Source organism: Diuraphis noxia, unplaced genomic scaffold, assembly GCF_037042655.1.
Source record: "Diuraphis noxia isolate RWA-SAM2 unplaced genomic scaffold, SU_Dnox_SAM2 contig0001, whole genome shotgun sequence".
Classification (NCBI taxonomy): Eukaryota; Metazoa; Arthropoda; class Insecta; order Hemiptera; family Aphididae; genus Diuraphis; species Diuraphis noxia.
In genome coordinates, this window is record NW_028301711.1 from 25,998,640 (window position 1) to 26,243,104 (window position 244,465).

Here is a 244,465-nt window from a genome sequence, read left to right on the forward strand (position 1 = left end):
TCGACAAGATTTTGGTTTTTGATGTAACTTTAAACAAATGACCATAGATACATAAAATTTTCACCGAATGTTTATATAAGTATATTCTATCCACCATGTAGTTTTCAAAAATTTTCGACTTAATTTGAACTATTCATCGGTATTTGCAATTTTCGATCATTATTAGTTTTTTTTAAATTAATATCGATAAAAATGTATATGTTGGGCAGAAAACCTTGAAAATTTAATATAAGGCTCTTAACATATTGTTACAATAGCAGTTGAAAAATAAAAGAAATGCATGGTCACAATTTTTTTTTTACAAGTATTCAAAGTTTGAATTTTTATAACATACGTAAAAATCACGAAAATTCGCAAATTATTTTAAGCTAGAAATTCATAAAAAAATTTCTTTTTTAAATCTAAGATTTGAAAATTTATAATGATCTATAATATATCCTAGACAGATAAACCGTCTCCGTTCAGAATCGTTTTTCGTATACAATGATACCTATCATTGCATTCAAATTTAACCTACCCTACTACCCTAGACAGAGGTTCAACCCACCACCTAATGTACAGCAGAGCGATACCCACCTACCTGCTTTTTTTTAATACATATTTTTGGTATTAATTAAAATTTAAAATTTTTTTAGCTTTTTATACAAAAAAATCTATTCTTCATAAAACAATTTAAATATAAAATATTAATTTAATAAAAATTATCTAACTAACCTAAGTAAAATTATCAAACAGCACATGTATTAATGATAAATTAGAGAATTCTATTAAACTGTAAGTATTATAAGGTATTAAATGTTTGCCATGCAAAGAAGCATAATCAGTAGGTAATAATTAATATTCTCAATAACCGAGAAATGAGTGATTATTTAACAATAGTTATAGTAGGTATATTATGCTAAAACAGTAAAATTTTAACTGGTACACAGTGTTAACATACGTTTGTAGGCTCTGTTCACATTACAAAACTGTACAGCATTGAAACATTGAAGTATTAAAATGCACACTTAATAATAATTATGAAAATAAATTTATATTTTAAGGTACTTTTAATTTTAAAAATTTACATATTTATTATTATCTACTGACTTAAAAATTTATATAATTATAATTATTATATTTATTTGAGTTATTGTTTATTGGAAATTAATAAAGGAGCAATTTACCAAAAAAGTAATTAATTACAACAATTATAATAAAAATATTATACTTATATTAAATTTACCTACACCTAGAATAAGTTTTGTTCACAGAATTTCGGATGTTTTCTAAATTATTCATTTTTCTAATTGATCAAATTTTTAAAGGCTTTTTTCTAGTTTTTTGATTTTATAAGGCAGATACATATTTACTGTATCTGAGCAGATACAGTAAACTATTTGTATGACGAACGTCAATGTCTTGAATTGATTGTTATATTGGACTAAATTTAAATCGTTCTCGAAACTAATTTACTTGAATAATTTACTGTTTTCTAAAGTAGAAAATATATAATATACCACTATACTGGAAAAATAAAAGTAGATACTTACCTTTTTTAACATCGTCGTTAGTATATATTATTTCATCTTTGAATTTCAAAACAGCGTCAATAATGACTGATGCTGGAAGAGCTGGTTTACGACCAGCCATTTACAAAAATTTCAATAATATTGCACACCAAAAATAAAAAATATATTAGAAGTAGGAACCAATTATCGTCTGTGGGAGCACAGATGATTAAATATTGATTAAATGTCCATTAACATATCATTCACTCATTCACTAAATACTCACTGCACTTTTTGAATTTACGTGGTTCTTCCAATAATCAGATGTTAATATTACAGAGTTAAAAATAAAATTATATATTATAATTTATATAAATAGCAAATGTATACAGAACTAAAACATCTACTACATTATTATATCTAATAATAATAATCGAAGAATGAGTACCTGTCAGCTGGAAATCGTATAAACGTTTAAAATTAGAACAAAACTCCAAAACAAATTAAAATCCCAGGACACTTGTGACACTTGTGTATCTGTGTTTCTCGTTGAACGAGTTGCGTACAAATTCCAAAAATGGTCATACAAATACATACTAATAACGTACTAATTATTTGCATATTTCATGTATCCATAAGTTGTGTTTATGCGGTTACGAGGGGCTGAAATGACGTTACCCCAGCCCCCCCCACACAAAAACTTATTTTTCTCGTTGAACGAGTTGCGTACAAATTCCAAAAATGGTCGTACAAATTCATACTAATTACGTACTAATTATTTGCATATTTCATGTATCCATAAGTTGTGTTTATGCGGTTACGAGGGGCTGAAATAACGTTACCCCAACCCCCCCACACAAAAACTTATTTTTCTCGTTGAACGAGTTGCGTACAAATTCCAAAAATGGTCGTACAAATTCATACAAATTACGTACTAATTGTAATTAGTAAAAAATCTATTATTTTAAGAAGTGGTGGGAGGGGGGCAGGGTAATGCACGTATTATCAAATGCTTTACTCCAATTTTCTATTAAAAATAATATTAGAATTGAACGAAAGTTGTAGGTTAAAAGACACACACAGATGCCTTGCGACAGTGTCCATAGCATGATTGAAAAAGTTTTATAAAATAAAGAAATTTATTTACCATCGGATTATATGAAGTTGGCAAAACTTGCACGCCAAACACCCAATCCGTATGAATCAACTATGATGGTTCATTCAGATTTCAACGATTATAAAGGCGTTATGTTTTATAAGTCTATAAGACCAGGAAAATCTAAAGGAGATCCAGAAGTAAAAGATAATATGTGAATCATGTCGTGTGGAGGTAATTGTCAAACACTTATTCATTGATTGCTACATATGTGCGCAGACACGATATCTAAACATCACAGCAATATAGCATACCTACCAATTATTAAGCGAAACTCTACAACACCCGATCTTTAAAAAATATAAAAATATTCCACTACTTAAGAGAAACCAAATTATGCAACCTAATTTAAGCCTTAACTAAATGTAAAACATATATTTAAAAATAAAAATGTAACCAATAAACTAATAGCCCAGTAGCCGATATTTATATGTTCGATAAAAAAAAAGTTAATTTTTCTAAGGTTACCTATCTATTATAGGTACCTTAGGTATAATTTAAAAAATAAAACCAGAATTTACCATCTAATTTTACCAAGTGATTTTGACCGTCTGATTTTACCATCTAATTTTACCAAGTGATTTTGACCATCTGATTCTACCATCTAATTTTACCAAGTAGATAACATTATATTACGAGTATGTTCATTATATTTAGATACAAATGGTTGTCGGAACATTGGTACGGTCCATAGAATATATAACAAAAGAATTTAAAAAACGCGGAATACTGGTATATCTTAAAAATATAAATTTCAGTGGTCTTAAAATAATTACAATGTTTGGATAATTTTAATTAATTACTATCACCAATAAGTTAAGTTTAAATAAAAAATTAAATTAACATCAAAATTAACAAAAACAAACAAGTACAATAGCTACATAAAAAGTAGTAGGTATATAAAATAAATTTAAAATATACAATAAATCATAATTAAATATTATATATAATTTATGAACAGTAATACTTAACTATTTCATACACTTTGCTATAATACTTTAAAATTATCTTATTTTAATTTGTTAATTTAAGTACCTCTCACATTCATCGTGTAGTTTATCTTGCAAAGTATTAAAAAATTTTTTTTTTAAACTCTTAGACGTTAGGTATTGTGTGAGTATATTTTTTTTCATAATGGGTTCTTTCAATCCACGTTGTCGCTTCCTCTTGTTAGAATAATCGTTCATATTTTATTTTATTTTTTTCATAAAAGTTTGAGAAACCTTGACTATTGAAGATCGTACTAGTATTTAATGTTTATATAAAAACCGTCATTAATTTGGTAGGAAAGGTGTATCATGTACCAATAAAGTTAAGACGGTGTCTAAAATGGGGCTAGTGTGAAGACAGCCCCCCCCCCCCCCCCCAATAAGTTTATTTCGGTCACAATTTTACTCCGAGCAACTTATAAATTCAAAAATTCAAATTACAATTACTTACAAATCGAGCTTTTAAACTTAAATTTGTTCCATGTAATTTGCAAAACTCGGGGAGCTAGTGTAAAGTTAGCCCCTCCAAGTTAATTTTGACGATTACTTCGAACTTATTAACTTACAAATTTCAAAATTCAACTTACAATTACTTACAAATTGAGATTTTCAACTTACAATTTACCCGGTTTAATTTGGACATAATAGGGGGCCAACTTCACACACCTAACACGATGCACTAATATTTGGTACAGGCTATAGTTATTTTGTTAAAGTGTTAACTTAAGTTAATTGCTAAATTTATTTTTGTAGTAGGTATACTGTTATATAGGTAGACAAGTTTGTAATAAAAAAAAAGCAAAAAAATAAAAAAATATATATATGAGTAAATACAAAGTAAGTAGGTATTAGATACCTACCTTATTAATAAAAAATAGCTTAACATAAATATTAAAATTTTTCTATTACTCTATAAATTATATTTACAATATACCAATTTATTTTAAATAGTAGGTATATTTCAAAGTATTATTAAAATAGATGGTCAAGTTAATAAACAACTTTCATAAGGATTATTTGATTTATATTCTGATTTGACTTAGTATGATAATGATTAGGTAATGAATATAATGTTTTTGCAAAAGTTTTCCACTTTTAATGAAGTATACGGTTCATCAACATTCAACAATTCGTGAATCTAGGCCATTAGATATAGGAAAATTAAAGTTGACTGATATAATGGATGATGAAGCTGCTGACAATGGCACCCAAACAATAGAAAAGTATAATTATTTATATTAGATCCATGTTTTAGAAAATTAACAGTTACAGAGGGTTGAAAGATGGTTTGGCGTATCATTTTTTACGGACAAACAAATACTGATATGTTGTTGAGAAAGAAAAATAATAATTTGTCTCTGGTCTGTTTTGAAATGATTGTGTGCTATGAGCATTCATACTTCAATTATCTACCATGAAATGGCTGGCTAGTGGCATGAACAATTTGTGTGTACGTGAATCACGACCACTCGCTATAGCTTAATCTAAAAACTAATTTAAATACGTAGAAAATCAACATGTGATAAAAATAGGAGCTTACCTATATTGTGATTTTCAATTTAAATGTATAGATATATGGCGAAACCCTAAAGAAAATATATACATTTAAATGAAACATATCCAGCAACGATTTTTTGGCTATGTGCTGTTAACGATTATTAACGATTTAAAAAAAAATACTCAGCAGGTGTCAATTGTATAAATCTAAAATTGTTTGTGATACCTTTTTAATTAAATTTCCAATACATAAATTAATGAATAAACAACATTACAGTATTTCTATATGAATATAAATACTTTTTTTGTTTAAAGATTCAACATGGTTTTTTTAACATCATTGAATACATGTAGTTAGCTGGTATTTTATCAACTCGACTTCGGACAACTCCCGACGTAAATCGGCGACAGTATTTTTAATTATTTTATCTTTTTTTATACTCTCGAGATAATCATTCAAAAGTAGAGGATTTTCAGCAAAACAATCTGATATAAGTCCCTTTTTTAGTTGTTGATTATACTTCTGGTCACGTGCCTTTTCTTTGACGTGTTGTCTCCATTCCTGTTTTTAACATTCATAGAACAATATTAAGTGTCACTGAAAAGTCATTTAATATGTATGACTCTTTATCTATATCCTATGTAATATTATATACTTATATTCAGTTATATATATTATATTCATGGGTATCCAAACGAGCATACTACATTATCCTTACAATGGTTTATGGTAGCCATTAACTTCTCGAATATTAATAAAAATAAAAATATACAACATGTAAAAATATAATGTATGGGTACGATATAATATAGAGGTATGTCAGTAAGTAACTGTTTTCTATATAATATTGTTTAAATTTAATTTTTGAAAAATAATGCTTGATAAATATAAGAAATTCACAGTTATTAAAAATTATAATATTTTATAATGGTTATAGCTATAAAATATTCTTATTTTTCATTCAAATTTATAATGGGATAGATACCTACACAACTTACAGTTCAAATAATTGATAGGAAATCTAAACATCATCGTCATTATTATAAAACTATATTTATTTGGGTGATTGTAAACTCGGGCGCCCGGGAATTGGGCCACACAATTCACCTTTTTTTCCAAAGGTATACGGTAATTGGGCCACTAAAATTTTATATTTATAATAGAAAGACCCGGTGATTGGGCCATTATTACGTTTTAAATTGTAATAAAATAATATTCAAGAGGATGTCAGTGCACTATTTTTCTCTCTTTGGACCATGCGCAACATAGACCAAAACGCATTTGCGCATAATCATTTTTTCTATGAATTTACAACATTATTTTGTTTATTTTGAAAGTCAAATAACAATAAAACACAAAATCGATATGTCATTCCCTCAAAAATATTATTATCTATCTTTTTTATAATGGGTGATTTTACTCTACGATTACTAAAAAATATAGAAAAAATGATTCTGCGTAAATGCGTTTTGTGTATGCTACGCGTGGGCCAGAAAGCCTTTGTATTATATTTTTATGTACCGATTAGAAAGTATTTTTTTCATATTATTTATTTTTTGTCAACCTTTATAGTCCTTATGTTATATTTGTAAAATGAGTATTGGCATTCTTCATAAAAATTATTTCATATTTGACTGATTGTATGGACCTTGTTGTATATTAAATTAGTTAAATCTGTATGGAAGTATTTAAAAAAAATATTAATTATTTGACAAATTGTATTTTTATATGTTAAAACAATAATAATAAATTAATAAACATTACATATTCGTATTAATAGTATATTTGTGTGCTATACTTTTATGGCCAATCTCCGGGTACACTTTAAAAATATAGATTTAATTTGTGGCCCAATCTCCGGGTAGTAAAATGTAAACAAATATTTTATACAAAACAGGTCGTTAAAATGTGGCCCAATACCCGGGTGCCCGTAAGCTCCACCGATTTACAGGTAGTCGATTTTAAGGTTGGATTTATGGGGCTAGGTAAATTGAGTCCGAGATAAGTTTGGTACATTTTGAAAGCGGTAAACTGAGTCCCGGGGAAAAATAGGTAGTAGGTAAGTTGAGTCCCTGAAAAAATAAGGCAGTAGGTAATTTGAGTCCCAGGGAAAACGATTTATATGCATTTAAAATTTAAAAATGTGTACTATAAAATTATTTTTTGTGATTTGTGGACAATTCATTGACTGCATGTATATGATTTTTAAAATAGCAATATGCATTTTTATTGCATAAAAATAATTATATAATTAATAAAAATGCATGTTGCTATTTTCAAAATAATATACATGCAATCAATGAAAGTCCACAAATCACAAATAAAAATGTTATAGTGCATATTTTTAAATTTTAAATGCATATAAATCGTTTTTCCCTGGGACTCAAATTACCTACTACCTTATTTTTTCTGGAACTCAACTTACCTTCTACCTATTTTTACCCGGGACTCAATTTACCGAGTTAGGGTCATTTGGGACTCAATTTACCAACCCAGGGATTTATAACATGTAAATTCCACCGATACATTTTTTTTACCTGAAAACGTATGTGTATGCCAACGGATCTACTATTTAAATTTGAAAGATTACAATTTCCATTGAAACATGCGTTTGCTTTTACAATAAATAAATCACAAGGGAAATCATTAAAATGTACTGGAGTTTTACTTGAAGAACCATGCTTTTCACACGGTCAATTTTATGTAGCATGTTCACGGGGAAGAGATCCTCAAAATTTATACATATACAGTCCAAAAGGAAAAACAAAAAATATTGTATACCAGCAAGCATTGTTATAATATAATCATGTACGATTATCATAGATATTTATTATTTATAGATGTTAATTACACGTATTTTTTTTCAAAAATTAAAATTTTTTGACATTGTTAATCATAAATTCTTGTATAAGTACTTAAATTATTCTTGTGCAATGTTTAATGTAAAAACATATTCTTCAAATGTACTTTATTTTTTTTTTCAATATATATAAACATATTTTAGCTTTGAATTATATAAAACAGAGTTATCCGAACAACAAAAATAAAAAAAATATATAAAGTTAAATATTATGTTCATAGTTACTTACCCCAGTTTATGCCGTTAATCAGGACTGAATAACATATCATACAACATTTTATACTTTACAGTGATACATTTTAATTACCTTCCTAAAAATATCTTGAAACAAGATATAATATATAATATAATATATAATATAATACATTTATATATATCAAAGAATAAACAAATATAATAAAAGCGAGTGTTTGAATAATTGTCTAAAGTAATAAAAGTTAACTTCTACCTTTTTTTTTTTATTTCTTGTTTAAAATTTTAGTATACTTAAAATACTTTAAGTTTCGTAGTATTTAAAAAAAAAAAATATGGAAAAAACCTTAAAAGCAGAGGTAAAAACTGACAATCACAAACCGAGAGAAATATCTGAAGAAAAAAAAAATGTTGAAATTAAAGATAAAATAGAAAAAAACGAAGAAAAGAAAATAACCTCAGATAATATTGTACAAAATGTTGAATTAACCAAGATTTCAGAATTGAAAGAAAACATGAGAGTAAAATTTTTATTTACTACAACATTAAACTAAATCACATTATATATGGTATAAAACATTTTTATAATAATTTAAGATGGACAGTTAAAGGAAGGATTACAAATAAATCAACAGTAAATACATTTCATAATAATGGAAATAAATTATTAAATTTTGATTTAATTGATACAAGTGGAGAAATAAAATGTGTGGCGTTTGGAAGGATTTTAGATCAATTTTTTGATTTAATTAAAGGATATTCAATTTTTTTTTAATTTATTGTTAAATTTCATTAATAACTCCCATAATTTAGATTCAGGATGTTTATTATGTAAAAAAAATGGTGTGATTAGAAAAAAAAATTCGAGCTTCAATAAATTAAACCATGACTGAAATATTACTAACACAAAAATCAGAAATCCAGATAGTAAATGAAGAAGATAATTCTATAATAAAATTTGATTTTAATTTTATTAAGCTGAATAATTTATCAAAAATTAATAAAGATACAATGATAGGTGAATATTAATTTATAGTTAAGATATCAATTTATTAATATTCTAAAATTTCAGATATAAATGGCCTTATTAATAATATGGGATCTATAAAAGTATACATGTCAAACGCTGAAATGCAATTAAAAAGGAAGGAAATTGAAATTGTTGATGATATTTTTAAAATTTTTTTTTTATTAGCTTTCAGTTTAACTATTACAGCTCAACAATTATTTGAAAGACATAACAAGATACAGTTCAATAGAATACAATATTAAAAAAAGTATAGATAAATGATAACAATGAAAAAAAAAATAAAGTAAATAAAGAAAATCATATTATGAAACCAGCCTCCAAAATAAAATTAATAATTATATTTGTTACTATTTCCGAATTGGTGTTGAGGATGGAGGAAAGATTGAGAGGAACATTGATGGAGTTAAGAGAATTAAATAAAATAGCGCGCTTCACTTGCAGAAAAGGGCAATCAACGAGAAGATGAGAGAGATCGCAGATACTTTCGTTAGGATGTAGAGTACAGAGTGGGGAGTTATTTAGACCTAATTTATACGAGTGAGCAGGTAGTAAAGTATGACCAGAACGTAGGCGATTGAATTGTATGATACTAGATCTTGGTAAATTGAGGTTGTTAAACCATATTTTGTTAAGAACATTTGGTACGATGTTTTTGTATCTGGTAGCAAACTCAGCTGAGAGATTTGACTAGTATGTGGACCAGAGGTTAGATATATGACACCGTAAAATTGGAATAAAATCAGTACGAGGGAGTTGGGTAAGAGCATGGCATATTAAATTGGACGTTGATTTCGCCAGATTATCGGCGACTTCGTTTCCATGTATACCGATATGGCTTGGAACCCAAAGAAATTGTATGGTATAATTGGCTTGATGGAGTTTTAGGATGATTGATTTAATGATAAGGATTAGAGAAGACAGATGAGAGTCAAAAGTATTAGACATTAGTGCTTGTAAACAAGACATTGTATCAGAAGCAATTAAGTATTTATTGGAGACAAGGTTTGAAATAAGAGATAAAGCTTCAATGATTGCATAGCACTCAGCAGTGGAAGATGAAGAAGAAGGAGGTAGGTTGTTTGAGAAGGAAATATGTAGTTCTGGGATATAAAAGGAATAGCCGACAGAAAGAGGTGAAACAGAGCCATCAGTATACACCACAATGAAATGATCAAAATTCAACTTAAGAAACTTAGAAAAGATTTTATTGACCATTGGGGAAGACATTTTTTTAAGTTCCAGAGAGGATAGGGATGAGAATTGGTTTTCAAATCTAACAAGAGGAGAGAATAGAAGAGCTTCAAATGATTGTTCGTAAAGAGGTAATTTGGATGATTTACAGATGTATTGGTGAAAATTAGACAGAGCATTAGCTGAGATAGATAGTATAGGCATAGACTTAGATACATAACGCCAAGAAAGAAAAAGAGAATAAAACATGTCAAAAATAAAATGGTTTGATTAAGCTAGAGATTTAAGGAGAAATTTACCGGTTAACCATTGACATCTAATATTAAAAGGTGCACAGTTAGCTTCGACCTCAATGACAGGACAAGGAGTGGATTTAACAAAACCCATAATGTTCCTCCAACAGGAAATTTGCAGTTTGTTTCTTTTTTCCAATTCGAGAAGGAAGCAGAGCCGAAAAAAAACAATCGTAGTCTAGTTTGGATCGAATGAGAGTGCGGTAAATTGTTAATAGGCAGGAGGGGTGTGAGCCTCACCAGGTATTCGACACTACTCTAAGGAAATTGGACCAACGAGAAATAGTAGCTGAGAGTGAAGTTATGTATGGTTTCCAGCGTAGTTTTGTGTCAAGTATGATGCCCAAATATGTGGAATTGGGAACAAAGGAGATGGCTTTGTTATCGTAGTAAACGTTAGGAGGATCTATATATCTACGTCGAGTGAAAATAACAGAAATACATTTCTCCGGAGCAACTTCAAAAGATACCCTATCTAATATGGTTTTTAGGTCTTTAAGAGCTGAATATAGATGTTCAACAGCAACACTAAGAGAATTATTAGAAGTGAAAATGACCATATCATCAGCATAAATGAGACATTGATGCCCGAGGGACGTTAGATTCTTTTCGACAATGCTCATATATATATTGAAAAGTAATGGACTAAGACAACTACCTTGCGGCAGACCTGTGAAAGTAGAACGAGTATTATGTGAGCCAAAAGGAGAGGAGAAGAAGAGATTTCTATGATTACAGAGAGAGAGCAAAATGTTACAGAAATTAGGAGGAGCATGTAAAGAAAGGAGATGTGAAATAAGAGTGGAGATATTGACGGAGTCAAAGGCGCCGCGAATATCAACGAAAGTAGCTACAAAAAATTGCTTATTGTTAAAGGAGTGATAATATGACCCACGAACGTTGCGAGGCATTCGATGGTTCCCAGACCTTTCCTGAATGCAAAAATATTAGTAGATAGAATAGAGTTAGATTCAAGCTACCAATCAAGCCTTGATTTGAGCATGTATTCGAATATATTGCACAGAGGAGAGATTGCTATTGGTCAGAAGGAAGTATTAGAGTTTTGTTTAGGTATAGGTATGATTTTGTAGGAGTTCCACGACAACGGGATTTGTTGATTATTAAGTATGTTGTTCATTATAGAGAGGAGAGAATCTAAAGCGTTTTTGGGAAGGTGTTTAAGCATAAGTGGAGAAATATTATCGAGTCCAGACGCGATAGACTGTCGAGAAGAAATAGCTAGTTGTAATTCTAATAAATTGAAATTGTTAGTAAGAACATGATCGGGACGGATAGAAGGAGAATAACAAGGGAAAATTTCGGAATAGTTTGGGACATAACATGGCGCAATTTTAGAGCAGAAACTCTCGAACCAATCATCGTTATCAGGACGCACAAGAGAAATAACGCAGTTTTTGAAACGTCGAGCTGTGGACTAGAGGTGTTGTATGGTATTGGATGGTTTTAGGGTAGAGCAAAAACGCTTCCAACTATTTATTTTTCATTTTTTAAAGTTCGAGTTGTGAGGGCACATGCATTGCTATATAAGAGAAAGTCGGACATAGAACCTGTGCGACGAAAAGTTTTAAAAAGTGAGGATCGATTTTTCACTGAATTGGTACAAGTAGAGTTCCAACAGGGAGGAGTGGGTGGTTATTTGGTCTCGTGCTGGGAATCGTTGATATAGCTGCATTATCAATGATGTTTGTGAACGCTATATAGGATATTAGAGGGTTTGGATCATTTGGTAAAGATGAGATTGAGTTTTGGATATGGAGAGAGAAAGACGCCCAATCCGTTTTATTAAAATTGAAGTGAATAGGAATATTTCGGATTGAGTCAGGTTTGGAAATTGGGTACGTGAGATTGGAAAAGTTTGTTACAATGGTAATTGAGAAATGATCACTACCGTGAGCCTCGCATAAAGTATTCCATGATAACTTCCAAGCAAGGTCGGGAGAGCAAAAAGATAGATCAATGGCTGAATCAGTGGAGTTTAAGCGCCCCACGTGTGTAGGACTACCGTCGTTTAAAAGGCATAAGCCTAATGAGTTTATAGTGTCAAATATCTGGTTACCTCTACGAGAAGTTAGAGTGAAACCCCAGGCGGGATGAAAGGCGTTGAAGTTGCCGCAAAATAGAGAGTTTTGAGTGACTAATTTAAAGGTGGTCAGCTAGAGATCATTAGGAACATTAGAACTACTGGGGATATAGCAAGACCATACCTTAAGTGGAAATGGGAAATCTGTTTTCGAAATTTCGATACCAATAATAATATCAATTTTAAACCTTAAGAGACTATTTTATATTATATTATATTTCTAGTTATAATGTCAATGGGAATAAGCTTAGATTTAAAAGAATTATGTATAGCTATGGCGACGCCACCATAACCATCTGGCCGATCACATCTAAATGTCCTGAAATGTGGTATTTTGTCGTGATGGGAGGAGCCATGTCTCGGAAAGAATGGCTATGGAATATTTTTGGCTGGCGAGTAAGTACTGCAGAGATGGAAAGTGAGCTGCAAGGCTCCTAAAATTCCATTGCAAAATATTGAAATTTTGAGGGGAGTTTATTTTATTTTTGTGAGAGGATTACATAATTATTTAATTGTATATAATTTATTGAGGTTATAAGTGTGATGGCTAGATAATTGTTATTATTGAACAGGAGAATTAGGAATAGGTATCGCTAGGAGGGAAGATAAAGAAGATTCAATTAGGTTCTGAAGGGAGGAGGGAGGAAACGGAGAAAATAACGAAGGGGAGTTAATGAGGGATTCGGAGAGTTTGAGAGATAGCGTATTTACCCAAGAGAAATCATTTTGGGTATTCTCTTGTACAAGAGATTGATTAATATCTGATTTGTTTAAATAACTCCCATTAGGAGAAGAATACGATTGTACAACTGGTAAAGAAATATCTCCTTTAGATTGAAAAGGACAATGTTTATGTTTAATTTTTTTTTTAATTGAAAAAATGGTGATTGTCGTTAAGACTGGGGAAATGATCATTATTAAGAGGGTGGTTAATTTCTATAGATTTAGAAGTTGGAGACTGGTTGTTAACAATGTCAGAATATTTGAAAACAGAAGTATAACAATTATTTTTCTTAAAAGCTAACGCATCCTTATAAGAAATATTTTCAGTTGCCATGATTTTTTTGATACTCTTTTGGGTAGACCATTCTTTGCAACTTTGGTCCGTAGACAGGTGAGGAAGCTTGCAAAAAAGACAAACCGGATCGGTGGCTTGGGCAGAGGGACATGTTTCGAGCGTGTGCTTGGCTTCACCACAGTGACTGCACCGTGCGTCACTACGACAGTATTTTTGTGTGTGTCCAAACCGTAGACAACGGTTACATTGAACGGGATAACGAATACTAGGCTTAACTTCAAAAAGCATATTGAATAGGGAGATGACAGGTGGAATTTTGGTTGCAACAAATTTCAATTCGACAAGTAAAATTTCGATTCGTAATAGTATTACCATCTCTTTTTATGGAGATACGCTTAAAGTTTTCTATTGTTTACCTGGAAACCGTTATCACTCGGAATTTTAGAACTTAGGCATATATTGCCGTTGATGATCGAATTGAAAGTAATTTTAACTTTTTTTGAGCCAACTGGTTTAATATTGGTAATGCCAGTGAAGTTGGTAGAAAAGAATTTTGCTATTTTAAACGGGTGCAAATTCCCTAAATTTTTGTTTTGATCGCTGCATTCAGCGAGTATTACTATAGGACCATTATAGTCCGGTGAAAAATATCGGAGTCGAGTGTTAATGTTATTATTTTCGATAGCTGGATTTTGGGTTGTTAATGGCATAGTGATATCTGTAGATAACGTAGTGGCTGAGGCAGACTCATTAGAACGGTCGCAGCCGTTAATAGCATCATCGACCATAATTGGCTCGTGCGCGTTATCGGGTATGTTATAAATGAAAGCAGTGTTAGATGTATCAAGAACCGGTGGATTATCCATAATTTGTTGTAAACCTGGAGAAACGGGACTGGTTGGAATTGGTTTAGCTTTAGACTTACGTGAGTAAGAGACGAGTGTAAATTCGGAGTTGAGCCCCGAACTTTTATTTTGAGAAGTCGATTTTAGTCTGTTCGTAGACGGATTTTGGCCGGCGCGAGAGCCGCCGCCCGAAGACGACGACATAGATAAAACGAACTAATTAGAAATATACAAAATATATTATACAGAGCAGACTTTATCAGCAATGCACTAAAACGATACACGACTGTTCACAACGGCACAACGGCGAGGGAACGCAGACTGGTTGATGATACTTATTCAAAGGTAACAAGAATTTATCTTTTGTAAAAAAGATATTGTATTTAAAAAAAAAATTTATTGCATTACCTACTTATTATCAATTATCGATAAATCTTTTTAGATTTCATTAATGTAATGGAATTCAAATCAAATAGACAATTTGGATGGCGATAGAAATGACATAATTGTTTTAAAAAATTTCAAAGTTTCTGATTATTATGGAATAAAGAGTTTAAATTTACAATTTACAACAAAAATTCTAATAATCCTAATTTTGATGATGTAAAAAAAGTAAATAAGAATGCAAATTGATATATTTTATAATTTGTTTGTCAATAATTAATTATTGATATATATTAATATATTAATTATTAATATATTGATAATTTTTAATCACAGCTTATCATAGTGGTATATTTTAAATGGAAAAAAAAATTACACTCTAGTCAGAGAACAAATTATAAAAGAATATAATTTTATGAAAATTCATACAATTTTTAATAAAGTGAATAATACCATCATTGGTAAAATGAATTGATATAGATAAGTTTGGAAAAAATTATGATAGTTATTATAAAACTTGCTCTACAGATATTATTGCAATAATTAATGACCTTAAAGAACCAACAGAAATATCTGCTTCAAATGGTGTAACATATAAAAAACAAGAAATCATTTTGATTGATGAAGGATTAAAAACGGTATTAATTTTGTATATGTTAACCAATAGTCCACTTTTAAAAACATAAATAGAAATGATAATAGCAGACAATAATTGCAACACAAGATATTAGTATTAATGGTTATTCATTTTCAAATTATACGCAGATGGTATTAAATTTGTGGAATGAAAATATTAATAATTTTGAAGGGAAAAATAATGATGTTATAACCATCAGTAATGTCAAAATTGGTGAGTATTAAAACCAGAAAACTTTAGTTTTAACAAATGCATCACAAATAACAATAAATCCTGACGTTCCTGAGGCGAATAGGTAAATAATTGGTAGTTCTTAATAAAATTAGGGAAAAAAATATTAATATAATTTCTTTAGATTGAAAGAAGAATTTAAACGTATTGAAAAAAAGGACATTGAAAATGTTAAGTTCACCAAAATAAACTTAATTTAAAATTTAGAAGATCAAATATTTATAAGTATGAAATTATAAAATATACCGAGTGATTCTTTTATCATGAAACACTCATTATTTCAAAAAGTATGAATGTTTAAGAAAATATTTTTTTACATAGTTTCAAGTTGATAAAAATAACATGATAAAAGAATCACTTTATATAAAACAATTATCAAATCAAAATTTTCCAAAAAAAAAATTAATCACTTACAGATATAAACGCTGTTATTGATGATGTGGGTGAAGTAGATAATGTATTTTCTAAAAATGGCCAAACATACGAAAAAAAAGAAATAGCCCTAATCGATGATAGTAATGAAAGGTATTTATTTTTTATTTTTTTTTTTTTGTTTCACTTTTAAATAATATTAAATTTCAAATATACCTACAAATAATTTTAACATTATGGAATGAATTTGCGACTAATTCCATGGGTAAACTAAATACCAAAATAACCTTACGCCTTACGGAATACTAAAATTAGTGACTACAAAAATCAAAGATATTTAACATTGAATCGACAATCAATAGTTTCCTATGACGTGGACAAAACAACTAACATAAAGTAAGAAGCAAAATATATTATATATTACAAGATCGTAAAAATAAATAATTAATTTTCTTGTTTCTACACAAATGTAAACCATTTTTATTCCAGATTTGAAAAATGGTTTAATAGAAAATATAATAACAGATGTTTATTAGATGATGTAAATTAACATGACATTAACCTTCTGGAAAAAAAAAACTATATTCAATAAATAATTTTTCAATTTTCTATTGTTATCCTATTGTTATTTTCTAATATTAATTATTGTCTATCCCTAATATCATATTTCTCCTATTACACCCATATTATATTTTTTTCTAGGTTAATTATTTAAAACTTACTTCTAGAGAAAAAATTCCACTGGCAAAGTCGGGTAACACCTGCTAGTATATAAATAATAAATCTGTACATAAATCTGTACATTTATTACTCACGTAATGTTAATAATTATATATTTTTCTATTATTTCTATTTGATTTTTATATGATTTTTTTTTTTTTAATTATTGTATTTAAATACAATAGATATATTATAATTAGGGCCCGGATTTAAATGCACTCAAAACCATACGAATATGCACTAAAAAATAGCCAAACATGTCCTTAAAAAATGCAATTTACCTCAAAAAATGACCTTAAAAATGCCATTTATATTTATTTTTTATACAATTTGTTATTTTAATTTGAAATTTATTATTAAAATATATTTATTACTTTATTGAAAAAAAAAAAAATGGAAAAATTGACTTTTTATGCTGCTATGAAAAAACATACCAGTGGAGTTTACATTTTTTTTTATAGATAACAATCTTACATTTAGATTTTATAAGAGGTAGGTAAATTTACTCCAATTTTTAAACTAACGGAGCTACACGTATTCTGCTGAGCGTAGGTACAATTTGATATGTCGTACGCGTGTAAGATAGAGACAACATATGCGGGTAAGACGTCCTCTTAAACTAATATATTAAAATTGTTTTTAAAAAACTTACATCTTTGATTTGTTTTAACTCAGACTCTTTTCTATCCTTTTCTTCTTTTAAATCGATAAGTTTTTTGTCAATATCAGGAATCTTAGATAATTCAGACTTCAGAACTTTTAGTCCTTGGGCTTTGATATTTTTCCTTGTAAAAAAAATGAAGAATCTTAAAACTTTTAACCCATAAATATTTTTTTTTTTTATATTATGGAATGAAATTTTAAATTTTGGCATTCGTATACTTCTATGAATCAATTCACTTCATTCAACAAGATCATACAACAGATCAAAGTCTGGAAAAATTAATTCAAACAAACCTAAATATTGATATTTTTCATTCTTTCATTATTTTATTTTAAAAATCCTCAAAACTTATAATCTTGTTAAATGAAGAAGTGTGGATCCAAACAACAGTATAAAAATTTGCAAGACGCTAAAATCTGAATATAAGATTAAATCAATAATATACCTCTTTAAAACGAAATCTATTTTTTGGTATAAAGAAGTTTATCGTTTAAAGATACTAAAATGTATGATGTATAAGTTATAATGGTGCGTAGGTGTTGCAGTCATTAATTTCAGTTGTAATGACATTTCTAACTGAGGAAGTATCCGTTAAATGATGATTTTTGTGTACACCAAAATCAAACAAATCACAACGTCGAACACGAAAAAGTGCTGCAGAAAGTCAGAACCTTGATACCTAATGAAATAATCAACGTTGTAGATAAAATACCTCATGGATAATAACCCACGAAGATATTATCTTATAGCCGTTGAAAGCAGACCTTATTTAAGGGGTTGAATATCTCCATTGAGAATAAATGCGAGTGTCTGAGACAGAGGCGTTCTCAGGAATTTTCAATGGAGGGGGATGAAAGAAATTGTTACATGATAAGCCGTAAGGGTTACCAAAAATATACATCACTAATATGTAAGAAAATAAAGAGCCTTGGGGGGAATCTATCCATATCCATATGAGAGCATCTGAGCATGAGTGACTCATGTGTAATCATAAGTGTGCCAGAGTTTCCCCGAACGCATAATTACAACGTTTTATCAGTAAAACAATTTACCAACAATTTTATTGCTGTCATGGTACGTATTGTATTAATAAAACGGGTAACATTTTATAATATATACTATATCCACAAAACAGTACTTCAGAGAATAAAAAAAAAGGCTTTTTGTGCGTAAGTAAGTAAGTAAGGACGTCAAACACGCATGTGTTGTCTCCGTCGTTATGGGTATGTAAATTATGAATATTTTAAAATGTTCATAACTCACTTAAAAATTAAAATATCGTAAAAAAAAACCAACGAGAGAACACAGATAATGTTGCTACCTAAAAGTTTGATAATAGGTGGATTCACTCTAATATCAAAACTGACAATACCCTATTGAAACTAGCAAACGATAATTCGTATACGTGTGTAAGACAGAGACAACACATGCGGGTTAGACGTCCTCTTAAAGCGATTGAAAGAAAAGATAAAATTTTGATATTAATAAGGAAGTGAAATCAATTCCAAAATTCTGATACCTAGACTTGAAAAAATATAAATTCATAACAATCTCAAGATGTTCAACTGTACAAATATTGAAAAAATAATACCTGCAGAGAACGGCGTATATTAATGAAGAAATTGGCTATAATTCGGAGTTGTCGACTTTTTTAGGAGTTAATCTGTCAGACTCAAATTTTTATTGACAATCTGCAATTCATGCCGTTCTGTAGTAATTTTTTTTCAATGTTTTTACAGTTGAACATCTTGAAATTTTCGCGAATTGATGTTATTTCAAGTAAAACCATCAGAATTTGGGTATTGATTTTACTTCTTTATTAACATCAAAATTCTAACATTTTTCCAATCGCTTTAATTTACGCACAAAAAGCCTTTTTTGCTTCTCCAAAGTACTTTTTTGTGAGTTTCAATTATTTTTCTGTAGCACATTTTACAGTGACATCTTGGGACAATGTAATAATTTTGCTAAAAATATCAAAATATGAGCATTTTTGGAATTTTGTGGACACTTTATGTGTACCCAGTTAGTTTTGTTCTCTGTGATCATGATGTTGAATCTCCAGATTTAAAATTATTTTCTCATATAAATTGCAACTGTGTAGGAGCTCATAGGAGCGATTGTGAATTTTCAGTATACACGTTGGCAAAGTCTTTATCTTGTAATAACAAAATATATAATCTCGGGGTTTGCTATTATCGAAGTTTTTAAACTGCAATCAAAATGTTGTAAGTAATTTTCAAATCAACCTGAACATATGATGAGTTGTATCCTTGTTAAAACTTAAACATCTAGTCCCGGTTTTAGATTCTGAATGAAGTGATGAATGTATTGATTTTACAATGATGTTTTTTTTTTTTTTTTTTGTCAGCATAACTAGTCGAAATAATGCTTCGATTTCAAACTTAGGGGGTGGTTTCCGATGTTAAATTGAAGATCCTTGGTGCATTATACAGGTCAAAAGTAAACATTTTCCAACAGTTTTCAAAAAAATTGAAAAAAAAAAAAAAAAAATGCTAGAAAAACGGAAATTTTTACGCAAAATCAGTTTTCGACCACATCGATTTTTTTATATGGTTGTAATTCAAAAACTAATCACTGTAAATACTTAAAATTTACACAAAATGTTTATGTTAGTGTTATCTATGTACAGTTTAATTTTCAAAATTTTTTTGAGTTATTTATAGACCACTGAAATTTTCAATTTTTTTGAGAATTTTTTTTTGAAGTGTCGGTAAAAAAATGTTGGACGACCAAAAAAACTTGAAAATTTAATACAAGGTTCCTTATGAGTTGTTCTTATTGTAGCTAAAAAAATTAAAAATCGTAAGTCACAATTTTTTTTTATAAGCGTTTATATTTCAAATTTTTACGAAATCTGTCAAAAACGCTAAAATTTGCAAGTAATTTTGAAGTTGAAAAGCTATAAAAATTTTTGTGTTAATAACTAAGAATTAAAAATACAACACTAAGTTTTACATAAGTTTTCCTTCATGTAGCTATAGAGAAAACTCGAAGAATCATTATAGGAAAACTTTTAAGTGCGGTTGAATTTTAAATTTTTACGAAATAACGTAACGATAACGATTTATCCTCAAACGATTTTAAACATTTGTTATTATTCAAAAAGTATAAGTCATAGATACTTGAAAATTTTTACCAGTTATTTAGATTGGCATTTTCTTTACATGATTTAATTTTCAAAATATTTTGACATTTTTGAGGTATTTATAGACGACTGAAATTTTCAATTTTTCTGAAAATTTTTTTTAAGTGTCGATAAAATTGTTATGGCCCTATCAAAATACTTGAACATTTAATACAAAGTTCCTCATAAGTTACTCTCATAGTGATTAAAAAATTATAAAAATACATAGGCACGATTTTTTTTAATTAGTATTTGAAGTTCAAATATTGACTAAATACATAAAAATTACGGCAATTTTCAAATTATCTTAGATCGAAATTCATAAAAGTTTTTTTTTTAATTCTAAGATTTGAGAATTTAATACAAGGCTCATAATATAGTTTTGCAATAGCAGTTGAAAAATAAAAGAAATATATAGCCACATTTTTTTTTTACATGCATTCAAATTTTAATTTTGACAACATACGTAAAAATCACGAAAATTCGTAAATTATTTTATTGTAGAAATTCATAAAAAATTTTCATTTTATACCTAAGATTTGAAAATTTAATACAAGATTCCTTACAAATTTGTCAATCTTTATCACAAAAAAATGTCAACCGGAAATTCAAATTAAATTTTTATTAGCATTTGAATTTCAAATATTGACAGAAATTCGTCAAAAACATGAATATTTGCAAATTATTTTGTAGTTCAAAATTCATAATATTGTTTGTATTTATATCTAAGGTTATAAAATTTAACACCATGTTCTCCATAAGTTTTGCTTCAAATAGCTATAGAGAACATTTGAAGCGTCATTATAGGAAAAATGTTTTGAGCGTTTGAGTTTTAAATTTTTATGAAATCGCGTAATGATAACGATTTATCCTCAAACCAGGTATTCGTATATCTATGATAATATAAGGTATTATGAATTATGATAACCACATTATAACTACACTAATTGATTAACCATGCCTTATGCAAAATGCGTCTTAATTGAAAAATAAAATATTTATTTCAAAATAGAATATATGACAATATTAAAATATAATATATCCTAGACTGACAAATCATCTCCGTACAGAATCGTTTTTCGTATACAATGATACCTATCATTGCATTCAAATTTAATCCCATCCATTACAGTAACCTACTGTACAGCAGAGCCACATCCACGACTTACCCACTTTTTTTAATTGAACGTCCAAAATCCATAAATGCTTTTAACTCATACGGTTTTTTCGGATCATTTTTATGAATACTTGTAAAATATTTGATTGCAATTCTTGGACATTTTTATAGGAACATACAGTGCAAGTTTTTATATAAACATCCTTATGCATAGCGATATTATTAATCTGATAACTTTTATTCAATATTGATTGTAATAGGAAGTAGGGTATTACACTATTACTATATTATTATTTGTTGCAAAAGTATATTAAGGTCCGGGAAAAAGCGTAAATCTTGCAGCCTGTTTATCCAGTAATTTTTGATAATCAGTCATCACGTTCAAGATATGATCTAATGAAATTTTTTTTATTTGATTTCTCAATGTTGGATTTGATAATAGTAAGAGGAATGTAACCACTGCAAATAATCACTCTAAAGTTCTTATAGGAACCCTCTGAGTTTGGATATGTTATTAGATCGTTATTTTAATGAACTTCCAATTAATTTTATTTATTTATCAATTTATTTTTATTAATTTATTTAATTTCAAAACATTTAACTTCTGTTAAAATAGTATAAAAATATGTTGTGATTCGAAAGACAATATTGAGGGAATAGAGCCCCTCATAAGTTTGTATACGTGAGTGAGACACTGGCTCACTACGGTCCCTTGATTTATATTGTAATGGTTGTTAATATCAATAAACGGCGCTCGGCTAACTGGGGGTAGGATTACCGCAAGGAAAAGTTTACCCCAGGTTTTCATGGAGTACACATACCAAAAATTTACTACCTCCAAGACAAAAACTGCATCTAAAGAAAAAAACTACCTCCAACGAAAAAACTACATCTGAGGAAAATACTACCTACAAGGAAAAACTGCCTCCATATTCAAAACTACCTCCAACGAAAAAACTTCATCCGAGGAAAAACTACCTCCGTGGTCAAATTTACCTCCAAATAAAAACTATGTTCATGGTCAAAACTATCTACAAGAAAAACTACCTCCACTGTGCCTCTGCATTTATAGGGGAAACACCGTGGACTAAGGTCCTAAGGAAGAAAGCCTCCAAGGCGGCAATGGTTGGTAGAAACGGGCGATGGTTAGGGATTGGTTAGGTTAGATAAGTACCGCGCTAATATTAGTACAGCACAGAACGAAAAATAAAACTCACAAAACTGCAGTTTTTAGCTCTGTCACTCTGCACTCCGCATACAACCAACGCATGTGAGTGAGAAATCCGAGCGCCTAGACAAGATTTAATGTGTAATAGTCTCGTTATCAGATCGGGTCGAATTGTTATTTATTTCATATATAATATATCATATATAATATAGGTATGTGTGCTGTTTTTTCTCGGTGTTTCTTACGTATAGAAAGGAGTCACTAGCGAGACTCTTCAATAGTTCATAATTTTAAATCAGTGGCGTACTTAGAATTGATTTTTTTTGTTGGTGAGGGATTATTTTTATTTTTAATGAAAAAAATTTTAATCTCATAAAAAATTAACTCTTCCTCAAAATTTCTGAGTGGGTTTTATCTCCCCCTTCCCCTGTTTGTATGTCAATGATACACATTATTATTATATTATAAACACTTACCAATTGTGTAAATTATGATTAATTAATAAATCAATAAAATAAAAATGCAAAATCAATTTATTTATATAGGTAATTAAATTAAAATAACTAACCTAATATGAACCTTAACGTACATTGTGTTTATTCAAATGAACTTGGAAGACGACATAAGGCCATAAGGGTGTGCTCGTCAACCATTCGACCACGAAGAAAACTTATAATGAAGAGAAAGCAGTCCCAAATTTAAGACTAGATTTTTTATGAAGTTGTAATGTATCTTGTTTTTCCATTTCAATAAATTTAAGATTTATGATAATTGTAATGACATTTTTTCTATCCTAAATAAACGCACTATTTTAAATTGTTAACCAATAATCTACTGATATATAACTACTTTGGTATTAATAAATTATATGATCAAATTCTATACTATAAAATAAAATATGTATACATATTACATAAGTCAATGACAAGTGTGCTTTGGCTAAATATGGGTTGGGATTAGTGTGCCGCGAAGGAAAAAGGTTGGGAAACAGAATAAAGCAATAGAAAAGAAAAGTACTCACATAGATTCTATACTATTTTCAAGCTTCTTATTTTTGCTTGATAATTCCTGGTATTCAGTTATGCTGAACGTGCTTGGTGCCAAATTTTCAATATCTTTTTTCATCTTTTTACATTTTTGTTTCTGTGCAATAAATTCCAAACGAGTTTTAATTAATTTTATATCCGCCCGTTTACAGGTTTCAAGCAATTCTTCTACATCCTATAATTATATAACATGAATTAAGTCAATCATAAGAAACATCGTATTATCGTAATACTGATATTATTATTATTATATTATTATATTATTATTATTATTATATTATTATTATTATTATATTATTATTATTATTATTATTATTATATCATTATTATTAGGTATATCAAATATTCATACAAAAAATTATTTTAGTGGTACTACGAAATTAAATTAATTTATTATTGTACCTAAATGAAATGTATTTTAGATTCTGAGTGGAGCGATGAATGTATTATTGATGTTACAATGTCGTTTTTGTGTGTGTCAGTGTACATAATAAGTTGTCAAAATATTATTATTTATTATTCCTCTTTTTAAATATTTAAAAAAATTACAGCTTCTCAACGTGTACTGGTTCATAAATTGGATAAATTGTTCAATTAATTTTGGATACATATTAACTATGATAATATGAAATTGGACGTATGTAGGAGTGCGTGATTGTAATTAATATTATTTATAATAATTAATAATTATATACAGAGTGATCGGTGATTCACAAAACATGGTTATCCCCTTTTTTAGATTCTGAACGGAGCGATAAATTTATATTTATGTGTGTTACAAATTACAATGATGTGTGATTTTGTATTTATTTAATTATTTATTGTATCAGTGTACAGTATACACTGTACAGGATAAGTTATCAAAATAATGCTTTGATTTTCAACTTCATTAGCTTTTGCGGTGTAAAATTGAATCTAGTTGGCGCATTGGGGAGGTCAAATTTTGAAATTCCCAATAGTTTTCAAAAGCACCAGGAAAAACAATAAAAAAAATTAAGGAAAAACAGGAATTTGTACGCAAAATCAATTTTTGAGGAAATTGATTTTAGATATTGGTGTAGCCCTAAAACAAATTATCTTAGACACATGAAATTGTAATTCTTTTTAGGTATTTTTTATGAATTACAATAAAATTTTATTCATTGGGTAAAAAAGCTAACAATTTAATACAAGGCTTCTAACCTAACCTCGTATATTGTCACAACGATAGTTAATAACGAAGTAATTAGAAAAAATCTAAAAACTATTGAAATACAGATTTTTTTATAGTTATTTTAAGTTCAAATTTGGATGAAATTACATATTAAATAATCAAGTATAACAATTTCAGTTATGCTTGTAATTTAAAAATATTATTCGTGGGTACTTAAATTTCTAGAGTATACTTTATATTCTAATGTTAATAGCTAATATTGTTAATGACTTATATTAATACTTTATAATTAAATGTATATACTATATATCTACTATGAATGACTGAGTGAGTTGGTTTAATTGGGTACATAATGAATATGATTTGATTAATTTGAAATTTATTTTATAGCTACCTACATTTTTATTTTATCGCATCAGTTTTGTCTTTATCAAAAAAACACACCTCACCCAATATTCACGTATCTTCATACCTAGTTGTAAATTACTTCTTAAAAGTTAATTACCCGAATAATACAGCTCATGTTGGTGTTTCAATCCTCATTAATATGCAATTTATTTCCAACCACCATAATATTTTATATTTATATTTTTGTATTTTGCTTATTCATCTGTTTTACTTAATTTGTCCACTACCGCTTTTATTCATATTTAACCACCTTCTTTCTCTTTTTACTGACCATTTAAACTTTAGGGTAACCAGAATCAACAAATTAAGATTTGTGAAGCGAAACTAAGTGCTATAATATAATACTCTTTCATCTCAATTGATAAATTTAGACATAATGTAAGCAATTTCACATGCTGAAAAGGTAGAAGTATTTATAACTTATCTTTCCAAAACATTCCAAGCCCATGAGGATATTTATGTCCCACAACGGCTCAACAAATAAATACTGTAAAAATCTGATTGGGTTCTACCATACCAATATAGTATGTTCCTACTGGAAAATATTTCGCTCTTAATGAAGTTAAAACATGATATCAAAATATTCTGGTAAAATATCCCTGAGATTTGGTAACGTTTACTAAATATTTGTAAAATAAGGCAATAATATTTCTATGTGCATTTTCAAAGCTATTAACTATACATTAATGTTTTTCTATACCTTGGTAATTCTCACAAATAATAGGTTAAAAATTAAACCTATAAGCTTTTTCTATACTTTTTAAGCATTTGTGAAAGATTTATCCTCAAAAGTTGGTGTTTGAGAGTAAAATTGATGTGGTAAAATTTACTTAGTTTATTTTCACTTCACAGTTCTGACAATAGACTTTAATACAAGATTCTAGTTGATTAGATGCGTGATTATATTGTAGATTTAAAAAAGAAAACAAATTTAAAACCATGAGAGTTACGTTATGAGTGAGTTTTTGTTGTATCTTCTCAAATATCATGCCAACGGCAGTTTTCAATTCTAAGTTATACTGGTTTTCAATGAGTTCTGCACATTCTTTGCGTTTCGATTCCAAGTATTCAGTATTTATGATTAACTTTTCGTTTAATTCATGTTTTCGATGGACTGTCGCTTCTTTTTTATTTTTGAATTCCATCAATAACTTTTCATAGTGTCTCTTTACTTCCTCTTTTGTTCCATTTCTAATCGGTACATCAGATTCGCACTTTTGACAACATATGTACCATAATCATTATTACAAAAAGTATCTATTTTTACTCATACTTATATCATTAAGTTTATTAAATTATAATAAATCTATAATAATAATATAACAAGTAACCGTTAAACGTAAACTTTATAATTTAAAAGTGCAAAAAATAATGTACACAGTATTTTTTATGGAAGTCAAATGTCCATAACATAATTAGAAATATAACTTTGTAAATGAGTCGTCTATTTTTCATTATTTGAGTTTAATTAAATATTTAGTACCTACCTATCTAATTAAAATGTATTTATTTTGAAAATCGGCAACATAAACTTTTAATTGGTATTAAAATTGTATCAAGAAAATAAGAACTGGTATATGAAATGGTTTTTAATAAACAAATTAAGGGAATGGTGTATCTTCTTAATAAAATGTACAACTTCTGTCACTTATCCGTACCTTCTCATCAAGCCTGATAAAAACTCACCAATCCCTTTTCAATGTGTTCGGTCAGGATATTAAACACTCTAATTTTGCGATGTCTGAGGTCTTGCAATTCTAATCTCAGGTTTTCTAGGTGTTCGATTGCTAGCTTGATTTGTTTTTCATCATTAGCATAATCAATTTGCTCATCGATAACGGTTTCATACGACTCAGATTCAGGAAGAATCCGGTGTTTATCAGATTCTATTCCTAACTGCAATAATTCTTCCTGTTCTCTCTCCCACAGTTCTTCACCCAGTGGTTCATAACCGATCTCGCTGAGCTCGTCACTCAACATTTAAAATCAATCAGAAAATAAAATACACAATATAACAATATTTTTTATTTATTTTGTTTTCTCGTTGGTAGGTATATACCTTTTGTTATAAAGTGTCACAGTAAATGTACATACTTCAAATCCTACGATACATGAATTATAATTTAATTCATTTCAACCAGAAACCCTTCGAGCAACATATATTGTTTAATATATTACTAATATCTTATAGTTAATACTATTTAGTACTATTGAATACTAAAATTAAACGTGTAACTAAAAAAGCATCTAGTTAAAATTAGTATATAATTATAATATTTTGATAATTAGGTAGCTATTTTTCGAAGATTCAAAATAAATTATTACCTATTGAATGTAGTTTATAAGCAATTTATTATTAAGTACCTATTGTACAACAATTTTATAAATTAAGGGATTTAAGAAAGTGTATTATTTTATTATGCAATAGTGGGATACTTTTTTTATACAATGGTGTGTTAAATTGTACATTGTAGAAATTTTTCGCATGTTGAACTTTCTCCACGCATTACAATGAACTTCCTCAATTATATCTCTTTTTTTTTTTATTCCACACCTTTAAATAATAATTTTAAAAAATGTTCCGGCCTCCTTCATCAGTATGGTATTTTACGGGTCACATAGGTTGATGATCTATGATTCATTGCTAGGGTGTCAGTAACCATAATGATAGATATTCTCTACATAAAACCAAACATTTCTGAATGATGCTAGATCATATGACATTCGTCTGAAAAAATCCAGCTAAAAACAAACTTGAGTACCTATAAATCTTTATTCTCACCCGAATTTGAAACACTCTGTATGCCAGAAAATCTGCAAACAACGAAAAATGCACAAGCGACACCGGCTTTTTTTTATTACATTTTAAAATTAAAAGCTTCTAATATTTTTTTTACACCTGGGTTGGCTCTGAGAGTTCTAGATCAGGCACTGCAAGTACATTTAAATATAAAATATTTCTGAACGTCATGTTATTTTCATCTTCTTCTATGTCATCTGGATAATGCTTAACTTTGAAATCTTTAAAGCATTTTAATCTGCTCCATATAAGATATCAATACTTCAAAAAATTCACATCATATAATTAAAAGTAAGAATATAATTGAAAAGACATTTTGTTATTAAAGCATTTTTATTGAGTTGTATATTATCAATTTTTGTGCATTGATATAAAAAAAATCTTAGCTAAATAAAGGCTAGTAACAACTCAATATAATAAATTATGAAATGTATAAAAAAAAATGAAACATAAATAGTAACCTTTAAAACATTGTAACAAATAAGTTCAATAAGTGCATAAAATTTGACAAGAAAAAAAAGTTTGAAACAAAAAATTCACCTTTTAAACATATGAAATCTCTTTTCTATAACTGTATTAAAATAAACAACTATGAACTACTTTCAGAAAAACAAAATAATAAACATCTAGGTCAATACTTCAAAATGTTTTGCTGACTGAGAAGGATTTGTCCTTGGTGTTGATTCAACCATATCAGATCGGTCTAAAAGTGAGTCTAATTCTTCATCGGATAAAACTACAAACGTTTTAATTATGATTAGAAAAAAGTTGGCCAACCACTGGATAAACTACTTACTAAATCCATTTGATTGTATTTGTTTATCATAATCAGACGATTCTAACAAATTCATTAGATCCTTTATATTCGATAAGTTAATTTTTGTACTTCTATTAAATGTACCTACAATTTATAAAATTTTAAATTATATTAAAAATGAATTAATAAGATTTCCAAACAGATGTAGTTTATTAAATTAGTACAGTTGAAAATATATAATTATATTGAACATACAGGAAAACATTTTTTCAAATAAATTATATCTAAAAACCCTTTTATAAAATGGGTTACTTATGTTCTATCATAAATTTACCATTCCCAATGACAATTTTTTCTAATTTTCTCTTAGCGGCAGCATGTGCTAATATTTTTTCATCAACTGTGCTTTTAGTACATAAACGGTAAACAACAACCGGTTTAACTTGGCCAATTCTATGACATCGATCTTGGGCTTGTAAATCACATTGAGGATTCTGAAAAATAATATATTTTTCAAACTCATTATATTCTAGTCTACTATAACGTCTATAACACAATGTAAAGAAAAATGTAGAATAAAAATAAAATAAAAACAACAAAATGAAAAAAATATTAATGATCATCTATTAAAGAGAATTGTACTGAAGTTGGATCTGGAAGATTTGTATAGCTGATGGACAGATTCAATATTGGGACAAAGGTAATCAAACTAAAAAAGGATAGAAGATTTTGTTAGTTTTGAAATTGCTAATAAAATTTAGGTTTTAAGGGAAATTTTAATTAAAAGGTAGTATAAAATACAATAGTTAATTGAACATAATTATTTATGCATTGGTATATTTTAAGAAATTAATTATACCCAGTCACTGTCAAATATAATAACAGTATCTGCTGCAGTCAAGTTCAAACCAAGTCCTCCAGCACGTGTTGATATCAACATCAAAAAACAGTCTGGATCATTAGTAAATGTATTAATTGATTCCACTCTATTCAGAATCTTCATGGTACCATCTAATCTAGTGTATTCAAAGGAACGAAAAATCAAAAATTCTTCAATTAGATCTAATAACTGTGTCATTGTAGAAAACAGCAAAACCTGTAAATCAATGATATATTACACTGTTAAATTTTATTATTGTAGGTGTTAAATGTTAAATTTAAGCTGAATTCAGATAAATGAATTTCAAAAAAAAAAAAAAAAAAAAACCAATAACAATCTATATTTTAAAACTAAATTTTTTATTATGCCTGCACCAAGTGTTATAATATATATACATTATATATATATATATATATATATATATATATATATATATATATATATATAAATAATATTAATTAACGTCCAATTGTGTGGTAAGGCTATAACCAATAAATATTAAAACATTTCTTAAATCGAACAATATTATTATCATTAAGTAAAGTTTCTAATTAAAGAATGACAATCTATTCTTTGTAATTTACCTTATGACCAAGTAATTTTAATTTTGATAACATTGCATCCAATATTAGAAATTTTCCACTAGCTTTAACAATGTTTTCATCAACAAGTATTTTGTTTTGCCCCGGAATTAAAGGCATATGAACAAGGTATGGATGATTACATATTTTCTTTAATTGAATAAATGGATTTAGTAATACTAATGAGACAGCCTTATCTTTTGGCTCAACTCTAAAATCCATAAAATACATCATTTATTTTATATTGTATAGTAAATATTAATTAAAATATATATTAGATTAGGTTAATATTAGGCAAGTGTAATTGTATAATATAAAATAAAACTATTTTTTTTGGAGGACAAAAACATTAAAATCATTATAACACATTTTACATTATTTAAACTTTATTGTTAAAAAGTTTAAAATAACAAGTGTTTTATATATTATATAACAAGATATCATTTTTAGAATAATAATTGAAAAAACAGCATTAGAAGATGTGAACTATTTTCGCAAAAATGTAGCAGAACCATTAGTTAATAGTGTATACTTTGCTTCTAATTTAAATATACTTAATACTTACTTTGGTTCTGGTTCAGTTTTTCTTATAACCCTATTCTCAGTATACCTTTGAATAGATTGTACACATTTCCTTTTAGACTTTACTCCAAGTTCGCTCTGAGTTACCTAAAAACAAACAAACTCTATAACCTCAAATTCAAATTGATATAACTACTGTGTTATTAGCAGTGCAGTCCCTAAAATTGTGTGTAGTACGACACACTTTGTGTAGTACAAAAAATGCAGTGTGTAGTACAAAATTTAAAAGTGTGTTATAATAATAACCTTTATAATAATGTTCTATAAAATTTTGATACAACAATACCTATTAATTCAGGATATCAAAAAGTTCTTCGGCCACAAAGAATAAAAAAAAAAAAAACTAGAATTTATATACTTAATATAGGTAATTTAAATTTATTTTTATTTATTTACTGATATTATGTATTATTATTTTCATGCATTTTGTACACTTAGAATGGTTTAGGTATATACAAAAAAAATTTTTTTTCAACAAAAATTCTATTTCACAAATATTTTTTTTAAACAACCTTTAAATTTGTTTATTTGAATTTTGAGGTACTACTTTATTTAAATAAAATTATTTATTGTAAATACATATTATCATTAATTGATAGGTATAATGTATAATTTAGATTTGACTGATTTGGGACTATGTGTCTATGTGTGTAGTACGAAAATTTGGATATTTTAGGGACTGTAGCAGTGGTGCACCCTGGAGGGTTCGAGAGTAGCAGCTGCTACCCCTGATTTTTTGGTAGGTGGGTGGGTACCATGGGTGGATGTCTCCAAGCCCCAAAAATATCCATAACATAACAATTCTACTATGTATACAAAAATTAAAAATAAACTATTAAATACTATAAGTATATAAGCTATAACCAGGGTTAGGATTTGTATGCAACAACAGCATGTTTTTTTTGCGACTTCTGAATATTGATTTTGTCAATAATGTCCATGAATCACCTCATGATGAGATAAATTGTGGGTTTTTTATTTTGCATGTTTTTGCATATTTTGAATAAAATGCATATTAATGCATATATTGAATAAAATGAATAATTATTGCATATTTCGATTATAAGAATGCGAAAAATGCATGTTTTACAGCATATTTAATTCTAGGTCTGCTGATTTAAGTATAAAACTTGGTTTTTTTGTCAAACACAAATTTTATTTTTATAAATACAAACCTATGGTGCAATAGGTATGCGATTAAAGATTGAATAGTTTGACGGAGAAAGATAAACACAATTAATAAGAGTATGTCCGTCAATATAAAATCTAAGATAGAAATTAAAATGCATATTTTTGCATCTTTTAGTAAATAAAATGCATATTTTACAATTTTTTATTACATATACAAATCCTAGCCCTGGCTATAACCATTACACTAAAAGCCAATATGCTACCCATGTTTATTTTTAAGTGTGTGTCACTGGTTATTAGTATTTAAAGTAAATAAGAAAGTAATTTATTTAATAGGATTGAATAAATGTTTTTTATAAGCAAAAAGAATTTGAAATTTGATTGCTGAATAAAAAACATTTAGTTATATTTTGAGATAAGACATTGGATTATGGGCCACAGAACGAAATTCACAGCATTTAAAAAGAAAATCTGCTAAGACAATTAGCTTAAAAAAAACAAATATTTTGTTGGTTTTAAAAATGTAGAATGTGATGCAAAATATCATTTAAAGACATAATCATGCATACGTTTAATTCACAAATACCACTTAATTTTTATCAAAATAATAAGCTATATTTAAAAAAAAAAAAATAGCCAAAGTCAGAGTTACCGACTTGTAATGATTGTTATTCTTAGTTTAACTTACAACATAAATTATTTCATAAATAACTTGATCTTTTCAACCAAGTATGTAATATTTTTTTGGAACAAACTAAAACAAAATTACCGGTTCTTTATTTAACAATGTATCCATTTCCTTGGACAAGGTAGCCATGTACAATTTGTGTTGCAGTTCAGTGACTGGAGCATAAATAACAATTTCTTTCTTTGGTGGTAAGTTTAGATCAGTCTCCGATTTTTGCCTTCTCAAAATAAAAGGCTTTAATATCTATAAAACATAAGTATAATATAGAATATCTGTAGTAAGTATTTATTAGTTATGCTTTGTGTTTCTTGGATACACACAGTGCCGTAGAAACCGCGGTGCGAGCGGTTCAATGCACCGGCCCCATGTTTCAATTTCTGATATAGGTCCCATGCCCCATACTTAAATAAAATAATATAAGAATTAAGAACTTGAAATAATACATAATTTTTTAAATAGGATCATGATAATATAATATTAGTAACATAAATATATAATGATAATGCTGTTATAGTACTTTGTTATTGTTGTCGGTTAACAGTATATATGTGCGTTGCGATTTGATAAATGTCAATACTTGATTTCTTGTTATCGTTGCAACTAAAAATAGAATTATTGGGAAAATGATTTTGTGCATTATTATCGGCTCGATACTGGACACAGGTTAGATTTATCAGGAATTCTAGAAAATTACGTAAAATTACGTTCAATCTGTATTCAACTTTTTAGGTGGAAGTGCTCCAAGATGGGCATTATTGGTTCTTGGAATAGATAATGCAATAGCAGTTTGTAAGAAGTTTCTAAAAAAAGTATGTGCTACACACTGGGAAGCTCGACATAATGCAGTATTTGCACTTAAAGAAAGATGAGCTGAAGACTCTTACAGTAATTAGTCTAACCAGCAAGAAAAATGAAGAGATTGTTCAAAGCAAATCATTGCAAAAAAAAATTGAAAATATAGAATTTATTTTATTATTGTGTGTCTGGGAAAATATGTTAAGATCGGTCCAACCAGTATCCAAATGTTTGCAGTCTAATGATATCAACATACAAAATGCTTGCTCTTTACTTCGGCAAACAATTGGTACAATTGAAAATGTACGGATCTGTGTACCATCAATTATTCCAGCACCTCTACATTCACACCCTATGCGCGCTTATGTAACGGGCCCACAGATTAAATTTGCACCGGGGCCCATCTAGTTCTATCTACGGCACTGGATACACAGATAACATTCCAAAAAAGCTTTGTTGTTTTAAGTATTAGTTAATTTTACCTAATGTTAAACATAAATGATAACATATTTATTTTTTAAATATAAATTTAGTTAAAATAAATTTATATTTTTTAAAACAAGTAATAAATTATTATAAATTATTATATTTCACCTAATTTTAGAAGTTTGAAAGTTGCTATAAAATTAAAACATATTGATGAAAAACAAATGGAACAAGGAAATCACACAATGTTGCCTTAATTTGACACCAATTTTTATGTGTTATTTCTTTTTTTTTAATCATTAGAAATAACAAAGGAATGTGGAGTGTTAATTGAATAGGTACATTATGTGTATATTATATACATATATTTGTATAATATAACGTTTAAATATTAATAAAATTAATATGATTTACTTTTACTATGATATCCAATATTTCATCTTTAGTAGCTATATTGACAATCCGGTCATTTGTACCATGAAAGTCATTTAACACAAACCATGAGCTAAAATCTTTTATATCATTAAATAATTTAGGCATCAATAAATTTAACAAAGTCCATAGTTCATTCATGTTATTTTGAATAGGTGTCCCAGTAAGTATAAGTTTATTTGCACAAGCAAATTCACGCAGGCATCTAAATATTTATTTTGATATTAAATTTTTTTTTATCCATTATTTACCATAACAAAATATATTTTGCATACCTGTTTGTTATAGTTAATGAGTTTTTCAGCTTATGACCTTCATCAATTGTAATATACTTCCAATCATAACTTTTTAAGAATTTTGTGTCCATACGCAAAATTTCATAAGTTGTGATCACAATAGCATTTATGTTTAAATTTCCCACTTTATGATTTGTATTAATTTTTGTTCGAATTACATAGCGTTCTGTATCTGAACCATGGTACAATAAAGTCTTTAGCTAAGACAATAATAATCAGACATAAGTATTTATCATTAAATTGATTATTTTAAATTTTATTAAGATATTTACTTGAGGAGCAAATTTAATGAATTCGGATAACCAATTGGGAATTGTAGACAGTGGAGCAATAATAAGTAATGGTCCTCTTATTCCCATTTCCAAAAGGAAACAGTAGAAAGCTATAGTTTGTATAGTTTTACCAAGCCCCATATCATCGGCTAAGATACCATTTAAACCATTTTCAAACAATGTCTAAATTAGAATATCATAATTATACATATAATCGTTTTGAAGAAAGCATATTTCTAATTTGTATAAAATGAATACTGGCATTTTTTAAATGTATTTTTTTTTTAATTCTTACAATATGCACAATAGATGAAGCAATATTATAAGATAGAGTGGTTGGGTTGATTGAAAAAACCATTCAATAATAGTATTTTATGATGTAATCTAGTAAACAAACAAGTCACAAAAATGTTTGGATTCTATTTATAGTAACTGTCTTTGGCTAATCCCTGGAATGAATTGCATTCAGTAGGACCAGATAGGTTTGAGGAATTGCTTGTAGATAAGAATTGTATTATGTAGTGTGACATGTTAGGACGAAAGGAGTAGGCGAAGCTGTCTTTGACGATAGTTGAGAACTAGTTGCTAATTGTGTATGTGGGTGGTTCATGTGAGACGCAGATCTAGGTCAGCGTTTCTTAAACCGTGTTCCATGGAACCCTGGGGTTCTGCGTAGATTACTTCAGGGTTCCACAAAAATTGAATTATTTTTAAAAAATGTTCAAGAAAATTACTTATAAATTAAATAATAATGTATAAGTCATATGGGATAATCTAACAGCTAACTCTATATTTAATAATCTATACTTCTACTTATTATTATAATTCATTAGCAAATAATCCTAAAAAAAAGCTAAAAAACTAAAAATAAGTAGAGGTTTCACGATAAAAGTGGACATCAAAAAGGGTTCCACGGATAAAAAAGTTTAAGAACGCTGATCTAGGTAATAAGCATTCTGAACAGTTGGAGGTTAATTGCTGAGTATAATTGGGAGAGGGGAGGAGGAAATTATGGGTCTGAGTTCAGTGGATTGACTTAGATTCGATTAGTTTGAAACTCCTTGTACAAAACTGAAAGCATGGCAGATTAGGTGGGTTTGGAATATATCGGATACCTTGATAGGGTCATAATATAGCTTTTAACATCAGTGGTCACCAGTGGTGGTGAGGTTGGTAGTGAGTTGGACTAATGTGTACAGATTGAATAAGAGAGATGCCACTATACCTCCTTGCAATACTCCAGCTCTAATAATTAATGGTATGTCAGATAAGGCTGAGTCATAATCATACAGAGAAATACTGTCTTCTAGATAAGATTTGTAGATTAAATAGAAGCTAGGAGGAAATAAAATGTAAAATTTTTAAGTTAAAAAGTTTAGCATATTAGAATATTATGAACTCAAGCATCAATGATATGGTTCATTACTTATTTTATTTCAACCAAAAACTAATTTCAAAAATTAATATATAAACAAAAATACATACTCTTATCCATAAAAGACCTTCTTTCTGATAATTTTTAAGTGTCCCATTAAATAATTTTGGTTGTTGAAATAACTTTAAATAATAGTTTTCATATTCTTCATTCTAAATAACAGTAAAAATTATTAATTAAGGACAGAAACTAAGTGATACACATACACTGTTTACTATACTGATTTTACTATCTGCAAGTGTAGTTAAAAAGAAAATTGTAAGAGCCATTATAATTATAATTGGTATAGCTTAGTCGCTCATGTGCTGTATGAAAATCAAAATTAGCAAATAAAAATATGAATAGCTATTTTTCAAAAACACCAAGTAAAAAGTAACCTGATATATTTTTAATTTATTCCGATTGGTAATGTGATGATAAGGGTTAAGATTGTTAATGACTTTTTCATACTTTAGTATACTTCAAACTTCAAAGTCTATTCAGGACTGTTGGGTATAAAATCTACTTTAAATAACCAAATCACTATGAACAATACTCTTACAACCATCAGAAATAGAATTCTTGAGCTAGAAATAATGTTAAAAGATAAAGAAGCAGTGGTGCAACTAGGATCTATTTTTGGGAGGGGTTTTTCATAAAAAAAAATTAATTAACAAAAGAAAACAAAGGTTTTCACATTGAAACATTTGACTTATAACATATTTTTTTGGGTGAGTTGGAGGGGAGGGTCACATCCCCCAAATCCTTCTTCTGATTGTGCCACTATAAAGAAGGTATTATTACAAACTTAGAATTTAAAATGAATGTTTTAGACCAAAAAGAGAGAGCTTGCTTTATTGAAATAAATGGTGTAAAAAGGTAATTTATGAAAACACTAAAGAATTAGTTAATTATATTGTATCAACAATTAATATTTATTTTATCTTAATTTCCTCGACATTGAGAAATGCTTACTGATAACCTTCAAACCCAAAACTAAAAATTCCACAGATAATCATACAACTTTCATTTAAACAAGAACTGCTAACTATTTTAACTAGAAAACATGGAATTAATCTTTAAGATATGCATTCAAATTTACAAAAACACTTACTTCGATTGTTTGATTATTTGAAACTGTATTTGGATTAACTTCAACATTATTCGGTATATTTTCATCAACTTTATTAGCTTTTTCCAGTTCGTTTCTACATGATTTGATAATTACTTTTTATACAATAATATAAATTTATATATTTTAATAAATGAATATAGACTCAATAGTGTACATTTTCCTGCAGAAAATGTCAACTAAAAAATTGAAAAGAAATTTCTCATTTTGTTACAAATTTAACAGAATGACTGATTTAACATAAAACATAAGTTTTATGTGTTTTAAGATGAGAATAATATAAGCCAATGAATCAGCTGGTAATTTTTTTTTTTAGAACAAATCACAAATAAGATAATATGGATATGGTTATTAATAATTATTAAACCATTTTAATATCTTAAGATATACTTAGATCATCCACTTTGGATGCAGCAAAGTATGTTATACTTCGTATATCTATCTATGTTCAACATAAACACTAACTTACTGTCATAATTTTTGGGTTACACTCCCTCTAACTGTGTATGCACATTTGTCTACAAAATATACATGCACCCTAAGTATATGATCTAAGCAAGTAACTGTATAGACCAAATTTAGTAATTTAATTATTATTAAACCATTGAACAATAAAACATTTTTAAATAAAGAAAAAAATAATTCCATATATGTACAAACACATATTTTTTAATTAAAAACATTGTTTCTGATATTATTATAATTTCTATACTATATTTCAAATGTGATTAGTACTGGGCAGTGATAAGTTTTTGTTGGAAACAGTCAGAAACATTGTTAGACACTTCTCTGAAGTCAACACGAAAGGCCAGTGCTTTGGAACAAAGCCACGCCCACGTGCACATTTGGCCGCCTGACACTGATCTTGGAATAGAATAGTCAAAGAATAATAAAAATAGATAGTTGACTAAAACAAACGACTTACTTAATAATTTGTAGTTTACAATTTTTTAATCTGGTTTCAAATACATTAGATAATTTAGTACTATTTTCTAGAAGAGCGAGTAAATTTTTGTATCTTTTCTCTCTTTCTTCACTATCCATACTGTGGAGTAACTAAATTATAAATATAAAATAAAACATTCAATATTTTAATACAAAAAAAATTTTTTTAGAAATAGAAATGTATCTATGTAGGGAATACCTTTGATACATTCTGAAAATAGTAAGTAACACTAATCATAGTTGAGTTATAATTTATAACTATATTTATATACTATTCACACATTTTAAAAAGCACTAATTGCTTTTGATATTGAACTCACAAAATTGAAGTGAATACTTTTGATGCACACATACATTTAATATTGAACAAACAATTTAAACATAGTAAAATACATACTATGTTCCATTTCCATACATTAGGTATATCAAGTATTATGCTAATACGCAATTAAAATAAATTAATACTAATACCTTACATTTATAAAAATAATTACTAAATTATCCTAAAATTATTTGTAGATATATAAATTCAAAATTCAAAACATACCGCAGAGTTTTTGTCTTTTAGTATAGAGTCTTTAACATCTACAGGTGATTCCTCCATCAAAATATCAACTTCATCTGAAAAAAATTTATCAATGAAGTAAACACTAGGTCTTAAATTTTGGGGGCAAAGTAAAAATATAATAAGAAAAATAACAACATATTGTATGCTCATTAATGATAAAAATGAACTCTAGATTTATCATATTAAGTATATTAACTGAATATTTAGATGTACATAATCATTTTTTAATCTCAAACTAAATAAACCTAAGGAAATATTATAAAAACAAGTGTATTGAATACTATGTATATTTGATGGCAATCAATTAAAAAATAAAATATTATTTTTTTAAATATATACAAAACTAACAAGGCATTTGTTAAAATGGTGAATTAGAATAAATTCTTTTAGAATAGAAATCAAAATTCTTACCAGATGAATCCACTCCATTTGTTTCATCCATTTCTGCTTTTCCTATAAAACATGATGGATGTTTTATTTATTTTTTACAATACTATAAAATGTTAATGTTTTAAATCTAAATGCAAAAATAAAATTCTGAAATATCTGTTTAAATTTGTCATGTATAAAAATTTTAATAAATATGTTAAACTAAAAAAATAGTCAATAACAATCAATATTATTAGTACCTAAATAAAAATTTGAAGATTACTTATTCTATTTTTATTTATATAAAAAAAAATACAATAATAAGAATTTTTTAATATTCAACAATTAAAAAATGTTCACAATCAAAGTTCATAAGTCACAAAAATTATAGCTTCTATAGAATAAATTGCCTTACACACAGATAGAAAAAACTTATTTTATGTTTTCATTAGATAATGATAGTAATTTAGATAACTACAAAATTTTAATAATTTAAGTTACCAATGATAACATTAATTAATTGCACCTAATATATTATTAATTAATAATATATTATTAGATACTCTAATACTCTATGAACATATATTATCCTTAACAAATGGTAGGTATGGTATTCTTCCAAAAATTCCAGTCAAAATGTATATTTATTATTTATATTATACAAGACATATCTAAAAAATCTTGTTTTTACAAATTACCACAAAAATAGTAAAGGCCAAAAGAAATAGCCTAAGAAAAAATATCATAGCAGCATTCAACATTACTGTTGAATTAGTTTGGTATCAAATATCAGTAGGTAACAAATATCAATGACCAAAAAATGTACAGCAAAAACATGTCACCATATTGTAGACTGGAATTATTTTAAGAGATGAAGCAGTTGCAATGTTTGATAAACGTAAAAATAAAATTAGTGGTCAGACAAATTGTTCAAATGTAATAGTCATCAATTCAAGCATAAATATAATATTGAGGGATGGAAACAGAATTCCAAATATAGATAAACATTTATATCATGATATACTGTCAAAGTTGATGATCATTCAACTCAACAAAAATTACAGTACTTACCCCACATTCAAGATACATGGTTTTTTGCAGGTATGTGTTTGTAAAACAATTGATGTGGTTTTAGAACAATGCATTTTTAAAATACAAAGTAGAGATTTTTTAAAACTTTGATCTTTAATACCAATTATACAGAATTAAATAAAATTAGGGACAACCATTGATTCAGATTGATGGCGAGCATATAGCTAATTATCATGAAAAAGTAAATCATTCAAGTTTTTTTTGGGGAGGAGGGAGTTTTAGTTCACCTTAAAATAGGATGCACTAAAATAAGTGATCCCCAAGTGGACAAATTCCATGGTCAGATTTTACCTCTATACTTAAGTCTTGCACTTTTCAACCTATGGCTTTACTGGGGATCACTTCCACCCCACTTCGTCACATGGTATAGAAATATATGCCCATCCATCCAATCACTACCCTGGTTTCACAACCTAAATCTTTCCAGGAAATGTATATCTACGTTTTCCCATCTTTGTTTTGGCCACACACTACTTCTTACCCATTCTTTTAAACTATGTTTGAACGATTCTCCTCTCAGCACACTCCAAAATGACCCTATGGTTTGTGATATTAGCTACCTAATCTTTTTATGCTCCAGCCTATCAACACAACGGGATCAACTTTTTTTCCTTTTAAGCTCTGCCAACATTTTTATCGATGCTAAAAATATCTTTTCAACCCAACAAAAAAATATGATATTTTACATTTTATCCTTTTTCAACCATACAGGCTTTTTAATATAATCAGACATCTTCTTTTCTTTCTTATTTAAAAGTAACTTATTTATATCTTGTATTTCATGGCACATAATTGTTGAAACTAATTGTAACATTGTCTAAATAAAAAAAAGATACTTATTAATATTAAAGATACATGTCAAAACTATGTAAATATAGAATTAAAAACCAAAGGATGATAGATTTATTAGATCACCAACTAAAGATGAATGGTGGCAGTTTCCATTATTATAATACATCACACGACAAATTTAGTTAAAATGTTCTTGAATAACATATCGTAACAAGACTTGATATTCATGATGTTCATATGGGGCTTAGAATTTAAAACATTTGCATACATTTCTCTTGGACAATTAGATTAATTACCAAGTAAGCTTGAAATTAATTTCATAAAAAATAAAATATAATAGTTTATAGTACCTATACATATTTAGTGATTTTGCAGTTTTTAGAGTAGATTGTTAAATTTTACGATTTTTTAAAGCATATATGGTTAGGCTATATGTAATACAAATTAATACAATTATTTAAAAGTTTATAAATAAAAAATAAAAAAACTTTAAAATGTAGGTATAGGTTTAATATAGTTTTAAATGTTCACTAGAAAGAGGCGTAATTACAGAGGTGCATCCTCTGATTTTATGTAATCAGTGTAAAAATATGCTTTTGCAATTGCAAATTACCTATACCTATTATAAAAATACAATACCTACTATATTTCATCAATTTGTTAAATTTTTGGTGCTGCTCTCATGCGGACTACCAAATGCGTGCGGTCTACCTTCATAAATTTAGACCACATATTGTAGCAAAAAATATATATAAATTATACATAAACACGTACATCCACTAAAAAATAAACATATGTCATCTATTATTTTCCAACCATGTTTATTGTTATTGAAAGATAAAGTTGTTAATATACCTAACCTACCTACAATAACTATGCGACATTATAATGAATTTAATAAATTTTTTAGTTACGTATTGGTCATTGATTATGTTGTACCTACAGCGTTCGTATTTTGTGTCCGTTTTGTATAGACGTCATGCAGGATGGGTAAAGCGCTCCTAGCGGACTATGAGTGAACTTTTATCGGGTCACACTTCAAGTACATTGTACATAAACCATAGTAGTATATTGTAGTATAACACACATGAATTCAGTGAAATTTATTTACAATTTGTTTTATTTTATTTCAATTTTCAATTATAATAATTAAAATGGCTCAGTCAAAATCAAAAAACATGTGCTGTGTAGTGAACTGTTCCAACACATACAAAACTTCAAAACACCTCAAATTCTTTTCATTTCCCAATAGACAGTATGAACAGGAATTGAAAAAAAAATGGATTAGAGCTGTAAACCGTTTAGAGTAAGTTACCAAATTTTTAGATAATAAGATAATAAGATAATAAATCATTAAACAAAATACAATTGTCATAACTCACACACTCATTCTTAAGTAGGTACAAAAATATAATCTATTTAAGCAACTAGGTATAGATAATAATTTATATTATTTATAATTTAAGATTTATACAATGTCTAATGTTTGTATAAAATCTAAAATTAAATTTGAATGATGAGAAATGACAAATATGTGTTGTGTATGTGGGTATCTACTCACAAATCTATTCATTAAAATTATTCTTAATTTAACAGGGAAAATGGAAAATTATGGATGCCGACTACTCGAAGTTTGATATGTTCAGATCATTTTGTAGGAAACATACGATCTAAAGATCCACAAAGTCCATCTTATATTCCATCTATTTTTCCAAAAATGTACAATAAACCTAAACCCAATACTGATCAACAAATTAATAGATACAACCGTTCTAGAAATCGGTCAGAATTAAGAAATAGTAAAGCTATGAATGATTCTACCATCAACACATTTGATGTTGATATTACTGATATTAATGTAAACCAACATTCTAATTTAAACACTAAATGTGATGTTAGTACCCAAGTTAGTTTAAATATTTCTGGTAATGATAACTTTATTTTTGAATGCATACAAAATAAAAACAATGTAAACACACAAGTTTCAGTTCCCAAAAGTTTTGATAATAATTTTTCTAAACCATGTTTACTTGACAAAATGTGTGGGCCAGATTCAAGTGAAATCTCATATTTATCACGTGAATCATTTAAAGGGTTTGAATCAATAACAAATGAAAAACGCCTAATAAGTTTAACTGGGACTTCATTTTTTACATGATTGCTGTCATACAATTTCTTCCCTTTATTATTTGTGAATTCAACATTGTACGAAATTGACTGAAATCCGTGGCTCAAAGTTAAATCAGTCATATTGATTTATTTTAATTAATATGGATAAAAAAAAAAAATATAGTAGACAAACTTGCTAAATAGACGACAACTATCTACACAAGTCAGAACAACCAGGAACATTAGAATAATAATTAATAATATAATATAAAAATATAATAGATAATAGATCATAATAGATGATAGATGCATAATAGTAAATAGATCCCCGAAATTAGTTCATACTTTCACTACTACGGCGCGCTGCTATCAATCCTGTCCATACCGTCTATATCATGTGCATTATGCAATTGAAAGATTTTATTAGACTGTCGCAAATAGTGAAGAAAATGCCACTGCGTATTTAAGGGAGCACAGTTTATTAGATACTGTTGAAGAAACATTGCCATGTCATATGAAAATATAAACATGGTGTATTACAATTTACAATATAGGTATTATGCGATCTACGTCTTACAAGGTAGACCGCATACGTGAGTAGAAAATGTCGGTACTCGGTACCTAGTACGCATATCAGAGTAGCACTGCATGTTTTTTATAAACTTATTTAAAAATGTTGTTCTCACTTTTATTCATTTAATTTAAATATTGTATTTTTATATATATAATTATTATTGTATTATATACCATTGTGATATTTGTTTATGTTATATTGTTATAAAATATAAAAAGATACGTATAGTACACGCAATTAAAGTGATTAGTTTTAAATATGAACTATTTTGTCATTACGATTATTGGGCCGATCAAAGTTTTGCACCTGCTGAAATTTAATGGAATTACGCCAATGTCACTAGGTATTATTGTGTAGCGTTTTTCAAATCCTTAGTTGACATAGAATTTTATGTTTTAATTAATATTTAATTAGTATAAAATAAAGTGTATATTTTAATAAAATACTATGTAAAATATACTTATTAAGTAGATATTTATGAAATTTGTGAACTTAAAAAAAGTGTATGAACATTTTATTTATTTTAATAGTAATTTTTGAATCGCATTAAGTTCCGAACCCTAAATTCATCAGTAATATCTAAAAAAAAGTAGCTTTTAACTTTAATTAATTAAATTAGTTAAATTAAAAATAGATAAACAATTATTAACCTTGCACACCCGAACGGCAAACAAATAGATAAAACATTGCATATGATGATAATTATTAATTTACATGAATATTATGAAAACCCTAATTCTATATTAAGAAATGTTATAGCCTCGGCATGTTCAACATTTCAACCATGAACAGCGAATATCCAGAGATTAGAGAACAACGATTTACAAATATTATTATATTGAACTGCTATTTATAACACGATAATAGTAAAACGTAGTATATAATAATAGGCAAGTGCTTTCATAGCAACAACTACAACCATTGATTAGTATTTTTAATCAACATAATATATCATACCATCTATATAGTCCTACTTGTTCTTGTTCACTCTCACACCGTCATACTTTTATGATAGCAGCCATCGGGTTTTTCAATAATCGTGTGGACCTTCCTGTGTCATGTGTGTGCGTTAAATACCACTCAACCACTCATACAGATACTGTACAACGTATACGTAATTAATGTTTCGGGGAATTTTAAACAAACAACCGCCCTGTTATCGATTTTACTGTTATTTTTAAATCGTGTACTTTCACGATGTTAATACGTCTCGTACTTGTGTATTTTTAGAAATAATAAATTATGATTTATATTTAAATATAGCTTATAAGTTTGTATGACGTGTATATTATGTTTACACAGTCCTAACATATCGTAAAATTGAAATTGTTCACAATAATATGAAACGAAATCTGTACATTATTAAAACATATTATATGAATAAAATTAATAAAAATACAAAACGGAACACCCAAAAGACGTGTAGCTGATAATAATTAAGAACTTTACAATTTGCTAAAAAAAAAAAAACTCTTAAAAGACGCCTGTCATACGAATACGTTCATAAAGCATGAATAAATTGTACTTCCAATTTTTTTTTCTACAATTATATGGAAAACTTATTACAAAATCAGTGACATACACAGAAAAAAGTTTTGGGTGGTATTCTTGAAAATCAGTTATTTCTATTAGAGTATGTATAATATGACAATTAACATTAAAATATAATAAGTAAAATTTACTATTTAATAACCATACAAAAAACAAATATTTCGGGGGGTGTTTGAACACTTCTCTGTGTACGTAGTTGAATAAAATCAATGAGACATTAAATATAACCACTTGACAGGCACATCATATTTTAGTCATAGGAAAACTAGAAAGATAATATACCTACCTAGTTGTTAAATACTTTAATAAAAATAATGATACATAATATTATGATATTATTATTCATTAGGTATGATATCATATTATCATTTAATTTATAATTTTAATCAACTATAATAATGTATAAACCACAGGAGCCCTCCGCCCACGATCAGCTATCAAACCCATTTAATTGTTTCCGAGTAAGTAATAGGTATACTCGAGTACTCACCAAAAACAACGAAATCGCCGGTCAGTCAGTCAGTTAAGAATTTCCAATCTGTAATCGGTCTAGTAAACAGCAACTGCCAACTGGTAAATTGTAATTTTGTGAGTAAAAAGTGAAAAATTTACAATAAACCAACGGATAAGAAATAACAAAATTAAAAACTGGCAAAAAGCCGAGAGCCCGAAGAAGACAACAACGCACTAACGAGTAAGAGTAACGGACAATACGAGTATAAGACACACGCGAGAGTGCGAAATGCGAATCGAGCTCGGCCGTCCGCGCCTCTTGCGGTCATTACGTCGATTGTTGGCGGCACGAGTGGAAGGGAAACAGTTTCGCGTTTGATTCGTCGTCGTCGTCATTTGCCTTGGCGCGCGCCAGTACAAGCACCTCCTTCAGGCGACCGGTTCAAGTTATTACACGATAACGCAATGTTCGTTGTTGAATATAATTATTTATAAATACAAAACTATGGTATTTTGGTATTATGCCGAACTACGATTATGAATTTACGATGTGTACGAAATACGAGCCATGACTGCACAATTAGTGCACGATCGTGCCATAATAATTATTATTATAATAGTCTCAATTCTCAAATCTGGGACTAGACAGTATTTGTTCGCAGAATAACTGCAGTTTAAATTTAACTATTGAGTTTTTACGAAGCATTTAAGAATAATGTGGAAATTTACTTAGTTATTTTATTTCATATATCGAAAGTTTTTAAACATGTTTAATTAAAGTGGGAAAGGCTTCATGATGGCACATTGTGTAAATAGTTGTATATTTATTACTATTAAAGTATTACACAATTATCGATTAATTAAAGATTTCACCCTGAAATAGAAAACATTTTGCGTGAGAATTGACGACCGAACAGTGGGCTTATAATTTTATACCATAAGTAATAAATCTTATAAATTGTATATATAATATATATATATATATATATATATATATATATAATTTAGTTTTTATATTTATTCTTCATGATTTATACTTTAACATTTTTAGGATAGTTGGTACCTATACGACATACGTAAGCGAATAACTCAATAATGCAAAATATAGTTTAAGGATAGAAAGCCGGAAATGAGCTACATAATACAACATACGTACTTTGGCTACATTTGTTTCGGGTGGCGTTTGCTCTGGACTGAAATATTGCCATCTCGCACAAACCACACGCGTGATCGTCAATGGTGGCATGTTGTATTGTTGACAGTTGTACCATAGATTAAATATACTATAGATAGCCCACGTCATAGGAAAAAACGGCAACCAGATATGCAGACGTTTTGGACCCCGGCTGAGCAGTACCAATGGACCCCTATACGATCGCAATAAATGTTATAGATTTTGCGCATTCGCGGACGTTAATACCGCGCGCCGTCCAGTTGTAAAACTTGAAAAAGCAACTATAACTATAAATTTGTTGTAACTTGCGCGTCTGACATCTATTCTATGATATGTATTATTATACTAATACGTCGTGACTCGTGACTTCGTGAGCGGCGGCAACTAACATATTGTAATATATTTTATTATAAACAAATTAATTACCATTCTTTGTAAAATGTACATCGATAAACTTAAACAGTGACCACAGATATTAAAATACAAATATTATAGTTATTATAATAATAATTATGAAATTACCTAGGGCTACAGATTTATCCTTATTAAGTAGTTGTTAAAATCCAAAACAATATTATTATTAATTTTCATATAAAGCGTAAAGACAGTATCTAATGTTATACTAAAAAACAAGTAAAAATGTTACATGATTATAAACTCTTTAAATTATTAGTGTAGTAGTAAAAAAAAAAAAGCGGGTAAGTGGGTATCGCTCTGCTGTACATTGGTGGTGGGGTGGTCCTTTGACTAGGGTAGGTTAAATTTGAATGCAATGATAGGTATCATTGTATACGAAAAACGATTCTGAACGGAGACGGTTTATCTGTCTAGGATATATTATAGATAATTAAAAATTTTCAAATCTTAGATTTAAAAAGAAAATTTTTTATGAATTTCTAGCTTAAAATAATTTGCGAACTTTAGTGATCTTTACGTATGTTGTCAAAATTTAAATTTAAAAACTTGTAAAAAAAAATTGTGGCTATATATTTATTTTATTTTTCAACTACTATTGTAAAAATTTATTATGAGCCTTGTATTAAATTTTCAAGTCTTTGATATAAAAGGAAAATTTTTTATGAATTTCTAGTTTAAAATAATTTGCGAAGTTTCGTGATTTTTACGTATTTTGTCAAAATTCAAACTTTGAATGCTTTAAAACAAAAATTATGCATATATATTTTTTATTTTTCAACTGCTATTGTAAAAACTAAGACAAGTGTTGAATTTTTTTTAAGCTTAGATATAAATACAAACAATTTTATGAATTTTGAACTACAAAATAATTTGCAAATATTCATGGTTTTGACGAATTTTTGTCAATATTTGAAATTCAAATGCTATTAAAAAAAAATTATGCCTATGTATTCTTATAATTTTTTAATTACTATAAGAATAACTTATGAGGAACTTTAATTGAATTAATATTTAAATTCGTTTGACTCGATTCAGGATAAATCGCTATCGTTACGCTATTTCGTAAAAATTTAAAATTCAAACGCACTTAAAATTTTTCCTATAATGATGCTTCGAGTTTTCTCTATAGCTACTTGAAGGAAAACTTATGCAAAACATAGTGTTGCATTTTTAATCCTTAGTTATAAACGCAAAAAATTTTATGATTTTTCAACTTCAAAATTACTTTCAAATTTTCGCGTTTTCGACAGATTTCGTAAAATTTTGAAATATAAACGCTTATTAAAAAAAATTGTGAATTACGATTTTTAATTTTTTTTTTAGCTACAATAAGAACAACTCATAAGGAACCTTGTATTAAATTCTCAAATCTTAGAATTAAAAAGAAAAACTTTTATGAATTTTTATCTAACATAATTTGAACATTGCCGTAATTTTTATGTATTTGGTCAAAATTTGAACTGTAAAATCTTATAAAAAAAATTTGTGACAATATATATTTCTTTTATTTTTCAACTGCTATTGTAAAAATATGATAGGAGCTTTGTATTAAATTCACAAATCTTAGATTTAAAAAGAAAAACTTTTATGAATTTCTATCTAAGATAATTTGAACATTGCCGTAATTTTTACGTATTTAGTCAAAATTTGAATTTTAAATGCTTATAAAAAAAATTTGTGACTACGCATTTCTTTTATTATTCAACTGCTATTGTAAAAATATGATAGGAGCCTTGTATTAAATTTTCAAATCTTAGATCAAAAAAGAAAAATTTTTATGAATTTCTATCTAAGATAATTTGAACATTGCCGTAATTTTTACGTATTAAGTCAATATTTGAACTTCAAATGCTAATAAAAAAAATTGTGCCTATGTATTTTTATAATTTTTTGATTACTATAAGAATAACTTATGAGGAACTTTGTATTCAATTTTCAAGTATTTTGATAGGGCCAAAAAAATTTTATCGACCCTTCCAAAAAAATTTTCAGAAATATTGAAAATTTCAGTTGTCTATAAATATCTCAAAAAAAGTCAAAATATTTTGAAAATTAAATCATGTAAAGAAAATGCCAATCTTAATAACTGGTAAAAGTTTCAAGTATCTAGGACTCATACTTTTTGAATAATAACAAATATTTAAAATCGTTTCAGGATAAATCGTTATCGTTACGCTATTTCGTAAAAATTTAAAATTCAAACGCAATTAAAATTTTTCCTATAATGACGCTTCGAGTTTTCTCTATAGCTACTTGAAGTAAAACTTATGGAGAACTTAGTGTTGTATTCTTAATCTTTAGTTATAAACACAAAAAATTTTATGATTTTTCAGCTTCAAAATTACTTGCAAATTTTCGCGTTTTCGACAGATTTCGTAAAATTTTGAACTATAAAAGCTTATTAAAAAAAATTGTGACTTACGATTTTTAATTTTTTTTAGCTACAATAAGAAAAACTCATAAGGAACCTTGTATTAAATTTTCAAGTTTTTTTGGTCGTCCAACATTTTTTTACCGACACTTCAAAAAAAAATTCTCAAAAAATGTGTAAATTTCAGTGGTCTATAAATAACTCAAAAAAAGTCAAAAAATTTTGAAAATTAAACTGTATATAGAGAACACTAACATAAACATTTGGTGAAAATTTCAAGTATTTAAAGTGATTATTTTTTGAATTACAACCATATAAAAAAATCGATTTGGTCGAAAACTGATTTTGCGTAAAAATTCCCGTTTTTCTGTCATTTTTTTTTTGTTTTTCTCGATTTTTTTGAAAACTGTTGGAAAATGTTTACTTTTGACCTCTATAATTCACCAAGGATCTTCAATTTTACATCGGAAACCACCCCCAAAGTTTGAAATCGAAGCATTATTTCGACTAGTTATGCTGTACACAGACACAAAAAAAAAAAAAAAAAAACACACATCATTGTAAAATCAATACATTCATCACTTCGTTCAGAATCTAAAAATGTTTTTATAATTTTATAAGCATAATGATATGTAGGTATAGTCGTAGACACAAATATAATAACTTAAGAGCTAATATAATATTTTACATTTTATAAAATACAGGCATAAATGTTTAAAATACCTTTACATTTAAATCTTGATAAAAAATTCTGTGGACAAATTAATAATAATAAAGATATTAATAATAACAATTAAGTATTAACAACATGGTACAGACCAAATATTATTTTTTTTCATAAAATAATTAAACCCTATACCTAGGAAGGTAAATATAATTTTTACAAAGTTAAATAAAGAAAAATAATACATCGTAAAACCATCAAATTTTAAAATTGAAAAATAAAATAAAACCTTACCGATCAAAACTAAAAAATAATACAATTAATATGCAAATAATATGTACCTACTAAGTATTACCACAGATTATAATATATTTACATGCCAACTATAGAATTAGTTAGGTACCTATATGGATGGCTATATGTTAAGTTTAAACATTTTTCAAAATTTTTAATTTATTTACTGTTTGTACACTAGAACGTCCTTTCAAATGTTTAGATGTCCAATTAAAATGCCTTAATAATTTACAAATTATTAATTTTTGGATTATAAAATCAATATGTTGATCACAGTTTGGATTAAAATTTAAATCAGAAATCAATTCATTTTTTATTTTTAGTTGTATGGTTGCACACAATTTTCTTTTATGAGGATTTAGTTCTACGAAATCTTTTAAATATTTTTGTGCTGTAGAAACAAAGTTTATAAATAAATCAGAAGGCTTTTTGAGACTACTTCTTTCAATATCGGCACTTTCAAATTGTTTAAAAAAAATTAAATATTCTTGATCATCGAACAAAAAATCGTCACTTTTTAAAATTATTAATTCGCATTTAGTGCATTTAAATTGATCTATTATACATTTTTTGGCCAAATATCCCGCAAAATATGTATTTGAACAGGTTTCTAATGTTATTTTTTCCTCTTTATTATTGAGGCGCGCAAAAGGATGTTGCCGCTCTGCTGTCAGATAAAAAATAGTAAAAATCCATAATCACAATTTTTTTTATAAGCATTTAAAATTAAAATATTGATATAATACGTAAAAATGACGAAAATTTGCAAATGATGTTGAGTTAGAAATTCATAAAAAAATCTGATTTTAAATCTAAGATTTGAAAATGTAATACAAGATTGTTCATAAATTTGTCTATTTTTAATAATCAAAAAATGTCTATTGGAAAGTCAAAATACATTTTATGATTATTTGAATTTAAAAATTGTACAACATTGGATATTCACTTGACTTCTATTGTACCGATATTCTTATTTTGTTTATAGTTTATAGTTATTATAGTTCAAAATTTTACGAAATCTGTCGAAAACGCGAAAATTTGCAAGTAATTTTGAAGTTGAAAAATCATAAAATTTTTTGCGTTTATAACTAAGGATTAAAAATACAACACTAAGTTCTCCATAAGTTTTCCTTCAAGTAGCTATAGAGAAAACTCGAAGCATCATTATAGGAAAAATTTTAAGTGCGTTTGAATTTTAAATTGTTACGAAATAGCGTAACGATAACGATTTATCCTGAAACGATTTTAAATATTTGTTATTATTCAAAAAGTATAAGTCGTAGATACGTGAAAATTGTATGTATAATTATATATGTATAATTGTATATACATATGCACAATTTTTTTTTATTAGCATTTGAAGTTCAAATATTGACTTAATACGTAAAAATTATGACAATGTTCAAATTATCTTAGATAGAAATTCATAAAAGTTTTTCTTTTTAATTCTAAGATTTGAGAATTTAATACAAGGCTCATAATATATTTTTACAATAGCTGTTGAAAAATAAAAGAAATGCATAGTCACATTTTTTTTTTACAAGCATTTAAATTTAAATTTTGACAACATACGTAAAAATCACGAAAATTCGCAAATTATTTTAAGCTAGAAATGCATACAAAATTTTCTTTTTAAATCAAAGATTTGAAAATTTTTAATAATCTATAATATATCCTAGACTGACAAATCATCTCCGTTCAGAATCGTTTTTCGTATACAATGATTATACCTATCATTGCATTCAAATCTAACCTACCCTAGTCAGAGGTCAGCCCTACCACCTAATGTACAGCAGAGCGACATCCACTTACCCGCTTTTTTTTAATATTAGATTTTAATACAACTAACCTGACTGTTTAACCCATTCTTTTGCCTGCTCTTGATTTTTGGGAAAACGGAATGACTTGGTATTTTTATCACTTCGTTTACTTTTGCCACAATTATAAAACTTACATTTATTGCCTTTCGTAGCCATGATGATAAATTAATAATATTAATATTGGTTAACTGACGAAAAGGATGAAAATTTGTCGTCGCAGCTCGCGCAGTTATAACTTGTGAACGTTTGAATATTATAACTTAATAAATAATAATGTCATATGATTTTCGTGGTTGTTTTGCATTTGTATTATTGATATTATGTACCTATTTCTGGAATAGGCATTAAAATAGATTTTTGTTTTCAGCCACTATGGAGCTGTTTGTGAGCGTTGACGATTATTCGTTTTTATATATGTATATTAATAACAGAATGATTTCATTACTCATATTTTATTCCGTATTGTATTGTAATTGTAATTTATTTTTAGTATAAACGGGCATAACGCATGATAACGCCGGCCGTGTCCCCCCGCACAGAACATCTTTCCCCGTCCATTTGATTTAATAGTACCTAATTTATTTTTCGATATTACAACTGAGTACGCTATCCATTGACGCTGTGCTATTAATTTAAGTGTTTCCATATCACATATACTCGTGGGCTATCTATAGTATATTTAATCTATGGTTGTACATACAAACTGGCAGGGCAAGGGCATGTCAGTGTAGACTTATAGTATAATAATTCATTCAATTATATTGAGCATATTACTGTAGACTGTAGAGCGCGGATTTGTGTGAATTTGTAATTTGTATGATTGTATATTTATTCTGGTTGATCGTATGATATGTTGTGGGCACAAAATTTGATTTATGATTTAACGATTTAAAAAATGAAACCTTTTTAGCGCATATCATTGCATATTTTGACATATATCTATTTTAAGGACTTATTTTACAATTTTAATTACATATTTCAATATTCTTTTTTTTAGACATTTAAAAATATATAGTATTATAATATAAGAAAAAAATGTTATATTTTTATAGTTTCCATTAATATCAAAATTTATTATAATTAATAGGTTATAGGTATACTTATAACTTTTACTTGTAGGAATAAACGGTTTTTCCAAATATGACTTTAGAATCTAGGACTTAGATCAATTACCAGGGAACTATAATACATATACCAAGATAAGCAAATATTTTAAAATATATTGTATTAATTAAATTTTTAAAAAATAATTTTTTTTGTACTAATTTTGTATGCATATTTGGTTGATTTTTAATGCATATAAATTAACACTCTACATATTAGCATATCATACATTTATATTGAGTATTGATTTTATGATAATACGTATAACGCATTTATTTAAAAAAAACTTTTTCAAGTGATAGAAAAAATAACTTTGATAGAAGATTTTTAAATTGGATTTAGTTAGTACATTTTGGTGGCCAAAATTAAATTATGAACATTGTTAAGATGTTAAGATTATTATAAAAATAAAAAGTTGTTTGGCAACCTTGCCACTCTTGTAATCAAAATGTTATAGAAGACAGTCTTCAAATAGGGTTTGAATATCCAACAAAAAAAAAAGGATATTACACGACTTGAGACTTGACTGCATCGTGACTTTAAAAAATGCGATGACGACTAACAAGTTAAGTCAAGTTTCTACTTTCTTGTATTATTGACTAATAATTCAAACACTAATACATGGATTTGTGTAACCTTGACGTCCTTAATCAAACGCCAGTTGTTTCCAAAACCATAAAATAATATCTACTTAAAACATTTGATTTTACTTATAGGTGAAAATTGTAAACCACTTCAATGAAAACAGAACAGCTAACGATTGATCATTAAAATATGTATAAGCTACAAATTATACAGCATGTTATATATTACATTATATTTTGAATTAATACTTAATGTATAAAATAAACAAATATTTTTCAATAACATATTTCTTTTTGATTCCACACAGCACAATGAAACCAATAGTTGAGTGTAGTATCATTATGACATATTAAACACACTATAGTACAATATTTTAATGTTATATAAAGTTTTATGATGCTATATAAGCTTTGGTGATCGTTTATAGGAAAATAATGGATATTTGTGTCGTTCGGCAGGGCATACTTTATTTGGTAGTTTTTCCTTACAACAATAACGGTTGATGCAAGAACAAATCGTTGCAGGTTTATCGTTTAGTGGTTGTAATTTTTTGTCTTCAGTTGTATCCTTGAAAATTCCTTTGTAAAGTAAAATCCAAAAAATAAACATAAATCCAAATGCAGTTACCATGCCTATTAGAAAAGCCCATATGGACGTCATCTTGAAATCATATAAATTTTGAAATGTCATAACTGGTTTATTCTGTAATATACATACCCATAGAGTTAGAAATAAAGTTTAAAATTTAAAATACAATCAACAAATGGATGAGACTCTTTTTGATCAAAATTGCACCTTTCTTTTTTCAGTCAAATCAAAAATTGTGTTTACCTACTTGTTTATATTTACTTTATGCAATGCATATAAATACGTTAGTTTCAAATCATTACTTTAAAATGTCAAATCTGTCGTGAATCAACGCTAACAAAAACCAGATAACTATACTGAATACCTATTCAATAAGTATTTACATTTTATCATATGCATATTTATTTTTTAATGATATAGTATTATAAATTTAAACTATCTATAATCGGTACCATCAACAACGATGCCAGACGTAACGACATATATTATGAAGTTTAACGACGTTAAGAAGACGCCACATCCCTCATAATGTTGTCTCAATTTAAGAGTAGGTATGTAACAGTGGTATTTGTTGTCTCCGTCTTACCAGTGCGTAATATAGCAAATTTACGCTCAGCAAAAACTTGTAGCTCCTTTAGTTTAAAAATTACAGTGAATCGACCTATTATAAAACTTGATGGTAAGAACATTATCTGTGTTTGTACGTTGGTTTTTTACGATAATTCAATTTTTAAGTGAGTTATGAGCATTTTTAATGTACTGTACATTTTACTCTCGGCAGTTTTCGTTTAGCTTTGTTAGTTTAAAATTTAGAATGAATTGACAAATTAAAAAAATTAAAGGTAACATTATTATCTAGGTTATCACATGGGCTCTCTATTTTATTTTTATTTTAAAGCAAGTTATGAGTATTTTAAGATAGGTATACAAACAATTAATAATTTTAAAAATACTCATAATTCACTTTAAAATTAAAATGTAATAAAAAGCACATGTGATAACCTACGATAATAACGTTACCTTTAATGTTTATAAGAGGTCAATTCACTCTAAATTTTAAACTAACAGAGCAAAACGGGAACAACCTCGGGAACAACTAAGCGTAAAATATGTGATCATACGCTCTTACGCACTTGTAAGCCGGAAACAACATACCTATTATACGAGTGTGGTGTCCTCTTAATTCCAAGGACCCGGAAAAATTCCGTTTATTTATACATACAAAATAAATGGTTATAACGACGATGGACGTAACAACAATATCGGCTAATATGACTTAAAAATCGGATGCAAGACATTTTAATCATATAAAACGAATGTACCTACCTATATTATTATTTTCACAAATGATCGTCTAATATTATTGCCTATTGGTGTGATTACTTACATGTTACATAGATAGGGTTCCTTCTCACAGTTAATATGTAAAATATATGAAGCTTTCATGCGTTTTAAAAATAGCATCTAAGGTATCAATGATATAAATATAATACAGTACTACATAGGCGGAAATGGAGGGGACTTGGGAGGGCTTAGCCTCCCCCCCAAATATTGTAATAGCTACCCCAAAAATTTGTCAGGTTTCATGTGAAATGTGATTTTATTTGAATATAGTTTTTTTTTTAGTTAATTTAGCCCTCCCAGAAATTTCTATGGATTTCCGCCTATGCATAGTACATATTATGAGATATTACCACTAATTTAAAAATATCGGATATGATATTTTAATTATGTTAGTGCCGTTAAACGTGTTTCATTAAAACGTTAAAATGAATATGCGAAAAAATTTTTCTGTTAAAGAAAAACGCATATGATTTTTCGTATGGAGAAAAATGAAAAAACAGTAATATTGCGACTGAATTTGATGTAAGTCATTCTAAAATATCAGAAATCTCTACCATATGGAAAATTTGAGATAAAATAGGTAAAACGAGAATTCTAGTACGAAAGGTATAAGTTTTTATTATAGCAGATAACTGTCCATTGCATACTAAGTTAAATGATTTGCATTGTATAAGCTGGTTTTTTATCTCCAAATTGCGCATCAGTATTACAACCAATGGGCCAAGGGATCATAAAACGTCTCTAAACTCAACGTCTTAAAACTTACATTACAAAATGTGCTTTTAAATAATAAATCAAAACAGCTAAAAATCACGAACTTCTTAAAATAATTTTGTAATTTTGTTAATGATTAGATTAATTGTGCTTTAAAAAGTTATTTATGTGATTATTATTTTGAATTCTAAGTCATAATAAATTGTATGCATATTGACTGCTATTAAATATGTGTGTATTATAAATGTATACACTATACATAATATATATATATTTGTATTTGTAAAATCAAATTAAAATGATAATAATATTATACTTGTGTGGTTTAAAAATGTACGAGTAGAATATGATGGTATAAATGTATTACCTACTAAAAAAAAAAAAATAAAATTTGATTATAACGATGTACCTATATTTTACGGTCCCTGCTTGGCAATCGTTATAGATGATACGGACTGTATAACCTCGCTAAGACGGACCATCGGTAAGAAGGATAAACTCTGATATTACGGAACATTTTTTGGTCCCGTTTCAAATTACATAAAATTTTATCCCGCTAAGACGGAAACCTCGCCAAGCCGGAAACGGACACATTTTTGTAAGGTAAGTTAATGAAAACACTCACTAAAGGTCCCCACACACTGCAGCGGTAGCGGTAAAATTCTTTTGTCTTGGCGGTGCCGCCACGCCGCGACATTTTGCCGTTACCGTGTCCAGGGTAATCGCCACCGCTGCAGTGTGTGGAGACCTCAAGACGGAAATATAACATGATTTTCGTGTAATAAATTTATTTTCGTATTGTCGATACCCATAGATAATCGATGACATTAAAAACAAATAAAATGTATATGTATATTGTATACACTATACAACATTATTATTTGAGTTCCTTGGTTCAGTATCAAATTATATAAATATCGTTACGTTCGTGTCGTTGCGTTTTCCATCTATCATTTAACATGACGAAATTTGTCGAATTAATGTAGACTGGCTAAAAATAAATATGTAATGAATAAGTATAAATTAAGTAAAAAATATAAATTGTATGTATTATGTATAAACGAGCTTAAAATAAATATGTAATCTACTAATCTTTAATTTAATTCAACTCGATTTTTATCAGAATCCTGTCAAGACGGAAACCCCGTTAACACGGAAAAATGTCTTAGTCCCATGCGATTCCGTCTTATCGAGGTTTTACTGTATTATATATTAACATACTCATAATGTTAATTTATATTTTATATTATAATATTAATTGTCTACATTATATTTAATAATAATTTACAAAAATAGTCTATTTGAGCCTGCGATAGAATGAAAATAGCGATTGCATGCAATAGTTAGTAGTTAGTAGTACCTAGTTAACATTATACTCCCTACATTTTCCTGAAATCTTCAAGAATGATTTGAAATTTTCACAAAATCTGTTAAATAGCTTTTGAGTACTTATTAAAACCAAAAACATATTCTAAACTCTCATATTTGTTTAGATACCTATATTATTTCTCTATTCCAAGGCGACAATTTAATATATGCTGCTTTTACCTCATCTTTCCGAGTAACCAATAGCAATACATACTAATTTATCCTATTACTATTATGAATCTGTAAGTTGTAACCAATGGCAACCATAATTAAACAAAATTTCCATCTTAATCTAAAACTCCTTTCTTAAATGTTCAATAAAAAAAATTGAGCGCCACTTATCGTTATCGAGTTAACAACTATTCTATCTTATGAGTTGTACCAAATCATACACATTGCCCTTAATTTTATAAAAATCAGTTGAGTATTTTCGAAGTGCATCTCGGACACACTCGTCGTACACGAAATGTTTACATACATTAATATTTTAAATTTAAACAACAAATGTAATATAGGTACATATAATATGTGAATCAAAGCAATAACTGTATAGGTTTATCATAACTGGTAGGGCGGTATGGCCTATTCCCACTAAAACTGCGGATATGAGTATATGACAAGGATATTTATCAAACATCATATCAACTCAAAACAAATAGCCAACACATTTTTAAGATTGTAAAATATTTTAAAATTGGTAAATATCTTTTTTATACATTCAAATTGTTATTACCCTCTATAATTTAAAATCATTTGAGTATTATTCTAGTAATAAATATTATTGTTATTATGATAACTTTAACCAACTACATTTCTTTGATGGTTAACTAAGTACTAAGTGACTTACTAGTTGATCATAGTCCCATGATATATTATATTCATGATTTGGATTATAATATTTATTTTCATTATTTGAACCCAATATTGGAGTTGCTAGTGCATTTGAGAAGTTTAATAACATTAAAAATATACCAAAGTACATGGTTTATTGTACGTTGTGTAATTTAATAATGAAAAAATATAAACGAATATCAAAAAAAAAAAAAAAAATACTCAACAGAAAACATTTTATTATAGTAGGTACTAGGATACCATTTTATAAAGATATACATACAATTCTCTATATATATGTATATGTATAATATTTTTATCAAAAACACTATACGAGTATAACCTCACAAATAATTATTTTATCACTAATAATTTCGAAAAGTTAACTTCTTTAAACCTTAAATAAATATACCCTATATTATTATTCTAAAATTATGTAACATTTAAATTTGTGTTATCCTTTCTATATTTATTGTATATTCACTTTTAATTGTTGAATTTTTAAATAGAAAATACACTTACACATACCTACACTTAAAATGGCCAATCTCCTCTCGTGTAATTGACTTGAAGATTTTCTTGCATACAAATGTTAATTATTCCTGTTTTATAAAATTTGAAAGTAATCAAATTAAAGTGTATATTTTATATTTACATGGAAGGAAGGGGGTAAATACCCAAACATATCTCTTAAAATACGGTTCCCTAGAGGGGGAGGGGTAGTGAAGATTTAATTTTCACCAAGCGCCAAATCTTAAATGTGGCCCTGTCTGAAGGTAAATGAATACTGATTTCGTTTGCAATTAGCTTTGGTTGAGCGACTGGTGGCCTATTTATAGAACCAGATTATAGCATTTTCACTCCTTGAGAGGTGTTGGTGGGAATGTGGTCAGATTTAGCCTATGTCGTGTTAGTTGTATTTTCTGTGAGATAGTGCATGTTTGGGTGGTTTTCTTAGATGCCAGTAAAGTGTTTTCTTCGTCTTGAAGAATGGGAGTATTTATGGATTTCGTTTGTTCGAATACACCCATATATGTATATAATATATATCCGTCACCGACTCATCGTACAGCTTAATAAACGTGCTGAGTAATCAATTTAGTATGTTAAATGTAGGCACACTAGGCACAGTCATTCGGCTGATATTTATCTTATGATAGTGATATGGTATTTATGTGATGATGATCTGCTGATGATGTCCATTTTATTTTTAGTAGTTTGTATAAGTAGCCAGAAATTGACCATTTAGTGGTGTGTCTTTGTTATTCGGAGGGCATATATATTTAAATGCGTCGTTGTTGACTGCTGCAACATGCATTACGTCATGTATCATGGTCTTACTGCACATCATAATTTCTATGGATGTTTTTATACACAGTTTTTTTAGTAGTTATTTTAAGTTCAAATTTGGACGAAATTATACATATTAAACATACAAAAGTAATGATTTTAGTTATTTTGTTGTAATTTAAAAATTGTACCTGAAACTTTTTAAGTATATTTCATTATGATAATGTGTAAAATTCAACCTAATAGTATTATCAGCTATTCAGCTACCGTATTAATAATAAAAAAATTTTTATAATATAAATAATTGGTGCCTAGTTGTTTGAAGGAGTAAAATAAAATATATTATTCACATAATTAATAGGAATTATAGCATCATATTATGTTTCATATTTTTCTATTTTACCATTACAAAAAAATATGAAGAAGAATACATTCAACTCAATAACATAGGATTAGTTTATAAAATTTTTTTGGTTTTTCAACTTAAAAGCATACATCTGAATAAGTTTTTTTTGTCGATTTAATTTCAGTTTCACTGATTTAATATCCCTCTCTGTTTTTTCGATAGACCTTTTAACTTCAAGATAGTGATTAATTCGGCCGTCCTAAAAAATAATTTATTCTTTTTATATTGTATAATATTATAACTATATAATTTATTATAGAACACATCAAAATTCTATTATTTTTTTAAAAATAAATAAATAAGTAAAAATAAAATAAATAATAAATAATAATTTTACAAGATAAAAAATCATATACAGTTAACAATTATAATTATATTATATACATACATATTTATAAGCTAATATAATTTAATATTCTATGCCAGCGGTTCCCAACCTTTTTACTAGGTAACCTACCTATAACACAAAGGTATGAAATATAAACACATACAAATAGACGATAGAAGAAATATATACACATGTATAAAAATTATGTAAAAAACTAGATGTTGATTCCAATTAAAATTATCAGACCTTGGCATACACACTTGACCAGTGTTGCGGCCCAGTATCACAATGCTCGAGGACCACAAGTGGGTCCTGGCCCATGGGTTAGGAACCACTGGTCTATGCATTTGAATAATTCAAATATTTTTTTCTATCTGTCAAAACCATATCTACTTTTTATATTAAAATGTCAATCTAAATATTATTTAAATTTTAAAATTACTCATATGTTAAAACTCTAAACAATATATACTTACTAGGGTTTTACTGGGTATTGTCGCAATTTCATTCAGTCCATAATAGTCATTACTATCGTCGTCATTGTTATCATCATCATTATCTATATCATTCTTGTAATTATCGTGAATCTCAACCACTGCAGGTAACTAAATTGTAGAATATATTACAAATAATATTACACATTCATTTTCATTTTTATACTCTTACGTTACATTATTACGTTAAAATATATCACGATATATTCAATATGATTGTTATAAATGAAGGGAAATACATTTTTCTCGTCATACAGTTAATGTCGGTGATGAGTGATTTTACCTTATGACTTACAATCAAAAGTGAGCATTAACTAGGACCTCGTTAAAAATTTAAAGTTGAGTTAAGTAGTTATTTTTCGAACTTAACTAGTTTAATTAAAAGTTGAAACAACTTAACTATTCTTGGTAATTGATTTAAAAATAATTCACCAAGCTAAGATTTTTCTGAAACTTTTCGTTTTATTGTTTTAATGGTTTAATATGTATGGTAAGTTAATGGCAGCCGGTGAGGCATAGGTTTGACAAAGTTTCCATCCCATAAATAACGATAAGCGTATAATAGTATCCATACAAAGTGTTTTTAATGCCTTCAGTCAAAATAGGAATTGCCGAACACGTAGTTTACTAACAAAAGAAATCTTACCCCTCCTAGCCCACGATCAAGAATTAAAAATCGATATATACCGTTATCAAATTTAATGGATGGTAAATTAAAAAACGAAAACATACTAGCTACACATTACGAGGTAAGAAAAATACCACCTATATTCATCCGTAAATTGTCCACAAATTATGAACTGTTAGTATGAACCTAACCTATAACTAGCCCTTTCACTGCCGCAATAGCCCAAGATGACTTTGCAAGATCAAAAAAAGATTTACTAAAACTAAAATTAACAACAATAGACGGTTATAGAGCTGTTGCAAAAGAGTTTGAATCAATGTATACCAATAGATACTTTATTTGTCAACTTTCTGAGGACAAACAATTTATCTGTTGTAATCCGTAATTTATTAGTTTTAATGTAAGAGAAAACTTTTATTTGTTTTATACAAAAATAATGATTTTCTGAAGTCCTTAATCCGTTAATTAACTCTTTTATATGAAAACAAATTATAAATAACCTTCCATCAATCCTGAATAATCTAAGTATAAACTGTAATGTACTTCCATAATCTAATCACTATCAATTGGAACGCAAACGGTTTGAAAACACAGAAACATATTTTCTGATTTTCTTAGTCATTAAAATATAAGTATCGCATGTGTTAAAAAAATACATTTAACTAATTCGGACATAATCAAACTGTGAAATTCAGATTATTCAATTGACATAAATGGGAACCAAAATATTCTGGAAATTTTGCAATTAAAATGTAACTCCGTACACATTACGCAAGTAGTCCTTTCCAAACTAGACTCTAATTATAATTCAGTAAAAAATATTTTGTCTACAACCATCAATGCATGCGTAACACCACATAAAAAATAAGTTAATGGAGAACCAAACATAACTAAATTTTCCAATTATTTTAACCGAAAATCTACAAATATCAAACAAAATTAACTCGAAGACTATTGCTGATCAAGCAGTAATTACTAATTCACCTCACTAATACTATTACTAAGACTGCCCAAAACTATGTTACAACTTCATAAAAACATTCTAAAAACAGTTTAATTCCAAAAAAAAAATATACTGAATCTTAAACAACGGAAGCACATGACATATGTTCGTGGCAACAAGCTGGAGGATCGTCACTTAATGCCTTAACAAAAGAAGTAAGTAATATTCTAGAAAACATAAGAATTAAGGAATACAAAAATTACCTATTTGGTATTTGCCAGTTGATCCTAATATTTTGAGATAAATGAATACCAGTTGACCATACTTCAACACAATCTACAGGTATAACTGACGAAGCTATTTGCGGATAATCTAGCTATTACATTCAAACATGATGACGCAAAACATTGAATAAACAGTTATTTCGTAAATAACAACCGAGTAATGGAAGATCTAGTGATACAAAATATACTGTTTTATATTATCCCAGCGGAAATTAAAAACAACAAAAAATCATTTCTGAAAATGAAATCACCTGGTGCAGATCAATTAACCAGCCTAGTGCTCAAAAAACTTCCCAACAAAGCAGTAACGATCTGACAAATCTGTTCAACAGCTAACTTCATATTGATAACTTTCCGATAAGTTTATAAAATTCAATAAGAATTGTGCAAAGTAAGTCTGATAAAAATAAGTCAAACCCAGATAATTACAGACAAATGAGCTTACTGTTTTCTCATAATTTTTTTAAAAATCTATAAAAACTGATCTTTTAAATTATTTTAACTTAATGGAAGAGATACCAAAATTTCAATACGGTTTGAAATTACGTCACTCCATAACTTAACAATTACTCTACTTCACAAAAACGATTAGCAATGTTTTTAAAAATAAAAAGTGTAGTTTGTTTGGACATATGTAAAAGCCTTTGATCGTGTTTTGCAACATGGTATTTTTTCTAAGCTAAAATGCGCTAACACCCCCAAGGCCCCCAAATACATTCTATTTAAATTTAAATATTTTCTCACTGACAGATGCTTAGTTAGAATAAACAAAACACAATCATCTTCTAAATGCTGGAGTTCCTCGGGGATTTAAACTAGATCCTATTTGCTTTAATTTTTATGTATCTCAAATTCTACACAACACAAACACAAATATCGCCATCTACTCACAAACTACAATACCATCTACTATGAAGCTTCGGACGCTCATACAATCACTGCTGAATTTTAAAAACACCTTTAAAATATTTCTCTATGATGCCAAAAATATAGAACACCTACTCATAAACCCATAATAAATCCAAACAGTCCTTTTTTTTGCCTATGTAGAGCACAATAACCTCAACAAGTAAAATTTGTCAACGAGCTAATAGAATGGAAATCGTCAGTAAAATATTGAAGTGTTATTATTGACAAAAAAAACCCAAATATTTGCCTCGCCTATTGGCTAAACTCTTGCAAGCATACCAACGTTTAGAAGTTCTCTTCTCAATAATAAATAAAAAAATCCACTATAAGTAAAAAAATGCTCACTTATAAATTATAATATATAATGAAATTTTAAGATCTTTTATCTTATACCCATACCCTATAAATAAGGGGGTCCTAAGATTTTAATATTATAATTAAATAGAAATATACCGAAACAAAATACTTCGTCTAATAATAGATTCTCCTTGGTTTGTATGCAATAAAACTGTATATAAAGACTTAAAAACCCCTACAGTCGATGAACACGTAAACTTAATAATAAAATGATTCTTTCATTTGTTTACAAACTTAATAGTAGCCATTCACTGCAACTTGAACGTAAGACTTCCTGAAACTCAAGGACTCAAAAGAAATGTCCGCCACCAGTTATTGCCTAAGATGACGTCATAAATGTCTAAACCTAATTATCTAATTTTAAACTATTATTTTGTTATTATATCGCAATTATTATGTTAAAGAAAAAAAATGTATATTAGACTTAGATAGCAACCTAGCTAGCAGTCTAGCTTAATTAAAAATAATAAAATACGAAAATATTTATAAAAAAATAAAATAAAAATAATGTAATAATACAAACATTTTTCTTATATTTCTTAAGAAAATAATCATATAGGTATATATATTAGATATATTATTAAAAAGGCATAATATTGTATGACCTTAAATACTATTTGATATAAGACATATATATATATATATATATATATATATATATATGTGTATGTAAATATTTAATAATAGTGTAAAGTAAAATATTTATATACATTGTACTTTATGTTAAAAATGCAATAATATTGTTTATTTAAAACATCAGAAAGAACACAGCCAGCCTTTATATGATCCATATACATATTTAAAAAAGATAATTAACTTTTTTAGACAAAATTAAGTTAATATTTTTTTCAATATTAACCTTTAACTTATTGGATTAAATTTATGATTTATTGATTATTAAGTATTAACTTTTAATTTATCAATCTTGTATTATTTTAACTTAAATTAACATGAGTTAATTATTTTCATTAACTTGCCCACCTTTGGTGTTACTCTTAGTAATTTATTCCTATAACGCTTGATTTCTGCATCCAACAATGGTAAGTCTAAACTAAGTTCGAATTTTTCCGAATCATATTTTTTCTTTAAATAATCTTGACGAACGACACCTATACATAAATTTAAAAAACATTAAATACAATCAAAAAAAATTCGCAGACCACTAATCAACTATGATATTGTAGTAATTCTGTAAATGTATAAGTAAGTACTTTACATTATATTTAGAGAGCAGAGACCAAGGACTTTCAAGCATACGCCTATTGTTTCAGCTTGATATTATTGTAATCCTAAGTAAAAACTTTGTTAATGCAATTACAATATTAAAAACACTATAATTCTTGGTATATTACCATTTTTTTAAACTATGAAGTTGAAGTGTTAATTTTATTTTTATTAATATATATGGATTCATTAGTTCTATTGCATAAATTATGTTATTTTACTAAATATAGTTTACAAGGTTAAATAAATAAAGTATAATAGACTAAATTAACACATAAAAAAGTGTAAGTTATATAATATATATGTACATATATTTTTATTTATACCATAAGATTTTTGTAACTTATAGCGATAACGTAATATTTTTTACACCATACATTTATTTATAACATATTATATGATGTATTAAAATTTAATATAATTAATATAAAAATAAAATTTGACTTCTAATAAAGATGCTTTGATATTTTAAAAATGGGATAAACATACTAACATTTTATTTTCAGGATGCAATTTTCCTAATACTATTTTTTCCGGGACTCAACTAATTATTGCCTTTTTTTCCTGGGACCCAATTTACCTAGATAAGTGGGACCCAATTTACTAATCCTGTACTACCCACATCTATGAAGTGAAACTTCTTTACAAAGCGTACGATAAAAAAGATTATCTTGTCTCGATCGACGGTCAGCCACCACAGCATTTTTTTTTCTCATAATGTTGAATAATCTTTATACAAAAATAATAATAAATTAATTTTAATTGCATCTTTTTTTCCAATACATACCTAATATTTAAAAATGATGAGTGATGATTTTTTTCTCTTTCCTATCCTCATATGAAAAGAAGTTTCACTTCGTCTGTACGTAGTTGCAAGTACGCGCCTTTTTTATTTTTAGTGTACAATTAGTAAATATCTAATTGAGAATTTTCAAAACTTGTAAAATAAGATTTTGTATATGTTTATTAGTTATTTAGTCCAAAAACTTCCTTTATCTGTTCTATTAATATAGTAATATTGTTTATTATTCTATTTGACAGTATATATATTTTTTTTATTTTAAAATTCAAAATATTGTAAAATTAAAATTGTTTATTAGGTATTTGAATACAAAAGCCCTACTTAGTTCAACAGGTGTAATATATAGAGCGCCAGCGGTTTTTATATAATTATGTTTAGTATCCAAAGCAGTAACTAATTTAGTAGAAATTTGCACACAGATATCAAAAATAATTTGGAATAAGTTATTGTGTATAATCTATACACTTAAAATCCAAATACCACTTAGTTACTGATCGCTTGAACTCAAAACTACGCAACGTACGAACTTGAAATTTAAAATAGAGGTTCTTCTCATATTTTCACCAAACTATAAGAAAGGATTTTCAAAAATGTTGCTTTTTAGTAGAATAATTAACAATTTTAATTATTCATAGCCAATAATAGTCAATACGTAGGTATTGTGCTGCATGGCACGGACGTACGGCGGCCCGCGGGTTTCGAGCTACCAGCAACCTATCCTTTTTGTCCATCGAGTAGATAAGAATATTTTTCCAAAAAGTTAATAAAAATAATCTCATGCATCACGCGTATACCAATACTTTTATATAAAAATTAACAATATTATTCTAAAATAGTATTGTAAATGTGAAAAAACTAAAAATACGCACGGGTGAAGGTGGGTAATTCAGTTGTTTCTATATACCTACATTTCTATATTTCTATGCATTGACCATTGTCCATTGTGTGTATTCTACAATGGGGAGATGGTATTTTGCGCCACTTTAATTACTTGTAATTTGCGCCAAAATATAAGAATATAACATGTATTTTGCGCCACATATACTAATTAATTTTGGTATTTTGCGCCACTAAAGAAAACAAAATGGAATATGTAATTTGCGCCACACTTTCAACTTTAATAGCAGTTGGAATTTACCGGCAGATGTATTTAGCGATATCGCATAGGATATACAATAATACGTTCTGATGCGTCCGACGCGTGTCACACATCGTCTCAATATCGTCGAATTATTTATAATTATGACTGATTTTTATATGTTTTATTAATTAACGACAATTTAGATGTTTAATATGCATGGAGTTTGATTTTTTATATACATTTATTTATAATTACGAGTTTAATATGACTGATTTTTATAATATGTTTTATTACTTAACGATAATTTACATATTTAATATACATGGAGTTATTTATATTATTATAATACCTATAAGTGGCGCAAATTACTATTTTAATAAGGTGGAAGAAAGCGCAAATTACAATTTTAGTAGGTACTCTAGGGCACAGATTACATAATTCCTTTTTATTTAATTTTATTTGGCAGTGGCGTGGCGAGGTAAAAGTTACATGTGGGCGAAGTAGACTTAAAGAGGCCCTTTTAAAAAATTTTTTAACTTCTGTCATATTTCTCTATGGTTAATTATAAAGCCCTATGGAACGCGAGGCCCTTTGAGGTGTGAGGCCGTGGGCAATGGCCCACACCGCCCACGCCTAGCGCCGCCACTGTTATTTGGCGCAAATTACAAATTTAAAAAGTGGCGCAAATTACCAAAATACATTTTTAGATGTGGCGCAAATTACATATATATTTTTTTTTTTGGGTTGATTTTGGCGCAAATTACATACGCACCTACAATGTTATACCTACCTATTTATTCTAATTTTACATAATTTTTTTTGTTACACACCTAATACATATATATGTACGCTTGGGGTAAGTATATATTGAACATTTGGACGATCACGTCTTGAGATCATATAGTATGGATATCCCGATATATTGAAGCACATTATATAAATGACAAGCTAAGAATGCAAGAAATTATTATGATTGAATGCATTAATTTTTGTCCTCTATTTTAAACGGCTTTATTAAACCTCTTTAATGGAGATTAAGATAGGGTAAATTCACGGGAAATTTTGCACATAACTTTTCACTAGCTATACCCGGTATTAAACGACGAATTAAACACAAATTTTGAGTCATATTGGATTGGTAATTTTAACGGGCAACGAAGTACACAAGTATCAGCTTGTGTACTAGCATATTGCTCATTAAGTCAAACAACGGAATCATAAAATTAAATACATATTACGTAGGTAGGTAGGTACAGTAGCACCGATCACTGTCACACCGATCATTTATATATGATATATATATAAAATATATGTGTATATACAAGTCATAGTAGATTTTTTAGATGGGGGGAGACCCATCACAAGATACTGCCGTGTACTGCCGTGTACTGCATACAGAATATACGTTAAAAAATAAAAATATAAGTTACATTACTTATTTGTAGACTCTTTGATTTACATCTGATGGTTAAATTATAAAAATAGGGGGGTGATGTACGATGTCATAGTATATTTTAAACACTTCGGCACCACTGGGTAGGTGGTTCTGGGTCAATCAACCGACAACCAAAATACTGACAAGGCAATCAACCGACAAGGTCAATCGACTGATAACCAAAATACCGACAGTAATATTATAAGTACATAATAATTTAATTTCACTTATTTTAAAAAGATTTTTATAAATATTGTATAGTAATAATATTTCCAATTCTAATTGATGGGAGACATAAGTTAAGGACTGACAATGATCATAATCATGCTCCAGAAACTATTCGAGCTGCAGTTTCTATTGCAAATTCTATATTAAAAGGTAAATAACAAATGTAATTATTTTTATTTGTATTATTTTTAGAAATATTAGTTTAACTTAATTTTAAGATACAGCCTGTTCTACAACAAATAAACCGTCACAAATTATTCAATCTACACAATCCAACGTTCCAGAGAATATAAGACCGTATCTACCCAGTTATGGAGCACAACGAAAGAAAGTAAAGCGTACACCGTATTACTCACCACCATACAGAACCGAATTCAATTTATGGGCTCAATATATACCTGATGGCTGATGATCTGGAAAAAACATTATCTAATAAACCATTTCTCATTAAGAATCAATAATAGGTGTGTAAATTATTTTTATAATAATTATGCAATCTAAATTTAGTTTTATTTTCTATTGATTTTAGGTGAAGATAAGATACTTGTATTTTCTACTGTAAGTAACATTCAAAAACTCATTCAATCAATGTTATACAATTCACACACAAGTTGGCTACGGTGACAATTCTAGGGTTTGCCTCTAGTGTATGTTCTTATGACAAGCAAAAGAGAGCAATGTTACAGTCAGGTGTATCAGGTAATTACGAAAATACAACGTTTTATTTACTAATTTGCTTCCTTTTCTTAAATAGCAATATTATGTTTTAATAGTTTTTATTTTTTTAGGATATAATTGATTTTTCTAAAAACAATAGTATTAACTTAGCACCTGAATACATAATAAGTGACTTTGAGATGGCTGTAATCAACGCGAGCAAACATGAGTTTCCGTTGTCCGAAAGTAAAGGTTGCTTATTTAATTTATGCCAAAGTGCGTGGTGAAAATTACAAGGCTTTGGGCTATCCATTGAGTATGGAAATAATGAAAATTTCAGCATCAAAGTTCGGAAATGTTGTCTCTTGCATTTTTGCCCGAAGAGGAAATTCTTGATGCATTCAAGGAGATTTAAGAAATTATGCCTAACAATACAAGTACTTTTTTACAGTGGTTTGAAGACAATTATGCATTAGGTAAAATCCATCGTTTAGTGCGCAACACTGAACATAGAAACCCTCCACTTTTTCCTCCAACATTGTGGTCAATTTATGAAAACATTGGCACCTATATAATACTGTATTTAATAATTTTCAATTATTTATAGAGTTTGTCTAATACTTTATATTATCATAAATTTATAGACAATGGTATTCCTAGGACTTATAATCATGCGGAGGCATGGCATCGGCGTTGGAATGAATTGGTAGGAAGGGCTCATATTGGTCTGTTTTAAGAACTTCAGAAAGAACAAGGTAAGGTTGATGCAGATATCGAATCTATTCTTCGAGAAGCTCCAAAGCCACGCCCAACAAATCTTCAGCAAAAACGTGAACGGCGCTTGAAGACTGCTTTTAACACTCGTGAAGGTAAAACACGTCTGGAGTATCTTCGAGGTGTTGCTCACAACCTAACCATGTAATGTACACTCTACAATCGCATACATTTATACATTATTTTTAGTCTTTTTTATTATATTACGAATTATTTTTAAAAATTTTTAATTATACAATTATTATCATTATTATTACTATACAATATTTATGAAAATCTTTTTAAAATAAGTGAAATTAAATTACTATGTACTTATAATATTACTGTCGGTATTTAGGTTGTCGGTTGATTGACCTTTTCGGTTGATTGTCTTGTCGATATTTTAGTTGTCCGTCGATTGTCCACCTTCCAAGTAGGTACTGTATTACTGTATTAGATAAATAATCAGTTGGTACCTATTATACGGTTAGAGAAAATAAACATACTTTCAATCTACCCAATACGTACCTATTTTTATATTATATATTACTAAAATGTTTATTCATACGGATTAAATGGAATATCCACCAATATTATTATTTAATTAATTTAAAATTTTTATGAATCTGTGTAGACATTTTTGTTACCAATTGTAACCCTATTTTCGGGATAAAATATAATATGCATATGCATACTCAGGTGCTGTTTAAGTTCATTATTTTTTGTTGATATTTCAATTTGTTCTTTCAATAGTTTTTTGTTCATCATTCGGACGTTATGCATATCCGTTTCGAATACCGTGTCCCGAATATGTTTCGAAGTCACGTACGTTTCGTGTAACATCTGTTCCTCGGTAATGGCATCGGTTATTTTGAATTGAAGGTCGTTCAGATATATTGTGGACGACATCAATTTTTTTTTTATGAATTTAATATATTTATCAGCTGGTATGCGTTTGGTTAATCTGTTAACGCCAGCTACCAAGACGTTCGCTCTATACGTATAATATTTAAATATTTATAGACAATACAATAAATACAATATGTAGGTATCATACGCAAAACTGTTATTTTTCAATAAGGTGGCAGTTGATATTAGCTCAAAAGTTAATAACAATAATATAAATTGATATAAAACTATATACCTACACCATTAGAATAATTAATATTTAAATATGAATAATTTAATAAATTAAATGAAATGTTTTCAGAAAAAAATTAACCAACCAACTGTAATTCTAAAAGTTAAAATAAATATTATTGTAGTAGCAATATCAAACACATATCTTGAAATTTACTTAAAACAGGTACCTATTATAAATCATTGAATTAAAATTGAATACATCCATTACCTACAGTCACCAAAACACCTACATACCTACATCAGAATGGTATATATTTTCCGACTTTATAATAATTATTTTTAGACTTTTACTTCAAAATCCCTATCATTTTTAATAGATTTAACATGTTCTCGTCAAAGATAAAATCACCGAGTTTATCAAAATTCCATCATAATGACGTGGTAGTATGGCACAACCATGTCTTCAAATTTCTGACAGATATTTAGAACACATAATATTATTATATTATGTTCTTTCAGTTATATAGTCATTAATATGCACTTTATTAGCATAATTTATAATATACCTATCACTTATGTTAACATTTACTTAACTCTTTGCCAATTTCATATAGTGTTCAACAAGAAAATACTACCGTTGTCTCAAAATTTTGATATAGATACATATTAATAATATTGACGATAATATTAATGATAATTACATAATATATAATAATATTTTATGAAATAATGACTTAGATAACAGATGGATTATAATTTATCTTATTTATTATTTATTTTTATCAATTGAGTTTATAAGGATTGTTGGATAATATCAAATTGATATCCTTGATATTTTTTTTATTTTAACAATTATTAATGCACCTACCTATTATGATTTGAATAATATATAACAATAGTCTATATAATCATTAACCATCCCTTTGAACTTTAAGAACTTTAAGAATTTTGTATAATACAGTAATAGTGTACAATGTACATAATATATTGTGTCGATGCGCCCCACCGCTTAGCATTTATAATAATACTGAGTACCGCTATTTTGTATTCAACCGTAGTACTGAAAGTTACTAATAAATGATAGACACGCACCTCTTATTTAAAAATAGGTACACAAAACATGAAAAAAAATTGAGTATTATAAATTATATGATAATATGTATAAATTATACATAAGTAATAGTTAACTAGGTACGTTAATAAAAGAAGAAAATTATAAATAGTAGTACATCCAAACCTAAAGGTTTCAATGTTTTGAAGTTGTCTATTAATTTCGAGGTTGATGTTTTCAGTTTCGTATTCAATTTTATCGAGGCTTTTAATCATCGTATTGTTTATTTTATCGAAATATTCATCCATAGTTATTAAGGCTTTTTCTACCTCGGCAATTACTTGATGTATTGATATCCTGTTGAGAAACCATACAATTCATACAAATACGATATATCAATCTTCAAAGGAATAAACTAACAACACGCTAAATAATAATATTGTCATATTACTGGGGCTTGGCATCAAAATATTCAATTTGCATACATTTTATTTTTAATGATTATCTTTATGTTGTACATGTAATGATGTAAACGAATTAACATATTCAGTAAACTGAATTAATGTTGGTTTTTTAATTTGATTGGAAAATGGCAGAAAATATTCGAAACGATTTAAAAGCCAAGAGTTATTAATTTAATATACTTAAATAGTTTCATGAAATAAACAGTATAACGGATTTTAAATTATAATGATGTGCACTTAAGCCATCATATTTTTTTTAAATTTAAATTTTAAAAAAAATAATTAGAATAATTGTTAGCTATTAAGGATAATAATATGTGTGTTTTGTTTTTATTTGAAAAGATAAAATATACAATCTGTAATTGGTATTTACAATAGGTAATTTTGATAGTTTGTAATTATTTTGCACAAGGCTTGGGCGTGATAGAGTAGGGTGCCCAGTAACACTACTTCAAACTTGATGTATCTGGTAGATATTTAATTAAGACTAATTAATGTATTTTAATTGTCTTTAGGTATTTAGTAGGTCTCGTGGCCATTTTCGTTTGAGGCGGCAGATTGGGTTATCTGAAGTGAAAAGGAAGAGGTTAGAGATAAGAAGGTTTGGATGATAAAAGTATTTTTATAAAAATGTTTTTAGTGATTTGACGAAACCTCGGAGATAGTTGTAATTTTCAAGTCATTGTGTAGAGTGAAATTGTTGACATACCAGGGAGAGCTGGTTAAGAGTCGGAGATTTGTTGATTGAAAGGATTGGAATTTATTGAAGTTGGAATTTTTAGAGGTTCCCAAAATTTGTATGTCATAGGTCATTGCCGGTCGAATGATTTGTCTATATATGAGAAGATTATTTTTAAAAGAGAGATTAGAACGCAGAAGCTGTCTGAATTTATGGAGTTTTAGATTGAAGAAAGATCTTTTATTTTTTATATAGGTTGCCCAAGTTAATCTTTTGTCTAGATGCAGTCCAAGATATTTTACAGAGTCTTACGTTTGAGTTATTTTGTTATTTAGTATTATAGGTTGACTGTTTTTATGACCAAGATTAAATTTAATGAGAGTTGATGTATTTTTGTTAATTTTTATTCTCCATTTGTGAAACCAGTGTTGTAGGATTATAAGATGTTCTTGAAGATGGTTTATGGCAGTTCGAAGACATTTATTGAAAGACAAAATCGTGGTTTCGTCGGTAAAGCTAGCTAAAGTAGAATCATTTGAGTGTGGTATGAGGGAGGTAAAAAGATTATATAGGGTTGGAACGAGAATGCTGCCTTAAGGAACCCCAACATTTATAGGATGAGTTGACGAAAGTTCGTCTTCACAGTGAACTTGGAATGTTCTATTCAAGAGAAAAGATTTGATAGTAAGAAATAGAGGCGCAGGAAGAAAACGAATTGTGTATACCAGACTCTTCTACCCGACTCGATCAAAGGCTTCTAAGAATACAGCAGTGCAGTAGTGTTTATTTTCTAAGGTAGATGCAATATTATCAACGATTCGGCACACTTGATGTGGGCAGAATGATTGTTTCTAAAACCAAATTGGGTATTGGGCATTATTTTTTCTTCGTTATAATTTGATTGATTCTTTTAAAGAGGATTTTTCAAGGTTTTTTTCATAGAAAGGTAAGAAATCTTATTGAGCGGTACGAGGAAGATCAGAGGGTTTTCCTGGCTTATGAATTAACACTATGATTGACTGTTTCGGGATATACGACAGGCGTATAATGGAGTTAAATATTTGAGTGAGGTGGCTTTTTTGGAAGACGTTGGATATTTGACGTTTGATGATTCTATTAGTTATTAAATCATGTCGAGGAGATTTGTTATTAGCAAGTTGTTTAATAATAAACTGAATTTGAGAGGGAGAGGTTTGTTTTGTAGGTGGAGACATAGGGAGAGTTTGGGATAAAGATGATTCAACATGAGTTGAGTGGTTTATATCAAGTATATCTGGTGGGGAGTGAATCTAGATTCTATGTCAGAGGCAAATAAATTAGCTTTTTCTAAGTGAGAAAAAGCTCAAGTATTGTCAGGGTAACGTAGAGGAAGAGTAATATATTTTTATTTTAGTTTATTTTTGTAGCTTCCCATAAGGAAATTTTAAATAATTTTGATAATTTTCCGAGTTAAATTTTTGAAGAGTATTTTCAAGAAAAGAGGCAAGATAATTGTAAGTTTTTTTTATCATTAGGTAGGTGCGATCTCTACCATATAGAATAAGTTACAAATATTGAATAGGATAAAATATAACGATAAGGTATTACACACACACGTACACGCATACACACACTTGTGTTAAAAAACTAAATAAAATTAACAATAGGGAACCAGAGAAAAAAGGTCTTATTATTTTAAAATACAAATCGGTTACCTTATCTTACACCTCATACGCTAACCACGATATCAACGGAGAAGTCACTACAATAATTTTAGGGGTAATATGTCAATTTATAATTGAGTAATAATTGATTAAGAGACATATAACCGTATTCGGATGATTTTAAGTCTTTTAAATTATCACATAATCATCTTCGTTATTTATTTTGCGTGTAAATTTGGCTCGTTTTAATCTTATTTTAATCACCATGTACAATAATTTTATGTTATCATATGACATATCTGGATTTATCATTTTTTTTTCAAGTTTCTACATTGGTCATGAATTATTGAATTAAACAAAATGCTTATAATAATTTTCTCAAAAATTACATACCGAAATCCAAAGTACCTACATACGTCATAATATAATCAGTGTTGAGTTGTATCTAGATAAATTTATCTAGATGAAAATTAAGTACCTTTATCTTATCTAGATGAATAAATTATATAATATCTAATTGGTATCTAAGATTTAAGTTATGGAAATCTACATAAATATCTAGATCTTTTCTTGTGTACAGCTTTGACGTTCTTAAACTCTCCCAAAAAAGAATTCAGTGTTTTAGAAGATTATCGCATAGTTAAACAAGTGTTCTTAAAATACAACACAACTATTCCGTCTTCAGCTCCAGTGGAACGACTTTTCAGTGGAGCAATCCAAGTATTAACACACAGGAGAAATCGTCTAGGTGACAAAACGTTTGAGATGCTACTATGTTTAAAGTCAAAGAACTAAACAAGCATGACTTATCATTATAATTTATTTGTTTAAGAATTAAAATATTATTAGTATTTATATTTTAATTTGCAGTTTGAATGTAATATAAAAAATATAAACTAGTTTTTTAAACCAGAAAATATATATGTTAATTACAATAATTGGTAATTAACCATGATTTTGGTTATTTGATATTTTGTTATACGTATTTAAATATTTTATATGTATATTTATTCATTAGGTAATATATTTTTGACACGAAACAAGCCTTCCTGGTTTGCCTCCCTTAATCAATTACTCAACCAAGAATTTAATAACATGGCAAGCATTAATACAAATTAACTGTTGTAAGATATAAATCTAGATGAAAAAATTTTATCTACATATTTATCTTATAAAAATTGAATATTCTATTTCATATTAATCTAGATATTGATTTAGCTAGTAATCTAAAAATTTTCTAGATGTTATTTTTGCTATATGAACTCAACACTGAATATAATATATAATATGTGTTATTTATGTGTTCAAATAGTGACTGCAAGGTAAGCCAAATGAAGTGAATAGAATATTTTTTAACACAAAAAAAATTGCTCAAACCTTATACTAAACATACTTATTCATTTTAATCGCATTATTAACAACACTATATATACTGCCAAGAACAGACTTATTCGATTTCGATAAAATAGCAGACTGGCGAAGCTTTTCTCTCGATAATTTTGAAACTTTAGGAGGGACTAAAGATAAACGATATTCTTCGGCTTTCGTATCATAGGGCATCCACGATACGTCAATTGTATCTATGTGTGAACATATTAATAATATTATTATTACTATAATTATTAACATAATAATATCAACTATCAATTGAAATATAATATTTCTGGACCGCGTGAAATTAATATATTAGTATAATATAATACATAATATAATATTAGTATTTTACTTATAGCGGCAAGCTCGGGTTGTGCTTTTATCGAATTCAATTCCATTACTTCGCATTCACATTTAAGTAACAAAATATTTTTTTCTAAAAATTCCACTTTTGCTCGTATTTGATCTGGTGTACACTCTAAGACAAAATGTATGCAAACAAATTTTAGGTACAATTGTACAAATAATAGTGTAAGATTATAAGTCATTACACCTTGGACTTTTTTTATTATTTTATTTAGGTATAATATACAAAGGAATAATATTATAATATTATACTTTAGTAAAAAATGGGTGTATGTAGTGGTTAATCGTGATTCGTGATATTTATTTGTAGCTATATGCTTATATATTATAGGCTGTAACCCATTTGCGCCCAAGAACAGCCCATTTGCGCCCCGAGGGTTATGGACATTTGCGCCCAAAATAAAAAACTTAACACCCCGATTTATAGCCCAAATGCGCCCATTTTGCATGCAACATTGCCGTTATTGTTTAAAAATATAAAATCCTACATAAAATCAAAATTAATAAAAGGTAATAATTTTATTAATAATGTTAAATACTACACAGTATGCATGTTATATAGGTATATAAATATTATTTATATTGCATTAAATTATAAATTTCAAATAACAATATTTTTACGTAAAATCAAAATAATTAATAAATACAATTACAATAATATGCATATAATATAATCTTAACTTTAAATATTATTAATAATGCATAAAATAAATTTATATAGAACCAAAATAAACCAAAATAAATAATACATATTAGTTGTCAGTTAATGTTTATGATTGTTTAAAAATATAAAATCCTACGTCAAAAATAATCAAAATTAATAATATACATTGGTAAATAATAATAATGTTAATAATACAAAAAATAATTAAATTACAATAATATTAAAATAATAATACAATTATAAATCGATTCCCCGAAATGTATAACAAATTTTTTTTAAGTATTCTATTTTATTTAAGTGTTTTCCTCTGTACTCATTCCACGCTTCATAAGAAAATTCTATTTTTTCTTTTTCCTCTTTACGTCGTGGTTTTATTCTACCCTTCTTGATTTCATTTATTTTTAGATATGATTCTACTTGTATTAATTTTAAATTTTCAATTACACTAGTTAATGGTGGATGGGGTGAATAAAATTGGGAGTTAAAATGCTTGTGAAATGATTCAGCGCAATTTGTAGTGCGAGCTGCGTCTGTTGGAGGTTCAGCCCAAATTGATGGTGGAAATGGACATCCTTCAATGATATAGTTATTAAACACATAATCAGAAAATTCGGATAAATTTGTCAAGTTGAAATCTGGAGTTAAGTTTTGTAAATCAAAATAAGCGTCTTCCACTTCATTTGACGGTAAAAATGGTTACCCAAAAAATAATGTTAACCATTTAGCGATATCACATGACTGATTCTTGTACAATTTTTTAAGATCTGACAAAGAATTTATTTTTCGATACCGAGATTGACCTAAATGAAATCTACAGCCTTTTATTTTGCTGTATGGAAATACATTTAGAAATGCTTTATGTGCTGCGATTTCAAAATCTAAATGGATTGTTGATGGTGTAAAATTTTTTTGTATTTTATTTGTACATAAATGGCAAATAAAGTTAACATTCAAATGATTTTGATGGCAAAAATGCGATAACAAGTGGTATATAATATCCATTTACATATAAATGAATACCATACATTTGATAAAAATGTGATGGTTTATGAGTAAAAGTACCATCACCAAAAATATCAGAATTGTTGAAATCGCATAAAAACATTTTGCATGTAATCAAAATAATATTATTTTCGTTATCAACATATGAAAAATCTTTGTTTTTGTTTGTTAAAATTACTAAATTAGGAACTGGAGGTAATATTTTTCGACATTCTCGGTATATAGACTTTCAGATATTATGAACATCCGAATATCTACTTAGCAGTGCTGCACGTGGAAAGCTCTGTACGTATTATTTATTAGGTCGAAAAGTTTAATCTTCACACGATTTTCTTTTACACCTACCTTGAACGTCCAGTAAGTTTAAACTTCCTCCAGTTTCCGGATCATGGATATGACTGTCTTCAATTTCGGTTAACATAGTTTTTGAACTATTGGTTTTGACATACGCATTACAGGTTTTTTTTACACAACGCCAACTTATATCTCCAGAAACAAGGGTTCTACTCACGTGATATTTAAAATAACGAAAAACTAAACAAAGTTTTTGTTTACTTGAAACAGTTATATAAAATTCCATTTTAATATTTTATTATAGTAGTACTCACTATTCATGTACTGATGCAACTGACACATAAAATACAACTGATAAATGCATTTTTATATAATATAATCTTTATCGATTGGGATTTTACAATTTCGATTAGCACAACTAAGGACAAAATATTATTATCTTTATCGATTTGGATATTGGTTTCGATTAACTTTGGAAACGATCAAATACTATTTTAGATTTTATAGTTACACACCAATATACTCAATAAATGGCAACGTTGCACGATTTTCAGCTGATCTGAATCGGGCGCATGTGGGCTATGATTTGGGGCGTAAATGGGCCACGATAAATGGGTTCGGGCGCAAATGGGTTGCGCCGATATTATAACATATACATATTTATCGTTTCTTTAATTTCGAATAAGTATACAGAAAATATCATATAATAAACGCTATTTGATTGAACATAAATTAAGGTTACTATTTGAGTTATAGGAAATAATATTTCATGTATACAATCTGTTTAAAGGCCAATCTTAAGATATTTTTGGCAATCTTGAATAATTATTTGGTTTTTATTTTACCTCTTAAGGGTAATTCTAAGAATGGTTCCTGTTCATCACTTGAGAGATACCAAGTAGTACCAGGTTCACTTATAGTCGACATTATTCTATTATTAGTAGATTGTAATATTATAAAAACTCTAGTGAAATATATAACTTCGAAATGTGTTAAAAATTAAGTTTTTTTTTACAGAATTATTTTGGCTTACAGTTTACTAGGCAACACGATAATAAGTAAATGAAAGTACTGTATACTAATAATATTTCGACACCACTTAACAAAGTAAAACATTGAATGATTGTTTACCATAATTACGTTTGATAAAAATATAACACACATTTTACATATTTTTTATTTAATGTAAGCCAATTTAATTTACACTAAATTAATATTTAATGGTGGCTTTTTTTAAAATGATGTATTTATTTAACTGCTTGCTAACGGAATATATTTTTACTAGTATATACTTATAATATAAGTATAATAATATAATATAAGTAGGTACTTATTTACATATAATAAGAGTATTTAACTATGCTTTATTAGTTTTCATGTTTTATATTAATGAGTAATGGCCGAGTAAATTGAAAATAACTTTTAAATTGTTTAATTTTCGTATAAATATCACGCTTATATAATGTTTGTGCTTATATTAAAATAAAACTATATATAGAGTTCGGGCGAATGTAAGAAAAAAGCAACAGAAAAAAACTCCAATTAGTATATTTAAAAAAATTAATTATGCTAAGGTTCCATTATATCATTAGTTCTATAATAATAGCAATATTATTTTATAATGGGTATTTGATGAATGTATATGTATTGAACAATAAATATTGTATTTACAATTTTCCCAGTTAGACTACTAATGCCATTTTTTTTCATAGTCTTATCACTAGACTCGGGTGAGGACTACCTTTGTTCTGTTCTTGCCCCCCCCCCCAAGTCACCATCTTTCATTATCTGACTATGCTTTATACATTTTACACATTTTCTTTAAAATAAAAATGCAACATTGTATAAAAAATTATTTGTACACTTAATCGGAATTTATTCCATGTCTCATGTGTACATAAATATATTACATATATTACTCTGAATTCTGAAAGGTGCTTATAATAAATACTTTTTATTTTTTTTTATGGGAGGGAGGGTATAGCCGTATAGGTAAAATGTTAAAATATTTTATCCCCCCCCCCCCCACAAACAGGGCCAAATTACGCCACTGATCAATACCTCATATAAATCACAAAATAAAATTGAACCCCACAATAGAAATTCTTGAGCATGCTACTGAGTTGTATAATACATAAAACAGCTAGTATAAAATATTAAAGAGTTTTTATTGATAAACATTTGAAATAATCATATAAATTACATCTCTTCATTCATTAGTTATTATAGACAATTGTTTTTTTTTTTTTTTTTAAATTTTAATCATTAAAATATATTTTAAATATTAACAATCTTAAGATTTTATTATATATAGGTGGAATGAACAAAACTAGTTTGCATAGATTAGAAGTTGTGGTAAACACTTAAATTAAAATCATACTTAATACCTAATGATCAAATTAAATTAAACTGTCCAAATCTATAATGACTTTGATGTTCTAAATATTAATGGACTTAATTTTGATAATAATATTATACTCCAATTATTAAAAATAGACATCAGAAGCTATACTAGTATACTAGTACTACTAGGTACTAAGGAGTAGCATGGTTAGTGTGTATATAAATATAACACTAGATTTAACCAATATAAAAATTCAATTATGAATTAAGTTAAAATACTGTTTTTGGCCAAAAAAGTGTCGTTTTTGAAGGAACTCCAGGCTGTATGCAGAAAATGATATATCAATTTAAGTTAGTTTAAAACATTAAATACAAAACAATTTGAATTCTAAATCCCAATCATAATGTGCATCTGATAATCTTAATATTTATTTTTTTCTTCTTTCTTATTTATTTTAACTTTATTAGTTTATTTAACTAAATATAAATTAATGTTTATTTATTTATACAACTAATGTAATTTTTCTATAGTTTTTTAATAATGTGCATATTACATTAATATTTTAGATTATGAACTCACTATCCCAACATTACCAACTCACGTATAATAGCTATGCTTATTGGGGAATTGTTAATAGTCAATATATTTATTTTATTTATATTTAACATGTAGACTTTGAAGTTGACGCGGCCCCGCGTAATATCCGTTTGAATTCAAACGGCCTTTACACGGAAAACCGCGAAATCCCTTCTCTTTCCAACCACCAGTTGACGACGGACGACACCGACGCGCGACAAGCGCGTCTGGAACGGTCGACCCGCCGACACGGTGGACCGGTCTTGACTACAATTTACGGAATTTGTTATGGTTTTATTAATTATTAATCAAACAATGTTTACAAATTATAAAAAAAAATTAATATAGATAGCTCATTTATTATATTTTTTAAATTAATTAAAAAACAAATTCTTTTCTTGAATTCAATTTATTTAATTTAACTTATCCAACTATTTTCGTAAATATAAACAATGTAGGTATAAGATATGTAATACTATCGCTCTTAGACTTTAGAGAATAAATGTATAATGTACTCTGAGTAGTGAGTACAGTACTCGGTGATAGATTTCTCAAATGTGAATCTAATATTTACCCATATGATGCTTTTAAATTGCCTATCTAACGCGCCGTTTTAAATATTATAATTTATTATAGTATTATTTTACTTTTAAATATAGAAAATAAAATAATTATTTCTCTACTTTTTTTTTTTGTGCCTTGAATGAATTATTTGTTTGTGATTTATTTTTAATTACTTATGTACAATGTACTTATCTATTATAGATACTTAATATAACCATATCAGCCACCCCCATACATTTTTTCAATAAGCAATCGGTATTTGGAATACGAAATTTACATAATTTTGGCTTTTAAATTCTGATAGTAGTACACTTTGATACAAAAAAACCTAATAATAATAATTATAAAATATTTCAAATATAATAGCATACCAGTTTCTTATATTAATGTGTTGTCTTCATAATCAATATTTTATATTGAATTCCAATCACTATAGTGTAATTAAAACCTTTTGACTTTACCTCTAAGGCTCTAAACGCTTGTCACACTTGGACTGTCCTCAAATGCAGAACATTGGTGGATTTTTTTTTTACTCACAGTTTTGGTAACTGGTGTTGATGATTACATGGATTATATTTGTGGATAAATATATTCTAACAATATGTCATACATTATGTCCGAACAAATATAATCCATGTAATCATCAACACCAGTTACCAAAACTGTGAGTAAAAAAAAAATCCACCAATGTTCTGCATTTGAGGACAGTCCAAGTGTGACAAGCGTTTAGAGCCTTAGAGGTAAAGTCAAAAGGTTTTAATTACACTATAGTGATTGGAATTCAATATAAAATATTGATTATGAAGACAACACATTAATATAAGAAACTGGTATGCTATTATATTTGAAATATTTTATAATTATTATTATTAGGTTTTTTTGTATCAAAGTGTACTACTATCAGAATTTAAAAGCCAAAATTATGTAAATTTCGTATTCCAAATACCGATTGCTTATTGAAAAAATGTATGGGGGTGGCTGATATGGTTATATTAAGTATCTATAATAGATAAGTACATTGTACATAAGTAATTAAAAATAAATCACAAACAAATAATTCATTCAAGGCACAAAAAAAAAAAGTAGAGAAATAATTATTTTATTTTCTATATTTAAAAGTAAAATAATACTATAATAAATTATAATATTTAAAACGGCGCGTTAGATAGGCAATTTAAAAGCATCATATGGGTAAATATTAGATTCACATTTGAGAAATCTATCACCGAGTACTGTACTCACTACTCAGAGTACATTATACATTTATTCTCTAAAGTCTAAGAGCGATAGTATTACATATCTTATACCTACATTGTTTATATTTACGAAAATAGTTGGATAAGTTAAATTAAATAAATTGAATTCAAGAAAAGAATTTGTTTTTTAATTAATTTAAAAAATATAATAAATGAGCTATCTATATTAATTTTTTTTTATAATTTGTAAACATTGTTTGATTAATAATTAATAAAACCATAACAAATTCCGTAAATTGTAGTCAAGACCGGTCCACCGTGTCGGCGGGTCGACCGTTCCAGACGCGCTTGTCGCGCGTCGGTGTCGTCCGTCGTCAACTGGTGGTTGGAAAGAGAAGGGATTTCGCGGTTTTCCGTGTAAAGGCCGTTTGAATTCAAACGGATATTACGCGGGGCCGCGTCAACTTCAAAGTCTACATGTTAAATATAAATAAAATAAATATATTGACTATTAACAATTCCCCAATAAGCATAGCTATTATACGTGAGTTGGTAATGTTGGGATAGTGAGTTCATAATCTAAAATATTAATGTAATATGCACATTATTAAAAAACTATAGAAAAATTACATTAGTTGTATAAATAAATAAACATTAATTTATATTTAGTTAAATAAACTAATAAAGTTAAAATAAATAAGAAAGAAGAAAAAAATAAATATTAAGATTATCAGATGCACATTATGATTGGGATTTAGAATTCAAATTGTTTTGTATTTAATGTTTTAAACTAACTTAAATTGATATATCATTTTCTGCATACAGCCTGGAGTTCCTTCAAAAACGACACTTTTTTGGCCAAAAACAGTATTTTAACTTAATTCATAATTGAATTTTTATATTGGTTAAATCTAGTGTTATATTTATATACACACTAACCATGCTACTCCTTAGTACCTAGTAGTACTAGTATACTAGTATAGCTTCTGATGTCTATTTTTAATAATTGGAGTATAATATTATTATCAAAATTAAGTCCATTAATATTTAGAACATCAAAGTCATTATAGATTTGGACAGTTTAATTTAATTTGATCATTAGGTATTAAGTATGATTTTAATTTAAGTGTTTACCACAACTTCTAATCTATGCAAACTAGTTTTGTTCATTCCACCTATATATAATAAAATCTTAAGATTGTTAATATTTAAAATATATTTTAATGATTAAAATTTAAAAAAAAAAAAAAAAACAATTGTCTATAATAACTAATGAATGAAGAGATGTAATTTATATGATTATTTCAAATGTTTATCAATAAAAACTCTTTAATATTTTATACTAGCTGTTTTATGTATTATACAACTCAGTAGCATGCTCAAGAATTTCTATTGTGGGGTTCAATTTTATTTTGTGATTTATATGAGGTATTGATCAGTGGCGTAATTTGGCCCTGTTTGTGGGGGGGGGGATAAAATATTTTAACATTTTACCTATACGGCTATACCCTCCCTCCCATAAAAAAAAATAAAAAGTATTTATTATAAGCACCTTTCAGAATTCAGAGTAATATATGTAATATATTTATGTACACATGAGACATGGAATAAATTCCGATTAAGTGTACAAATCGATAAGTTATTTTTAGTTCAATAGTACTACGGAAAAATATTAGGATAGGATAAGATAGGACAGATATGACAATATTCTTTCGATCGTCGTCGATCCACGATAAAATGATACTTTACTGCTCGGTGGTTTATTTTTGTACCACTACACAATGCATAAACAAACTCAAAACTTACAATTTTTCAAATTGCAATAGTGATACTTATAAACTTGCGTGGCTGCATTTAAAACGAACTAGGTATGAAGTATTTATGTACAACTAGCATAAAGGATTTGTTTTTTTGTATTATTATTTCTATAAAGTATAAAATATAGGCTATTAATTCGCCGAAGTATTTGATTTCGATATATACATTTATATAAAAAAAAAAAATAATAATATTATTAGATAATGAAGTACATAGGTATGTAGTTAATCTATCTTAAAAAAAAAAAGGTGGGGGGATACGACACCCAAATCCTCCCCCGTAATTACGCCACTGGTATTGATGTCAATAATGTTATGATTGCATGTAAGTACATAATATATATAGGTACATATATGTTTGTCAACGGTCCATGGAAGGGTTTGAACCTCCTAAACCCCTTCCCTTGAGCATTCTCCTGATCACTCAACTGCTATGGTTTGTAGTAGTATAAAAATGTTAGATTTTTAAAAAAAGATACACCACTTATTTGTGCATTAGTTAAGTTGAAATTAAATCACAACCATTCTATTAATTCATGTGGTGTACTCAGACATTTAAGAGTGTCTGATGAAGTAATAGTAGATGTAAACTAATTCCTTTGTTCAGAAATACATTTTTGTTATTTTTTAGACTAAAAAAACATTCTTAATACATATTTTAATAATATTTTTTATCTTGAATAATAATTCTGAGAAGGCATAGCACATTTATATTAAAAAACAAGCCCAAAATACCTAAAATATGAAATTAAAGTAGAGTTTAGATTTAAATTAGTTAAAAACTAACAATTTCTCGTGTATAATGCTTCAATTTATTTTATCAGCATTTACTGACTTAGTTAAAATTATGAATAGATATTCCATTTTAATTATTCATTCATACGACATAATATACAGTATATATTATTATATATAAATGTGTAAACTATAATAATAAATATGATAATAATAATAATAATAATAAATAATAATATTGATAATAATTAATATGTTTGTGTGAAATTCAAATGAGCCAATGAAATACGCGTATTTACGTACGACGCTGGGACTATAGACTATAATAGAGGGTTTGTTAATACGCCCCCGGACTATAATCATGGACCATTAAAATTTGTTATAATATAACTAGATATAATAACTAGAAAACTACTCGTTCGAATTTTGTTTTCGATATACATAAGAATTATCAAAAACATTATGTGCTTAATAATTTATAATAATAAAAGGGGTTTTTATTTTAAAAACAACCGTTTGTATCACCACAGAACACTCTTTAAGTGGTACAAAAAATTGTCATTGAATATAATAATTAAAGAATTCAAAAATCAGATCTTAAACAACAACATTATTTAAGAGCCGGTAATTGGATGTTACTCTATTGTACAGTAGGTAGTTTAAAAATGTGGGCCACTGTAATGGATAGTATTAAATTTGACTTCAATGCTATGATATCATAAGCGCCAGCAGGGGGGGGCAAGCTGGGGAATTTGCCCCCTGGCTTTTTCAAAAAAATTTTCTTAATTGAATGTTTTAAGATAAATTACTACATACTATACAACAAATTGAAAGTGGTTATAAAAATAGTAGGATACCATTAGAAAAATTAAAAACATTAGGTAGATTAGATTAATTAATAAAATATTAATTAATAACAAATATTATGAAGAAATTGTTGATCGTTTCGGAAGAGATGTGAGACGATTACAATTTCTTTTTGAGAATTAGTGACCTTTACCTTTTACTTATACCTATGTATCTAATACCTATATTAATTATAAAATAAGTTGTAATATAATAAAATATAATATATTGTATACGAGTATAATGAAAAAGGTTATTAATTTTAAAACACCTAGTAAAATTATAATATTTATCCTCAAATCCTAACATTGCCCCCCCCCCCTAGAAAAATTTCTGCGGGCGCCTATGTATTATATCATTGTACTCGAAAAAAAATATAAATTATACTCTAGAAATTTTAATTTTTCACGAATAATATTTTTAAATTACTACAATATAACTAAAATTGCTATCCTTGATTATTTAATATGTATAATTTCATCCAAATTTTAACTTAAAATAACTATAAAAAAAACTGTGTTTGAAAAGTTTTTAAATATTTTTTGTCACAGAATTTACTACTTTCGAGGAACCTTGTTTTCATTCTCAATCCTTAGCTATAAAATTTAAATTTTTAATAAATTTTTAACAATTAAAGAATTTGTAAATTTTCAATTTAATAAATTTTGTCAAAATTTGAAAATAAGTGATTATAAAAAAAACACAAGCTTATGTATTTTTGATATTTTTAAAATTATATTATGTCACTTATAGGGAACCTTATATAAAATTTTGGAGCTTTTTTACCAAACGAATAAAATTTTATTATCATTTATAAAAAAAATAAAAAGATTGAAAATTGAAAATGTCTATAAATAACTTAAAAAGATTTTAAATAGTTTGAAAATTTTTATGAAGTATAGAAAATGAAATGCTTGTTTATTCGGTAAAAATTGTGTCTGTCTACAGTAAATTGTTTTAGAGTTAAACCAATATCTAAAATCGAATTTCCCAAAAATTGATTTTTTGTCACGCCTGCACCGAAAGTTTGGTTTTCGACAACGGTTGAAGCGTTCGAAAGCGTCCTTTTTCCGTCCAGCGGGCGGTAAAGTGGAAATCCCCAAAGTGCCGGGCGGAAAAGAGGAAATCCCCAAAAGTGCCGGGCGGAAAAGAGGAAATCCCCAAAAGTGCCGGGCGGAAAAGAGGAAATCCCAAAAAGTGCCGGGCGGAAAAGAAGAAATCCCAAAAAGTGCCGGGCGGAAAAGAAGAAATCCCCAAAAGTGCCGACCGCCGGGCGCGTATCCCCTGCACAACCAGAAATTAAAATGTATACCTACCACGGTTCTTACAAAACATAAACTTTTGGTTACATCTTAAATGTATAGTATAACCTCCTTGCATGACGCATAAACATTTAAACATATTTAATTTGCACTGTTCCTAGATAAGTGCGTCGAACGATGCGTTAGTAAATGTCTTCCATGAAATTGTATTTGTAGAATAGTCTATAATTGTTGCATAGATCCCTGCATAACCTTTTCCATGAACGCAGGGGCGTGACAAAAAATAGTATGTGTGGCTCGCGCGGGAAGGCCATTTCAGTCTTGGGCGAAATGCGGCACACGACGCCCGCGACTGAAATGGCTCACTTCCCGCCCTTGCCACACAATATACTATTGCGTACGAATTCCCGTTTTTCCTTAATTTTTTTTTGTTTTTCCCGATGCTTTTGAAAACTACTGGGAATATCAAATTTAGACCTCCCCAATGCACCAACTAGATTCACTTTCCAACCGGAAAAGCTAATGAGGTTGAAAATCAAAGCATTATTTTGACAATTTATCGTATACACTGACAAAAAAAAAAAAATGTATTTATTTTAAAAAAATCACACTTCATTGTAAAATTAATACATTTATCGCCACGCTCAGAATCTAAAAAAGGGGATGAGCATGTTTTGTGAATCACCGCCTATATATTATAATATATTAGACACGTATATAATTATTAATTATTATAAATATTGTTAATTACGATCACGCACTTCTACATACGTCCAATTTCATATTATCATAGTTAATATTTATCCAAAATTTATTAGACAATTTATCCAATTTATGAACCAGTACACGTTGAAAAGCTGAAATTTTTTTAAATATTTTAAAAGATGAATAATAATATATATAAATAAAATTTGATGTATCATTGATATAGTTTCATTACATAAATAACCGATTGGAAATATAATATTATTACTGATAAATGATAATTGATATAAAAAAAAACAAATATCAATACATAATAAATATAGACGAATACTCTGTTCTTACTCAGAAGCATAGGCGTGCGCAGGCTTTTTTTCCGGGGTATGCAGAAGGATGCCACTGGTGCCATGGCTGATACAGGGAGGGGGATAAGGGAGATCCCCTCTTTTAGGAGCCACCGTAACTGGTGGCACCGTATTCCGGCCTTGACTGGCTCCCCCTGAAATTTATTTTTAGTACCTATGTACAATTCTGGTAAAATAGATACATAAATATTGAAATGCCTTACAATTTAATTTAAAAAATTTTATTAAAAGTCAAATATAATAATATAAATACAAAATAAAAATAACATAAATAACTTAAAATAGTTAAAAACAGTTTATCACACAACTTGAAAAAAAAAACATTATATGAATAAAAACAAAAAAATAAATTTAATAAAAATTATAATTTATCATAACATCATTCTGCGTTTGGTAGAGGTTTTGAAATCATCAATAATGTCTTCGGGATTTAAATCAACAGCCATTTCTTGATCTACAGTTACAAACATCAATGCATTTAATCTTTCTTGGAGCATAATACTTCTTAACTTAGATTTGACTAAGGTTAATTTAGAAAATGATCGCTCACATAGTCACATGTACCTACAGCTTGGGACTGGTATAACTGCAAACTTCTTTAGGATTTTAGTAAATTCTTCAAAAATATTTTGTTTATCAAGACCATTGAAGCCAAATGTAAAGCATTTTAATGCCCATAAGTTAACTTCAATTTGTTTTGTTATTGTTTAAGGTTTTTGTAACAAATTTATTTCAGCTACCAATGCATCTGAGTCAGAAGTAGGTACCAATTATATTTTCATTAGACAGTTCATAAAATTATAGAAATATAAATGTCGAGTCAGGTAGATACTCCAGTCATACACAGGTTTGACAAACGTAATAAATAAGTAATCCAATTTTCAAATTTGCATCAATATACCCAACGTTTAAATTATTGTACACCAGTAATTAGCCTATTCTTAGTAATAGGTTGCCTATAGAATATGGGAAACCTATTAATAAAGTGCTCTTTGTTCAAGTACCTACTTTTAATTATATTACGTTACCTGATACCTTTAGGCTATAACATATATTATTATATTACATTAATATATTATTACTTATCTTTTATTTTATTTTAGTTGTTATATGTACAATTAAACTAATTAAATTATTTTTATTAATACGTATAGCTAGTTATGATTATATCGCATGTTTGACTTACATCATTAATTAAAATAAATAAATAAAATTTATTTTAAAATGATAAAAATGAATAACTGTTATGAAAATAATGCACATTCCTGATTATGAATTATATGACATACCTAACTCATATCCTTCAAGCCAATAGTATAAGATATATATATTTTTTATTAAAATTAATAATACTAGTTATTATGCATTGCACAGATTGTAGGTAGATCAACCATTTATTTAAAAAAATTAATTAAAAATTGAAGTTGTATTATTTATTTATATAAAATATTAAATGACATTATAGAGTGGTTTAGAATGTTTAGATGCAATCATATTGTGTATCATTAGTCATTATTTAATAATTATCGAAAATCGAAATACATACTCGTAGTTTGTTTTAATATGTATAAAACCAATTTTTTAAGAAAAATGTATGAAAATGATCGATGTATTTTGTCACTTTTATTTGATAAAAAAAAAGCCTAGTAACTTAATGTAATCCAATTGACGACGGTCAAATATATCAACTGAGGGAGATTTATTGAAGTTATCATTGTAAATATCTGAATGTCTAAACTTTCTCGTTTCTCAGCAAAAATTAGAATAAAAAAGACAATAATTATCTATACAATAAAACTAAGTAACTTATTGATTTTATGGTGATCGAAACTGTTTTGAATATTTTATACTTGGGTAAATTCAGTAATAGTTAATCTATACATTTGTATGATTTTAATTTATTCGTTAATACATAATATATTCCTATTAGCCTATTCATTGGGTAATAGGTTAATAAACCCAATGCTGCGGTTCTCCATGACTTTTGCTCCAAATAACTGAAAAAAAAAACATTATAAATTAAATAAAGGTAATATAATAATATAATAAATCCTACACTTAACCTACACTGACAAACCACCTCAGAACGATACCCACTTGCCCGTCTTGCCCACATTTTTTTTTAAATTGCTTATTGTATATATCATGTATTTTATGTAATTTAATTTTGAAACTTTTTTACTGACTAAAAATCATTTTATCATTACTAATAGTAAAAAAACTAGACATTCTCAAATGCATAATATAAGGAGCTTAAAATAAGTTTAAATATTTTAACATTTCATTATGTACAGAAAATAGTAATTTAAGACATAATAAAATGTTTCAATTTCTTTCGTTAATATTTTAAAGTAACGATTATAGAAAAAAAAATGACTAAATATTTTTATAAATTATAAATTTTTGTTATTTTGTAGAATTTTGTAGAATTGATCATCAAAAACTTATATAAATGAGATTTTGATTATGTGTTTCAAATAAATAAAAACATTTTTAACTCGATTGTTTCATGAAAATATATGAAGAATATTTGATTACATATTATTATACATATATTATTAATCCATTCAGAAAGATATTAGGAAAAAAGTCTCCGGAAAAAAATTCCCCGGTAAGAAAGTCACACGGATAACAAGTCTCCAAATTAATATTTTATCGTAGATTAGTATTTATACACATAATTAGGTACATTTTAAATTTATTGAAAATAATATAATATCTTAAACATATAATGGTATTATTTAAAAATATAAAAATGTAATTATTCAAATATAAAAGATCTGAAAATAATATAATAGTATAATACCACAAGGCAAGAATGGCATTGGCTGAATTAGAAGAAATTAATCGGAAAAAACAAAAGCTGGTAAAAAAATTGAAGTTCGATTGAACATGTTATGTCGACGCTTTGATGAAGACAAATCTGCAGATGTTCCTAATTTTTTTAAAGCAAATAGGTCAAAATATAAGAAACAGATATTTTATATTTGAACAAATGCATTTTCATATTTTTAAATAATATTATTACGATTTAATAATACGATAATTAATAATAATATTACGATTGATTATTATCTACGATAAAATATTAATTTGGAGACTTTTTTTCCGTGGGACTTTTTTACCGAAGCTTTTTTCCGGGGATGTTTTTTCCGTTTGCCATTCAGAAAAAACTGATAAGTCCCATCTAGTCCTGATATTGGAATAACTATATAGATGAAATAATATAGGTTTGCTACTTATGGACGTACTTTTCCCAAACCTTTTAGAAGTCTCTAAGAGGACTGGGGAAATTTCAAACGTACCTATAAAAAAAGTAAAAAAAAATTTCGGGGCTGAAACGTCGAAAGAAATTTTCAATAAATTAAAATATATTTTTTTTGGGAGAGATAGTTCTTGAAAAGTTTTTATAGACCATAATCCCACCACACTATATTTAAATAATTCCTTTGGAAACAAATTATTTTTTTCAGCCCACAAATAGAAATGTATACAAATTCCATATTAAATGAAAATGTTTTTTTTTAAATCATGATGCAGGAGGGAGTCGAACGTTACATGTAGAAATATGGGAGAGAAAAACCCAACGAGAATAAGCCAGTGAACATTCAAATATTTTTGACAAAAATCTATACAAAAATAATTAATTATACAATAGTTATTTTTTTTTTTGCGTTCTAAAGATCCATTAGCAGTTATATTCGATCGGTAATATATAATACACATTACTGATAGCATTGTTTGAATAATAAAAGAAAATCCGATAAGATTTATAAAACGCTGTTAAAATAAGTGTTTTCTTACTTATATTGTTTAAATGTGTACCTATGAGTCATGCTCTAAAACTAGATTGTAGGAAAACTATATAAATTATCTTCACCGATTTTATTATTGTAGTGATCCGCAATATATGTGTGGATAGATATTAAACTTTTTTTTTATTTCCTAAAAAATAATGGCTAAACTTGCAATTTTGATAACCGTAGTATTACTTAGTGTTTACCTTACAGAAGAAGCACATTTCTTAAGTAAAGATTATGTAAAAAAAATTAACAAAGTTGCTAAGACTTGGAAGGTAAGATTTACGTATTTTTTATTTAATACACAATATTAATTTAACTTACTATGAATGCATGTACATAATAACATAGTAATATATTATGTATGTAAATGTGTAGGTCATAAATATTAATTTTTAAAAAGTATATATTACGTAAAAGTTATTTTTATAAGATTTTATTTAATACAATTAAATGGTTTTACGCGCAAGTAAACTAATCTTATACATCAAATGTAAAACAAAATAGACGATTAGACGTGATGCATAACCCTCAATAAACAAAAAAAAAAGCGGGTAAGTCGTGGATGTCACTCTGCTGTTCAGTAGGTTACAAGTGGGTTACTGTAACGGATGGAATTAAATTTGAATCCAATGATATTATATCATTGTATAGAAAAAACGATTCTGAGCGGAGACGGATTATCTATCTAGGATATATTTCAGATAATTAAAAATTTTCAAATCAAAGAATATTTTTTATGAATTTTTAACATAAAATAATTTGCGTAGTTTCGTGATTTTTACGTTTATTGTCAAAATTTAAACTTTAAATGCTATAAAAAAAAAAATCGTGCCTATGTATTTTTAATATTTTTCAACTGCTATTGTAACAATATGTTTGGAAGCATTGTATTAAATGTACCTATTAAATTTTAAAACTTTTCTACCCAACAAATAAATTTTTATTGATATTTATAGAAAAAAAAAAACTAAAAAATTTGAAAATTTAAAATGTCAGTAAACAGCTCAAAACAAATCAAAATATTTTGAAAATAAAATATACTTGTATAAATATTCGGTGAAAATTTTATGTATCTATGGTCATTTGTTTTAAAGTTACATCAAAAACCAAAATCGATTTGATCGAAAATTGATTGTGTGTAAAAATTCCTTTTTTTTAAATTTAATTTTTAGTTTGTTTATTCTGATTATTTAGAAAAATATTGAGAATTTTTTACTTTTGACCCCCCAAAGTACCAACTAGATTCAGTTTCTGATCAAACGAGGTACAGGAGTCGAAAATCGAAGCACTTTTACAGTTTTTTTACTGCCCCAAAACGTGATGACAGATAAAAAAAAAAATAAAAATACAAAAAAAAACACACATCATTGTAGAATCAAATATAAATAAAATACAATTATTCATCATAGTAAAACTATATATAGCATACTTATAAAAATAACATTTTTATAACACTATAAAATTGTTTTATTTTTATATTTTAGGCTAAACAAAATTTTCGTGAAAATACTCCAAAAGAACTAATCGTTCGGTTATTAGGCTCTAAGCGTCTCTTAGACGTTTTTAAAAGTCCTATCAAGAAAAATGATAATTTATACATGGATGATAGTGAAGTTCCAGAATTTTTCGACGCAAGATCACAATGGAAACATTGCAAAACAATTGGGAAAGTCCGTAACCAAGGAAATTGTGGATCCTGTTGGGTAATGAAAGAAGACTGTTGTGCATACATTTATTGCACAAACACCCATCAAAAACACTAGATACGTTGTACTATAATAATATTTTGTTAAATTAATGTATAGGCTCATGGTACCACTGGAGCGTTTGCTGATCGACTATGCATAGCGACGGATGGAGAAGTCAATGAACTCTTATCCGCTGAAGAGCTGACATTCTGCTGTAAGCGATGTGGTGATGGATGTAATGGAGGTTATCCATTGAAAGCTTGGAAATATTTCAAAAAACACGGCGTTGTCACCGGAGGCAACTACAACACTACCGAAGTAAAATAATAAATACATTTTAAATTTATAATTATATTATATTACATTAATTTTGGTGCAAACCAATGGGGGAGTAGTACACACAACAACATTTTTTTAATTCATTTTAATAACTGTAAATAATGACCAATTGATCTGAAAAAAATGTGATAAAAATTTGAGGGTGATGGAGACTGAATTCCCATGTTAGTAGGTACTAAATAATTGTACTTCCTTATTAAATGATGAATAATATTATTATTTTATTATTTCTCCAGCATAAAAATTCCTCTAAGTCGATCACGTCCCCTGCATTACATTTACAGTGTTCCACTTAGACACAGTAAGACACCTACTGTATAACAGATCGGTACTCTGCACTTGCCACACAATTCTTTATACCTATAAATGGTAATGAATATCTTTTTCATAATTAGTATTACAACTCGAATTTGTTGCTTACTTATATATTCAGAACATTTTAACAAACTAATGATGAAATGGCTTCATTAAGATATCAGAAATGAGTTGTTCCTGATTAATTTTTAGAGTTGGCCAAACCACCGACTTTAGCCCTTCTTCTTTTATAAATCCCTACGACCCTGCCTGTTTGAACTTTATCGAAAGCCTGTATAACAATAGTCAATAAGTAATTTGAATAATTTAACAGAAAATATGTTAATACACATTCTACTTTAGAATGGTCTTCAAATTTAAATTATCGTTAATTCATAATATATCATAATATGTAGGGATGCCAACCGTACAAAGTACCACCTTGCGTGAGAGACGACGAGGGACATAATTCATGCTCGGGACAGCCTACCGAACGTAATCATAAATGTTCGAAGAAATGTTATGGTGACACAACAGTAGATTATAAAAAAGGGCATTACAAAAGTAAATCTAAATAACCACACTCAAACATTTCTTGTAAGACTGATTGTTTGATTTTTTACAAAATTAATACTACTTCGTATGTATATCCAGCGAAAGATGCGTATTATCTCAGCAACACCAGTATGCAGAAAGACACGATGACGTATGGACCCATTGAAGCGACGTTCGATGTTTACGATGATTTTCCGAATTACGAATCCGGTAATCAACTTAATATTTCATAACACTAACATAAGTTACCAAGACTGGTACATTTAGTTATTAATAATATATTCATAATAAATAATTTTTCATGATGAAAATTTCATAATATTCAAAAAATTATTCCACCATGTATAATATAATCGATATTTTTTATAGGAGTTTACCAAAGGACCGAAAATGCATCGTACCTAGGGGGACATGCAGTTAAAATGATCGGATGGGGCGTAGAGGAAGGTACACCGTATTGGCTGATGGTCAATTCTTGGGGTGAAAATTGGGGAGCCAATGGGTTGTTTAAAATACTTAGAGGCACAAATGAATGTGGAATTGAAAGTTCGTGCACAGCAGGCGTGCCTTTGGTTTAAGACACCAACTATTTTATAGTGAATGAAAATACACATTAATACTATTAGGTACTTACCTACTATTCAACGATTTTATTAATTTATTTACACAAAATATACATTTTGTCAACCTATAATGAACCAGATATAAATAATATAATTACATTAACCGAATTTAAGGCCATAAATATTATTTGGTTTTTTATTTATTTATTTACTTTTACAACAACACTAACTTGTAATAACGAGATGTGGTATTTTATGACTTGTGTGCAGTACAAAATTTTAAATATGTAGTACCTACCTAAAAATTGAATATTTGTTTAATCATAAATAAGTATTCGAGAAAAAATAACAAAAAGCCTTTATAACCTCACTATCTCAAGCCCTAGGCTAAAACGAAATTGCGTGAAAAATAGTTATTAGGTAATACACATATTGTCGTAATTTATATCGTATATTATAGTAATATATTACTATTTACGTTGATCACGGCTAATGTATGCTGTCATATTGAGTGTGGTCTAAACGAATATGCAGACTAAAGTTTTTCTTACGCGTCGAAGTATGGCCTAACCGGACCCCAGGTAGTCGACGAGTGACACAAATAGGAAGAGGGCCGGACTCCATGGACGACTGGTTCAACCCACAGAGGATGACAAAAACGACTCGCCAAATCCCTAATCGGTAACTCTCATATCATATAAGTAATTTATAATAAAAAAAAACTGTCATAATTGTAATAATAATTATTATTATTATTATTACTAAATAAATAAATTGTAATGCTTATATTATACTAATATAAATATAAAAATTAAATAAAAAACCATTTTAGGTGCATTTTATAGTATAATTTTTGCCATTTTAAATGCATTTTTATGGTTTGTAGTGTGTCGTATACACCGACGTACATAAATAAAACGAACAAATTAATTATAAGCACTTTTATTAAACATTTTGACGTCCAGAGGCGATCGAGTCACACAATCACAACCTGGCTCTGAGTGCTCTGACACTGGTGGTCAGTGGTAATCGAGTCACACGAGTACCACCAATAACTGACCCCTCTTCTGTCTTCACATATTCCTTAAATATAAATTTTACAATCGAAACACTATCGGTAATATCGATATTAAGTTTAATCTACTTACATTATACTTACCGACTATGCTTAAAATTATACTAATTGTTATTGTATTACGCAATTACATAATTGTTTTGGTATTTTACCTGTTACACAATATGGATTGTTTACTTAAACTAGTTAATAGTTCTAATTGTAATATTTCTTATATATTATGCCCTAAATATCACACACCGAGGTCGAGTACTCGAGACCTCTTAAACATAAACAAACTGCACTCCAAACGATGCAAGAGAGCGACAGCTTAAAGCGGACACGTACGGTTGGTGGAAACGCTGAGTAGGATTCCATCAGTTGAAGTTAGATGAAACAGCTAAAGAGCTAACAGCGTTTTGCAATACAACCGGGAAATATTAATTTAAACTTATTCCAATGGAAATTTTCAATGGTCCTTGTAAATATCAAGAAGCTATAGATAAAACTATATCTAACTTAAATTAAAAAATTAACGTAAATTATATTGATAATTGCACATGTTTCGAAAAACTTTTTGATGACCACTTATATTCTTTAAAATTAACTCTGGAAAGATTTAAACAACATAATTTAAAATTAAAATTTTTAAAACGTATATTTGGGTACAAGGCGTTAAACATTTTAAACAATGTAATTGATTGCAAAGGTATCGGTCATACAGAGACAGATTTGGGACTTAAGCAATTACACAAGTAAGTTCTCAGACTAACATAAATCAATTAGGTACGTAGTTATTTAGTATTGCCAAATTATTTTCGCCGGTGCATCCCAAATTTTGCTTAAATCGATTTTCCTTTAACTGAGTAAGAAAAAAAAACAAGAAAAGACAGCATAAAATGGAAAAAAATTAATGAACTACAATATAAATTTATAGTGCCACTAATACTAATTACTACGGAGATGCTGACACTATTTTAGTAACAGTGTCGTATTTATTGAGTTTAGGTGTAATTTTACAACAGAGAAATGATAATGGTAATATTCATTCGGTTTCTTTTGGTGCAAAAAACTGTTACCTGCACACAAACAACTATTCAGCATTAGAACTTTAGGTTTATCGGCTTTGTTTTTTGAATGCCCTCGTTTTAGAAAATACCGGTATGATAAACAATTAACACTGTTTGTATAGACCACAACAATTTAGTAAGATTTCGAAATTAAAATCAAATTCATATGACGTATTAAATCGTATAAGAACAAAACTATTTCAAAAACAGATCCAATGATGTTGATAATGAAAACCAGTGGCGTATTTTGGGGGGGGGTGTCCTCCGTGTCTTGACACCCCCCGACATTTAAAAAATAGTCCTAATATATTGGACATTAGTGTTGTCATTTATTTTATAGTATACTATTTTTATCAAATTTAAAACTTCTTGTAAATTCCTAACATATTAATTTGTTAAAAAAATTAATTCAATGTCTTTTTACATTAGTAAATAATACTAAAAATTTTGTTTGTGAGGTACAATAAATGTTGACACCCCCCGAGAAATCGCCCAAAATACGCCACTGATGAAAACGACAAAACGTGAAAACATTAAGACATACTAACCACATTTAAAACAAAAAAACCACCATTGCAGAATCAATAAAACGTTTGGTTTTAAAGTATTTCTATCTGATTAATGATTATATGGTATAACTAATTAGAGTAATTAGACATTTTTTTTGGTAGATTTTTGGTAATTATTAGTGTAGCTAGTTTTTTTTATAGCTGAATTCATAATAGCTAATTATAGCTAATAAGTATGTCAAAATTATTGAAATCATCACATAAATCATAAACTATAATATACACCTAGTATATACCGAACTCATCATACACTTTATACTACGTGTAAACAGTCATAACTTATATGATTACTATAACTATTGACTAATGGAAACTTAGTTATTATAATTTATTTTATTAACTGTTAAATGTCAAGTGTTTAAATAAATAGAGAAAATTTACGTCGGAAATAAATTAGGACTGAACAATATTTACAAACACACTTGACAATAAAAGAATAGATATCAACACGTTTTTCGATAATTTATTTAGATACAAATACAAAATACATTCTTTACTTCACTCGGAATCTAAATGGTATTTGGGATTTCAAATTTTTTTTTTATTATATATTATGTTTCATGGTTTTCAAAAATCTTTATAAATTATAATTTACACATCAGAATTATAAATAAAGCATAATAACTAAAAGTATGCATATAATACCGAAGTAAATAATCATTTGTTCCATTTTTTAAATTTTTTTTATAGAAACAGTTATTAGCAGTATTTGAATTGTTTAGAGACAAAGAAGGTCCCACCTATTAACCCGAAAATCGATGAGCCTAACAATTGAAATAATCAAACAAACTGATTTAATATATTCCCACGGATAATAACGAATGGATACGACATTCCAATGCTAGAAACGTCTAAAAATTCGGTCTTCAATTATACAAAGTGTCCCGTGAGGATAAACCCTAGGGGACTCGCCGTCTGGATAAAAACCAGTGTTTTGGTGTTTTATCTCTAACCTAAAAAATTATTAAAAATTATGAAAATAATGAAAATAAAATGTTGAAAGTTCAAAACTTTTAGAAAAATAAAATCTATAAAATAGGTATCTTTATTTTTTTCCAAAATTAAAAATAATTTTTTTAACTTTTTTCTCAAAAAATTAACTAAATTAAAAATAAATTACATGTAGCACTTGTCTATGTGAATTTAATAACAAAAAAAAGATTTATGATATATTACCGCTCACTTTTTCGGTTATTATACATAAAAAATACCCCAAACTTAAAGTGATTAAAATCGTACACTAATTTTAGTGCTAACTGACGGATAAGATAAGATAATATTATAATAGATATACCGCAACAATCATGCTAACATGTTTTAAGGCTTTAGTCACCACTCGTTATTATTTAATTAGTCGGTCTTGTCTCTTGTGTATACAGTATACATATTATAGAGTGCTTACTAATAGGTATTTAGTGGTCTTTTGCAATTTTATTAAATTATTAAAATATTTTTAATTAATCATAATAATGGATTTTAAAATAATTGAGAGTTATAAATGGCCGGCAATACTCGACAATTTTAAATACAGACAATATTTAGGTAGAGTGTGTAAAAGTGGAAATATACTTTGTCGGTGTTGTGTGGAGATCGTTTAAGTTTTTAAAAAATGTCGGTAGTAGATTTCAGCCAATCAAACTTTAAAAATTTTACACACTTAACATAAATTATCGAGGTCTGCAGCTACATGGGATGCGCATTTAGCTCGTACGTGGGCGAGTGGCATTTCCGTCAGTTTAGATGATTATACCACATCCGTGAGAGTAGCGACAAGGACGAGTAGACTATGGGGAGTAGAGGGTAGCACTATATAAGAGATCCCGAAACGGCCTGTATTCAGACGCGACTTGACCAGACCAGCCAGAGCACCTTCACGCCAGTCTGTTCTTTAATTTATTAAATTGAACTTGGAAAAATTCTTATAAATAATATTCTGAACTTAGAAAATATTCAAGTCAAACCGAATTTATTCTAGTCATTCAGAATACTTAACTTGTTAAATAAATTCAACTTTCATGTTATAAATAAATATATATGTTTTGTCATAATAAATAATCAAATAATCTAACTAAGAAGAATTCCACGTTGTTTAAATTAACTCAAGAATCACCTTCCAACATCATCCTTAGTTTGGCAAAGTGACTGATGATACTGATTGAAATTACAATAGAATCCGATGTTTCGTATAAAAATCAATAAAAAAAAAAAATCCTTATTATACAACAACAGATGTGTAATTACTAATTATGATATCATCACCCTTAATAATATAATATATTCTCAGGACCTCCGCTCGCAACGCTTCCCAATCTTGTCGATAGTGTCACTAACACTAATGATCATTTACTACGCACACACCGGTATGACTCGCACATATATTATTTGACGCAGCCCGTTTCGCCCAAAAACGACCGTCTTCGTTTGGCCCGGGTATCCGTTTCGCCCAAATTTTGTTTTTATACGATTACCGTTTCACCCAGAGTAGTATAGACCAATTTAAAATAAAGTTGGCAATAGTTCAGTCAAATATTATATTTTAGGGAACGTTATAAAACCTTTAGTAATAAAATTACGGTAATTGAGTTAAGAAAATAAAGCCAAAAGAAATATCGTTTATAAATGCTAATACATTGAATCGATAACAGATAAGAAATCCAGTCGTTATCGAATTGAAATCGATCAAAATCTATAAAGCGCACTAAAAATATGATGCCTACGAATTTATGAATGCGCTGCATCATCACTGTAGCTTATCTTATCTAATAGAAAAGGTAGGTACATAACCATACAACAAATTACATAATTAAAACTTATAAAAGTACCTAATGAACAAAAAAGATTATCAGATTTGATCGTAGTGCGTACCTATATGTTACATGACGTGTAAACATATCACAAATTTTATTAAAATGGCTGTGTTTTTAAAAAGTAAAAAAAACAAAGATATGGTAATGTTTAATAATTATAAGTACAATAATTTCGGTTCAAATAACGCTAAATGATAATCAAATATTATAATCATTTCCAACTTAATTTTAAATTGGTCTAAACTACTCTGGGCGAAACGGAAATCATATAAAAATAAAATTTTGGCGAAACGGGTACCCGGGTGAAACGGAGAGCGTCATTTTTGGGCGGAACGGGTCCCGCCCATATTATTGTCTATACTGAACTCCTTAACAACTGACTGTTTGCAATCCCCTTAGGTATTTATTGACATTCTGTGTTTGGTTAAACCTAAATAAATATAAAATAATATACTAGTTAATTTATATAAGTACCTATATTACTGGTGTTACTTGTTTGTCACGACTGATGTTATTTCTCAAAATGGTATAAATATTTTTTAAATATACTTATATAGGTAGGTAGGTACCTAATAATTAAAACACGAATTTTAAAAACAGTCGAGTTATAAATGCCACTTATAATCACTGTCAAACAAATTTCCATAGAATATAAAATATAATATTATTTATTGAGAAATAAAGCTGAACCAGCCTTCTATTTTTTTTCGTGTTCAGCATCGGTTATATCGCTACCTTTATAAAATTATTAATTAATATAAATAATAAATAATGTTCGTGATATAGTGTTTAGTGATACATACTCGTAAAACATAACATGTCATAAATTAAGACGAAAATCAACGTACACGCATGTTCTTATACAGAACGGATTAGGATATTTTTTTAAATTAGTTATTTTCCAATTTCTATAGTAAATTATCTGTAATTTATCTGGATGAAATATTTTTATTTTTCATCAAGTTGTTAGATGAATTTGATTTGTTCATCTTTTATCTGTATCTTAGATAAAATTTAGGGTTGTTATTTTTATCTTTATCCAGATGAATTTTTAGACCTGCAACTACAACAGTGATCACGTGAATAGTATAAGAAACCACAAGTAACTAAGAACAGTAAGAAGTCTATTGTAAACAGTAATAGCTAATGATATTACTCTGACCTGAATGACATTCCTTTATTGTTTATTGATCCTAACTGATCATCATGATTATATTTTATGATTATACAGTTAGAGACGCGTATCATTAATTCATTATATTCGACTTTATTCAAAAAAATGGACGTGCAAGTTTACGGGCCTATTGAAGCGTCGTCTGATATTTACGATGACTTTTTGAATTACAATTACAAATGTGATTAATTTATAGATACAATCCATATTTTGTATCTTTGTAGATTGTATTGTAAATATTATACACAATTTAATGTGTTTTATGACTTTCGTCCACTGCAGGTGTTAATGGAAAAACTGAAAACACGACATATTTAGGAGTACATGCTGTTAAGTTAATTGGATGGGGAGTAGATTTTGATGTAGACTATTAATTGATGATCTACTCTTAGAAGTATGAATGTGAACAGAATAGTTTTAAAAAAATCAAATGGGCATAAATCAATAGTCACAATTTGATTACCTACTGGATTTGTACCTAACATCTAATATGTTCTCGTAAAACAATAATGTTTGTTAATTTAAACTTAAATAATACTTATTACTAACCTAACCTATTACAAGTTACTAGTAAAATTACTATTCGTTTATACTTAATATTAAATAATGTAGATTTTTTTCCCAACGATTACTTTATTTTCACAATTATAAAACTGTTATTATATTTTATTAGTACCTTAAATATTTAATTAATTGCCTATGAATAAATAAATAAAATTACACTTTATAATCATTATCACTCTATAATGATTATTTACTATCGATCTATGCTCACGAAATATACACTATCCAAGTACCTACATGCTACTTATATTGCCTATATTTAACTCCTGTAAATGAACGGTTAGAAATTTAATATTTTAGCTGCTGTTTATGATGATTACCAAATGATGTACAAGTACTCTTGAAAATCTCTGTCTAATTTAGCAAATTATTGAATTCATACTTTTTGTATAACCTACACATAGTCACATAAATATACAAATGATACAAATAAATTATCACTTACTAGGTACTGTGCACCCACGTCTCGTATGCACATAACTACTCGGGCTACTCGTCATATTGCTAATAATCAGGACGCGTAAGTTCATACCTAAAAAAAAAGACTAAATAAGCATGCATTTTTAAACTTAAGACTGGTAAAAAATGCATTGAAATATGCCTTTAAAAGTTCAGAAATATACATTTATATGCATTAAAAAACTTAAAGTATGCACGAAAAAGAAATGTATAAGCATTTTTTTAATAGGGAGAATTATAAAATATAGTAAAAATTTAATTTATAAAACACTGCAGTGTCATACAAAAATAAATATAAACTAATAAAATACTAATTTTTGTAAACATGTTTGGAAAAGTAAATAAAAATGAATTCAAGCTTTATTGATCCAATTTATATTAACTTTCATGAAAACCGATTTTGCTGAATTAACATAAATAATAATATGCTCAATAACTTAAAAAAATCAACTATATGATGCATTGATGCCAACTATGACAATACACCTAAAACACGCAAAAACATACACTATTAATTTTTTATCAATTTATCATCATTGTTATGAAACAAATTTGTATCTCTCTTAGGATATTTTCTGATGAAACCAAAAAAACTCGCAAATGCATGTTGCAGTTAACATGCCCTGCTTATATTTTACATTAAAAATTGAAATTAAAACCTACTCTGTGCTATACTAAATCCCCTTAACACATTAAAAATCCAAGTCTAGATATTAATTATTAGGTACTTACTAAATAATATAAAAATCAATACAAAAGAAAACTTCCATATTAAAATAGGTTTAACATTAAATAGCTGTACAACATACCTAATATTTGTTGCAATCGCCACTTTAACAACAATGAATTAGTGTAAATACAGGGAAATTTAAATCCTCAGCCAATTACAAATCAATATAAGTCATTAATCATAAATTACAGGTTAGCACCTAGGTAGAGATATACTCGAGAATTATAGTTTTTGTCTCTTTATTTATTTTCAATAACAAAAGAATCTTAGTTGAGAGTGTTTATTATTGAGATGTTAGTGTTGATATGGTAAGGAAAAATATAAAAAATACTATATTTTGAATAGAATATAGATGTGTGCAAAACTGGCAGTGCATCATATTGAACATTTGTGACAGATTATATTAAAATTTGATTGTTTTAAGAATATTTTCTACATTTTAATATTTATGTAATAATTTATGTTTCAATTAATTTTTAAAATCAGATTCAAACTTGGTTTGTTTAGCATAATGCACTAAAACATTTGAGATAAGCAAAATTAACTACAATTTATCTATTACGGCTGATAATTGAAATTTCTTAAAATAAAAAAGAAACTCTGAAGAACTTTAATGTGTTTAATTTAAAATTAATAATTGCTTAAAAAATACATAAATATTATAATCTAACAGGCAAATTGCAAAATAATTTTTAAAAATACATGCTTTTCAAAAAAAATTCTGTCATTATTTCATCTAGCATTAAAAATATAACTGGGTGCAAAATTTATAATACGCAAGTATACTAACTCAATTTATAAAATTTGTTTAATAATAACATAAAATAATTTAAGAATAAAATTTGATTATAAAACTTTAATATTCTATTATTTTTTTTACATTTTTTTTTTTTTATGGTTCATCAAAAATACTTATTTTTTCACATTATACAAATGCATGAAGAACTGAATAATGCCTAAACTTTCCTGTATTACAGGTACATAACAAAATATAAATATTAAATGATTCAATATTTAAATATATAAAGATATTATAACAACAATAGAATTTGGTAACTACCATGGGATATAAAACTAAAAAAATATTATTCTCTTAATAAACAACCAATTAAAAAAAACAAAATAAGGGATAATAATAAATATTATACACATTGATCTTAAGTATAATATAAAAAGCACCACAGAAATAATTTAATAGTCTCTGCTCTATATCAGTGGCGGTTTTGGGATTCAATTTTGACTGAGGCGACTAAATATTAACATACATATATACAACAATTATATACATTTACATATATATATATAATAAAAACACAAACTTATAATACATTAAACAAATTGACATGTTGAAAAGATTAGAAAGTGATTAGTAGAATAGGTAGTAGAGATAGCAGATAGACGACAATACAAGCACAGACTATGATTAAACAATTCGATACGAATAGAAGATAACTGCAGTGTTGTAATTGTACGTCGTTTAGCTCATTATTATGCAGTGTCACCAACACTGATGATAATTCAATAATTATTGTGTACTTTTTCGGCCAAGCCAATGTTTACATGCCGCCTCAATCGTCGCCTATGAAGTGCATGTGCTATGCGTACGGCTCGTGTGCGTGCGGGATCGTATTATTCAGTTATATTAAATACAACTACACGTGAGAGGCACCGTCAGCGGCCGCTCTTACGGGTACGGTTGGAAGATTACGAGACCACAGTCGACACCGGGCAACAAAATCGCGTATAATTTTAGCCTGAAACAACCTGTGCCCCGTGCTCCGCGTAGTCCTTACACCCGTATAAACTGATACCATATTATTAATTACTATTAACTACAGAATGATGTTTGTATTAAAATCTAATATTCTGTTTTGACATTTTTCTATGACAAAATTCAGAACATTAATAATATATTATACAAATGAAAAAAATATATACTATGTCTAATTTGTTTAAAAAACATATTCCTCTTACTAAATTTTTAAGTGAGGCACCGCCTCACTTGCCTCACCCCCAAAACCGCCACTGCTCTATATTTTTTAGTACCCATCAGTTATAAATCTAAAATAATGATTAATAAAATATTATGGGTACGTACAATAATAGTCCCTCTAACCTATTTTTATAAATTATACCATTAGCTAGTAATGACAAATTAAAATATTACTAGTTAGAAATAAGACTATTGACTATTGCTCAGGAAGCATTAGACTGGATGATGAAAAACTATGAGGGAGAAAACCTTTTTTACATAAATCATCTGATTTATCGGATTCATCCTCAGAATCAAATTCATCCAACTGCTCGGTGTCTGTTCTGCCCAAAATATCTACAAATAAATAACATACAAACACAAATTAAAATACTAATGAAAAAAAAACAAAATTATTTAGAAATTATTTATTATTTACCATTTGGTTCACTTCTATAAACTTCAGATCCATAAATATGTCGCCATGACATTGAAAACACAAAAAAAACAAAAAGAAGATTTGATCCAATTCCTAGACAAGCAGATACTATTGGCCAATGAAACATGAGATATCGTAAACCGCCCAAGTTAGCAATGATGTTTATCTTGGCAGAATAAATTTGAATATCATGATTTAAAATCTCAAAATAAATGTCTGTAACTGGGTGTAACTAATAGATAAAATTTATAATATATAGTAAAATATTAATTCAAAACAATGACAAAAAAAATGTATAAATACTTGATCTTCTTCAAAATCCGTATACATTTCTAACTGGATTAATTGTTTTTCTGCGGATAATCCCGTCAGATAAAATGGTATCATGAAAAATGTATGAACAGCATGATACAGTTGGCTCATATACCTTAATCTACTTGATAGCCAAATTTGTCACTCAAACGAACACAGAGCATAAACATTCCTTAAATAAAATTAATACAACATTTAATAATTTTGTAGTGATACTATTACAAAAAATAGCATATTAAAGTATATTTTAAAACAAATATTAGTTTTCACAGTCAACTCACCGATTTCTTCATTAACAGGTGAATCTGGTAGCTCAACATAAACAGTAATTTTGTATTTTTGACCAATCATTAATAACTGGTGGTTTTTGGTTAACTGAATATGTGCAGATGGATAATCACATAAACCTTTATTGCTGTGACAGGATCTGAAATCAAAATGGTACAAAAATTAAAATCTAAATCTTATAGAAATGTAATTACATTTTAAATGCGTGTATAGTGTATACACATATTAATATAAAAAATAATAATATAATAGATAAAATACCTACTGTACATGTTTTTCTCTAAAAATTTAATTTATTTAGGTACCTACTTTTCAATAATTTTATAAATTCTAGTTCAAAAGTATTCAAATATTAAAACTATAGCTACCTACCTAATTATATTCATTGTGATTGATATCATAACTCATTTTACCAAGTACTTCCATAAATAACTTTATTATCCGTCATGTATATTTTTTAACAGGAATAAATAAAGGTTAAAGGAGCAGAAAAATTATATTATATAAGGATTTTATATTCATAAACATTGTTGAAGAAATGTAGACTATAGTTAAACTATACAAATCATAATGACAATTTTTTAATTAAGCAGACATGAGACATCTATAATTACTAATTAGTAACACTCTCTCATTGATAGATTTGCTTTTACTAATAATGAAATTAAATATCAAGCCGATCCATTCATATTTACAACAGTTTATAATACAATCATAAGTTATAACACAAATAATTGTTAATATTATTGAAAGTTAAATAATCATTAAGAATTTTAAATTAATTTTATCATTATAAGTTTATAATGACTCTTTACTCATGAGTATTAAATTACTTTTACTGTATTCAGATACCTTTTTGATAGTCTGAGCAGACCAGCTATTTGAGATAGGTAAAAACATAATATTATAGGTATTAGGCAATAATTATTTGGGCAGCATCCAATTGCTTATAGACTTCAACTATCTAAAAAATGGTTAATAATTAACAAACATTAAACTTTGTATCAAGGGAATCCCCTATTGTATAAGGAATGCAAGCTATTTGGATGATCTTGGCCACTTAGTGGTAACAATTTCTAAGTTACGTCAAAAAGCATACAACTTATAGTATGAACATTTCACAGTAATAAAGACAAGACAATAAGTCAATACTCACTTGAATTGCATGTGAATCGGACGGCTGAACATGAGTGAAGGCATGTACGCATAATAGAATGCTATGTACAAAAATATGGACACCCATACGATGGTAACGATAATCATTGAGAACAGTCCACCCTTGTACGTCGTGTCCAGCAAACAGTTAACAACGTCTGATACCATATCGACCGTTTTGTCGACCTTCTCGTCGACGATTCTCTTCAATCCAAACATTTTCATAGTATTTGACGTGTTAGTAATCTATTACTATAGCTTTCAGTTATAAATTATGATTGCAACAGGTAAACAAAAGGAACAAGTTGCGCGTGATCTACCGCGTTCACACCACACGCACTATTGTAATATTATTATTTATTATATTATTATTATTTTATTATTATTATATTATGGAGTCTACATAATTTATAACGGCTGGGCAACTTTAAAACGGATATCGATTGTTGGTAATAACTAATAAATAATAAAGAAAAATATTTGATGAATGACGATAAACTTTATTATAGAACAATATTAATAATAATAATTAATAATTCCTACTAAATAAAAATAATATTAAAAATGACGGGTTTAAAAAAAAAAATTGATAACGGTTCGGCAGTTGTTGGCGGCGGCTACAAGTTTCGGAGATTACGACTACCGTGCTAGTATGTGTGCCTTAGCGTGTGAGAGAAGGCGCGATAAAGGTTAAACGGTAGGTATAGATCAAAACGATAGCATTTAATATAAATAATACAACAGCTAATGAACAGTTTAATCTATATAGGCTGTCCGCACTTTGCACTGTATAACAGTACGATAAGACATGAAGATCATCGGCCGTTGTAATAATATAAATTAAATTAAATGCAGCGGCAAATGGCAATACTCGTATAATTATGGTTAACTATGATATATTAACGTATAATTATTTAAAATGCTAATGTCCAGTGTCCGGATTGAAAAAAAAACTCAAAAATTAAGATGCTAAACTCAAACAATTGTTTAATTAACAAACCTTTAAACTTCACAAAATTAAGCTTACATTATATAATTTTATTAAGAAGACACATAGGTATATCTGTTGTCTCCGTCTTACAAGTGCTTAACATGCGGTAAATTTACACTCAGTAGATCACGTTTAGCTCCGTTAGTTTAAAAATAAGAGTGAATCGACCAATTATGAAACTTGATGTTAAGAACATTATCTGTTTTTGAATGATGGTTTTTTACGATAATTTAGTTTTTAAGTGAATTATGAGTATTTTAAATTTACGCTTTTTTATATACGCATAACTTGATACAAAATTGAATTATCTTAAAAACCCCGCATTTAATAAAATATGATAATGAATGCACGATAATGTTCCTGATATCCAGTTTCATAATAGGTCGATTAACACTCAAGCTAACGGAGCTACACGTGATTTGCTGAACGTAAATTTGCTATGATCTATGCACTTATAAGACGGAGACAAACGGTTGTGTAGCTGTATAGCATCCTCTTTTAAGAGGCACACCCACACGTGTTGTCTCCGTCTTACAAAATATGTACAACATAGTAAAAATTGTTTTGGGCGGGACAGGGACGGTGCCAAGGGGTGGCGAGGGGGGGCGATTGCCCACCCAGGATAAGTTCTCGCCCCCCCAGATATTTTAACTCTTATTAACTGGTGTGTGACCATGGAGCACTAGACAAAGCTAGTTCCCCAACTATTATAACATAAACGTTTTTGAACACAAGTAATATTCTGTGATTTCGAATAACCAGACCATGGCCACCAGATTTTCTCATAATTTTTAATCGATGATTATTATACAATCACTGTAACGCTATACTTTATAGTTAATACAGTTTACGAATGTATTTATTTTTGATAGACGTATTATTTCGTAATCGTAATAAGATGACTATCTTCATTGTTCACTCTACTTTATCGATAAAAGTGGCACGATTCAAAATGTTTAAAAATAGCAGCGTTCGTCTATTAGTTGGTTTCCCTGACTTGTTATTGCACGACATATATTGTTCATTGTATATATATACCCGCATTGAATAATATCGTTTGTATTTAGATATAACAGAATAACAGATAATAATTATTAATGTCTTCGGTGGAAATTTAATTTTATTAGTCTCAAGTCTCAACATTTACGACAACAACTATTATTACGGCGACAGTCTATACTGTTATACTATTACTGCCACGTTTGTTTAACAAGTTAAAATTTTTTAAATTATATCAAAATGAGTGTTAGAAAAATTGATTCTTACTCTAAATAAAATCAGTGTGGAATCAAAATCTGATAGAAGTATGGAGGCAAAATCTATTTTAGAACACATTAATTTTGAATTTATTTTTTGTTTACATCTCTTTTGTGATACATTTAGTCAAATAAAAATTGTATCTGATTATTTACAATTTCCCAATTCAGATATAGGAACTAGTTGTATAATGGTTGAATCATTAATTGATTATCTTAAGGAATTTCGAACAGTTGACAGATTATTTAATGAGCTTTTAGAAAAAGTTGTTTTGTTTGCGGAAAATAATAACATTCTATTACCTGAAGAAAACTTAATGTGTAGAAGAACTCATCGTAAATTGCCTGTTAGATTTTCATCTTATATTACAGAACTACCGACATCTAAAAATAGGACCGTTATGTGTAAGAATGATGTAAAGATAATCATATTTAATCCTGTAATTGATAGAATGATCAATGAACTACAACGAAGATTTTCTGATAATAATCCAATATTATCTGGTATAAGTTCCTTAAATCCTCAAAATAAATCCTTTTTAGACTTTCAAATATTATTACCTTTTGCTAAGCATTATGATGTTGATATTGAAAGCTTGGAATCTGAACTTAAGTTAATACCGAAACTCATAAAAAGACATCAGATAGAAAAAAAAACTAAAATTAACACTATACTCGATTTCATGCATTTATTAGAATGTTACAAATTGGCTTTTTTTGAACTATATTTACTATGTACCATAGCAATTATCATACCTCCTTCCAGTGCCGGAGTGGAGAGAACTTTTTCTAGTCTCCGACAAATCAAAACTTATTTAAGAAATAAAATGATTAACTCAAGACTAACAGATATAGCAATTCTTTCAATTGAAAAAAACATTTCCAAAAACCTAGATATGGAAAAGGTTGTGGACAAGTTTTCTGCTGCTCATCACAATAGAAAGATAATGCTTATTTAAATTTTTTTCTTAATTTAATCTTACTTGGAATTTTATTTTTATTTTTAAATATTACTATTATATACATATTAAATTTATTTTATATGCAGAAATGCACTTATACATTTAAAAATGTTTTCATATTTAAATTTTAGTAATTACTATTATATTATATTCAATTATGTCTCATGCTGAAATGCAACTATACAGTTAAATGTTTTTATATTTAAATTGTAGGTCCTTTAATTGTATTTTTTATTTTCAAATATTACTATTAGGTATGTAATAAATTTATGTTATATTTAAAAATGCACTTATACAGTATTACTGTGTTCACTGATACATAAATCATTACTTAACATTTTTTTTATTGTTATTGAAATAAATAAAATTGTTGAATATGCATTATGCCCCTTCAAAAAATTAACTTGCCCTTTACCGCCCCCCTAGAAAAAAAAATCTGGCGCCGTGCCTGGGGCGGGACAATATTTTATTCACTCTGTGTTTTAAGTTACTTAAATTTATTATTTGGATAACATAAATATATAGTGTTAAAGTTACCTATCAGTTTTAGAACATAAGTTTTTTTTCATTTAATTGTTGAAGATAAGTGATTAATATAGTATTAAAATACCAAGACGCTATAGCACAGATAAAGTTCTTTCCTATACGTCCCTTATGTCGGTAATACTACATTACTACAGGGGCGTCATTTCAGGTTTTTTTTCGGGTGTGCGAAGTTTCAAGCAGGCCATTTTGAAATTTAACCAGGCCATATAAAAATAGATTAGATATACATACGTATATGTATATTATCCTGCATTCAATTATTTCCATACATTATAGACCGGTTATTATAATTTGATTTTAATCATAAAAATGATTGTGCATTCGTGGCTCGTGCATTATTTTAGGCTTCAGCAAGGCGCAGGCCAATTGTAACATTCTAAAAGTAAGGGGTGCAACTGCACACCCTGCCGCCCCCCCCCAAAAATGACGCCCCTGCTTTACTACTTCTATATAAATACAGAGGCAGTTAAGTTGTCCCACGCAAAACACTTCTTGATATGTTGTGCGTTTATAAGACGGATGAGTGTGTCCTCTTATGTCTTATATAGTTATATGATAGTATATAACCAACTTGGATTAAATATTAATAATAAAATATTAATTAATTATTATTTAAAAAAACAATTTATATGTAGTAGTAGTTAGTTACTTAGTTGAAAGTCTATTTCCTGTAAAACGTGTTTTGAGCAAAAAATTCACGCTTTTCATTTTTGGTCAGCACAGCCATTGTGGATATCCACATAAAATTATACTCAAACCATAGACCTTTATACTAGTATAAGATCTATGACTCAAACTAGTCATCATTGACCACGAATACGATAATACATTTATACGAATGACATTATCGGTGGCAACCAAATTATATATTGCATAAATAATGCCCCTTAACAAAAACGCGAGCAGGCTCCATCCACAAGGGGGCTGCAGTCGGCCGGGTTTTAAGGAGGTCGATTTAACATGACAACATTAAAGTGACTTGTGAGTGCAAAGTTCAAAGTAAACGCACAAAAGTGTGTGCGAGTTTAATCTGTAATCCTTTTCGGTCAAAATGTCCTATAAGCGTCATCGACATCAAATATCGTAAATAATGAGAAAATTATGCGGGTCACAAAATAAATTGTTGTCAATAATGATTAATTTTATACCTACATCATAGATACATATTTTTATATGATGAACCAATTATTCTATAATTTAAAATTGTTCAGTATACAACCAGTAGCATTCACTAATTGTTAATTACTTATTGTATTTTAACTTTTTTTAGAACATCTCCGTCTAATAAAAAATTTACAATCTTTTTGACGTACGTAAGAAAAATCTTTAAAACAAACTTTGTCATTTCCTTGAGTGGATTTAATTATTTCCATAATTACACAGAATCACAGAAATATAAAATTACTTAGAGACAAGGTACTCTATACTGCATTACATACAGGAACTAGAGAAGTATAGTAACCGCCTAAGGTTTAACCGTAATAATTTATCGTTAGCAATATAGGTGGCTCGAGGAGGGTTAATATAAATAAACCGCCAATAACATTTTTCTAGGCTTAAGAAATTTTGTTCCGATCATTTATCATTTTATTATTTGTCAAACGTACTATTTTATTGATTTCGATACGTGGATGAAGTCATTATCTGTCCATAATATATATATATATATATATATATATATATATATATATATATATATATATATATATTACTCTATAATATAATATATATATATTACTTTTAATTCAATATTATTTTTATATTTTGTTATCTGTTTTTGTTAGGATTTACTACACATATTTAGTTTTTATCTGATATGTTTTCTTTATATAAATTGTAAAAGGGTATATTATACCCGTTGATATACAACATAAATAAATAAATAAATAATGCGATTAATAGCTATTATACGTTCTGGACGCAAACTAATTGGTCAGTCGGTATTACATCAAAATCGCGTTTATTGAGATGACGTTACACCGACATTTGCTGTCTCCGTTTAAGATGTATAATTACCTAAATATAAGTAAACTTTTCAAACTCTACAAAGCAAACTATGGGGATTTTTTTCCGGGTTTTTTATCCTAGATTTGACAAAACTGAAAGTATTTAGTTTGACAGATTTCGATTTTTAAAACTGATTTTATATTTTAATATAAAATTAATTATTTATATTTTAATCAACAAGTTTACTAGGTAAATGTAGAGGCGATTTTGAATATCTATTTTTCAACTGAAATATCGAAGAGTAAAAATGTGATTATTTTTTTAAATATTATTTATATGACACTTTCAAGAACATTATTTTAATTTTAAATAAATTTAATATTAAGAACATTAAAAATCGCTTCTACAATCACCTAGTAAACTTGTTGATCAAAATAATTCCGTTTAAAAACTTAAAATCCGTCTATCCAAATTTATTCAATTTTGTCTGACTTTCTGGTATAAAAGTTACTTTTTTTCATCAACTTCAGCCTCTTAATATTGTTAATAATTATTAATTAATATTATAATGACAAATATTTATTGAATGAATGTATTCATATTTTAAAGAGTGTCTTATTTTCCAATAAAAAATCATGAAACTCAAAACAATTTCGAAATTTTTGATTGTATTAAAAAAGAATTCTCGTCGAGTTTGTGGAAATACTGAAAAAACTATGGATTTCCAAAAAACAATTTAATCTGTATAAAAAATCGGTACAAATTTTAACTTCAAATGCTTATGACAAATTGATTTGACTTTCCAGCAGATAAACTTTTTAATAGTTATTAAAACAAACATTTGAATTTAAATCCAGCCATTTATTAGATAGAATTATGTGTTTGGACCATATCCTATAAAATTAGCACCGAATAGCGAATGCTAATAAAATTGGACAAGCATCAAGATTTCCAGGAAGAAAAATTTGATACCTAAGAATTACGAACTACGCCTACTTCCAGTCCAATGCTTAATAATAAGCTATTAATATTAAAAATCGATAGGTTAGGTAACTATATACGCTATATTAGTTATTACTTATTACTAGTTTACTACTACTACTACGCGCGATAGTTAACGATTCAGTTTCTTCAATGAATGATGGCAAGTTGTGACGGTGTTGACGAATTTTACAATTATGTTTTCTACCCTGCCTTATGCCAGACAGTTGTTGGCTTATATGAAAGAAAAATGTATGGCCGAATGGCCCGAATGGAGTGAATAAAATAATATTTAAACAATGTGCAATAATGATAGGTATTAAATAACAGAGGGAAACGACGGAAAATTATTAGCTGTGGGAAAATATTAAATAAATATTTTATTTTTTTACGTCGTAATATGTCTTGAATTTGTTTGTAACACTGAAGGTAAGCACACTGCTGAGCGGTAGCGTCGGAGGTAACGGTAAAACCCAATCGGACATTTACCTCCACCACAACAACACGCCGAGACAAAAGAATTTTCCCTCCATCATCACTGCGGTGTGTGTTATAGGGGCGTCATTTCAGGTTTTTTTTTCGGGTGTGCGAAGTTTCAAGCAGGCCATTTTGAAATTTCACCAGACCATATAAAAATAGATATACATACGTATATGTATATTATCCTGCATTCAATTATTTCCATACATTATAGACCGGCTATTACTGGCAATCCAGATGGGATCGGACCGCAACCACACCGGACGCCGTCAGCCGAAAATGGATCCACAGATTGATACCGAACCTCTCACGATGGCTGGCGAAGCCCACGCCGGTAATGACGTATCACTTAACCCAGGAGATGTCAGTACATGGTTGCTTTCGCAGCTACCTTGCAAAAAGGAATCGGGCTGACGACAGCTACTGCTGCTATTGCATGGACCCAGATGACACGGCTGAACACACGTTGTTTGCCTGTCCAAGGTGGCTGGACGACCGAGCCCGACTAACTGAAATACTCAGGAGACCTCCAAACGCCGGCGACGTGGAAGACATCCTGTGCGGTCCGACTGACCTGCCCGACGATTCCGCCGCCAGGGGAAGACTGATGGAACAAGCTAAAACGACCCGTCACGTTCTCACCAGCATGATCGAATCCATCATGTCCACCAAGGAGGAAGACGAAAGGGAAGACCAGGCTCACAACAGGACTGCAGCAAACATGAGAAGAGCTCACCTAGTCTGAAGCGCAAACGGGAACTCAAGATGAACAACTGGACTGACACTCGCACTACTCGCCACCGCGAATCGTTGGAGGTGTCACTGACCACGTTGTTCATCCCCCACCTGTGACACCACGTGCGGGACGGCGATCACTGCATCGCAGCAACTCAACAGGGGAGAGCGACCACTCAAGGGCGGCGGACTCCGGTCGGCCCGCCAATAGGGACCTGTACGGGAACACGAGGGTGTCTGACTCCGGTCGGCCCGGGAAGACCACGTCGAGGTCAAATGTAAAAATGTATCATGTATTCTCTTTTCTTATGTATAACTTAGGACTATGTTGGGGGGTAATTCGGAGACTGTCTGGATTACCCCCACGTATGTATAATTATTTGTTTCAAATAAACGATGGCGGCGTCGCGGAAGTATTGCGAAAGCAGTTCCCGCGGCGTCATCGGTTCAAACAGGAAAAAAAAAAAAAAAAAAAGGCTATTACTATTTGATTTTAATCATATAAATAATTGTGCATTCGTGGCTCGTGCATTATTTTAGGCTTCAGTAAGGCGCAGGCCAATTCTAACATTCTAAAAGTGAGGGGTGCAACCGCACACCCAACCAGCCCCCAAATGACGCCACTGGTGTGTTATATGATGGTTCAAAGTTCTAGGTCTCAAATGTTGTCCACGAGCATATCAATATTTATGAAAAATTAATTTAACTTTCCAGTAGATATACTTTATTTTTCTTAAAAAAAGGTAGGAAAACCTTTTTAGTCCTTGTATTCAATTTTAAAGTTGTAGATAAATATAGGAAACTTTTATGAACACAGAATACTTAATAAATTATCGTTAGGTATTATGAAAAAGAATTTTGTCAAGTACCTACCTAACCACGTATAATTGCTTTTGAAAGTTAGAGGGAATTTTCAATATTAAATTCTGAAATACTCCAACTAGATTATCCTATCATTTATTAGAAAAGACACTGAAGTTGAAATTCGAATAAGCATTAAATGACTAGCCATATTTTAATTATTTTAAATATATTTCAAATAATTTCACGGAACCATAAACAAGGTTCGTGACACTCTGGTCGGGAACCTCTGTCTTAAACACGTAACTCGGAGTTGTTAATTTGTTTTCATAATATTTGGAGCTTGACAAGCCTGATTTTTTTACAAATTAATAATCATATTGTTGAATAGATATGTTCTACCCAGGGATCGAAACCGGTTTTTCAAAAACCGTTTAAAACCGCGGTTTTTTCATTATTGAACACCGGAACCGGAACCGACATCAAAAGCTTTAAAACACCGGTTAAAAAACCATAACTGAAACCCGAGGCCTTTAAAAAACCGTTTATAAAACCCAAACCGAAACCATAGAATTGAAAAACCGTTCTTGAAAAACCGATTAAAATTTAAAATCAATATCGGTTTCTTCAAATTTTATAAAGTTAATTATATTATTTATAATTCTAGTTAAAACGAGTATTTTCATTTGAAGAAAATAATATAATGTTGGAATTTATTAATAAAAATCCCGATCTCTTAGGTAATCACTAATCAGTATTACGAAATATTAATATCTATTGATAATACGAATATTGTTCTATTTATATTTTATATTATTCCTATACTTATTGTATTGGTTCTAAATTAAAATATAATATAACTACTATTATTTTGTCCGCCCCTATGCGGTTATACATGTTTGTAATCAATAATCAGTAATCTGAATTGTTGTTATTTGAAGTACTTGTGTAAATTATGATATATTTATGTTATTAGTTATTTATAGTACTTATTAGTTGTTACAATAATTTATTATTTTTTCGTATTTCGCCGATCCTTTTCCGTCCTGCAGTCTTGATCTCTCAGTTTTGATCTCGGTGTTATTCTCACGATCTCATCAGTAATACTATGCTCAGAACTACTGGAGAAAATAATGTTGATACGAGCAAATAAATAATGATGGTAATTATTAATTAATTGTTATAGGTACCTGGTACCTACAATCTACATGATTACAAAAGTATCTACATATTATATTTAATACTTGTTAAGTATTTACAAATTATTATTTTATTTATACATTTAACAGACAGTTTTTTTGTTTTTATACTTATTACCTATGAAGTAAAACGTAATTACGTGCCTACCAATAATCATAATTTATAAATAAATATTTATGTTTAAATAAACACTGGAATCCACAGTTAAATGTATTAGCTTTTCTTAATAATTTAGCTGTATATATATATATATTGTGGTTTATTTTTTATAAAAACAAGTATTGCCATATGAATAAATAAATAAATATTATACGAAATTAGTTCTGTTGATCATAACTTGGCATATTGTATGTAAATTCTACACAAAGTGTACAAATCGGATACCTATATTTTAATTTTTAGGGCTTTAGGCTCAGCCCTTAATAGTTCATAGATAGATAATAAAAAATGGATCAACGGTTTTTAGATGTAGAAAAATATAATAAAAATTTAAAACACCGTTCCAAAAACCATTCCTGAAACCGATAAATTTTTTTAAAAACCTTTTTTGAAACCGAAACCAAAACTATAAAGTATGAAAAACCAATCTTAAAACCTAAACCAAAACCAGAAAATTTAGAAAACCGTTCTCAAAAACCGAAACCGAAACCGTTAAAATATGAAACGGTTTCGATCCCTGGTGCTACCATTTAAGAATGTGAAACGATAGTTTATATTTTACATTTTATATAATATATTATTATTATAGTTCTACTTTCATTACTTAAAGTAGCTTCATTTTCCACATCAGAGGTATCTCTATAATTATATGTTTAATAAGATTTATTTTTATTTATCTGCAGATTACTTAGTTTTAACATTTTTATGATATACTTATTACTTACCTTTCTATAGAATGATTATTTTTAATTTTTTTTTTTCGATATAAATTAAAAATAATAAATGACAAACCACATACAGGTTTTATTCTTAGTAAGTAGGTACACAAGTCACAAATAAATGTTATACATAGCCACATATAGGTACTATTCATATTAAAAATACAATTTAACTCACCGCGTTCACCATATTTTTGCACTAGATATACCTGCAATTTTAAACTATTATTCATTTGATGATTTCGATCGGATTCTTTGTCATTTTATTGACGGCTGCAATTACCGTAGAACGATATTTCAAAATTTAAGTAATTTATTATAATAATATTAAGTAGGTAAGTGATATTTTACTAACAAGTAGGGGCCTTCAACCTATATATAATAATTAGTACACAACTTATCCAATAGTTAATATATGTCTGGTTTTCTTCTTCATATTTAATTTTGATTTTTTTGTACATTTTTAACGATATTTAAGGGAGCATATTTATGCAATTTTAAATGCCATAAAATGCTATCTTTAAACTTATCGTTAGCAAAATAACACCGCCACCTAGCACACGGTGGTGCCTGTTACCTATATTCAGTGTTGTTAAATATTTAAGTGAAAGTATTTAAATAATTCTGTTCTGTGCTGAATGATTTTTTAATATACTTACTTTTGTTTTTGATGTAGGTTCCTACTACAAAGGTATTTTAAAAGTATTACAGCACAATATTTGTTTACTTTCTCACACCCACGCGCATCATGGATAAAACTCATTCTTATGATTTCTGAGTAGGTAATCTTTGAATAAAATCACATATTAAAAAATATTATGTGGAGAATAATATTTTTGAGGGTATGTCATATCGGTTTTATATTTAATTTGGCTATCAAAGTAAAATATTAGTTTTGTAAATTTAAATTACCCTGTTCAAATAATTGTTTTGACATGTAATTTAGATTTGTCTGACATGTCATACCATAAAAATATATGATTATATATATGATATTTTAACTATTCTATTTTACACTAAAATTACTAAAAAACATTGACAAAAAAACCAAACGATTTTGTGTAAATGGGTTTTGTTTGCGTCGCTCGTGGGCCGGAGCTGGGAGAGAATGATGCTTTGCTGATACTTTTTTTCGTAATTCTTTTAATTCTTTATTTGTTTCTAAAATTGTTGTAGGTAATCCCTGTCAAATAAAAAATCGAGTCGTCGTGGTCATGCTTCATCATTAAATTTAAGAATTCATCGTTTCAGGACTCTGTTTTAACCAACATAATTGTTGCTTAATATCATATAAAATAATGTTTTGGTAGACAGTTATGCATATTAAAATAATATACGGATTACCTAATTGTTGTAATAAGGTGGTTAATGGATGGGTAGGTGTTTTATTGTAAAAATAGAACAACCGTAGATAAACGATAATTTTACCAGAATCTTTAGTCGTTGTTTGACTGCAGTGGGTCCAAGGTATAACAATTAACAATACATTGTGTTACAATTTTGTACCTCCACTATAGTACGTTTACCTCCATAGGGGTTTGAAACGTTTCATCAGTGAATATAACGTTGGACACGAATAGAATATCGGTCGTCAACCAATCAGAATCTCCAAATTAGAGTCATCCGGCCACACGGGCGCCCCGTGCCGCTGCGTTGTAGAGTCGTCTACCAGTTGTTTACGCTGAACTGTCGCCATTTTTGATCACTTCCCGCCAGAGCAGTGAATACATTGTAAGTGTCGAGACGCTGTTCCCGAAGAATTTGTTTTATACCCACTAGTTTTTAGAAGAGGAGTTTGAGGATCGCCTTATATTCGGTATGTAATTAAAACCAACAGCACGAGACATCGGTAACGTCGATACGCCGTAGTACGATGTTTATTTGTCGTTTCATGTCCATCGATATATTATAACATCATCGGGTCCGTACATCCAACATGGACGCCGAGTCTCGTTTGGGTTGGTGTGAGTCGCATCTCATTTTTTCGAACCGGCTTGAAACGTCCGTCGAAAATGTCCTATTATCCACGTTTATAATCTGAAAAACACAATAATATTTTTATACACCAGAAAACATTTCGTATGGGTTTCGCAGGAATTACGATTATTTTGACGTACATAAGTCATGTACAGGTTAGGATAGGTATGTCAAAAGGTCGGACGGCAGACGCAATGGTCCGAAATGCGTTCAACCCGATGTCAATATTGACGATAATGTTAAATCAAGTCGGATCGCTTTGCGGATGAAATACGTTTCGACCGTGTAGTTTTCGAATAAAATATTCTTGAGGTAACCCCCCATCCCGGCTTCCCACTAAACACGTGACATGAGTTCGTGAGAACGGTTTTTTGTATGAGCGATGTGATGCAGACCAGAATGAGGGTTGTCCGAGTAGACATCCGTGACATCGGCATCGACAATATAAATTAATTATTATTTTAATACCTATCTAATATTTTTCATGAAAAAGTTGATGTTTTCAATAATTTTCTCTTGGTTCTAGATTATCAGAAATCTGCTGTTGTGGAGAGAATTTGGTGAAAATTGGAAGGTAAGCGGCCAAGTATTCTAAAGCAATAAGCGCTTCAAAAATAATTTTATCTATTGATTTGCAAAAATGCTTTCCTCGGGTCTTGTGGGACCTGAAATATAATATAGTATAAACCTACTACACTCTGTCTCATATACCTAAGAGTAAATTTATGATGTTAAAATGAATTGTTTTAATTAGATATTTAAAACATGTTTTAAACTCATATTTATTAACCTTGTACTTCAGTTACTGCTTAGAAACATATCTTAATGTAAATTAAAGAATATATCCGAGACTCAAAATAATAATAATAAAAAAGTAGGCCGCAACAAACTACTTAGTATTAGATTGTTTACATTTTTTATTAGTTAAGAGCGTTGACTGTAACATATTGGGCTGTTGATGATATTATGACATAAGTGATGACATTGCAGCGATAAAAATCAAAAAAAGGTAGTTAATTTTTAAAATTTGACGAAACATATTAATTTTAACTTTTTATTTAAATACTTTAATCATTTTTTATAAATATATGTGCAACTAAGCCTGAGCTTAAACGAGTTAAAATGATAAAGTTATATATGTTTTTAACTTTTTAACTTGACTTTAAATTTAATTTTTATTAACTTGATTTTTTTTAAATTAAAAGTTTTTATTTACAATCTATATTAATAAATTAATGAATTTTATCATGAAAATATATAACAAGAGGAACGCGATCATGCAAAATATTCAGCGATATTACTCAGAAAATATATGTACAAGAGTAGTACTAACATAGTTTGATCTGAGTTATATAGTCATATATATTTCACAAAAATAACTATCAATGTTTTTTTTTTATTTATATAACAACTGATTTTAATGAATAACATAAAAATAACTATTTATTTTTAATTAAATCAAAGTTAAGTACCTACATTTATAATAAATATTTGATGATGCATATTGTATTAAAATTTATTTTTATTATTTTGAAATATACTGTTGGCTATTTAAATATTGAAAAAAATAAAAATAACTTAAATTAATAAGTCATATTATGAGTTTCCATATCATTATATATTATGTTTTACAACGTTACACAGATCATGAAGATTAGAGATAAAGAGACTAAACTCTGCATATAAACTATTGCTCGACAAAAGTCACATGTTTATTCAGCCACCGGGAACTTGTTGTTTGATTAGAGGGCTACGTTTTGTCACATATGATATGTACTTTACCATAAATTTTCATTATTTTTGACTTTTCGAATTCTTATAAATTATGATTCATTCATATTAAGGTATACCTAAATATAAAATTCTAAAGGGGTTTGCTATAAAAAATTTTCAAATTCAAAATATTCTATAATGACTACAAGGCTAAAGATTAATGATAAGTGAAACATGTTACGTATCTATGAAAATAACACATTCACTTGTTTTAATAATTTTCTACTATACTTGGTATTTTTTTTTTTTTTTTGAATGACTTACAATAAAATGAGTACAATACTTTTGTTGATTCCATATTCTTTTTTCACAACTAACAAAATGATATAGATGCTGTGTCCATAAGTTTGAAGTTATTGGAAAAATTGTGTCAACATTTAATTCTCCAGAAATTAAGATCTTTTAATGTTATATTTTCTTTATGCACTCGTCAAACAGAGGAAATAATTTGTGACTTCTCGCACATTCTCGCCAATTGCACATCCCTCACTAGTTCCCGATCAAATTTACTTTGCTCTTTACATAAGTATAAAGATCATACAATTATCCTTAATTCCTTCTCAAGACCCAATATTATTATGATATTGAAGTTTTTCGAAAATGTTGGATTCTTAATTTCATTTAAATTCACTTAAAACGTTTGTTACTTTTTTCTTTTCTCTGTTTATCTCGTTAGGTTTACAGCAACTCTATTAGTTATAATATGTATTTTATATCTATTAAGTACTGGTTTGCTCGTTGTTCATTTTTTTTCTCCTTTGTTTATTTTAGCTCTTGTCTCATACATTGGCTTGTTGTTTGTTGTTGTTGATTTATTTGTAACTGTTGAGCCAATTTGTATGTTGGTAACTTTAAATGTTATATTTTTTATATTTATTATGTGATTATTCATAAATAGGGTTAAGATATTTTGTTTTGTTTACTTTGGGAGCTTTAAATAAACTTATTTTTTAATCCAATTGTTTTTTGTTGTTTTACAACTAGAACATAACCAATATTAAACCCTGGTACAAAGTATAAAACAATCTTTAACTATTTATAAAGTTTAGTTACAAAAATATAAAATATAAATATAAATTAGATATTATAGTTTTATGTATAATTATTGTATTTAAATAATTTTAAAAATTATCTAAATCCTTATGATTGTATACGTTGTCTATTTTTAAATTTAATATTTTGATGAATAATAAATAATTGTGTGTATGAATTATCCATGTCCATGTGTTCAATAGCTAATTATCATATTATATATTTTATTTTTATTATTGAAACCAATTTTAACCAAAAGCCCCTTACTCCTGTAATTATGTTTTAGATCTGATCCTGACCATAATAAATCAAGTTTAATTCGAAAAATGCACATAAACCCTATTACATTACATGCCTTAATTATTGTAGAATGTAGCACTCCTATCGAATGGCATAATACTGGTGGCAGAAACCCATGTGCTGTTTGTTAGGTCACTTTATAAATGGGTGTATTTAGGAGTTTGGTCTCCTTATATCTAATCTTCATAACGTAGATGTTTCCAAAGGAAGATTAACTACATTTTGATGCGTAACAAAGTATTTTTAGGTGCTACAAATCGTTATCACATAATCATATTCTAATCACTACACATATAACTTGAGTTTAAAAAAGATTAGGATAACTATTAACTTCAAACTTTAAAAAAAAAATTCTATCAACAAGTCATACGTCATTATATGAATTTGTGGAATATGAATGTAATATGCTATGTAACATAAGTATTTATCTATAATTAAAATCAAAAATATATTTTATGCATAATAAGTTTGTAATTTTCAGTATGAAAAATTAGGGGTCAAAATGTGTTTGCCTGTGCTCAGCCTTATTTTGCTGTAAACGGTAGAGATACTGAAACATTAAATTGGATTCTTGTTCGGAAAGCCATTGTATTTAGGATTTAAATGTTTTACAAAGATCTGGTGTAATAGCCTTGACAGTCTTATCACTATTAAGCTTTTGAATCTCACTTCTTGGTAAAAAATCTAAAAATTCATTCTGGACATCAATAGCCTCACTCAAAATGCAAGATTTTTTTTGTATTTAATTTAATGAGATAAATATAATAATTTTTATAATTACTATAGACTACAGTAGTGTCAATATCTCCAGGGTTGTGCTCACTGAACTTAAGATATGCTCATTTTCTTTATAGTGTAGGCGATCAGAGAAGTGTTCCAATGCAAATCAGATAAGATAAATATTTTACCAGTGTATGTTTATAATATATTTGGCTTCTATTTTTTGATTATTTCTAAAATATTTGTTCAATATTTAACTTTCTAAATTGTGTATTAATAAGTTTAAGAATTTTCATTGCACTCATATCTAATAATATCACTGAATGTTTAAGCTCTACAAAAAATATGTATGCACTTATGTGTTTAAATTATAAATATATTCTAAACATTAGTTAAAAATATGTATCAATACAATAAACTTTGTGAACTGTCAGTTTATCAGAAATATAATGTATTATTTACATTCGGGTGTTAGAAACTAACTAGTAGTATTAAGTTGTGTAATACTAAGTATACAAAATATTTTTAATATTATAGATATTAAGTTATTTGTAATCAGATCTTAGTTGATTGATAAATTTTACAAATTCAGATTGCTTAATGTTATTAAATGGCATGTTAGTACTATGATCATAGGCGCAAATCGCAGGGGTGCTAAGGGTGCTTAGCACCCTGAATTTTAATGCTAGCACCCCGAATCCCATGATTATAACTTATAGTACTATTACCATCACATTTTCAAAATAATTACATTTATTAAAAATTCAAAAACAGCTTTATATTTATTTAATTATTTATAATATAATATGTCGAGTTTACGTCTGGATATATTAAACTGCAATGACGTATAAAACATATTATATAATATCATAATAATTGTGAAATTATGATATTAACGGGAAATAATAAATTGTTAAACATATAGGTTTGTAAATAATAAAATTCGGAGTATCTATAATCTACGCAGACCGACCGCAACACGACACTACAGGTATATAGTTTTATTTAATTAGACCCGCAGTGAGTAATTCCATAAAATAGGATTAAAATAATTTTTAGAGAGCGATCTAGTCATTGATAAAGACATAATTTTAAATAAGTTTGCTGAAAATAAGCGCACATTGCCTTTACATTTTTAATAAATAAATAATAATAATAAAATGTTTAGTTGTGTTTGTTTGATTTTTATTTTATATTTTTATTTATATAATATATAGCATAGTACTATTGGAGTGTGTGAGGGACGAAGCCCCTCACGAGTTTGGTCTGTTTCCTCAAAAATTTTTGGTGCTTAAGCCCCCCTAATGTTTTTTGGTGATTTGCGCCTATGACTATGATTAAATGCTGTTGTCTGTAAATTAAATCTTTTATGTATAATTTATTATATTATTGATATTATTTTGTGGCTTTTTTTCATAATTGAAGTGAAAACACTAAATATCATTTGGTAGAGGCAATTTGTTTGTTAATTAAATGAAAAAGTTATAATTTTGTATAAGCATTAATACTTATACTAATACAGTTAACATTAAAAGTATCATTGTTTGATAAATCTACAAAGTAAACTCAATACCTCATTTAAAATATTTTTAATACTATATTTACGCATTATACATATATATATCTTTTTTTTTTTCTTTAAGTACTACTATAAATCGGTGGCGCTTAAAATAAACTTAGACATTGTATACATGTCGGGCCCCCATCATCATCCCCCCCACATTTTAAGAATTCAACTATCAGATGTAAATCAAAGCATCTAACAATAAGTTATGTAATGTGTAATCGTATATTATAAAGTTTAAACATATATCCTGGATGCAGTAGTCATTCATAGTTTGGCATAATTAGTTTATCATAATGCATTTGAAGTATTTATGTTCAATATTGTATCTCAAAAACACTAAAATGTTACCTATATTTTATAAATTGTTATTCAAAACCCATAAAGAGTGTGATAAATATTTAAATCTTTTATTCACTTAAGCACAGAAATATTTATTATTACCCAATTTGGGTGTATAATGCTGACTTTATTAAGGGCCCCAAGATATAATAACATACTTTGATTTTAAGTTTTAAGTACCCAAAAATAAGTTTTTTTTAAATTACAACAAAATAACTATAAACGTTATTCATTATTTACGTATCTAAGTTTTATCAAATATATCTTGATTTCAAAAAAAAAAATTATATATATACATATAAATTATATACATGATATTAGTATTTTGTTTTCAGTATAGGCTTGTTATGAGTGACCTTGTATACAATTTAAAATCCTTACCTATAAATATTGAATATTTTATAAACTTTTAACTACAAAATAATTTCAATTTTCTGTGATTTTAACAATGTTTGAATTTGAAAACAATGTATTCCCATGTATTTTTAATATTTTTACTGTTAGAAACACAATTAAGAATTTTGTGTTGAATTTCCTAGCTTATCTGATTAAATAGAATAAATTTATTTTGACTTATTTAGAATACAACTAAAATTTTTTTTTAATATCTATTATATGGTACTGCTTATATTGTATATAAAAAGATAAAATAAATTATTGGTAAAATTGTCAAGTATTTCTGATTAAAATTTGTTTTTATTAAAACAAATAAAAAATTTAAAAACTTGTTATTTCACCTATAAGTATATGTGTGACTTTTATAAAAAAAAATTGTTGATAAAAGTAGAAAAAGTAATGACAAATCTTATAATAAAAGTTCAAATTTTAGGATTAAAAAGAAATTTTTATGAATTCCCTACTGCAAAATAATTTGGGAATTGTTACGATTTGAAAGATTTTAATCAAAAGTCTTAGTTTGAATGTTTATAAAAAATTTAATTAAAACCCATCACTGTTATCGTGATGAGCACAGTGCTCACTTAGTTAATATTTTGAGAATATTTATTTATTGTTCAAGTTCTTAATACTATTAATACCATCAATCGACACATTTCCAAATATAATTATAATTTTGTAACTTAAATATTTATCAGTATCTGGTTGACGGCCACTGGTACATACCACCTGCTTAGATGAATAATAATATATCTCAATTTATATATTTTATGTATTTATTGAATGATATTATGAGTGTATTTTTATGAAAAGTCTTATATTGACATAGTTTCCTTTTTTGTTGCTTGAAATATTTATAATATATTTAAATGATAAAACAGTGTTTTCTAAACAAATAAAATATAAGAAGCTACTCTGTGCTGGTTTTGATGTTCTATGTTAATTAATAATCACACAATAAAGAATTATGAAAAAACAATGAGGTGAGGACGACGCTCACTCAATACCAATGGTGGGAAGTTTGCAGCGATCCAATGACGGGTTTGCAACTTTCAAATACAGCGGAAATTTTTTTTTTACTGACATTTTAGGAAGAAAAAATCGTTTAAAGTATTTATGGTTGTTTGTTATTCAGTTACCTACATCTTATTTTTAGTTAAATATTTTTATCACTTGAACAATTTTAAGTGACACTCATTAAAAGTACCATCTAAATCCCATTTTCTGTCTAGAAACCATCCTCTAACCTGAATGTGTTATGTAGACTATTTATCACACTCACATACACAAAAACACATCATATTAATAAAATCGATACAATCGTTGCTCAACTTAAAACATAAAAATTACTTTATTATTTTGAGGACTTCAAATAAATTTTGCACACAGAACACGAAATTAATATTTCCTCAGTGATGGAATTATTACTACTAATAATATGTAGCTGATTAAATACTAATAAATACTTTATTCGAAAATTGGTTCACTTACCACGTGTTTTAACCCATTCTTTATTTGGAGTACCTTAATCAATGCATTCGAAATACATCGCCCCGTCACTTGTAGTTGTTGATGACTGTTGAAGGAAATCATTTGTTCGGCTATAAAGCATTAGAATTTTAAAAATTAATTTATTAACTTAAAGGTGGTAAAATTTGTGTTAAAATGGTTAAGTATATAGTCGAATTGCTGAATTGGACAATATATTGCCAGTTTGAACACGACTGTTGTGTCATTAAACTTTCGTAAATCAAAGCTGATTGGTGTGCGATCTCGACTCTCAATATTTAGAGTATGGATATTGTATTAGAGAAAAAATATGTACTACAGGGTAACATGGAACAAACGACGTATGTAATATTATTCTTCCATATAAAAATAATCATAATTTTAATATAATAGAACAGAGTTTGGAAGAATTAATGTAATATTTTTTAATCCATGATACCCTTCGGTATGAGCCTGTCTCTCTCACTAAATGGTAGAATTGCCTTTTGTGTTTGAGGGAGAGAAAGCGCAGTCCATATCTCTGACTCTATCAGCTGTCTATGCACTCTTTCTTTTTTATAATTTACAATATCTTTGTAGTTTATACCACAGTGTGTTGTTAGTAACAATTACAACGAGCGCTCAAGTGGTTAATCTTTTAAACTAATTATTTTTTATTCAAATCACAATCACGACTACATACCACGTCATTTGAATTTGAAAGAATTTGTCAAAAATTAAGATTTTAAATTTTAAAATAATAGTATTACTTAAGTACAGTTTAATTTTTTAATAATATTAATTAACTTGCTACAAGTATTTGATATCTGTTTTCACCTTTTTATAAAGTTTTCTTTTTGTTTTGATATGTATTATTGTCTTATGTGCACTACAATAATATATATTATGGTGAACATTTCAAATTGTTATACTATGATTTAAATATTTATATTTTCACAAAGCCTCTGTTCAATATGTCTATGTTAAGCTAGTGGTTCTTATTCATCACTATTTACTTAATATAATATTATGATGGTTTTTGATACCTATCATTGTATCGTTTACTTGATAAATGGTGTATATTGACAGTATATTAAGATTAATTAAATTTAGGTAATACAATACAATATAATAATTATATTAATTTTATATTCTTCTTTGTACAATATTAATTAACAAACGTATTAGATTGTATCATCTTTATTTAGAATAGTGACATGTAATCTTAATTTCCTTAAACTATTCTAAATTGTTTAGCATTTATTAATTTTAAATCACATGATTTTATCGGTTACAGTATAATGTTAAATATACAACTAATTTTAAATAACATTACAATTAATATAATAAAAACCCGATTACCTATACTAACAAATTTAATTTCTCATTTCAAATAGTCATTTTAAGTGGTTAGGTTAGGTTTAGTAAAAATATATTCCCAAATCCTATTACAACTGTTGAAATTATATTATCAATATTATACTAACATGTTCATTCAATAGGCGGACTATCAAACACGATTTTAAGAGCAATAAATATTAATATTCTTATATGATTACAATATATCTTTGACTTAGCTCTAACCACTTATGTTTTCCTTCACACATTTAAAGTATAAACTATTGAACAATTAATTATCGACCAATTGCATTTGCAATTAGTCTATCCAAAGCTTTAGAAATGACCTTATACACCTTATAACTTCTTGGAAACATACAAAATTTTCAATAACGAATTCGGCTTCAGGAGAAATAAAGTTACAGATACAGCTTTAAACATCAATAAAAATTCTGTTCATAACTTTCTGTATACAATAAGCTTACAACACAACATACTGTCTGAAAAAATGATAAGGAGTTTGCATTCAGGCTATTCTATTGCAAAGAACCTAATTAAAGCAAAACCCTAAAAAAGCGAAAAGACTAATTTTCCATACTGTATATGACATACAATTTTAAATGAAAATAAATAAAAAATATATTTGTAGGTATAATATTTTGTATAATTTATGGTAACATTAATGTAATAATAGCAAATAATTATTAATGAGTAGTAAATAGGTATTACAACATTATGGTTTATGGTCTTATGGTGAATAATGAAGGTATTATTATTAGTACAATAATAGCTGTCTAATTAATATGATTTATTAGTTCTGATCTATCAGTTTATTTATAATAAATTCTTCGTAAATATCTTAATTGGTAATTTTTTCCCCATAATATTTTCTATACTTTATATACTTAAATTTTTACTTTAAACTATAAACCAATAAACAGAATATTTTTCTGAGCATGAAACATCAACATAAACTTCATTGGGAATCATAATAAAATTAATTTGATTTGATTTTAAATGAATGTAAATGCAATTAAGTTAAATTAGTTAAGTAATTAAAATGACAAATTAGTAAGGGTTAAAATTAACTTAATTTTTAAATTATTTTTATTTTTAACTCATAAATGCCCTGCCATAGTTATATTCAATTATATTCCTATATTAGCTTGCCAAAATAAGTAGGTAGTGATAACTTTACTGAAATAGAAATATTTTCCATATAATAGGTAATGTTGTTCAATCATACTATATAGTATTATGATAAAATAATTAAAATTATAAATAATAAAAACATTTTTAGGCTTATTATCCAATTCAATTAGTTACATTTTTGTTGGCTGGTTCTCGCTCTTTACATAATTAAATCTGTTATTATCTTGGTGTCTAAATAATTCTTTTCAAAAGAGAATCTACGATTCAATACATTTTTTATTGTCTTATAAACATAAGCTTTTATAATTTTGTGATCCAAATTTTTTTTTTTTCAATCATTGTACTAGACGTCAGTGGTTTTCAATGTGCTATTTACATAAAAGATTTAGGAATTTGTGATATAGTTTCTAATGTTTCTATCCATAATAAATTCCAGAAGGAGGGTGTACCATTAATCAAAAATTACATTTGTAGTTAAAAAAATAGTCACTTTCAGATTACTTCCTTTGATTTACAAAAAAAAAAAAAACATTTTGCTTCACATCTTTGTTCACCTTTGAATTTAAATTAAAAGTTGGTTTGCGCCAAGAAGCTACACATAATTTTTATTACTGAACTTTGCAAAGCTGATTTTCTTTGTTTCATTAAGTATAGCTATTAAACTTTCATAAAATTATCTTTATCCAATGATAAATAATTAGTTATTCATGTTATAAAAAATAAGAACAAAAGGGATTTAAGGGTTTTGAGAAAATCATTTTATCTGACTTTTAGCATGAATATTTAACATCATGTACCCCATTTTTATGGAGTAAATTAAACTCTGCAGATATTTTGCTTATATATTTTTACTTATATATTCAATAAAAGCTGTTCAATTATAATATTTGGTGAAGGTCTACTTTTAATTGTATATAAGAATAAGTATTATTATAATATAAATCTGTGTATCTAATATAGGTACTAATTGTTATTTTTGAGTTTTTCAAACTTGAATAACTTGTTTTTAATTCTAATATCGAAAAAATAAAAACAACGTAGCACTGAAGATATTCTCCACTATAGTGATGTACTAATATAATGTGAAAATTTGGTTGTTTAGTTTGCATTACAACTTGAGTGGTTCTTTCCCGTGCAAAACAGATATCGCAATGTTTTACATTTGTAAACGGAGACAACACATGCGGGCGCGGGTGTAGCGTCTTCTTAATTTCAGTTTACAAGGCGAGGTTTTAATATTTTTCGAAAATTACTGATTTTTGATTCAAACACGATTAAAATAATATGTGTTGAGGCTGTAGAGAAATTCTTTATTTTGATTGTATATGGTAAAACACGTGACTTACGTGATGGTCGTAAATAATTCCGAATTATATATTGTGCATATATTTGAATTATCTTGTGAATAATTTAAAACATATTTTCAAACAATATATTTTAAGTATGTTAAATGTATCGCGAATGAAGCAGCTAATAATACAAAACAATATAGATGCAATACTTGATCAGATGAATCAAAAACAATAAAAACCACTGAACGTTAAATTTGTTTACTTGAGTAACGGAAACGTCTACTGCGTCATGTTTAAGAATCCTCTTAAAGAAGAGAGTTCCACTGAGATTTGCTGTCCCTGTTTTAAAGTGCGTAACTATAATTTTTAAACCAACGGAGTTCAACAGAAAATGTCGGTGTAACAACGTCCCTTTAATGCCCCATAATCTGGACATGGTCAACCGTTTTGGTTCATTCACAGTGTCATTTCCTTGCTGATAATAGTGTCGCAAAGGAAAAAAAGTTTGGGAATCACTGCCGAATATCATTCGTCATGTATTATGTCTCGCATAGGCGTAGTAACCAGTGTAGGCCTGACCTAGGCCGCGAACGCATCCAGGGCCCCAGACCGTATTTGTGTCGAGGGGCCCCGATATTACTAAAAATATAATATTTCACTACTTATAAGCATTTTTTATCATTTTTATTTAATGAAATGTTTGGGGGCCCTTCTGAATAAATGCATCCGGGGCCCTACAAGTACCAGGCTGACACTGGTAGTAACTATGATTACAACTGGTAGCCATAATAATGATTTAAAAGTAGAACAGTAGTCATAGATATTTCACTAATAGACAGAGCATCCGAACATGGAGTGGGTGGGTGATATGGTCATGCTATTATATAGAGTCAGAGGTTGCACTAAAATAGAGTTATAATAACAATTGTTGTAAATTTAAAACATTCTAATACGCATTTGCAGTGTACGTCGCACATCAAGATCTTCGTGTTTTATCCGGGATTTTCAAGCAAAAAATTGGAATTGAATGAATTATATACGATAAGTATTAATATTAAGCATTTGAAAAATTATACATATTGTGGTATATCGGGTACATGATATACCGATCAGTATCATACTCAGACTGTCAGACTTCGGTATAAGTCAATACAACTTCATTTAATTGCCTACCTCGCGTTATTATTTAAATTTTGAAACATACCTATATTCTTCATTTTTTCATTTTTACGCATGCGCAAAACAAACTTACCGAATTTCTCTTCTTGAAAATGTCGCGTGTTTTTGTCTAAGTCCAGACTCCTAATAATCTCTTGTATATTCTTTGATCAAAGTTAACGTCTTTTGCAATTAGATTCCCAAGTTATTGTTGACGACTCATGAATTACATTAATTTATTGTATTTAGACAAAACCACACAAGAAATGAATAAAACGTTGATTAAAAACAACCTACACCTTAACGAATTTGCTGCGGTCGATGACCCGATAACGCAGTACTCGACTACAACGATACCTACTATAAATGAAATAATACATAAATATTATCGTCAATTGTCTGAGAAGCGTTGCTTACCGAATCTCGTAGCTCAACAACAACCCCCATATTTTACAATTTTTTGTTTTTACGCATGCGCATAACGTTCTAGTTCAGTGGTTCCCAACCTACCTTACTTGACGACGCATTTATTTTGATCTTTCAATAAATTAATTTTCATGGCACATACATAGAAATAAATACATATTATTTTTCGATGCTACAAACTGGTAAATGACAATTGACAGTCAATACCTAATCGTAATTCCACTTAAATTCAAAACATTGATAATTATCAGCACATTTATGTACTTATTACTATTCAATTTTAACTCTCATCACTTGATGTTTCAGCTATAAACTTTTAAATTGACAAGACAAAAATTACATAGCTCACTTGAAGAATTTTTTGGCATGCACACATATTTGTGCATAGCAATGGTAGTGAATCCATACATTCAAATTGTTCATGCGCGTAACCGAAAAATCGCAAACATCGATGGATATATTAATTTACTAGCTTTAATTTCCCCAAAAAATGTTTGCAGTATTTTATCGACTCGTTTATAAACAAATGTTTAAAAAAATATCTATATATGTATAATATATATGGCATATTACTAGATATTTTCATCTGGAGGGAAAATACGAATCATCCAAGAAGCAATTATTCATGAGAAAAAATCATTATTCTATTGTAACAATATTATATTTTTAAATAATAATAACCTAACCTAACAGTTATAATTAAAATTATATGATTTTATAATTACAAATTATAACTTGTATTCAGTATGACTAATTTAATAGAATGTATCACATGTTTTTTAATACCTACCATAATGCAGCGGAAATATATCTAATAGCAATGCTACCATTTTGTTCGGAATTTTATTTAATGTTATTTTCGTATTTATTGTTAATTAACTTCTATATCAGTGGACAAAACGTTATGAAAATTGGTTTTAAAAAAAAATTGCACCCTTTATTAGCCACAAAAAGTCGGCTATTTTAAAAATTTAAAATAAACGTTAAGATAAATTTGTAAACACGTATGTAATTTTTCTTTAAGAAAATCTTTCATATTTCTCTGAGATTCGGATTTCAGGTTTATCTTTGTTATTTCTATGATTACGATGACGATTTCTAAATTTGTCGTGTGACTATTTACAATTTACAATACATTATAATCTAGCAGCAGTGTAACACCTGTTAAATAATCTCATCCAGGCTTGACCATCGACAAGTAAAAAGTTAATGAAAATAAGTTATATATATTATATATTTATATTAAGAAACATAATCATTATTATATAATATATATTATAATACGGGTGGCGCTCGGTGGTGGATGTGAACGTTTAATATATTAAGATAGGTAGTTGTTTAAGTATCATATTTTATTTTTTTTAACAACGATTTATATTAGTTAAATATTTTTCTTGCTGAATGCCACAGCTCACAGGAGCTTCACTTTATAAATTTAACATCCGATTTATTATTCATTTTTCAAAGGTTAACATGAATACATGATGGAGCAAATTTTTAGCCGCTATAAATCGACGAAAACAAAAGCTGATAATGAAAACCGATTTTATTAAAAGGAGTGATCTGACCAAACCGTAGGAAAATCATCGGTTACCGTCCAAGGTTAACCCTTATATTATAATATGAGACAGAGTGTGGTTGTTGCAATTAAATAGTGGTTAAATCATAAACTATTATTTTTATAGTAACCACAAAAAATAACTTATATATCTAATTTTGTGTCAATTTGATCATAAAATATATTTAAATTTCTATAAAAAAAAACTGTATATAAACTTATAATTTTTAGATTTTTTTGGTTATAGTATGAACTACTTACAAGGAACTTTGTATTGCATTTTCAAGTATTTTAAACTAACGAGAATAATTGTATTCATATTCATAAGAAAAAAAAATTGAAAATTTCTCAAATCGAGTCAAAATATTCAAATTCCATTTAAAAAGATAATTTATAGTACATTAATGAATTTCATGTTTAAAAGTATTATCATTTAATACATAACACTCATTTAGAATACTTCAGAATTTCAGATGCATAAAAAAATTGAAAATGTAAATTTTTTGAAATAATAACTAATTTATAAACATTTTTCACAGAAAATTTGATGCCTGGTTACAACAAGACAATAATTTAACAAATTGTAAGTTTATTTTTTTTATCAATTATTAATGTATCATAAAACTTTTGCCTGATTTATGTTGTTGTTTTTAGGTCTGCTGTTTATAGTTCAACACTAAGTTACCACCAACCACCATTTCCATAATTTATCATGGCTGAAGGTATTCATTTTATAATTGGTTTTATATTTATTTAATTATAATTTTTTTGAAGGTATTGTGGTCAATGTGAATACTCTTCTCGTCGAAATTCATAAATTCACCTACCTATCCCTTTTTAATTTAATAAAATGTAATTATAAAATCTAAAATAGACAAATAAACCAAGCCCAGCTGACACGATGACATTGTTTCCAATAAAATCATTGAGAAAGTTGGCTGTTAAAAATAGTGTAAATTAAGTTTGAAATTTTATGAGCTCTAAAAAATAAAAAAATTAAGTTTAAGTTTATGTATTATCTAAGCTTAAAACCCTAATAATACGAGAACAATTTTATTGGTCCCAATTCAAAATTTAAATACATAATGAATGTGAGCCCTTGTCAAGCCAGAAATTCCTTTAGACAGAAATATTGAAAGTCCAAAGGGATTCCTTCTTGTCAAGGTTTTACTCTAATATAAATATAAATAGAGAACACAAAATTTAAAATTAGTTAAAAAATAATGTAAAATGGAGTAACTATGGACTTAAAGTGCATTTAAACAAAAAAGTATTTAATTATTTTTATTCAATATTTATGATAATTGATAAATTTAGTAGTATAAATAGTAGTTTTATAAATTTTAAAGTCAAGAATTTTGTATTATTTATTTGTACTATTTTTATATTATTACATTTTTATTCATATTTATTTATCGTATAATAACCAATTATATCATTGAATTAAAAAAAATGAACTTTCTTTACATATGTTATGCATATTTAAAAATATGGTCTAATAGACCGCCACGCGATTATGAACGTTAAAAAAAGGCATGTGCCTGATTAATGTATACATAGTAATTATTATAAGTGTATATTTAAATCCATATGATCCTCAAGAACATAATACATATATGTTTTTACATATATACATGTATGATTAATGAAAGATTGATAATTAATAGATAGTTTGAAGATTTTTCAAGAAAAATAAATAATATTTGTTTAAAGTTTTCATTAGGTATCATTATTAGGTATATCATAATTTTAAAATTCAAAGTATAATATAATGTATTAATATAAGTACACTAGAAATATCTGATATTAAAATACGATTAATTTTATTCGTATACTATATAAATACTACTACCTATTTATTTTATTTAATGATATTATTAATATTTATTTTATTCTATTTAATATTTGGAAATTGTGTTAAAAATTAAAAATAAATATTTACATTAATTTGTATTATTTTAACATTTTTATACTTTTGAATACAAAATGTACATCAAATTCAGCAATCTAAGACTTAAGAGTATGAATTATGAGTATAATTCAAATGCGTGTACAGATGTTGCTTATAGGTGGTGTATTCCTATTTTACTATTTATATTATTTTTAAGTAAGTTATGATTGATTTAAAATTTACAAAATAAAAACTGTTTATAATGGTAATAATTTACTTAAAATTAAAAATATCAATAAAAATACTCATAGACGCCCTAGATAATATAATTGTCTTTAATTGTATATGAGGTAAATTTTAGAAATTACAGAGTAAAACATATTATTTTGAACTTAAAGTTTCCATGTTGTACATTTGTAAAACGGTTAGGTTAGGTTATATTTTTATTATAGTGAAATGAACAAAATAAAATTGTAAGATATGTTTACAGTCTAGATGTCTGCCTTCCACAATCAGGATTTGGACCGTGGTCCACCTGCAGTTGCCAACCATTTTTCTAAAGTTATTTAATATTAAATATTTCATATTATAAAAATGTAAATATTCCAAACTTAATTTGGTCCTCCAAAAATCTAATTGGTAATCTTTGAGCTAGAACATCTATATATATATAAAATTACTTGTCCTGAATAATTCATCATCGCATAGCCAGAAACGCTGAAGCTGTGAGTATGAAATTTGGACAATAGTTTTCTTTTGTGATATAGACACCCATTAAGACAGGATTTTTCAGAATTTGACCCGTCCAGGGGTTAAAAGAGTTATATGATATAAAAAAGAAAAATTATTCGCTCGAATGGTTTAATTTCTGGATCTATTTAACTGTCTTTAAAATTTTTTTACCATCAGAAAACTACACAGTCTCATGAATCTGTAGCCTATAATAATTTATCAGTGGCCCTTAATTTTTTTATTGAAAATTTGAGATTTTTATATAAATAATAAATATAACAATAATAATATTAAATATATTTTTGGTTTTTATATGATTGCTATTAGCTATACAATTTAATATGGATGAATAATTGAATTAGAAATTAACAATTTGTTTTTGGGTACCAATTAAAAATTGTATCACCATTACTAAACTGAAAATGCTATAAATATTATGATTGAATATACTTTTAGTCCTGTATTTTAAAATTTTAAATGACTATGCTAAAAATCTTTAATGTATATTAAGCTATGGTAAGTCCTCGGGAATTGGTCATGGGAAGTTTTGAACATCACTTGGTATGCTGGATATTAAATGATGAACTAAACACCGATTTGAATAATATAGAGTTGGTATTTTTAACAGGCAACAAAGTGTACGGGGATCAGCTATTTAAGCATATAATATAAAAACATGTTTCATGAATCTATAGTAAAAAATTACAACCTAAAATTTAAACTATGTTGTTATGATGTCATTGGCAAATTAGGTAATGTAATATTGTTAAAAGTTAGAAATGTCAATTGTAAGTTTATAACCAAGTTACCTTGAAACTGTAACGGATTATTAGGTACCTATTGTTGAGGGGTCTGTTTAGTATGCTTTAGAACTATTTTTATATTTGAAAACTCAAATTTCCATACGGTGACATTTGGACAGTTCTTAATGTATGGAAATCGTTCTACAGTAAAAAACAGATTTTTTACATAACAGTTATTAGCATTTTCTATTCTAATGTTTATTATTTTAGAGAGACTTGGCTTATTGAGTAACAGTCACTAAATGGCATAATCCTTATTCCATGTTTGTTTAGTACTTGAATAGAAAATCAAAAATTAGTTTGAGCTCACGTCATGATTTATAAATATTATGTACCTAATTTTTAGCTGTTAGTACTTAACGCCATTAGTTTTAAAAAAATTTAAAAATAAAAACAACTCAATTGTGTAATTAACAATTATATTTTATGATTTCAGTTAATGAACCAAGCACAATGATTGATATTACCAACTTCTATCTCAATGATAAAGTCATTAACAATTACATGAAACTGATAGTGAAGCGCAATCCAAATATCTATGCATTCGATACATTTTTTTTTGTCAAATACTTAAATAAAGGTTTTGATGGTGTTGAGCGCTGGACAAAGAAAGTTAATATTTTTGCGAAATCTCAACTGTTGGTACCCATTAACATTGTGAAAGGCAAATGTCGCCATTGGGTTCTCCTTCATGTTGATGTAGATAAAAAAAAAATATCATTTTACGATAGTATACAAGGGTCAGTAAATTCAACTGAGTATATGAATGTAATGCGGGAATATTTATCGCAAGAATATTCGGATAAATTGAAATTAATTCTTGACATAAATCAATGGGAACTCATAGAGGCAGACTGTCCCAATCAAAAGAATAGGATAGATTGTGGAGTCTTTGTTTGCATGTTTGCGGAATACCTGGCTAGAGGTGCACCATTTAACTTCAATCAAAGTCACATGATGTTATTCAGGCAGTTAATTTTGTATGAACTAAAATTGGATGAACTATTTGATGTGAATCTAACTTCGTCTGAAATCGATGAGTTTATAGCAAGAATGTGTATTAAAAATTGATGTAAAAAATAAAAATAAATATTTAATTTTAAGTAGTATGTATCTTTTATTTGTATTATTTATTATTATTTTATCATTATTTTTATTATTTTTGTTAATTTATTAATTATTATTTTTTTTTATTTGTAAAAATAATATTAGTGTTTTTTGTTTTAATTATGTAAAATTATGTAAATAATAATTGTTTTAGTAATAACTAATAAGTAATATAATAATAGTAAGAATAGTAAATTATATATTATATTGATATTTGTAAAAAGTATGATTGTTAAATAAAGATAAATTGACTGATTATATTTGTATACATATATAATTATTAGTTATATAAACATAAGAATTACAGATATTATGGAATATATCCATAAATTAATATTTGGTTAAGTACTTTAGGAATTAAATAGCATAAAAAAAAATCTATTGAGAATGTAGAAAATTCTTGGATATATCAACAAAGAAATCTTTGTTTACGTATTTAAAAGTCATTCTTAAAATTAATTTGATCATATTTACAACTATACTCTATTCAAAACAAGAGCAATAACAGGCATAATATTATAATAGTCATATTATTATTACGACTTATAAACTCGTTTATTTTGGTTTTAATTTTTATACATGTCGATATATTTTATAAAAAATTAAAATATTATAACAGGCCTATATATAATTATGGCCTTTGGTACTATGGTATTTGATACATAACGTTTTTAAAATGTTTTAGTTACATTTCATTTCAAATATATGGTGATCAAATATTTTGAAGTTATTTTAGGAAAAATTGAATTATAATATTTTGCAAATACGTTTTTAAAATATTTTAGTTACATTTCATTTCAAATATATGGTGATCAAATATTTTGAAAATAATACAACAATATTTTCAATTAAATATTTTACAAAAAACCTGTAGAAGGTTATATTTTCAATTTGCTATGTGGGCAGAGACAATTTTTCGTCTTCGATATTGTCAAACACTTCCCCTACCCAATTGATCCACAGTACACCAGTGCTTTGAAATGAAGCCGCGTACATGAGCACAAGTCGACTGTTTGGTACCGCCGTTATTGTGAATAAAGTATATATGAGTAATAAAAGTACAACATGAAAAAAAAAAGTTGGTTATTTTACATTAACCTCATACCAATTAAATAATTTAACAAATATGTTTCTTTTAGATAACTACTTATCATTAAGTATTGGTTTCATGGACTAATTATTTAACAATTAATGGCACACACATTTTAATTTTTTTTTAACCTATATTAGAATAACATTAATTTTATACTTATAATGAACAAATAAATACAAAATTCTTCTTTAGATACATTAAAATATTATTTTGTACGTTAAATCAGGAATTCTCAAACTTTAATGAACACTGTACCTGTTTTTACCATTTTATTTTATTGAGTACCCCTTTTTCACAGTTACTAAACTAAAATATATAAAAAAATTTAAAGACATACATACATTTTAAAATTTAAACCTTAACCATCCTCTTTTGAGTTACCCCAAGTAACCAAAATGTTGAGTACCCTAAGGGTAAATCATACTACAGTTTGTGAGTCCCTGCATTAAATCTATCACTGTCAGGTGCTACTTAATCCTTAAACTGTAAGATAATACTCTTTGATAAACTCCTTAAAAACCGTTTGTATCCCATTACTATTATTAGTTAATTTTAAAAAATTCATATTTTTAGTCTTATTTTCATGCGACAATACAAAATTGTTTTGAACGATTGCAAAAAAAGTTCACAACTTTCAATGGGGGATTTTTGAGGTTGAATTTGGAACTTAGGAGGTCGCAACTACCGTGTTTTTTGTCCCGTGTTACTAAATTTCTATATATTTTTATATTATTACATTTTTATTCATATTTATTTATCGTATAATAACCAATTATATCTTTGAATTAAAAAAAATGAACTTTCTTTACATATTATGTTATGCATATTTAAAAATATGGTCTAATAGACCGCCACGCGATTATGAACGTTAAAAAAAGGCACGTACCTGATTAATGTATACATAGTAATTATTATAAGTGTATATTTAAATCCATATGATCCTAAAGCACATAATACATATATGTTTTTACATATATACATGTATGATTAATGAAAGATTGATAATTAATATTAATTAATTAATATTTATATTTTACTTGAAATCGCACGACACTGCGGATTTACAATTTACTATTTTTGTTTTTTTTTCATTCAATCATTATTTAATTATTATATAGTATAATACGAGTACTGAGTAAAGGTATTGTGTTATACCAGCGTTTCTTAAACTTTTTTACCCGTGGAACCCTTTTTGACGTCCACTTTTATCGTGGAACCCCTACTTAGTTTTCTAGCTTTTAAGCTTTTTGTTAGGATTATTTGCAAAAAAAAAATATAATTATTTCATATACTTATATTGTGTTAAAGGTACTTAATTAAAAAATATGTTTAAAAAAATAATTAAAAAAATAAAAATTGTATATAATTTTACTTTAACAATAATTACTTAATGAGATGCGTGAAATTGCTTTTTATTATTACAAATATTCTTAATATTGGGCTTTATTGATGAAAGTTGTATTAACATATTAGGTTCGGCATCAAGTCTGTTGAGGTATTTTGTTTTTGTCGATACATAGGTAGAGAACCCCGTTTCACACATATACGTGGTTGCAAATGGTAAAAGTGCCAACACGGCCTTTTGTGACAATTGAGGATATTCATCTTTTGAACTGCACCAAAATTCTGCTAATGGCATTGATTTAAATTTTTCTTGCAGCGATGAATCAGATGTAAATTCAATAAAGGTTTCATATTCTTTTGCTGACATGGCTGGAGGTCGTGTATTGACAATAAATGGATTTTTAATCCACAGTTCATTTTTATATTTCACCTGTTGGTCATTTGGAAAATACTGGTTGAATCCTTCACTCAATCCAGTGAGGTGCTGAATAATTTCCTCAATGAAAATTTCATTAATTTCGACCTTTTCCTCTTCCGAAAAGCATTTAATTGTAGGAAAGCAATCAAACTCGTTGGAGCTCATACAAATTTTCCAAAAATCTAACTTTTTCTTAAAAGCATGAATTTTTTCGTGTGCAGTAAAAACATTTACGTGTCTGCCTTGAAGTGTGAAATTAAGCTCATTGATCTTTGTAAAAATATCACTTAAATAGGCGACTTTAAGTAGCCAAATTTGATCAAGAAATCGATCTTTTAATTCGAAATTGTGTTCCAAAAAAAAAGCACGTACCTCGTCCCTTAATTCAAAAATACGAGTTAGTATCTTTCCTCGAGATAACCACCTGACCTCGGTATGTAAGAGAAGAGAAGTATGTACACTTCCCATGTCCTCACATAGGATTTTGAATAAACGATTTTGAAGAGGCCGAGATTTTATGAAGTTTATGATTTTTACGACTTCATCAAGAGCTTTCTTAAAACTAACAGATAACTTTTTTGCAGCGAGTGCCTGTCTATGTATCATACAGTGGCTACTAGAACAGTTTTTTGCAATATTTTTAATACGCTGTACAGCTCCATTAATTATACCACTCATAGCCTTTGCTCCATCGGTACAGATATCAACGCAGTTTTCCCATGGTATTTCATTTCCTTCAAGAAATGAATTTAGAAGATCAAATAGAACATAAGAACACAATATATTATAGAAGTATAGAGGTTAGACTGTTAGAGCATAGAGATAGACTATTCCATATGACATATTATACATTATTATTTAATATACAAACATTCTTTAGTTAGACATTTTTAAGTAATTTTCTTGAAAATTTTGAAAAAAATGACTTAAGCTTCGCGGAACCCTGAAGTGATCTCCGCGGAACCCCGGGGTTTAAACACAGTTTAAGAAACGCTGTGTTATACGATTCAATAAACTACACGGACCAAGAGGGGGGTGGGCCCCTCTCTAAATACGCCACTACCTGGAGTGCCACGCGGCTTGATTTCAATTTTCAATAATTTTTGTACTTTTATAGATACCTCTTATTATTTATTTAGTTTACCATCAAGTATCATTTGTCGGACTCTTATCATTTTTCGCTTATCACTAATTTTTATGTAAAGTAATTAAGTAACTACCTTTCTTCATGAAAATAACGTACTAATTCCGAACTATGTTAAACGTAACTTAGCATAATAAGTTTAGTTACTTTAATTCAATTAACGTAGGTGAGTACCGAGTACTGACTTCTGAATAGAGATTTACGAAGAATTGTATAAATATTATTTCATTTTTTATTATTACAGTACATCAGTGCATCAGTACAATTCAACATGATTGATCTAAGTATGTGGGAGAACTTTCCATTGTTGATTCCAAGCAAAAATTGCAAATCTTGGAAAGGATATATATTGTTAAACGTAAGTTAATTTGGACATGATTGATGGTGCATGATTCAATCATGTACTTCATATGTGGAATAATTTAATTTATAAACTTAAATAAATACTTGCAGGCATATAGTTTTTACATAGAGATCTCTTGCCCTAATATACCACTACTGGACAATTTAAAAATTCAAATTCCAGAACTTGAAGCCTTCAACTTCCATCAATTTGATTTTAAGGAAACAATAGAAATAGTGAGTTATACCAATAATGTCTATCAGTATAATATTTATAAACTTTTAACTTAAAATATAAAGTAGGAATCACTACAATGAACAATGGTTGGAATGAGATATATTGCTATGGACTAGCGTCCCGCATTGTATAGTTCACAGTCAACTAGGTACCAGCCGCACCAAGCTAGGGAAGGGTGCGACGAACTTTGTAAATGTAGGAGAGAAAGCATTTCGTGGAAATCATCAGCATTAGGGAAACACGAAATCATGTGGTCATACGACTATAAAAGATCATTGATAGGGGTATACACGGTGTGGGGTTATACATCAATACAAAAGTTCCAAGAACCAATGTTATAATGTAATATCATAATATATATTTTTACATAATAATAATATTAATAATAATATAAATTACCGAGGTCTGCAGCTGCATGGGATGCTCATTTGGCTTTCAAATGGGCGAGTAACATTTCCCGCCAGTCTAGATAATTATACCACATCCGTGAGAACAGCGACAAGAGCAAGTAGACTATGGGGAGTAGAGGGTAGCACTATATAAGGGACCCCGAAACAGCCTGTATTCAGACGCGACTTGACCAGACTAGCCAGAGCACCTTCACGCCAGTCTGTTCTTTAATTTATTAAATTGAACTTGGAAAAATTCTTATAAATAATATTCTGAACTTAGAAAATATTCAAGTCAAACCGAATTTATTCTAGTCATTCAGAATACTTAACTTGTTAAATAAATTCAACTTTCATGTTATAAATAAATATATATGTTTTGTCATAATAAATAATCAAATAATCTAACTAAGAAGAATTCCACATTGTTTAAATTTTTAAATTAACTCAAGAGTCACCTTCCAAACATCATCCTTAACTACTGATACCTGTAGGCGACAAGATCACTACAATATTATACAGCTTAAAACAAGTAAAACACTAAAGTATATATTTTCTTGCTTTTTATTTTAAACAAGGATTTATTTTTACCGTATAAAACTAAATAACGATTCAACTTGAAAAACTTACTTGCCCTTTGAATGGTTTGAAATTATTTTCTACTGTATATGCTCTGTAATCAAAATTAAATGTTATTACTTACTTAACAATTTAACATATTTTTTTTGTCTTTAGGTTAAACAAAAAACACATTCATTATCAGAGTTTTTAAAGGAATTAATTTCAATTTTGGTAATATAATCTTATATATTTTGTTTAATAATTTACCCAAGGTCCATCTAAATTCTAAATTTAAATAGAGTTAAGTTCAAAATACTTAAAATGTTTATAAATACAACAAAATATATGAACAAATATTTTTTATATAATATAATGTTAATCGTTGGCGGCTTTGTACATAAAGCTTTTAGCACTTGGTAGATAGCTGAGACTCTTTACAAGGAATTAGTCCATTTAAAATATATTAATTTTTTATCATGAAACCGTTTGACTTTTTGGCTCTAGAAAATTTGGATGTTACAAATTGTTTTTAAATTTATTCATTAAAACAAGGAATAGGTAGCTATTAACAATAATAATTATATATTATTGATTATTATTACATTTAATTAAATTTGTGTCTCAGAAAATTATAGAATATTAAAATTTTTTTTTTGTTATGCCTTATGAATTATTATTTGTGAACTTGATTGTTTAACTACATACAAAAGATAATAGTATCTTTACCTCTTATTCAATAATTTTACCTAACAAGTCTTGTTTTATTTGTCTTTTTGTATAAACATTTTTAGTAAACCTGACCAAAGGTGATTGTTAATATGTTTCCACCTATCAATTTTATATCCTGATTTAGGAACAATATTAATTGAATTCTATAATAAATTTAACGATATTCAAATTATATTAAAACAACTAATATTGATCTCTTTGTAGTAAAATTATAAACCGTAAAAGTTGCTTATTGAAAATCTAAAACACATAACTTTCAACGTTTTAGATATGCGTAGGCACAGCCATTTAATTAAAGTTTTTATACCTGATGAATATCCCAAGATTAAGAAACAACCATTATATTTTGAAACTATGGTTCCTACAATCGTCTTAAACTTATTTTTGAAGGTAAATATTTAATTTATTATAAATGTGTTGGTGGAAATATTGTAATATTTATTATAAATCCAATGATAAGACATTAGTAAAACCTTGGAAAAAAATGTATTGGCCTGCAATTATAATTGAAAATTTCTAGAAAGCTTGAATTCATATTAGCAAAAATTGCTCACTTCGGAATATATACTGGACAAAATCACAGCCTTTTTAAATATAATATATAAAATCTGCAAATTATATCACTAATTAAAAATATATACAGTATTAAATGTATTTTTTTACAATTATGGTTTTTTTAACTTGACCCCCTGCTGTCCCCTAGCCATATAGTGTTCAATATTTTTGTATAAGATACAATACCAATTTCATTTTTATAATTTAAGTTATTTTTCAATTTGAGTGGTGAGAATAGGACAATTTAAAACATAATTAAGTGACTCAAGTACTCCTCAAAACTTTTTAGTGAACTATGTAGAACTTTTTGACATTCCTAAGATGTATTAGCTATTCTTTTTATTAAAAGTTGTATGTAGTTTTTGTTTATTAGCCGTTTGGAAAATGAAATCATGATTTTACAGACTAGATGCAAATATACTTTTGGGAAAAGATATTTCCCAATGTCTGCTTGGTTTTTACCTAATATTTTAAGTATATTAGAATTATGTTTTTGTTTAGATGAACACTATTTTAAATTTATTTGAAATGTTTAAGAATGTTGTTAATGATTTAAGCAGTTTTTGGAATGTTCACCACGAAATTATCAGCACTTGTAATACTATAGGATCTTATACTTTTAAAGATGTTAACTATAGAATACCTATTGGTAAGTAAGAATAATTATTTTTATTTCTGAATATTGTTCAGCTATGATGTAATTGATTTATAATTTGTTGGGTTAGAATGTTGTAGTATTTTTTTAGGAAAGCCCAAAGTCTACTTTAGTGAGATAGAAATCAGTTGCACTTCCCGAAAATTAAAATATGATATTATATTTAGTATATTTTGGAGATTTTGAGCATTACTAAACATATTGATATTTCAAAATCATTTAGATCATAATATTATTGAGCTAATTTTCTAATACCTCGATTCATTTTTTGTTTTCTTTTAACAGAAATATACGATTTTGTTTAATATCTATTGTCTATTGATTAACATGATCATATTTTATACATTTTTAGCTTGTGTTATTTTCCGTATAAATCTGTATTTTATATTTTTGTATTAAAATTACATAACACAATATTTTTGAAATTTATACAGAATATCAGCATTTTTATATTTTTAAAGCACGTAAATCTTAACTCCAACATTAGTCTAATCTAGGTTAATTAGTCACATAGTTATATCAGAAATACTGAGTATATTATGTTAACAATCTACATTTTATTTTAGATATTCATGTATGTGTTGAAGTTGAAGTTGATCCATTAAATCCTTTGAACTGTCCTACATTTCATCTTCATGGATGTCCAGCAACTATAGAGAAGTTCCAAAAAAGATTAAATGAAATCAATCCAGTTTGTACATAATTTTTTGAATTTATTAGTTTAACCATTGATTATAAATATTATAATTTAATAAGTACAGTAAAACTTCCATATAACAAAGTTGCATGGGGAACAAAAAAAAACAATGAAGGTCAAGATTTCAAAAATAGTTTGTCAAACAGAAAATAATGTTATATGGAAGTTTTGCTAATAATATGATTCATTATTACTATTCTGAAATTTCTAATATACAGAACTTAATGTGCATCTACATGGACTTTAATTGCGCCTTATGTTATTAACGTTTTGGGTTGTATAGAAAGTGGCGTTGCCGGTATGACTTTATTAATTTATTCCATTCCAGCTACTCTTTGTAACATCAGTGTCATATGAAATTATAGATTACAAGTACAAAGACCGTGAGGATTTGAACTGTACTGTTACTTCAGCTTCCCCCTCGAGATATCAAATTTACTATTCTTGATAGTACCGGTAGTATCCTAGCCCTAGTAATAAATATTGTAGCCCCCCTCTCTATCTATATAATTAACATGGAAATATTGGAAATATGTTAAAGTAAAATATGACATAAAATAATATTGTGCCGCCAATTTAATGCAATTGCAGTTGATAGAAGAGCGGTGGCTTACAAAACATTTTAAACAATAACATACAACACCAAAATCAGTTGGTTTAGATACATTTTTTACATTTTTCATATATATATATATCAATAAATATAATTGTTACACATTTATATATAGATTTCGATTTGGAGTACCAATAACAGTTTTAAAGAAAATATTCTAAACGTATTTGAAGTTCCAACTCTTCAGTTACAATATAAAGATGAGAAACCAGAACATTCTATTGCAAGTCAAAATGATTTGAATTGTTGTTGTATATGTTATGATCAGTTGGATATAGCTATAAAAAACTCAACCAAATCGTGTGTTAATGAAAAATGTGATGCATTATATCATATGTCATGTATTTGTGAGGTATTGTTTGATGATATTCATTTTAATTTTAATAAGTGAAAAAAATGTGCAAAATATGATATTACATCATATTTCATATTTTTTTAGTGGTTGCTGAATTCTGGTAGTACACCAATGTTTGAACACCTGCAAGGAAAATGTCCTCAATGTGAAGAAGTGAGTTAAAATAAAAAACTATTTTATAGTTCCTAGCTTATAAAAAATAGCTTTAAACTGTATTTCTCTGATTATATCTTTTCAAAACTATGTTGATCATTATTTTATAATGTAAGAACATGTTGACACATTTTGAAAATAACAATAAAAATATGAGATGGATGATAAAGTTGAATGTTGCCTTTTTTTAGGACATGCTGGTAGCTCTGGAAAATTTTGATTTAATTAAAGCTTGAATAAATGTTACATTATATGTAAATTGGAAATATTCTAAGAAAATAATTAAAACAGTTTTACTACTCAAGTCGTCAGCCAAATGACAAGTCAGTATGTCATCTACTACTTAGAAATTAATTAAGGAATGTATAAGATGTGTTGATGTGTGTAATATTTTTATTTTTTAATATATTGTTTGCACTTCTTTATATCAATTATATTTATTAAAAAGAAGTTGGACATCATTAACTTTTGTGATCATATCTTGAGATATTTGTTTACTTTTTTTATGAGCTGTGTTTATTTGCATTATTTTTGATGATCTCTTCTCTTTTGAGATCTTTATTACTCTTTCAAAACTTTTATCACGAACAAGTGACATTAGAGCATTAATTGCCATATCCAAACGTTTACAGTGCTTCCCTTCAAGGTAGCAGTATTTAATGTTTTTATGCAATGATTCCAAGTACATATTGGTGTTTATCCCCACATGTTTTCTGTTGAACATTGCCCACTTTTCTACTCTTGTTGAATAACATTTTCCAAAATATTTTCCAAAGTCAACTGTGTCTGGATCTTTTAAAAGATCATTTAGAACTTGATCAATTTCAACAAAAAACGAAGTTTTATCTACCTCAAACATAAGTGATTTTAATGTTTTAAAAATAATTTTTTTTTTTTTCATTACCATTAATCTTGTTTAAATTTTTTACCCAATTTCTTAGTACGTGCCATGTGCATAGAAGCTGTTTAACAGCACATCCCATTATAGAGCACCAGGCATTATAAAAGGCAGGCTCATCATCAGACATAAAAATGAAAGAATTAATGGTGCCAATAGTGTTCTTAATGCATTGAAAATAATGCTTGTAAGTATCAGTGTCAGATCTATTCGAAAAACAAAAGGCAACTGGGTACCCGTTTCCATACTCATCAACTACAACAATTGTATACAGTTGAAAGCTGTATCCGTTCAACCCGTGTGTACCATCAACACACACCTTATCGTTGCCAAATTTTATGAACAGTTCTGATTGTAATGGAGTCATTATAATTAAACAAAAATCATTAACTGTAAAATGAGGAACATCACTATCTATACTCCCTTGATGTTTATAGTACAAAACAGGATTTAAATTGCCTTTTTTCTTCATTTCTTCAACCCAAAGTCTGACACTAACCGCATCATTTTCATGCTTTTTTGTAGAATATGTGATGTTATAATCCCTCTTGATGTTATGCACATCTTTTTTTTCTAACAAATGAATTCGTTTTAAGTCTCCTTGAATTGTTGATGCTCTTATATCTTCTAATACTCTGTTGACAGGAACACCCATTGCCAATTTTCCTGAACATAAATCATTGCAATATTATACAGAGTGGGTAATCAATATTTTAAATTACAAATCACTATTATATAGTCTATAATGTATGTAAGTATATTAAAACAAAAATTAAATAATGGTAAGTACCTGCAATCATACTTCTGTCTTCTGTAAACAATCTTTGTTTACCTATTTCCATATCATGCCACATATATGTACTACAATATCGTACATTCACTTTTGAACTATTTACATGTACTTTAATACTTGATGGACATACTGAACCAGTTTTAACAGATCCACTGCTTTTGGAATTTTTACACCCCTATATAGACAATAGACATACATAAATAATAAAAAGTAAAAACACTCATTAGGATCTTCATAAGTTATTTTGCAAAATATTTATTACTTTATTTGAGGTTTTAGGGGCAAACGATCTATGGCAGAAATAGTAAATATACTCTTTACTGTGAGTTTTTTTTACAGCTGTATTTTTAACATATTGGCATTTTTCTTTTTCTTCAATGAATCTTTTCCATTTTTTAAAATCTGACAAACATTAAACCATATAACAGGCATAATATTAAATGATTATATTGATTCATATAAATAATATACTTAGGTAAACAAATTTGTCAGTAAGTTGTTAAATATTATGCTATATATATAGCTTATATAGCTCGGTGGTTTATTTTTGTACCACTACACAATGCATAAACAAACTCAAAACTTACACAAAACATATTCAAATTGCAATAGTGATACTTATAAACTTGCTTGGCTGCATTTAAAACAAACTTGGTATGAAGTATTTATGTACAACTAGCATAAATGATTTGTTTTTTTGTATTATTTCTATAAATAATATATAGGCTATTAATTCGCTGAAGTATTTGATTTCGATATATACATTTATATAAAAAAAAAAAAAATAATATTATTAGATAATGAAGTACATAGGTATGTAGTTAATCTATCTTAAAAAAAAAAGGTGGGGGGGGATACGACACCCAAATCCTCCCCCGTAATTACGCCACTGGTATTGATGTCAATAATGTTATGATTGCATGTAAGTACATAATATATATAGGTACATATATGTTTGTCAACGGTCCATGGAAGGGTTTGAACCTCCTAAACCCCTTCCCTTGAGCATTCTCCTGATCACTCAACTGCTATGGTTTGTAGCAGTATAAAAATGTTAGATTTTTAAAAAAAGATACACCACTTATTTGTGCATTAGTTCAGTTGAAATTAAATCACAACCATTCTATTAATTCATGTGGTGTACTCAGACATTTAAGAGTGTCTGATGAAGTAATAGTAGATGTAAACTAATTCCTTTGTTCAGAAATATATTTTTGTTATTTTTTAGACTAAAAAAACATTCTTAGGTTAGGTTAGTTCATTAATTTTTTTCCATTTTATGCTGTCTTTTCTTGTTTTTTTTCTTACTCAGTTAAAGGAAAATCGATTTAAGCAAAATTCGGGATGCACCGGCGAAAATAATTTGGCAATACTAAATAACTACGTACCTAATTGATTTATGTTAGTCTGAGAACTTACTTGTGTAATTGCTTAAGTCCCAAATCTGTCTCTGTATGACCTATACCTTTGCAATCAATTACATTGTTTAACGCCTTGTACCCAAATATACGTTTTAAAAATTTTAATTTTAAATTATGTTGTTTAAATCTTTCCAGAGTTAATTTTAAAGAATATAAGTGGTCATCAAAAAGTTTTTCAAAACATGTGCAATTATCAATATAATTTACGTTAATTTTTTAATTTAAGTTAGACATAGTTTTATCTATAGCTTCTTGATATTTACAAGGACCATTGAAAACTTCCATTGGAATAAGTTTAAATTAATATTTCCCGGTTGTATTGCAAAACGCTGTTAGCTCTTTAGCTGTTTCATCTAACTTCAACTGATAAGCTTATAACTAATTAGAGTAATTAGACATTTTTTTTGGTAGATTTTTGGTAATTATTAGTGTAGCTAGTTTTTTTTATAGCTGAATTCATAATAGCTAATTATAGCTAATAAGTATGTCAAAATTATTGAAATTATCACATAAATCATAACATAAACTATAATATACACCTAGTATATACCGAACTCATCATACACTTTATACTACGTGTAAAAAGTCATAACTTATATGATTACTATAACTATTGACTAATGGAAACTTAGTTATTATAATTTATTTTATTAACTGTTAAATGTCAAGTGTTTAAATAAATAGAGAAAATTTACGTCGGAAATAAATTAGGACTGAACAATATTTACAAACACACTTGACAATAAAAGAATAGATATCAACACGTTTTTCGATAATTTATTTAGATACAAATACAAAATACATTCTTTACTTCACTCGGAATCTAAATGGTATTTGGGATTTCAAATTTTTTTTTTATTATATATTATGTTTCATGGTTTTCAAAAATCTTTATAAATTATAATTTACACATCAGAATTATAAATAAAGCATAATAACTAAAAGTATGCATATAATACCGAAGTAAATAATCATTTGTTCCATTTTTTAAATTTTTTTTATAGAAACAGTTATTAGCAGTATTTGAATTGTTTAGAGACAAAGAAGGTCCCACCTATTAACCCGAAAATCGATGAGCCTAACAATCGAAATAATCAAACAAACTGATTTAATATATTCCCACAGATAATAATGAATGGATACGACATTCCAATGCTAGAAACGTCTAAAAATTCGGTCTTCAATTATACAGAGTGTCCCGTGAGGATAAACCCTAGGGGACTCGCCGTCTGGATAAAAACCAGCATTTTGGTGTTTTATCTCTAACCTAAAAAATTATTAAAAATTGTGAAAATAATGAAAATAAAATGTTGAAAGTTCAAAACTTTTAGAAAAATAAAATCTATAAAATAGGTATCATTATTTTTTTCCAAAATTAAAAATAATTTTTTTAACTTTTTTCTCAAAAAATTAACTAAATTAAAAATAAATTACATGTAGCAATTGTCTATGTGAATTTATTAACAAAAAACAGATTTATGATATATTACCGCTCACTTTTTCGGTTATTATACATAAAAAATACCCCAAACTTAAAGTGATTAAAATCGTACACTAATTTTAGTGCTAACTGACGGATAAGATAAGATAATATTATAATAGATATACCGCAACAATCATGCTAACATGTTTTAAGACTTTAGTCACCACTCGTTATTATTTAATTAGTCGGTCTTGTCTCTTGTGTATACAGTATACATATTATAGAGTGCTTACTAATAGGTATTTAGTGGTCTTTTATAATTTTATTAAATTATTAAAATATTTTTAATTAATCATAATAATGGATTTTAAAATAATTGAGAGTTATAAATGGCCGGCAATACTCGACAATTTTAAATACAGACAATATTTAGGTAGAGTGTGTAATAGTGGAAATATAGTTTGTCGGTGTTGTGTGGAGATCGTTTAAGTTTTTAAAAAATGTCGGTAGTAGATTTCAGCCAATCAAACTTTAAAAATTTTACACACTTAACATAAATTATCGAGGTCTGCAGCTACATGGGATGCGCATTTAGCTCGTACGTGGGCAAGTGGCATTTCCGTCAGTTTAGATGATTATACCACATCCGTGAGAGTAGCGACAAGAACGAGTAGACTATGGGGAGTAGAGGGTAGCACTATATAAGAGATCCCGAAACGGCCTGTATTCAGACGCGACTTGACCAGACCAGCCAGAGCACCTTCACGCCAGTCTGTTCTTTAATTTATTAAATTGGACTTAGAGAAAAATTCTCATAAAATAATATTCTGAACTTAGAAAATATTCGAGTCAAACCGAATTTATTCTAGTCATTCAGAATACTTAACTTGTCAAATAAATTCAGCTTTCATGTTTATAAATAAATATATGTTTTGTCAAAATAAATAATCAAATAATCTAACTAAGAAGAATTCCACGTTGTTTAAATTAACTCAAGAATCACCACCTTCCAACATCATCCTTGACTACTGATACCTATAGGCGACGTGATCACTACAAGGCTCACCAAACCTAAGATTGCACAGATCATTCATTAATGCACGATGGTCAACGCGGTCAAACGCCTTCGTGAAGTCCTAATAGACGGAATCAACCTGTGTATGCTTACTGAAGGCCTCAAAGACGTACTCAGTAAAAATTAAATTACAAGTTGTAACAGAACGCCCAGGACGAATGCCATGTTGTACGTCGATAATGATTTTATTAATGGGCCAATGTATGGACTTCAAAACTAATGACTCAAGTAGTTTGGCAAAGTGACTGATGATACTGATTGAAATGACAATAGAATCCGATGTTTCGTATAAAAATCAATAAAAAAAAAAAATCCTTATTATACAACAACAGATGTGTAATTACTAATTATGATATCATCACCCTTAATAATATAATATATTCTCAGGACCTCCGCTCGCAACGCTTCCCAATCTTGTCGATAGTGTCACTAACACTAATGATCATTTACTACGCACACACCGGTATGACTCGCACATATATTATTTGACGCAGCCCGTTTCGCCCAAAAACGACCGTCTTCGTTTGGCCCGGGTATCCGTTTCGCCCAAATTTTGTTTTTATACGATTACCGTTTCACCCAGAGTAGTATAGACCAATTTAAAATAAAGTTGGCAATAGTTCAGTCAAATATTATATTTTAGGGAACGTTATAAAACCTTTAGTAATAAAATTACGGTAATTGAGTTAAGAAAATAAAGCCAAAAGAAATATCGTTTATAAATGCTAATACATTGAATCGATAACAGATAAGAAATCCAGTCGTTATCGAATTGAAATCGATCAAAATCTATAAAGCGCACTAAAAATATGATGCCTACGAATTTATGAATGCGCTGCATCATCACTGTAGCTTATCTTATCTAATAGAAAAGGTAGGTACATAACCATACAACAAATTACATAATTAAAACTTATAAAAGTACCTAATGAACAAAAAAGATTATCAGATTTGATCGTAGTGCGTACCTATATGTTACATGACGTGTAAACATATCACAAATTTTATTAAAATGGCTGTGTTTTTAAAAAGTAAAAAAAACAAAGATATGGTAATGTTTAATAATTATAAGTACAATAATTTCGGTTCAAATAACGCTAAATGATAATCAAATATTATAATCATTTCCAACTTAATTTTAAATTGGTCTAAACTACTCTGGGCGAAACGGAAATCATATAAAAATAAAATTTTGGCGAAACGGGTACCCGGGCGAAACGGAGAGCGTCATTTTTGGGCGGAACGGGTCCCGCCCATATTATTGTCTATACTGAACTCCTTAACAACTGACTGTTTGCAATCCCCTTAGGTATTTATTGACATTCTGTGTTTGGTTATACCTAAATAAATATAAAATAATATACTAGTTCATTTATATAAGTACCTATATTACTGGTGTTACTTGTTTGTCACGACTGATGTTATTTCTCAAAATGGTATAAATATTTTTTAAATATACTTATATAGGTAGGTAGGTACCTAATAATTAAAACACGAATTTTAAAAACAGTCGAGTTATAAATGCCACTTATAATCACTGTCAAACAAATTTCCATAGAATATAAAATATAATATTATTTATTGAGAAATAAAGCTGAACCAGCCTTCTATTTTTTTTCGTGTTCAGCATCGGTTATATCGCTACCTTTATAAAATTATTAATTAGTATAAATAATAAATAATGTTCGTGATATAGTGTTTAGTGATACATACTCGTAAAACATAACATGTCATAAATTAAGACGAAAATCAACGTACACGCATGTTCTTATACAGAACGGAATAGGATATTTTTTTAAATTAGGTAGTTATTTTCCAATTTCTATAGTAAATTATCTGTAATTTATCTGGATGAAATATTTTTATTTTTCATCAAGTTGTTAGATGAATTTGATTTGTTCATCTTTTATCTGTATCTTAGATAAAATTTAGGGTTGTTATTTTTATCTTTATCCAGATGAATTTTTAGACCTGCAACTACAACAGTGATCACGTGAATAGTATAAGAAACCACAAGTAACTAAGAACAGAAAGAAGTCTATTGTTAACAGTAATAGCTAATGATATTACTCTGACCTGAATGACATTCCTTTATTGTTTATTGATCCTAACTGATCATCATGATTATATTTTATGATTATACAGTTAGAGACGCGTATCATTAATTCATTATATTCGACTTTATTCAAAAAAATGGACGTGCAAGTTTACGGGCCTATTGAAGCGTCGTCTGATATTTACGATGACTTTTTGAATTACAATTACAAATGTGATTAATTTATAGATACAATCCATATTTTGTGTCTTTGTAGATTATTGTATTGTAAATATTATACACAATTTAATGTGTTTTATGACTTTCGTCCACTGCAGGTGTTAATGGAAAAACTGAAAACACGACATATTTAGGAGTACATGCTGTTAAGTTAATTGGATGGGGAGTAGATTTTGATGTAGACTATTAATTGATGATCCACTCTTAGAAGTATGAATGTGAACAGAATAGTTTTAAAAAAATCAAATGGGCATAAATCAATAGTCACAATTTGATTACCTACTGGATTTGTACCTAACATCTAATATATTCTCGTAAAACAATAATGTTTGTTAATTTAAACTTAAATAATACTTATTACTAACCTAACCTATTACAAGTTACTAGTAAAATTACTATTCGTTTATACTTAATATTAAATAATGTAGATTTTTTTCCCAACGATTACTTTATTTTCACAATTATAAAACTGTTATTATATTTTATTAGTACCTTAAATATTTAATTAATTGCCTATGAATAAATAAATAAAATTACACTTTATAATCAGTGTCACGCTATAATGATTATTTACTATCGATCTATGCCCACGAAATATACACTATCCAAGTACCTACATGTTACTTATATTGCCTATATTTAACTCCTGTAAATGAACGGTTAGAAATTGAATATTTTAGCTGCTGTTTATGATGATTACCAAATGATGTACAAGTACTCTTGAACATCTCTGTCTAATTTAGCAAATTATTGAATTCATACTTTTTGTATAACCTACACATAGTCACATAAATATACAAATGATACAAATAAATTATCACTTACTAGGTACTGTGCATCCACGTCTCGTATGCACAAACTACTCGGGCTACTCGTCGTAAGTTCATACCTAAAAAAAAAGACTAAATAAGCATGCATTTTTAAACTTAAGACTGGTAAAAAATGCATTGAAATATGCCTTTAAAAGTTCAGAAATATACATTTATATGCATTAAAAAACTTAAAGTATGCACGAAAAATAAATGTATAAGCATTTTTTTAATAGGGAGAATTATAAAATATAGTAAAAATTTAATTTATAAAACACTGCAGTGTCATACAAAAATAAATATAAACTAATAAAATACTAATTTTTGTAAACATGTTTGGAAAAGTAAATAAAAATGAATTCAAGCTTTATTGATCCAATTTATATTAACTTTCATGAAAACCGATTTTGCTGAATTAACATAAATAATAATATGCTCAATAACTTAAAAAAATCAACTATATGATGCATTGATGCCAACTATGACAATACACCTAAAACACGCAAAAACATACACTATTAATTTTTTATCAATTTATCATCATTGTTATGAAACAAATTTGTATCTCTCTTAGGATATTTTCTGATGAAACCAAAAAAACTCGCAAATGCATGTTGCAGTTAACATGCCCTGCTTATATTTTACATTAAAAATTGAAATTAAAACCTACTCTGTGCTATACTAAATCCCCTTAACACATTAAAAATCCAAGTCTAGATATTAATTATTAGGTACTTACTAAATAATATAAAAATCAATACAAAAGAAAACTTCCATATTAAAATAGGTTTAACATTAAATAGCTGTACAACATACCTAATATTTGTTGCAATCGCCACTTTAACAACAATGAATTAGTGTAAATACAGGGAAATTTAAATCCTCAGCCAATTACAAATCAATATAAGTCATTAATCATAAATTACAGGTTAGCACCTAGGTAGAGATATACTCGAGAATTATAGTTTTTGTCTCTTTATTTATTTTCAATAACAAAAGAATCTTAGTTGAGAGTGTTTATTATTGAGATGTTAGTGTTGATATGGTAAGGAAAAATATAAAAAATACTATATTTTGAATAGAATATAGATGTGTGCAAAACTGGCAGTGCATCATATTGAACATTTGTGACAGATTATATTAAAATTTGATTGTTTTAAGAATATTTTCTACATTTTAATATTTATGTAATAATTTATGTTTCAATTAATTTTTAAAATCAGATTCAAACTTGGTTTGTTTAGTATAATGCACTAAAACATTTGAGATAAGCAAAATTAACTACAATTTATCTATTACGGCTGATAATTGAAATTTCTTAAAATAAAAAAAAAACTCTGAAGAACTTTAATGTGTTTAATTTAAAATTAATAATTGCTTAAAAAATACATAAATATTATAATCTAACAGGCAAATTGCAAAATAATTTTAAAAAATACATGTTTTTCAAAAAAAATTCTGTCATTATTTCATCTAGCATTAAAAATATAACTGGGTGCAAAATTTATAATATGCAAGTATACTTACTCAGTTTATAAAATTTGTTTAATAATAACTAAAAATAATTTAAGAATAAAATTTGATTATAAAACTTTAATATTCTATTTTTTTTTTTACATTTTTTTTTTTATGGTTCATCAAAAATACTTATTTTTTCACATTATTCAAATGCATGAAGAACTGAATAATGTCTAAACTTTCCTGTATTACAGGTACATAACAAAATATAAATATTAAACGATTCAATATTTAAATATATAAAGATATTATAACAACAATAGAATTTGGTAACTACCATGGGATATAAAACTAAAAAAATATTATTCTCTTAATAAACAACCAATTAAAAAAAACAAAATAAGGAATAATAATAAATATTATACACATTGATCTTAAGTATAATATAAAAAGCACCACAGAAATAATTTAATAGTCTCTGCTCTATATTTTTTAGTACCCATCAGTTATAAATCTAAAATAATGATTAATAAAATATTATGGGTTCGTACAATAATAGTCCCTCTAACCTATTTTTATAAATTATACCATTAGCTAGTAATGACAAATTAAAATATTACTAGTTAGAAATAAGACTATTGACTATTGCTCAGGAAGCATTAGACTGGATGATGAAAAACTATGAGGGAGAAAACCTTTTTTACATAAATCATCTGATTTATCGGATTCATCCTCAGAATCAAATTCATCCAACTGCTCGGTGTCTGTTCTGCCCAAAATATCTACAAATAAATAACATACATACACAAATTAAAATACTAATGAAAAAAAAACAAAATTATTTAGAAATTATTTATTATTTACCATTTGGTTCACTTCTATAAACTTCAGATCCATAAATATGTCGCCATGACATTGAAAACACAAAAAAAACAAAAAGAAGATTTGATCCAATTCCTAGACAAGCAGATACTATTGGCCAATGAAACATGAGATATCGTAAACCGCCCAAGTTAGCAATGATGTTTATCTTGGCAGAATAAATTTGAATATCATGATTTAAAATCTCAAAATAAATGTCTGTAACTGGGTGTAACTAATAGATAAAATTTATAATATATAGTAAAATATTAATTCAAAACAATGACAAAAAAAATGTATAAGTACTTGATCTTCTTCAAAATCCGTATACATTTCTAACTGGATTAATTGTTTTTCTGCGGATAATCCCGTCAGATAAAATGGTATCATGAAAAATGTATGAACAGCATGATACAGTTGGCTCATATACCTTAATCTACTTGATCGGCAAGAAGATGATACAAGATAGCCAAATTTGTCACTCAAACGAACACAGAGCATAAACATTCCTTAAATAAAATTAATACAACATTTAATAATTTTGTAGTGATACTATTACAAAAAATAGCATATTAAAGTATATTTTAAAACAAATATTAGTTTTCACAGTCAACTCACCGATTTCTTCATTAACAGGTGAATCTGGTAGCTCAACATAAACAGTAATTTTGTATTTTTGACCAATCATTAATAACTGGTGGTTTTTGGTTAACTGAATATGTGCAGATGGATAATCACATAAACCTTTATTGCTGTGACAGGATCTGAAATCAAAATGGTACAAAAATTAAAATCTAAATCTTATAGAAATGTAATTACATTTTAAATGCGTGTATAGTGTATACACATATTAATATAAAAAATAATAATATAATAGATAAAATACCTACTGTACATGTTTTTCTCTAAAAATTTAATTTATTTAGGTACCTACTTTTCAATAATTTTATAAATTCTAGTTCAAAAGTATTCAAATATTAAAACTATAGCTACCTACCTAATTATATTCATTGTGATTGATATCATAACTCATTTTACCAAGTACTTCCATAAATAACTTTATTATCCGTCATGTATATTTTTTAACAGGAATAAATAAAGGTTAAAGGAGCAGAAAAATTATATTATATAAGGATTTTATATTCATAAACATTGTTGAAGAAATGTAGACTATAGTTAAACTATACAAATCATAATGACAATTTTTTAATTAAGCAGACATGAGACATCTATAATTACTAATTAGTAACACTCTCTCATTGATAGATTTGCTTTTACTAATAATGAAATTAAATATCAAGCCGATCCATTCATATTTACAACAGTTTATAATACAATCATAAGTTATAACACAAATAATTGTTAATATTATTGAAAGTTAAATAATCATTAAGAATTTTAAATTAATTTTATCATTATAAGTTTATAATGACTCTTTACTCATGAGTATTAAATTACTTTTACTGTATTCAGATACCTTTTTGATAGTCTGAGCAGACCAGTTATTTGAGATAGGTAAAAACATAATATTATAGGTATTAGGCAATAATTATTTGGGCAGCATCCAATTGCTTATAGACTTCAACTATCTAAAAAATGGTTAATAATTAACAAACATTAAACTTTGTATCAAGGGAATCCCCTATTGTATAAGGAATGCAAGCTATTTGGATGATCTTGGCCACTTAGTGGTAACAATTTCTAAGTTACGTCAAAAAGCATACAGCTTATAGTATGAACATTTCACAGTAATAAAGACAAGACAATAAGTCAATACTCACTTGAATTGCATGTGAATCGGACGGCTGAACATGAGTGAAGGCATGTACGCATAATAGAATGCTATGTACAAAAATATGGACACCCATACGATGGTAACGATAATCATTGAGAACAGTCCACCCTTGTACGTCGTGTCCAGCAAACAGTTAACAACGTCTGATACCATATCGACCGTTTTGTCGACCTTCTCGTCGACGATTCTCTTCAATCCAAACATTTTCATAGTATTTGACGTGTTAGTAATCTATTACTATAGCTTTCAGTTATAAATTATGATTGCAACAGGTAAACAAAAGGAACATGTTGCGCGTGATCTACCGCGTTCACACCACACGCACTATTGTAATATTATTATTAATTATATTATTATTATTTTATTATTATTATATTATGGAGTCTACATAATTTATAACGGCTGGGCAACTTTAAAACGGATATCGATTGTTGGTAATAACTAATAAATAATAAAGAAAAATATTTGATGAATGACGATAAACTTTATTATAGAACAATATTAATAATAATAATTAATAATTCCTACTAAATAAAAATAATATTAAAAATGACAGGTTTAAAAAAAAAATTGATAACGGTTCGGCATCGGCAGTTGTTGGCGGCGGCTACAAGTTTCGGAGATTACGACTACCGTGCTAGTATGTGTGCCTTAGCGTGTGAGAGAAGGCGCGATAAAGGTTAAACGGTAGGTATAGATCAAAACGATAGCATTTAATATAAATAATACAACAGCTAATGAACAGTTTAATCTATATAGGCTGTCCGCACTTTGCACTGTATAACAGTACGATAAGACATGAAGATCATCGGCCGTTGTAATAATATAAATTAAATTAAATGCAGCGGCAAATGGCAATACTCGTATAATTATGGTTAACTATGATATATTAACGTATAATTATTTAAAATGCTAATGTCCAGTGTCCGGATTGAAAAAAAAACTCAAAAATTAAGATGCTAAACTCAAACAATTGTTTAATTAACAAACCTTTAAACTTCACAAAATTAAGCTTACATTATATAATTTTATTAAGAAGACACATAGGTATATCTGTTGTCTCCGTCTTACAAGTGCTTAACATGCGGTAAATTTACACTCAGTAGATCACGTTTAGCTCCGTTAGTTTAAAAATAAGAGTGAATCGACCAATTATGAAACTTGATGTTAAGAACATTATCTGTGTTTGAATGATGGTTTTTTACGATAATTTAGTTTTTAAGTGAATTATGAGTATTTTAAATTTACGCTTTTTTATATACGCATAACTTGATACAAAATTGAATTATCTTAAAAACCCCGCATTTAATAAAATATGATAATGAATGCACGATAATGTTCCTGATATCCAGTTTCATAATAGGTCGATTAACACTCAAGCTAACGGAGCTACACGTGATTTGCTGAACGTAAATTTGCTATGATCTATGCACTTATAAGACGGAGACAAACGGTTGTGTAGCTGTATAGCATCCTCTTTTAAGAGGCACACCCACACGTGTTGTCTCCGTCTTACAAAATATGTACAACATAGTAAAAATTGTTTTGGGCGGGACAATATTTTATTCACTCTGTGTTTTAAGTTACTTAAATTTATTATTTGGATAACATAAATATATAGTGTTAAAGTTACCTATCAGTTTTAGAACATAAGTTTTTTTTCATTTAATTGTTGAAGATAAGTGATTAATATAGTATTAAAATACCAAGACGCTATAGCACAGATAAAGTTCTTTCCTATACGTCCCTTATGTCGGTAATACTACATTACTACAGGGGCGTCATTTCAGGTTTTTTTTCGGGTGTGCGAAGTTTCAAGCAGGCCATTTTGAAATTTAACCAGGCCATATAAAAATAGATTAGATATACATACGTATATGTATATTATCCTGCATTCAATTATTTCCATACATTATAGACCGGTTATTATAATTTGATTTTAATCATAAAAATGATTGTGCATTCGTGGCTCGTGCATTATTTTAGGCTTCAGCAAGGCGCAGGCCAATTGTAACATTCTAAAAGTAAGGGGTGCAACTGCACACCCTGCCGCCCCCCCCCCAAATGACGCCCCTGCATTACTACTTCTATATAAATACAGAGGCAGTTAAGTTGTCCCACGCAAAACACTTCTTGATATGTTGTGCGTTTATAAGACGGATGAGTGTGTCCTCTTATGTCTTATATAGTTATATGATAGTATATAACCAACTTGGATTAAATATTAATAATAAAATATTAATTAATTATTATTTAAAAAAACAATTTATATGTAGTAGTAGTTAGTTACTTAGTTGAAAGTCTATTTCCTGTAAAACGTGTTTTGAGCAAAAAATTCACGCTTTTCATTTTTGGTCAACACAGCCATTGTGGATATCCACATAAAATTATACTCAAACCATAGACCTTTATACTAGTATAAGATCTATGACTCAAACTAGTCATCATTGACCACGAATACGATAATACATTTATACGAATGACATTATCGGTGGCAACCAAATTATATATTGCATAAATAATGCCCCTTAACAAAAACGCGAGCAGGCTCCATCCACAAGGGGGCTGCAGTCGGCCGGGTTTTAAGGAGGTCGATTTAACATGACAACATTAAAGTGACTTGTGTGTGCAAAGTTCAAAGTAAACGCACAAAAGTGTGTGCGAGTTTAATCTGTAATCCTTTTCGGTCAAAATGTCCTATAAGCGTCATCGACATCAAATATCGTAAATAATGAGAAAATTATGCGGGTCACAAAATAAATTGTTGTCAATAATGATTAATTTTATACCTACATCATAGATACATATTTTTATATGATGAACCAATTATTCTATAATTTAAAATTGTTCAGTATACAACCAGTAGCATTCACTAATTGTTAATTACTTATTGTATTTTAACTTTTTTTAGAACATCTCCGTCTAATAAAAAATTTACAATCTTTTTGACGTACGTAAGTAAAATCTTTAAAACAAACTTTGTCATTTCCTTGAGTGGATTTAATTATTTCCATAATTACACAGAATCACAGAAATATAAAATTACTTAGAGACAAGGTACTCTATACTGCATTACATACAGGAACTAGAGAAGTATAGTAACCGCCTAAGGTTTAACCGTAATAATTTATCGTTAGCAATATAGGTGGCTCGAGGAGGGTTAATATAAATAAACCGCCAATAACATTTTTCTAGGCTTAAGAAATTTTGTTCCGATCATTTATCATTTTATTATTTGTCAAACGTACTATTTTATTGATTTCGATACGTGGATGAAGTCATTATCTGTCCATAATATATATATATATATATATATATTACTCTATAATATAATATATATATATTACTTTTAATTCAATATTATTTTTATATTTTGTTATCTGTTTTTGTTAGGATTTACTACACATATTTAGTTTTTATCTGATATGTTTTCTTTATATAAATTGTAAAAGGGTATATTATACCCGTTGATATACAACATAAATAAATAAATAAATAATGCGATTAATAGCTATTATACGTTCTGGACGCAAACTAATTGGTCAGTCGGTATTACATCAAAATCGCGTTTATTGAGATGACGTTACACCGACATTTGCTGTCTCCGTTTAAGATGTATAATTACCTAAATATAAGTAAACTTTTCAAACTCTACAAAGCAAACTATGGGGATTTTTTTCCGGGTTTTTTATCCTAGATTTGACAAAACTGAAAGTATTTAGTTTGACAGATTTCGATTTTTAAAACTGATTTTATATTTTAATATAAAATTAATTATTTATATTTTAATCAACAAGTTTACTAGGTAAATGTAGAGGCGATTTTGAATATCTATTTTTCAACTGAAATATCGAAGAGTAAAAATGTGATTATTTTTTTAAATATTATTTATATGACACTTTCAAGAACATTATTTTAATTTTAAATAAATTTAATATTAAGAACATTAAAAATCGCTTCTACAATCACCTAGTAAACTTGTTGATCAAAATAATTCCGTTTAAAAACTTAAAATCCGTCTATCCAAATTTATTCAATTTTGTCTGACTTTCTGGTATAAAAGTTACTTTTTTTCATCAACTTCAGCCTCTTAATATTGTTAATAATTATTAATTAATATTATAATGACAAATATTTATTGAATGAATGTATATATTTTAAAGAGTGTCTTATTTTCCAATAAAAAATCATGAAACTCAAAACAATTTCGAAATTTTTGATTGTATTAAAAAAGAATTCTCGTCGAGTTTGTGGAAATACTGAAAAAACTATGGATTTCCAAAAAACAATTTAATCTGTATAAAAAATCGGTACAAATTTTAACTTCAAATGCTTATGACAAATTGATTTGACTTTCCAGCAGATAAACTTTTTAATAGTTATTAAAACAAACATTTGAATTTAAATCCAGCCATTTATTAGATAGAATTATGTGTTTGGACCATATCCTATAAAATTAGCACCGAATAGCGAATGCTAATAAAATTGGACAAGCATCAAGATTTCCAGGAAGAAAAATTTGATACCTAAGAATTACGAACTACGCCTACTTCCAGTCCAATGCTTAATAATAAGCTATTAATATTAAAAATCGATAGGTTAGGTAACTATATACGCTATATTAGTTATTACTTATTACTAGTTTACTACTACTACTACGCGCGATAGTTAACGATTCAGTTTCTTCAATGAATGATGGCAAGTTGTGACGGTGTTGACGAATTTTACAATTATGTTTTCTACCCTGCCTTATGCCAGACAGTTGTTGGCTTATATGAAAGAAAAATGTATGGCCGAATGGCCCGAATGGAGTGAATAAAATAATATTTAAACAATGTGCAATAATGATAGGTATTAAATAACAGAGGGAAACGACGGAAAATTATTAGCTGTGGGAAAATATTAAATAAATATTTTATTTTTTTACGTCGTAATATGTCTTGAATTTGTTTGTAACACTGAAGGTAAGCACACTGCTGAGCGGTAGCGTCGGAGGTAACGGTAAAACCCAATCGGACATTTACCTCCACCACAACAACACGCCGAGACAAAAGAATTTTCACTCCATCATCACTGCGGTGTGTGTTATAGGGGCGTCATTTCAGGTTTTTTTTTCGGGTGTGCGAAGTTTCAAGCAGGCCATTTTGAAATTTCACCAGACCATATAAAAATAGATATACATACGTATATGTATATTATCCTGCATTCAATTATTTCCATACATTATAGACCGGCTATTACTGGCAATCCAGATGGGATCGGACCGCAACCACACCGGACGCCGTCAGCCGAAAATGGATCCACAGATTGATACCGAACCTCTCACGATGGCTGGCGAAGCCCACGCCGGTAATGACGTATCACTTAACCCAGGAGATGTCAGTACATGGTTGCTTTCGCAGCTACCTTGCAAAAAGGAATCGGGCTGACGACAGCTACTGCTGCTATTGCATGGACCCAGATGACACGGCTGAACACACGTTGTTTGCCTGTCCAAGGTGGCTGGACGACCGAGCCCGACTAACTGAAATACTCAGGAGACCTCCAAACGCCGGCGACGTGGAAGACATCCGTGCGGTCCGACTGACCTGCCCGACGATTCCGCCGCCAGGGGAAGACTGATGGAACAAGCTAAAACGACCCGTCACGTTCTCACCAGCATGATCGAATCCATCATGTCCACCAAGGAGGAAGACGAAAGGGAAGACCAGGCTCACAACAGGACTGCAGCAAACATGAGAAGAGCTCACCTAGTCTGAAGCGCAAACGGGAACTCAAGATGAACAACTGGACTGACACTCGCACTACTCGCCACCGCGAATCGTTGGAGGTGTCACTGACCACGTTGTTCATCCCCCACCTGTGACACCACGGGCGGGACGGCGATCACTGCATCGCAGCAACTCAACAGGGGAGAGCGACCACTCAAGGGCGGCGGACTCCGGTCGGCCCGCCAATAGGGACCTGTACGGGAACACGAGGGTGTCTGACTCCGGTCGGCCCGGGAAGACCACGTCGAGGTCAAATGTAAAAATGTATCATGTATTCTCTTTTCTTATGTATAACTTAGGACTATGTTGGGGGGTAATTCGGAGACTGTCTGGATTACCCCCACGTATGTATAATTATTTGTTTCAAATAAACGATGGCGGCGTCGCGGAAGTATTGCGAAAGCAGTTCCCGCGGCGTCATCGGTTCAAACAGGAAAAAAAAAAAAAAAAAAAAGGCTATTACAATTTGATTTTAATCATATAAATAATTGTGCATTCGTGGCTCGTGCATTATTTTAGGCTTCAGTAAGGCGCAGGCCAATTCTAACATTCTAAAAGTGAGGGGTGCAACCGCACACCCAACCAGCCCCCAAATGACGCCACTGGTGTGTTATATGATGGTTCAAAGTTCTAGGTCTCAAATGTTGTCCACGAGCATATCAATATTTATGAAAAATTAATTTAACTTTCCAGTAGATATACTTTATTTTTCTTAAAAAAAGGTAGGAAAACCTTTTTAGTCCTTGTATTCAATTTTAAAGTTGTAGATAAATATAGGAAACTTTTATGAACACAGAATACTTAATAAATTATCGTTAGGTATTATGAAAAAGAATTTTGTCAAGTACCTACCTAACCACGTATAATTGCTTTTGAAAGTTAGAGGGAATTTTCAATATTAAATTCTGAAATACTCCAACTAGATTATCCTATCATTTATTAGAAAAGACACTGAAGTTGAAATTCGAATAAGCATTAAATGACTAGCCATATTTTAATTATTTTAAATATATTTCAAATAATTTCACGGAACCATAAACAAGGTTCGTGACACTCTGGTCGGGAACCTCTGTCTTAAACACGTAACTCGGAGTTGTTAATTTGTTTTCATAATATTTGGAGCTTGACAAGCCTGATTTTTTTACAAATTAATAATCATATTGTTGAATAGATATGTTCTACCCAGGGATCGAAACCGGTTTTTCAAAAACCGTTTAAAACCGCGGTTTTTTCATTATTGAACACCGGAACCGGAACCGACATCAAAAGCTTTAAAACACCGGTTAAAAAACCATAACTGAAACCCGAGGCCTTTAAAAAACCGTTTATAAAACCCAAACCGAAACCATAGAATTGAAAAACCGTTCTTGAAAAACCGATTAAAATTTAAAATCAATATCGGTTTCTTCAAATTTTATAAAGTTAATTATATTATTTATAATTCTAGTTAAAACGAGTATTTTCATTTGAAGAAAATAATATAATGTTGGAATTTATTAATAAAAATCCCGATCTCTTAGGTAATCACTAATCAGTATTACGAAATATTAATATCTATTGATAATACGAATATTGTTCTATTTATATTTTATATTATTCCTATACTTATTGTATTGGTTCTAAATTAAAATATAATATAACTACTATTATTTTGTCCGCCCCTATGCGGTTGTACATGTTTGTAATCAATAATCAGTAATCTGAATTGTTGTTATTTGAAGTACTTGTGTAAATTATGATATATTTATGTTATTAGTTATTTATAGTACTTATTAGTTGTTACAATAATTTATTATTTTTTCGTATTTCGCCGATCCTTTTCCGTCCTGCAGTCTTGATCTCTCAGTTTTGATCTCGGTGTTATTCTCACGATCTCATCAGTAATACTATGCTCAGAACTACTGGAGAAAATAATGTTGATACGAGCAAATAAATAATGATGGTAATTATTAATTAATTGTTATAGGTACCTGGTACCTACAATCTACATGATTACAAAAGTATCTACATATTATATTTAATACTTGTTAAGTATTTACAAATTATTATTTTATTTATACATTTAACAGACAGTTTTTTTGTTTTTATACTTATTACCTATGAAGTAAAACGTAATTACGTGCCTACCAATAATCATAATTTATAAATAAATATTTATGTTTAAATAAACACTGGAATCCACAGTTAAATGTATTAGCTTTTCTTAATAATTTAGCTGTATATATATATATATATTGTGGTTTATTTTTTATAAAAACAAGTATTGCCATATGAATAAATAAATAAATATTATACGAAATTAGTTCTGTTGATCATAACTTGGCATATTGTATGTAAATTCTACACAAAGTGTACAAATCGGATACCTATATTTTAATTTTTAGGGCTTTAGGCTCAGCCCTTAATAGTTCATAGATAGATAATAAAAAATGGATCAACGGTTTTTAGATGTAGAAAAATATAATAAAAATTTAAAACACCGTTCCAAAAACCATTCCTGAAACCGATAAATTTTTTTAAAAACCTTTTTTGAAACCGAAACCAAAACTATAAAGTATGAAAAACCAATCTTAAAACCTAAACCAAAACCAGAAAATTTAGAAAACCGTTCTCAAAAACCGAAACCGAAACCGTTAAAATATGAAACGGTTTCGATCCCTGGTGCTACCATTTAAGAATGTGAAACGATAGTTTATATTTTACATTTTATATAATATATTATTATTATAGTTCTACTTTCATTACTTAAAGTAGCTTCATTTTCCACATCAGAGGTATCTCTATAATTATATGTTTAATAAGATTTATTTTTATTTATCTGCAGATTACTTAGTTTTAACATTTTTATGATATACTTATTACTTACCTTTCTATAGAATGATTATTTTTAATTTTTTTTTTTCGATATAAATTAAAAATAATAAATGACAAACCACATACAGGTTTTATTCTTAGTAAGTAGGTACACAAGTCACAAATAAATGTTATACATAGCCACATATAGGTACTATTCATATTAAAAATACAATTTAACTCACCGCGTTCACCATATTTTTGCACTAGATATACCTGCAATTTTAAACTATTATTCATTTGATGATTTCGATCGGATTCTTTGTCATTTTATTGACGGCTGCAATTACCGTAGAACGATAATTCAAAATTTAAGTAATTTATTATAATAATATTAAGTAGGTAAGTGATATTTTACTAACAAGTAGGGGCCTTCAACCTATATATAATAATTAGTACACAATTTATCCAATAGTTAATATATGTCTGGTTTTCTTCTTCATATTTAAATTTGATTTTTTTGTACATTTTTAACGATATTTAAGGGAGCATATTTATGCAATTTTAAATGCCATAAAATGCTATCTTTAAACTTATCGTTAGCAAAATAACACCGCCACCTAGCACACGGTGGTGCCTGTTACCTATAGTCAGTGTTGTTAAATATTTAAGTGAAAGTATTTAAATAATTCTGTTCTGTGCTGAATGATTTTTTAATATACTTACTTTTGTTTTTGATGTAGGTTCCTACTACAAAGGTATTTTAAAAGTATTACAGCACAATATTTGTTTACTTTCTCACACCCACGCGCATCATGGATAAAACTCATTCTTATGATTTCTGAGTAGGTAATCTTTGAATAAAATCACATATTAAAAAATATTATGTGGAGAATAATATTTTTGAGGGTATGTCATATCGGTTTTATATTTAATTTGGCTATCAAAGTAAAATATTAGTTTTGTAAATTTAAATTACCCTGTTCAAATAATTGTTTTGACATGTAATTTAGATTTGTCTGACATGTCATACCATAAAAATATATGATTATATATATGATCTTTTAACTATTCTATTTTACACTAAAATTACTAAAAAACATTGACAAAAAAACCAAACGATTTTGTGTAAATGGGTTTTGTTTGCGTCGCTCGTGGGCCGGAGCTGGGAGAGAATGATGCTTTGCTGATACTTTTTTTCGTAATTCTTTTAATTCTTTATTTGTTTCTAAAATTGTTGTAGGTAATCCCTGTCAAATAAAATATCGAGTCGTCGTGGTCATGCTTCATCATTAAATTTAAGAATTCATCGTTTCAGGACTCTGTTTTAACCAACATAATTGTTGCTTAATATCATATAAAATAATGTTTTGGTAGACAGTTATGCATATTAAAATAATATACGGATTACCTAATTGTTGTAATAAGGTGGTTAATGGATGGGTAGGTGTTTTATTGTAAAAATAGAACAACCGTAGATAAACGATAATTTTACCAGAATCTTTAGTCGTTGTTTGACTGCAGTGGGTCCAAGGTATAACAATTAACAATACATTGTGTTACAATTTTGTACCTCCACTATAGTACGTTTACCTCCATAGGGGTTTGAAACGTTTCATCAGTGAATATAACGTTGGACACGAATAGAATATCGGTCGTCAACCAATCAGAATCTCCAAATTAGAGTCATCCGGCCACACGGGCGCCCCGTGCCGCTGCGTTGTAGAGTCGTCTACCAGTTGTTTACGCTGAACTGTCGCCATTTTTGATCACTTCCCGCCAGAGCAGTGAATACATTGTAAGTGTCGAGACGCTGTTCCCGAAGAATTTGTTTTATACCCACTAGTTTTTAGAAGAGGAGTTTGAGGATCGCCTTATATTCGGTATGTAATTAAAACCAACAGCACGAGACATCGGTAACGTCGATACGCCGTAGTACGATGTTTATTTGTCGTTTCATGTCCATCGATATATTATAACATCATCGGGTCCGTACATCCAACATGGACGCCGAGTCTCGTTTGGGTTGGTGTGAGTCGCATCTCATTTTTTCGAACCGGCTTGAAACGTCCGTCGAAAATGTCCTATTATCCACGTTTATAATCTGAAAAACACAATAATATTTTTATACACCAGAAAACATTTCGTATGGGTTTCGCAGGAATTACGATTATTTTGACGTACATAAGTCATGTACAGGTTAGGATAGGTATGTCAAAAGGTCGGACGGCAGACGCAATGGTCCGAAATGCGTTCAACCCGATGTCAATATTGACGATAATGTTAAATCAAGTCGGATCGCTTTGCGGATGAAATACGTTTCGACCGTGTAGTTTTCGAATAAAATATTCTTGAGGTAACCCCCCTTCCCGGCTTCCCACTAAACACGTGACATGAGTTCGTGAGAACGGTTTTTTGTATGAGCGATGTGATGCAGACCAGAATGAGGGTTGTCCGAGTAGACATCCGTGACATCGGCATCGACAATATAAATTAATTATTATTTTAATACCTATCTAATATTTTTCATGAAAAAGTTGATGTTTTCAATAATTTTCTCTTGGTTCTAGATTATCAGAAATCTGCTGTTGTGGAGAGAATTTGGTGAAAATTGGAAGGTAAGCGGCCAAGTATTCTAAAGCAATAAGCGCTTCAAAAATAATTTTATCTATTGATTTGCAAAAATGCTTTCCTCGGGTCTTGTGGGACCTGAAATATAATATAGTATAAACCTACTACACTCTGTCTCATATACCTAAGAGTAAATTTATGATGTTAAAATGAATTGTTTTAATTAGATATTTAAAACATGTTTTAAACTCATATTTATTAACCTTGTACTTCAGTTACTGCTTAGAAACATATCTTAATGTAAATTAAAGAATATATCCGAGACTCAAAATAATAATAATAAAAAAGTAGGCCGCAACAAACTACTTAGTATTAGATTGTTTACATTTTTTATTAGTTAAGAGCGTTGACTGTAACATATTGGGCTGTTGATGATATTATGACATAAGTGATGACATTGCAGCGATAAAAATCAAAAAAAGGTAGTTAATTTTTAAAATTTGACGAAACATATTAATTTTAACTTTTTATTTAAATACTTTAATCATTTTTTATAAATATATGTGCAACTAAGCCTGAGCTTAAACGAGTTAAAATGATAAAGTTATATATGTTTTTAACTTTTTAACTTGACTTTAAATTTAATTTTTATTAACTTGATTTTTTTTAAATTAAAAGTTTTTATTTACAATCTATATTAATAAATTAATGAATTTTATCATGAAAATATATAACAAGAGGAACGCGATCATGCAAAATATTCAGCGATATTACTCAGAAAATATATGTACAAGAGTAGTACTAACATAGTTTGATCTGAGTTATATAGTCATATATATTTCACAAAAATAACTATCAATGTTTTTTTTTTATTTATATAACAACTGATTTTAATGAATAACATAAAAATAACTATTTATTTTTAATTAAATCAAAGTTAAGTACCTACATTTATAATAAATATTTGATGATGCATATTGTATTAAAATTTATTTTTATTATTTTGAAATATACTGTTGGCTATTTAAATATTGAAAAAAATAAAAATAACTTAAATTAATAAGTCATATTATGAGTTTCCATATCATTATATATTATGTTTTACAACGTTACACAGATCATGAAGATTAGAGATAAAGAGACTAAACTCTGCATATAAACTATTGCTCGACAAAAGTCACATGTTTATTCAGCCACCGGGAACTTGTTGTTTGATTAGAGGGCTACGTTTTGTCACATATGATATGTACTTTACCATAAATTTTCATTAATTTTGACTTTTCGAATTCTTATAAATTATGATTCATTCATATTAAGGTATACCTAAATATAAAATTCTAAAGGGGTTTGCTATAAAAAATTTTCAAATTCAAAATATTCTATAATGACTACAAGGCTAAAGATTAATGATAAGTGAAACATGTTACGTATCTATGAAAATAACACATTCACTTGTTTTAATAATTTTCTACTATACTTGGTATTTTTTTTTTTTTTTTGAATGACTTACAATAAAATGAGTACAATACTTTTGTTGATTCCATATTCTTTTTTCACAACTAACAAAATGATATAGATGCTGTGTCCATAAGTTTGAAGTTATTGGAAAAATTGTGTCAACATTTAATTCTCCAGAAATTAAGATCTTTTAATGTTATATTTTCTTTATGCACTCGTCAAACAGAGGAAATAATTTGTGACTTCTCGCACATTCTCGCCAATTGCACATCCCTCACTAGTTCCCGATCAAATTTACTTTGCTCTTTACATAAGTATAAAGATCATACAATTATCCTTAATTCCTTCTCAAGACCCAATATTATTATGATATTGAAGTTTTTCGAAAATGTTGGATTCTTAATTTCATTTAAATTCACTTAAAACGTTTGTTACTTTTTTCTTTTCTCTGTTTATCTCGTTAGGTTTACAGCAACTCTATTAGTTATAATATGTATTTTATATCTATTAAGTACTGGTTTGCTCGTTGTTCATTTTTTTTCTCCTTTGTTTATTTTAGCTCTTGTCTCATACATTGGCTTGTTGTTTGTTGTTGTTGATTTATTTGTAACTGTTGAGCCAATTTGTATGTTGGTAACTTTAAATGTTATATTTTTTATATTTATTATGTGATTATTCATAAATAGGGTTAAGATATTTTGTTTTGTTTACTTTGGGAGCTTTAAATAAACTTATTTTTTAATCCAATTGTTTTTTGTTGTTTTACAACTAGAACATAACCAATATTAAACCCTGGTACAAAGTATAAAACAATCTTTAACTATTTATAAAGTTTAGTTACAAAAATATAAAATATAAATATAAATTAGATATTATAGTTTTATGTATAATTATTGTATTTAAATAATTTTAAAAATTATCTAAATCCTTATGATTGTATACGTTGTCTATTTTTAAATTTAATATTTTGATGAATAATAAATAATTGTGTGCATGTCCATGTGTTCAATAGCTAATTATCATATTATATATTTTATTTTTATTATTGAAACCAATTTTAACCAAAAGCCCCTTACTCCTGTAATTATGTTTTAGATCTGATCCTGACCATAATAAATCAAGTTTAATTCGAAAAATGCACATAAACCCTATTACATTACATGCCTTAATTATTGTAGAATGTAGCACTCCTATCGAATGGCATAATACTGGTGGCAGAAACCCATGTGCTGTTTGTTAGGTCACTTTATAAATGGGTGTATTTAGGAGTTTGGTCTCCTTATATCTAATCTTCATAACGTAGATGTTTCCAAAGGAAGATTAACTACATTTTGATGCGTAACAAATTATTTTTAGGTGCTACAAATCGTTATCACATAATCATATTCTAATCACTACACATATAACTTGAGTTTAAAAAAGATTAGGATAACTATTAACTTCAAACTTTAAAAAAAAAATTCTATCAACAAGTGATACGTCATTATATGAATTTGTGGAATATGAATGTAATATGCTATGTAACATAAGTATTTATCTATAATTAAAATCAAAAATATATTTTATGCATAATAAGTTTGTAATTTTCAGTATGAAAAATTAGGGGTCAAAATGTGTTTGCCTGTGCTCAGCCTTATTTTGCTGTAAACGGTAGAGATACTGAAACATTAAATTGGATTCTTGTTCGGAAAGCCATTGTATTTAGGATTTAAATGTTTTACAAAGATCTGGTGTAATAGCCTTGACAGTCTTATCACTATTAAGCTTTTGAATCTCACTTCTTGGTAAAAAATCTAAAAATTCATTCTGGACATCAATAGCCTCACTCAAAATGCAAGATTTTTTTTGTATTTAATTTAATGAGATAAATATAATAATTTTTATAATTACTATAGACTACAGTAGTGTCAATATCTCCAGGGTTGTGCTCACTGAACTTAAGATATGCTCATTTTCTTTATAGTGTAGGCGATCAGAGAAGTGTTCCAATGCAAATCAGATAAGATAAATATTTTACCAGTGTATGTTTATAATATATTTGGCTTCTATTTTTTGATTATTTCTAAAATATTTGTTCAATATTTAACTTTCTAAATTGTGTATTAATAAGTTTAAGAATTTTCATTGCACTCATATCTAATAATATCACTGAATGTTTAAGCTCTACAAAAAATATGTATGCACTTATGTGTTTAAATTATAAATATATTCTAAACATTAGTTAAAAATATGTATCAATACAATAAACTTTGTGAACTGTCAGTTTATCAGAAATATAATGTATTATTTACATTCGGGTGTTAGAAACTAACTAGTAGTATTAAGTTGTGTAATACTAAGTATACGAAATATTTTTAATATTATAGATATTAAGTTATTTGTAATCAGATCTTAGTTGATTGATAAATTTTACAAATTCAGATTGCTTAATGTTATTAAATGGCATGTTAGTACTATGATCATAGGCGCAAATCTCAGGGGTGCTAAGGGTGCTTAGCACCCTGAATTTTAATGCTAGCACCCCGAATCCCATGATTATAACTTATAGTACTATTACCATCACATTTTCAAAATAATTACATTTATTAAAAATTCAAAAACAGCTTTATATTTATTTAATTATTTATAATATAATATGTCGAGTTTACGTCTGGATATATTAAACTGCAATGACGTATAAAACATATTATATATTATCATAATAATTGTGAAATTATGATATTAACGGGAAATAATAAATTGTTAAACATATAGGTTTGTAAATAATAAAATTCGGAGTATCTATAATCTACGCAGACCGACCGCAACACGACACTACAGGTATATAGTTTTATTTAATTAGACCCGCAGTGAGTAATTCCATAAAATAGGATTAAAATAATTTTTAGAGAGCGATCTAGTCATTGATAAAGACATAATTTTAAATAAGTTTGCTGAAAATAAGCGCACATTGCCTTTACATTTTTAATAAATAAATAATAATAATAAAATGTTTAGTTGTGTTTGTTTGATTTTTATTTTATATTTTTATTTATATAATATATAGCATAGTACTATTGGAGTGTGTGAGGGACGAAGCCCCTCACGAGTTTGGTCTGTTTCCTCAAAAATTTTTGGTGCTTAAGCCCCCCTAATGTTTTTTGGTGATTTGCGCCTATGACTATGATTAAATGCTGTTGTCTGTAAATTAAATCTTTTATGTATAATTTATTATATTATTGATATTATTTTGTGGCTTTTTTTCATAATTGAAGTGAAAACACTAAATATCATTTGGTAGAGGCAATTTGTTTGTTAATTAAATGAAAAAGTTATAATTTTGTATAAGCATTAATACTTATACTAATACAGTTAACATTAAAAGTATCATTGTTTGATAAATCTACAAAGTAAACTCAATACCTCATTTAAAATATTTTTAATACTATATTTACGCATTATACATATATATATCTTTTTTTTTTTCTTTAAGTACTACTATAAATCGGTGGCGCTTAAAATAAACTTAGACATTGTATACATGTCGGGCCCCCATCATCATCCCCCCCACATTTTAAGAATTCAACTATCAGATGTAAATCAAAGCATCTAACAATAAGTTATGTAATGTGTAATCGTATATTATAAAGTTTAAACATATATCCTGGATGCAGTAGTCATTCATAGTTTGGCATAATTAGTTTATCATAATGCATTTGAAGTATTTATGTTCAATATTGTATCTCAAAAACACTAAAATGTTACCTATATTTTATAAATTGTTATTCAAAACCCATAAAGAGTGTGATAAATATTTAAATCTTTTATTCACTTAAGCACAGAAATATTTATTATTACCCAATTTGGGTGTATAATGCTGACTTTATTAAGGGCCCCAAGATATAATAACATACTTTGATTTTAAGTTTTAAGTACCCAAAAATAAGTTTTTTTTAAATTACAACAAAATAACTATAAACGTTATTCATTATTTACGTATCTAAGTTTTATCAAATATATCTTGATTTCAAAAAAAAAAATTATATATATACATATAAATTATATACATGATATTAGTATTTTGTTTTCAGTATAGGCTTGTTATGAGTGACCTTGTATACAATTTAAAATCCTTACCTATAAATATTGAATATTTTATAAACTTTTAACTACAAAATAATTTCAATTTTCTGTGATTTTAACAATGTTTGAATTTGAAAACAATGTATTCCCATGTATTTTTAATATTTTTACTGTTAGAAACACAATTAAGAATTTTGTGTTGAATTTCCTAGCTTATCTGATTAAATAGAATAAATTTATTTTGACTTATTTAGAATACAACTAAAATTTTTTTTTAATATCTATTATATGGTACTGCTTATATTGTATATAAAAAGATAAAATAAATTATTGGTAAAATTGTCAAGTATTTCTGATTAAAATTTGTTTTTATTAAAACAAATAAAAAATTTAAAAACTTGTTATTTCACCTATAAGTATATGTGTGACTTTTATAAAAAAAAATTGTTGATAAAAGTAGAAAAAGTAATGACAAATCTTATAATAAAAGTTCAAATTTTAGGATTAAAAAGAAATTTTTATGAATTCCCTACTGCAAAATAATTTGGGAATTGTTACGATTTGAAAGATTTTAATCAAAAGTCTTAGTTTGAATGTTTATAAAAAATTTAATTAAAACCCATCACTGTTATCGTGATGAGCACAGTGCTCACTTAGTTAATATTTTGAGAATATTTATTTATTGTTCAAGTTCTTAATACTATTAATACCATCAATCGACACATTTCCAAATATAATTATAATTTTGTAACTTAAATATTAATCAGTATCTGGTTGATGGCCACTGGTACATACCACCTGCTTAGATGAATAATAATATATCTCAATTTATATATTTTATGTATTTATTGAATGATATTATGAGTGTATTTTTATGAAAAGTCTTATATTGACATAGTTTCCTTTTTTGTTGCTTGAAATATTTATAATATATTTAAATGATAAAACAGTGTTTTCTAAACAAATAAAATATAAGAAGCTACTCTGTGCTGGTTTTGATGTTCTATGTTAATTAATAATCACACAATAAAGAATTATGAAAAAACAATGAGGTGAGGACGACGCTCACTCAATACCAATGGTGGGAAGTTTGCAGCGATCCAATGACGGGTTTGCAACTTTCAAATACAGCGGAAATTTTTTTTTTACTGACATTTTAGGAAGAAAAAATCGTTTAAAGTATTTATGGTTGTTTGTTATTCAGTTACCTACATCTTATTTTTAGTTAAATATTTTTATCACTTGAACAATTTTAAGTGACACTCATTAAAAGTACCATCTAAATCCCATTTTCTGTCTAGAAACCATCCTCTAACCTGAATGTGTTATGTAGACTATTTATCACACTCACATACACAAAAACACATCATATTAATAAAATCGATACAATCGTTGCTCAACTTAAAACATAAAAATTACTTTATTATTTTGAGGACTTCAAATAAATTTTGCACACAGAACACGAAATTAATATTTCCTCAGTGATGGAATTATTACTACTAATAATATGTAGCTGATTAAATACTAATAAATACTTTATTCGAAAATTGGTTCACTTACCACGTGTTTTAACCCATTCTTTATTTGGAGTACCTTAATCAATGCATTCGAAATACATCGCCCCGTCACTTGTAGTTGTTGATGACTGTTGAAGGAAATCATTTGTTCGGCTATAAAGCATTAGAATTTTAAAAATTAATTTATTAACTTAAAGGTGGTAAAATTTGTGTTAAAATGGTTAAGTATATAGTCGAATTGCTGAATTGGACAATATATTGCCAGTTTGAACACGACTGTTGTGTCATTAAACTTTCGTAAATCAAAGCTGATTGGTGTGCGATCTCGACTCTCAATATTTAGAGTATGGATATTGTATTAGAGAAAAAATATGTACTACAGGGTAACATGGAACAAACGACGTATGTAATATTATTCTTCCATATAAAAATAATCATAATTTTAATATAATAGAACAGAGTTTGGAAGAATTAATGTAATATTTTTTAATCCATGATACCCTTCGGTATGAGCCTGTCTCTCTCACTAAATGGTAGAATTGCCTTTTGTGTTTGAGGGAGAGAAAGCGCAGTCCATATCTCTGACTCTATCAGCTGTCTATGCACTCTTTCTTTTTTATAATTTACAATATCTTTGTAGTTTATACCACAGTGTGTTGTTAGTAACAATTACAACGAGCGCTCAAGTGGTTAATCTTTTAAACTAATTATTTTTTATTCAAATCACAATCACGACTACATACCACGTCATTTGAATTTGAAAGAATTTGTCAAAAATTAAGATTTTAAATTTTAAAATAATAGTATTACTTAAGTACAGTTTAATTTTTTAATAATATTAATTAACTTGCTACAAGTATTTGATATCTGTTTTCACCTTTTTATAAAGTTTTCTTTTTGTTTTGATATGTATTATTGTCTTATGTGCACTACAATAATATATATTATGGTGAACATTTCAAATTGTTATACTATGATTTAAATATTTATATTTTCACAAAGCCTCTGTTCAATATGTCTATGTTAAGCTAGTGGTTCTTATTCATCACTATTTACTTAATATAATATTATGATGGTTTTTGATACCTATCATTGTATCGTTTACTTGATAAATGGTGTATATTGACAGTATATTAAGATTAATTAAATTTAGGTAATACAATACAATATAATAATTATATTAATTTTATATTCTTCTTTGTACAATATTAATTAACAAACGTATTAGATTGTATCATCTTTATTTAGAATAGTGACATGTAATCTTAATTTCCTTAAACTATTCTAAATTGTTTAGCATTTATTAATTTTAAATCACATGATTTTATCGGTTACAGTATAATGTTAAATATACAACTAATTTTAAATAACATTACAATTAATATAATAAAAACCCGATTACCTATACTAACAAATTTAATTTCTCATTTCAAATAGTCATTTTAAGTGGTTAGGTTAGGTTTAGTAAAAATATATTCCCAAATCCTATTACAACTGTTGAAATTATATTATCAATATTATACTAACATGTTCATTCAATAGGCGGACTATCAAACACGATTTTAAGAGCAATAAATATTAATATTCTTATATGATTACAATATATCTTTGACTTAGCTCTAACCACTTATGTTTTCCTTCACACATTTAAAGTATAAACTATTGAACAATTAATTATCGACCAATTGCATTTGCAATTAGTCTATCCAAAGCTTTAGAAATGACCTTATACACCTTATAACTTCTTGGAAACATACAAAATTTTCAATAACGAATTCGGCTTCAGGAGAAATAAAGTTACAGATACAGCTTTAAACATCAATAAAAATTCTGTTCATAACTTTCTGTATACAATAAGCTTACAACACAACATACTGTCTGAAAAAATGATAAGGAGTTTGCATTCAGGCTATTCTATTGCAAAGAACCTAATTAAAGCAAAACCCTAAAAAAGCGAAAAGACTAATTTTCCATACTGTATATGACATACAATTTTAAATGAAAATAAATAAAAAATATATTTGTAGGTATAATATTTTGTATAATTTATGGTAACATTAATGTAATAATAGCAAATAATTATTAATGAGTAGTAAATAGGTATTACAACATTATGGTTTATGGTCTTATGGTGAATAATGAAGGTATTATTATTAGTACAATAATAGCTGTCTAATTAATATGATTTATTAGTTCTGATCTATCAGTTTATTTATAATAAATTCTTCGTAAATATCTTAATTGGTAATTTTTTCCCCATAATATTTTCTATACTTTATATACTTAAATTTTTACTTTAAACTATAAACCAATAAACAGAATATTTTTCTGAGCATGAAACATCAACATAAACTTCATTGGGAATCATAATAAAATTAATTTGATTTGATTTTAAATGAATGTAAATGCAATTAAGTTAAATTAGTTAAGTAATTAAAATGACAAATTAGTAAGGGTTAAAATTAACTTAATTTTTAAATTATTTTTATTTTTAACTCATAAATGCCCTGCCATAGTTATATTCAATTATATTCCTATATTAGCTTGCCAAAATAAGTAGGTAGTGATAACTTTACTGAAATAGAAATATTTTCCATATAATAGGTAATGTTGTTCAATCATACTATATAGTATTATGATAAAATAATTAAAATTATAAATAATAAAAACATTTTTAGGCTTATTATCCAATTCAATTAGTTACATTTTTGTTGGCTGGTTCTCGCTCTTTACATAATTAAATCTGTTATTATCTTGGTGTCTAAATAATTCTTTTCAAAAGAGAATCTACGATTCAATACATTTTTTATTGTCTTATAAACATAAGCTTTTATAATTTTGTGATCCAAATTTTTTTTTTTTCAATCATTGTACTAGACGTCAGTGGTTTTCAATGTGCTATTTACATAAAAGATTTAGGAATTTGTGATATAGTTTCTAATGTTTCTATCCATAATAAATTCCAGAAGGAGGGTGTACCATTAATCAAAAATTACATTTGTAGTTAAAAAAATAGTCACTTTCAGATTACTTCCTTTGATTTACAAAAAAAAAAAAAAACATCTTGCTTCACATCTTTGTTCACCTTTGAATTTAAATTAAAAGTTGGTTTGCGCCAAGAAGCTACACATAATTTTTATTACTGAACTTTGCAAAGCTGATTTTCTTTGTTTCATTAAGTATAGCTATTAAACTTTCATAAAATTATCTTTATCCAATGATAAATAATTAGTTATTCATGTTATAAAAAATAAGAACAAAAGGGATTTAAGGGTTTTGAGAAAATCATTTTATCTGACTTTTAGCATGAATATTTAACATCATGTACCCCATTTTTATGGAGTAAATTAAACTCTGCAGATATTTTGCTTATATATTTTTACTTATATATTCAATAAAAGCTGTTCAATTATAATATTTGGTGAAGGTCTACTTTTAATTGTATATAAGAATAAGTATTATTATAATATAAATCTGTGTATCTAATATAGGTACTAATTGTTATTTTTGAGTTTTTCAAACTTGAATAACTTGTTTTTAATTCTAATATCGAAAAAATAAAAACAACGTAGCACTGAAGATATTCTCCACTATAGTGATGTACTAATATAATGTGAAAATTTGGTTGTTTAGTTTGCATTACAACTTGAGTGGTTCTTTCCCGTGCAAAACAGATATCGCAATGTTTTACATTTGTAAACGGAGACAACACATGCGGGCGCGGGTGTAGCGTCTTCTTAATTTCAGTTTACAAGGCGAGGTTTTAATATTTTTCGAAAATTACTGATTTTTGATTCAAACACGATTAAAATAATATGTGTTGAGGCTGTAGAGAAATTCTTTATTTTGATTGTATATGGTAAAACACGTGACTTACGTGATGGTCGTAAATAATTCCGAATTATATATTGTGCATATATTTGAATTATCTTGTGAATAATTTAAAACATATTTTCAAACAATATATTTTAAGTATGTTAAATGTATCGCGAATGAAGCAGCTAATAATACAAAACAATATAGATGCAATACTTGATCAGATGAATCAAAAACAATAAAAACCACTGAACGTTAAATTTGTTTACTTGAGTAACGGAAACGTCTACTGCGTCATGTTTAAGAATCCTCTTAAAGAAGAGAGTTCCACTGAGATTTGCTGTCCCTGTTTTAAAGTGCGTAACTATAATTTTTAAACCAACGGAGTTCAACAGAAAATGTCGGTGTAACAACGTCCCTTTAATGCCCCATAATCTGGACATGGTCAACCGTTTTGGTTCATTCACAGTGTCATTTCCTTGCTGATAATAGTGTCGCAAAGGAAAAAAAGTTTGGGAATCACTGCCGAATATCATTCGTCATGTATTATGTCTCGCATAGGCGTAGTAACCAGTGTAGGCCTGACCTAGGCCGCGAACGCATCCAGGGCCCCAGACCGTATTTGTGTCGAGGGGCCCCGATATTACTAAAAATATAATATTTCACTACTTATAAGCATTTTTTATCATTTTTATTTAATAAAATGTTTGGGGGCCCTTCTGAATAAATGCATCCGGGGCCCTACAAGTACCAGGCTGACACTGGTAGTAACTATGATTACAACTGGTAGCCATAATAATGATTTAAAAGTAGAACAGTAGTCATAGATATTTCACTAATAGACAGAGCATCCGAACATGGAGTGGGTGGGTGATATGGTCATGCTATTATATAGAGTCAGAGGTTGCACTAAAATAGAGTTATAATAACAATTGTTGTAAATTTAAAACATTCTAATACGCATTTGCAGTGTACGTCGCACATCAAGATCTTCGTGTTTTATCCGGGATTTTCAAGCAAAAAATTGGAATTGAATGAATTATATACGATAAGTATTAATATTAAGCATTTGAAAAATTATACATATTGTGGTATATCGGGTACATGATATACCGATCAGTATCATACTCAGACTGTCAGACTTCGGTATAAGTCAATACAACTTCATTTAATTGCCTACCTCGCGTTATTATTTAAATTTTGAAACATACCTATATTCTTCATTTTTTCATTTTTACGCATGCGCAAAACAAACTTACCGAATTTCTCTTCTTGAAAATGTCGCGTGTTTTTGTCTAAGTCCAGACTCCTAATAATCTCTTGTATATTCTTTGATCAAAGTTAACGTCTTTTGCAATTAGATTCCCAAGTTATTGTTGACGACTCATGAATTACATTAATTTATTGTATTTAGACAAAACCACACAAGAAATGAATAAAACGTTGATTAAAAACAACCTACACCTTAACGAATTTGCTGCGGTCGATGACCCGATAACGCAGTACTCGACTACAACGATACCTACTATAAATGAAATAATACATAAATATTATCGTCAATTGTCTGAGAAGCGTTGCTTACCGAATCTCGTAGCTCAACAACAACCCCCATATTTTACAATTTTTTGTTTTTACGCATGCGCATAACGTTCTAGTTCAGTGGTTCCCAACCTACCTTACTTGACGACGCATTTATTTTGATCTTTCAATAAATTAATTTTCATGGCACATACATAGAAATAAATACATATTATTTTTCGATGCTACAAACTGGTAAATGACAATTGACAGTCAATACCTAATCGTAATTCCACTTAAATTCAAAACATTGATAATTATCAGCACATTTATGTACTTATTACTATTCAATTTTAACTCTCATCACTTGATGTTTCAGCTATAAACTTTTAAATTGACAAGACAAAAATTACATAGCTCACTTGAAGAATTTTTTGGCATGCACACATATTTGTGCATAGCAATGGTAGTGAATCCATACATTCAAATTGTTCATGCGCGTAACCGAAAAATCGCAAACATCGATGGATATATTAATTTACTAGCTTTAATTTCCCCAAAAAATGTTTGCAGTATTTTATCGACTCGTTTATAAACAAATGTTTAAAAAAATATCTATATATGTATAATATATATGGCATATTACTAGATATTTTCATCTGGAGGGAAAATACGAATCATCCAAGAAGCAATTATTCATGAGAAAAAATCATTATTCTATTGTAACAATATTATATTTTTAAATAATAATAACCTAACCTAACAGTTATAATTAAAATTATATGATTTTATAATTACAAATTATAACTTGTATTCAGTATGACTAATTTAATAGAATGTATCACATGTTTTTGAATACCTACCATAATGCAGCGGAAATATATCTAATAGCAATGCTACCATTTTGTTCGGAATTTTATTTAATGTTATTTTCGTATTTATTGTTAATTAACTTCTATATCAGTGGACAAAACGTTATGAAAATTGGTTTTAAAAAAAAATTGCACCCTTTATTAGCCACAAAAAGTCGGCTATTTTAAAAATTTAAAATAAACGTTAAGATAAATTTGTAAACACGTATCTAATTTTTCTTTAAGAAAATCTTTCATATTTCTCTGAGATTCGGATTTCAGGTTTATCTTTGTTATTTCTATGATTACGATGACGATTTCTAAATTTGTCGTGTGACTATTTACAATTTACAATACATTATAATCTAGCAGCAGTGTAACACCTGTTAAATAATCTCATCCAGGCTTGACCATCGACAAGTAAAAAGTTAATGAAAATAAGTTATATATATTATATATTTATATTAAGAAACATAATCATTATTATATAATATATATTATAATACGGGTGGCGCTCGGTGGTGGATGTGAACGTTTAATATATTAAGATAGGTAGTTGTTTAAGTATCATATTTTATTTTTTTTAACAACGATTTATATTAGTTAAATATTTTTCTTGCTGAATGCCACAGCTCACAGGAGCTTCACTTTATAAATTTAACATCCGATTTATTATTCATTTTTCAAAGGTTAACATGAATACATGATGAAGCAAATTTTTAGCCGCTATAAATCGACGAAAACAAAAGCTGATAATGAAAACCGATTTTATTAAAAGGAGTGATCTGACCAAACCGTAGGAAAATCATCGGTTACCGTCCAAGGTTAACCCTTATATTATAATATGAGACAGAGTGTGGTTGTTGCAATTAAATAGTGGTTAAATCATAAACTATTATTTTTATAGTAACCACAAAAAATAACTTATATATCTAATTTTGTGTCAATTTGATCATAAAATATATTTAAATTTCTATAAAAAAAAACTGTATATAAACTTATAATTTTTAGATTTTTTTGGTTATAGTATGAACTACTTACAAGGAACTTTGTATTGCATTTTCAAGTATTTTAAACTAACGAGAATAATTGTATTCATATTCATAAGAAAAAAAAATTGAAAATTTCTCAAATCGAGTCAAAATATTCAAATTCCATTTAAAAAGATAATTTATAGTACATTAATGAATTTCATGTTTAAAAGTATTATCATTTAATACATAACACTCATTTAGAATACTTCAGAATTTCAGATGCATAAAAAAATTGAAAATGTAAATTTTTTGAAATAATAACTAATTTATAAACATTTTTCACAGAAAATTTGATGCCTGGTTACAACAAGACAATAATTTAACAAATTGTAAGTTTATTTTTTTTATCAATTATTAATGTATCATAAAACTTTTGCCTGATTTATGTTGTTGTTTTTAGGTCTGCTGTTTATAGTTCAACACTAAGTTACCACCAACCACCATTTCCATAATTTATCATGGCTGAAGGTATTCATTTTATAATTGGTTTTATATTTATTTAATTATAATTTTTTTGAAGGTATTGTGGTCAATGTGAATACTCTTCTCGTCGAAATTCATAAATTCACCTACCTATCCCTTTTTAATTTAATAAAATGTAATTATAAAATCTAAAATAGACAAATAAACCAAGCCCAGCTGACACGATGACATTGTTTCCAATAAAATCATTGAGAAAGTTGGCTGTTAAAAATAGTGTAAATTAAGTTTGAAATTTTATGAGCTCTAAAAAATAAAAAAATTAAGTTTAAGTTTATGTATTATCTAAGCTTAAAACCCTAATAATACGAGAACAATTTTATTGGTCCCAATTCAAAATTTAAATACATAATGAATGTGAGCCCTTGTCAAGCCAGAAATTCCTTTAGACAGAAATATTGAAAGTCCAAAGGGATTCCTTCTTGTCAAGGTTTTACTCTAATATAAATATAAATAGAGAACACAAAATTTAAAATTAGTTAAAAAATAATGTAAAATGGAGTAACTATGGACTTAAAGTGCATTTAAACAAAAAAGTATTTAATTATTTTTATTCAATATTTATGATAATTGATAAATTTAGTAGTATAAATAGTAGTTTTATAAATTTTAAAGTCAAGAATTTTGTACAGGACATGCCACAGGATTTTTTTGATCACATTACTATTTGTATACATATATAATTATTAGTTATATAAACATAAGAATTACAGATATTATGGAATATATCCATAAATTTATATTTGGTTTAGTACTTTAGGAATTAAATAGCATAATAAAAAATCTATTGAGAATGTTGAAAATTCTTGGATATGTCAACAAAGAAATCTTTGTTTACGTATTTAAAAGTCATTCTTAAAATTAATTTGATCATATTTACAACTATACTCTATTCAAAACAAGAGCAATAACAGGCATAATATTATAATAGTCATATTATTATTATGACTTATAAACTCGTTTATTTTGGTTTTAATTTTCATACATGTCGATATATTTTATAAAAAATTAAAATATTATAACAGGCCTATATACAATTATGGCCTTTGGTACTATGGTATTTGATACATAACGTTTTTAAAATGTTTTAGTTACATTTCATTTCAAATATATGGTGATCAAATATTTTGAAGTTATTTTAGGAAAAATTGAATTCTAATATTTTGCAAATAACGTTTTTAAAATATTTTAGTTACATTTCATTTCAAATATATGGTGATCTAATATTTTGAAAATAATACAACAATATTTTCAATTAAATATTTTACAAAAACCCTGTAGAAGATTATATATTATTATTTTCAAATTGCTATGTGGGCAGAGACAATTCTTCGTCTTCGATATTGTCAAACACTTCCCCTACCCAATTGATCCACAGTACACCAGTGCTTTGAAATGAAGCCGCGTACATGAGCACAAGTCGACTGTTTGGTACCGCCGTTATTGTGAATAAAGTATATATGAGTAATAAAAGTACAACATGAAAAAAAAAAGTTGGTTATTTTACATTAACCTCATACCAATTAAATAATTTAACAAATATGTTTCTTTTAGATAACTACTTATCATTAAGTATTAGTTTCATGGACTAATTATTTAACAATTAATGGCACACACATTTTAATTTTTTTTTAACCTATATTAGAATAACATTAATTTTATACTTATAATGAACAAATAAATACAAAATTCTTCTTTAGATACATTAAAATATTATTTTGTACGTTAAATCAGGAATTCTCAAACTTTAATGAACACTGTACCTGTTTTTACCATTTTATTTTATTGAGTACCCCTTTTTCACAGTTACTAAACTAAAATATATAAAAAAATTTAAAGACATACATACATTTTAAAATTTAAACCTTAACCATCCTCTTTTGAGTTACCCCAAGTAACCAAAATGTTGAGTACCCTAAGGGTAAATCATACTACAGTTTGTGAGTCCCTGCATTAAATCTATCACTGTCAGGTGCTACTTAATCCTTAAACTGTAAGATAATACTCTTTGATAAACTCCTTAAAAACCGTTTGTATCCCATTACTATTATTAGTTAATTTTAAAAAATTCATATTTTTAGTCTTATTTTCATGCGACAATACAAAATTGTTTTGAACGATTGCAACAAAAGTTCACAACTTTCAATGGGGGATTTTTGAGGTTGAATTTGGAACTTAGGAGGTCGCAACTACCGTGTTTTTTGTCCCGTGTTACTAAATTTCTATATATTTTTATATTATTACATTTTTATTCATATTTATTTATCGTATAATAACCAATTATATCTTTGAATTAAAAAAAAATGAACTTTCTTTACATATTATGTTATGCATATTTAAAAATATGGTCTAATAGACCGCCACGCGATTATGAACGTTAAAAAAAGGCACGTGCCTGATTAATGTATACATAGTAATTATTATAAGTGTATATTTAAATCCATATGATCCTCAAGAACATAATACATATATGTTTTTACATATATACATGTATGATTAATGAAAGATTGATAATTAATAGATAGTTTGAAGATTTTTCAAGAAAAATAAATAATATTTGTTTAAAGTTTTCATTAGGTATCATTATTAGGTATATCATAATTTTAAAATTCAAAGTATAATATAATGTATTAATATAAGTACACTAGAAATATCTGATATTAAAATACGATTAATTTTATTCATATACTATATAAATACTACTACCTATTTATTTTATTTAATGATATTATTAATATTTATTTTATTCTATTTAATATTTGGAAATTGTGTTAAAAATTAAAAATAAATATTTACATTAATTTGTATTATTTTAACATTTTTATACTTTTGAATACAAAATGTACATCAAATTCAGCAATCTAAGACTTAAGAGTATGAATTATGAGTATAATTCAAATGCGTGTACAGATGTTGCTTATAGGTGGTGTATTCTTATTTTACTATTTATATTATTTTTAAGTAAGTTATGATTGATTTAAAATTTACAAAATAAAAACTGTTTATAATGGTAATAATTTACTTAAAATTAAAAATATCAATAAAAATACTCATAGAAGCCCTAGATAATATAATTGTCTTTAATTGTATATGAGGTAAATTTTAGAAATTACAGAGTAAAACATATTATTTTGAACTTAAAGTTTCCATGTTGTACATTTGTAAAACGGTTAGGTTAGGTTATATTTTTATTATAGTGAAATGAACAAAATAAAATTGTAAGATATGTTTACAGTCTAGATGTCTGCCTTCCACAATCAGGATTTGGACCGTGGTCCACCTGCAGTTGCCAACCATTTTTCTAAAGTTATTTAATATTAAATATTTCATATTATAAAAATGTAAATATTCCAAACTTAATTTGGTCCTCCAAAAATCTAATTGGTAATCTTTGAGCTGGAACATCTATATATATATAAAATTACTTGTCCTGAATAATTCATCATCGCATAGCCAGAAACGCTGAAGCTGTGAGTATGAAATTTGGACAATAGTTTTCTTTTGTGATATAGACACCCATTAAGACAGGATTTTTCAGAATTTGACCCGTCCAGGGGTTAAAAGAGTTATATGATATAAAAAAGAAAAATTATTCGCTCGAATGGTTTAATTTCTGGATCTATTTAACTGTCTTTAAAATTTTTTTACCATCAGAAAACTACACAGTCTCATGAATCTGTAGCCTATAATAATTTATCAGTGGCCCTTAATTTTTTTATTGAAAATTTGAGATTTTTATATAAATAATAAATATAACAATATTAATATTAAATATATTTTTGGTTTTTATATGATTGCTATTAGCTATACAATTTAATATGGATGAATAATTGAATTAGAAATTAACAATTTGTTTTTGGGTACCAATTAAAAATTGTATCACCATTACTAAACTGAAAATGCTATAAATATTATGATTGAATATACTTTTAGTCCTGTATTTTAAAATTTTAAATGACTATGCTAAAAATCTTTAATGTATATTAAGCTATGGTAAGTCCTCGGGAATTGGTCATGGGAAGTTTTGAACATCACTTGGTATGCTGGATATTAAATGATGAACTAAACACCGATTTGAATAATATAGAGTTGGTATTTTTAACAGGCAACAAAGTGTACGGGGATCAGCTATTTAAGCATATAATATAAAAACATGTTTCATGAATCTATAGTAAAAAATTACAACCTAAAATTTAAACTATGTTGTTATGATGTCATTGGCAAATTAGGTAATGTAATATTGTTAAAAGTTAGAAATGTCAATTGTAAGTTTATAACCAAGTTACCTTGAAACTGTAACGGATTATTAGGTACCTATTGTTGAGGGGTCTGTTTAGTATGCTTTAGAACTATTTTTATATTTGAAAACTCAAATTTCCATACGGTGACATTTGGACAGTTATTAATATATGGAAATCGTTCTACAGTAAAAAACAGATTTTTTACATAACAGTTATTAGCATTTTCTATTCTAATGTTTATTATTTTAGAGAGACTTGGCTTATTGAGTAACAGTCACTAAATGGCATAATCCTCATTCCATGTTTGTTTAGTACTTGAATAGAAAATCAAAAATTAGTTTGAGCTCACGTCATGATTTATAAATATTACGTACCTAATTTTTAGCTGTTAGTACTTAACGCCATTAGTTTTAAAAAAATTTAAAAATAAAAACAACTCAATTGTGTAATTAACAATTATATTTTATGATTTCAGTTAATGAACCAAGCACAATGATTGATATTACCAACTTCTATCTCAATGATAAAGTCATTAACAATTACATGAAACTGATAGTGAAGCGCAATCCAAATATCTATGCATTCGATACATTTTTTTTTGTCAAATACTTAAATAAAGGTTTTGATGGTGTTGAGCGCTGGACAAAGAAAGTTAATATTTTTGCGAAATCTCAACTGTTGGTACCCATTAACATTGTGAAAGGCAAATGTCGCCATTGGGTTCTCCTTCATGTTGATGTAGATAAAAAAAAAATATCATTTTACGATAGTATACAAGGGTCAGTAAATTCAACTGAGTATATGAATGTAATGCGGGAATATTTATCGCAAGAATATTCGGATAAATTGAAATTAATTCTTGACATAAATCAATGGGAACTCATAGAGGCAGACTGTCCCAATCAAAAGAATAGGATAGATTGTGGAGTCTTTGTTTGCATGTTTGCGGAATACCTGGCTAGAGGTGCACCATTTAACTTCAATCAAAGTCACATGATGTTATTCAGGCAGTTAATTTTGTATGAACTAAAATTGGATGAACTATTTGATGTGAATCTAACTTCGTCTGAAATCGATGAGTTTATAGCAAGAATGTGTATTAAAAATTGATGTAAAAAATAAAAATAAATATTTAATTTTAAGTAGTATGTATCTTTTATTTGTATTATTTATTATTATTTTATCATTATTTTTATTATTTTTGTTAATTTATTAATTATTATTTTTTTTTATTTGTAAAAATAATATTAGTGTTTTTTGTTTTAATTATGTAAAATTATGTAAATAATAATTGTTTTAGTAATAACTAATAAGTAATATAATAATAGTAAGAATAGTAAATTATATATTATATTGATATTTGTAAAAAGTATGATTGTTAAATAAAGATAAATTGACTGATTATATTTGTATACATATATAATTATTAGTTATATAAACATAAGAATTACAGATATTATGGAATATATCCATAAATTAATATTTGGTTAAGTACTTTAGGAATTAAATAGCATAAAAAAAAATCTATTGAGAATGTAGAAAATTCTTGGATATATCAACAAAGAAATCTTTGTTTACGTATTTAAAAGTCATTCTTAAAATTAATTTGATCATATTTACAACTATACTCTATTCAAAACAAGAGCAATAACAGGCATAATATTATAATAGTCATATTATTATTACGACTTATAAACTCGTTTATTTTGGTTTTAATTTTTATACATGTCGATATATTTTATAAAAAATTAAAATATTATAACAGGCCTATATATAATTATGGCCTTTGGTACTATGGTATTTGATACATAACGTTTTTAAAATGTTTTAGTTACATTTCATTTCAAATATATGGTGATCAAATATTTTGAAAATAATACAACAATATTTTCAATTAAATATTTTACAAAAAACCTGTAGAAGGTTATATTTTCAATTTGCTATGTGGGCAGAGACAATTTTTCGTCTTCGATATTGTCAAACACTTCCCCTACCCAATTGATCCACAGTACACCAGTGCTTTGAAATGAAGCCGCGTACATGAGCACAAGTCGACTGTTTGGTACCGCCGTTATTGTGAATAAAGTATATATGAGTAATAAAAGTACAACATGAAAAAAAAAAGTTGGTTATTTTACATTAACCTCATACCAATTAAATAATTTAACAAATATGTTTCTTTTAGATAACTACTTATCATTAAGTATTAGTTTCATGGACTAATTATTTAACAATTAATGGCACACACATTTTAATTTTTTTTTAACCTATATTAGAATAACATTAATTTTATACTTATAATGAACAAATAAATACAAAATTCTTCTTTAGATACATTAAAATATTATTTTGTACGTTAAATCAGGAATTCTCAAACTTTAATGAACACTGTACCTGTTTTTACCATTTTATTTTATTGAGTACCCCTTTTTCACAGTTACTAAACTAAAATATATAAAAAAATTTAAAGACATACATACATTTTAAAATTTAAACCTTAACCATCCTCTTTTGAGTTACCCCAAGTAACCAAAATGTTGAGTACCCTAAGGGTAAATCATACTACAGTTTGTGAGTCCCTGCATTAAATCTATCACTGTCAGGTGCTAATGTCTTAATCCTTAAACTGTAAGATAATACTCTTTGATAAACTCCTTAAAAACCGTTAGGTTTTTTTAAATTTTTTTTTCTTTCTAAATTTCTATATATTTTTATATTATTACATTTTTATTCATATTTATTTATCGTATAATAACCAATTATATCTTTGAATTAAAAAAAATGAACTTTCTTTACATATGTTATGCATATTTAAAAATATGGTCTAATAGACCGCCACGCGATTATGAACGTTAAAAAAAGGCATGTGTCTGATTAATGTATACATAGTAATTATTATAAGTGTATATTTAAATCCATATGATCCTAAAGAACATAATACATATATGTTTTTACATATATACATGTATGATTAATGAAAGATTGATAATTAATATTAATTAATTAATATTTATATTTTACTTGAAATCGCACGACACTGCGGATTTACAATTTACTATTTTTGTTTTTTTTTTAAATCATTATTTAATTATTATATAGTATAATACGAGTACTGAGTAAAGGTATTGTGTTATACGATTCAATAAACTACACGGACCAAGAGGGGGGTGGGCCCCTCTCTAAATACGCCACTACCTGGAGTGCCACGCGGCTTGATTTCAATTTTCAATAATTTTTGTACTTTTATAGATACCTCTCATTATTTATTTAGTTTACCATCAAGTATCATTTGTCGGACTCTTATCATTTTTCGCTTATCACTAATTTTTATGTAAAGTAATTAAGTAACTACCTTTCTTCGTGAAAATAACGTACTAATTCCGAACTATGTTAAACGTAACTTAGCATAATAAGTTTAGTTACTTTAATTCAATTAACGTAGGTGAGTACCGAGTACTGACTTCTGAATAGAGATTTACAAAGAAATGTATAAATATTATTTCATTTTTTATTATTACAGTACATCAGTGCATCAGTACAATTCAACATGATTGATCTAAGTATGTGGGAGAACTTTCCATTGTTGATTCCAAGCAAAAATTGCAAATCTTGGAAAGGATATATATTGTTAAACGTAAGTTAATTTGGACATGATTGATGGTGCATGATTCAATCATGTACTTCATATGTGGAATAATTTAATTTATAAACTTAAATAAATACTTGCAGGCATATAGTTTTTACGTAGAGATCTCTTGCCCTAATATACCACTACTGGACAATTTAAAAATTCAAATTCCAGAACTTGAAGCCTTCAACTTCCATCAATTTGATTTTAAGGAAACAATAGAAATAGTGAGTTATACCAATAATGTCTATCAGTATAATATTTATAAACTTTTAACTTAAAATATAAAGTAGGAATCACTACAATGAACAATGGTTGGAATGAGATATATTGCTATGGTCTAGCGTCCCGCATTGTATAGTTCACAGTCAACTAGGTACCAGCCGCACCAAGCTAGGGAAGGGTGCGACGAACTTTGTAAATGTAGGAGAGAAAGCATTTCGTGGAAATCATTAGCATTAGGGAAACACGAAATCATGTGGTCATACGACTATAAAAGATCATTGATAGGGGTATACACGGTGTGGGGTTATACATCAATACAAAAGTTCCAAGAACCAATGTTATAATGTAATATCATAATATATATTTTTACATAATAATAATATTAATAATAATATAAATTACCGAGGTCTGCAGCTGCATGGGATGCTCATTTGGCTTTCAAATGGGCGAGTAACATTTCCCGCCAGTCTAGATAATTATACCACATCCGTGAGAACAGCGACAAGAGCAAGTAGACTATGGGGAGTAGAGGGTAGCACTATATAAGGGACCCCGAAACAGCCTGTATTCAGACGCGACTTGACCAGACTAGCCAGAGCACCTTCACGCCAGTCTGTTCTTTAATTTATTAAATTGAACTTGGAAAAATTCTTATAAATAATATTCTGAACTTAGAAAATATTCAAGTCAAACCGAATTTATTCTAGTCATTCAGAATACTTAACTTGTTAAATAAATTCAACTTTCATGTTATAAATAAATATATATGTTTTTTCATAATAAATAATCAAATAATCTAACTAAGAAGAATTCCACATTGTTTAAATTTTTAAATTAACTCAAGAGTCACCTTCCAAACATCATCCTTAACTACTGATACCTGTAGGCGACAAGATCACTACAATATTATACAGCTTAAAACAAGTAAAACACTAAAGTATATATTTTCTTGCTTTTTATTTTAAACAAGGATTTATTTTTACCGTATAAAACTAAATAACGATTCAACTTGAAAAACTTACTTGCCCTTTGAATGGTTTGAAATTATTTTCTACTGTATATGCTCTGTAATCAAAATTAAATGTTATTACTTACTTAACAATTTAACATATTTTTTTTGTCTTTAGGTTAAACAAAAAACACATTCATTATCAGAGTTTTTAAAGGAATTAATTTCAATTTTGGTAATATAATCTTATATATTTTGTTTAATAATTTACCCAAGGTCCATCTAAATTCTAAATTTAAATAGAGTTAAGTTCAAAATACTTAAAATGTTTATAAATACAACAAAATATATGAACAAATATTTTTTATATAATATAATGTTAATCGTTGGCGGCTTTGTACATAAAGCTTTTAGCACTTGGTAGATAGCTGAGACTCTTTACAAGGAATTAGTCCATTTAAAATATATTAATTTTTTATCATGAAACCGTTTGACTTTTTGGCTCTAGAAAATTTGGATGTTACAAATTGTTTTTAAATTTATTCATTAAAACAAGGAATAGGTAGCTATTAACAATAATAATAATATATTATTGATTATTATTACATTTAATTAAATTTGTGTCTCAGAAAATTATAGAATATTAAATTTTTTTTTTTGTTATGCCTTATGAATTATTATTTGTGAACTTGATTGTTTAACTACATACAAAAAATAATAGTATCTTTACCTCTTATTCAATAATTTTACCTAACAAGTCTTGTTTTATTTGTCTTTTTGTATAAACATTTTTAGTAAACCTGACCAAAGGTGATTGTTAATATGTTTCCACCTATCAATTTTATATCCTGATTTAGGAACGATATTAATTGAATTCTATAATAAATTTAACGATATTCAAATTATATGAAAACAACTAATATTGATCTCTTTGTAGTAAAATTATAAACCGTAAAAGTTGCTTATTTAAAAATAAAATAATCTAATGGTCTCACTATTTGCCAAGAACTTATGCTTTTTGGAAAATAAATAAATTCTCAGATGGACTGATATAAATTATTTTTATTGTTTAGATAAACGTTTGGAAACAAGATACTTCTACATACTTGTCAAATTTAAGCAATGCACATAATGATAAAAAATTTTATTATGTGATTCAAGAAGTTAATTTATATGGACGATATGTACATCAAATTGATGAAAATCTAAAACACATAACTTTCAACGTTTTAGATATGCGTAGGCACAGCCATTTAATCAAAGTTTTTATACCTGATGAATATCCCAAGATTAAGAAACAACCATTATATTTTGAAACTATGGTTCCTACAATCGTCTTAAACTTATTTTTGAAGGTAAATATTTAATTTATTATAAATGTGTTGTTGGAAATATGGTAATATTTATTATAAATCCAATGATAAGACATTAGTAAAACCTTGGAAAAAAATGTATTGGCCTGCAATTATAATTGAAAATTTCTAGAAAGCTTGAATTCATATTAGCAAAAATTGCTCACTTCGGAATATATACTGGACAAAATCACAGCCTTTTTAAATATAATATATAAAATCTGCAAATTATATCACTAATTAAAAATATATACAGTATTAAATGTATTTTTTTACAATTATGGTTTTTTTAACTTGACCCCCTGCTGTCCCCTAGCCATATAGTGTTCAATATTTTTGTATAAGATACAATACCAATTTCATTTTTATAATTTAAGTTATTTTTCAATTTGAGTGGTGAGAATAGGACAATTTAAAACATAATTAAGTGACTCAAGTACTCCTCAAAACTTTTTAGTGAACTATGTAGAACTTTTTGACATTCCTAAGATGTATTAGCTATTCTTTTTATTAAAAGTTGTATGTAGTTTTTGTTTATTAGCCGTTTGGAAAATGAAATCATGATTTTACAGACTAGATGCAAATATACTTTTGGGAAAAGATATTTCCCAATGTCTGCTTGGTTTTTACCTAATATTTTAAGTATATTAGAATTATGTTTTTGTTTAGATGAACACTATTTTAAATTTATTTGAAATGTTTAAGAATGTTGTTAATGATTTAAGCAGTTTTTGGAATGTTCACCACGAAATTATCAGCACTTGTAATACTATAGGATCTTATACTTTTAAAGATGTTAACTATAGAATACCTATTGGTAAGTAAGAATAATTATTTTTATTTCTGAATATTGTTCAGCTATGATGTAATTGATTTATAATTTGTTGGGTTAGAATGTTGTAGTATTTTTTTAGGAAAGCCCAAAGTCTACTTTAGTGAGATAGAAATCAGTTGCACTTCCCGAAAATTAAAATATGATATTATATTTAGTATATTTTGGAGATTTTGAGCATTACTAAACATATTGATATTTCAAAATCATTTAGATCATAATATTATTGAGCTAATTTTCTAATACCTCGATTCATTTTTTGTTTTCTTTTAACAGAAATATACGATTTTGTTTAATATCTATTGTCTATTGATTAACATGATCATATTTTATACATTTTTAGCTTGTGTTTTTTTCCGTATAAATCTGTATTTTATATTTTTGTATTAAAATTACATAACACAATATTTTTGAAATTTATACAGAATATCAGCATTTTTATATTTTTAAAGCACGTAAATCTTAACTCCAACATTAGTCTAATCTAGGTTAATTAGTCACATAGTTATATCAGAAATACTGAGTATATTATGTTAACAATCTACATTTTATTTTAGATATTCATGTATGTGTTGAAGTTGAAGTTGATCCATTAAATCCTTTGAACTTTCCTACATTTCATCTTCATGGTTGTCCAGCAACTATAGAGAAGTTTCAAAAAAGATTAAATGAAATCAATCCAGTTTGTACATAATTTTTTGAATTTATTAGTTTAACCATTGATTATAAATATTATAATTTAATAAGTACAGTAAAACTTCCATATAACAAAGTTGCATGGGGAACAAAAAAAAACAATGAAGGTCAAGATTTCAAAAATAATTTGTCAAACAGAAAATAATGTTATATGGAAGTTTTGCTAATAATATGATTCATTATTACTATTCTGAAATTTCTAATATACAGAACTTAATGTGCCGGAATTCATATTGAATGCCATCTACATGGACTTTAATTGCGCCTTATGTTATTAACGTTTTGGGTTGTATAGAAAGTGGCGTTGCCGGTATAACTTTATTAATTTATTCCATTCCAGCTACTCTTTGTAACATCAGTGTCATATGAAATTATAGATTACAAGTACAAAGACCGTGAGGATTTGAACTGTACTGTTACTTCAGCTTCCACGAATGGATCATAGCAGGAAAAATGTCTCACTGTCCATGACGTCATTATGCCGCTTATCATTTTACCATTGTTGATAACAGTAGACAACCATATTAATATATTATACAAAAGTTAACAAAACGCATTACAAAACGCGAATAGTAAGTTTTTTTTTCTGTCTAAATAAGAAATTATTTAATAAAGGTAGCTGATATATCATTTTGGTTTATCTATTTAAAACAATAGAAAGTACCAACTTTTAAAATAATAAAAAAATAATAAGTATAATGTTTAAAACAAAAAACTGAAGACAGCAGTTTTTTATACTACCTATATCTATAAGCAGAGGCGGACAGGCCAGGTGGGACAGTGAGAATAGCCTACAGGCTGGCTGAACCATGTAAATTTTAAGCTTTAAACTAAAATAAAATAATAATGATTAAATGAATAAATCTATGTAAAGGTATTATAGGTAATTTTTAATATGGAATAGTTATAAATGCAAGTTGTCATTAATAAATAATAAAGAAAATGAAAAATGTTATTCAGCCTAGTTCAGTGGTACTTCTATTTAAAACTTAATATATTTATTTAGTTAGGTTTATATTTGTTTAAATTTTAGGGTGATCAAACAAGTACAGCTGCAGAGAATTTATTGGTAATGTTTTTAATATTATTGACAACTCATTATATTGTTTTTAAATACCTACTTATTATTCCTTAGTAAATATACTTATAAAACAGTACCTACTTGCGGCTTGAATAGAGAGATAATAGGATACCTCTTAATTTTTATAAAAATATTTTAAGTAGTAAATATTTTAAGTTTTAATATTTTATTTTTAAGTTCCTATTTTCTCTAATTACATGTACCCCTTATTCCCACTGGGCCGAACACCCTCTGTACGTATCTGGACCTTTACAATTTTCATTAATTAAAATTAAAGACAGTCGGAAGAAAACTATGTAATAAGTAATACCAGTGGCGTCTATTCTATGGTATATGTGCTGCTGAAGCAACACATACATTTGGCGGGTGGTTGGATGTTGGGTGATTTTTTTTTTATATTAATATCTACTGAGACTTATTAGTGTAACATAATTAAAAACAAAACAATACTAAATACAAGTTCTGAATATACAGCATAGGTTGAATTAATTGTTATTAATTATAATGCCATTGTGTGTGTAAAATATAATCCTATTTATATTGGTACTTAAAAGTTTCTTAAAATTACCCATGAATAATATTTTTAAATTTCAATCAAATAACTAAATTGTTATTTTTCATTTAGCTATCTAATTTAATCCAAATTTTAACATTAATGCTTAAAAAAATGTTGTGTATGCAACTTTAATATTTTTAAATAGCTATAATAACAACTTACAAGGAACTTTGTTTTCAAGCCTTTTGACAAGTGGACATTTTTTTATTGACATTTATAATCATTTAATGTTTGTATTATAATTTAATTACATGCTATAGTATTTTTTTATTATATATATTTTTTCCTAAATACAAATATAGTTGTTTTAATGAAAAATAATTTTAATTTTATAACTAATTTATAAAAATGAAGATGTATATTTTAAAATAGCTTAAAATTAGTTTAAATATTTTGAAATTGTATTGAGTGTAGACCATGATAGTTTAAGTTCCTGAGTAGGTAAAGTCTTGAGTTCCTACAATTAATACTTTATGAACAATAAAACCAATTTTGTTATTTTATGCATGAATATACATTTCATAAGAATTTGAACTTCAAACATTTGTACACAATTCTTGAGGATTTACTCTTAATTTTTCTTTCCAATAATAACAGCAATCACTATCTTGATCACATAAAATCATAACAAAAATATAATTTATTTGGTAATACAAATTATTGAACTACACTATATGATTATTTTATTTCATGTCTATATAGCAGTTGGTAAATACTAAATAGTATACCTATTAAAAATAACATTAACAATTAATCTTTTATGTAAGAATGATCAAATTTTGGAGTTGAACTGACATTTAAAGTGTATTTTGTAATGTTTTTTAAAGATTGCCTTATATGTTTAGCTTCTGTAGATGATAGAGCAGGTTGATGGTTCTGCACTTTTTGTTTTGTCCAAAAGCGTGCCTGTGGTTCAATTTTTTTTTTTAATGTTTCATTGACTGGTTTTTTAAATCTTGTGCCCTTGGATAGTGTTGAAATTATTTTATCACAATGCTTTATGACAAAGTCTTTATCCTCTTCATTTAAATTTGAACAATTAAACATACCACACATAATTTCCATTTTATTTTTAATCTCACAGTCTTTTTTATTTATTTTATCTGTATCTGTCTGAATGAAACTATTATCAATTACTAAATCATGTGAATGTGGAACAATGTTTTTTTCATTTTGAGTCATAATCTTCAATTCTGTTTTAAGACATGCATGAATATGTTTACATATATTTTAAATAAATAATATTATTCATGCATGAACATTTGTAGGAATGTACACATATCTGACATTCTTCACATTGCAAAGCACAACTATCAAAAGATTGAAACTTTTCAACTTTGTATTGAACATTGATATCATTTTCAGAAATAACTAACCAGTAATCATTAACTTTTGTGATCATATCTTGAGATATTTGTTTACTGTTTTTATGAGCTGTGTTTATTTGCATTATTTTTGATGATCTCTTCTCTTTTGAGATCTTTATTACTCTTTCAAAACTTTTATCACGAACAAGTGACATTAGAGCATTAATTGCCATATCCAAACGTTTACAGTGCTTCCCTTCAAGGTAGCAGTATTTAATGTTTTTATGCAATGATTCCAAGTACATATTGGTGTTTATCCCCACATGTTTTCTGTTGAACATTGCCCACTTTTCTACTCTTGTTGAATAACATTTTCCAAAATATTTTCCAAAGTCAACTGTGTCTGGATCTTTTAAAAGATCATTTAGAACTTGATCAATTTCAACAAAAAACGAAGTTTTATCTACCTCAAACATAAGTGATTTTAATGTTTTAAAAATAATTTTTTTTTTTTTCATTACCATTAATCTTGTTTAAATTTTTTACCCAATTTCTTAGTACGTGCCATGTGCATAGAAGCTGTTTAACAGCACATCCCATTATAGAGCACCAGGCATTATAAAAGGCAGGCTCATCATCAGACATAAAAATGAAAGAATTAATGGTGCCAATAGTGTTCTTAATGCATTGAAAATAATGCTTGTAAGTATCAGTGTCAGATCTATTCGAAAAACAAAAGGCAACTGGGTACCCGTTTCCATACTCATCAACTACAACAATTGTATACAGTTGAAAGCTGTATCCGTTCAACCCGTGTGTACCATCAACACACACCTTATCGTTGCCAAATTTTATGAACAGTTCTGATTGTAATGGAGTCATTATAATTAAACAAAAATCATTAACTGTAAAATGAGGAACATCACTATCTATACTCCCTTGATGTTTATAGTACAAAACAGGATTTAAATTGCCTTTTTTCTTCATTTCTTCAACCCAAAGTCTGACACTAACCGCATCATTTTCATGCTTTTTTGTAGAATATGTGATGTTATAATCCCTCTTGATGTTATGCACATCTTTTTTTTCTAACAAATGAATTCGTTTTAAGTCTCCTTGAATTGTTGATGCTCTTATATCTTCTAATACTCTGTTGACAGGAACACCCATTGCCAATTTTCCTGAACATAAATCATTGCAATATTATACAGAGTGGGTAATCAATATTTTAAATTACAAATCACTATTATATAGTCTATAATGTATGTAAGTATATTAAAACAAAAATTAAATAATGGTAAGTACCTGCAATCATACTTCTGTCTTCTGTAAACAATCTTTGTTTACCTATTTCCATATCATGCCACATATATGTACTACAATATCGTACATTCACTTTTGAACTATTTACATGTACTTTAATACTTGATGGACATACTGAACCAGTTTTAACAGATCCACTGCTTTTGGAATTTTTACACCCCTATATAGACAATAGACATACATAAATAATAAAAAGTAAAAACACTCATTAGGATCTTCATAAGTTATTTTGCAAAATATTTATTACTTTATTTGAGGTTTTAGGGGCAAACGATCTATGGCAGAAATAGTAAATATACTCTTTACTGTGAGTTTTTTTTACAGCTGTATTTTTAACATATTGGCATTTTTCTTTTTCTTCAATGAATCTTTTCCATTTTTTAAAATCTGACAAACATTAAACCATATAACAGGCATAATATTAAATGATTATATTGATTCATATAAATAATATACTTAGGTAAACAAATTTGTCAGTAAGTTGTTAAATATTATGCTATATATATAGCTTATATAGCTCGGTGGTTTATTTTTGTACCACTACACAATGCATAAAAAAACTCAAAACTTACACAAAACATATTCAAATTGCAATAGTGATACTTATAAACTTGCGTGGCTGCATTTAAAACGAACTTGGTATGAAGTATTTATGTACAACTAGCATAAAGGATTTGTTTTTTTGTATTATTTCTATAAAGTATAAAATATAGGCTATTAATTCGCTGAAGTATTTGATTTCGATATATACATTTATATAAAAAAAATAATAATAATATTATTAGATAATGAAGTACATAGGTATGTAGTTAATCTATCTTAAAAAAAAAAGGTGGGGGGGATACGACACCCAAATCCTCCCCCGTAATTACGCCACTGGTATTGATGTCAATAATGTTATGATTGCATGTAAGTACATAATATATATAGGTACATATATGTTTGTCAACGGTCCATGGAAGGGTTTGAACCTCCTAAACCCCTTCCCTTGAGCATTCTCCTGATCACTCAACTGCTATGGTTTGTAGCAGTATAAAAATGTTAGATTTTTAAAAAAAGATACACCACTTATTTGTGCATTAGTTAAGTTGAAATTAAATCACAACCATTCTATTAATTCATGTGGTGTACTCAGACATTTAAGAGTGTCTGATGAAGTAATAGTAGATGTAAACTAATTCCTTTGTTCAGAAATATATTTTTGTTATTTTTTAGACTAAAAAAACATTCTTAGGTTAGGTTAGTTCATTAATTTTTTTCCATTTTATGCTGTCTTTTCTTGTTTTTTTTTCTTACTCAGTTAAAGGAAAATCGATTTAAGCAAAATTCGGGATGCACCGGCGAAAATAATTTGGCAATACTAAATAACTACGTACCTAATTGATTTATGTTAGTCTGAGAACTTACTTGTGTAATTGCTTAAGTCCCAAATCTGTCTCTGTATGACCTATACCTTTGCAATCAATTACATTGTTTAACGCCTTGTACCCAAATATACGTTTTAAAAATTTTAATTTTAAATTATGTTGTTTAAATCTTTCCAGAGTTAATTTTAAAGAATATAAGTGGTCATCAAAAAGTTTTTCAAAACATGTGCAATTATCAATATAATTTACGTTAATTTTTTAATTTAAGTTAGACATAGTTTTATCTATAGCTTCTTGATATTTACAAGGACCATTGAAAACTTCCATTGGAATAAGTTTAAATTAATATTTCCCGGTTGTATTGCAAAACGCTGTTAGCTCTTTAGCTGTTTCATCTAACTTCAACTGATAAGCTTATAACTAATTAGAGTAATTAGACATTTTTTTTGGTAGATTTTTGGTAATTATTAGTGTAGCTAGTTTTTTTTATAGCTGAATTCATAATAGCTAATTATAGCTAATAAGTATGTCAAAATTATTGAAATTATCACATAAATCATAACATAAACTATAATATACACCTAGTATATACCGAACTCATCATACACTTTATACTACGTGTAAACAGTCATAACTTATATGATTACTATAACTATTGACTAATGGAAACTTAGTTATTATAATTTATTTTATTAACTGTTAAATGTCAAGTGTTTAAATAAATAAAGAAAATTTACGTCGGAAATAAATTAGGACTGAACAATATTTACAAACACACTTGACAATAAAAGAATAGATATCAACACGTTTTTCGATAATTTATTTAGATACAAATACAAAATACATTCTTTACTTCACTCGGAATCTAAATGGTATTTGGGATTTCAAATTTTTTTTTTATTATATATTATGTTTCATGGTTTTCAAAAATCTTTATAAATTATAATTTACACATCAGAATTATAAATAAAGCATAATAACTAAAAGTATGCATATAATACCGAAGTAAATAATCATTTGTTCCATTTTTTAAATTTTTTTTATAGAAACAGTTATTAGCAGTATTTGAATTGTTTAGAGACAAAGAAGGTCCCACCTATTAACCCGAAAATCGATGAGCATAACAATCGAAATAATCAAAAAAACTGATTTAATATATTCCCATGGATAATAACGAATGGATACGACATTCCAATGCTAGAAACGTCTAAAAATTCGGTCTTCAATTATACAGAGTGTCCCGTGAGGATAAACCCTAGGGGACTCGCCGTCTGGATAAAAACCAGTGTTTTGGTGTTTTATCTCTAACCTTAAAAATTGTGAAAATAATGAAAATAAAATGTTGAAAGTTCAAAACTTTTAGAAAAATAAAATCTATAAAATAGGTATCTTTATTTTTTTCCAAAATTAAAAATAAATTACATGTAGCACTTGTCTATGTGAATTTAATAACAAAAAAAAGATTTATGATATATTACCGCTCACTTTTTCGGTTATTATACATAAAAAATACCCCAAACTTAAAGTGATTAAAATCGTACACTAATTTTAGTGCTAACTGACGGATAAGATAAGATAATATTATAATAGATATACCGCAACAATCATGCTAACATGTTTTAAGGCTTTAGTCACCACTCGTTATTATTTAATTAGTCGGTCTTGTCTCTTGTGTATACAGTATACATATTATAGAGTGCTTACTAATAGGTATTTAGTGGTCTTTTGCAATTTTATTAAATTATTAAAATATTTTTAATTAATCATAATAATGGATTTTAAAATAATTGAGAGTTATAAATGGCCGGCAATACTCGACAATTTTAAATACAGACAATATTTAGGTAGAGTGCGTAATAGTGGAAATATAGTTTGTCGGTGTTGTGTGGAGATCGTTTAAGTTTTTAAAAAATGTCGGTAGTAGATTTCAGCCAATCAAACTTTAAAAATTTTACACACTTAACATAAATTATCGAGGTCTGCAGCTACATGGGATGCGCATTTAGCTCGTACGTGGGCGAGTGGCATTTCCGTCAGTTTAGATGATTATACCACATCCGTGAGAGTAGCGACAAGGACGAGTAGACTATGGGGAGTAGAGGGTAGCACTATATAAGAGATCCCGAAACGGCCTGTATTCAGACGCGACTTGACCAGACCAGCCAGAGCACCTTCACGCCAGTCTGTTCTTTAATTTATTAAATTGAACTTGGAAAAATTCTTATAAATAATATTCTGAACTTAGAAAATATTCAAGTCAAACCGAATTTATTCTAGTCATTCAGAATACTTAACTTGTTAAATAAATTCAACTTTCATGTTATAAATAAATATATATGTTTTGTCATAATAAATAATCAAATAATCTAACTAAGAAGAATTCCACGTTGTTTAAATTAACTCAAGAATCACCTTCCAACATCATCCTTAGTTTGGCAAAGTGACTGATGATACTGATTGAAATTACAATAGAATCCGATGTTTCGTATAAAAATCAATAAAAAAAAAAAATCCTTATTATACAACAACAGATGTGTAATTACTAATTATGATATCATCACCCTTAATAATATAATATATTCTCAGGACCTCCGCTCGCAACGCTTCCCAATCTTGTCGATAGTGTCACTAACACTAATGATCATTTACTACGCACACACCGGTATGACTCGCACATATATTATTTGACGCAGCCCGTTTCGCCCAAAAACGACCGTCTTCGTTTGGCCCGGGTATCCGTTTCGCCCAAATTTTGTTTTTATACGATTGCCGTTTCACCCAGGGTAGTATAGACCAATTTAAAATAAAGTTGGCAATAGTTCAGTCAAATATTATATTTTAGGGAACGTTATAAAACCTTTAGTAATAAAATTACGGTAATTGAGTTAAGAAAATAAAGCCAAAAGAAATATCGTTTATAAATGATAATACATTGAATCGATAACAGATAAGAAATCCAGTCGTTATCGAATTGAAATCGATCAAAATCTATAAAGCGCACTAAAAATATGATGCCTACGAATTTATGAATGCGCTGCATCATCACTGTAGCTTATCTTATCTAATAGAAAAGGTAGGTACATAACCATACAACAAATTACATAATTAAAACTTATAAAAGTACCTAATGAACAAAAAAGATTATCAGATTTGATCGTAGTGCGTATATGTTACATGACGTGTAAACATATCACAAATTTTATTAAAATGGCTGTGTTTTTAAAAAGTAAAAAAAACAAAGATATGGTAATGTTTAATAATTATAAGTACAATAATTTCGGTTCAAATAACGCTAAATGATAATCAAATATTATAATCATTTCCAACTTAATTTTAAATTGGTCTAAACTACTCTGGGCGAAACGGAAATCATATAAAAATAAAATTTTGGCGAAACGGGTACCCGGGTGAAACGGAGAGCGTCATTTTTGGGCGGAACGGGTCCCGCCCATATTATTGTCTATACTGAACTCCTTAACAACTGACTGTTTGCAATCCCCTTAGGTATTTATTGACATTCTGTGTTTGGTTATACCTAAATAAATATAAAATAATATACTAGTTCATTTATATAAGTACCTATATTACTGGTGTTACTTGTTTGTCACGACTGATGTTATTTCTCAAAATGGTATAAATATTTTTTAAATATACTTATATAGGTAGGTAGGTACCTAATAATTAAAACACGAATTTTAAAAACAGTCGAGTTATAAATGCCACTTATAATCACTGTCAAACAAATTTCCATAGAATATAAAATATAATATTATTTATTGAGAAATAAAGCTGAACCAGCCTTCTATTTTTTTTCGTGTTCAGCATCGGTTATATCGCTACCTTTATAAAATTATTAATTAATATAAATAATAAATAATGTTCGTGATATAGTGTTTAGTGATACATACTCGTAAAACATAACATGTCATAAATTAAGACGAAAATCAACGTACACGCATGTTCTTATACAGAACGGATTAGGATATTTTTTTAAATTAGTTATTTTCCAATTTCTATAGTAAATTATCTGTAATTTATCTGGATGAAATATTTTTATTTTTCATCAAGTTGTTAGATGAATTTGATTTGTTCATCTTCTATCTGTATCTTAGATAAAATTTAGGGTTGTTATTTTTATCTTTATCCAGATGAATTTTTAGACCTGCAACTACAACAGTGATCACGTGAATAGTATAAGAAACCACAAGTAACTAAGAACAGTAAGAAGTCTATTGTTAACAGTAATAGCTAATGATATTACTCTGACCTGAATGACATTCCTTTATTGTTTATTGATCCTAACTGATCATCATGATTATATTTTATGATTATACAGTTAGAGACGCGTATCATTAATTCATTATATTCGACTTTATTCAAAAAAATGGACGTGCAAGTTTACGGGCCTATTGAAGCGTCGTCTGATATTTACGATGACTTTTTGAATTACAATTACAAATGTGATTAATTTATAGATACAATCCATATTTTGTGTCTTTGTAGATTATTGTATTGTAAATATTATACACAATTTAATGTGTTTTATGACTTTCGTCCACTGCAGGTGTTAATGGAAAAACTGAAAACACGACATATTTAGGAGTACATGCTGTTAAGTTAATTGGATGGGGAGTAGATTTTGATGTAGACTATTAATTGATGATCCACTCTTAGAAGTATGAATGTGAACAGAATAGTTTTAAAAAAATCAAATGGGCATAAATCAATAGTCACAATTTGATTACCTACTGGATTTGTACCTAACATCTAATATGTTCTCGTAAAACAATAATGTTTGTTAATTTAAACTTAAATAATACTTATTACTAACCTAACCTATTACAAGTTACTAGTAAAATTACTATTCGTTTATACTTAATATTAAATAATGTAGATTTTTTTCCCAACGATTACTTTATTTTCACAATTATAAAACTGTTATTATATTTTATTAGTACCTTAAATATTTAATTAATTGCCTATGAATAAATAAATAAAATTACACTTTATAATCAGTGTCACGCTATAATGATTATTTACTATCGATCTATGCTCACGAAATATACACTATCCAAGTACCTACATGTTACTTATATTGCCTATATTTAACTCCTGTAAATGAACGGTTAGAAATTGAATATTTTAGCTGCTGTTTATGATGATTACCAAATGATGTACAAGTACTCTTGAACATCTCTGTCTAATTTAGCAAATTATTGAATTCATACTTTTTGTATAACCTACACATAGTCACATAAATATACAAATGATACAAATAAATTATCACTTACTAGGTACTGTGCATCCACGTCTCGTATGCACAAACTACTCGGGCTACTCGTCGTAAGTTCATACCTAAAAAAAAGACTAAATAAGCATGCATTTTTAAACTTAAGACTGGTAAAAATGCATTGAAATATGCCTTTAAAAGTTCAGAAATATACATTTATATGCATTAAAAAACTTAAAGTATGCACGAAAAATAAATGTATAAGCATTTTTTTAATAGGGAGAATTATAAAATATAGTAAAAATTTAATTTATAAAACACTGCAGTGTCATACAAAAATAAATATAAACTAATAAAATACTAATTTTTGTAAACATGTTTGGAAAAGTAAATAAAAATGAATTCAAGCTTTATTGATCCAATTTATATTAACTTTCATGAAAACCGATTTTGCTGAATTAACATAAATAATATATGCTCAATAACTTAAAAAAATCAACTATATGATGCATTGATGCCAACTATGACAATACACCTAAAACACGCAAAAACATACACTATTAATTTTTTATCAATTTATCATCATTGTTATGAAACAAATTTGTATCTCTCTTAGGATATTTTCTGATGAAACCAAAAAAACTCGCAAATTCATGTTGCAGTTAACATGCCCTGCTTATATTTTACATTAAAAATTGAAATTAAAACCTACTCTGTGCTATACTAAATCCCCTTAACACATTAAAAATCCAAGTCTAGATATTAATTATTAGGTACTTACTAAATAATATAAAAATCAATACAAAAGAAAACTTCCATATTAAAATAGGTTTAACATTAAATAGCTGTACAACATACCTAATATTTGTTGCAATCGCCACTTTAACAACAATGAATTAGTGTAAATACAGGGAAATTTAAATCCTCAGCCAATTACAAATCAATATAAGTCATTAATCATAAATTACAGGTTAGCACCTAGGTAGAGATATACTCGAGAATTATAGTTTTTGTCTCTTTATTTATTTTCAATAACAAAAGAATCTTAGTTGAGAGTGTTTATTATTGAGATGTTAGTGTTGATATGGTAAGGAAAAATATAAAAAATACTATATTTTGAATAGAATATAGATGTGTGCAAAACTGGCAGTGCATCATATTGAACATTTGTGACAGATTATATTAAAATTTGATTGTTTTAAGAATATTTTCTACATTTTAATATTTATGTAATAATTGATGTTTCAATTAATTTTTAAAATCAGATTCAGACTTGGTTTGTTTAGTATAATGCACTAAAACATTTGAGATAAGCAAAATTAACTACAATTTATCTATTACGACTGATAATTAAAATTTCTTAAAATAAAAAAGAAACTCTGAAGAACTTTAATGGGTTTAATTTAAAATTAATAATTGCTTAAAAAATACATAAATATTATAATCTAACAGGCAAATTGCAAAATAATTTTAAAAAATACATGTTTTTCAAAAAAAATTCTGTCATTATTTCATCTAGCATTAAAAATATAACTGGGTGCAAAATGTATAATATGCAAGTATACTAACTCAATTTATAAAATTTGTTTAATAATAACATAAAATAATTTAAGAATAAAATTTGATTATAAAACTTTAATATTCTATTTTTTTTTTTACATTTTTTTTTTTATGGTTCATCAAAAATACTTATTTTTTCACATTATTCAAATGCATGAAGAACTGAATAATGTCTAAACTTTCCTGTATTACAGGTACATAACAAAATATAAATATTAAACGATTCAATATTTAAATATATAAAGATATTATAACAACAATAGAATTTGGTAACTACCATGGGATATAAAACTAAAAAAATATTATTCTCTTAATAAACAACCAATTAAACAAAACAAAATAAGGAATAATAATAAATATTATACACATTGATCTTAAGGATAATATAAAAAGCACCACAGAAATAATTTAATAGTCTCTGCTCTATATTTTTTAGTACCCATCAGTTATAAATCTAAAATAATGATTAATAAAATGTTATGGGTTCGTACAATAATAGTCCCTCTAACCTATTTTTATAAATTATACCATTAGCTAGTAATGACAAATTAAAATATTACTAGTTAGAAATAAGACTATTGACTATTGCTCAGGAAGCATTAGACTGGATGATGAAAAACTATGAGTCCCACGCAAAACACTTCTTGATATGTTGTGCGTTTATAAGACGGATGAGTGTGTCCTCTTATGTCTTATATAGTTATATGATAGTATATAACCAACTTGGATTAAATATTAATAATAAAATATTAATTAATTATTATTTAAAAAAACAATTTATATGTAGTAGTAGTTAGTTACTTAGTTGAAAGTCTATTTCCTGTAAAACGTGTTTTGAGCAAAAAATTCACGCTTTTCATTTTTGGTCAACACAGCCATTGTGGATATCCACATAAAATTATACTCAAACCATAGACCTTTATACTAGTATAAGATCTATGACTCAAACTAGTCATCATTGACCACGAATACGATAATACATTTATACGAATGACATTATCGGTGGCAACCAAATTATATATTGCATAAATAATGCCCCTTAACAAAAACGCGAGCAGGCTCCATCCACAAGGGGGCTGCAGTCGGCCGGGTTTTAAGGAGGTCGATTTAACATGACAACATTAAAGTGACTTGTGTGTGCAAAGTTCAAAGTAAACGCACAAAAGTGTGTGCGAGTTTAATCTGTAATCCTTTTCGGTCAAAATGTCCTATAAGCGTCATCGACATCAAATATCGTAAATAATGAGAAAATTATGCGGGTCACAAAATAAATTGTTGTCAATAATGATTAATTTTATACCTACATCATAGATACATATTTTTATATGATGAACCAATTATTCTATAATTTAAAATTGTTCAGTATACAACCAGTAGCATTCACTAATTGTTAATTACTTATTGTATTTTAACTTTTTTTAGAACATCTCCGTCTAATAAAAAATTTACAATCTTTTTGACGTACGTAAGTAAAATCTTTAAAACAAACTTTGTCATTTCCTTGAGTGGATTTAATTATTTCCATAATTACACAGAATCACAGAAATATAAAATTACTTAGAGACAAGGTACTCTATACTGCATTACATACAGGAACTAGAGAAGTATAGTAACCGCCTAAGGTTTAACCGTAATAATTTATCGTTAGCAATATAGGTGGCTCGAGGAGGGTTAATATAAATAAACCGCCAATAACATTTTTCTAGGCTTAAGAAATTTTGTTCCGATCATTTATCATTTTATTATTTGTCAAACGTACTATTTTATTGATTTCGATACGTGGATGAAGTCATTATCTGTCCATAATATATATATATATATATATATATATTACTCTATAATATAATATATATATATTACTTTTAATTCAATATTATTTTTATATTTTGTTATCTGTTTTTGTTAGGATTTACTACACATATTTAGTTTTTATCTGATATGTTTTCTTTATATAAATTGTAAAAGGGTATATTATACCCGTTGATATACAACATAAATAAATAAATAAATAATGCGATTAATAGCTATTATACGTTCTGGACGCAAACTAATTGGTCAGTCGGTATTACATCAAAATCGCGTTTATTGAGATGACGTTACACCGACATTTGCTGTCTCCGTTTAACCCTTTAGCGATTAGTGGTAACCATATTTACCACTTAGTTTTTTTCAATAAATGTGCGATATGACATTCATTATTGATGTTAAGTGTCCAATTATGGTGTCAATGTATTCTTAGAATGTTTATCATAAACAAATTATAAGTTTAATTTGCTAAGACTACATTGGTCAGTAGATATAACAAAAAAAAAAAGGTGGTAAGTATATTTACCACTGCTCACTTGTTGGTCACGCGAAATTGTTCTTAACAATAATTGAAATATTTTATTTATCAGGCAACCAGTGTTGCCATACCGACGATAGTTTTATTTTCGAAATCACGGGAAAATTTTACATGATATGAAGTTATCAACTATTTTTCGCTCCTTTTCGAAAAGATAATATCCAAATTCAAATATGATAGGGTCGTGAAAATAAACTAATTACATTCGATTACGTCGATTACGGTTCGTGAATTTGCATCATTTTGTAATTATTTATAATATCTGAACATTGAATTTAAAAAGTCTGAATATGTTATAAGTTTATAATATGTATTTGTTATTTCTTTTTATATTTATTAGTTCAAGTTTTACTATTTTGTTTATTACTATGTACACATATTTATTACAAAAGTACTTAGGTTTGAAAATGTTGTAGCTCTGTTTTTTTTTTATGATTTTAAAATAGCAATATTTTGTTGTATATTTACTTTTGCTTTGTGAGAATTTTGTAATTATTTATAATGTCTGAACATTGAATTTAAAAAGCCTGAATATGATATAACTGTTATAAGTTCAACTAATTAGTATATAATATGTGTTTGAGCTATTTCTTTTATCAATATTAGTTCAAAGTTTTACTATTGTGTTGTATATAATACATTTAATACACCTACTTATTTATTAGGTATATTTAAACGTTGAAGTATTTGAATTTTGTTGTTTTATTTTTAATGATTTTGTTGTTGATTTCTGTACTTTTTAATAAAAAATTAATATTTATATAATTATTTAGTTCATAATATATAAAAAAGTTGTGAATGGTCTGTGGTCAATATATATACCATCTTACTTAATTATACATGAGCAGTGGTAAATATATTTACCACCTCAAAAACAACCCCTCAGAACTACCCTGATAGAGGGATGTTGTGAATTACATAATTTTTAATGTCCTAACGACTATAGAAATTGGAAAATATCACTTTTTTTTGTCTGTAGTAAGTATAGAATTATGCCCTTTAAAGGGTTAAGATGTATAATTACCTAAATATAAGTAAACTTTTCAAACTCTACAAAGCAAGCTATGGGGATTTTTTTCCGGGTTTTTTATCCTAGATTTGACAAAACTGAAAGTATTTAGTTTGACAGATTTCGATTTTTAAAACTGATTTTATATTTTAATATAAAATTAATTATTTATATTTTAATCAACAAGTTTACTAGGTAAATGTAGAGGCGATTTTGAATATCTATTTTTCAACTGAAATATCGAAGAGTAAAAATGTGATTATTTTTTTAAATATTATTTATATGACACTTTCAAGAACAATATTAAGAACATTAAAAATCGCTTCTACAATCACCTAGTAAACTTGTTGATCAAAATAAATCCGTTTAAAAACTTAAAATCCGTTTATCCAAATTTATCCAATTTTGTCTGACTTTCTGGTATAAAAGTTACTTTTTTTCATCAACTTCAGCCTCTTAATATTGTTAATAATTATTAATTAATATTATAATGACAAATATTTATTGAATGAATGTATATATTTTAAAGAGTGTCTTATTTTCCAATAAAAAATCATGAAACTCAAAACAATTTCGAAATTTTTGATTGTATTAAAAAAGAATTCTCGACGAGTTTGTGGAAATACTGAAAAAACTATGGATTTCCAAAAAACAATTTAATCTGTATAAAAAATCGGTACAAATTTTAACTTCAAATGCTTATGACAAATTGATTTGACTTTCCAGCAGATAAACTTTTTAATACCTATTTATTAAAACAAACATTTGAATTTAAATCCAGCCATTTATTAGATAGAATTATGTGTTTGGACCATATCCTATAAAATTAGCACCGAATAGCGAATGCTAATAAAATTGGACAAGCATCAAGATTTCCAGGAAGAAAAATTTGATACCTAGGAATTACGAACTACGCCTACTTCCAGCCCAATGCTTAGTAATAAGCTATTAATATTAAAAATCGATAGGTTAGGTAACTATATACGCTATATTAGTTATTACTTATTACTAGTTTACTACTACTACTACGATAGTTAACGATTCAGTTTCTTCAATGAATGATGGCAAGTTGTGACGGTAAAGAAAAATGTATGGCCGAATGGAGTGAATAAAATAATATTTAAACAATGTGCAATAATGATAGATATTAAATAACAGAGGGAAACGACGGAAAATTATTAGCTGTGGGAAAATATTAAATAAATATTTTATTTTTTTACGTCGTAATATGTCTTGAATTTGTTTGTAACACTGAAGGTAAGCACACTGCTGAGCGGTAGCGTCGGAGGTAACGATAAAACCCAATCGGACATTTACCTCCACCACAACAACACGCCGAGACAAAATAATTTTCCCTCAATCATCACTGCGGTGTGTGTTATAGGGGCGTCATTTCAGGTTTTTTTTTCGGGTGTGCGAAGTTTCAAGCAGGCCATTTTGAAATTTCACCAGGCCGTATAAAAATAGATATACATACGTATATGTATATTATCCTGCATTCAATTATTTCCATACATTATAGACCGGCTATTACTGGCAATCCAGATGGGATCGGACCGCAACCACACCGGACGCCGTCAGCCGAAAATGGATCCACAGATTGATACCGAACCTCTCACGATGGCTGGCGAAGCCCACGCCGGTAATGACGTATCACTTGACCCAGGCGATGTCAGTATACATGGTTGCTTCCACAGCTACCTTGCAAAAAGGAATCGGGCTGACGACAGCTACTGCTGCTATTGCATGGACCCAGATGACACGGCTGAACACACGTTGTTTGCCTGTCCAAGGTGGCTGGACGACCGAGCCCGACTAACTGAAATACTCAAGAGACCTCCAAACGCCGGCGACGTGGAAGACATCCTGTGCGGTCCCCCTCCGACTGACCTGCCCGACGATTCCGCCGCCAGGGGAAGACTGATGGAACAAGCTAAAACGACCCGTCACGTTCTCACCAGCATGATCGAATCCATCATGTCCACCAAGGAGGAAGACGAAAGGGAAGACCAGGCTCACAACAGGACTGCAGCAAACATGAGAAGAGCTCACCTAGTCTGAAGCGCAAACGGGAACTCAAGATGAACAACTGGACTGACACTCGCACTACTCGCCACCGCGAGTCGTCGGAGGTGTCACCGACCACGTTGTTCATCCCCCACCTGTGACACCACGGGAGGGACGGCGATCACTGCATCGCAGCAACTCAACAGGGGAGAGCGACCACTCAAGGGCGGCGGACTCCGGTCGGCCCGGGAAGACCACGTCGAGGTCAAATGTAAAAATGTATCATGTATTCTCTTTTCTTATGTATAACTTAGGACTATGTTGGGGGGTAATTCGGAGACTGTCTGGATTACCCCCACGTATGTATAATTATTTGTTTCAAATAAACGATGGCGGCGTCGCGGAAGTATTGCGAAAGCAGTTCCCGCGGCGTCATCGGTTCAAACAGGAAAAAAAAAAAAAAAAAAAGGCTATTACTATTTGATTTTAATCATATAAATAATTGTGCATTCGTGGCTCGTGCATTATTTTAGGCTTCAGTAAGGCGCAGGCCAATTCTAACATTCTAAAAGTGAGGGGTGCAACCGCACACCCAACCAGCCCCCAAATGACGCCACTGGTGTGTTATATGATGGTTCAAAGTTCTAGGTCTCAAATGTTGTCCACGAGCATATCAATATTTATGAAAAATTAATTTAACTTTCCAGTAGATATACTTTATTTTTCTTAAAAAAAGGTAGGAAAACCTTTTTAGTCCTTGTATTCAATTTTAAAGTTGTAGATAAATATAGGAAACTTTTATGAACACAGAATACTTAATAAATTATCGTTAGGTATTATGAAAAAGAATTTTGTCAAGTACCTACCTAACCACGTATAATTGCTTTTGAAAGTTAGAGGGAATTTTCAATATTAAATTCTGAAATACTCCAACTAGATTATCCTATCATATATCAGAAAAGACACTGAAGTTGAAATTCGAATAAGCATTAAATGACTAGCCATATTTTAATTATTTTAAATATATTTCAAATAATTTCACGGAACCATAAACAAGGTTCGTGACACTCTGGTTGGGATCGAAACCGGTTTTTCAAAAACCGTTTAAAACCGCGGTTTTTTCATTATTGAACACCGGAACCGGAACCGACATCAAAAGCAATCTACATGATTACAAAAGTATCTACATATTATATTTAATACTTGTTAAGTATTTACAAATTATTATTTTATTTATACATTTAACAGACAGTTTTTTTGTTTTTATAGTTATTACCTATGAAGTAAAACGTAATTACGTGCCTACCAATAATCATAATTTATAAATAAATATTTATGTTTAAATAAACACTGGAATCCACAGTTAAATGTATTAGCTTTTCTTAATAATTTAGCTGTACATATATATATATATATATATATATGTTGTGGTTTATTTTTTATAAAAACAAGTATTGCCATATGAATAAATAAATAAATATTATACGAAATTAGTTCTGTTGATCATAACTTGGCATATTGTATGTAAATTCTACAAAAAGTATACAAATCGGATACCTATTATTACCTATTATACCGGATATTTTAATTTTTAGGGCTTTAGGCTCAGCCCTTAATAGTTCATAGATAGATAATAAAAAATGGATCAACGGTTTTTAGATGTAGAAAAATATAATAAAAATTTAAAACACCGTTCCAAACACCATTCCTGAAACCGATAAATTTTTTTAAAAACCTTTTTTGAAACCGAAACCAAAACTATAAAGTATGAAAAACCAATCTTAAAACCTAAACCAAAACCAAAAAATTTAGAAAACCGTTCTCAAAAACCGAAACCGAAACGGTTAAAATATGAAACGGTTTCGATCCCTGGTGCTACCATTTAAGAATGTGAAACGATAGTTTATATTTTACATTTTATATAATATATTATTATTATAGTTCTACTTTCATTACTTAAAGTAGCTTCATTTTCCACATCAGAAGTATCTCTATAATTATATGTTTAATAAGATTTATTTTTATTTATCTGCAGATTACTTAGTTTTAACATTTTTATGATATACTTATTACTTACCTTTCTATAGAATGATTATTTTTAATTTTTTTTTTTCGATATAAATTAAAAATAATAAATGACAAACCACATACAGGTTTTATTCTTAGTAAGTAGGTACACAAGTCACAAATAAATGTTATACATAGCCACATATAGGTACTATTCATATTAAAAATACAATTTAACTCACCGCATTCACCATATTTTTGCACTAGATATACCTGCAATTTTAAACTATTATTCATTTGATGATTTCGATCGGATTCTTTGTCATTTTATTGACGGCTGCAATTACCGTAGAACGATAATTCAAAATTTAAGTAATTTATTATAATAATATTAAGTAGGTAAGTGATATTTTACTAACAAGTAGGGGCCTTCAACCTATATATAATAATTAGTACACAATTTATCCAATAGTTAATATATGTCTGGTTTTCTTCTTCATATTTAAATTTGATTTTTTTGTACATTTTTAACGATATTTAAGGGAGCATATTTATGCAATTTTAAATGCCATAAAATGCTATCTTTAAACTTATCGTTAGCAAAATAACACCGCCACCTAGCACACGGTGGTGCCTGTTACCTATAGTCAGTGTTGTTAAATATTTAAGTGAAAGTATTTAAATAATTCTGTTCTGTGCTGAATGATTTTTTAATATACTTACTTTTGTTTTTGATGTAGGTTCCTACTACAAAGGTATTTTAAAAGTATTACAGCACAATATTTGTTTACTTTCTCACACCCACGCGCATCATGGATAAAACTCATTCTTATGATTTCTGAGTAGGTAATCTTTGAATAAAATCACATATTAAAAAATATTATGTGGAGAATAATATTTTTGAGGGTATGTCAGATCGGTTTTATATTTAATTTGGCTATCAAAGTAAAATATTAGTTTTGTAAATTTAAATTACCCTGTTCAAATAATTGTTTTGACATGTAATTTAGATTTGTCTGACATGTCATACCATAAAAATATATGATTATATATATGATCTTTTAACTATTCTATTTTACACTAAAATTACTAAAAAACATTGACAAAAAAACCAAACGATTTTGTGTAAATGGGTTTTGTTTGCGTCGCTCGTGGGCCGGAGCTGGGAGAGAATGATGCTTTGCTGATACTTTTTTTCGTAATTCTTTTAATTCTTTATTTGTTTCTAAAATTGTTGTAGGTAATCCCTGTCAAATAAAATATCGAGTCGTCGTGGTCATGCTTCATCATTAAATTTAAGAATTCATCGTTTCAGGACTCTGTTTTAACCAACATAATTGTTGCTTAATATCATATAAAATAATGTTTTGGTAGACAGTTATGCATATTAAAATAATATACGGATTACCTAATTGTTGTAATAAGGTGGTTAATGGATGGGTAGGTGTTTTATTGTAAAAATAGAACAACCGTAGATAAACGATAATTTTACCAGAATCTTTAGTCGTTGTTTGACTGCAGTGGGTCCAAGGTATAACAATTAACAATACATTGTGTTACAATTTTGTACCTCCACTATAGTACGTTTACCTCCATAGGGGTTTGAAACGTTTCATCAGTGAATATAACGTTGGACACGAATAGAATATCGGTCGTCAACCAATCAGAATCTCCAAATTAGAGTCATCCGGCCACACGGGCGCCCCGTGCCGCTGCGTTGTAGAGTCGTCTACCAGTTGTTTACGCTGAACTGTCGCCATTTTTGATCACTTCCCGCCAGAGCAGTGAATACATTGTAAGTGTCGAGACGCTGTTCCCGAAGAATTTGTTTTATACCCACTAGTTTTTAGAAGAGGAGTTTGAGGATCGCCTTATATTCGGTATGTAATTAAAACCAACAGCACGAGACATCGGTAACGTCGATACGCCGTAGTACGATGTTTATTTGTCGTTTCATGTCCATCGATATATTATAACATCATCGGGTCCGTACATCCAACATGGACGCCGAGTCTCGTTTGGGTTGGTGTGAGTCGCATCTCATTTTTTCGAACCGGCTTGAAACGTCCGTCGAAAATGTCCTATTATCCACGTTTATAATCTGAAAAACACAATAATATTTTTATACACCAGAAAACATTTCGTATGGGTTTCGCAGGAATTACGATTATTTTGACGTACATAAGTCATGTACAGGTTAGGATAGGTATGTCAAAAGGTCGGACGGCAGACGCAATGGTCCGAAATGCGTTCAACCCGATGTCAATATTGACGATAATGTTAAATCAAGTCGGATCGCTTTGCGGATGAAATACGTTTCGACCGTGTAGTTTTCGAATAAAATATTCTTGAGGTAACCCCCCTTCCCGGCTTCCCACTAAACACGTGACATGAGTTCGTGAGAACGGTTTTTTGTATGAGCGATGTGATGCAGACCAGAATGAGGGTTGTCCGAGTAGACATCCGTGACATCGGCATCGACAATATAAATTAATTATTATTTTAATACCTATCTAATATTTTTCATGAAAAAGTTGATGTTTTCAATAATTTTCTCTTGGTTCTAGATTATCAGAAATCTGCTGTTGTGGAGAGAATTTGGTGAAAATTGGAAGGTAAGCGGCCAAGTATTCTAAAGCAATAAGCGCTTCAAAAATAATTTTATCTATTGATTTGCAAAAATGCTTTCCTCGGGTCTTGTGGGACCTGAAATATAATATAGTATAAACCTACTACACTCTGTCTCATATACCTAAGAGTAAATTTATGATGTTAAAATGAATTGTTTTAATTAGATATTTAAAACATGTTTTAAACTCATATTTATTAACCTTGTACTTCAGTTACTGCTTAGAAACATATCTTAATGTAAATTAAAGAATATATCCGAGACTCAAAATAATAATAATAAAAAAGTAGGCCGCAACAAACTACTTAGTATTAGATTGTTTACATTTTTTATTAGTTAAGAGCGTTGACTGTAACATATTGGGCTGTTGATGATATTATGACATAAGTGATGACATTGCAGCGATAAAAATCAAAAAAAGGTAGTTAATTTTTAAAATTTGACGAAACATATTAATTTTAACTTTTTATTTAAATACTTTAATCATTTTTTATAAATATATGTGCAACTAAGCCTGAGCTTAAACGAGTTAAAATGATAAAGTTATATATGTTTTTAACTTTTTAACTTGACTTTAAATTTAATTTTTATTAACTTGATTTTTTTTAAATTAAAAGTTTTTATTTACAATCTATATTAATAAATTAATGAATTTTATCATGAAAATATATAACAAGAGGAACGCGATCATGCAAAATATTCAGCGATATTACTCAGAAAATATATGTACAAGAGTAGTACTAACATAGTTTGATCTGAGTTATATAGTCACATATATTTCACAAAAATAACTATCAATGTTTTTTTTTTATTTATATAACAACTGATTTTAATGAATAACATAAAAATAACTATTTATTTTTAATTAAATCAAAGTTAAGTACCTACATTTATAATAAATATTTGATGATGCATATTGTATTAAAATTTATTTTTATTATTTTGAAATATACTGTTGGCTATTTAAATATTGAAAAAAATAAAAATAACTTAAATTAATAAGTCATATTATGAGTTTCCATATCATTATATATTATGTTTTACAACGTTACACAGATCATGAAGATTAGAGATAAAGAGACTAAACTCTGCATATAAACTATTGCTCGACAAAAGTCACATGTTTATTCAGCCACCGGGAACTTGTTGTTTGATTAGAGGGCTACGTTTTGTCACATATGATATGTACTTTACCATAAATTTTCATTAATTTTGACTTTTCGAATTCTTATAAATTATGATTCATTCATATTAAGGTATACCTAAATATAAAATTCTAAAGGGGTTTGCTATAAAAAATTTTCAAATTCAAAATATTCTATAATGACTACAAGGCTAAAGATTAATGATAAGTGAAACATGTTACGTATCTATGAAAATAACACATTCACTTGTTTTAATAATTTTCTACTATACTTGGTATTTTTTTTTTTTTTTTGAATGACTTACAATAAAATGAGTACAATACTTTTGTTGATTCCATATTCTTTTTTCACAACTAACAAAATGATATAGATGCTGTGTCCATAAGTTTGAAGTTATTGGAAAAATTGTGTCAACATTTAATTCTCCAGAAATTAAGATCTTTTAATGTTATATTTTCTTTATGCACTCGTCAAACAGAGGAAATAATTTGTGACTTCTCGCACATTCTCGCCAATTGCACATCCCTCACTAGTTCCCGATCAAATTTACTTTGCTCTTTACATAAGTATAAAGATCATACAATTATCCTTAATTCCTTCTCAAGACCCAATATTATTATGATATTGAAGTTTTTCGAAAATGTTGGATTCTTAATTTCATTTAAATTCACTTAAAACGTTTGTTACTTTTTTCTTTTCTCTGTTTATCTCGTTAGGTTTACAGCAACTCTATTAGTTATAATATGTATTTTATATCTATTAAGTACTGGTTTGCTCGTTGTTCATTTTTTTTCTCCTTTGTTTATTTTAGCTCTTGTCTCATACATTGGCTTGTTGTTTGTTGTTGTTGATTTATTTGTAACTGTTGAGCCAATTTGTATGTTGGTAACTTTAAATGTTATATTTTTTATATTTATTATGTGATTATTCATAAATAGGGTTAAGATATTTTGTTTTGTTTACTTTGGGAGCTTTAAATAAACTTATTTTTTAATCCAATTGTTTTTTGTTGTTTTACAACTAGAACATAACCAATATTAAACCCTGGTACAAAGTATAAAACAATCTTTAACTATTTATAAAGTTTAGTTACAAAAATATAAAATATAAATATAAATTAGATATTATAGTTTTATGTATAATTATTGTATTTAAATAATTTTAAAAATTATCTAAATCCTTATGATTGTATACGTTGTCTATTTTTAAATTTAATATTTTGATGAATAATAAATAATTGTGTGCATGTCCATGTGTTCAATAGCTAATTATCATATTATATATTTTATTTTTATTATTGAAACCAATTTTAACCAAAAGCCCCTTACTCCTGTAATTATGTTTTAGATCTGATCCTGACCATAATAAATCAAGTTTAATTCGAAAAATGCACATAAACCCTATTACATTACATGCCTTAATTATTGTAGAATGTAGCACTCCTATCGAATGGCATAATACTGGTGGCAGAAACCCATGTGCTGTTTGTTAGGTCACTTTATAAATGGGTGTATTTAGGAGTTTGGTCTCCTTATATCTAATCTTCATAACGTAGATGTTTCCAAAGGAAGATTAACTACATTTTGATGCGTAACAAATTATTTTTAGGTGCTACAAATCGTTATCACATAATCATATTCTAATCACTACACATATAACTTGAGTTTAAAAAAGATTAGGATAACTATTAACTTCAAACTTTAAAAAAAAAATTCTATCAACAAGTGATACGTCATTATATGAATTTGTGGAATATGAATGTAATATGCTATGTAACATAAGTATTTATCTATAATTAAAATCAAAAATATATTTTATGCATAATAAGTTTGTAATTTTCAGTATGAAAAATTAGGGGTCAAAATGTGTTTGCCTGTGCTCAGCCTTATTTTGCTGTAAACGGTAGAGATACTGAAACATTAAATTGGATTCTTGTTCGGAAAGCCATTGTATTTAGGATTTAAATGTTTTACAAAGATCTGGTGTAATAGCCTTGACAGTCTTATCACTATTAAGCTTTTGAATCTCACTTCTTGGTAAAAAATCTAAAAATTCATTCTGGACATCAATAGCCTCACTCAAAATGCAAGATTTTTTTTGTATTTAATTTAATGAGATAAATATAATAATTTTTATAATTACTATAGACTACAGTAGTGTCAATATCTCCAGGGTTGTGCTCACTGAACTTAAGATATGCTCATTTTCTTTATAGTGTAGGCGATCAGAGAAGTGTTCCAATGCAAATCAGATAAGATAAATATTTTACCAGTGTATGTTTATAATATATTTGGCTTCTATTTTTTGATTATTTCTAAAATATTTGTTCAATATTTAACTTTCTAAATTGTGTATTAATAAGTTTAAGAATTTTCATTGCACTCATATCTAATAATATCACTGAATGTTTAAGCTCTACAAAAAATATGTATGCACTTATGTGTTTAAATTATAAATATATTCTAAACATTAGTTAAAAATATGTATCAATACAATAAACTTTGTGAACTGTCAGTTTATCAGAAATATAATGTATTATTTACATTCGGGTGTTAGAAACTAACTAGTAGTATTAAGTTGTGTAATACTAAGTATACGAAATATTTTTAATATTATAGATATTAAGTTATTTGTAATCAGATCTTAGTTGATTGATAAATTTTACAAATTCAGATTGCTTAATGTTATTAAATGGCATGTTAGTACTATGATCATAGGCGCAAATCTCAGGGGTGCTAAGGGTGCTTAGCACCCTGAATTTTAATGCTAGCACCCCGAATCCCATGATTATAACTTATAGTACTATTACCATCACATTTTCAAAATAATTACATTTATTAAAAATTCAAAAACAGCTTTATATTTATTTAATTATTTATAATATAATATGTCGAGTTTACGTCTGGATATATTAAACTGCAATGACGTATAAAACATATTATATATTATCATAATAATTGTGAAATTATGATATTAACGGGAAATAATAAATTGTTAAACATATAGGTTTGTAAATAATAAAATTCGGAGTATCTATAATCTACGCAGACCGACCGCAACACGACACTACAGGTATATAGTTTTATTTAATTAGACCCGCAGTGAGTAATTCCATAAAATAGGATTAAAATAATTTTTAGAGAGCGATCTAGTCATTGATAAAGACATAATTTTAAATAAGTTTGCTGAAAATAAGCGCACATTGCCTTTACATTTTTAATAAATAAATAATAATAATAAAATGTTTAGTTGTGTTTGTTTGATTTTTATTTTATATTTTTATTTATATAATATATAGCATAGTACTATTGGAGTGTGTGAGGGACGAAGCCCCTCACGAGTTTGGTCTGTTTCCTCAAAAATTTTTGGTGCTTAAGCCCCCCTAATGTTTTTTGGTGATTTGCGCCTATGACTATGATTAAATGCTGTTGTCTGTAAATTAAATCTTTTATGTATAATTTATTATATTATTGATATTATTTTGTGGCTTTTTTTCATAATTGAAGTGAAAACACTAAATATCATTTGGTAGAGGCAATTTGTTTGTTAATTAAATGAAAAAGTTATAATTTTGTATAAGCATTAATACTTATACTAATACAGTTAACACTAAAAGTATCATTGTTTGATAAATCTACAAAGTAAACTCAATACCTCATTTAAAATATTTTTAATACTATATTTACGCATTATACATATATATATCTTTTTTTTTTTCTTTAAGTACTACTATAAATCGGTGGCGCTTAAAATAAACTTAGACATTGTATACATGTCGGGCCCCCATCATCATCCCCCCCACATTTTAAGAATTCAACTATCAGATGTAAATCAAAGCATCTAACAATAAGTTATGTAATGTGTAATCGTATATTATAAAGTTTAAACATATATCCTGGATGCAGTAGTCATTCATAGTTTGGCATAATTAGTTTATCATAATGCATTTGAAGTATTTATGTTCAATATTGTATCTCAAAAACACTAAAATGTTACCTATATTTTATAAATTGTTATTCAAAACCCATAAAGAGTGTGATAAATATTTAAATCTTTTATTCACTTAAGCACAGAAATATTTATTATTACCCAATTTGGGTGTATAATGCTGACTTTATTAAGGGCCCCAAGATATAATAACATACTTTAATTTTAAGTTTTAAGTACCCAAAAATAAGTTTTTTTTAAATTACAACAAAATAACTATAAACGTTATTCATTATTTACGTATCTAAGTTTTATCAAATATATCTTGATTTCAAAAAAAAAAATTATATATATACATATAAATTATATACATGATATTAGTATTTTGTTTTCAGTATAGGCTTGTTATGAGTGACCTTGTATACAATTTAAAATCCTTACCTATAAATATTGAATATTTTATAAACTTTTAACTACAAAATAATTTCAATTTTCTGTGATTTTAACAATGTTTGAATTTGAAAACAATGTATTCCCATGTATTTTTAATATTTTTACTGTTAGAAACACAATTAAGAATTTTGTGTTGAATTTCCTAGCTTATCTGATTAAATAGAATAAATTTATTTTGACTTATTTAGAATACAACTAAAATTTTTTTTTAATATCTATTATATGGTACTGCTTATATTGTATATAAAAAGATAAAATAAATTATTGGTAAAATTGTCAAGTATTTCTGATTAAAATTTGTTTTTATTAAAACAAATAAAAAATTTAAAAACTTGTTATTTCACCTATAAGTATATGTGTGACTTTTATAAAAAAAAATTGTTGATAAAAGTAGAAAAAGTAATGACAAATCTTATAATAAAAGTTCAAATTTTAGGATTAAAAAGAAATTTTTATGAATTCCCTACTGCAAAATAATTTGGGAATTGTTACGATTTGAAAGATTTTAATCAAAAGTCTTAGTTTGAATGTTTATAAAAAATTTAATTAAAACCCATCACTGTTATCGTGATGAGCACAGTGCTCACTTAGTTAATATTTTGAGAATATTTATTTATTGCTCAAGTTCTTAATACTATTAATACCATCAATCGACACATTTCCAAATATAATTATAATTTTGTAACTTAAATATTTATCAGTATCTGGTTGACGGCCACTGGTACATACCACCTGCTTAGATGAATAATAATATATCTCAATTTATATATTTTATGTATTTATTGAATGATATTATGAGTGTATTTTTATGAAAAGTCTTATATTGACATAGTTTCCTTTTTTGTTGCTTGAAATATTTATAATATATTTAAATGATAAAACAGTGTTTTCTAAACAAATAAAATATAAGCTACTCTGTGCTGGTTTTGATGTTCTATGTTAATTAATAATCACACAATAAAGAATTATGAAAAAACAATGAGGTGAGGACGACGCTCACTCAATACCAATGGTGGGAAGTTTGCAGCGATCCAATGACGGGTTTGCAACTTTCAAATACAGCGGAATTTTTTTTTTTACTGACATTTTAGGAAGAAAAAATCGTTTAAAGTATTTATGGTTGTTTGTTATTCAGTTACCTACATCTTATTTTTAGTTAAATATTTTTATCACTTGAACAATTTTAAGTGACACTCATTAAAAGTACCATCTAAATCCCATTTTCTGTCTAGAAACCATCCTCTAACCTGAATGTGTTATGTAGACTATTTATCACACTCACATACACAAAAACACATCATATTAATAAAATCAATACAATCGTTGCTCAACTTAAAACATAAAAATTACTTTATTATTTTGAGGACTTCAAATAAATTTTGCACACAGAACACAAAATTAATATTTCCTCAGTGATGGAATTATTACTACTAATAATATGTAGCTGATTAAATACTAATAAATACTTTATTCGAAAATTGGTTCACTTACCACGTGTTTTAACCCATTCTTTATTTGGAGTACCTTAATCAATGCATTCGAAATACATCGCCCCGTCACTTGTAGTTGTTGATGACTGTTGAAGGAAATCATTTGTTCGGCTATAAAGCATTAGAATTTTAAAAATTAATTTATTAACTTAAAGGTGGTAAAATTTGTGTTAAAATGGTTAAGTATATAGTCGAATTGCTGAATTGGACAATATATTGCCAGTTTGAACACGACTGTTGTGTCATTAAACTTTCGTAAATCAAAGCTGATTGGTGTGCGATCTCGACTCTCAATATTTAGAGTATGGATATTGTATTAGAGAAAAAATATGTACTACAGGGTAACATGGAACAAACGACGTATGTAATATTATTCTTCCATATAAAAATAATCATAATTTTAATATAATAGAACAGAGTTTGGAAGAATTAATGTAATATTTTTTAATCCATGATACCCTTCGGTATGAGCCTGTCTCTCTCACTAAATGGTAGAATTGCCTTTTGTGTTTGAGGGAGAGAAAGCGCAGTCCATATCTCTGACTCTATCAGCTGTCTATGCACTCTTTCTTTTTTATAATTTACAATATCTTTGTAGTTTAAACCACAGTGTGTTGTTAGTAACAATTACAACGAGCGCTCAAGTGGTTAATCTTTTAAACTAATTATTTTTTATTCAAATCACAATCACGACTACATACTACGTCATTTGAATTTGTCAAAAATTAAGATTTTAAATTTTAAAATAATAGTATTACTTAAGTACAGTTTAATTTTTTAATAATATTAATTAACTTGCTACAAGTATTTGATATCTGTTTTCACCTTTTTATAAAGTTTTCTTTTTGTTTTGATATGTATTATTGTCTTATGTGCACTACAATAATATATATTATGGTGAACATTTCAAATTGTTATACTATGATTTAAATATTTATATTTTCACAAAGCCTCTGTTCAATATGTCTATGTTAAGCTAGTGGTTCTTATTCATCACTATTTACTTAATAAATGGTGTATATTGACAGTATATTAAGATTAATTAAATTTAGGTAATACAATACAATATAATAATTATATTAATTTTATATTCTTCTTTGTACAATATTAATTAACAAACGTATTAGATTGTATCATCTTTATTTAGAATAGTGACATGTAATCTTAATTTCCTTAAACTATTCTAAATTTTTTAGCATTTATTAATTTTAATTCACATGATTTTATCGGTTACAGTATAATGTTAAATATACAACTAATTTTAAATAACATTACAATTAATATAATAAAAACCCGATTACCTATACTAACAAATTTAATTTCTCATTTCAAATAGTCATTTTAAATGGTTAGGTTAGGTTTAATAAAAATATATTCCCAAATTCTAGTACAACTGTTGAAATTATATTTTCAATATTATACTAACATGTTCATTCAATAGGCGGACTATCAAACACGATTTTAAAAGCAATAAATATTAATATTCTTATATGATTACAATATATCTTTGCCTTAGCTCAAACTACTTATGTTTTCCTTCACACAATTAAAATATAAACTATTGAACAATTAATTATCGACCAATTGCATTTGCAATTAGTCTATCCAAAGCTTTAGAAATGACCTTATACACCTTATAACTTCTTGGAAACATACAAAATTTTCAATAACGAATTCGGCTTCAGGAGAAATAAAGTTACAGATACAGCTTTAAACATCAATAAAAATTCTGTTCATAACTTTCTGTATACAATAAGCTTACAACACAACATACTGTCTGAAAAAATGATAAGGAGTTTGCATTCAGGCTATTCTATTGCAAAGAACCTAATTAAAGCAAAACCCTAAAAAAGCGAAAAGACTAATTTTCCATACTGCATATGACATACAATTTTAAATGAAAATAAATAAAAAATATATTTGTAGGTATAATATTTTGTATAATTTATGGTAACATTAATGTAATAATAGCAAATAATTATTAATGAGTAGTAAATAGGTATTACAACATTATGGTTTATGGTCTTACGGTGAATAATGAAGGTATTATTATTAGTACAATAATAGCTGTCTAATTAATATGATTTATTAGTTCTGATCTATCAGTTTATTTATAATAAATTCTTCGTAAATATCTTAATTGGTAATTTTTTCCCCATAATATTTTCTATACTTTATATACTTAAATTTTTACTTTAAACTATAAACCAATAAACAAAATATTTTTCTGAGCATGAAACATCAACATAAACTTCATTGGGAATCATAATAAAATTAATTTGATTTGATTTTAAATGAATGTAAATGCAATTAAGTTAAATTAGTTAAGTAATTAAAATGACAAATTAGTAAGGGTTAAAATTAACTTAATTTTTAAATTATTTTTATTTTTAACTCATAAATGCCCTGCCTTAGTTATATTCAATTATATTCCTATATTAGCTTGCCAAAATAAGTAGGTAGTGATAACTTTACTGAAATAGAAATATTTTCCATATAATAGGTAATGTTGTTCAATCATACTATATAGTATTATGATAAAATAATTAAAATTATAAATAATAAAAACATTTTTAGGCTTATTATCCAATTCAATTAGTTACATTTTTGTTGGCTGGTTCTCGCTCTTTACATAATTAAATCTGTTATTATCTTGGTGTCTAAATAATTCTTTTCAAAAGAGAATCTACGATTCAATACATTTTTTATTGTCTTATAAACATAAGCTTTTATAATTTTGTGATCCAAATTTTTTTTTTTTCAATCATTGTACTAGACGTCAGTGGTTTTCAATGTGCTATTTACATAAAAGATTTAGGAATTTGTGATATAGTTTCTAATGTTTCTATCCATAATAAATTCCAGAAGGAGGGTGTACCATTAATCAAAAATTACATTTGTAGTTAAAAAAATAGTCACTTTCAGATTACTTCCTTTGATTTACAAAAAAAAAAAAAAACATCTTGCTTCACATCTTTGCTCACCTTTGAATTTAAATTAAAAGTTGGTTTGCGCCAAGAAGCTACACATAATTTTTATTACTGAACTTTGCAAAGCTGATTTTCTTTGTTTCATTAAGTATAGCTATTAAACTTTCATAAAATTATCTTTATCCAATGATAAATAATTAGTTATTCATGTTATAAAAAATAAGAACAAAAGGGATTTAAGGGTTTTGAGAAAATCATTTTATCTGACTTTTAGCATGAATATTTAACATCATGTACCCCATTTTTATGGAGTAAATTAAACTCTGCAGATATTTTGCTTATATATTTTTACTTATATATTCAATAAAAGCTGTTCAATTATAATATTTGGTGAAGGTCTACTTTTAATTGTATATAAGAATACGTATTATTATAATATAAATCTGTGTATCTAATATAGGTACTAATCGTTATTTTTGAGTTTTTCAAACTTGAATAACTTGTTTTTAATTCTAATATCGAAAAAATAAAAACAACGTAGCACTGAAGATATTCTCCACTATAGTGATGTACTAATATAATGTGAAAATTTGGTTGTTTAGTTTGCATTACAACTTGAGTGGTTCTTTCCCGTGCAAAACAGATATCGCAATGTTTTACATTTGTAAACGGAGACAACACATGCGGGCGCGGGTGTAGCGTCTTCTTAATTTCGGTTTACAAGGCGAGGTTTTAATATTTTTCGAAAATTACTGATTTTTGATTCAAACACGATTAAAATAATATGTGTTGAGGCTGGAGAGAAATTCTTTATTTTGATTGTATATGGTAAAACACGTGACTTACGTGATGGTCGTAAATAATTCCGAATTATATTTGAATTATCTTGTGAATAATTTAAAGCATATTTTCAAACAATATATTTTAAGTATGTTAAATGTATCGCGAATGAAGAAGCTAATAATACAAAACAATATAGATGCAATACTTGATCAGATGAATCAAAAACAATAAAAACCACTGAACGTTATATTTGTTTACTTGAGTAACGGAAACGTCTACTGCGTCATGTTTAAGAGTCCTCTTAAAGAAGAGAGTTCCACTGAGATTTGCTGTCCCTGTTTTAAAGTGCGTAACTATAATTTTTAAACCAACGGAGTTCAACAGAAAATGTCGGTGTAACAACGTCCCTTTAATGCCCCATAATCTGGACATGGTCAACCGTTTTGGTTCATTCACAGTGTCATTTCCCTGCTGATAATAGTGTCGCAAAGGAAAAAAAGTTTGGGAATCACTGCCGAAGATCATTCGTCATGTATTATGTCTCGCATAGGCGTAGTAACCAGTGTCGGCCTGACCTAGGCCGCGAACGCATCCAAGGCTACTTATAAGCATTTTTTATCATTTTTATTTAATAAAATGTTTGGGGGCCCTTCTGAATAAATGCATCCGGGGCCCTACAAGTACCAGGCTGACACGTCTGGTAGTAACTATGATTACAACTGGTAGCCATAATAATGATTTAAAAGTAGAACAGTAGTCATAGATATTTCACTAATAGACAGAGCATCCGAACATGGAGTGGGTGGGTGATATGGTCATGCTATTATATAGAGTCAGAGGTTGCACTAAAATAGAGTTATAATAACAATTGTTGTAAATTTAAAACATTCTAATACGCATTTGCAGTGTACGTCGCACATCAAGATCTTCGTGTTTTATCCGGGATTTTCAAGCAAAAAATTGGAATTGAATGAATTATATACGATAAGTATTAATATTAAGCATTTGAAAAATTATGCATATTGTGGTATATCGGGTACATAATATACCGATCAGTATCATACTCAGACTGTCAGACTTCGGTATAAGTCAATACAACTTCATTTAATTGCCTACCTCGCGTTATTATTTAAATTTTGAAACATACCTATATTCTTCATTTTTTCATTTTTACGCATGCGCAAAACAAACTTACCGAATTTCTCTTCTTGAAAATGTCGCGTGTTTTTGTCTAAGTCCAGACTCCTAATAATCTCTTGTATATTCTTTGATCAAAGTTAACGTCTTTTGCAATTAGATTCCCAAGTTACTGTTGACGACTCATGAATTACATTAATTTATTGTATTTAGACAAAACCACACAAGAAATGAATAAAACGTTGATTAAAAACAACCTACACCTTAACGAATTTGCTGCGGTCGATGACCCGATAACGCAGTACTCGACTACAACGATACCTACTATAAATGAAATAATACATAAATATTATCGTCAATTGTCTGAGAAGCGTTGCTTACCGAATCTCGTAGCTCAACAACAACCCCCATATTTTACAATTTTTTGTTTTTACGCATGCGCATAACGATCTAGTTCAGTGGTTCCCAACCTACCTTATGCGCGTAACCGAAAAATCGCAAACATCCATGGATATATTAATTTACTAGCTTTAATTTTCCCAAAAAATGTTTGCAGTATTTTATCGACTCGTTTATAAACAAATGTTTAAAAAAATAGCTGTATATGTATAATATATATGGCATATTACTAGATATTTTCATCTGGAGGGAAAATACGAATCATCCAAGAAGCAATTATTCATGAGAAAAAATCATTATTCTATTGTAACAATATTATATTTTTAAATAATAATAACCTAACCTAACAGTTATAATTAAAATTATATGATTTTATAATTACAAATTATAACTTGTATTCAGTATGACTAATTTAATAGAATGTATCACATGTTTTTGAATACCTACCATAATGCAGCGGAAATATATCTAATAGCAATGCTACCATTTTGTTCGGAATTTTATTTAATGTTATTTTCGTATTTATTGTTAATTAACTTCTATATCAGTGGACAAAACGTTATGAAAATTGGTTTAAAAAAAAATTTGCACCCTTTATTAGCCACAAAAAGTCGGCTATTTTAAAAATTTAAAATAAACGTTAAGATAAATTTGTAAACACGTATCTAATTTTTCTTTAAGAAAATCTTTCATATTTCTCTGAGATTCGGATTTCAGGTTTATCTTTGTTATTTCTATGATTACGATGATGATTTCTAAATTTGTCGTGTGACTATTTACAATTTACAATACATTATAATCTAGCAGCAGTGTAACACCTGTTAAATAATCTCATCCAGGCTTGACCATCGACAAGTAAAAAGTTAATGAAAATAAGTTATATATATTATATATTTATATTAAGAAACATAATCATTATTATATAATATATATTATAATACGGGTGGCGCTAGGTGGTGGATGTGAACGTTTAATATATTAAGATAGGTAGTTGTTTCAGTATCATATTTTATTTTTTTTAACAACGATTTATATTAGTTTAATATTTTTCTTGCTGAATGCCACAGCTCACAGGAGCTTCACTTTATAAATTTAACATCCGATTTATTATTCATTTTTCAAAGGTTAACATGAATACATGATGAAGCAAATTTTTAGCCGCTTTAAATCGACGAAAACAAAAGCTGATAATGAAAACCGATTTTATTAATAGGAGTGATCTGACCAAACCGTAGGAAAATCATCGGTTACCGTCCAAGGTTAACCCTTATATTATAATATGAGACAGAGTGTGGTTGTTGCAATTAAATAGTGGTTAAATCATAAACTATTATTTTTATAGTAACCACAAAAAATAACTTATATATCTAATTTTGTGTCAATTTGATCATAAAATATATTTAAATTTCTATAAAAAAAAACTGTATATAAACTTATAATTTTTAGATTTTTTTGGTTATAGTATGAACTACTTACAAGTAACTTTGTATTGCATTTTCAAGTATTTTAAACTAACGAGAATAATTGTATTCATATTCATAAGAAAAAAAAAATTGAAAATTTCTCAAATCGAGTCAAAATATTCAAATTCCATTTAAAAAGATAATTTATAGTACATTAAGGAAATTCATGTTTAAAAGTATTATCATTTAATACATAACACTCATTTAGAATACTTCAGAATTTTAGATGCATAAAAAAATTGAAAATGTAAATTTTTTGAAATAATAACTAATTTATAAACATATTTCACAGAAAATTTGATGCCTAGTTACAACAAGACAATAATTTAACAAATTGTAATTTTATTTTTTTTATCAATTATTAATGTATCATAAAACTTTTGCCTGATTTATGTTGTTGTTTTTAGGTCTGCTGTTTATAGTTCAACACTAAGTTACCACCAACCACCATTTCCATAATTTATCATGGCTGAAGGTATTCATTTTATAATTGGTTTTATATTTATTTAATTATAATTTTTTTGAAGGTATTGTGGTCAATGTGAATACTCTTCTCGTCGAAATTCATAAATTCACCTACCTATCCCTTTTTAATTTAATAAAATGTAATTATAAAATCTAAAATAGACAAATAAACCAAGCCCAGCTGACACGATGACATTGTTTCCAATAAAATCATTGAGAAAGTTGGCTGTTCAAAATAGTGTAAATTAAGTTTGAAATTATATGAGCTCTAAAAAATAAAAAATTTAAGTTTAAGTTTATGTATTATCTAAGCTTAAAACCCTAATAATACGAGAACAATTTTATTGGTCCCAATTCAAAATTTAAATACATAATGAATGTGAGCCCTTGTCAAGCCAGAAATTCCTTTAGACAGAAATATTGAAAGTCCAAAGGGATTCCTTCTTGTCAAGGTTTTACTCTAATATAAATATAATAGAGAACACAAAATTTAAAATTAGTTAAAAATAATGTAAAATGGAGTAACTATGGACTTAAAGTGTATTTAAACAAAAAAGTATTTAATTATTTTTATTCAATATTTCTGATAATTGATAAATTTAGAAGTATAAATAGTAGTTTTATAAATTTTAAAGTCAAGAATTTTGTACAGGACATGCCACAGGATTTTTTTGATCACATTACTATTTGTATACATATATAATTATTAGTTATATAAACATAAGAATTACAGATATTATGGAATATATCCATAAATTTATATTTGGTTTAGTACTTTAGGAATTAAATAGCATAAAAAAAAATCTATTGAGAATGTTGAAAATTCTTGGATTCTTTGATTACATATATACATGTATGATTAATGAAAGATTGATAATTAATAGATAGTTTGAAGATTTTTCAAGAAAAATAAATAATATTTGTTTAAAGTTTTCATTAGGTATCATTATTAGGTATATCATAATTTTAAAATTCAAAGTATAATATAATGTATTAATATAAGTACACTAGAAATATCTGATATTAAAATACGATTAATTTTATTCATATACTCATAGGCACAAATAGGGGGGGGGGCTTAGGGGATATTAGCACCCTCAAATAATGATCGTGCTTATGTATCAAAAACTTCTTCTTTCAAAAAAAAAAAACTAAAATGACAAAATGTATAGCATAAGTACCCTTAGTTTTTTTTATTGAAATTGCGCCTATGCATATACTATATAAATACTACTACCTATTTATTTTATTTAATGATATTATTAATATTTATTTTATTCTATTTAATATTTGGAAATTGTGTTAAAAATTAAAAATAAATATTTACATTAATTTGTATTATTTTAACATTTTTATACTTTTGAATACAAAATGTACATCAAATTCAGCAATCTAAGACTTAAGAGTATGAATTATGAGTATAATTCAAATGCGTGTACAGATGTTGCTTATAGGTGGTGTATTCCTATTTTACTATTTATATTATTTTTAAGTAAGTTATGATTGATTTAAAATTTACAAAATAAAAACTGTTTATAATGGTAATAATTTACTTAAAATTAAAAATATCAATAAAAATACTCATAGACGCCCTAGATAATATAATTGTCTTTAATTGTATATGAGGTAAATTTTAGAAATTACAGAGTAAAACATATTATTTTGAACTTAAAGTTTCCATGTTGTACATTTGTAAAACGGTTAGGTTAGGTTATATTTTTATTATAGTGAAATGAACAAAATAAAATTGTAAGATATGTTTACAGTCTAGATGTCTGCCTTCCACAATCAGGATTTGGACCGTGGTCCACCTGCAGTTGCCAACCATTTTTCTAAAGTTATTTAATATTAAATATTTCATATTATAAAAATGTAAATATTCCAAACTTAATTTGGTCCTCCAAAAATCTAATTGGTAATCTTTGAGCTAGAACATCTATATATATATAAAATTACTTGTCCTGAATAATTCATCATCGCATAGCCAGAAACGCTGAAGCTGTGAGTATGAAATTTGGACAATAGTTTTCTTTTGTGATATAGACACCCATTAAGACAGGATTTTTCAGAATTTGACCCGTCCAGGGGTTAAAAGAGTTATATGATATAAAAAAGAAAAATTATTCGCTCGAATGGTTTAATATCTGGATCTATTTAACTGTCTTTAAAATTTTTTTACCATCAGAAAACTACACAGTCTCATGAATCTGTAGCCTATAATAATTTATCAGTGGCCCTTAATTTTTTTATTGAAAATTTGAGATTTTTATATAAATAATAAATATAACAATAATAATATTAAATATATTTTTGGTTTTTATATGATTGCTATTAGCTATACAATTTAATATGGATGAATAATTGAATTAGAAATTAACAATTTGTTTTTGGGTACCAATTAAAAATTGTATCACCATTACTAAACTGAAAATGCTATAAATATTATGATTGAATATACTTTTAGTCCTGTATTTTAAAATTTTAAATGACTATGCTAAAAATCTTTAATGTATATTAAGCTATGGTAAGTCCTCGGGAATTGGTCATGGGAAGTTTTGAACATCACTTGGTATGCTGGATATTAAATGATGAACTAAACACCGATTTGAATAATATAGAGTTGGTATTTTTAACAGGCAACAAAGTGTACGGGGATCAGCTATTTAAGCATATAATATAAAAACATGTTTCATGAATCTATAGTAAAAAATTACAACCTAAAATTTAAACTATGTTGTTATGATGTCATTGGCAAATTAGGTAATGTAATATTGTTAAAAGTTAGAAATGTCAATTGTAAGTTTATAACCAAGTTACCTTGAAACTGTAACGGATTATTAGGTACCTATTGTTGAGGGGTCTGTTTAGTATGCTTTAGAACTATTTTTATATTTGAAAACTCAAATTTCCATACGGTGACATTTGGACAGTTCTTAATGTATAGAAATCGTTCTACAGTAAAAAACAGATTTTTTACATAACAGTTATTAGCATTTTCTATTCTAATGTTTATTATTTTAGAGAGACTTGGCTTATTGAGTAACAGTCACTAAATGGCATAATCCTCATTCCATGTTTGTTTAGTACTTGAATAGAAAATCAAAAATTAGTTTGAGCTCACGTCATGATTTATAAATATTACGTACCTAATTTTTAGCTGTTAGTACTTAACGCCATTAGTTTTAAAAAAATTTAAAAATAAAAACAACTCAATTGTGTAATTAACAATTATATTTTATGATTTCAGTTAATGAACCAAGCACAATGATTGATATTACCAACTTCTATCTCAATGATAAAGTCATTAACAATTACATGAAACTGATAGTGAAGCGCAATCCAAATATCTATGCATTCGATACATTTTTTTTTGTCAAATACTTAAATAAAGGTTTTGATGGTGTTAAGCGCTGGACAAAGAAAGTTAATATTTTTGCGAAATCTCAACTGTTGGTACCCATTAACATTGTGAAAGGCAAATGTCGCCATTGGGTTCTCCTTCATGTTGATGTAGATAAAAAAAAAATATCATTTTACGATAGTATACAAGGGTCAGTAAATTCAACTGAGTATATGAATGTAATGCGGGAATATTTATCGCAAGAATATTCGGATAAATTGAAATTAATTCTTGACATAAATCAATGGGAACTCATAGAGGCAGACTGTCCCAATCAAAAGAATAGGATAGATTGTGGAGTCTTTGTTTGCATGTTTGCGGAATACCTGGCTAGAGGTGCACCATTTAACTTCAATCAAAGTCACATGATGTTATTCAGGCAGTTAATTTTGTTTGAACTAAAATTGGATGAACTATTTGATGTGAATCTAACTTCGTCTGAAATCGATGAGTTTATAGCAAGAATGTGTATTAAAAATTGATGTAAAAAATAAAAATAAATATTTAATTTTAAGTAGTATGTATCTTTTATTTGTATTATTTATTATTATTTTATCATTATTTTTATTATTTTTGTTAATTTATTAATTATTTTTTTTTTATTTGTAAAAATAATATTAGTGTTTTTTGTTTTAATTATGTAAAATTATGTAAATAATAATTGTTTTAGTAATAACTAATAAGTAATATAATAATAGTAAGAATAGTAAATTATATATTATATTGATATTTGTAAAAAGTATGATTGTTAAATAAAGATAAATTGACTGATTATATTTGTATACATATATAATTATTAGTTATATAAACATAAGAATTACAGATATTATGGAATATATCCATAAATTAATATTTGGTTAAGTACTTTAGGAATTAAATAGCATAAAAAAAAATCTATTGAGAATGTAGAAAATTCTTGGATATATCAACAAAGAAATCTTTGTTTACGTATTTAAAAGTCATTCTTAAAATTAATTTGATCATATTTACAACTATACTCTATTCAAAACAAGAGCAATAACAGGCATAATATTATAATAGTCATATTATTATTATGACTTATAAACTCGTTTATTTTGGTTTTAATTTTTATACATGTCGATATATTTTATAAAAAATTAAAATATTATAACAGGCCTATATATAATTATGGCCTTTGGTACTATGGTATTTGATACATAACGTTTTTAAAATGTTTTAGTTACATTTCATTTCAAATATATGGTGATCAAATATTTTGAAGTTATTTTAGGAAAAATTGAATTATAATATTTTGCAAATACGTTTTTAAAATATTTTAGTTACATTTCATATCAAATATATGGTGATCAAATATTTTGAAAATAATACAACAATATTTTCAATTAAATATTTTACAAAAAACCTGTAGAAGGTTATATTTTCAATTTGCTATGTGGGCAGAGACAATTTTTCGTCTTCGATATTGTCAAACACTTCCCCTACCCAATTGATCCACAGTACACCAGTGCTTTGAAATGAAGCCGCGTACATGAGCACAAGTCGACTGTTTGGTACCGCCGTTATTGTGAATAAAGTATATATGAGTAATAAAAGTACATCATGAAAAAAAAAAGTTGGTTATTTTACATTAACCTCATACCAATTAAATAATTTAACAAATATGTTTCTTTTAGATAACTACTTATCATTAAGTATTAGTTTCATGGACTAATTATTTAACAGTTAATGGCACACACATTTTAATTTTTTTTTAACCAATATTAGAATAACATTAATTTTATACTTATAATGAACAAATAAATACAAAATTCTTCTTTAGATACATTAAAATATTATTTTGTACGTTAAATCAGGAATTCTCAAACTTTAATGAACACTGTACCTGTTTTTACCATTTTATTTTATTGAGTACCCCTTTTTCAGTTACTAAACTAAAATATATAAAAAAATTTAAAGACATACATACATTTTAAAATTTAAACCTTAACCATCCTCTTTTGAGTTACCCCAAGTAACCAAAATGTTGAGTACCCTAAGGGTAAATCATACTACAGTTTGTGAGTCCCTGCATTAAATCTATCACTGTCAGGTGCTACTTAATCCTTAAACTGTAAGATAATACTCTTTGATAAACTCCTTAAAAACCGTTTGTATCCCATTACTATTATTAGTTAATTTTAAAAAATTCATATTTTTAGTCTTATTTTCATGCGACAATACAAAATTGTTTTGAACGATTGCAAAAAAAGTTCACAACTTTCAATGGGGGATTTTTGAGGTTGAATTTGGAACTTAGGAGGTCGCAACTACCGTGTTTTTTGTCCCGTGTTACTAAATTTCTATATATTTTTATATTATTACATTTTTATTCATATTTATTTATCGTATAATAACCAATTATATCTTTGAATTAAAAAAAATGAACTTTCTTTACATATTATGTTATGCATAT

The 244,465-nt window shown here is 27.7% G+C and overlaps 15 protein-coding genes, 3 long non-coding RNA genes and 5 pseudogenes across 39 annotated transcripts; 9 read left to right on the top strand and 14 right to left on the bottom strand.

The window, feature by feature from the left end:
* Positions 1-5,469: 5,469 nt before the first annotated feature.
* On the bottom strand, positions 5,470-27,691 carry LOC149060389 (uncharacterized). The gene is made up of 5 exons (XM_089228954.1): positions 27,398-27,691; positions 26,662-26,925; positions 24,126-24,325; positions 17,660-17,792; positions 5,470-5,694 (listed from the first exon to the last, which is right to left on the bottom strand). The coding sequence occupies exons 1-5, from the start codon at positions 27,689-27,691 to the stop codon at positions 5,470-5,472; spliced, it is 1,116 nt and encodes a 371-aa protein (XP_089085080.1).
* LOC149060390 (uncharacterized) lies at positions 9,903-11,322 on the bottom strand (annotated as a pseudogene).
* LOC149060391 (uncharacterized) lies at positions 13,362-14,106 on the bottom strand (annotated as a pseudogene).
* A 1,134-nt stretch (positions 27,692-28,825) lies between the features above and the next one.
* Positions 28,826-46,649, bottom strand: LOC107173548 (lymphocyte-specific helicase-like). The gene is made up of 16 exons (XM_089217155.1): positions 46,388-46,649; positions 39,822-39,863; positions 39,390-39,463; positions 38,823-38,953; positions 37,880-37,973; positions 36,837-36,938; positions 35,352-35,534; positions 35,059-35,279; positions 34,766-34,988; positions 33,212-33,373; positions 31,295-31,398; positions 30,733-30,940; positions 30,128-30,364; positions 29,603-29,762; positions 29,308-29,412; positions 28,826-29,247 (listed from the first exon to the last, which is right to left on the bottom strand). The coding sequence occupies exons 2-16, from the start codon at positions 39,850-39,852 to the stop codon at positions 29,138-29,140; spliced, it is 2,145 nt and encodes a 714-aa protein (XP_089073281.1). The 5' UTR covers positions 39,853-39,863; positions 46,388-46,649; the 3' UTR covers positions 28,826-29,137.
* LOC149060392 (uncharacterized) lies at positions 42,682-43,821 on the top strand. Its single transcript, XM_089228959.1, has 2 exons — positions 42,682-42,969; positions 43,260-43,821. Exons 1-2 carry the CDS (start codon positions 42,818-42,820, stop codon positions 43,819-43,821), a joined length of 714 nt encoding a protein of 237 aa, XP_089085085.1. The 5' UTR covers positions 42,682-42,817.
* An 8,529-nt stretch (positions 46,650-55,178) lies between the features above and the next one.
* LOC149060393 (uncharacterized) lies at positions 55,179-59,775 on the bottom strand. The gene is made up of 2 exons (XM_089228967.1): positions 59,641-59,775; positions 55,179-55,481 (listed from the first exon to the last, which is right to left on the bottom strand). The coding sequence occupies exons 1-2, from the start codon at positions 59,773-59,775 to the stop codon at positions 55,179-55,181; spliced, it is 438 nt and encodes a 145-aa protein (XP_089085093.1).
* A 1,591-nt stretch (positions 59,776-61,366) lies between these two features.
* Positions 61,367-80,990, bottom strand: LOC107173549 (uncharacterized). The gene is made up of 8 exons (XM_015524130.2): positions 80,909-80,990; positions 78,090-78,215; positions 77,757-77,943; positions 73,764-73,934; positions 72,139-72,437; positions 66,245-66,372; positions 62,125-62,253; positions 61,367-61,519 (listed from the first exon to the last, which is right to left on the bottom strand). Exons 1-8 carry the CDS (start codon positions 80,988-80,990, stop codon positions 61,367-61,369), a joined length of 1,275 nt encoding a protein of 424 aa, XP_015379616.1.
* A 9,685-nt stretch (positions 80,991-90,675) lies between these two features.
* LOC149060394 (uncharacterized) lies at positions 90,676-105,524 on the bottom strand. Its single transcript, XR_016189807.1, has 2 exons — positions 105,396-105,524; positions 90,676-92,467 (listed from the first exon to the last, which is right to left on the bottom strand). It is a non-coding gene; the product is annotated as an uncharacterized LOC149060394 (long non-coding RNA).
* On the top strand, positions 94,362-97,894 carry LOC107173550 (cathepsin B-like cysteine proteinase 3). The gene is made up of 6 exons (XM_015524131.2): positions 94,362-94,545; positions 95,758-95,976; positions 96,079-96,279; positions 97,011-97,158; positions 97,249-97,359; positions 97,519-97,894. The coding sequence occupies exons 1-6, from the start codon at positions 94,426-94,428 to the stop codon at positions 97,725-97,727; spliced, it is 1,008 nt and encodes a 335-aa protein (XP_015379617.2). The 5' UTR covers positions 94,362-94,425; the 3' UTR covers positions 97,728-97,894.
* A 1,556-nt stretch (positions 105,525-107,080) lies between the features above and the next one.
* On the bottom strand, positions 107,081-110,886 carry LOC149060395 (seipin-like; annotated as a pseudogene). The gene is made up of 5 exons (XR_016189803.1): positions 110,307-110,886; positions 109,144-109,289; positions 108,854-109,034; positions 108,551-108,782; positions 107,081-108,468 (listed from the first exon to the last, which is right to left on the bottom strand). The product of XR_016189803.1 is annotated as a seipin-like (transcript).
* Positions 110,887-112,602: 1,716 nt separating this feature from the next.
* LOC149060396 (zinc finger MYM-type protein 1-like) lies at positions 112,603-113,511 on the top strand. Its single transcript, XM_089228983.1, has one exon. The coding sequence runs from the start codon at positions 112,603-112,605 to the stop codon at positions 113,509-113,511; it is 909 nt and encodes a 302-aa protein (XP_089085109.1).
* Positions 113,512-122,447: 8,936 nt separating this feature from the next.
* On the bottom strand, positions 122,448-135,770 carry LOC149060397 (uncharacterized). Its single transcript, XR_016189806.1, has 3 exons — positions 135,709-135,770; positions 130,678-130,787; positions 122,448-123,119 (listed from the first exon to the last, which is right to left on the bottom strand). It is a non-coding gene; the product is annotated as an uncharacterized LOC149060397 (long non-coding RNA).
* LOC149060398 (sentrin-specific protease 1-like) lies at positions 122,757-142,389 on the top strand. 5 transcript variants are annotated; one of them, XM_089217565.1, is made up of 5 exons: positions 122,757-122,898; positions 123,586-123,633; positions 138,138-138,181; positions 138,253-138,320; positions 141,461-142,389. In XM_089217565.1, exons 4-5 carry the CDS (start codon positions 138,311-138,313, stop codon positions 142,093-142,095), a joined length of 645 nt encoding a protein of 214 aa, XP_089073691.1. In that variant the 5' UTR covers positions 122,757-122,898; positions 123,586-123,633; positions 138,138-138,181; positions 138,253-138,310; the 3' UTR covers positions 142,096-142,389. The 5 variants fall into 5 exon arrangements, 4 of the variants coding, with proteins under 4 accessions (XP_089073691.1, XP_089073692.1, XP_089073694.1 ...); XM_089217566.1 differs by lacking the exon at positions 138,138-138,181; XM_089217567.1 differs by lacking the exons at positions 122,757-122,898; positions 123,586-123,633 and adding an exon at positions 136,755-137,642.
* Positions 142,390-144,383: 1,994 nt separating this feature from the next.
* LOC149060399 (zinc finger BED domain-containing protein 5-like) lies at positions 144,384-146,113 on the bottom strand. Its single transcript, XM_089217561.1, has one exon. The coding sequence runs from the start codon at positions 145,662-145,664 to the stop codon at positions 144,612-144,614; it is 1,053 nt and encodes a 350-aa protein (XP_089073687.1). The 5' UTR covers positions 145,665-146,113; the 3' UTR covers positions 144,384-144,611.
* Positions 146,090-153,116, top strand: LOC149060400 (uncharacterized). 4 transcript variants are annotated; one of them, XR_016189804.1, is made up of 10 exons: positions 146,090-146,296; positions 146,375-146,488; positions 146,584-146,709; positions 147,835-147,891; positions 149,446-149,593; positions 150,166-150,290; positions 151,025-151,261; positions 151,349-151,417; positions 151,609-151,740; positions 152,961-153,116. XR_016189804.1 is itself a non-coding variant. In XM_089217562.1 (9 exons), the coding sequence occupies exons 2-9, from the start codon at positions 146,402-146,404 to the stop codon at positions 151,651-151,653; spliced, it is 894 nt and encodes a 297-aa protein (XP_089073688.1). In that variant the 5' UTR covers positions 146,090-146,296; positions 146,375-146,401; the 3' UTR covers positions 151,654-151,842. The 4 variants fall into 4 exon arrangements, 3 of the variants coding, with proteins under 3 accessions (XP_089073688.1, XP_089073689.1, XP_089073690.1); XM_089217562.1 differs by lacking the exon at positions 152,961-153,116 and having other exon boundaries at positions 151,609-151,842; XM_089217563.1 differs by lacking the exons at positions 146,090-146,296; positions 146,375-146,488; positions 152,961-153,116 and adding an exon at positions 148,658-148,779 and having other exon boundaries at positions 146,637-146,709; positions 151,609-151,842.
* LOC149060401 (uncharacterized) lies at positions 151,845-153,237 on the bottom strand (annotated as a pseudogene). Its single transcript, XR_016189802.1, has 2 exons — positions 153,106-153,237; positions 151,845-152,981 (listed from the first exon to the last, which is right to left on the bottom strand). The product of XR_016189802.1 is annotated as an uncharacterized LOC149060401 (transcript).
* An 8,796-nt stretch (positions 153,238-162,033) lies between these two features.
* On the bottom strand, positions 162,034-165,087 carry LOC149060402 (seipin-like). The gene is made up of 5 exons (XM_089217569.1): positions 164,212-165,087; positions 163,049-163,194; positions 162,737-162,939; positions 162,434-162,665; positions 162,034-162,351 (listed from the first exon to the last, which is right to left on the bottom strand). Exons 1-5 carry the CDS (start codon positions 164,433-164,435, stop codon positions 162,212-162,214), a joined length of 945 nt encoding a protein of 314 aa, XP_089073695.1. The 5' UTR covers positions 164,436-165,087; the 3' UTR covers positions 162,034-162,211.
* A 9,443-nt stretch (positions 165,088-174,530) lies between these two features.
* Positions 174,531-195,741, top strand: LOC149060403 (sentrin-specific protease 1-like). 4 transcript variants are annotated; one of them, XM_089223602.1, is made up of 5 exons: positions 174,531-174,672; positions 175,360-175,407; positions 189,902-189,945; positions 190,017-190,084; positions 194,813-195,741. In XM_089223602.1, the coding sequence occupies exons 4-5, from the start codon at positions 190,075-190,077 to the stop codon at positions 195,445-195,447; spliced, it is 645 nt and encodes a 214-aa protein (XP_089079728.1). In that variant the 5' UTR covers positions 174,531-174,672; positions 175,360-175,407; positions 189,902-189,945; positions 190,017-190,074; the 3' UTR covers positions 195,448-195,741. The 4 variants fall into 4 exon arrangements, with proteins under 4 accessions (XP_089079728.1, XP_089079765.1, XP_089079835.1 ...); XM_089223639.1 differs by lacking the exon at positions 189,902-189,945; XM_089223677.1 differs by lacking the exons at positions 174,531-174,672; positions 175,360-175,407 and adding an exon at positions 187,798-189,406.
* Positions 195,742-197,546: 1,805 nt separating this feature from the next.
* On the top strand, positions 197,547-202,649 carry LOC149060404 (uncharacterized). 6 transcript variants are annotated; one of them, XR_016189810.1, is made up of 9 exons: positions 197,553-197,779; positions 197,858-197,971; positions 198,067-198,192; positions 199,318-199,374; positions 200,213-200,494; positions 201,161-201,308; positions 201,881-202,009; positions 202,230-202,329; positions 202,397-202,649. XR_016189810.1 is itself a non-coding variant. In XM_089217570.1 (8 exons), the coding sequence occupies exons 2-8, from the start codon at positions 197,885-197,887 to the stop codon at positions 202,424-202,426; spliced, it is 855 nt and encodes a 284-aa protein (XP_089073696.1). In that variant the 5' UTR covers positions 197,551-197,779; positions 197,858-197,884; the 3' UTR covers positions 202,427-202,649. The 6 variants fall into 6 exon arrangements, 4 of the variants coding, with proteins under 4 accessions (XP_089073699.1, XP_089073696.1, XP_089073698.1 ...); XR_016189809.1 differs by having other exon boundaries at positions 197,554-197,779; positions 201,881-202,005; XM_089217570.1 differs by lacking the exon at positions 202,230-202,329 and having other exon boundaries at positions 197,551-197,779; positions 201,881-202,005.
* LOC149060405 (uncharacterized) lies at positions 202,461-220,244 on the top strand. Of its 2 annotated transcripts, XM_089217574.1 has the most exons (3): positions 202,461-202,591; positions 203,053-203,088; positions 219,319-220,244. In XM_089217574.1, the coding sequence occupies exon 3, from the start codon at positions 219,342-219,344 to the stop codon at positions 219,855-219,857; it is 516 nt and encodes a 171-aa protein (XP_089073700.1). In that variant the 5' UTR covers positions 202,461-202,591; positions 203,053-203,088; positions 219,319-219,341; the 3' UTR covers positions 219,858-220,244. The 2 variants fall into 2 exon arrangements, with proteins under 2 accessions (XP_089073700.1, XP_089073701.1); XM_089217575.1 differs by lacking the exons at positions 202,461-202,591; positions 203,053-203,088 and adding an exon at positions 217,380-219,251.
* Positions 203,731-216,214, bottom strand: LOC149060406 (uncharacterized; annotated as a pseudogene). Its single transcript, XR_016189808.1, has 5 exons — positions 215,004-216,214; positions 212,945-213,008; positions 206,534-206,673; positions 206,269-206,446; positions 203,731-206,144 (listed from the first exon to the last, which is right to left on the bottom strand). The product of XR_016189808.1 is annotated as an uncharacterized LOC149060406 (transcript).
* A 2,995-nt stretch (positions 220,245-223,239) lies between the features above and the next one.
* Positions 223,240-236,685, bottom strand: LOC149060407 (uncharacterized). Of its 2 annotated transcripts, XR_016189550.1 has the most exons (3): positions 236,363-236,685; positions 231,456-231,565; positions 223,240-223,911 (listed from the first exon to the last, which is right to left on the bottom strand). It is a non-coding gene; the product is annotated as an uncharacterized LOC149060407 (long non-coding RNA). The 2 variants fall into 2 exon arrangements; XR_016189555.1 differs by lacking the exon at positions 236,363-236,685 and having other exon boundaries at positions 231,456-231,762.
* On the top strand, positions 223,549-242,713 carry LOC149060408 (sentrin-specific protease 1-like). Of its 2 annotated transcripts, XM_089216549.1 has the most exons (5): positions 223,549-223,690; positions 224,378-224,425; positions 238,459-238,502; positions 238,574-238,641; positions 241,879-242,713. In XM_089216549.1, the coding sequence occupies exons 4-5, from the start codon at positions 238,632-238,634 to the stop codon at positions 242,511-242,513; spliced, it is 645 nt and encodes a 214-aa protein (XP_089072675.1). In that variant the 5' UTR covers positions 223,549-223,690; positions 224,378-224,425; positions 238,459-238,502; positions 238,574-238,631; the 3' UTR covers positions 242,514-242,713. The 2 variants fall into 2 exon arrangements, with proteins under 2 accessions (XP_089072675.1, XP_089072669.1); XM_089216543.1 differs by lacking the exon at positions 238,459-238,502 and having other exon boundaries at positions 241,879-242,712.
* The last annotated feature ends 1,752 nt before the right edge of the window (positions 242,714-244,465 follow it).

Coding starts and splice junctions, on each gene's coding strand:
- LOC149060393 (XM_089228967.1), bottom strand. CDS start 59,775: ATGTACTTTGGTATATTTTTAATGTTATTAAACTTCTCAAATGCACTA. Junction 55,482..59,640: donor CATGGGACTATGATCAACTA/GTAAGTCACTTA, acceptor TGTATATTACAG/AATAAACCAGTTATGACATT.
- LOC149060399 (XM_089217561.1), bottom strand. CDS start 145,664: ATGAGTGGTATAATTAATGGAGCTGTACAGCGTATTAAAAATATTGCA.
- LOC107173549 (XM_015524130.2), bottom strand. CDS start 80,990: ATGTCGACTATAAGTGAACCTGGTACTACTTGGTATCTCTCAAGTGAT. Junction 77,944..78,089: donor ACCCGAGCTTGCCGCTATAA/GTAAAATACTAA, acceptor GTTCACACATAG/ATACAATTGACGTATCGTGG. Junction 73,935..77,756: donor AATGCGATTAAAATGAATAA/GTATGTTTAGTA, acceptor GTTTCTCAACAG/GATATCAATACATCAAGTAA.
- LOC149060400 (XM_089217562.1), top strand. CDS start 146,402: ATGATTGATCTAAGTATGTGGGAGAACTTTCCATTGTTGATTCCAAGC. Junction 149,594..150,165: donor TAACTATAGAATACCTATTG/GTAAGTAAGAAT, acceptor ATTTTATTTTAG/ATATTCATGTATGTGTTGAA. Junction 151,418..151,608: donor AATGTCCTCAATGTGAAGAA/GTGAGTTAAAAT, acceptor GCCTTTTTTTAG/GACATGCTGGTAGCTCTGGA.
- LOC149060402 (XM_089217569.1), bottom strand. CDS start 164,435: ATGAAAATGTTTGGATTGAAGAGAATCGTCGACGAGAAGGTCGACAAA. Junction 163,195..164,211: donor CCGATTCACATGCAATTCAA/GTGAGTATTGAC, acceptor TTTTGATTTCAG/ATCCTGTCACAGCAATAAAG. Junction 162,666..162,736: donor CGGATTTTGAAGAAGATCAA/GTACTTATACAT, acceptor TTTATCTATTAG/TTACACCCAGTTACAGACAT.
- LOC149060396 (XM_089228983.1), top strand. CDS start 112,603: ATGGAGGCAAAATCTATTTTAGAACACATTAATTTTGAATTTATTTTT.
- LOC149060392 (XM_089228959.1), top strand. CDS start 42,818: ATGGCTCAGTCAAAATCAAAAAACATGTGCTGTGTAGTGAACTGTTCC. Junction 42,970..43,259: donor AGAGCTGTAAACCGTTTAGA/GTAAGTTACCAA, acceptor TTAATTTAACAG/GGAAAATGGAAAATTATGGA.
- LOC149060404 (XM_089217570.1), top strand. CDS start 197,885: ATGATTGATCTAAGTATGTGGGAGAACTTTCCATTGTTGATTCCAAGC. Junction 197,972..198,066: donor AAGGATATATATTGTTAAAC/GTAAGTTAATTT, acceptor AAATACTTGCAG/GCATATAGTTTTTACGTAGA. Junction 202,006..202,396: donor GATTAAATGAAATCAATCCA/GTTTGTACATAA, acceptor ATGAAATTATAG/ATTACAAGTACAAAGACCGT.
- LOC149060405 (XM_089217574.1), top strand. CDS start 219,342: ATGGGATCGGACCGCAACCACACCGGACGCCGTCAGCCGAAAATGGAT.
- LOC107173550 (XM_015524131.2), top strand. CDS start 94,426: ATGGCTAAACTTGCAATTTTGATAACCGTAGTATTACTTAGTGTTTAC. Junction 96,280..97,010: donor GCAACTACAACACTACCGAA/GTAAAATAATAA, acceptor CATAATATGTAG/GGATGCCAACCGTACAAAGT. Junction 97,159..97,248: donor TAAAAAAGGGCATTACAAAA/GTAAATCTAAAT, acceptor ATGTATATCCAG/CGAAAGATGCGTATTATCTC.
- LOC149060389 (XM_089228954.1), bottom strand. CDS start 27,691: ATGTTGAGTGACGAGCTCAGCGAGATCGGTTATGAACCACTGGGTGAA. Junction 26,926..27,397: donor AACACATTGAAAAGGGATTG/GTGAGTTTTTAT, acceptor TGTTGTCAAAAG/TGCGAATCTGATGTACCGAT. Junction 5,695..17,659: donor AGTTAAAACAAATCAAAGAT/GTAAGTTTTTTA, acceptor TGTTAAAAACAG/GAATGGAGACAACACGTCAA.
- LOC107173548 (XM_089217155.1), bottom strand. CDS start 39,852: ATGGATGAAACAAATGGAGTGGATTCATCTG. Junction 29,413..29,602: donor AAAAATTGTCATTGGGAATG/GTAAATTTATGA, acceptor TATAAATTGTAG/GTACATTTAATAGAAGTACA. Junction 29,248..29,307: donor AATACAATCAAATGGATTTA/GTAAGTAGTTTA, acceptor AAACGTTTGTAG/TTTTATCCGATGAAGAATTA.